The sequence below is a fragment of the Bos mutus genome, chromosome 13 (genome assembly GCF_027580195.1).
Source record: "Bos mutus isolate GX-2022 chromosome 13, NWIPB_WYAK_1.1, whole genome shotgun sequence".
Lineage (NCBI taxonomy): Eukaryota > Metazoa > Chordata > Mammalia > Artiodactyla > Bovidae > Bos > Bos mutus.
The window spans coordinates 12,097,481-12,385,838 of NC_091629.1; the positions used below are offsets into that span (position 1 = coordinate 12,097,481).

General features: G+C 42.3%; 1 protein-coding gene and 1 pseudogene across 1 annotated transcript; one reads left to right on the forward strand and one right to left on the reverse strand.

Moving 5' to 3' along the window:
• Positions 1 to 35,188: 35,188 nt before the first annotated feature.
• PIP4K2A (phosphatidylinositol-5-phosphate 4-kinase type 2 alpha) lies at positions 35,189 to 221,449 on the reverse strand. The gene is made up of 10 exons (XM_005901642.3): positions 221,035 to 221,449; positions 110,515 to 110,612; positions 108,721 to 108,817; positions 92,993 to 93,145; positions 73,946 to 74,092; positions 69,268 to 69,306; positions 49,080 to 49,193; positions 41,369 to 41,609; positions 39,845 to 39,948; positions 35,189 to 37,419 (listed from the first exon to the last, which is right to left on the reverse strand). Exons 1-10 carry the CDS (start codon positions 221,176 to 221,178, stop codon positions 37,339 to 37,341), a joined length of 1,218 nt encoding a protein of 405 aa, XP_005901704.2. The 5' UTR covers positions 221,179 to 221,449; the 3' UTR covers positions 35,189 to 37,338.
• Positions 208,924 to 209,029, forward strand: LOC138990582 (U5 spliceosomal RNA; annotated as a pseudogene).
• Positions 221,450 to 288,358: the final 66,909 nt, after the last annotated feature.

Below are 288,358 nucleotides of genomic sequence, written 5' to 3' on the forward strand. Positions count from 1 at the left end.
TCTAAGTATAAAAAGAAGTCAGGAAATAAAACGTTTCTAGAGCAGTGCCTGCACTTGGTGGGCCGTCTGGCAGTTCTGGCCATTGACTTCATTGCCACCATTAACATTTGCCCAGCCACTCTTCCTTTCCAGAAAAGTGGCCAGAAGCAGGGGCCTCTCATTTCTCTTGGAGACCATCAGCTTTCATCAAAGCTCTGCCCCCAACAATGGGTTACATACTCTTAGAACATCTGAAGGGCTTTGCTGAGGCAAAGTTAAAAAAAAATTTCAAATGAGTTGGTACAGGTTATATTTTATTTCCAACAGATGCTACAAAATTGTTCAAAGCACAGTAGCTTCAGAAAACAGGATATCCTTGAACCATGAAGTTAATTTGACCCAGGTGGTGTCCAAAATACCAAGGAATCATACTGAGACGGGTTCACTGTCAGTGTTCCTTGATCCCACCCCCTCTCATTCTGATACGCTGCACTCTACCATCTATTTATCCTTTGGCTTTCCTTTTTCAACTTTGACATCACTACAGGTACTTTTCTTTTTGAAATGTGTCAATGAGCCGACTGTATACCTAAGGCTTGAAATGTCTCCTTAAAAATCTCAACATGCACCTATCAAAGCAGCTTACAAAGCCCTTTTTTGAGAAATAGGAGTTGGAAACTGTGTCCTCTGGTGGATGGTACATCTTCCTTTTAAAGACAGCCAATTTACTTTCAACCAATGGATTGTTTATATTTTAAAAAAAAAAACTCACCTAATCTTCTTCCTATGTGAAGAGAGAGGTAGCCATTTATTGTAAAGACCCAGAAAAACCCAATGAGAGGGTCTTCCTTGGCGAAAGACCATTTTCCAATGCAGGGGCTGTGGATTTGATCCCTGGTCAGGGACCTAAGATCCACATGCCTCTCGACCAAAAAACCAAGACAGAAAACAGAAACAACATTGTAATAAATTTAATACATTAAAAAAAAAAAAACCAATGAGAGGATAAAGGGAGTAACTCATAATTCTTCAGGTTTGAATTTGGCAGCCAAATACTTATTTCAATATAGTTGTTGCATTCTAGATTCTTATGCTCATCAGCAGTGCTTGGCAATTTGGGTAGAAGACCAGAACTATTTACTTCTCTGAGGTCAAGTATTAGATAAGAGCATTTTCTGTCACAGGTGCTCTTCAAAACAAGCTCAGGTGTCACTGGGATATGAAAGTGAGTGGCACGTTGATCTAATTGTTAGTAGCTTTTAATGGAATGCAAGGACCTTGGTTTCATGAGTTCAGTCACTCATTCAGTAAACATTTAGTACATGCCTGTTGCACACCCTCACTGAAAGAAACACCTGACATAGATACTAGAGGAATCAAACCATGCCATTGTGGCTGCAATTTCGTTATTAAGTAAAATGCAATTTTATTAAGTATTCTGAACACTCTGTCCAGCTAAGTGTTATGACCCTGATTTTAAACACCAGAGAGCTGGCTCAGAGAGCTGAGCCTTGCATGGCTTATCTGTCTCAAGCTGGTAGCAGTGGAGCCAGGGTTGGTCCCACTTGGCCTAAATCCAGGTTTGAACCTGAAATCCCTTTAGGTCTCTGACAAGTTCTCGTTCAAAAGAATACTGAGAATGAAATAAAGGTAAGACGGTTGAAATTGGGGAAGTCAAGGCAAGTGTCAACTAAAGTCACTTGATGGCCTTTCCTGTCTCTGACTGAGGCTGTGGATCTATTTTTAGATCATATTATTCCATACTGTTGTTGCCTGTTTCCTTACTAAGCCATCACTCTTTAATTTAAAATTGTAGTAAGTGTATTTTTCTAGGCCTCTGGTCATCAGTCCCCACTGGTCTCTAAAACCTTGCAGCTTCCCAGGGCTCAAAGAAACCTGACCCACCTCCTCTAGGGAGCCCTCCTGGATCACCCAGGCTTTCTCCACATGCTCCTCCTGAACTATTTTCCCCTTCATGACCAGGGCAGGCCCTCTCTCCTCCACTGCTTTTGTATTCTTTCTGGTTCCTAATAAATATTTGCTGAATGTAGGAACACCACTTACTGTTTTTGAGCAACCACAAAGGTGAAAAGGGCTGAATGTGTGTCAAGTTCCCTGAAAAAAGCAAGACCTTGGCAGGTGGGAAGGATCTACCAAAAATCACTGTTAGTTTGTTAATCCCCCAAAGGGGCTGGTCCGATAGAAGCAAAGTCCATGGTTCATAAAGACTGGATAAATGTTTTATATGGAAAATAAATTAGCAAATTCACTGTCAAATTCCAAATAGCCAGCAAGCATGGAAAGTCAAAGTTTAACTTCCTTAAAAAAAAACCTGTCACCAGTAGCCAGATGACAGAGCCTGTCAGAAAAACCATGTGTCACTTTGGAAACAGATTGCTAACTGACACACGGCATTCTTTCCCGGGCCCATCCCTGCAGACTGGAAGAAGAGTGAAATCTTGCAACACCATTTGTCATTTGACTGTACAAAAGTTTCCCTTTAATTTTGAGGGTATTTTGAAGTTACATAGATTTCCACCTGTGAGAAGGAGTGTCTGTCATGAGAGTCTTTTATGGGAAGTAAAATATATTTGAGAATTAACTCCGATTACATCATTTCATGTAATTTGGGGTTTGGCTCATGGCAGACATGTTATGAGTCAGCTAAGGCAGATGCGGCTCATTTCTTTGTCATACAGACTTCCCAAATCTGGCCCTAAGTGCTAAGCATATCATCATTTAATCAACCTAATGGGGAAGTAAGAATTGCCAGGCTAAAAATATGTCAAAATATTCCAAGAGACTGATAGAACAGTGATGAGAGAAAGAAAAGAGTATGCTGGTGGAATAAATGAACCTTGCTCACAACCCATCTGTTTAAGAACAGGAGTTTATTTGTTCGTTTGCCAGGTGCGGTGGTAGGTGTGGAAGAAACAACATGAAGTTGACAGAACTGCCATTCCCAAGAAAGTGGTGGTGAGCAGAGCGTGCCCTGCATTGTTAGAAGCACTGTGATGAATGTAAGTGCCCCACGGCCCTCGAAGGATTCCCCGAATTCACTTCTGGAAAGTCAAACTTCCTCAGGTCCCCCATTCATGACATCTTACACTTAAAAATCACACACAAATAGAATACTGATCCTCTTAATGCCGAAGAGATGGGACCTGGTGTCTCAGGGCAGGCCTATTTACTAAGCACAGCCCTACATTTTTTTTTTTTTTTTTTTGCTCAAAAGAAACATCAGCTTACTATGGCTCATGGGTGAAATTCAAGCATGACAAATGTCCAATTTAAAAATAAAGCCTTAATAATACAAAAGGCGTGACAGAAAGAATACAGGCATTAGAGGCTGACAGATCCAGGCTCCAATCCTTCTTCAGTTGCATGGTAGAGGGTGGGTTTCTCAGCCGGGCACACAGTAATTGGTAGCTAATGCTATGGATGATTATAAATATCAGTCATGAAAGCACTTAATTTGTAGGAACAACTGCCCCCAAAAGGAAAAGGCTCAAACTGCTCTGACGGTGTGACTGGGGCTCTTGGGGAAGCAATCAGCACTAAGAGTGACTTGGAAGAAAGGATTTATGATGGGAATTAGCTGATTGCTGTCCATGAGATGGGCAGGGATGGCAATAGGGAAGATGATCTGGAGGCAAATGGAGGAGAGTGGGGACTGACTGGAATCCACAGGGTTCTGGAATCTGCATTTTCTCTCACTGAATGAAACCTTGAGTCCCAGGAGGCCTGCAGAGGAGCTGGTACCGAGGACCCAGGTCTCAGGAATGAGGCAGGAGTGGCTGGAGCTCAGTGGGAGCTGCAGAGGCCGCAGGCCAGGGGCTGCTCCACCCCGACAGGTGAGCCAGCAGGTCATGGGCAGGCGTTGCAGCACCCCTGCTGTCCTGTCCTGACCTTCAGCATGTCCTGCCACCTCCCTTCTGCTTCCAAATCCAGTGCAAATTTCTCCTGGCTGAATCTCCCTGGGAACCTTTCTGGACAGAGCGCTTAGAGGAACAGTTTCAGCTTAATTCAGTGACGCAAAACAAACCTCTCCAGCTGGGAAATGTGCACTGCCCTGCAGCTTCAGAACAGGCTTCTCTGCCTCTCTCCGGTTTCCTGTCCCTCCTCACTCTGCCCCTACCCCACCCAACCCTTCACACTTTCACAGATCTCTGTGGAGGACTCACATTGTTCCAGGCACTACATTAGATTCAGAGGATAAGATCGTGAGAGAAAACAGCCGTGATATCTACCCTCGTGACTCGTACATCGACAGAGTGAGAGACATTAATTAAATAACCACACACATAAGTGTAAATTTTCAACATGGTAGCGCCAAGGAAGCCAGGTGGCTCAGTGGTAAAGAATCCGCCTGCTAATGCAGGAGATATAAGAGATAAGGGTTCGATCCCTGGGTCCAGAAGATCCCTTGGAGGAGGAAATGGCAATCCACTCCAGTATTCTTGCCTGGGAAATCCCATGGACAGAGGGGCTTGGAGGGCTCCAGCCCTTGGGGTCACCAAGAGTTGTACACAACTGAGCACGCATGAGGCAAATGCCATGGAAGAAAGGGTATCTGGTCTCTTGAAAAAGCACAAAGGGAGGATTTCACCTAACCTTGAAAACCTGGTGATTAGAGTATCACTTCTCTAAAATCTCCAGATGTATCTAGAAGCATTGGTAATGCTATTGGTTTTCATTGACTCCTAAGGTGAGTCTCAGACCATCACCATCACTGATACACAACTGTCACAGTGGACCAGAATGAGGGAGGCCAAATTATATTAAAATCTGGAGAGATTTCTCCAAGCTGTGTTATTTGACAAGCTAATTTTTTAGGAAATTCCAGTTCATGTACTGACAGAACACTGAGTCACAGATAAGGGGACTGGAATGAAAATTTCATGTGGTGCTCCCCCTCCTCCCAGGTTGCTTACCCAGAATGCCAGTAGAACATCCCATTGACTGAGTCCTTTTCCAACAGTAAGACCTGGTACCACTTAGATTTTCTATAAATGCAGCTTCTCCTTTGGTAAATGCAAAATTTAAATATGCTCCAACTGTTTGAAAATGGTGACTTACTTTTTCCAAGGTAGCATCCAAGTACTGACATAATATGTCAGCAGCTTCTTTTTCTTGTTCTCTATCTGCAGCACCAGCCAGGGTCCTTGCCACATGATAGGTGCTCAGTAAGCATCCTGATATTGTCAGGCTGCTATAACAAATACCATATTCCTGGTGACTTATAAACAACAGGAGTTTATTTCTTACACTTTTGGAGGCTGGCAAGTCCAAGATCAAGGTGTTGGCAGATTTGGTGTCTGCTGAGAGCCCACTTCCAGGTTCTTACTGTAACCTAATTAGGAGGAAGGGGTGAGGAAGCTTTCTGGGGTCTCTAAGGGCACTAAACCCATCCATGAGGGCTCCACCCTCATGACCTAATCATTCCTAAAGACCTCACCTTCAAATACCATCACAGTGGGGATTAGGTTTCAATATATGAATTTTAGCTGAGATACAAGCATTCAGTCCATAGCAGTAAGTATTAGTTGAATGAATGACTCCATCAAAATGATTGGTTAGATGTCAAGATCTGCTTGGCAACTTAGATTGCTAAACTGTAGCAAGTATTTCACCTTCTCCCAACAGTAGAAGATTATAAAAGGTTTTATGGGACTTCCCTGGTAGTCCAGTCATTAAGACTCTGAGCTCCCAATGCAGGGGTCATGGGTTCTATTCCTGACTGGGGAACTAAGATCCCACATGCCTCGAGGTGTAGCCGATAAAAAGAGTATAAAAGGTTTCATATTTGAGTCAGTGTAGTGTTAGTCTCTCAGTTGTGTCCAACTCTTTGGGACTCTGTGGACTATAGCCCATAGACTCCTCTGTCCATGGAATTTTCCAGGCAAGAATACTGGAGTGGGTTGCCATTCCCTTCTCCAGGGGAATCAAATCCAGGTCTCCTGCATTGCAGGCAGATTCTTTACAGTCTGAGCCACCAGGGAAGCCCATATTTGAATCAGGATTTGCCCAGATTAAGGTGTTTCTGTGCCCCTGATTACTAATTTGTCTTTGACCTGCAGCTCTGTAATGACCTTTGGGTTCTCCAGACCTGGGTGGGAAGAGTTGTCTGGTGTTGACTCACTCCTTAGTCACCATCTCTGACTCTTGTAAGCCCCCCAACCCACCTTGTCCCTGTGGTTTGCTCTGCACTCAGTTTGCACAGATTCAGCTTTCTGTTTCTTGATTTTTGTTTTATGTCTGATTTTACTGCCACTGCCCATTGCCCACTTGACCACAGTTGCCAAACCTCCAGCATATGAGGACCAGTGTGCCAGCTGAGGGCCAGCAGGCTGAAACGCCACATGAGTAGGTTGCCCGATGTCCACAAGGCAGCTGCCAGCATGCTGGGTGCTGCCAAATGGTGCTATCACAGACATCCCAGGAGTGATTTTCCAGAGCTCCACTGTCTAGGTGTAGAGTGAGTGATGGGGCTAGTCCTAGTCCTTAACATTCCTTTGAAATTTGATGCTGCCAAGTCACTTCAGTTGTGTCCAACTCTGTGCGACCCCATAGACGGCAGCCCACCAGGCTCCCCGTCCCTGGGATTCTCCAGGCAAGAACACTGGAGTGGGTTGCCATTTCCTTCTCCGATGCATCAAAGTGAAAAGTGAAAGTGAAGTCATTCAGTCGTGTCCAACTCCTAGCGACCCCATGGATTGCAGCCTACCAGGCTCCTCCATCCATGGGATTTTCCAGGCAAGAGTACTGGAGTGGGGTGCCATCGCCTTCTCCAGAAATTTGATGCTAGTCTCATCTTTTTGGTAATATTTTTGCTTTAAAAAGAGAACTTTTCTGAGTATAAAAGGAAAACATGCTCATTATAGATAATTCTGCCACAAGGTAGGAGCCTTGCCTTTTGGTGTATGTGTTGCCGAAGCCACAGGGACCACTTCCTTCCTAGTGGAGGGCACTGCACACAGCCCCAGCACTAGACATTACAGTCCCCGATGCTGCCAGAGCATTTTCCTGGAGCACAAATCTCATCTTGTTACTCAGGGCTTAGGTCAGCTGGTTCTTGAAAGGAGGGCTTGGGCAAAGTTCTGCTCAGTAGCTCACAGATACCTCAGTAGAAGTAGGGTGAAGGCCCAGGGGCTGGAGCAGGAGTCAATCCCCATGAGAAAACAAATGGTAACCTCTGCATCATTGGATTTAAACAAATAATTATTTATTTATTATTTTTGGCTACGCTAGGTCTTCATTGCTGCTCAGGCTTTTTCTCTAGTTGTGGCAAGTGAGGGCTGCTCTCCAACTGTGGTACATGGGCTTTTCATTGTGGTGGCTTCTCTTGTTGCAGAGCACAGGCTCTCGGGTGCATAGGCTTCAGTAGCTGCGGCACATGGGCTCAGCAGTTGCGGCTCCCAGGCTCTACGACACCAGCCGAAAAATTGTGTCACATGGACTTAGTTGCTCTGAGGCATGTGGGATCCTCCCGGACCAGAGATCAAACCCGCAGATCTCCCTGCATCAGCAGGCAGATTCCTTACCACTGGACCACCAGAGAAGCCCCGTCATTGCATTTTTGATCTGTCCTCACAGGACACAGGCTTCCTCTCCCAACTTGCATATTCTCAGGGAACAACCACCTTCACATCTCACACTAAGAAATCCCCACCTGAAAGTCCCATATGTGGAAGGTTCTATGATGACTCCTCCCACCTTGTAAAGCAGTGTGGGCTTTATTGCTTGTTCAGACATCTGGAAACAGTGCCTGGCTGGTGTGACTGAGGGACCAGAGCTGCCAGCCAGAGCAGCATATTCTCTCATTCTGATGGCTGTCACCATTGCCTTTTGTTTATAAACTGTTAGAGCAATTAGAAAACGCTGTAAATTCAAATCAACTGGAGAGGAGTCCTAGTCTGGGCAGGGGTTCAGAGTCCTTGCATGGAACCCTTCGTCCAGAGGGGCCTCATCTGGTCCTTGTAGTTTCCAAGCCAGGCAGTCCAGCCTCAAGCCTGGACCTGGGTTTCCTGGCAAGTCTGTCCTTTTCTCAACGTCACTAGCTCAGCTTCTCTCTCTCTCCCCGCTCTGGCCTCACTCAATGGAAAACAGCTGGCCAATCTCCTTCTCTGCCTTGAAGGTGGTTATTGAAGTGCTTTCGCATTTTCCCTCTGCAGCCTGTAGCACTTCGTCACTTACTGGGCATCTGAGGTTCCGTGTCAGCATGAAAACTCATTACCTGCCTGCCTGGTTCTGCTGGCTCAGCTCCTTCTTGGAAGCAGGTGGCATTTCCATAATGAATATATTAAAAAGAAAGAAAGAAAACATTCCTGGTTTGTTGTTAGACTGGTTTCTTATTAGACACCCAGTCCTCATTCGAGGTAAGTATATTCTTAAACCATATGAAGGAATTTCCTAGGTAGAAAACAGTTTTCCTTGTAAGACTGTCACAGACAGAGATTGAAAAGATGTCCGCTGCAGGATTAATTAGGCAACTAAGGGATATGTAAACGTTGCTTAGTTATGCAGAGGCAGAGGCATTTCTTTTTCCTGGATGTAAAGAGCTGCATTGCGGAGACCTGTACCTTTCTTCCCACCCCCAGCCGTTGGCAGTGCTGGGGAAGGGTGTGCGTGAATAGTGATGGCCAGTAACTCAGGAAAACACCACCAGCAATTAGTGGTATAGGAGTGATCATGGCAACACAAGGGCCTGGCAGAGATGTCTGAGGGGTTTAGGGTGAAGAAAGAGCATTTCCAAATGTGGTCTCCAAATTAAAATATTGATTTCAATGCCTTTCAATTAATCGCTATTACTTCCCTTGGGTCAGAAAGAGGATAGATTAAGAGCGAAAGGAGTACAGAGGACGGAGGAGAAGTGAGGAGAGAGAGAAAGGATAAAAGGACTCAGACATTTACAAAGTAAATGAAAAATTGCCTGGTGAAGTTAGACCAGGCCTGCAAGGTCTCTGACTGCTGGGAAACTCCAGTTCGTACCAGGTCATTTAGGTTGTTAAACCAACTGTCATTGGATAGGAAAGAAAGAGCTGTTTAAATTTTGGCAGCTTGATAGACTTTTAAAAAACCTCTTTGGCAAGGTTGATTTTAACATAAATCTTGAGCAGACAGAACATGTAAAACACCACTCAGGCCATTACAGTTATGTTAAAGTTTTATTTTCTCCTGCCAGTGGGATCTCTCTCTCTGCTGATATTATACGTGTCTGCCAAAACCATATAAAAGTCATTCATGGAGAAAAGTTTCCAGTGCCAGCAGCCAATCCAGTCCTTTCCTGAATCTGAAGACTGGCCTGGGGACTGGGAGGAAATAGATGTTAGGAAAGATGCTGAGTGAGGAAACCTTGAAGGGAAGATGAATACATGCAGTGTCTGGTGGTCCCAGCCTCGGGGAAGGATGGCTCTTCAGTGCATCACAGCTAAAGCTGAAAAGAGACAGAGTTGTTTGTGGTGTTTCTCAGTGATGTTTATCTCCTCTGTCAGGCGTTGCTTTCTGCCAACTAGAAAAAGTTGCTTAAAAAACCCAACCCAGGTCAACCCTGCAGTTTGCAATAATCAATACATACATTTGCACTTTCCCCACTTTTCTGCCTACACCAGTCTTTCTGTTTCTCCTCCTTTTAAAATCAGGAATTATAGAGAGGGTCATAAGGAAAAAAGGTTGGTCTATGGATGGAGAAGCCTGGTAGGCTGCAGTCCTGGGTCGCACAGTCGGACACGACTGAAGCGACTTAGCAGCGGCAGCAGCAGCATAGTAAGTAATGGCTTTGATGAGACACATACACACAGATGCTTCCTGTGGCATTTAGAGTAACACAAACTTGCCTTGAGCTGACAGTTGTATTTTTATACTGTGACGTGGGCCATATATTCAGGACCGTGGAGACAGATAAGAATTCTGAAGTTCCCTCGTGATTACCCTTCGAAAGGAAGCCTTTGTTTAGCTCGTGGCAGTATTCACAGGACAATGGACTGCCAGTGATATATGCAAATGTGTCCTTTTCCCATTACTGAAAATGACCTTTATGATTAGATTGGAATAGCAACATCAATTCCTGGGTTACTATGACTTATTGGCTTAAAGAGAGGGAGAAAGTTCACCTACAAGATGTAAAAACTCAGAATCAGAGCCATCAAATTCTAAATTCTAACCTTCTATTGTAGCCCCAGGATTCTTGAGTGGCTGGAGACTATTCACGCATACCCTTCCCCAGCACTGCCAGTGGGTGGAGGTGGGAAGAAAGGTACAGGTCTTCTGTGTCTTGTTTGTTCTTTGCAAATCAGGGGGAACCACCTTTCCAGGGGGTGTTAGGAGCCTTTATTAAGAGTTTCAAGTAAAAGTCAGAAGAGCTGGCTTAAGTACTATCATGACATATCAGATCCCCCTACATATCAGGACCCTTTTCAGATTATTTCTGAAATCAGTCCCAGTGCCACAGGCTGATTCAGGCCAGATGTAGAAACATGCATGTCAATAGTTGGCAGTCCCATTGCAGTTAAATGCAAAAAATGCTAGAATGTGGGACTTCTGTCGTGGTTCAGTGGTTAAGACTCATCTACTGCAAGAGATATGTGTTCTATCCCTGATTGGAGAACTAAGATCACACATGCCATGTGGTGTGGCCAAAAAAACAAAATCGAGAAGGTGATTTTCCTGAAGGAGTTGTATGGCCTCACCAAGCACCTTGCCCCTCACCTCCAGTCACCCCCAACCCGTCTTTCCTCTCACATCAGGGCAATGGACTCAGAGGTAAACATCACCACTCTTTCCATACTCATCATGCTTTATTTGCCCTATGATGGCATGTTACATTTTTGAAATGCCTTAAAATGACTTGACCAGTTTCTCCAACTAACTTAAAGATACAAAGTAGAGCCAGTGTGTGTTGACAAGCACCTGCAGTCCTGGCAAAGCAAGGGGAGATGAATGTGGATGCATTTTTTCTGATTAAAAAAAATTTAAAAATAGTGTTATCATTTAGAGAAGGAAGCATCAGCTGCTGTTAGAAAGAGGAGATTCCTGACAAAGTTTAAAAAAAAATAAGTAAAGACAAGGTTTGTAACTGTGTGAACATATATACAGGTTACACTTACTATTTGCAAATAAAGAGCTATGTTAAAGCTCTACTAAAGCGTACTCATCAAAAGAAGTTGCCCTCACCTTGTTAAAACATTGTTCTGTGTGAAAGAGACATCTGGCTGGGTTTCACATCCACAGGGTGAAAACATGGTTAAGTATTTAATTGCTTAGAAGGTAATCCTATTATTTCAGATTTTCTCCATAATGAATTCTTTTTTTCCCCTAATTTGAGGATTTATGAAGGGAAAGTGAAATTCTCTGGTAAATTTATTTTTGAAAAGGTACTTGAAAGAGTTGTAATATCTAAGCAGCCTCTGTCTCAGGAACAGGCTCTGAGCAGCAGGGTGATGATTGGGTACCAGAGGGTGAATGTATGAGACCCACGTGACAGTCAAATGAGGTGATGTCTGCCTTTGGTTCTGAGCATGAAATCACCATAAAAACAAGACTTTTGAGAAGCGGGGCATAAATGAACACTTTGTTTCATTAAAGCCTCGATATGTCTCGAAGAAAGTCATGCGTTTGAGGACAGGTCTCAGTCCTGAGTGTTTAACAGTCAATTTGTGCACCTATGAGAAGTTTGGGGAAAACAAATTGTAAAATTGGCTTTATTTTACAATTTCTGGCACAAATGACTGGACCAGCAGGTGAATGGAAACAGAGGAGAAGGAGAAAAGGACAAATGGGTCAGTGGAGGTGTTGGGTGGATCAAGGAATTATCGGCACCCCAGAGCTCCTGGGGCGTGATGCAGGTATCAGTAGGGATTTGTTTTCCTGGATGGGATGGATGGAGTGAAAGGTTTTGTGATCACAAAGAAGGTCAATCAGTGCTTATCCTTGTAGATCTCCCCTCCCCGCCACACCACCTTGGATCATTGGGAAATGGGGACTTCTGATTAAGTTGATTAATATGTCCTAAATGAACCACTTAATTTCAAAAAAGTGTTCAGAGGCCCTGATAATACTCACACCACACAAACCAGTCCAGCCGTGATTGATGCGACTCTCCATAAAGCTCTTTAGGACAGAGTGGTCTCCAGTCATCATTTATCATCTCACAGTCCAGCAAAGGCATCCTGCCAACCCTTGTTTTCAGATAACTTTGATTCTTGATAAATAGGAATTAATTTTACTTACATTTTTATTCTTGCTTTTAGATTATGAAACATGCTATTATCCAAGTTTTGACAGAATTTTGCTAGAGGGGCCACCACAGTGTTGACCTTGGTTGATGGGTTTGACCTTTGCTAAGTGGGATTCCTCAGTGGCTGCTGGAAGCTCTGAGAATGGGACCATCTGGAAATGAGAAGAATCGTCTGATTTAAGCCACAGACAACAACTTAGATTTGGGGATTTATGTCATTTTCTCTTTGTGACTTTGCCTGTATTCACAATTTAATGAGCTGGACATCTTTTTTTTTTTTATACTTTTAAAACATTTTCATTGCTCTTCAAAAACATTTTGGAAAGTTTTCATTATTTAGCCTTTAAATTTAGTAAAGCATCTAAGGTTAACTTAGTTACAACAACCAAGAAGCGAAGAATTATTCTCACTTACCAACACCATCCTTCTGACTTCTCAAGATGAAAACATCCCCATCAACATGCTTTATCCAAATTTCTACTCCAATAAAGCTTTTTTTTTCTTTCTGAGTTGCATCATAGATCCTCTAAAGAACCCCCTGACAGAGGGTCTGTGTACATTTTACCTGTAGAGAAAAATCAGACTGGAAATCAGACTGGAAGCCATTAGACAAAAAGGAAGTTTTCAGGAGGACTTGAGCAAGGAGCTAGGTGATGATGAGGCAAAGTGAAGGTGAAGAAAAACACGTCTAACATGTTATCACGATGCCTTCAGATAAAATTCTCATCCCAGCAGAAAACCCATCAGAGCCGTGTGGACACCAGGTCTTGCAAAAGGTGTTTTTCTGTTGTTGCAGGTGAGAGTCTGTCATGCCATCTTGGGAGGAAATTCTCATAGATTGGGGTGAAGAGTCAGTCTCCTTCCTCACCTTTGTTTCCCCTTCCTTCCCCCCAGAGCCTGGGCTCTGAGGCAGGTACCCAGCTCCATACACTTATAACCCTCTCATCACTGCATTGCCTTTTAAAAATATATATGTATTTATTTATTTACTTGGCTGTATTGGGTCTTAGTGGTGGTACTGGGCCTCTCTAGTTGTGGCACATGGGCTCTGGAGTATGTGGGCTCAGTAGTGTAGTGTGCAGGCTAAGTTGCTCAGTGGCATGTGGGATCTTAGTTCCCCAACCAGGGATCAAACCCACAGCCCGTGCATTGCAAGGCAGATTCTTAGCCACTGGATCACCAGGGAAGTCCCTCACTGTGTTGCTTTCTATAGCTGCCTGAAAAGATATCACTTCATTTAGGGCAAAATCTGATCCTGTTTGGTGACCAATTTGTTCCTACTACCTTGAAACCTACTTTACCGTACCTACACATCAAATCATAACTCTCAAACATTATCCTTGCTCTGACATGTTAGACATGGGTGACCTCGCTCTGAGACAGCATAAAAATACCTAAGGAATAAAGTTTGAAAGGAAGGAAAAATAGAGGGAAGAGCCATTTTCTGATAACTTGATTCAGAAATAAAAAGGAATGAAAACCATGGATGAGGACAGGATGCAGACAGATCTCTTCCAACCATCCACCCATATGGTACTCATTTTGTGGTGTTAGATGACTATATGGAAGTGGATTCCATTAATTCCTTCTAATTAATAAACTAGGAATATCTGATGAATACCCAGAGTCCTGAGTGATGTGGGGAACACATACATCTACTATGTGCTAGGTCCTAAAACTAGTGCATAATGTAGGTTATCTCCCTTAATCACAGAGCAGCCTTGTGAGCTGCAGATCATCCACTTTCTATAAATGTGGCAATGGAAGCTCAGAAGCCTGCCTGGGGTCATGCTGTAGAGCTGAGATTTCATCTCGAATCTGAGTGATTTTAAAGTCTGTGCTCTTCTCATGATGGGATACGAAAGAACATTGAGCTGTCCACTCACAGAGTGCTCAAGGGAGACACACTTGCAGAGTGTGCAAGGGAGATACAGATCTACCCACAGGCAGAGAGCAAAGAACAGGGGCCCAGACCCTTAGCACAATGGCACCCAGCACACAGTCCGATCTCCTGGGGAGCCCTAGCCCTCCAGTGCTGGCAGAACATTGAAGTTATCGTTTATGCTAGCCTGAAAGCCTTTTGATTTAGTTCACTTACTTTTACATCATCAGTGGCTCACATGAAGCTTAGCACATAGCAGGAGCTCCATACAATTTGTTAGATGAGAGTTTATGATGCCAATTCTGTATCATCAAATCCTGGAGGCCTTTTCCATTCATCCAGAGATCTTGTTTCTTGGCAGCACTTTCTAAGTCTCAGGCCTGATTTTATAAGCGTTTGGGAACTTGTCTGCCCACACAGACCTCTCCCTTCCTTTGCTGACTGTTAAGGCTGGTCCCTGCACAAACTCAGGGCTTATTGTTGACATCTGATTCACATGTCTCAATTGTTTTTGCCTCTGTGAGAATTCTGACTGGGGAATGACAAATACATGAAAATAAGTGAGGAAATAAAAAAGGAGAAAGGAGCGGGATGGGGATTCACATCCTATTTTTCACAAGAAAAGTTATAAATGCTGAACTGACATTCATTCAAAGAATAATGAGGAGGTGAATCTACATCTGGTACCATCCCTGACATGTGTGATTTAATTCAGCCCCAATAAGGCCCAGCTAATCAGCACCTAGGTATTACCAGACTTATAAAATCTACTTGAGAGTGTGGAGAATGTGGATGTGAGAACTTAGCTCAAGGTAAATCCACAACTTTCTCTGTAAACAAAAGTGCTTTAAAAGCTGCCATGCATCACCCTATTTGCTTAGAGCACAAGCAGATATATCTAGGCTTACAGCCACCAGGAGAAAGGAGAATTAACCGTGTGCTTGGACTGCTGTGTGGACAGCTCTGGTCCCACCGTCTTCTCTGAGAGCCCTTTGAAGCACAGACACCTGACCACAGCCTCACTCCAGAGGAGGCTCAGAGAAATCAAACCTTAAATCAGTCTGAGAACAAATTGCTGGTGACTAAAGTTAATCATAGGCTTCCCTGGAGGCTCAGTGGTAAAGAATGTGCCTGCCAAGCAGGAGACAGGGGTTTGAATCCTGGTTCAGAAAGATCCCCAGGAGAAGGAAATGGCAACCCACTCCAGTATTCTTGCTTGGGAAATCCCATGGACAAAGGAGCCTCGAGGGCTACAGACAATGGGATTGCAAAGAGTCGGACATGACTTAGTGACTAAACAACAACGAAGTTATTCATACTTTACTGTATATTTGAAAACTGGGAAGAGAGTAGATCTTAAAAGTTCTCACCACAAGAAAAAAAGAATTTGTAACTATGTAAGGAGATGGATTGGAGAAGGCAATGGCACCCCACTCCAGTACTCTTGCCTGGAAAATCCCATGGATGGAGGAGCCTGGTAGGCTGCTGTCCTTGGGGTCGCGAAGAGTCGGACACGACTGAGCGACTTCACTTTCACTTTTCACTTTGATGCATTGGAGAAGGAAATGGCAACCCACTCCAGTGTTCTTGCCTGGAGTATCCCAGGGACGGGGAGCCTGGTGGGCTGCCGTCTATGGGGTTGCACAGAGTTGGACACGACTGAAGCGACTTAGCAGCAGCAGCAGCAGCAAGGAGATGGATGGTAGCTAGATTTACTGTGGTGATCATTTCAGGGTGTATACATGTATTGAATATAGTGTATAGAATATTGATACAGTGTATACAAGTATCAAAACATTTTGTACACCTGAAATCAAATTAATGTTATATGTCAATTATACTTTAATAATAAATCATTCTTTTGAAGAAATAAGACAATAATAAGTTTTAAGGAAAAATAGCAAAAAACCCAGGCAGGGGGAATATGATCTAAGGCATGGCAGGCCATGTCAGGAAGGCATATTATTCTAAGTACAATAAGAGCCACTGAAAGTTTTTATATATGTGAATGACATGCTTCAATTTACCATTTAGGAAGAAGAGAATATAACTTAGCAAAAGGATGTTCAGGGAGGGATGATGGGTAACAGTGGAAACAGAAAAGTTGATGGAATGAGAGATTGTGAAGGAAAAGCCAGCAGGATCTGCTAATTAGTGGAATATGGTAGTAAGGGAAAGAAATAACAGAGGTTACCAGATTTGTGGATTGAACAACTGGATGAAGCCTGGAACTTAAACAGGGTGGATGGATTTGGAGGAAGTAGGTGAATTTGAGGGACATTAAGGAGGGAGAATGAGGAGGATGTGGTATTCCTGGATGTGGTAGGGATGATGGAACTGGGGTTGGGAAGGAATGACTCCTAAGACATTGGCTTATATGCCAAAACGGAGGGAGTAAGATAGGAAACACCAAAAGAAGCCTGGGTTTGGGGAAGATAATAGCATGACTTTAGTTTGGTACTTTCAAAATCTGTAAATTAAGGGCTTTTGAAAAGTTCAGATGTAGAGGATGATTAGGCAATTGGCTAAAGTTTTGGGTAGGAGATTGTATGTGGGAGTTAATGATGTACAATTGATAAACTTGTACTGGAGTCATGAAAGTAGCCGAGGTTGACTAGAAGTGGTTTTACACAGTGAGCAGAGGACTCAGGCCCAGCCTCCAAAGGAAACCATTTAAAGCTCAGTTAGAACTTCCAGGTTTGGAGGACAATGGTGGCTGCTTAATTCTGAATCTTCCCACTTCCCCTCCCCAAATATCTATAAATCCAATAAGGAGAGCAGATAAAACCACACATGACCCACCTCTTCAGCAGTATGAAGAGACAGAGACTATCATCATGCTCAAATGACCTATAGAAAATTCCAAATTCCAGTAGCTCCCATCATCACCTCATCCACTCACTACTGCAAACCTTTGGGTGTGGACAGTGGAGGAAAGGAAGCTTAAGAGACTCAATTAAAAAAGGAGAGAGGGCAGAGGGGTACATCAGACAGAAAAGTTACCTCTATAAAAAAAAGTCCAATGCAAAATACTGAATGCAAGTTGGGACTCGGAAATTCATAGCACTGGCTACAGGAAAGCAGCTTGAAAGTGTGTAGGAAAGGAAGTCACCTCTTGGAGAAGCACTGCTTCTGGGGGAGACTTAACTACATAGGGAAGGAAGGTACTTATTGGAGATGTGGTAGTGAGGAAAAGAAAGAAACAAGAGGAGAAAATTAAGGATCCTGCAGAAACAAAAGGCATGCCAATGCCTCCTCCCACCCTGTTAAAGAAATGCAAGAAAATAAACAAGGCCAGACCACATCCATACAAAACTATTGTAAAATTACAAAACATACAGTAGTCTGACAGTGAAAATTCTCTCCAGAACAACGACTGTGAAGCTGAAGAAAACTATAATGTAATACTTCAAAATATGTTCAAATAGCATTTGGGGATTTGATGAAACATCTTGAACCAGAAATATAAAAATGAAGAGCAAAAATGAAAAGAACAAAGGTAAGAAATAAGACAAGGGAATATAGAACTCAGAAAAGCAATAGGAAAAGAAAAAATCTACTCAGAAATGAAGGTTCAATTACAAAATACCCAAGGAAGAATAGCTTCTAGTGAAATTTTAATAAAGGATATTGAAGAAAAACATGGAGAAAAAAAATCAAGAGATAGAAAACTAGGTAAATATAGATGTGAAATGGATTACAGAAAAAGTGGTTGAAATGGAGGGCTAAGGTGGTCCAGTATTTTTATACTTGGAGACCCTGCATAAGATCAAAGCAGTGGAACTAAACTGATATTTAAAATTAAAATGGATGAAAACTTCCTGGGAAAAACCAACAAACCCCAAATCTATTAAAAGGAGCTACTGCCACCCACGTTCATAGCATTATTTACAGTAGCCAGAGATGGAAGTCTGTCAATGAATGAATGAATAGATAAAATATGGTATATACATACAGTGGAATACTCTATTTAAAAGGGAAGAAAATTCTGACATATGCTAAAACATGGGTGAACGTGAGGACATTATGTTAAGTGAGATAGGCCAGTCAACAGAAAAAGAAATACTTTATGATCCCACTAATATGAAGAATCCAGAGTAGTCAAATTCCTAGAAACTGAAAGGGTAGTTGCCAGGGAGGGGAGGGATATGCCAGCTGCTGCTTCATAGGTAGAGAGTTTCAGTTTTGTGAGATGAAAAGAGTCTGGAGGGTATACACAGTGTGAATGTGAATTTACTTAACACTACTGAACTCTACACTTAAAAATGATTAAGATAGAAAATTTTATGTTATGTATATTTTACCACATTTTAAAAAAAGGGAACAGGGCACACTCAAAATGAACCTGGTATGATCAATTTTGAGATATCCTGGGGTATTTGGTATCTATTGTTGTAGAACAAATTACTCCCAAATTTAGCAGCTTAAAATAGCAATTCTGTGGGACCTCACAGATTCTGTGGGTCGGGAATCCAGCAGCAGTTTATCTGGGTACTTCTGCCTAAAGGTCTCTCATGAAGCTGCAATTAAGTTGTCAGCCCTGGGTCTCACCTGAGGCTCAATGCGATGAGATTCACCTAATTAGAGATGATTGAGAAAACGTGTGTAAAAGGACTGACGGTGAGCAACTATATTTAGTTGCAAATCCATGGGTAAAAGTTATGGGTAGAAGAATAATATAGAAACATATGTATGGTCTGAGAAAGTAGAGTGCAACTCAAAATGAGAAGAGAAGACAGGAAAGCAGAGAAAGCTTGTATGTTGCTGTGTAAGTAACAGGAGTCAAAAGATGCCTATTAAATGATAGAGTGAGCATGCGTGGGCACTGATGCAATGGCACGCCAGGTCAAAGGTCAGTCCAGGGAGATGGCGGCCTGGCGGGGAACTGCCGGCCGCCGGGCTGGAAGCTCCGTGCTGCCCTGAGCCTCCTCCAGAGCACAAACTGTTTAGGAGTCATGCACACTCGCCAGGATTGTGGCCTTAAAGACTACAGGAAATTCGAATTGTAAGTCATCAGAAAGAGGTGAGTGAAAACTTTGCCACTGATTTAATAGCAGAGCCAATCTGACTGAAGCTAAGGGTGATCGTGTGGGATGGCGGTGGGGGCTACTGGTCATCTGAAAGTGTTTGTAAACTTGAGCAAAGTAACAAAAACTGGGACCTGCAGTTATTGTGGACTACAATTCGGACAGTACCCCCGAAAGAATGGATTGTGCATGCCGAGTCTTAGCATCCTTTAGATGTATATCAGACACTTTATTGTTGTTTAGTCGCCAAGCCCTATTCGACTCATTCGTGATTGCATGGACTGTAGTCTGCCAGTCTTCTCTGTCCATAGGATTTCCCAGGCAAGAATACTGGAGCGGGTTGCCATTTGCTATTACAGGGGATCTTTGGGACCTAGGGATAGAACCCACATCTCTTGCATTGGCAGGTGGATTCTTTACCACTGAGCCACCAGGCAAGCCCATATCAAACACTACTCCTTGTTAATGTAGAATATCAGTTCAGTCGCTCAGTCTGTCCGACTCTTTGTGACCCCATGGACTGCAGCACGCCAGGGTTCCCTGTCCCATCACCATCTCCTGGAGCTTACTCAAACTCCTGTGCATCCAGTCAGTGATGCCATCCAACTGTCTCATTCTCTGTCCTCCCCTTCTCCTCCCGCCTTCAATCTTTCCCAGCATCAGGGTCTTTTCAAAAGAGTCAGCTCTTCGCATCAGGTGGCCAAAGTTGGAGTTTCAGCTTTAGCATCATTCCTTCCAAAGTAATCCCAGGGCTGATCTCCTTCAGAATGGACCGCTTGGATCTCCTTGCAGTCCAAGGGACTCTCAAGAGTCTTCTCCAGTACCACAGTTCAAAAGCATCAATTCTTCTGTGCTCCGCTTTCTTTATAGTCCAACTCTCACATCCATACATGACTACTGGAAAAACCATAGTTTTGACTAGATGGACCACCTGCTTTTAAAGTACTTATTAACATTCCTGAAAAAATATCATATATTAGGGCATAAAGAAATCATAGATAGGCTTCATCAAACTTAAATATTAGTAACAGTTTCTGAACCCAGCACAAGAAAGCTAGAAATTAAAAATGAAACTAAAAACAACAGCAAAAACTTTTCCACCTGAAAATTAAAAAAAAATTCTATTAGACAACTTTTGGGTTAATGAGGAAATAGGAAAAACACTACAGAAGTTCTGAAAAATTATGATAATGAAAAGGCTATAAATCAAGAGCATATATTTCTATTTTAAGAAGCAAGCAGTGATCAGAAAAAAATTCATAGCCCTAAACACCTATATCAAGTAAACATTTTGAATGAAAATAAATGAATTAGATCCCAATTCAGAAATCTAGGGAAAAAGTAACAATAAAATAAGCTAAGTGAAAGCACAAAAGATAAATGCAGAGATTATGTTGAGAGTGAAAACAAAAATAGTAGATCAAATCTGTTAATCAAAATTCTGGTCCTTTGGGAAAAAAGTACAGAAGGGATCACTAATAAAGGAGATTTGATGACAGAATCAGAGTCAGAGAGAGAGAGAGGGAAGGAGGGGAAGAGAAGGAGAGAGGAAGGAGAGTGAGAGATTAATTTGAAGATGCTACCCTGCTGGCTTTGAAGATGAAGAGGCCATAAGCCCACTATGCAGGCAGCCTCTAGACACTGGAAAAGCAGGAAATGGATTCTTCCCTGGGGCTTCCAGAAGAAATGCAGCCCTTCTCCTGGGTCAGTCAGTCAGTCAGTTCAGTTGCTCAGTTGTGTCCGACTCTTTGCAACTCCATGAATCGCAGCACGCCAGGCCTCCTTGTCCATTACCAACTGCCAGAGTTCACTCAAACTCACATCCATCGAGTCAGTGATGCCATCCAGCCATCTCATCCTCTGTCGTCCCCTTCTCCTCCTGCCCCCAATCCCTCCCAGCATCAGAGTCTTTTCCAATGAGTCAACTCTCACATGAGGTGGCCAGAGTTTCAGCTTTAGCATCATTCCTTCCAAAGAATACCCAGGACTGATCTCCTTTAGAATGAAGTGAAGTGAAGTGAAGTCGCTCAGTCATGCCCGACTCTTTGCGACCCCATGGACTGTAGCTTACAAGGCTCCTCTGTCCATGGAATTTTCCAGGCAAGAGTACTGGAGTGGGTTGCCGTTTCTTTCTCCAGGACTGGTACAATTACTGAGTCACATGGTAACCTATGCTTAACCATTTGAGGAACCGTGCCTAAGACTGTTTTCCAAGGTGGCTGCACCATTTTACATCTCCACCAGCAGTGTTTTGAGTGTTCCAGTTCCTCCACATCTTCACCAATGCTTGCTGTTGTCTGTCTTGTTTTATTATATCCATCCTAGTCAGGGGTGAAGTGATAACTAATGATATTGAGCATCTTTTAAAGTGCTTGTTGACCATTTGTGTATCTTCTCTGAAGAAATGCCTGTTCTAATTCTTTCCTCATTTAAAAATTTGTCTCTTTTATTAATAAGTTGAGTTGTAAGAGTTCTTGATGAATTCTTGATACAAGTCTTGTTCCTTTGTTTTGAACGTTTTTGCCTGATTGTTCATTTTTATTGACTTTTTGTGTTTGTATCTGTACATTGGACAAAACAGGCGCCTCTTCCAGTCTTCATGGGCTAGTCTTGGAAAGGAGAAAACTCCCATCAGTCAGCCCAGTTAGAGATTCTGGAGGGTTTCTACCAACTCTTTCCCTCCTCAGGGGGAAGCAGCTTGCTGCTGTTTTTGCCAGCTGAGTGGGAGGTGGTGGTGTGCTACGGCATCTGTCAGTCCAAACCATTGAATCTGTTCTCTGCCAGGCAGCTAGACTGTGTGCACCTGTCAGAGATCAAGACTGATGCTAATGCTTTGGGCAGTCCTGGAGAAGTTGGGTCTGTGGACACACAGATCAACTCTTTCCCTCCCTAGAGGGTGCTGACCTCTGGGGTTTCTCATCTACTCATTCTCTGCTAGGCAGAGGGCAGGTCTGTGGCATCTGCCAGCCCAAGCCCCCATGTCTGTTTTTCCCCAGGCAGCTAAACTGTTCCAGATGTGTCAGAGCTCCAGGACTGGCAAACAGAGCTAGTCAGGAGTTTGCTGTTGGTCCAGTGGTTAGGACTGGAGGCTTTCACTGCTGTGGGCCTGATTCAGCCTCTGATGGGGGAACTAAGATCCTGCAAGCCTCATGGCCAAAAAAAAAAAAAAGCAGCAGCTAGTCCTCTGAGGAGGTCGCTTGTAAGAGCTGAGGTGTTGAATGTGTAAGCCAAGCCCTTCCTTCCCTGCAGTAAGCAGGGGGTGAGGGGGTCTCTTCCTGATCTCTCAGTGCTGTGCCGGATGCAGGGACTTCAGCGAGAGGGAGCCCTGAATTTCCCTGCTGCCTTCTGTTGCATCTAGTTTTGGGTTCTCCCAGATGTGGGAGCTTTTCGGTTAGTTTCTGAATTATACATAAAGCAACTTTGTCTGTGAACTGCTGATGAATTGGTGTGTTTGTTGGGGAGGAAGTTCTAGGGCTTCCTCTGCCACCATTTTGCTGACTTCACTCTCAATTCAGCTCAAAGAACCTCGTTTAATGTTTATATAAACCAAGATGAAACTCAAAAAGTTCACTGTTCTTTCCAAAATTCAATTATTTTCTTGAATAAAGACTCTTCAGATTGCTGCATGCTTTTTGGCTAATGTCCAGAAAAAGAGTATGGCTGTTTCTGCTAGTCCTGATGCTTTCCTGGAGGAGTAGATTTTCAGAGGTTTTCATCCCACCATTCCAGAAGTGCTTCTTCCCTTTGTTATTGAAAAAGCTCCGGAAGATCTGTATCAGATCTGATCTTCCATTAGAAAAAATATATAGTAGGAGCTATATATTAAATTTATTGCAAGCATTGGTTATTGCGATTGTGGAAACTGTTTAGCTAAGTCCACAACTCACAGGGCAGAGTCTCAGGCAGGATGGGCTAGAGTTCTTCGGCATGAGCAGAAGCTGCTGTCCACAGATACAATTTCTTCTTCTGGGAAACTTAAGTTCTGCCCTTAAGGCCTTTCAGCTTAATTGAATCAGGCCCACCCAGGTTGTCTATGATAATCTTTCTTGAAGTAAATTGATTATAGACTTAAATCCCATCTACAAATTACCTTCACAGCAACACCTGGATTAGTGTTTGATTGTTTTTATCTGATCTCTGGGGAAGCCATGGGAGTGAGTCTCAGAAGGCCACAGGTTTCAAGAGCTATTAATACAAACAAGGCAAGCCGACCATGACTGCCCGAATCAGATGAAGTATAAAGGTATAGGAAGCAGTGAATCCACATGCACTGAATGGAAGGAAATTGAACAGGACTTCTAAAAGTCTGGGAAACTTGAAAGTAGCAGTGATGGGATGCAGTGCAGAGAACTCAAAGACCACCTGGCTCTGTGACTCAGTACCTCAGAGCTTCCCAACCTGAGCTTCAGTGTTCTCAGCTGTGAAAGGAGAATAGTAATAATAGCAAAACCCTGGGTATGAGCTTTAAATGAGAGAAAGTGAAGGAAAATGCTTTATGAACTGTAAAGCATAATGTAAACACCTGATTCATAATGTAAACACCAAATTCATCAGAATTACTAAGTTTCAGCACACTGATGATGTAAACACCATTTTACATAACATTATTTAGAATAGTCAAGAAGACTGGACAAAACTGATAGCATCTACACAGTGATGGCATAGATATCCTCCACCCACATGGAAACAGTGGATGTGAGGCCCATCAGTGAATCCCAGATGCCCCTGAGGTTGGTCTCTAGAGCTGTGATCAGTTTTGACAATTCACTTGTGTATTTTTAGCATTGTTTGCTGCTTCTTGTTTTTGGTCGAAAGAGGCAGTGCTTAGTTTATGGCATTTTGTTTAGTTAAAAACTAAGTAAAGTTCATGTAGGAAAATATTAAAGAAAAAAATTATTTCAGTGTTAAACACTCAGTGTTTGATTTGGAGGACTTTGTGTTTGACAGTGTGAGGATATTTTGGTTTCCGTGCCCAGCGCTGCATCTGCATTCACTGCAGAAACATGTTCTATTCACTCTGATTATTCATTTATTTCAGAGACTTAGAAAGACGTGCTCATTTTCAGGAAATCAACTCCACAGTCAAGGGTGGGGAGAGGAGGGTTTGGTGGGAGAAGAATGAGTTGTTGTTCAGTCACTAAATCATGTCTGACTCTGCGACCTTGTAGACTGCAGCACGCCAGGTACCTCTGTTCTCTACTATCTCCCAGAGTTTGCTCAAATTCCTGTCCATTGGGTTGGTCATGCTATCTAACCATCTGATCCTCTGCTGTCCACTTCTCCTTTTGCCTTCAATCTTTCCCAGCATCAGGGTCTTTTCCAATGAGTCAGCTCGTCACATCAGGTGGCCATAGTATTGGAGCTTCAGCAACAGTCCTGCCAATGAATATTCAGGGTTGATTTCCTTAGGATTGACTGATTTTATCTCCTTGCGGACCAAGGAACTCTCAAGAGTCTTCTACAGCACCAAATTTTGAAGGCATCAATTCTTCAGCATTCAGCCTTCTTTATAGTCCATCTCTCACATCTGTATATGACCACTGGAAAAACCATAGCTTTGACGAGGCAGATCTTTGTCAGCAAAGTAATGTCTCTGCTTTTTAAAATGTTGTCTAGGTTTGTGATAGCTTTTCTTCCAAGAAGAAAGTGTCTTTTAATTTCATGGCTGTAGTCACCATCTGCAGTGATTTTGGAGCCCAAGGAAATAAAGTCTCTCACTTTTGCATTGTTTCTGCATCTATTTGCCATGAAGTGGTGGAACCGGATGCCATGATCTTAGTTTTTTGAATGTTGAGTTTCAAGCCAGCTCTTTCACTCTCCTCTTTCACCCTCATCAAGAAGCTCTTTAGTTCCTCTTCTTTTTCTGCCATCAGAGTGATATCATCTGCATATCTAGAGGTTGTTGATATTTCTCTCAGCACTCTTGAATCCAGCTTGTGATTTATCCTGTCCGGCATTTCACAAGGTGTTTTCTGTGTATAAGTTAAATATGTTGTGTCTGATTCTTTGCGACTCCATGGAATGGAGCCTGCCAGGACCCTCTGTCTGTGGGATTTCCCAGGCAAGAATGCTGGAGTGGGTTTTCATTTCCTTCTCCAGGGAATCTTCCCAGCCCAGTTATTGAATCTGCATATCCTGCATTGGCAGGTGGGTTCTTTACCGTTGAGCTACCAGGGAAGCCCATGGGTTCATTTATTAGAATTGAAACGGAAAACTCCCTTATTTTGTCTGGTCAAATCCTGTATAAGTACAACCAAAGCAAGAAGAAGATCCTTTCTGGAATTTTGGGGGAAACTATCTGAGGTCATTTAAGGAACTTACCCCAAGCCACCAAGAAGCTTAAGGGGAAAAAACAATTAGGTAAACAGAGTCCAACCAAATTCTTATAATTGAGTACTATCAGGTTTAGTAAAATTAAGTAAAAATAGCACATATTTGTTGCCACAGAACCTTTATCTAATACTGTATGAGACCAAAAAACACTTTTAAGTATATATACAGATATTAAAGTTGTTTTTTATGAAAATATCACGTATGTTGAAGAACTTAGGCCTCTTTTTTCACAAGACTTTAACAAACTGATTGAATGACTTAAAGTTATAACCCTTTTATAAATGGGTTTCTCAGCTCCACCGGTAACTGTGATGTTAGTTTAAATAACCACAGCAATTTACTAAAAAACAAAGTCAGAATGCAGTATCAGTCAGTCAGTTCAGTCACTGAGTCATGTCCATTCTTTGCGACCCCATGTACTGCAGCATGCCAGGCCTCCCTGTCCATCACCAACTCCTGGAGTTTACCCAGACTTATGTCCATTGATTTGGTGATGCCATCTAACCATCTCATCCTCTGTCATCCCCTTCTCCTCCCTTCAGTCTTTCCCAGAATCAGGGTCTTTTCAAATGAATCAGCTCTTCACATCAGGTGGCCAAAGTATTGGAGTTTCAGCTTGAACATCAGTCCTTCCAATGAACATTCAGGACTGATCTCCTTTAGGATGGATTGGTTGGATCTCCTTGCAGTCCAAGGGACTCTAAGAGTCTTCTCCAACAGCACAGTTCAAAAGCATCAATTCTTCGGTGCTAAGCTTTCTTTATAGTCCACTCCCATATCCATAAATGACTACTGGAAAAACCATAGCCTTGACTAGACAGACCTTTGTTGGCAAAGTAATGTCTCTGCTTTTTAATATGCTGTCTAGGTTGGTCATAACTTTCCTTCCAAGGAGCAAGCGTCTTTTAATTTCATGGCTGCAGTCACCATCTGCAGTGATTTTGGAGCCCCCCAAAATAAAGTCTGACACTGTTTCCCCATCTATTTCCCATGAAGTGATGGGACCAGATGCCATGATCTTCGTTTTCTGAATGTTGAGCGTTAAGCCAACTTTTTCACTCTTCCCTTTCACTTTTATCAAGAGGCTCTTTAGTTCTTCTTCACTTTCTGCCATAAGGGTGGTGTCATCTGCATATCTGAGGTTATTGATATTCTCCTGGCAATCTTGATTCCAGCTTGTGCTTCATCCAGCCCAGTGTTTCTCATGATGTACTTTGCATTTAAATTAAATAAGCAGGGTGACAATATACAGCCTTGACGTACTCCTTTTCCTTTTTGGAACCAGTCTGTTGTTCCATGTCCTGTTCTAACTGTTGCTTTCTGAGCTGCGTACAGGTTTCTCAAGAGGCAGGTCAGGTGGTCTGGTATTCCCATCTCCTTCAGAATTTTCCACAGTTTCTTGTGATCCACACAGTCAAAGGCTTTGGCATAGTCAAGAAAGCAGAAATAGATGTTTTTCTGGAACTCTCTTGCTTTTTCGATGATCCAGTTGATGTTGGCCATTTGATCTCTGGTTCCTCTGCCTTTTCTAAAACCAGCTCAAACATCTGGAAATTCACAGTTCACGTATTGCTGAAGCATGGCTTGGAGAATTTTGAGCATTACTTTACTAGTGTGTGAAATGAGTGCAATTGTGTGTTACTTTGAGCGTTCTTTGGCATTGCCTTTCTTTGGGATTGGAATGAAAACTGACCTTTTCCAGTCCTGTGGCCACTGCTGAGTTTTCCAAATTTGCTGGCATATTGAGTGCAGCACTTTCACAGCATCATCTTTCAGGATTTGAAATAGCTCAACTGGAATTCCATCACCTCCACTAGTTTTGCTCATAGTGATGCTTCCTAAGGCCCACTTGACTTCACATTCCAGGATGTCTGGCTCTAGGTGAGTGATCACACCATCGTGATTATCTGGGTCATGACGATCTTTTTTGTATGGTTCTTCTGTGTATTCTTGCCACCTCTTCTTAATATTTTCTGCTTCTGTTAGGTCCATACCATTTCTGTCCTTTATCGAGCCCATCTTTGCATGAAATATTCCCTTGGTATCTCTAATTTTCTTGAAGAGATCTCTAGTCTTTCCCATTCTATTGTTTTCCTCTATTTCTTTGCAATGATGACTGAGGCTGCTGCTGCTGCTGCTACTAAGTCACTTCAGTTCATTTCAGTTCAGTCACCCAGTTGTGTCCGACTCTTTGCAACCCCCGTAAATTGCAGCACGCCAGGCCTCCCTGACAATCACCAACTCCCGGAGTTCACTCAGACTCACATCCATCGAGTCAGTGATGCCGTCCAGCCATCTCATCCTCTGTTGTCCCCTTCTCCTCCTGCCCCCAATCCCTCCCAGCATCAGAGTCTTTTCCAATGAGTCAACTCTTTGCATGAGGTGGCCAAAGTACTGGAGTTTCCACTTTAGCATCATTCCTTCCAAAGAAATCCCAGGGCTGATCTCCTTCAGAATAGACTGGTTGGATCTCCTTGCAGTCCAAGGGACTCTCAAGAGTCTTCTCCAACACCACAGTTCAAAAGCATCAATTCTTCAGCATTCAGCCTTCTTCACAGTCCAACTCTCACATCCATACATGACCACAGGAAAAACCATAGCCTTGACTAGACGGACCTATGTTGGCAAAGTAATGTCTGCTTTTGAATATGCTATCTAGGTTGGTCATAACTTTCCTTCCAAGGAGTAAGGGACTTTTAATTTCATGGCTGCAGTCACCATCTGCAGTGATTTTGGAGCCCCCCAAAATAAAGTCTGACACTGTTTCCACTGTTTCCCCATCTATTTCCCATGAAGTGATGGGACCAGATGCCATGATCTTCGTTTTCTGAATGTTGAATTTTAAGTCAACTTTTTCATTCTCCTCTTTCACCTTCATCAAGAGGCTTTTTAGTTCCTCTTCACTTTCTGCCATAAGGGTGGTGTCATCTGCATATCTGAGGTTATTGATATTCTCCCGGCAGTCTTGATTCCAGCTTGTGCTTCTTCCAGCCCAGCATTTCTCATGATGTACTCTGCATATAAGTTAAATAAACAGGGTGACTTCAGTCATGTCCAACTCTGTGGGACCCCATAGACAGCGGCCCACCAGGCTTCCCCGTCCCTGGGATTCTCCAAGCAAGGATACTGGAGTGGGTTGCCATTTCCTTCTCCAGTGGGTAAAAGTGAAAAGTGAAAGTGAAGTTGTGTCTGACTCATAGCGACCCCATGGACTGTAGCCTACCCTACTCTTCTGTCCATGGGATTTTTCAGGCAGGAGTACTGGAGTGGCTTGCCATTGCCTTCTCCAGATTACTGAGGAAGGTATTCTTATCTCTCCTTGCTATTCTCTGCATTCAAATGAGTATATCTTTCCTTTTATCCTTTGCTTTTCACTTCTCTTCCTTTCACAGCTATTTGTAAGGCCTTCTTAGACAGCCGTATTACCTTTTTTGCATTTCTTTTTCTTGGGGATGGTCTTGATCCCTGTCTCCTGTACAATGTCACGAACCTCTGTCCATAGTTCATCAGGCACTCTATCAGATCTAGTCCCTTAAATCTATTTCTCACTTCCACTGTATAATCGTAAGGGATTTGATTTAAGTCATACCTGAATGGTCTGCATTTCAGACTCTCTTGTTGACCATGATGGCTACTCCATTTCTTCTAAGGGATTCCTGCCCACAGTAGTAGATATAATGGTCATCTGAGTTAAATTCACCCATTCCAGTCCATTTTAGTTCCTTGATTCCTAGAATGTTGGCGTGCACTCTTGCCATCTCCTGTTTGACCACTTCCAATTTGCCTTGATTCATGGACCTAACATTCCAGGTTCCTATACAATATTGCTCTTTACAGCATCGGACCTTCTATCACCAGTCACATCTACAACTGGGTATTGTTTTTGCTTTGGCTCCATCCCTTCATTCTTTTTGGAGTTATTTCTCCACTGATCTCCAGTAGCATATTGGGTGCTTACCAACCTGGGGAGTTCCTCTTTCAGTATCCTATCATTTTGCCTTTTCATACTGTTCATGGGGTTCTCAAGGCAAGAATACTGAAGTGGTTTGCCATTCCCTTCTCCAGCGGACCACATTTTGTCAGACTTCTCCACCATGTCCCATCCGTCTTGGGTAGCCCCACACGGCATGGCTTAGTTTCATTGAGTTACTGTGGGCAGAACTCCCTTAGAAGAAATGGAGTAGCCATCATGGTCAACAAAAGAGTTTGAAATGCAGTACTTGGATGCAATCTCAAAAATAACAGAATGATCTCCATTCGTTTCCAAGGCAAACCATTTAATATCACGGTATCCAAGCCTATGACCCAACCAGTAATGCTGAAGAAGCTGAAGTTGAATGGTTCTATGAAGACTTACAAGACCTTTTAGAACTAACACCCCAAAAAGATGTCCTTTTCATTATAGGGGGCTGGAATGCAAAAGTAGGAAGTCAAGAAACACCTGGAGTAACAGGCAAATTTGGCCTTGGAGTACGGAATGAAGCAGGGCAAATGCTAATAGAGTTTTGCCAAGAGAATGCACTGATCATAGCAAACACCCTCTTCCAACAACATAAGACTCTATACATGGACATCACCAGATGGTCAAGACCGATTTCAGATTGATTATGTTCTTTCCAACCAAAGATGGAGAAGCTCTATACAGTCAGCGAAAACAAGACCGGGATCTGACTATGGTTCAGATCATGAACTCCTTATTGCCAAATTCAGACTTAATGTGAAGAAAGTAGGGAAAACCAGTAGACCATTCAGGTATGACCTAAATCAAATCCCTTATGATTATACAGTGGAAGTGAGAAATTAAGGGAATAGATTGAATAGATAGAGTTCCTGATGAACTGTGGATGGAGGTTTGTGACATTGTATAGGAGACAGGGATCAAAACCATCCCCATGGAAAAGAAATGCAAAAAAACAAAATGGCTGTCTGAGGAGACCTTATAAATAGCTGTGAAAAGAAGGGAAGTGAAAAGCATAGGAAAAAAGGAAAGATATAAGCATCTGAATGCAGAGTTCCAAAGAATAGCAAGAAGAGATAAGAAAGCCTTCCTCAGCGATGAATGCAAAGAAATAGAGGAAAACAACAGAATGGGAAAGACTAGAGATCTCTTCAAGAAAATTAGAGATACCAAGGGAACATTTCATGCAAAGATGGGCTCGATAAAGGACAGAAATGGTATGGACCTAACAGAAGCAGAAGCAAGAACACACAGAAAAACTGTACAAAAAAGATCTTCATGACCCAGATAATCACAATGGTGTGATCACTCACCTAGAGCCAGACATTCTGGGATGTGAAGTCAAGTGGGCCTTAGAAAGCATCACTACGAACAAAGCTAGTGGAGGTAATGGAATAGCAGTTGAGCTATTTCAGTCCTGAAAGATGATGCTGTGAAAGTGCTACACTCACTATGCCAGCAAATTTGGAAAACTCAGCAGTGGCCACAGGACTGGAAAAGGTCAGTTTTCATTCCAATCCCAAAGAAAGGCAATGCCAAAGAATGCTCAAAGTAACGCACAATTGCACTCATCTCACACGCTAGTAAAGTAATGCTCAAAATTCTCCAAGCCAGGCTTCAGCAGTTCATGAACCGTGAACTTCCTGACATTCAAGCTGGTTTTAGAAAAGGCAGAGGAACCGAAGATCAAATGGCCAACATCCACTGGATCATCAAAAAAGCAAGAGAGTTCCAGAAAAGCATCTATTTCTGCTTTCTTGACTATGCCAAAGCCTTTGACTGGATCACAATAAACTGGAAAATTCTGAAAGAATGGTTTCTCTGCCTCTTGAGAAACCTGTACGCAGGTCAGGCAGCAATAGTTAGAACTGGACATGGAACAACAGACTGGTTCCAAATAGGAAAAGGAGTACATCAAGGCTGTATATTGTCACCCTGCTTATTTAACTTAAATGTAGAATACATGATGAGAAATGCTGGGCTGGATGAAGCACAAGCTGGAATCAAGATTGCCAGGAGAAATATCAATAACCTCAGATATGCAGATGACACCACCCTTATGGCAGAAAGTGAAGAACTAAAGAGCCTCTTGATGAAGGTGAAAGAGGAGAGTGAAAAAGTTGGCTTAAAACTCAACATTCAGAAAACGAAGATCATGGCATCTGGTCCCATCACTTCATGGGAAATAGATGGGGAAACAGTTTCAGACTTTATTTTTTGGGGCTCCAAAATCACTGCAGATGGTGACTGCAGCCATGAAGTTAAAAGACGCTTGCTCCTTGGAAGGAAAGTTATGACCAACCTAGACAGCATATTAAAAAGCAGAGACATTACTTTGCCAACAAAGGTCCGTCTAGTCAAGGCTATGGTTTTTCCAGTGGTCATGTATGGATGTGAGAGTTGGACTGTGAAGAAAGCTTAGCACCGAAGAATTGATGCTTTTGGACTGTGGTGTTGGAGAAAACTCCTAAGAGTCCCTTGGACTACAAGGAGATCAAACCTGTCCATTCTAAAGGAGATCAGTCCTGGGTGTTCATTGGAAGGACTGATGTTGAAGCTGAAACTCCAGTACTTTGGCCACCTCATGAGAAGAGTTGACTCATTGGAAAAGACCCTGATGCTGGAGGGACTGGGGGCAGGAGGAGAAAGGGATGACAGAGGATGGGATGGCTGGATGGCATCACTGACTTGATGGACATGAGTTTGGGTGAACTCCGGGAGTTGGTGATGGACAGGGAGGCCTGGAGTGCTGCGTTTCATGGGGTCGTAGAGTTGGACCCGACTGAGCAATTGAACTGAACTGAATGGTCTAGTGGTTTTCCCTACTTTCTTCAATTTGTGTGCCTTCAGTAAAAACCAAGGGCAGTGATCACAGCTTTTAGTAAAAGAATGAAAGAAATCTCATTGTCTCCAGATGGGAGGTGAAAGCTTTCTGTAGATAAAACAGCAATCCTGAAGTCCATTGCAGAAACTACTTTGTGATACTGAAATGAGGCTCTCTTTCAGGGGTCAGTGAACTTTCTTAAAAAGGGCTACATAGTAACATTTTAGGCCTAGTAGGTCATCAGTCTTAATCACAACTCTACAAACTGCCACCATGATTTGTGAATGGAAATATGGCAAATATGTGAATGAATGGGCGTGGCTGTGTTTCAATAAAATTTTATTTATAAAAGTCATGTGGTGGCCTGGATTTGACCCTTAGGCTGTGGTTGGTGGACTGCTGCTCTGATCAGTAAGAAGCTGCCTTGTTCATATATTACAGGAACGGAAAAAGGGGGAAGAGGAGAGGTAGGAAGGAGGCGGGAGGGAAGCATGTTATGAAAAATATTTAAAATTCATGCTCAGTTTAGTGGGAGGGGTTGATCGCTTAAGACAGTGTTTTCCAAATGGGGACCATTCATCAGAAGCACCTGGGAAGCATTTAAGTTATAGATGCAGAGACTGCCATTCAGTAGCCTAGGGATATTTTTATATTTTCTAGTGAGATCCTTTGATTTAAAAAGTCTATTGACAATATAAAATGCTGTAGAACTAGGAGGAAATGATAGGAAAATGGAATAATATAGGTTGACTCTCATAAAATGAAATATGTGGATCATTTGCTCTAAAATTCTGGAGGGTGCATACCCAGCAGGCCTTTCCAGAAGCAGCAGAACAGATGGGTCAAGAAGTTTGACGGAGGAGTGGCTGTGAGGTTGAGCCCCAGGGGTACCAGGTCCCTCACTCATGCTTTCAGCTTTCAGCCGAGTTGCCAGAGCCAGGCCCCAGCCCTGGCTTTGCCATGAACTGTCACATGACCTTGGACAAGCCCCTTTGTTTCTCCGGGCCAAGGTTTGCTCTTCTGGGACCCCTCCCCCAGCAGCACGGGTAGGATTCTATAAAACACAGACATCTCACAGTGGCTTTGGAGAAATTCTAACCTTTGCCCCTCTCTTATGAAATTGAACTAAATACAAGTGTTTAAGAGTGGGAAAATCACTGACTATGGCATGTTAACAGCCCTTTGGCAGGATTTTTCATAGAATCACAAAAACAGGACTGAACTCCTGAAGGACATTTGGTTTAGATGATGGGGTTTCCGTTTATGAAGGAACTTTGAATAATCACTCAGGAGAACCTGTCAACTCGATTTTTCCAGACACTCCGCCGGTCTTCTGGGTCACTTCACTGTGCCAGGCTGGTTACAGGGCCATGCCAGTTGTGTGTGAGGAGGGGAGTTGGGTAACGCTTGTGTATGGGACTCCAAAAGGAGCAGCAGGTTTCTGCCCTTCAGAGGGTAACTTTTCTGTTTTTAACATAGCAGTCACATGACTGGAGCTGAATAAAGTGCTGTTTGAAATAGGGAGAGAGGAAGAGACAGGGCGTGATTTTGAGAGCTGGAAGGCTGTACACACGCACAACACGCACTGTAACCATTGTTTTTGCGCTGATTACAGAACTTCTGGAGAGGCCGTGTGCAGTGGTCCTGGGGCCTCAAGTCCACAGATGCTAAGAACTCTGGACTTGAACCTCTCAGCCTTGCCTTCTTCCCACTCCCCTACTTCGTTGTATACACTTATATATTATATGCATTACCACTTCATTATTATTACATACAGTTGCTAATCTCCTGCATTTAACCTTACCCACTATTTCCAAAAGTGCTGCACGAAGGATTCATGCTTCAGACCAACTCTGGTCTTTCTGTGAATTAGCAATAACCAATTTTCTGGGACTAATGTGCATTCTGCCCATGAAATTAAATAACCAAAATGAAAATGAATGTCTCTGTTCCACAAAGAAAATGGAATTTAAGCTCCCTGCTGACCACAGTCAGCTCTGCTGTAATGTAGCATATACGTTCCTAAAAATCCCTGCTCTGTGCAAAATCACACAGTAAAAACCACAGAGCTCATGGGAATAATGAGATTGGGGGCACAACACCCAAAAGTGTCATTACTGATACACTGGTGAAAAAGGAGCCTATCAATACAAACAGTAGCACAGTTTTACATACTAAATGGTCAGGAAATACATAAATACTACAATAAATGCGGCACATTATCTTGAAAAATACATGGAGGATGCCTGTGGTCATGGGTAGTGGGCATCAGAAGGGCTGCAGCTGCTGGGTTGTTGAAAGTAAGGGAAGGAGAGTGAGGTGAGGTCAGCAGGCCCTGGCCCGTGTGCCCCCAGCATGTTGAGCTCACCCTCATCATGTGAGGGTATGCCTGGCATGTTCCTACCGGTGCAGTTAATTGGGGTGCAGTCTTCTGTTTTCAGCTGATGTTCCATGAGAAGCAGCGTGCACACAGCAGATGTGAAAAGTGCGTGATGCTCAAATGATCCCCTGACATCTCTCCCATTAGAACCATCACACATTTTCAAAACAAGTGCTACTCTAGCTTAACTGTGTTTGCTCACCTGGCACAATGACAAGGGAATGCTTTAAAAAGCCTTCTAGCTTTCTAGAAGCCACCAATGGCATTCCAGTAAAGTCTCAAAAAATGCTGAGTGAGCCACAGAACTATGGTTGGTAGATATAAAGAATAAAAGTGTGTAACTTTAAAGGGTATTCACTGAAGAGGTTCCTTTCTCTGCCCATCTTTCAACAAGCCAATTTTGCCATGTGTGTCATGGCGCGTTTCTGTTATTTACTAGTGAAATAGTTCACAGGTTGAAGGCAAAGCTTCTGTTTGTGAAAAGATTCAATTTTAGTCTTCTTCAGGATCAGCTAAAGACACTCTTAGTACTGAGTATTTAAATTTTGTTTGCAATAAAGAGACACACAATTGAGAGAGAAGCACGAAGACTGCACCTTGTGAGTCATCAAAGTGCTTTATTTTGTAAAGCCCGGCTCGTAACTGGAGTGTACTGTTAGCACTAGAAGATACAAGGCAAACTTCCTCACTCTGTCCGAAGATTTGATAACAGGATGGATGACACAGACTGTTACAGACAAAAATAAAGCATTTTGTAAACTTCTAAAAGCATACACAGATGGGCCACAAAGGAACAGTTACTCAAATAATGTGTGGGTACCTTCTCTTTACTTCAGGGTCTCACATTTGTAATCCTGGATTAAAGAAACTGCAGCCTAACTTCAGAGCACTGAAAGGGACTCAATGCCAGAATGAATGGCGGGGTGGGGGTGGGGGCATATTAAATCACCATTTCAATTAGACACAAGAAATATAGATTTGGACAGTCAGATCACAGTGCTGTCAACGTCGTCTGCTGAGGATAACAATTCTGAGTGAAGTCAGTAGATGGGGTAGAATGGCCTTGCCCCCCAGATTCCAGCTGCCGTCACCTCGTATTTTCTGAAGTAAACCTATATACTTTGGGCACAGTTGCAGACTTGATAAGCCCTGAAGTAAAGTTACTGGAAGAGGCAGTGTGGCGGGACTGTGTGTTGAGTTGCAAGTGATTATTAAAGGGTGGATTTTTTTCTTCTTTCCTGAACCTGCCTACAAAAATCATCTCACATTTTAAACAAAGAATTTCAAAGGCACAGCTTTAGCACAGTGTATAAGTTGATAACGTATTCCTAAGCAAGTCTAATATTTTAGCTTGACACCTTTCAGAAAATGCCAGGAAGTTGGTAAATACATGATCGATGTTGGAAATTTATAACTTGATTAGACACAGTCAGCACAGTTTAGGGCAATGAACTTACATAACCAGATCTGGGTTAAACATTTTCTTTAAAAATAAAAAAATCATTAGACTGATAATGTACATCTGGAGGAAAACAACCCTTTTCCTTTAACTGTAAAAGACTGTCTACCTGGTACTTTGAATAAAACATTCACTCCAAAACGTGACTGCAGGATACATTTCAAAATATGACAAACATTATTTCACCTACACTGTAAAATGACTTTACATGTAAACTTCAAAAATCACGTGCTGTACATTAAATTTTTAGATTCAAAAATATCCCTGTTTTCCTAATAATGTAAACAGTAATATTGAGGATTTCAGTTAAAGGGCAAATTTATAACAAAATACCACTGTTGAGCAGGAGAATTGAGAGTTCTAAATGCTTTGCTCACCTTCCCACCATGGGAGATGGAGATACCATTGCCCAAAACTATGCACTTTGCAGATAAGCTTTTATTTTTATTTTGTAGCATTAATTGCTGTATTGCAACGAAAGAGTGTTATCAGTGAAGAAGCTCCAGGCAAGAAAAGAGAAGTAAGCAGTTTTCCTGGACATATTTACTGAGGTGAAAATGTACAGAGAGAGTCACTAGGGGCATCAGCTTCTTGCTGGAGGAGGGGCGCCTGTCGGGACACGGGGAGTCCCGACACCCAAACCAGGAGGCGCGGGAGACGCCAGCCTCCTTCGTCCAGCGCCCAGGTACAACTATTAAGGAGTGTCAGCGTGCGTGGTAGAAGTGTAACATCTGCAGTAAGTTTTTTTTTCCTCTTAATCACCATCATTATTATTATCATCATTATTATTATCTTCATTATTATTACGAATACTGTCTCACATCTTTCAACTCCAGAAAATAAACTGATCCACAGTTTATCGTGTGGTGCCAACCTGGTTGGTCTGACATGCATTGCCTTCTCCCCCTCCCCCCTCTTGGGTTTGTTCACTCACTCACTCACTCACTCATTCATTCATTTGTCCACAGCTGGAATCAGAGGTTTGTTACCCCAAACACACACTAACCAAAGCTGGTCAGTGTCCATTAATCAATCAATTTTTAAGATGCACACACGCACAGACACACACACGTCAGAAATAGCTAGAATGATGCTGGGAAATATCAGGTAGCCATTAAAGCGAGTAGCCCCCAAGTCAGTCATCTTGGCCTGAAGATGTAAACGAGGAGGTGTGCTTCACGGAGTTTGGTGTTCGTTTTTCCTGCGCTGAAGCCACCTCTATCCTTCCCGTGCTCACGTCCATCCACAGTTGTGCAGGACGTTACGTCAAGATGTGGCCAATAAAGTCCAAAAAGCGCTTGGAATACTGTTCTGGGTTCACGGTGGAGATCTCCGCGCCAGCCTGGGCAGTGTGGGAGAAGAGGAACAGCGATACTGTTAGAACTACTTGATCAGCACCGACAGCAGCTTCCACTGCAGCTGAATATGAAGCCAGTCACTTTCAAACCTGTGCAGCCTCTACTCGTAACTCAGAATATCTTGGATATGGGTCTGAATAACCAAGACTTAAGAATCTGGGTGTGAAAATGAGGCAGTCTCAGGAAAAACAGAGGCTGGTGTCATATACATTGTGACTGCTGCCACCAAAAAAAAATCAACCACGTTTGAGATGTTCCTGTCAAATGTGGCGTCTGTGTGGCCTCCATTCAGAAGCCACGGGGACAACACTTCTGTTTCTCAGGAGAGCAGATGGGAGACACCTTGAGAATGACACAAACAGCAACGTCTGGCCAAAGGGAAACTCCGATGACAAGGACACAAGGGCCGTGTTCATTTTTTAGGACCAAAAAAGCGGCTGGGTGCTCAGCAGTAAGGAGCCGCAGTGGCAGGGGTGGCATCAGCTGTGATGCACTTGCCCTGAGGGGCCAGGGCTGGTCCTCGCAGCGCAGGCACAGGGGTGCCACTGTCCCCGTTCAGAGGCCTGCCTGGTGCTGGGAAGCCACCCCTTGAAGAGGCTCAGCGGGGTTTCCTGTGACGAGCACAGTGCAGACCAGAAGACCCTCGGTAGTTACTGGCCAGCTTTCAGAGCTGCAAAGGGCAGGACCAGCGTTTTTACCAAGTCACCAGGTGCTATTTTGATACCAGCAGCTCACAGAGGAAGCTGTAATTTCCATGCCTGGCCTGGGCCGCTGGGATCTCCACGGAGGAGCCCGGGTTTTGAAGGCAGAGAATGGTTCCCAGCAGCAGGTTGACACAACGTTCCTTTGCAGAGAGTAATGTCTTGCTCTTGCAAACTGCACCCGATTTTAGGCTGGGTGCCATACCATGGAGCTGAGCTGGTGACGTGCAGGGGAGGCACATGTGGAGCCGTGTTTGCCCTGGCACATTTCCAGTTTCACCTGGTCTAGAATATCATACAGGTTTAAGGAAGGCTGGGAACAAACAGAGCCTCTCTCCACTCACCACAAAGCCTCATCAGCAAGGCGTTAGGGCCCTGTCAGCAGCTGGGGGAACTGGGGCACCAGGGCGTTTCCTCCAGGTCACACAACTGGAGAGGTGAGGTAGGGACTCGGGCCCAGTTCCGTCCCTGCAATACAGCCAGGCTTTTCAACCAGAGATGAGCATCGGAGTTACCAGAGCCTTTCAGAGTCAACCTCCCCCACTAGCCTCCTGAACTGGACTCAGAATCTGGGGAAGGGCTGGTGCATCTGGCTGGCACAGACTTTAAAATGGTTCTCAGAAGGCTGCAGTGCCCACCCTTGTGTGAGAACTGCTGTGTACCCTCCTCTCTGACAGAGGATTTCCCGTGTGTTCAAGGGTAGGGCGAGGTCCTGGTTTGGGCACTGCACAAAGCTGGAACACCGTAACTAGTTGGCAATGTGACGGAAACATTTCTGTGGCAAATGGGATATGGTGTTGGGCTGGTTCCATCGCTGGAATGACAGCCTGTTTGATTTTAAAATAAAGAAAAAGATGTTGATGTTCTGGTGGATCTTGGTTGACTCCACACTGGGGCAGTGTGAACGAGTTAGAGCACAAGTCCATCTGCGTGTGGTGGGCTCTGCGGCCTTCTCAGCACACCTGGAAAGCCAAATGGAGTCCTACAACGCAGGCCCAGTGGGGATTCACAACTGGTGAAGTACAACCGGCAAATGGGCCTCACTGGTTTATTGGGGGCTGGGGCTGGGTCCTGGGGAGCACTCCTCTCTACCCTGCCTAGTGACCTGATCCTGGCAAGTTACTCCGTAAATGCTCATCCTCAGCTCCTTCACCTGATAAGGAGCACACTAGTTATCCTTATCAAGGCTTGTCATGGGATTCCACAAGTTAACGTATGCCGGGAACAGTGAGAATTCTGGGTAAGGACAATAAAAGCGAGGGACTCGTATCACTAAACTTTGATCTTGCACCCAAAAATCTTCTGTAATAGAAAAAAATACAGTCCACTGTGTGGAAAGAGATACTGTGTATCTTAGAAGCATCTTAAGCAGAGACTAAGTGCTTCAGTTCTAAGCACTTCATATTAAAACAGCTGTCGTCATTCAGCGCTTTAGTCTTTGAAGCATTTTTCAAACAAATAATTTGTGTAATATTCTCATGATGCGTGTGTCTGTTAATAACCCCAGTGGGTAACAGAAGAGCCATGCAGGGTCTAAGTGACTTGCCAGAGGCCTTGGGAGCTCTGACTCTGCGTTGGAGTGCAGCCCTTGCAGAGACCTCGAGCCATGGAAGGGACTGGGCAGCTCCCAGGAAAGGAGTGGACCTGTGCTGGCCCCTGCACGACAGGAAGCAGGGAGCAGAGAGGGAAACCAAACGGAGATACTTACGCCATGTTTAACAGTTTTTGCAGCGTGGGCAGCTTTCTTTTTCGCATCATAATGAGTCAGAATGTCAATAATTGCCATAAAGTACACCTCCTTCCGAGGCGAATCTGCAAAGGGATGGGAGACAGGATTGTGGGACAGATGGTGACAACGCCTGGGACAGTTTGCGCTGCTGTGGGGGAGGGGTGAGGGGTTCAAGGTCTGAAAACAAAGGCAGCAGGGGCTGTGAGAAAGTCTTGTGCATCCCCAAGAAACAGCTTAACTTTCTGTTCCCAATTCTCTCTCAATTTAAAAAGTAAAAAAGAATGTAACCTCAGGATATTACCAGCAGAGGTCCAAGGGTGAGACTGTATGTTTTTTATTAATCTGCACTTTCTTTAGTGATTGTATATTACTTTGGTATAAAGAAAAGTGCTTTTTAAAGAAATACTGTTTAAAACAAGAATTGGGTTGGCCAAAAAGTTCATTCCGGTTTTTCCATGAGATGCTATGGAAAAATCTGAACTAACTTTTTGGCTAACCCAATTGAAGTAAATATGCTTACACTTTCTACTGTTACCTGTAACTGTTCCTAATGCTCATTGGCTCTAGTATGAGAACTGGATAAAGGCATACGTCATCTACAATACCCGTCTTCTACATATTTCCACAAATAAGCTGCTGTTTCAATTATGAACTGTTGTTCAGGTATACTTGACTCTAATTTTCTGTGTTGAAGAAACCATTTTGGTGAGCAAAATAAAAAGCAGAACTCAAACTCAACCTGGCTGTTTTGCCATGACATGTTTTTTTTGTTTTTTTTTTAACAATGCTGAACCACTAATTTTTATTACTAAAAAAAACCCCAGAGGCCTGCGTTTATCTCAAATTTTTTCATGTATAAGTAGCTACCATAGCATGTAATATTCCTATAAATATCCAATCACCCGGCTATTGAGGATTAAAATCAATCTCACTTTCGTGAAGAGCGAGCCACAGACCCCTTAATGGGGGAAGAGCAGAGGACAGATACGCAGCAGCAAATTGGAGATGTTCTTCCCACACCTGGGCTAGCTTCAGCTTCCTTTCTTGAGAAGGAAGGATACCTGCCCTACACAGTGTCCATAGGAGGTCTGGCGTGGACCTTGTATGTGGCTAGCTCAGGACAGACTTGTGATTTGCGATCCACATAAAAGAGAGTTGGCTAAGAAAAAAAGTGTTTAAAAATATTTCTTATATGTGGTACGGACATTTACACAAGCAGATGCATATGGGTGTTATATACACAGAACACACTGCTGTGTGGTTTCACCTGTTCCCTCAACATCCCACAATTCAAGGATTTCATCACATTGCATTTCAAAACCAGAGATTACAATTACCTTTAATATACTCTGTCCCGGAATCAATTGATTAGGACTCTTGAGAAGGAGTCTTACAGGACAGCATGCTTTTAACTGGGTTCATGTTTACCAGTAGACTAACAGTGCAAAAAAAAAAAAATCAAACCAATGGTAAAAAAAAAAAGTGGATGGTATCGCCACTTACTTTCATGGCATTTAATCCCGTAGACATCAATGTTTGGATCAAACTCGCCCGGAGCCAAGGGTGGCGAGCTGTTGAGCGTGTTCCCAGGGCTGTCGGGAGGGGTCCCCACAGGGTGGGCGCCATCGCTCTCTCCCTCCTCCTCTCCGTCCTCCTCACACTCCACCTCCTCCTGCTCGGCTCTCTCCACGTCGTGGATTCCCACCAACAGGCTGTAGTCCATGAGCTTCAGCTGGGCAAGAAACTGGAGGGGCGGAAATGACACGATCGTTTATGCCTTAAATACAGCCCCAGATTTAAAGACGGCAAGCTCACAGAAGCACACATAGAAGGCTGTGAGCCCTGGGGTGGCAGAGGCGAGAAGAGGACCTCCTGTAGAGCGGCCAGGAGCCTCTCGAATGGGGCAGTCTCCTCCCAGGCAGCTTCTCGGGCAGAGCTGCAGCCTCCCACTCGGGGCTGGCTCAGAGCCAGGACCGCTTCCCTGAACTGCAGGGCTGGAAGCTGAGAAGGATGTGTGCATCACATCAATGACTGCACCAAAGTGCAGAGAGCACGACTGGCAAGGAGGACACAGGGAAGAAAAGATTTCTCCCAACGATGAAGACTGGCTTAATGGGGAACCCAGGGACCTCCCACGTCGCTGCCAGGGGAGCCTCTCAGATCTGGCTTGTGAAAGCACTTGGAAACAGCACTCAGTGAAGCTGAGTATTATGCTGTCCATCACAAATAAGTAAAAGCACCAATGTCCCAATCAACCAGCAAATGCCTCTGTCACTGCTCTTGTGAACAACACCCTCCTTCATTCCTGCTTGGGGGTGTCCTGATGGAAGCGGGAGCTGGGGAGGCTCCTCCGTCGCCCCCTCCCATGCCCTTTTATCCAGGAGCTCTCTCTGGCCTGTTCCCCTTGCCCCCAGTGCCCACCCTGGATGCCCTCCAGAGGTGTGGGCACAGCTGGAGATGTGGGTTGCCCGGTGGCAACATCTCCTACCCAAAAGTGTGTAGTGGGTGCAGGGTGAGTGGGGCTTGGCCGGGCCTGGTCCTGCTCAGCTTGTAGGGTGACAAGGCACAAGCCCCCTTCTCCCTCTCCCTGCTTCCTCTGGCCCTTGGAAGGTCCCTGAGAAGTGGCAAGGACTGCATGTTGTCGGAACTTCCCCTTCTGGTCCTCTGGCGGGGGAAGCATTTCATCTTGTCACGCCTTTCGATGGGGTCTCATTTCTCAAAGGGTAGAAACAACATCTCACGTGGTCCATGGGACCTAGATTGGTCTCATCACCCCTCAGGCCGTCTTGCATCCTGTTCTGGCCTCTGGTCCTTTACCTCCCACAGAACCGTGAAGTCACGGCTGCAGGGCCCTTGCTCTCCGAAGCCTGTCACAACTCCTGCCTGGGCACGTGTGCCCTGCACATATGTGTGCCCTAAGGACCCCTGGCTTAGCTGCACACGTGAACTCCATGAACAGAGGAGTCTGGAGGGCTACAGTCCATGGAATCCAGAATCGGACAACACTGAGTGACTAACACTTTCACTTTTTTTTTTTTTCATTTTATTAAATTATTTGAGAAACTTCTCTATCTTCCCCAAACACTGCAGGCCCCCAGGGGCAGGGGCTCTGGCAGGTTTTGCCCTTGAAACTGCATTATGATTAGCCAGATCATCTCACCTGCTTTCACTAATCAAGGTCGTTTAAGACTCACAGGTCCCCCAAGGGGCATGTAGCCCGAACAATGTTGTCTGCCTGTTCTTTTCTAGGAACTCGGAATCAGCTCTGTCGAGTTTCAGCTGGATAGACCCGCGGACCCTCCAACTGGGCATGCGTGAGGGTCTTTCACACGTGCGAGGATGGCCAGCCCCACCCTTGGATCGTGCAGAGGTCAGTAGCCTAGTTTACGCCTGTGCCGAACGAGGATTCGCGCACCTTTTCCCAATCTTTTTTCCCTACGCTCCATGCCTCAGACCGCCCTGCCGCTCGAGCGAGCCCCTAGCTTGGGGAGGCGGACTGGAGATTTGCTCTTCCTGCTTGGCTGCCCCGCGAATAAACCTTCTGCTGCTAGACCTCGGCGTCTGGCTGGCTCCAGGTTGGGCACAAACGAACCTGGTTCGGTGACGCCATCACTGCCCTCCTGACTCCCAGGTAAGTGATGTAGCTACTCGATATTTACTGAACAAGTGAATGGACTGCCTGCTGCTACTTCCCCTGTACCCCTTTCCTCTAACTTCCCCTGACCCCTTCCTCTAAGAAAAAGAACCCCCTAAACCAAATAAAAAGAATAAAGCAACAACAAAAAACCTTTCTATGAGCCTGCAAGAGGCAGCACCCATTGGAAGAAAATGAGGTCATTTACAACATATCTTTGCTCTGCAGAGCAGAGTCTCTCTGTACATATAGGTCCCTTTGACTTTCAGATGGATGAGGTACAAATCCACTTTCAAGTGTTTTGGAGAGTACAAAAGGGGCTGCCTGTAATTAACGTGCCAAAGGTCAGGCAGGGAAAGGGTAACAGCCGGGGCTTTACTGCCGTTCGAAGTAGAGTGAGTCTGCAGGCCCATATCTTCCCCTGGCACCTGTGCTACTCACAATGTCAGCCCGGCCCAGAGCTCCTTTCCTGGGTCTCTGATCTGTGGTCTGACCACTGCTTGGACTCCTTACCCAGAAAGGAAACATTTGTATTCAATAATAAAAGCGAAGTTAGCTCCCGGCATCACCCACTAAAGTATCAGTGAGATGAAAAATGCATCTCCTGGTAAGAAGTTGTTCTGACATGCCCAAGACTAAGGAGGTGAGTTGCAGCCCCAAGTGGGGATTATATAAGAAAGGGGGATTATGTAAGTCTTCAAATCCGTGTGACTGAGACCAATGAAGAAGACCAAGGACAGCACAGGGGTTAAACGTATAGCTTTAGCTGATAACGGTGACCCACTGAAGTATCAGATTATCTTAAATAGAACTTAAGTTTTGGAGTCAGATGGGCAATTAAATCTTAGGTTACTTGCTCCATCTTTTATGGAATTTTTTTTTATGGCGTATCATTGCTTTACAATGTTGTGTTAGTTTCTGCTGTACAGCATCATGAATCAGCCACATGCATACATGTATCTCCTCCCTCGTGAGCCTCGCTCCCTCTCACGCCCCATCCCACCAACCTGAGCGCCCTGTGCTCTACAGCTGCTTCCCACTAGCTGTCTGTTTTACACATGGCAGTGTATATATGTCAGTGCGGCGCTCTCAGTTCCTCCCACCCTGTCTGTTCCCATCTGTGTCCACAAGTCTGATTTCCACATCCTCGCCTCTCTTCCATGAAAGATGGTGTTGATGAACCTATTCGCTCTGTGTCTTGATGATGAATTCACTACTCTGAACCTCAGTTATTCTAATTATAAAATGGGACCGCACCAGTAAACTCACAGTGGTGGAGAAAGGATTAGAGAGAACGTAGTGGGGGCAATGAGAAGTGCCTGGCATGTAGCAGTGGAAGTGGTTTTTACAACTGTCCCTGTTGTTGCTGTGGTAAAAGCCTTTTTTCCATCAAGTATGTAACTTAAACAGACATGCGCCAAGAGGGGAGATGTGTTGAACAGCCTGTACTGATGCCCCAGCTCTTATCACAAAACGTCGTTTAAAATCTCTTCTAAAGTAGAGGGAAACACAGTAGGCAGTAGACCTGAGATTCCTGCTGGAGAAAGTCGCTGTAGGGCATCTCGAAACTACTGTGGGCTGAAGATGACAGGCCCAAGAAGAAGAGGGATTCAGGGCTGCCCGGAGGGTCTGTCTCCAGCTAATATTTGGAACTTAAACACATTTACTGTTTTCTGCTCATTCCTTTAAACTTCTAACTCAAATTAGTGTTTTTAAATATATAAAATTTCAAACCATGAAGATTTAAAAATCTTTAGGTTCCCCTGCTTTCCAACTTCTTAATAACTGTCCGCCGGAACTTGATCAGCTTCTTTGTCCCTCAGAATATCCCACCTAACCTGCTTCCCTCATAATTCATTCTTCATTATGCCAAATCTGAGCTAGTATTCCCTTTACGAGCCCTGTTACAAACACTTACTGAAAACTGTATGGCCAAAGAGCTGTTAATAAACTCTGTATGTTTTCTTTGGAGAAGTGTCTATTTAGATCTTCTGCCCATTTTTCGATTGGGTTGTTTGTGTTTTTGTTGTTGTATGAACTGATTATGTATTTTGGAAATACATAATCCCTTGTTTTGGAAATACATAAGCCCTTGTTCGCATCATTTGCAAATATTGTCTTTCATTCTGTAGGCTGTCTTTTCATTTTGTTTATGGTTTCCTTGGTTGTGCAAAAGCTTGTAAGTTTGATTAGGTCTCATTTGTTTTTTTATTTCTATTGCCTTGGGAGGCTGACTAAGAGAACATTGGTACTATTTATGTCAGAGAATGTTTTGCCTATGATCTCTTCTAGGAGTTTTATGGTCATATCTTTAAGTTGTTAAGCCATTTTGAGTTTATTTTTAGGCATGGCTTGATGGTGTGTTCTAACTTCAGTGATTTATATGCGGCTGTCCAACTTTCCCAGCACCGCTTGCTGAACAGATGATCTTTTTCGCATTTTGTATTCTTGTCTCCTTTGACCGTAGGTGTGCTGGTTTTTCCCCTGGGCTCTCTGTTCTATTCCATTGATTTGTATGTCTGTTTTTGTGCCAGCCCCACACTGTTTGGATTACTGTAGCTTTGGATTCAATGGACATGAACTTGGGCAAACTCCGGGAGATGATGAGGGACAGGGAAGTCTGACGTTCTGCTGTCCATGGGGTCGTGAAGAGTCGAACACGACTTGGTGACTGAACAACAAGCTTTGTAGTATTGTGCTTTTTCCTCAGGATTACTTTGGCAATTCTGAGTCTTTAAAGGTTCTATATAGATTTTAGAGGGTTATTTGGTCTAGTTCTGTGGAAAATGTCATGGGTGGTTTGATAGCTGCTCCCTCCCCTCCACGCCACCCCCCAAAAAAAATGTGAGGCATGAGATGGCCTGTGATGGGGTGGATGCCATGGGACACAAGGCATAGTCTCGTGTGTGAAACTTGGATCCCAGTGTGAGGCCATGAGAGACGAGGACCAGCCCTCCATGGCCACGGTCAAAGCTGACAGGAAGAGAGTCAGAGGGCAAAAGTGACCTTCCATTCTCCATCAAGTGCTTTCTTTGGGGAAAAGGGCTCACATATGCTCACGTGTGAAGCTATCAGGACTAACGTACTTTGCTACTTTGCCCAGCATATAAATAGAACAGAATTTCAAATGCAGAGAAAAGCTGGCTAGGTTCTTATTTTCCTACAGAAATATTTGAGCTGTAATGAATTCATTTTTTACTTAAAACATTAAGTCACCACCCCCATTCCCCACCCCATCCTGTACTTAAACAGGCCAGCCAGCTAAATTAGCAAGCATGGAACTGATGGAAAATGAAACTAGATTACATTCTATCAGATGTCAAGCTACTTTACCATAATTACCTGCTTAAAAATTAATAATGCTTCTGCATGATTTTCAAAACTAGACACTTACCAACCATTGAGAATTTTATTAAAATGAAAGACTGCTTTATGGCCTGCCTCCATTTAAACAAAACAGCTAAGTGGGAGAGCCATGGATGGGATTAAAATTAACCAAATCTTCTCGTCAACAACACTATTAGAGACAATGAAAAGGCAAAGAGAATCCTTGTGTAATTCAACTGTAAATTTGAATGGCTTCAGTTACATAATTTCTGGAGTCTAAAAATCAGAGTGATATACAGCTGAGAGGAAAAAAAGATAAACATTTTTGCAAGCAGATGAGATATCCCTAAGGGCTATTTACTATAACTGCTAAAGCAGTATTACTTCTCAGGATCAAAGCCTTTCAGGATAATGAATAAAACTCCCAAATAGTATGTCTACCTATGGCACTTAGTTATCAGATCAAGTTGCTGCTGCGTCGCTTCAGTCGTGTCTGACTCTGTGTGACCCCGTAGACGGCAGCCCACCAGGGTCCACCATCCATGGGATTCTCCAGGCAAGAACACTGGAGCGGGTTGCCATTTCCTCCTCCAATGCATGAAAGTGAAAAGTGAAAGTGAAGTCGCTCAGTTATGTCCAACCCCCAGCGACCCCATGGACTGCAGCCCACCAGGTCCCCCCGTCCATGGGATTTTCCAGGCAAGAGCACTGGAGTGGGGTGCCACCGCCCTCTTAGTTATCAGATCAAGTTGATCCCAAAATAAAAGGGAAATACTTAACTAATATGCATTTTAATAAAAACTGCTGACAACTGAGGAAAAATAAATGCTGAACAATGAGAAACTGTAGAAAAACTACTTTTTAACAAGACACTTGGTGGTCTTCTTTACAGATAACCAATATCTAGGTTCTAATCAAAGCATATATATGATATAGGTTAAAATGCAAAAAAAATTCCTTAAAGTAACTTGTAAACTAAAAATAATCATGAACTAATTCGGTCAGTCTATGTGTCTTTAAATGAAAGATGTTAGGAGATTAGAAAGAAAATTATAATACTGCTTCTGCCCTCATGGGGGATATAATCTAATCCATGACATTTGTTTGTTCTTGGCTTAAGTCATTTTTTGTTTCATTTCAGTTTTTTTGGCCATGCTGCCCTGCTTGCCAGGTCTTAGTTCCCTGACCAGTGATCGAACCTGGGCCCTGGTGGTGAAGGCGCTGAGGCCTAACCACTGGACGGCCAGGGAATTCCCAAGTCATTTTGTCTTTAATGACACAAGAAAGAATCTTTTCACAAAGCCTTTCTAAGTAGCAGATCTGCACTGGTATGTGGGGAACTGTATTTCCAAGTTAACAAAAACAAAAAATGCACACATGAACAAAAGTCACAGCTAAGAATACTGTAGCTTAGTTACTGTCTAAATTAGAGCTCTCTTTGCACTGTTTTGTAACCTAACAAACTTCAAAAAAAGAACTTTTTTCCTGAATTTATTTCTAGTAGATTTATATAAAGAAGTTCATTGGGAGAACTGCACTGCCTTTACAATAAATAAAAGATAGGGAAAGGTGTATTTTTAATACTTAAAACAATATTTACAAAGAAAACTCCTTTATAGACTAAAAGGCCATTCCCACATCTCTTTCTCACAGCATCCCCCTTGACCCTGGTGTCCTACACTGCCTCTGCGCTGTTCCCATGCTGTGCAAGGCTGACTTGATGGGCCCAACGATGCTGACTTCATAGAGGCTGGTGGCAGTATTATTGAGGCTGGTGTTTCCTAACACCCAGATGTGCTTCAGATGGAGAAAACCCCAAATTCAACAGTCACCATACACTTGTCAACATGCTCTGGTCTTTGACAGAATGCAGTCAGTCCCCTCCACCCCGGCCCTGGTTGCCGGTGGGCGGGGAAAGGCGGTGGGTCTGAAGGGGCTGTAACCTCGCACAGGCTATCCCCACAACCAAGAAGGTGGGACCCTGGGGGAGGGGACACCAGCAGAAGACACCATGTGCCTGCTTTCGTTTGTCCTCTGAAGGAGGGAGCTGCTGAATCAGCACACTTCTCTTTTAAATCAGATCACACATGAGCTACACCTGTTTATAGCTGCTTTGTCTAATGTACAACACATATTTTTGCCTTGGTTTCAGATACAAATAGATGGTTTTAAAAGCTTCTAAAAACCCAGTAGTGTTGACATTCATATAAGGGGCCATCCCTTATATTGATTTTTCTTTTTTTTCTTCCTTACCTCTACATCCTTCTTCAGCTTTTCCAGGAATACCTTTTTGTTGTTGTCATCAATATAAATCTTTTGACCCTCATTAATGAAATCATTATCCTTTAGAGTTGGCAGTTCTTTGGCCTAAAAAAAAAAAAGAATTGAGAAATTGAGAAAAAGAATAAGGAAGGAGCTTGACAAAAATCTGAAGGACTCCTACGCTCTCCAATCCTGGAGGTTAAGTTTCCACCCCGGAGGCTGAGTTGCCTTGCTCCCTGAGGGGTCTTACCCAAGGCAACAACATGTGAGGTGGCTTGCGTGCCGCAAGGGGGCGCCAGTGAGCTATGACCACTGGAAGCATTCCCACTAGGAATGGAGTCAGGCATACTCCATATTATGAGGCTTTTGTAACAGATTTCATGGTTTCCTAAGAAGGAACCTGACGGCTTTCTTGGATTCACAAGAAGTCTTCTAAGTACAGAATTAGTATTCTTGAAATTCTTTGTCAGGAACCCTCAATTTTCTTACTGGTTCAACCCAACTCCTCCCCCACCCCCTCCCCCAACACACTCTTTTGGGGTAGCCTTTGCTGGGTTCATGTTCATCTGGGTTCAAGATAAAATGTTATCTTGCTCGGAAAAGCGCCACCCATAATCATGTACAAATCTAAGTTGGGGAGAATATGCAGCCAGAGGTTGGCCATCTGCCCTTCTAAACCTTCCGGCACACCACTCCAAGAAGGAAGTCCTCTTTTCATTTGGATAATATTGAAGAAAAATGTCTTCTGGCATAAAGCATATTAAGGTGAGACGTCTACCCTTTAAAAATAAACAGGATGGTAGTGAGCTGGCAACTAAACTATACTTATGCTGACCAACACAAAGTAATGCATGATTATCAAAATATGGTTTGCAAGCAAAAAAACAAAAACAGCCTAGCTTTAAAGTAGTGTGTACCATTCACCTCTGTGCAACCTGCATTCTGGGAGAGTTCAAAACCCCTCCTCCCTCCTTTTGACTGACCTTGTGAAAAACAACCATTCCTCTTCTTCCAGTTGAAAGGAATTCAGCATAATACCTTGCCTTTCTTAGTATACTAATGAATGCCTCCTTTCCCTAAGTGTGAACCAAATGGGGGAAAAAACCCCAAGGAAAGAAAATATTCTCCATCCTGGTCCCCACACTGCCTCCCCGCATTCAGAGGTACAAAACACTCACTGGGTACATATGTTTACTGGAAAAAAAAAAAAAAAAGGTGTTAGTTGCTCAGTCGCGCCTGCCAGGCTTCTCTGTCCATGGAATAATTCTCCAGGCAAGAATACTGGAGTGGGTTGCCTTTCCCTTCTCCAGGGGATCTTCCCAACTCAGGGATCAAACCAGGGTCTCCTGCATTGCAGGCAGATTCCTCACCATCTGAGCCACCAGGGAAGCTGAACCACCTTCCAAATCTCTGAACTGCTCAACTTTTTCTTCCTGTTTTGTAAGGTATACACATGTGTGTAAACTACTCATGTCTATCGGTAGACACACATGCGTGTGTATTATGCAGTTCTAAGTCAGTAGCTTTGCTACTCATTTTAACTTTGAGAAAATCTGCAGTTTTGTGAGTTCTGATTTTGATATAACTACTGCTAAATAGATTATCTTTGCAAAGCTCAGAAACCCAAAGATTCCATTCAATAAGTGGTTGCTGAATGACTGTCACATACAGGAGTGTAAAAATGAATAGGTGAACATTTCTATCCTTAAAGGAGTTTGTAATTTTGTATGAGTGACACTGAAAGCAAGAAAACAAGGCAGTGCATAAGGCATACAGATAAATAATACGGTTCTTGAGGACTGATCTACTTTCAAATACTTTTATGCTCAGTCAGTCTAAAGAAATGAAATATCCTTCATCATAAAAACTTACCAGGGTCCAGATAGATTAACTGCCTAAGTTGGTCATTTATCATTTAAACATGTAAAATGTGAAAGAAAACTCTCAATGTGAAGATTATTAAATGTTTGAGTCAATTACATGGACCCTAAGTTATTTTCTTGGAACTGAAACAATGAAATTTCACAGTGAATGAAATGTGAAGATCTGAAGTTTTAACGAACTCAGAGGCCTGTCAGAAGCTAAGCATCAGGAAAGGTGAAAAACTGGAGTGCTTCAGAAAGCGCTGAAGCCAGACCTATGTACAAACATAGGAGACGCAGAAGGATCAGGATTCCTTAAGTAGACATCATGGGCATTTGTCTACATTTAGGGGATGGCTGTGTGTGTGTGTGTTGGGGGGGCATTAAGGATTCAGATCTGCCTAAACTCCACAACTCATTTTATGAGTGTAAGCAAAGAACAGGAGAGGGATTCTTGTTTGTGAGCGAGAAACCTGAAGGCAGGGCTGACAGGCTACGGACAAGGCAGTGAATGACACACAATCTGTGTTGGGGGTACTGGTCACATTCATGGAGATGAATGAGTGCCGCTTTAGGGTCACCCCAGCAGAACTACCTCCTGTGACAGGGAGAATATAATCCTACCTCATAAAACTCTGGACACGCTGTACTATATTACGAGGCTTACTTGTGAAATTTCCAGGCACTACGGATGTATTTAGATTGGATGAAGTTCAAAAGAGGGCAACCAGATTGGTTAAGAGACTTAAGGGCTTACTGAAAGGCTCAAGAGGTGTAGGTAGATCCTTAGAGCAGTGGTTAGAGGAACCCAATGCTGATCCACAGATGCCCACCCCCCGGTGTAAGCAGGATGGCAGACTGCTTAGGAGCACCAGGGTTTAGAAACATGAATTCTGAGGTTCCTAGCCTTAATCCTTCCCTTACTAGCCAGGGGCCAGTTTCTGGACCTCTGCAGGACCTCTACATGCAGAAGGGGAGACCCTGCTAAGCCCTTGACGTGCATCCATTTATTAAAGTGCATCATCTCATTTACTCTTCAAAACCACCCTAATTTTCACCGTCCTTTTTACAGACAGAGCAACCGGGTTAAGTGAGATAACACAGCTAAGGTCTCCCAGCTTGGTAAGTGGAGCTGGTAAGCTAGTTTCCGAGCTAAGGTGGGAACCTGGGCTGCCTGACTCTTAGCGCAATTCTGAGTGTGCATGCTGAGTCATTTCAGTCGTGTCCAACTCCGTGTGACCCCATGGACTGTACCCTAGCAGGCTCTGCCCATGGGATTCTCCAGGCAAGAATACCAGAGTGGGCTGCCATGCCCTCCTCAGCACCACTCTACCTGTAGCAGAATGACTGAGATTTTGGCCAAAACCTGTGTGATGTTTAGATAGTGAGGCGAGTGGCACTTACTGTCGTTGTCATTGCTGGGAGCATTCAGTAACTGGTGTGGGTTTAAAACTGTATTATAGGTTGAGAGAAAATATTTTCCTTAAAAATAGAGCTTCACTGTTTTCTACTAAGCACTGAAGGACAAAACTGAAGTCACCTGACAACAAGACACCCTCAAGAAAACCCTGGTGCTTGACTTCTTATAAATTTCAATATATCCTTCTAACAATGAGCAGCATCTATAGTAAAGATGCACCTTTTTTTTTAATGTGAGGGAAACTATTTTGCTGTGAATTAATGAATATCATAAACTCTTGGTGTTAACAGTGTCCACAAAGATGATGTCTACAGAGCAGCACAGAAATGACTGTGGGCAGCAACCAATCCCACCCCTTGCTTTGCAGCACCAGATTATTTGCACTTAGGGGAGCTTTGAAAGCGCTGAAGTCTCTGGGTCTGGTTCTTTAACAGGCATCTTTCATAGCCTTTCTAACTCAATGCAGAACTAGCTAGAGGGCGGAGGAAACCACTAGGGCTAAAGACATCAGCTCAGAAACACTTGTGAACTGTGGACTCGGAGGCTGGCTCCCAGCTAGTGGTCAGTCACCTTTTTTGAAGTGGTTGTAGGTTAGGTCTTCATTTATTAACTCTGCGTTAACGTTCTCCCAGCTGGTGTTGTGTAGACTGGGAGCCTCCAGTACCTCACATGGTGCTTAGAAGCGGCAATGCCAAGGAGGACGAGGTGCCCTGCCCTTCCTACGCTGCCCTCCTTGGTCTGCCCGGCCTGGCCAGGGAGTGAGGTGTGTAAAACCCAGGCCAGCACAGCTCACATCTACATCCCTTTTGCAGGAAGTGACTGTACTGGGGTGGGCTGGACTCAAAATGGCATTCATCTCTACTGATGTGATGTGTGAATGTACAAACACAGCTAATGGCATAAGCAGAGCGACACTGGTCTCCCAGCAAGCAAGCTATCCTGTGTTCGCTGGGTGGATGCAATTGGCACGGTGACTATTCCTGGTACTTTCCTGCCAGGTGATCCCCCGCAGCTAGAGTCAGTATGGCCCAGGTTTCTACTTGGGACACAGACTGAAGCATGCGCTTTTGAGCATAGGCTGGAACTGCGCCACCTGGGTTGCATCTCAGCTCCTCCAGTTAGCTGTGTGACTTGAGCGAGTTACTTGACCTTCTCTGTGGCTTGGCTTCCTCATCTTTAAATGGGGATTAGCAGACAACACTGTTGTGAGTATTACACTCATTTGTACAGTTAAAAAGCTTAGGGCTCTCCTTGCCACGTGGAGTTACATATACATATTCTTGTTATTTGCTGGTCATATTCTCAAGTATGGTGTGTGAATCTAGAGAAAAGTTCATCAGCGATAAATCCAGAGCAAGATTTAAAATACAAAGTTGGCATATTTAACACTTTTATAACAGCTGGGGTGTTTAGACCCAGCTGCTCAATCCGTTCAAGCTTCAGTTTCCTCGTCTATATAATGGGATATTAACAACACTTATCCAGTAGGGTTAGTGACTGAATGAAAAGCCAGGAAACACAGTGCTTGGCAGTGAGAACTCACTGGGTATTAGTTTGCACCTTAGTTTCCCATCAGTTTTGACCATGACCAATGGTGTTACTAAGTGTTTCCTACTAATGAATATAGGCGTCTATCCTTCCTGATTTTCTAGAAGAAATAGGCTCTTTAAATTTGGGATATCAGTAAGCCATGTTTATAACTGCCTGCGTTTTCAGGTTTCCTCATTAGGCACGAACACCTCCCGTGACTGTCTCGAGGCTGTTTCACTTCACTGAGTCACACAAGGTGCAGTAGAGGCTGTGCACGCCCCTGCCTTGGCTGCTCTCCAAACCGGGACTGAATCCTCCTGGCCAGAAAGACCTCTGGTCACTGCAAAAGCTCTCCCTAGCCAGAAAGCTTCACTGAAATCCAAGTGAGAATAAAATGTTGCTTTACAGTAACTGGGTAAGTTAAAATTTTAGACTGATAAAGTATATTTTATGGCATTTATTAATGTGGAATAAAATAGTTATATATATGGCTAAAGACAGAAGTTTGTCTTAATTTTTCATGGGTTTCATTTTTCTCAGAGAGTAAATGATAATATTGGGTAACTTAGTGAATGCGATTTTGCTGACTTAAAGCAAAGATTCACTAATTGAAATCTCAGTAACCAGAAAACACCCCCCAAAAACTAGAGAGTAGCAAGCTCCTTGGGAACACTTTCTAAAGTGGGTTTTTTTTGCTGTGGGCTGTAGAAAGAAAACTGTTTCCTGATAAACATTCCCTCCTTTGCTTTTTGTGACTACACTATTGGGCGAAAAGTCTCTTATTTATTTTTGGCCATGCTAGACGGCTTGTGGGATTGTAGTTCTCTGACCAGGGATCAAATGCAGACCCTTGGCAGTGAAAGCCCTGAGTCTTAACCACTGGGCCACAAGGAGAGTGCCAGTTCTTGGTTTCTTTCAAACTACAGTATTATAGGTTGTCACTCAGCAAGTCCATACTCTTAAATAGTAAGAAACACACTGTTAACAATATTGGTCATTGTCAAAGATGCTTTATGTGCATCAGGGCTTAAAGAGAATTGATGTGTGGACAGTATTCTAAATGTATAAACACTTCTGAATATGTAAGTATTCCCTAGGATCCAATAAAAGATGTAAATGATCTCTTAGGACACATTTGGCCAGCAGTTTGAGGTGAAAAAGGGAAAAGTATTCATAACTAAGAGCTACAAAGTCCAGAGCATTGTTTTTAGAACTGTGCCTCTGTAGCCAGCTTAGCAGAAGGCGGTGGCCAGAGAGAAATCATGGATCCTGGGAGCAGAGGGCTCTGCTTCCTTCCATTAGGATGGTAGAAAGAGTTTTAGAAAATGCAAGGCATTTGCACTTTGCATTTGCTTCTAATATAAAAATATTTAGCACTTTTAATAAACTTTAAAATTTTAAATTACTGAATTTTGTACATTCTCCAAAAACAAAAATATGCTTACTAAAAGGATTTAAATTTTATATTTGAGAGTTAACCTGTTAGTAATAAGTTATATTTCATTGGATTCTGTAACTTGGTGCATGATTGCTGTCATTCGTGTGGAGTTTAATAATATTGGATATGTTAAGAGTTATTAGTAAAGCCAGAAATTACATGGAAATTTTCATTAGCTTTTTAATGTCACTAAAATGTCTTTTGGATGACTCAAACATTTTTAAAATCAAATATTTAAAATCTGTATTTACAGACAAAAACTTCAAATACAGAATTCAAATGAAAATATACTGGCTTTTAACATCATTCTACAATTAAGTTTTACAAAGAGTCTATTAAATTGCTACTAACAGAAAAATTTAAAAATACATGTACTTAAAATGTTCAGAGCCAAAAGTATATATACAGTCACATTTGAGGATGGAAACCTTAACAGGAAGATGGAATGTACTTCTATCACACTCGAGTGTTTACTGCAAACAGGATTCTGGCACCAGAAGGTTTCAATGAAAAGAATGATGCATAGCATGGCACTCTCTGATTAAAGGACTTGTATTTCAGAAAGAAATGAATTTTTGTTCAACGTGCTCATTTGGCAACCTGTTTTTAAAAAGTCTAATTGTAAGCCTTGGTGTCTAAAATTGCTGTCCGGTGTCCCTTTGATGAGCCATATTACACTTGGAACTGAATGCACAACATAAAAAATATGTACTAGTTACTGTCTCAAGTTAGGGACTGCTGATGCTTCTGATTTACTTGTTAGTCCAAGCTCATCTAAATGAAAATAAACTTGCAAAGAAAGAATAAACCCCCTTTCATCAGGCTTGCCAAAGTAACGGCATAAGAATCAGAGTCTGTAGGGCTGAAGATATACTCCAGAAATATTTCTGTAAGGGAGAGACTTTTTAGATAATCCTTATATTGGAGCTGGGATAAAGATAATTTGCCTGAATAACATCACATATGTGGTATCAATTTGGGGGTAGTAAGAGAGATTAAAGATTTTATAATAAAATCAGTTCTGCTTCTCAAAACATCCAAGTCACAAATTTGATACATGAAAAAGCAAATTAGTGAATATGCGTAAAGTTCAAACAGAAGTAGTAAAGATAACAGGTGTTTTCTCACAAGAAAGTACATATAACCTTTAAAAACATAAGCGGAACGTCTACACGAGTTCATAGCTTGGGAAATGATCCAACGTGTCAATGACTAGCTGTTTCCACGTTGAGAATGTATATATTTGTGACCAGAATCTGGATATGAAAGTCTCACATAATTTTTGTGTTGGACCTCTTTGTGTAAATGTAGAAAGAATATACCTCAACATACTTGGAGAAATAGCACTGCAACTAGGAAGCACAAAACCAGATAAGCCCTGTCGTAATTCTACAATTTAGAACTGTTAAGACTGGCAGGACCCAGCTGTTGGTTATTTATTTTCCCTAAAAGCTGATATTAAGAAAGTGAAACTTACTCCTTTCCTAATACTGTCAGACTTCTCAGAAGGGCCATTTAAGTGGCATGGTGATGGTTTGGCTTTCCTCTGTGAGCTGTGATGTGACAGATGAAGCACGTGCAAGCCTTACAGAACTGATGTGTTTCCATCTGATTGGGAGATTCTGTGGCCTGGATGTTGATAGTCTGCCGCTGCTGCTAAGTTGCTTCAGTCGTGTCCGACTCTTAGCGACCCCATGGACTGCAGCCTACCAGGCTCCCCTGTCCATGGGATCTTCCAGGCAAGAGTACTGGAGTGGGGTGCCATTGCCTTCTCTGGTGACAGTCTAAAAAATGTCAAAGTCTGAAAATGCACGAAGTTTGCTAAATTGTATAGTTTTTGGTTTAATACCAGTCTAGTGAACATTAGAAGTTCATTGTTTTATTATACATCTGCAGCAGGTTGGCTTAAATTCAAGCCATATTACATTTTGGAAGTTGTATCTCCGCTCCAACTCTTTCTAGAATCAACTGCATAAGTTGTCAGAAATTTCCACATCTAACAGCACTGCTTCTGTGTGCTTGGGATAATCTGAGTTGAGTGCATTCAGTGAAGCTGTGTTTATACACTGCCATAAGCCCAGACTGGCCTTAGCACTCTCATGCTGTCATCTGGGAGAAGCTCCCAGGAATTATACTGCATGTTATCTTTCCTCTTCACATGCCACTCTTACCAAATTCCAAAGGAATCAAACTTTAAAACTCCACTTCCCAGAATAACCCCCATGGTTTACATTATAGGGTTCTTAAGCCTTTGCTCAGACATCTGCAGACTTATGTAACAGTTTAGAACATTTTTTCCATTAGTAATAGCAATCACCATAACCCATGGCCAGAGCAGACAGGACTTTGGTGATTGTCAAGTCGGCTGCGGTGCACCTTTGCAGGAGGGAAAGAGTCACCTGAAACAAGAGATTCTCGCAAACGATAAAGCATGAGGACCAATGAGATCCTTTAATTTTACGAATGAAGACAAAGTCAAATGATTTATCCCCAAACTTCCATTAACGCCAGAGCAGGCGTTGGGACTCAGATTGGCTAAGGCTCTGGTTTGGTGCCTTTCCCTTCCAAGTCCCCTTTTACATTAATACAGCATTTCAGGGCCAGGAGACAGGCAGATGGCCCTGCTTCTGCCCGATGGGAAAATTTCCCCTGCACTTTGGGTGCTGGGATAGACGTATCTAGCCCTGGCAAAGGAAATAATTCACTTCCATCTGGAGAGAGAAGAAATTTTACAGAAGGTTAAAGCATTAGCTGAATTGAGGACCTGAAAACCTTGACAACCTCCCTTTAACTGGTCATTCACTGACACGGAAAAGGAAGCGCTTTTTCACTGATAGCAAAGGAAGATTCCCAGAAGAACGCACTGCTGCTCCTGTTCTGCTCTGAGCTCACTGTCTTTGTTACCTTGCCTTTCACTCATCCCAAAGAACCAGCTGGAGGTGGTAATTAATTATAATTTGTTACAAGTTAAAGATCACAAAAGAAATGCTGAAAACTGGTTTAGGAAAGCTTTTGTGTGTGTGTGTGTGAGGGTATTAATGATGAATTTTCCTGAACCTTCAGTCAATAATAGGTACAATGTCAGAGATGGTGACAGTCACTTAATTGCTAGCACAATTCACAATTCCTAAGAATCGACCAGGCGGCTTTTTGTAGCCCATTATCAAGGTGTCAACAGTGATTATTGCCAATATAGTTATACAAATGCCAATTGCAGGGCAGCTGTTTTCTTTCAAATAGGTTCCAGGGAGAAGGTTAGATGTTAAAAGGAATCTTCTTACTGTGACCCAATGACTCCATTACACAGGCTTGGCTTTACTTAATAAAACCAGACATGAGTTTTGAGAAGAACTGTGCAGAACGATGAACAAAATGCACATTTGTGTAAATCCCCAGGCCTCATTCACTCTCTCAAGAACATGGGCGTTTTAAAGAGGCAGGTCAAATCCCCCAGAAATCAAGTGAGTCCAGTTATGTTTTCTTTTACTTGTCCGGGTTCCCTGCTGGGTAGCTTGCTTGCTGGCAGCATGCTAAGACTGTCATTTGTAAAAAGCAGTCTGCTCAGCTATAATTACTAATTTGATGTCACACTGGAATTGCAGCGCAGCTGTGAAAAGATGGACCACCAGGGAGATTCGCGTTTCTGTCTCATTTAGAGGGGGCAAAACTGCTGGAGCCATGAATGGAAGATGCCCTTCCATTAATAAAGGAAAGAATTAAAGAATAAAACAAGTCATAGCAGCTGTCAGAATCTGACACCGGTTTTTTTTTTTTTTTAAAGCACCATTCTGCTTTAAAAAAAAAAATTCAAGACATCTGTACGTGCATGTTCTGATACTTGTTGCCATGAAACTGATTCCATTATTGTTGGAAAATAGCTTCTTTATTTCCTTCAGTTCCATATTCATTATTATGCTAATGCAGATCACACTAATTACATGTCAGGTTCAAATCGTAGGGATGAGACTTGTCTGCACCTATATCATGAAATATTTGAAATGACAGTTTGAAAACTTGTCATCAACAAGTGAAAAGTATGGGAAATTAAAACAACTACAATGATGCAAATGAACGAAAAATTAGGAATCCAGATGACTAAGCCACATCAGTGGAGATTCTCCATGAAAATTGTTCTTTGCAATTTTTCAGAAAATGATTATATGACTGCAATGAAAATATTCTTGCAAACCATTTGATTTCGTTTATAAAGGCTAGACTGTAGAAAATATTTTCAGCCTTTTCCAATTATTTCTAACCAGAGATAAGTGATTATTTTGATAATTTATAAAGGCAAGAGCATGCTGTTCAGAAGAGTCAAAAATATTTACTGATCATGGAAAGAAAACCTGAAAATTGACAGAAAAAAGAAAGCAAATAAAAATTTTTTTGAGTTTAAAAATCCAAAGTTTTTAAGACTTCAGCTCCATTGATTCATTTCATTTATCTTTATGTATTACAGTTTAGTAAATATTACTTTGGTTGTTGCTAGCTTTTATAAACAAACTGCCTTATCAGAGAGGCATGATGTTCTCTTGTCAAAGCACGCACAGTCTCCATCAATTACCAATTTTAATTACTTTCACATCCCGTGTCTTTAAGCCTTTCCCAGTGAGCGCCTATAAGCTAGAAGCGGGGCTGGATGGCATTTTGGAGCTGCTGCTCCTGGAGGAAGAGCTATCAGGAACCCCAAGCCCAGAAAGGAGCAGAAAGCATTGACGTCTTCCTTGGGGCTGTTGTATAAACAGTCTTAATGTTTATATAGTGTAAGATACAGTAAGACAGACTATATGTACAGAAGTAACTATACGTCTCAAATGGAGGAAATATGAATTGGTTGTTTTTGCCAACATGGTTTCAAGTCATTTCATTACTTTTCTAACTTTTAAATCAAGACTCAATGAATTGTCTTAGCACCACGTGGTTTTGCGTTATGTGCTTTTGTCAGTGAAATGTGGTGGAATGTCTCCTTGTTCATCTTCATGGGATTAATATGAATTTTTGATAATAAATCCCTTTTTCTTTTTCTTTTTCTTTTTTTTTTAAGGAAGCCCTAAACATTTAGAAGGTTAGGAATGTGCACTGTAGACTGGAAACCTGGCTTTGTCATGTCAGAACTGTGGGACAGGTTAGAGCTTGTCTGTCAAGTAACTTCATTTACACAAAGGAAGTAGCAATAGCCCCCATCTCAAAGGTAGTGATCAGGATGACATGACCAAATTTGTGTAAAATTGAAAACAGGTCTGGCATATAGTATATGCTCAACAAACATTGGTTACTATTAAGTACCTTTCTAAATCCCAGTATATTGAGATTAATAGAAAAAAATACACCCCTCACCACCCCCTGCCCAGGTAAGGTTTTGCCTCTGCCACCAGCTGTGTGATGCAGTGTGAGAAGAGAGGCTCCCGGGTCTTGGATCTGTCACACGTGAGGTGGGGGAACCGGACTCTGACGGTCAAGGTCCCTCTTGTCTCTGATGTCCACCTCTGGGGAGATGTTTTGAGGAATAGTTTGCATACATTCAGTGTATGATAAGAAGCATCCTCAGAAAACTGGGTTTCTGTTAAACACATTCTGTGATTTCCTGCCTTGTCACAGGAACCTACACCAATAAAAGGCTGCTGAGGGAGGGAGTGGGGCTGTGGTGGGTGCCAGGGGTGCCTGGGAAGCGTGTGGTCCTAGAGGCAGAGATGGGGAGGGACAGACAGACGATGAACCGTCACGGCCATGTCAAATACCGTGGCTTTCCTTCACATGCATTCTTGTTTTAGGATTTGGGATTCTGAGGCAATCACCCCGTTGGCCGTAACTGTCTTTCTTGGCACTGGTTATTGTCAGAGTAGACCAAGCAAGCCCTTGGAGCTAGAACCTGAAGAGATCAAAATTGGGGTGGTGGTGCGGAGACCGCTGGCTGTGGTCACAGGAGACTAGGGAACAAAGCAGAGCAGTCCCTGCGGTGTAGCGCATGGCATCGCATCCATAGCTTACTTGGGGGCCGGCTTCTTTTGATGATGCTGAGAAAGCCTTCTTTCAATGCTAGTGTGTGGTCCTTTAAACAGCCCAGATTATTTTCTCCTAGCAGAAGATCCCAATAATAGTGAGTCTCCGAGTTTCTCATGGACTAAAACTTAAACACCCACTTGAGTCTTCAGCACCTGGAAGAAACGTTTACATAGCAACACGGAGGCCAACAGTCCGTCATTTCTGCTGCTTTGGGTCAAAGCTGGTGCCTTCAGGGTGATTTACACAGAGGCTGGAAGTGTGGAAATAGAGTCACAGGTGCACAGTAACAATGTAAACTCTCAAAGGAGCCAGCGTTTCCTTTCTCTGCCTCACTTCATTTTTATTTACTAACAAAAACTTCAGTGGAGTACAGTTGGTTTACAATGTTGTGTTGGTTTCAGGACTATGGCACAGTAATTCAGTTATAAATATATTCATGCTTTTTCAGATTCTTTCCCCACATAGAATATTGAGTAGTTCTCTGTGCTATATTGTAGGTCCTTGTTATTAACAGTTATCTATTTTATATACAGTACTGTGTGTATGTTAATTCCAAACTTTTTAATAAGTCCCTCCCCACATTTCCCCTTTGGTAACTGTCAAGTTTACTTCTGAAATCTGTAAGTCTGTTTCTGTTTTGTAAATAAGTTCATTTATATCACTTAAAAAACTAGATTCCACAGGAGTGATAACATATGGTATTTGTCTCTTTCTTTCTGACTGACTTCACTTACCATAATCTCTAGGTCCATCCACATGGCTGTAAATGGCATTATTTTGGTCTTTTTTATGGCTGAATAACATACCACTGTATATATGTACCACATCTGCCTTATCTTCATCTGTGGATGGACATTTAGGTTGATTCCATCTTCGTTATTGTAACTAGCACCACAGTGAACACTGGGGTGCATGAATTTTTTCGAATTACAGTTTTCTCTGAATATATGCCCAGGAATGGGATTGCAGGATCATATGGTAGTTCTATTTTTAGTTTTTTAAGGAACCTGCATAAAGTTCCTTGTTCATAGTGGTTAAACCAATTTACATTCACAGCAACAGTACAGGAGGATTCCCTCCTCTATACACCCTCTCCAGCATTTACTGTTTATAGACTTTTTGATGATGGCCATTCTGACTGGTGTGAGGTGATGTTTCATTGTAGTTTTGATTTGCATTTCTCTGCTACTTAGTGATGTTGAGCATCTCATCATGTTCTTTTTGGTCATCTCTGTATATCTTCTTTGGAGAAACCATTTTTTGATTTTTTTTTCTTTTTAATAGAGCTGCCTGAGCTGTTTGTATACATTGGCGATTAATCCTTGTCAGTTGCTTTGTTTGCAAGTATTTCCTCCCATTCTGAGGGTTGTCTTTTTGTTTTGTTTATGGTTTCCTTTACTGTGCAAAAGCTTTTAAGTTTAATTAGGTCCCATTTTCATTTTTGTTATTATCATTACTCTAGGAAGTGGATCAAAAAAGATATTGCTACAATTTATGTCAGAGTGTTCTACCTATGTTTTCCTGTAAGAGTTCTAATCCAAGAATATGGTATACCTGTTTGTATCATCTTAGGTTTCTTTCATCAGTCTTATAGTTTTCAAATTACAGGTCTTTTGCCTCCTTAGGTAGGCTTATTCCTGGGTATTTTATTCTCTTTGATGTTATGGTAAATGAGATTGTTTCCTTAAACTCTGTTCTTTTGTTGACAGTATATAGGATTGCAAGAGATTTCTGTTATTACTTTTGTATCCTGCAACTTGACTGAATTCGTTGATGAGCTCTAGTAGTTTTCTGGCAGCATCTTTAGGATTTCCTGTAATATGTCATCTGCAAACAGTGACAGTTTTACTTTTTTTCCAATTTGGATTACTTGTATTATTTTTTCTTCTGATTGCTATGGCTAGGACTTCCAAACTGTGTTGAATAAAAGTGGCAACAGTGGATACCCTTGTCTTGCTCTTGATCTTAGAGGGAATGCTTTCAGCTTTCACTGCTGAGAATGGTATTGGCTGTGAGTTTGTCATCAGTTCAGTTGCTCGGTCATGTCTGACTCTTTGCGACACCATGGACTGCAGCATGCTGGGCTGTCCATCACCAACTCCCAGAGCTTGCTCAAACTCATGTCCATCAAGTTGGTGATACCATCCAACCATCTCATCCTCATCCCCTTCTCCTCCTGCCTTCATTCTTTCCCAGCATCAGGGTCTTTTCCAATGAGTCAGTTCTTCACATCTGGTGACCAAAGTATTGGAGTTTCAGCTTCAGCATCAGTCCTTCCAAAGAATATTCAGGACGGATTTCCTTCAGGATGGACTGGTTGGATCTCTGCTGTCCAAGGGACTCTCAAGAGTCTTCTCCAACACCACAGTTCAAAAGCATCAATTCTTTGGTGCTTAGCTTTCTTTATGGTCCAACTTTCACATCCATACATGACTACTGGAAAAATCATAGCTTTGATTCTACAGATATCTGTCAGTAAAGTAATGTCTCTGCCTTTTAATATGCTGTCTAGGTTGGCCATAGCTTTCCTTTCAAGGAGCAAGCACCTTTTAATTTCATGACTGCAGTCACCATCTGCAGTGATTCTGGAGCTCAAGAAAATAAAGTCTGTCAATGTTTCCATTATTTATCCATCTATTTGCCATGAAGTGATAGGACCAGATGCCATGATCTCAGTTTTTTGAATGTTGAGTTTTAAGCCAGCTTTTCACTCTCCTCTTTCACTTTCATCAAGAGGCTCTTTAGTTCTTCTTCACTTTCTGCCATAAGGATGGTATCATCTGAATATCTGAGATTATTGGTATTTCTTCCTATAGTCCTGATTGCAGCTTTTGCATCATCTAGTCTGGCATTTTACATGATACACTCTGCATATAAGTTAAATAAGCAGGCGGACAATATACAGCCTTGACGTACTCCTTTCCCAATTTGGAACCAGTCCGTTGTTCCATGTCCGGTTCTAATGGTTGCTTCTTGATGTGCATACAGATTTCTCAGGAGGCAGGTAAGGTGGTCTGGTATTCCCATCTCTTTAATAATTTTCCACCGTTTGTTGTGATCCACACAGTCAAAGGCTTTGGCATAGTCAATAAAGCAGAGATAGATGTTTTTCTGGAACTCTCTTGCTTTTTCTATGATCCAACAGATGTCGGCAATTTGATCTCTGGTTCCTCTGCCTTTTCTAAAACCAGCTTGAACATCAGGAAGTTCACGGTTCACGTACTGCTGAAGGCTGGCTTGGAGAATTTTGAGCACTACTTTACTAGCGTGTGAGATGAGTGCAATTGTGTGGTAGTTTGAGCATTCTTTGGCATTGCCTTTCTTTGGGATTGGAATGAAAACTGACCTTTTCCAGTCCTGTGGCCGCTGCTGAGTTTTCCAAATTTGCTGGCATAGTGAGTGCAGCACTTTCACAGCATCATCTTTCAGGATTTGAAAAAGCTCAGCTGGAATTCCATCACCTCTACTAGCTTGTTTGTAGTGATGCTTCCTAAGGCCCTCTTGATTTCACAATTCAGGATATCTGGCTCTAAGTGAGTGATCACATCATCATGGTTATCTGGGTCATTAAGATCTTCTTTGTACAGTTCTTCTATGTATTCTTGCCACCTCGTCTTAATATCTTCTGCTTCTGTTAGGTCCCTACAGTGCCTGTCCTTTATTGTGTCCATCTTTGCATGAAATGTTCCCTTCTTGGTGTATCTAATTTTCTTGAAGAAATTAGAATTTGTCGTATATGGCCTTTATTATGTTAATTTCCCTCAATGCCCATTTTAAAATCATAAATGGCTGCTGAATTTTGTCAACAGCTTTTTCTACATCTATTGAGGTGATCATATGGTTTTCTCCTTCAGTCTCTTAATGTGGTGTATCACACCGATTGATTTGCAGATATTGAAGAATCCTTGTATCCTTGGGATAAATCACACTTGATCATGGTGTCTGATCCTTTTAATGTATGGTTGGATTTGGTTTGCTTAGTATTCTGTTGAGTATTTTTGCATCTATGTTCATCAGTGATACTGGCCTGTAATTTTCTTTTTTTGTGGCATATTTGGTTTTGGTATCAGAGTGATGGCCTCAGAGAATGGACTTGGAGTGTTCCTTATGCAATTTTCTGGAAGAGTTTTAGAAAGATAAGTGTTAACTCTTCTCTAAATGTATGTGAAGCTATTTGGCTCTGGATTTTAGTTTGTTGGAAGTTTTAAAATTTGTTTCAATTTTTGTACTTGTGACTGGTCTGCTCATATTTTCTATTTCTTCCTGGTTCAGTCTTGAAAGTTGTACCTTTCTAAGAATTTGTCCATTTCCTTTAGGCTGTCCATTTTATTGGCATATAAGTTGTCTATGATTCTTTTCATTTCTTATGATTCTTTGTATTTCTGTGGTATCAGTTATAACTTCTCCTTTTTCAGTTTTAGTTTTATTGATTTGAGCCCTTTCCCTTTCTCTTCTTAAAGTTTATCAATTTTGTTTATCTTTTCAAAGAACCAGCTTTTAGTTTCACTGATCTTTTCTATTGTTTTTATTTCTGCTCTGATCTTTATGATTTCTTTCCTTCTACTAACTTTGGGTTTTATTTGTTCCTCTTTCTCTCATTGTTTTAGGTAAGAGGTTAAGTTGTTTGAGATTTCTCTTGTTTCCTGAGGCAAGACTGAATTACTATAAACTTCCCTGTTAGAACTGCTTTCACTGCATCCTGTAGGTTTTAGATTGTGGCGTTTTTGTTTTCATTTATCTAGAGGTATTTTTTTATTTCCTCTTTGATTTCTTCAGTGATCATTGGTTGTTTAGTAATATATTGTTTAGCTTCCATGTGTTCATATGTTTTGTTTTTTTTAACAGTTATTTGCCTGTGTTTGATTTCTAATCTCATAACATTGTGATCGGAGAAGATACCTGATTTCAATTTTTTTAGCTTTACCAAGGCTTGACTTGTGGCCCAAGATGTGATCTATCCTGGAGAATATTCCATGTGTACTTGAAAAGAAAGTGTATTCTGCTGCTTTCAGATGGCATGTCCTATAAATATCAATTAAGTCTAATGTGTTATTTAAGGCCTGTGTTTCCTTACTGATATTCTGTCTGGATGATCTGTCTGTCCATTGATGAGAATAGGGTGTTAAAGTCCTCTAATATTACTGTGTTATTGTCAGTTTCCTCTTATATGGCTATTACGTATATTGAGGTGCTCTTATGTTGGGTATACATGTATTTAAAATTATTATATCTTCTTCTTGGATTGATCCCTTGATCATTATGTAGCATCTTTCCTTGTCTCTTGTGATGATAGTCTTTAAAGTCTATTTTATGTGATATGAGTATTACTATTTTACCTTTCTTTTTGATTTCCATTTGCATGAAATACCTTTGTCCATTCTTACTTCCAGTCTCTGTGTGTTCCTAGATCTGAAGTGCATCTCTTATAGACAGCATATATATGGATATTGTTTTTGTATCCATTCAGCCAGTCTATGTCTTTTGGTGGAAGCATTTAATCCATTTACATTTGGTAATTATTACTATTTTTAATTTTTGGCTGCACCCTGAAGCATGTGGGCCTTAGTTCCCCAACTAGGGATCAAACCCATGTTCCCTGCATTGGAAGGTGGAGTCTTAACCTCTGGACTGCTGGGGAAGTCCCTAAGGTAATATGTATGTTCTTATTTTCAATTTGTTAATAGTTTTGGATTTGTGTTTGTTCTTCCCTTCCCCATTTGTTCACTTCTCTTATGATTTGATGACTATCTTTAATGTTGTGTTTGGATTGCTTTTTCTTTTTTTGTGTATCTAGTGTAGAGTTTTGGTTTGCAGTCTCCAGAAGTTTTGATATAGCAGTCTATATATAAATACAAGATTGTTTTAACTTGCCTGTCCCTTAATTTCTAGTGTGTGTCCAATATCCTGCATTGTACTCCTCTCTGCTATAGTTGCTGATTTTGACGTCATATTTGTGTGTGGGTGATTTCCTACCTTTACCCTATGTTTGCCTTTCCTAGTGAGGTTTCCCATTCATAATTTTCTTTTCTAGTTGCCTTTTCTTTTCTGCCTAGAGATTCCTTTAAGATTTGCTGTAAAGCCCATTTGGTGGTGCCAATTTCTCTTAGTTTTTGCTTGTCTGTGAAGTTTTTGATTTCTCTATCAAATCTGAATGAGAACATTGCTGGATCCCTTCTGGTCTGCAGTTTCTCCTGAAAAATCAGCTGATAACATTATGGGGGTTCCCTTAGGTGTTAATTGTTGCTTTTCCCTTGATGCTTTTAATATTTTCTCTTTGTTGGTTTGGTTACCATGTGTCTCGGCATGTTCCTCCTTGGGTTTATCTTGTACAGGACTCCCTGTACTTCCTGGGCTTGAGTGAGTGTCTCCTTTCTTATGTTAGGCTAGTCCTGCATGACCTCATCAACGCTGCCCTGTCTCTGATCATCATTCCCAGGAGGTTCCCAAGCCCCCTTTCCCAGCTGAAGCCCTCTTTCCCAGCTGAAGCCCTCTCTACAGCCTCTTATGCCGACTGGACGTCTGTTCTGATGCTGAGATGACAATTCCAACTACTCCATCTGCTCCCTTTTCCCACCCACCCCACTGTCCAAACCAGAAACCTGGGAGTCGCCTTAACCCCGCCCCTCCCTCCACATACACTCTCTGGCACCATTCACCTCCCTCGTTCACTCTCTGAGGTCTGTGGATTCTTCTTCCTAAATCTCTCTCTATCTTCTCCCACCCCAGGTCAGGCCACCATCTATTCTGGGTTATTTTAGCAGCCTCTCCAGATGGTCCTGCAAGGTGGCCTCACCTCATCCTCCAGCAGGAGCACCAAGTGCTGCCCATCTGTGTGCCCTTGCTCACACTGCTCTTTCTTCCTCTTCCTCTAGCTAACTCCTACCCGTTCTTCAGGTTTCCAATCAGCTCTTCCCAGAAGACCACCAAGCCAGATTTAGGTCCCTTGCTACATGTTTCCTGTCAAAGCACTTAGCACTTGCTACGGTCAGTTCCTATTTAACGTGTGTGTCGCTTTGTTGGACATGTCTGTGTGGTTCATTATTTTAGCCCCTTAAGCTAGGACAGTAACTGTAGATGTTCACAAACTTCTAGATGAATAAGCAAAAGATTTTTAAATCTGTAAAATTCAGACCTAAACTGAATGATACCAGCCTGAAAGAATTTAGAAACAAAAACCTTGAGCCCAGCTTCCAAAAGGTTTGGTCAAGAAAAGGCGCCTCAGCATGATGAGGAATAGCTGAGAACAGAGGCACCGTCCATGTAAACACGCCCCCGATTTCAGGCCGCTTAGGTTCATGCACAGAAAGCCGCTTTCCAAATTCTTAAGCTGATTCCCGTTGAATCTGTCTAGAGTCCTGCATAATCGACAAAATGTGGTTCAAGTATTACCTAAAGTCCAGTGTCTCAGAGAAAGGTAAGGAGTCTCCTTGTCTGTCCCTAAGTCCTTATACACAAAAAATATTCTAATGGGTCTTAACATTTTATAGTTGGAAAGGAGTTTGAAGCTCATTAAGCCAACATTTTACAGGTGACTATGAAGCTCAACACCGTCATTTTACAGGTGAGAAAACGGGCTCAGGGAGGCAAGGAAACGGACTCAGGGTCACACCTGGCCTGTCAGTCATAAAGTGGGGCTAGGACCCAGGTGCTGAGCTGTACCCGTTAGTTTGGATCATGATGATGGCTGTGTTTTCAAGATCAGCTGTGGGAAATGTTTCACCCACACTTCAAACTAATAAATACTTCATGGTTCAACAGGGCAGCTAACCTGAGGGAGAGAACTGGAGGAGAGTGTTCCTCAGATCGACGAAGAGCTTCCCACCATAGCTGAGGGGAAACAAGAAGCTCAGGGGAGGAGGAGAAGACAGAACTAAGAGGTGCTGGGCCCCACGCCGAGGACCAAGGTGAGAGACGCCAGGCACTTACCTTTTCTTTGTCACTTGCTTCCCTGGCCACTGTAGAGCCCTGAAACAGAGATGATGAAAATAAGCACACGTGAGGCACTGGCTTCACGTGAAACCTGCAAACACCCCAGGGCAGAGCGCCAAGCGCTGACCGTGCTCTGTCCCCTCCCTGAGTGAGTGTGCACTGCACCCTCTGTAGGGGTTTCTGGCTCCAACCCTTTCCTTCTTGGTATCACCTGTGCTGTCTTTCCCCTGGTTCCTGTCCTCCTGGTGGAAATAAAAAAACCCAACAGTCATGTGAACGATGCCTTTCTAAACTCAGGGTCAGACCACACTTTCCTCCTTACGTCACCAGAAATGGTTGGTTTGAGGGTCTTCAAAGTACAGTAGGCCATCGCTTGGCTGCAGTGACCACTGGGCACCAGGGCCTGTCTCCCATACTGCGTCCTGTAGGTGGGGCATCCTGGCCCCTGACAGCCCATCTCTCTGGCTCAGGGTTCCTGATGACCTTACTTCCTCACTCACCCTAAGACCCAGTGGGCCTTTCTGGCCCCTTTCATGTTGGAGGTTCCTTCAAACACATTTTTACTCACACCCTTTTGTGCCTCTAGGGTGAGCACAAAAGGTATAAGTAGAAGAAAACACAGCTTTCGTTGCAGTAGTTCTACTCTACTGCACTGGTTTTCAAATAATGCCCTTGGTTCTGTGTTGTCCAACATGACCAAGTCTGTCTTAGATGCTGATGGAGTGGTAGGGCTTTAGGGTAGAGTTTAAGAACAGAGACTGTCCTCTGTTTGTGAAAGATCTTAATGCAAAAGAAACATTAGGAAATGAATGGCCAGTAAGTCCCTAACTTTGGTAATATTAAACAACAATGAGCATTCCTCCTCTGTGTTCCTTGGTGGCCGTCACAGTGTCTCATGCAGCAGCACCCACGTTTGCCAGGTAAATGGCTGGGGAAGGATCACAGCCCAGCACCAGACACCCAAACTATGACCAGAGGTCAGTGGCACAAGCTGCTTGTCTGTTTATTAAATACACATTTATTGGCCTGGAATACTTGCATTAGCCAGTCATTAAGAGAATGTGTATGTGACTTGGGAAATGTTCAAGTAGCTTCTAGATTGGCCACTCTTAACATTTTTACTCTGTGACCATCTTGCCTTCAAGCAGCTCAGGCATTAGTTAGGGTGTGTGTCACCTGTCGTTCACAGATGGAGACACTCCTCCTACAGGGGAAAGGGGCCAGGCCTGAGCCAGGGGCTCCCCCGTGCCAGTTCATCATCATCCCCACACTCAGTGTTCCCAGGTCTGGTGGATCTAAAAGACCCTGCTGGGCCAGCCCAGGATGCTGCTCGAAGCTTCTTAAGGACACGTTGGAGAAGCACAAAGCTGCCCCAGCAAGTGAAGATGAACCCTGTGAGTTGTCCGTGAAGGAGAGCCCTGTGGCCAGCCAAGCCCAGCAGCTGTCACTTGCAATGGTTTGTTTTCCTTCCTTTATAGGGTCTTGATTTCAGGCCACAATATCTTCCTTTACACAATGACTGTTAATAAAGAATGTTCCTTTATTTTAAAAGAAGGAAGGGGTGAATACTCGAGTATTAAATACTTATAATACCTGGGTACTGCATTGTAATACTTGAGCAGTTCCTATGCTATGGGCAAAGGGAGGAAATTATTTTTGTATCTTTAACCAAGTTTTTAGTCTTTGTGTTTTTTTCCCCCTCCTTACAATATAATTTACTCTGCTTCTGATTCTCAGTGATGCTTCATCTCTATGTAAATGCAGATCATTAGCCTGGAAAACTCATCCAGATTTAAATTCATTCAGAATTAAAAAAACAAAATTAGAGAAGTCAGTCAAAGCCACGAGTTTGAGCCATGAAATGATGCCAGGCGCCCAGGTTCCCTCACCACTCACGATGGCAAGTACTGGTGAGAACAGAGTTTATTCTATAAGCTAAAAAGGGAGATGAAACCAGGACATCCAAGGTTAAATTAAAACCATAATAGCCAGTCTGTAACTTACATCAAGATACGCTGACTAGATGTCTGCTTGAATGAGGCACTCTTTGAAGCACTTCAGGGGGATAAAGTGGGACCCAAAACAGTTGTCTTTAAGAAACGTACTAGTAGAACGGAAGAGAGCGAAAATTCATCTACCTCTTCTTGTATGCATTATGCTGGACGTGACACAAACATATTACACTAATCCTCTCAACCCAGCAAGGGAGGTAAACCCATCTCTGTTCTACAGATGAAGGAACTGTGGCTCCTACAGGTTCAGCATCTCGCACCCAGCTAACGCGTAGTAAGACTGGGACATGAGGCTCCTGACGTGGGAGTCAGACCAACAGACAGACCTAGTACTCAACGGGACGAGCTAGTGACACTTCAGAGGGCCTTGTGAGAGAGAGGGTTCCAAAGAGCCCTGAGGGTTGCTGGGATTTCCAGGGAACAAAACAGCTGCGACTTGGAGGTAAGAGCAGACTCCAGAGGTAAGAGATAAGCCCGGAACATCTCCCCTCCCTTAGACCAACATTTCGGAAAGCATAGTTGAGCACCCAGGGGTGCTGCAAAGTCAAAAGTGTCTTTATAATAATGTGGAGACAGTCTCTGCCTTGACATTTACATGGATACTGCAAAAACAATGGTTGGCAGGTTAGCACAGATCCAGCAGTGGCACCGAATGGTATTAGTACTGAGTTTGTCATACGACACATGAGTATCCTTGAGGAAGCAATGGCATCTGTTTTGTTAAATCTTGACGCTGGATGACGTACCTTCTCAATATTCTGCATAGGGAGTATGCCCAAAGCTCTTTTGTTTATAAAGCAGGTAAGTTTAAGGACAGTCATCTTGGTGATGGTTTTGAGTTATGAGCTGAACTAGTTACTTTTTTCCAGAAATCATTTCTACATGAAAGGACAACTGGAACCTGTTTATTCCATTCTGGGCATCTGACAGGCACTTGCTCAAAGAGGAACGAAGCTGCTGGCTCAGCTTTGTGCTGTCATTTCACAGGAAACCCACTGGTAAAATTTAAGCTTTCAAGTGAAAATGAAAACTTTTAAAAACTTGTATCCACCACTCTGTGCTTGACAGCTTCTCAATATATAAAGGCGTTTCTAATGAGGCAGGTGGTGATATTAATGTGGCTTCTTGATACTGTTTAATGAAACGTGTGAGTATTTGGAAGAGCTCATAACTCGGTAAACCCATTGTTCAAAATGACGAAAGCATGATGCCCTCAGATCAATGCGTGCAAACAGACTGATGGGTTTTAAAAAGTTCACTGATGTGATTTCAGATTCCACACTGTAACTCAGCTTTGAGAAATTACCACTTGTCAGGTCTAGGTGTGCCATCCAAGAAAAACACCCACAAATTTCTGAAAAAGTTAAAAACCCCTCCCTTTTTCCAACTACATATTTGTGTAAGGTCTGATTTTTTTCATACACTTCAAGTAACATGATAGCAGAAGCAGACAGGACATTTCAGCTCTCTCACCAAGGCAGACATCACAGAGATTTGCAAAGATGTAAAACAATGCCACCTGTCCCACTAAACGTTTCGGTTTGAAAGATACTTTTCATAAAGATATGCTAACATTAATAGTTTTACTATTTTAAAAAACTAAGTTAAAAAATGTTTCTCATTTCTAACATTGTAAGTATTAGTATTAACCTACATATGCAGCTTTTGGGGGTCCTCTTTTAAGAGTGTGAAGGAGTCTGAGATCAAAAAATTTGAGACTGACTGATGAAGACCAGAGGTTGGCAGATGTTTTCTGGAAAGGGTCAGAGGGTAAGTGTTTTGCGCTTTGCGGTCCAAAATGGTCTCTATGGTAACTACTCAACCCTGCTATTATAGTGCAACCACACATGATAGAGAAACCACAGGCATAGTGGGACTCCAATAAAGCTATTTACAAAAACGGCCAAGTTGAACTTGCCATGCAGGCAGGTCGTAGTACGCCAGCCTCTGACCCGGATGTTGTCTACATCAGTGACCTCAGAAGTCAGCGCCCCTCACTCCACAGTCAGAATTTCCAGTGGTCTACCTCCCACTCCAAATCTTTGAAACAGCCTGTCCCTCACCTCCTGATTCCAAACTGCATCCTTTCCCCATCCTTCCTGACTTTTCTTCTCTTCATGGCATTCATCAGTTCCTAGCACACCATGTGACTTACTTATCTGTCTTTGCCCACCAGAATGTCAGCTCGTTGAGGGCAGATTTGGTCTGTTTTGTTCATCATACTGTTCCCAGCACTTAAAAGCAGGGCCTGGCACATAGCTGGTGTTCCATACATACTAGCTCAATAAATTAGATGTGGTATCTCTCATAGGTACAATAAGAAAGTAAGAAAATGAAGTTGCTCAATTGTGTCCAATTCTTTGCAATCCCATCGACTATAGCCTACCAGGTTCCTCCAGCCAGGGGATTTTTCCAGGCCAGAGTACTGGAGTGGATTGCCATTTCCTTCTCCAGGGGATCTTCCCGACCCAGGGATCAAACCCAGGTCTCCTGCATCACAGGTAGATGCTTTACCGTCTGAGCCACCAGATCCTCACTTAACACGAAGTGCACTGCTGGCTGCCCAGTGCTTTGAGCTCTGGGTGCCTCTTAAGTGCACAGCCTGCTCAGTTACACACAACATGGATGAACAAGCTTAATGAACAAAAAAGTAAAAATCTTACCTTTAAGTCGTATTTCCTATATACAGATAAACGGTGGCTGAACACATTTCTTGTAACAATCACATATATTTCAACTCCATCCACATTAAGCCGGTACATGCCCAGGAACTGGGGAAGAAGGGTGATCCCATGACATTCCACTATATACTGCATAGGAAAGAAAGAAAGAGAGGGGGAGGAAATGATCCAGTCAAAAGCTGTTTGTTCAGATAAAAAATAACTCCTCTGCCTATGGTGTTTTACAAAGTGATAATGGCTTATACAACCATTAACGTCTTCTTTACAGAAAATGACCATGTTTATACACCTGAAGACCAGGTCTGAGTGCACCATGCAGACAGATAAGAAAATCTATCTCCAGAGATACGTTTTTCTTAACATTCCCAACTAATTTGTATATAATGGCACGAGGCGAGAGGACAAGTGACTAGTCCTTTCTATAACTCCTTTAAAGTGAAATCATGACCTGGGGTCTCCATCTTCCTTCCTAGAAGCCTTGATGATGACTTTACGAGGTTCAGGCAGCATCACCTGGCCACTATGATCAATGCCTTTGATAGTGTTAAAGTTGAGATTACAGAGGAAATTGTGGAGAGAGCTCAGTGTTAGAAGCTGGGAGAGTCAGGCTCTGTTTTCTGTTTCTTATTGGGACTCTAATGTTTAAATTGCCACCAGACAGTCTCCCAGAGCAATAGAAATAAAAACAAATGGGAGCTAATTCAACTTACACGCTTTTTGCACAGCCAAGGAAACCATAAACAAAATGAAAACACAACCTATGGAATGGGAGAAAATATTTGCAAACGATGCGATCGACAAGGGCTTAATTTCTAAAATATACAAATAGCACATACAACTCAACAAAATAAACTCAATCGAAAAAAACAGAACACATAAGTAGACATTTCTCCAAAGAAAACACAGATGGCCACCAGGTACATGAAAAGATGCTTAAATCACAAATTATTGTATGTATGTGTGTGCCCAGTCATTTCTGACTCTGCAACCCCATGGACTGTAGCCCACCAGGCTCCTCTGTCCATGAAATTTCATCCAGGCAAGAATACTGGAGTAGATTGCCATTTCCTCCTCCAGGGGATCTTCCCGACCCAGGAACTGATCCCATGTATTCTTAAGAATCCCACTGATTCTTTACCACTGACTCCCCCCCAGAGGCCCTTCATCCTAAAGTATAAAGAGCATTAAAAAACAACCCATAACATCCAATCTAGGTGTGTTTAAATATAAATCGTAACTGCCATAAGGGTGTTTCCTTAAAAAATGAAAAACAGTAAAGAGCACAAACTTTTGCAATTTTTACTCACAACGCTGCATAATAAATGTGATGTAAACTTTTGAACATTTCTTCTTTCCTTTCTTAGACATGTTATTTCAACCTCTCAAGGCCTTATCATGAAAATCCTTGATCTCACTTTATTGTTAACATAACTGCACTTATTTTGGGAAAACATTTTAATGTAAGACTCTGATGCTGGGAAAGACTGAAGGCAGAGTAGACGGGGATAACAGAGGATGAGTTAGTTGGATGGCATCACCGACTCCATGGACGTGAGGTTTGAGCAAGCTTCAGGAGATGGTGAAGGACAGGGAAGCCTGGTGCGTTGCAGTCCATGGGGTCTCAATGCATCGGACATGACTGAGCGACTGAACAACAAATCATTTCCACTACTTAAATGATTAAGTACTACTTAATCTACTTAAAACTTCTCTTGAAGTAGAGAGAGTTTTCTACTTAGATTTCTAACTTTTATGTAGTATCAACACTGGTTTCTCTGTGTAACTTACAACATTTTACCTGTAGCCATTCTTATTAAAGATGCAATATTATTTTTAAGACACACTACTAAGTACTTTAAATAATATGGAAAAATAGAAGGACAAATTTAGAACTCTGACCTGGGAAATAATACATCCAGGTTCAGCTCTGCAAACGGGTCTTTGATAAGTGAAGATCAACTGGAATATAACTGACTTTCACAGTTTTTTTTAAATTGTTTTTCAGTACAGTACTAATCTGACATCAGCCTAGTTAGATTCACTGCCATTTTTGCTACTAAACAATTATTAGAGAAATGCAAATCAAAAAACTACACTGAGGTGCCACCTCATGTTGGTCAGAGTGGCCATCACATTAAAAAATCTACAAATAACAAATGGTAGAGAGGCTGTGGGAAGCCGCCTGCACTGTTGGTGGGAATGTAAGTTGGTGAAGTTACTGTGGGAAACAGTGTGGAAGTTCCTCAGGAAACTAAAACTAGAATCAGCACGTGACCCAGCAGTCCCACTACATATTGTGTGTATATCCAGACAAAGACAAAACTATATAATTCATCAAGGTACACGCACCCCTGTGCTCACAGCAGCCAAGGCATGGACGCCACCCACATGTGTCTCAAACGGACGAAGATGATGTGGCACGAAGATGGCAATGGAATATTTACTCAGTCATGAAAAAGAATGAAATAATGCCACTCGCAGCAAATAGATGGACCTCGAGATTATCAGACTAAGTAAGCAAAGTAAGTCAGAAGGAGAAAGACAAATTCCATATGATACTGCTTCTATGTGGATGTGAAATATAATACACGTCATCTACAAAACAGCAGACCTGAGGCTGCTGAGCGGGGGACGGATGGAGGAAGCAAAGAACGGTGGTTTGGGATTACTAAATGCAAACTATTACACAGAAGATGGATAAACCACAAGGTCCTGCTGTATAGCACAGGGAACTATATTTGATATTCTGTGACAAACTATAATGGAAAAGAATGTGAAAAAATACATATATATGGGCTTTCCTGGTGGCCCAGTGGGAAAGAATCCACCTGCCAATCAGGAGACACAGGAGGCTTGGTTTCAAGATTTTACATATATATACACACACACACACACACACACACATAATATATATATATGTATCAGTGAATCACTTTGCTATACATAAAAAGTTAATGCATTGTAAATCAACTTTACTTCAATAAAATTTAAAAAATATGAAAAAATTAATACTTTTTTGGATATGTTAAAATGCTTACTTTGTAGATTTACAAGTGACATTAAATAAAAAATTCATGTCAGTGAAAGAAATAAAAAATTGCCCACCAGAGCAGTGGTGTGAAGCTCTGCAGACAGATGGACACTCTCTGGCCCCACACTGGATTCATCACTGGACAAGTCAATCCCAGCACTGACACCATTTCCAAGAGAGTTGCAAAAACACAACGTATGTCCATCACTCTTCAATGACCATACCCTAAACGGCCACCAGATGGAGACACTTTTCAAAAGACCATCCTTACAAACTGGGTCCCACTGTACTTTCCAAAGTTAGGTTTTCCTTTCTTTAAAACGAGGGGGAAAGAAAATTCTAAAAAGGTTCTTTTATGCCTTTGATGTATGTGATATCGCTAGGATAACTTAGCATGAATTGTACCTACTGTTGTAAAAATTGTACTTACTGTACCTGTTTACCACAGATGGCTGGAAGAATAGTCATCATGGTAATGGTGACATTTAAGGTAACTCCTTCATTTAAAAAAAAAAAACAATCCTCAAAATTTTCAGTTGTACAATGCACTTTTATAAAAGAAAGTAATCAGGATGCCCTGTCACACACTTTAGAGGTAGACACTGCAATAATCAACTCTGATAATAATAAGCCATCGTAAGACTTTTTTTTTTAAAGCCTTTAATTTTCATCATTAAAGAAAAGAAGTACAGCATCAGTGTAGGAGTTTGATTTTTGCCACCCAAAGTTTGGAAGATTTTAAAGATGCTTCTGCCCTTAAAAAAAAAAAAATCTTACATAACTGAGCTACATATTTCAATACGATGGCTTTTTCTGAGTAGAGTTTCACCCCCAACTTGTTCTTAATCTGAAGTCAGATCAGAGGAAACTTTTCTATTTCTCGCCTTTCAAAAAACAATAAACTTGAGTTTTGCTAATACAAAACAGGTGGTAAAGAGCTCTTGGCTGAAAAGAAGATTTCTCACATCTGATGTAAAGAAACAAAAGGATTGGTTGGTGCCTCTGAAGAGGGCCGGCTGGCTGGGCCTTGGCCGCATGGAGGCTGGGGGAGTCTAGCTGCTTAAGTTCGGCAGGAAGGATGTAGGTTCTGGAGCCAGAGAGATGATATGCAGGGGCGTCCCGTTGCCTCCATTTACCAGCTGTGAGGCCTTGGGCAGCTTACTAAACCATCCTGTGTTTCAATGTCATTTTCTAGAAAACAAGCACCGTAACTCCTACCAAGAAGGTTAGGGTGAGGGTTACAGGTGGCAGGGTGTCAGCACACCCCAACAAGGCCGGTGTTCTGTGCTGCTCTCTCTCCTGCCGAAGAGGACAGTGATCACGGTTACTCCTGACATTCAGAACTCCGGTAAGGAATCTCAGTGTCAGCCCATATGCTCTGTGCTCCAAACTGACTCACAGATGTGCTCTGAAGTCTGCCCAGAGGGAGCCTCTGCAGAGGTGATCTGAGGGCCCACGCGACATGCCCCCTGCCCTGGGGGGCACACAGGTTTCAGTTTGGCCATTCAGCTCCCTCCCCCTGGACCCCACCCCTTGTGCTATTTTGTTCAGTTTAGTCTCATCACGGCCTATCTTTTAAAAGTCCCGCTGGCAGAACACGTCCCTTTGATCCAAATCTCTGTACAGAGCCATGGAATGCCCGGATCAGTGTGGATACCACTATCCATACTGACGAATATGTGAAAGACACCTGACTACTACACAGGAAATCACTGATGCGCTTCCCCCCTACCCCCACCCCAGGGAGAAACACATGTACATATTATATTCTGCAAGTCCTCTATCTTTAAGATTAAATAAAATAATACATATTTATATGCAGAGTACATCATGAGAAATGCTGGACTGGAAGAAACACAAGCTGGAATCAAGATTGCCGGGAGAAATATCAATCACCTCAGATATGCAGATGACACCACCCTTATGGCAGAAAGTGAAGAGGAACTCAAAAGACTCTTGATGAAAGTGCAAGTGGAAAGTGAAAAAGTTGGCTTAAAGCTCAACATTCAGAAAACGAAGATCATGGCATCCAGTCCCATCACTTTATGGGAAATAGATGGGGAAACAGTGGAAACAGTGTCAGACTTTATTTTTTGGGGCTCCAAAATCACTGCAGATGGTGACTGCAGCCATGAAATTAAAAGACGCTTACTCCTTGGAAGGAAAGTTATGACCAACCTAGATAGCATATTCAAAAGCAGAGACATTACTTTGCCAACAAAGGTTCATCTAGTCAAGGCTATGGTTTTTCCTGTGGTCATGTATGGATGTGAGAGTTGGACTGTGAAGAAGGCTGAGCACTGAAGAATTGATGCTTTTGAACTGTGGTGTTGGAGAAGACTCTTGAGAGTCCCTTGGACTGCAAGGAGATCCAACCAGTCCATTCTGAAGATCAGCCCTGGGATTTCTTTGGAAGGAATGATGCTAAAGCTGAAACTCCAGTACTTTGGCCACCTCATGCGAAGAGTTGACTCATTGGAAAAGACTCTGATGCTGAGAGGGATTGGGGGCAAGAGGAGAAGGGGACGACAGAGGATGAGATGGCTGGATGGCATCACTGACTCGATGGACATGAGTCTGAGTGAACTGCGGGAGTTTGTGATGGACAGGCAGGCCTGGCGTGCTGCGATTCATGGGGTCGCAAAGAGTCGGACACGACTGAGTGACTGAACTGAAAACACAGATCAAATATGATTCACCTTATCAGAAAGTTTCTACATGTTCTTAATACTCAAAAGCAAGGCTCACCTATGAGGCTTTGTTGAACACATTGCAACACAGAGATTTAAAAAACTTAAAACTCCTGAGTTTGTAATCATGTACAAAATCACAACCCCCAAAAGCCTATCATGTTAGATTCCAGTATTGACAAGCAGCAGTTGGTCCCAAAGGTTTAGAAAGCACTCCCGCATCAAACTGCAGGAGCGAAAACCTCCCCCATGAATTGAGTTTCTGGGTGGGAGCACTGGGAAAAGAAGACCCTGTTTCATTTCAGAGGAGGAACGTCCCACTGGGTCTGTGAGCACCTGGGCCGGCAGACCACCAAACTGGAGCATAAGGGTCACTGCATGTGGGAGTTGACACAGAGAGGCCCAGATAGTAATCCCCTCGGGTTCTTCACCTGCTGACCCACTAAATGCTGTGCACACACCCTAACACCAGTGGGCATGTCTCAGACGGCTCCCCCACCCCACAAATTCCTGGAGGTTATCCCACATCTAGGGATGCTGTAAACACAGGGCCACAATCCCACTGCTTGAGCCTTCCTGGGCCAGCACCATGAGCACTAGCTGTGTGACCTTTGGGAATTATTCAACCTCTCTGTGTCTCTGCATTTGGAGAAGAGGTGCAATAACAGTACTTAGAGCACAGGGGCTTTGTGAAGGGTAGGAAGATCAGGGAAACGGCGCTGGGGGGACTGCGATGACTCAAGCAGGAGCCAGGTGAAATCCAGACCCTGGGGCGAGGGGTGGGGGAGGCAGGCAGGAAGGAAAGGGTGAGGGAGGCAGGCTTCACCTGACGTGCTCCTCAGGTGCTCCCTGAGAAGTGGGTTCTATTTAAATGCGGGCTAGGGACTCCCAATTTAACGCATATCTCCACAGAACAGACTTTCCAAAAATGAATAATGTTTATGTGTGTGCATTTTTTAATATAAAGTATGATAATACTTTTGTAAATACAGAAGACACTAAAAATCATAATTCTCACTTATGTTGCTATTAGGATCAGAACTCTGAGCACTTCCCCTTCAAAAGCTTAATCACTCACAAATTAACAAAAGAACCTGTAAATAAATGCTTCAAAAATTATTTTAAAAATGTGTACTGGGGCACTACAGTCTCATGATTGGTTTTTTTGTGGGGGGCATGAGCACCCCTTATTTTAATAGTTAAAAACAGCCTCAGCATCTATTAATTTTTTAACATTGTTGATTCGATCACAAGACAATCTAACAATGAATCTTTGCTTCCTCCCTTTTACACACTTAGTTTCCAATTCCTGTTGGAAGAATGGAGAAATAGGGACTACAAGCATGGAGAAATAGTGACTTAATCCTGAGGGTCACTCTTTAAAAAGGTGCAGAGGAATTCTCTGCTGGTTCAGTGGTTAGGACTTGGTGCTCCCACTGCCGGGGCCCGGTTTGGATCCTTGGTCGGGGAACTAAGATCCCACAAGCCTCACAGCACAGCCAAAACCAAAAAATAATAGAAAGGGGAGGATATTTCTTTCACTTTCCATCAGCGTCCTGATGTGGCTACAAGGCAGCCCTCCTCACTGGCAGGGGACAGTGTTCCCTATCTGCCGCTTTAATATCTCAACCACTTCTGACCGGTGCCGTGCCCTACTGCTGCCCGGGAGACTCTTCTCCAGAGGCCAGGTGAGTGCGGACGTCTGTCCTCTGCCACTCTGAGGTCCCAAGGGAGGAAACGGACACAGATGGGCCACACACAGCAGCACTGGTCATCCAGCGTGGACCAGAATCGAGGGCACACACAGAGGGTGACGCCTGTTAGGGGAGTACCAGCCGTGTACACACAAGCCTGCAGAGCCTTCCTTTCCGTGGCTCCTCAGATCCCACCCTTTCCCAGAGGCCTTCCTATCTGTGGCCCAAAGCTGGCCAGTTATTTCCACCACTCGGTCCCTGGGGCACATTCTCTCCTATCAAACAGGGAAGGTCTTGTCTGGCACCTGAACTGATAGATGTTTGCAGTTCAGCCAGGACACTGACCTTCTATCTAAATAAGGTACGGAACAGTCCCAAATTTTTAAAAACTGACCCTGATCATCATTAATTCTTCGTATGCTTACTGTACAGAACTAAAACCATCACCAAGTATTCTTGGAGTCAGTGTCCATATTCTCAGTGTTAAACTTGCTGCATTACCTACGTTTGCATTTTAAAAATACTGTTTTTATTAAGTCTTTTCCACGTTAGCATTTTCATAGCTGGATGCCTCATGTCACCTCGGGCTGTAATTTTTCATGCTGCGACTTTGGTTTTTTTTCTAGAGTGCTTCTCAGACACTTGTATTTGCTGGCAATGTTCATCTGTAACCCATACAGTTTTTACTGTTTTCTGTCTTCTCTTAAAACAGTCTTCTTTAATATGACTCCTTGTTGTCATCAATAGAGGCAAATTTTACCTCTTCATTAGTCTCCCCTAGAACTTTTTTCCTGTACAGCAGCTTGTCAGAACTATAATGCTAAACTGACATGGTGAAATTGGAATTTTAAAAACATACAAAACGCAACAGCCACAGGGTCTCAGTTTCCTTTGCTCTTGGGTAGTCAACAAGAATACAAGTCTTATGAATCCCCCGGTCTGTTGCTTTTTCGTATGCAAAATGAAATGCCATTAAAAGATTCACAGCTGACTGAAGGTTTCAGCAGAGAGGATTCTAAGTGATGTACTGGAATGGATAAATATTTATATCTCTGCATGAGAGTGTGAACCTGGGCTCCAGCTCTTGAAAATTGCTGTTATTATCATGTTTCACTCTTTTTTTTTTTTAAGGGGCTTGAAGTGACAATTTAATATAGCATCAAATTAATACTTCAATGTAAAGTCTTGCTTCAGTTAATGTTTTTGAAAGGTTAAATTATCTGTAATTCTTATTGTGCTTCTGCCTGTGTTTATAGATCACTTCAACAATGTTCTTTACATGAGGCCGGGGCAGGGGAGGGGGGAGGCAAGGAGGGAGGGAAGGAGAGAGACAGAAAGAAAGAAAGGGAGGGAGGGAAGAAAGAAAAAACCAGCCTGAAACTAAGGATTGGTTTGTTTCAGAAGAACCAGACAAATAAATAATCCAAACATTTCTTGAGTTGATATTTTGGGAGAATGGTCTGTGTTAGTTACTATATTTTGGTTTCAAGAGTCATAAAAGAATGTAAGGATGACTCCATTTAATCTAATGTAAGTACAAAATTTTACTGTTTTTAAACTTAATAAAAATCAGGCTTAAAAGGAATAAACATTTCTCTGCAGTATTTACAAACATTCTTAGTACTGATATACTGCAGAATATATCTACATGCCGACACTGGTGCTCCGAGCTCAGTTTATTATACGACCGTAAAGACCCATACACAGCATCATCATGAGAGACGAGGTGACCTTGTGAAAAACAAACAAGCAAACACCTTATCAGGGAATTCCCTGGTGGGCCAACAGTTAGAACTCTGAGCTTTCACTGCTGAGGGCTCAGGTTGCGGAGCTAAGATACAAGCTGGTCGGTGTGTCCAAAAAACCAAAACAACTAAAAACAAACACCTTACCGTAAGAGAAGTTGGTGTTTACTCAGTGACTACAACTGAAATGGAGAAGGGCTGTCCCAAGCGTCATGGTGTGATGCACTCTGGGAAGCCGTGCTGTCCGGCTGTGGAGTGTGGTCAGCGGGCTTCAGTTGGCAGCTCCTCCTGGGTCCGCCTTCCTGTTCCTTGGGCCCAGCACGGCAGTGCTACACGGGGGACCCTGAAGGGCCCCACCGGCTGGCTGTGGCCTGTAGGGCCTGCCTGGCAGCCTGCCCTCCTCCTCCGCCCAATCCTCCTCCCTTCCTCTCCCTGGACCGGAGTCCCTCTCTCATCAGTATCCTGACCTCACACTCTGCAGGGCCTTCTACTCCAGTCAGTCACTCCTGAGAGTCAGCAGACACAAGAGACAGCAAACTCAGGACCCCAGGAATGGCAGAGGTTAGGACTACCGGAAATAGAACTGGAAGAGTTATGTATAAAAGCATTTGAAGAAATAAAAGGATACAATTTCAGTAATGAGTATATAATGAAAAATGATCAAGAGTGCATAGGTGGATTTTTTAATATGGAACTTCTACAAGAAAAAATACAATCTTTGAAACAAAAAAATCACTGGATAGGGGAGACCACGGATTAAAACAGCTGATGAGAGAATGAGGAGTGGGAGACACAGCTGAGGAATTAACCCCAAATTGAGCAGAGATGCTTGGAGACAGAAAAGGGGAAAGGAAAAGTGAGAGCCGTGGAGGCCAGAATGAGAATGTCCAGTCCACAGATGTTGGGGAGAGGTGGGGAGACAGACCGTATCCAAACACAAAAGAGCAACGGGATTTCCAGAAACTGGAGATCACCTGCTGCAGGAAACGCGTGCCAGCAAGTGGGCCGTGCGGCTGCCGGAACCTGGGGGCAGACAGCGATGCCCCGTCTGCAGAGCGGAGCTGGAGCGGTGCTCCCTGAGCCACAGGAGCCCCTCCTGGTGTTCCTGAGAGTGTGTGCAGCTCCTGAAGACACAGGCCCTGCTGCTACTTGCTGTGAATCTCACAGTTCCAGCTGTTTACACGTAAAACTTGACTGTGCTTTTCACATTTCCATCGGCTTCTCCTCCACAGAGAACAAAAAGAACCAGCAAGCAGACTCGAAATGTTTCTCCTGCTCCAGGGGGTGGGGCCCGCACTGCCATTTACATGGGCTCCATCAGCACTGCCCGTGACACGCGGCGTCTCAGGTCCACCCCGACCTACCGAGTCAGAATGTCAATTCTTACAAGCGGTGCGGGGGTTGTGTCTCCAGTCAGTAATTTGGGAAATGCTGATGGAGTGTCTAACTTCTCTTTGGGCATCAAACCCTTAATTTTTTTACTTTTAACTTTTGGCTTTCATGGGGCCTGTTTTCTCAGTTTCTCTCTGTTTGTGGCCAACACCACTGTCCTTCGTGGGAGGATAGAAAGATGTATTCCAACGAAGATCCAAAAAAGTCAAGCAGTCACCCCCTCATCCTACACTGAAACTTGACATACTAGGTAGCTTTTTCAACAATGATTCGAGTTTTAAGGCATAACTTCTAGATTCAGCTCAAGTTACTAACAGTCTCCCGGATAACAAAAGTTAAGAAAGGATTTTTGGGTTACTTGGTCAATTTGTCAGTTCAGTCACTTTGAAATAAAAAACAAATTTAAACCCTACATTTCAAAAACATAAAAGATATTCTTAATGCTATTTTCATAGGCATTTCTTGATTATCTACATTGGAACTTGTTCCCTCCCCTAAAATTTTTAAAATTTTACTGACACTGACTCCATTTTAATTAAAGCTGAAGAAGCTACATGATTCCAAAACTTCCAATGAATTTAGGTCAGTTAAAAAAAAAAATCAGTCAACGCAGGAGAAATAAGGTATTCAAGAAGGTTCTTGACCATTTTTTTCCTTTTTGAATGCTCCAGCATTGCTTAGCTAATCAGTCAATGATCATCATTTATAAGACCCGAGTTTGTCCTGACCTGACAGAAATCTAAAGAAGAAAAGGGTATTTACACCAAAACACTTAAGTTATTTTCCTAACTATAAAAAAGAGAAAAACAAAAGGAACATAAAGGTTTGCTCTGCTTAATATAAATTTCCACTGGTCTGAAAGACGCTGCTGTGCTTTCTTAGCTCACAGTGAAAATCAGGGTGGGGTCTGGGCAGCAGATAAAAACTACGGCAGCGTGCTGGAGCCTGGAAGAAAGCTAACTTCTTACAGTTTGAATCTTCAAATTTTTCTGCATCTGTGCCCCACTCTGCCAGAAACCAGGCCCCCTAGTGGATTGAAAAAGCTAATGATTTCAACACTGGGACATGCAACTGAGTATGTGAAGAGAAGTACTGAAAGACCTTATTCAGTCATTTACATAGTGCTTGTTATTCACCAGACACTGTCCTGAGCAGGTTATAAATAGCAGTTCCACTAATTAGCACACCACCAGATGAAGGAGGGTGGTGCTGCTGCTAGCTCGTTTAAGTCGCATCCAACTCTTTGTGACCCTATGGAGACTGTTGCCTGCCAGGCTCCTCTGTCCACAGAATTCTCCAAGCAAGAATACTGGAGTGGGTGGCCATGCCCTTCTCCAGGGATCTTCCTGACCCAGGAGTCTCTTTAAGTCTTCCTGCATGGCAGGCAGATTCTCTACCACTAGCGCCACCTGGGAAGCCCATACAACACGGGATGGAGGAGACACTACCATCAAATTGTATGGACAGAGAAGCAGGTACAGAGAGGTTAGGTAACTTGCCTAAGGTCATAAAGCAGGCTGGGGGCAAAGTAGTCAGCTCCGGAGTTCATGTTCTGAACCACCTGCCACACGGGCACTGCTGGTGAGGCTGCCTCATCAGGAAATCAGGAGGAATTTCTTTCAACATCTAGCACTGTGCTGCTCCTTCAGAGGTTGGCCTTGCTGCTGCTCAGTCGCTGCAGTCGTGTCCGACTCTGTGCAACCCCATAGACGGCAGCCCACTAGGCTGCCCCCGTCCCTGGGATTCTCCAGGCAAGAACACTGGAGTGGGTTGCCATTTCCTTCTCGAGTGCATGAAAGTGAAAAGTGAAAGTGAAGTCGTTCAGTCATGTCTGACTCTTAGCGACCCCATGGACTGCAGCCTACCAGGCTCCTTTGTCCTTGGGATTTTCCAGGCAAGAGTACTGGAGTGGGGTGCCATTGCCTTCTCTGTAATTTTAACCTTCCAGAATACAGCTGCACCTCCGGATATATTTTACTTAAACACAAAAAAGGACAATGAAAGAAAAGAGAAGAAGAAGAGCCACAGAGTAACCAACGCTGTCAGAAAGCCCATCCAGTGTACTCCGTAGGAGCTGCCCTCCCTGAAAGCCTGTCCTGTCTATTGATAGCAGGATTTGAACAAGCCTAAGGACTTGTCCAGACCAGACTGCTGGTTCAGAAGCACATTAGAAGGTAAAAGCAATAAAAAGCAAGAAAAGAAGAAATGACAGTCTCCACCAAAGTAAGAAAAAAATTCTGACTAGTGGTAAATCCTAAAAGTAGTCTAGGCCAGCTTACCTCCTGTATGGAAGTACATCGAGTAAATACACAGCACGGGGAGTATAGTCAATAATATTGTAAACCTTGTGTGGCACCTAACTCATAAAAATATCACAGCACTGTGCCACACACCTGAAACTAATCCAATATTGTACGTCAACCATACTTCAATAGAAACAGAGTGAATGCATGCACAAGGAATGAATGAATGAAATGCAGATGGAGAAACTGAGGTTCAGAGATCCCTGAATTAGCCCGTTTGTGACCAGCTATGACCTAGGTCTCCTGACCTTCCACCAAGCAAACTGTATCAGCAATGGTGATTCTCAGTCACGAAGACCCTTCACCTCTATTTATTTAAAGATTGTTTTCTTCCAGTTTTACTGAGATGTAATTGACATACGGCACTGTACAAGTTCAAGGTGTACAGCATAATGATTTGACTCACATACATCAAGAAATGATTATCACAGTTTAGTGAACATCCATCATTCATACAGTTACAAAAGAAAAAATTTTTCCTTGTGATGAGAACTCTTAGGATTTACTCCCTAACAAGTTTCATAAATATAACATACAGTAGTGGTAATTATATTAATCATATTATACATTACAGACCTAGTATTTATCTTGTAACTGGAAGTCTGTACTTTTTTGACTGCCTTCATCCAGTTCCCCCACCTCTGGTAGCCTCATATCTGATCCCTTTTTCTATAAGTGTCTTTGTTTTTGAAGAATAATTGACTCACAACACTCTGTTTTAAGGTTAGTACTAAGACCCTTTCATTATATTTGAAATACTTTTTGCGCTTTCCTGGTGGGCCACTGGTTAAGAATCCACCTGTGACAAGAGTTCAGTGCCTGGTCTGGGAAGATACCATGGGGCAAATAAGCCTGTGCACCACAACTGCTGAAGCCTGCATGCCTAGAGCTCCGCAACGAGAGAAGCCACAACAGTTAGAAGCTGGTGCACCGCAACTAGAGAAAGCCCGTGTGCAGCAATGAAGACCCAGCGCAGCCAAAAGTAAAAGTAAAAGGACTTTTTACAAGAGGAAAAACATAGATGGTGAAGAAGTGAGAAATGAGCTTTTTCTGGATAGAGAACATACTACAAAAATAGCCATTTTGTAGCAGTGAAGTGAAAGGAAATATTTAGTGCTGTGACAGCCCCTGGAGCATGTTAATAGACGTATATTTTGGTCCCCAATGCATTTTATGTAATACTGCTGATATGTCAAATCTTGCACGTTCGTTACAGTAACCACCCCAGAGGAAACCTTTCAAACTGTGTCTTCTGTAAAAGTAAAAAAATCTGAACTCAGAGATGTCATCGAGAAGTTCGTATCTGAATTGTATCTCACACTGCATTTGAACAGTCTCACTTATCGGAATAATATGTTTTCATTGGTCACTGAGGTACCACACTGCTTTGAAAGTTCTAAGACAATTTAAAGAAAGTAGAAAAAGATGCACCAGCATGACAGTAAGTTCCAGCGGGAGTGACTGGTTAAGAGCTGCATCCTAGAATTCCATCCATTCAGAAGCCAATGCCTGAGTGTCTACCCTTATAGGTACTAACCTAGCACTTTAAAATTTCCTTCATAATTGGCAATGGCGCAAGCATTGTAGAATGGATTTCAAAAGGAATCAGTGTTATAAAGATTGAATAGATGTTAAATGAATTTAGAGGCTGACTAATGTTTTTAAAAATACAAATCACGGGAGCTCCAAGTTTCCAGAAACAGGAGGTAGGGAGCTTCAGGAGTTTCACTGACCTCACTCGGAGCAAAATGCAGTCGATCACATTTGAGAAGAGTAAGCAACTGGCAAGAAACACTTTCTGATGTTAGAGCAGAAAGCGGGACCATAGAGGAAGGAAGCTGACTTTCACAGACACTCAGCGCCCACAGATCCAACCAAACAGTGCCTTTGAAGAAGTCACTTTGTGAGGCTGGTGCTTGATGTGATGATATAAACACTTCTGAGGAGCCTTTGGTTAACAGCAACAGTATGTGTGTGTGCCTGTGTGGGTATGTGCTGCAGTGTGTGGTTTAAACACCAGTTCTCAAGGTGACTGCTTTGAAAATGCCATCAACAGTGCCATATTCACACCCTAAGACTACACTTCCTCAAGATGACATAGTTGTTACTGGTCATGGCTGCAGAACTTGATGATGCTATGACCACTGCCACTTATGGAGGGCTTAGAGTACAGCAGCAAGCATGCTCTGCAGGCACTTGTGCTGGAATTTATCAAGAAAGAGAGCAGTGGGGGGCACACGATAGAAAGAGATGGACGTTTCCCCGGGTAGTTTCATTCTACTCCCAGGAGATTATGAAGGGACAATGATGAGGGCTCTGAAAAGCAGGTAGTGAGTAGACAGACACCCATGTCCTAAAATCAGAGCCTCTTCTCAAAAGGCGTAATTGGTTAAATACTCAGGGGTCAACATCTCACTGCCAAGAGGCATGTGCGAAATAACTTCCAAAATGTTGCCAACCCTTAAACTAAACCATGCCCATGGGGCAACCCAAGATGTGCGGGTCATGGTGGAGAGATCTGACAGAATGTGGTCCACTGGAGAAGGGAATGGCAAACCACTTCAGTATTCTTGCCTTGAGAACCCCATGAACAGTATGAAAAGGCAAATTGATAGGATACTGAAAGAGGAACTCCCCAGATCAGTAGGTGCCCAATATGCTACTGGACATCAGTGGAGAAGTAACTCCAGAAAGAATGAAGGGATGAAGCCAAAGCAAAAAGAATACCCAGCTGTGGATGTGACTGGTGATAGAAGCAAGGTCTGATGCTGTAAAGAGCAATATTGCATAGGAACCTGGAATGTCAGGTCCATGAATCAAGGCAAATTGGAAGTGGTCAAACAAGAGATGGCAAGAGTGAATGTCAACGTTCTAGGAATCAGTGAACTAAAATGGACTGGAATGGGTGAATTTAACTCAGATGACCATTATATCTACTACTGTGGGCAGGAATCCCTCAGAAGAAATGGAGTAGCCATAATGGTCAACAAAAGAGTCCGAAATGCAGTACTTGGATGCAATCTCAAGAACGACAGAATGATCTCTGTTCGTTTCCAAGGCAAACCATTCAATGTCACAGTAATCCAAGTCTATGCCCCAACCAGTAACGCTGAAGAAGCTGAAATTGAACGGTTCTTTGAAGACCTACAAGACCTTTTAGAGCTAACACCCAAAAAAGATGTCCTTTTCATTATAGGGGACTGGAATGCAAAAGTAGGAAGTCAAGAAACACCTGGAGTGACAGGCAAATTTGGCCTTGGTATACGGAATGAAGCAGGGCAAAGACTAATAGAGTTTTGCCAAGAAAATGCACTGGTCATAACAAACACCCTCTTCCAACAACACAAGAGAAGACTCTATACATGAACATCACCAGATGGTCAAGACCGATTTCAGAATGATTATATTCTTTGCAGCCAAAGATGGAGAAACTGTATACAGTCAGCAAAAACAAGACCAGGAGCTGACTGTGGCTCAGCCCATGAACTCCTTATTGCCAAATTCAGACCTAATGTGAAGAAAGTAGGGAAAACCACTAGACCATTCAGGTATGACCTAAATCAAATCTCTTATGATTATACCAGAGAAGGCAATGGCACCCCACTCCAGTACTCTTGCCTGGAAAATCCCATGGACGCAGGAGCCTGGTAGGCTGCAGTCCATGGGGTCGCTAAGAGTCAGACATGACTGAACGACTTCACTTTCACTTTTCACTTTCATGCATTGGAGAAGGAAATGGCAACCCACTCCAGTGTTCTTGCCTGGAGAATCCCAGGGACAGGGGAGCCTGGTGGGCTGCCATCTCTGGGGTCGCACAGAGTCGGACACGACTGAAGCAACTTTAGTAGTAGTAGCAGCAGCAGCAGCATCATGATTATACAGTGGAAGTGAGAAATAGATTTAAGGGCCTAGATCTGATAGACAGAGTACCTGATGAACTATGGAATGAGGTTCGTGACATTGTACAGGAGACAGGGATCAAGACCATCTCCATGGAAAAGAAATGCAAAAAAGCAAAATGGCTGTCTGGGGAGGCCTTACAAATAGCTGTGAAAAGAAGAGAAGCGAAAAGCAAAGGAGAAAAGGAAAGATATAAACATCTGAATGCAGATAAGAAAGCCTTCTTCAGCAATCAATGCAAAGAAATAGAGGAAAACAACAGAATGGGAAAGACTAGAGATCTCTTCAAGAAAATCAGAGATACCAAGGGAACATTTCATGCAAAGATGGGCTCGATAAAGGACAGAAATGGTATGGACCTAACAGAAGCAGAAGATATTAAGAAGAGATGGCAAGAATACACAGAAGAACTGTACAAAAAAGATCTTCATGACCCAGATAATCACGATGGTGTGATCACTCACCTAGAGCCAGACATCCTGGAATGTGAAGTCAAGTGGGCCTTAGAAAACATCACTACGAACAAAGCTAGTGGAGGTGATGGAATTCTAGTTCAGCTATTCCAAATCCTGAAAGATGATGCTGTGAAAGTGCTGCACTCAATATGCCAGCAAATTTGGAAAACTCAGCAGTGGACACAGGACTGGAAAAGGTCAGTTTTCATTCCAATCCCAAAGAAAGGCAATGCCAAAGAATGCTCAAACTGCCGCACAATTGCACTCATCTCACATGCTAGTAAAGTAATGCTCAAAATTCTCCAAGCCAGGCTTCAGCAATATGTGAACCGTAAACTTCCTGATGTTCAAGCTGGTTTTAGAAAAGGCAGAGGAACCAGAGATCAAATTGCCAACATCCGCTGGATCATGGAAAAAGCAAGAGAGTTCCAGAAAAACATCTATTTCTGCTTTATTGACTATGCCAAAGCCTTTGACTGTGTGGATCACAATAAACTGTGGAAAATTCTTCAAGAGATGGGAATACCAGAACACCTGATCTGCCTCTTGAGAAATCTGTATGAAGGTCAGGAAGCAACAGTTAGAACTGGACATGGAACAACAGACTGGTTCCAAATAAGGAAAGGAGTACGTCAAGACTGTATATTGTCAGCCTGTTTATTTAACTTATATGCAGAGTACATCATGAGAAACGCTGGACTGGAAGAAACACAAGCTGGCATCAAGATTGCTGGGAGAAATATCAATAACCTCAGATATGCAGATGACACCACCCTTATGGCAGAAAGTGAAGAGGAACTAAAAAGCCTCTTGATGAAAGTGAAAGTGGAGAGTGAAAAAGTTGGCTTAAAGCTCAACATTCAGAAAACGAAGATCATGGCATCTGGTCCCATCACTTCATGGGAAATAGATGGGGAAACAGTGGAAACAGTGTCAGACTTTATTTTTTTGGGCTCCAAAATCACTGCAGATGGTGACTGCAGCCATGAAATTAAAAGACGTTTACTCCTTGGAAGGAAAGTTATGACCAACCTAGATAGCATATTCAAAAGCAGAGACATTACTTTGCCAACAAAGGTCCGTCTAGTCAAGGCTATGGTTTTTCCTGTGGTCATGTATGGATGTGAGAGTTGGACTGTGAAGAAGGCTGAGTGCTGAAGAATTGATGCTTTTGAACTGTGGTGTTGGAGAAGACTCTTGAGAGTCCCTTGGACTGCAAGGAGATCCAACCAGTCCATTCTGAAGGAGATCAGCCCTGGGATTTCTTTGGAAGGACTGATGCTAAAGATGAAACTCCAGTACTTTGGCCACCTCATGTGAAGAGTTGACTCATTGGAAAAGACTCTGATGCTGGGAGGGAATGGGGGCAAGAGGAGAAGGGGACGACAGAGGATGAGATGGCTTAATGGTATCACTGACTCAATGGACGTGAGTCTTAGTGAACTGCGGGAGTTTGTGATGGACAGGGAGGCCTGTTGTGTTGTAATTCATGGGGTTGCAAAAAGTTGGACACAACTGAGTGACTGACCTGATCTGAAGCTCAGTGATTTTAAAATCAGAATGGTAATCATTGAAACTACTGAACAGAAGGGTGTTTAGATTAGAAGAGTTACATATATAACTAACAATCTACCATTCCTAAATGTTAACTGTCTGTAATCTGGATATAATAATTTTTACAAACACGGCTAGAGGGAATTTTTGTGTCAAATGTGTTCTCATCATGACCTACCTATATCTTTAAATCTTGGGCCTTTATGATAATTCATTATGAATATTGATCACCTCAGAGTTTCAAGTAAAAATAAAGAAACATTACCTGGTGGTATTTCTTCAGGATGTTGTGCATTTCGGCCACATCTTCACTTGTGATGGTCTTGATGATATACCTCTTGTCATAGGACGTGTGGAATCTCGCTCCACTGCGGGCCTGGGAGTCGTTGGGAAGAGGTGCACTGCGGGTCAGGGAATTCTTCCCGTGGGCGATGGGGGAGGAAGGAAGAGAAACAGTTAAAGACCAGTTTCCAGGTCATTTGTTGTCGTTACAAGTTTTCAAAAACATATGTGTTTGCACTGCTATATTGAAAATCGGTAACTAACAAGGCCCGACTTGTATCACACAGGGAACTCTGCTCAGGATTATCTGACAGCCTCGATGGAGGGGAACTTGGGGACATGTATATGTATGGCTGAGCGCCTTCCCTGTTCACCCAGAACTGTCATAACATTGTTAATCGGCTATACCCCACTAAAAAATAAAAAGTTTAAAAAAAAAAACACAAAATCTGTGTTTGGAAGAAGTTGATAAGGAGGAGGACATTTTCTATTCATTGTAACTCAAATGGCAAGTCCTTCAAATGAAATTAAAATAGTGACTCTAACATCTAGAATTATAATCAAAGTTGCTCTGTTTACCTTGTTCTTTTGAGTTGAACAAGAGCTCAGGTTTCCTTCTGAATAAAGTTAGGTTCCAGCCATGGAAGGACATTTTACATTCACTGTGAGTTTCCTTATACAAACAGGTATTCTGCCAAGAGTTAGGCACAGAGCACTTCTCCCAATTCTGATAACATTCCTATGGAACAATTACTATTTATATCACTGTTGTTTTACAGATGAGGAGATAGGGATCAGAGATGTAAAATAACTGAGCCAAGGTCACACAGCTTTAGCAAGCGGAAAATTGGGAATTCCATCTGCAGTGTGGCTGGCGCCAAACCCAAGTTCTCAACTAGTCAACTACTCAAGTAGGAAATGACTCAATTAGTGAACCCTGGGGTCTGTGGCTGCCCTGGGCTGGCCTGGGCAGGTATGCTATAACACAGCTCTAGAAGATTCTGACCTGGTCCATCCCCCAACCCCACTTCAGTCATTGTTGAGGACAGTTCATCTCTGGAGGGGATGAGGTGGGGCTGTGAGTGGGGGCTCTCCTGGCTTCATCTCACTCCAGTGTCTAGAATTTCATTCCAGATTCAGGCTCTCCACCCTCCCACTAGCTAAGTCCCTGCTGCTCTCTCAGGTGACTCCCATTTGAATCTCTTTTCTCAGAGCCTCGGGGAACTCTCCTCCTTTTCCCCAAGCATATTACACTGCTTACTGGGATCAGCAAACCCCCAGCATCTGAGGAAGTCTGGTGTTCACCTCTGCTCACTGTGCCCTTGAGAACTGACTTCCACTCCCTGCCCAGCTCCACTGGATGGATTGTGAGGGACTCACAGGGAAAGACAGTCACTCCGCCTTCCTCTTCCCAAGTGGGCATTCCAAAGCCCCAGTGATCCAAAGTCTGTCTGGTTAGGGGGACGCAGATGTCTTCAGAGAGGCAAGTGGGATCACTGCATCATGACTTCTCCATCTTTCTAGAATATAAGCTTCCTTAACCTTTCCTTTTCTAGATGAAATCCAGGACTGAGTCTTCAGAGGTCTAACGACATTGCGGAGCTGCAGCAGCTCGTGGAGGGGCTGCCCGGTCTTGGGCTGACGGAGGTGAGTGCGTTCTCACTCCCAGCATCTGCCCTGGCCCCAAGGTCTCTGTTTTTACATCCCGAGACCACACAGCCTGATCTGAATGCCACCAGGCACACCTGGCAAGGGCAGAGCCTCCCTGGCCAATTAATCAAAATTGCTTTCCTTAGCATATTAGAAAACTTGTGAAAAGTAACTCCCAATGCCTTTAAATAGAAGGATCTGGCTATATTAAACGATGAAGACAGCTGAAATTCATCAGATGGACTGAGAAGTAGGAAAAGGATTTGGGGGACGAAAACGGTTATATTAACAAGTTTGATTCTTATATTTTCTTTTTTTTTTCCCCTGGAAAATAAAAACCCCCCTTTTTATCACTTCCTACTAAGAATTAAAAGGGAAGGAAATCAAGGTGAATGTCCTATTTGGAGGTTTTAAACATTGGCCAAAAAAAGCAATCACTGCTCTTGGCTAGTGGTCTTTTTCTTCCTGAACATTCATTTGTAAAAGGTTATTCCAAATAAAACAAGAACACTAGGAATTGTAAGATTACAAATTACTTTCAGGCATAAAAATCAAAGCACGAATAATGAACTTAATGAAAGACAGGCAGACCAGATTATAAACTATAAAACTGACAATACATGTAGAATAACTTTTGAGGGAGAAGAGAGGCTAGCAAAGGATACTCATATTCAGCAAAAGACAGAATTAACAGCAGCATCAGTTTCACGGACTGTTTTCTTAGGTGTATGGAATATGAAAGTGTTAACGTTCTATCACTGACTAGTGGGAGAGAACAGGATTGAAAGCTGCCGAGTCAGTGCTTCTTAAACTTTAATGGGCAATGGAGTCACCTGGGCATCTCGTGACAGTGCAGATTCTGACCCAGCAGGTGTGGGGTGCAGCGTCTGAAGCACAGATGATGCTGATACAGCGGGTCTGCAGACCACACGTGAGAACCAAGAGTCTCCTGAACCACGGCTCGATGGGATTTGTCTGGAGCAGAGCATGGTGGGTCTAGTGTAGTAAGTGTGTTACAAACATGCCTGCCTGAATGCCCGTCCCACTATAGTCCATCCAACTCTGGTTTGGTTAAAATGCAAAACGTTACAGTGAATAATGATTCATTGCATTCAGTGTATTAATTCACTAATGAAATGTCTAATAATACAATGTTCAGTGTATGGATTTACAAAGTAAAGGGCTAGAAAAGGCAGAATCAAAAATGTACTAACTCCTCATATATGCGTTACTGATATTTGTTTTTCTCTTTCTGATTTATGCATATATGTAGAATCTAGAAAAATGGTACAGATCAATCTATTTCCAAGGCTGGAATAGAGACACAGACATGTGGACACAGTGGGGGAAGGGTAGGGTGGGATGAATTGGGAGAGTACCACTGACATATATATGCTGCAGAGTGTAAAACAGACAGCTAGTGAGAGCCTGCAACCACAGGAACTCAGCCTGGTGTTCCGTGATGACCTAGAGGGGTGAGATGGGTGGGTAGAGTTGGAGGGAGGTCCAAGAAGAAAGGGATACATGTACACATATAGCTGATTGATTCTCTTCCTTGCACAGCAGAAACTAACACAACACTATAAAGCAACTATATTCCAATACAAAGAAAAAATATTTTTAAAAAATGTATTAACTCCTTAGCACAGATGCTACCTCCTTCCAAATTCTTTGCCTTTCCTTTCAGTCTCAAAGACACTGATGATTATTTATTATAGACTTTGTATAAGGATATTGATCCTCTCATAATGGCCTGGGATATAAAACTTCACAAATTCTAATCTTGATTGTCTTAATATTTTAATAATCACATAAGTAGTCCCAACCCACAATATCTGCTTCCAATGTCTGGAAGATTTTTTTAAGGCTCTTAGTTTTCTAACAGTGAAATGAGGGACAAGCACACTTTATCAACAATTGGGATGTACTTTTTATAATCGCTATGAATATAAAAATGTGTAAGTCGGATTTATTGAAAGCTTTAGACAAGCAATCAGAAGAGTAAATGCAATTTTACACAAAATGTGTGGCCCTTAGAATGACTCTTAAGGCTTGGAAAAATCCATATTCATATTTATTTCCACAGCATTACTATGGGATAGAAAGAGCCAGGTGCCTTTTCCCACATGAACATAATGAAATTGGGATACAATGGAGCCAAGTGTCACACCCAAGGCTCCTGCCTAAAACCTCTGAGGCAACCTTTTGGGGCAATTTACAAAAACAAGGCTAAATTTTGCCATTAATTAATACCATGATCGTTGACTTTCTGTAAGCTCTAACATAAGGGAGAAATATGTCTGTTGGGGAGGGCAGTACTAAGGCAGGTGCTGGTCTGGGCCCTAGAACATTCTCTCCATCATCAACCCTCGATACCCAAAGGCAGTAAGCCTCTTTGAGCATCGGTTCCCGGGCCTGTAAAGTGATGGAGGGTAAGCCGGGGTGGTGGTCTCTCCTTGGACCTCCAACAACTCTAAAATGTACTTCCAGGAAGACAGGGCACACGGCTCTAGGCCGTGCAGGGGAGCACAGGCCTCAAGGTGACTTGATGTCTCCCAACAAAAGTCCAGTGAGAGGAGAGTCCAACTGCCCTCTCAGCAGGGGCATGATAATGGCTCAGGACACCCGGGCCAGGACTGAAGGGAGACGATAACAGTTCTCAGAGCAGCACGGAAATAAGGCGTCAGAGGCGGCGGCTGTTCTCGGGACTTCTCACAAGAACGAGAGGACAGGCATGGTACACAGACCAAACAGCCTGCTATCTAGAAACTGAAATTCCTCAGTGTCCTCTATTTTGTCACAAAGGAAGAGCGAACCACAGCATCATACTTGTCCATACACTTGGACAAGTCTGGGAAGCCAAGAGGAGAAAGACCTGAGAGAAACAGCCAGGGAGTAACCTCCAGACCCAAAGGGTCTCCTTATGCTTAAATAAACCTCATAGTTGCAGAGCATGACAGCTGGGGGCAACCTTGGAGACTGTTCCAAACCACCCAGTTTACAGAGCAGAAAACAGAGGCCCAGAGAGCAGAAACCACTTGCTTGAGACCTGAGTGGGTCAGTGTCCGTGGAGGCCTTGCAGAGGCCTCTGCCTCCTGTTTGAACATGCGTCTGGAGGGTGTTAGGATGGACTGTTACCATAGATTTCTCTGCGGTGACAAACACCTTCTCACTATAATATAACGCCTGAGCCAGCTGGCACAAGGCCAAACCTGTCTTTGTTCTTCAAATTTGCCAAGTAAAATGTGTAAAAATACCATCAGTAACAGCCTCAATGCTAATGCAGCCCAGAATCCTCAATTTATGCTTTTATTAACATGCGTACAAACCTCTCCTGACTTCTAGGACAATCATTACTTGGCTTTATCCGAGACAGATAGGAAAGGGGGCTGTCTTCTCTCTCAGCAAGGGCTGAGACAGATGTGTTTGGAAGCAAGGCTTAAGGCCAGGAGAAGTATGTGCGCTGAGCCCCGGGCTGAGAGTCAATCTGTGCAGCAGAGAGACAGGGCTGGCGCTCAGTAATGTGTCCTACGGTCCTGTAGACGGTGGTGACAACGTCAGTCCTATGAACTCTTCACATTTCCAACCATGTGGCACAGTTCATCATGTCTGTTTTAATTAATTCACATGTTCTGAGAATTGCTGGAGGTCTGCTTTCTCTCTTGATCAGTGGCTTAATCTTTAGAAAACTGTCCCATTCTCCTCCTTTCCCTGCTTACAACCACAATGCCAAGAATGCCAAGGCTGAATGGAATAGGAATAGTCTTTCACGCTGGGGATGCTCTGGGTCACTCTCTACAATACTAAAACAAGCAAATAGGAAAAAAATAAAAGGAAAAAATTTGCAAGTCAGGACAAGATTTATGTGGGAGAGTGAAGTTCTAGCTGAAAGCACCATTTAACCCCCTTGCATCAATTTCCATTGTAGAAAGGTAATAATGACAGAATCATCACCATTAAGTTTTCCTGGGGGTTAAATGAGGTAAGACAAAAATTTTGATAACAGTGCCTGGAAGAGTAGTACTCCTTAATGGTAGCTATTATTATAAACAGCAAATTTCAACCTGGAAGACATTTAGAGATACAGCTCAATAACAACAAATTATTCTGTAATTTGGTAAGTCAAAAATGAAAGACTGATAGAATGGGCTCTTCCAGTTGGCTTTTCCTTTTTCTTTTGGCTGCAGTTTATGGGATCTTAGTTCCCCACCCAGGGATTGAACCCATGCCCCCAGCAATGGAGCCTTAACCACTGGCCTGCCGGGAAAGTCCCTCCAGTTAACTCTTGATTCCACCCTGGCCAAGCCTTTGGTTGTATACCCAGTGACAATCAAGAACCACATTCTTGCCACTCTCATACTGTCCATTTCATGGCTTACTTTCTACAGCCCTCTGTTAGAACCAGTTGCAATTTGAAAAAGAGAATTTAAAACATTTTACACAAAGAAGTTTCAAGTTGAAAATTCCTACCCTGAAAGGTTATACATGGCTCCTGCTCTGCTTCTTGCATCCTCTCCAACCAAAGGACAGGAAGGACAGTGGAGGAGTGGGCTGATCCTCTACAGGATGGAGCAAGCATGGGAGCTGGGGAGACCCCTGCCTGAGGAGGAGGGGGGCAAAGCAGGCTGGCTGAAGACGCCAACCAAGTGGAAGGTACAGGACAGGGAATGTCAGGGAGCCAGACAGACTGTCCTTGGGTGATCTTGAGGTGGTGGCCAGGGCAAGAAGGGTGACAAGGAGCAGGCTGGATGAGAGCTTAAGGGGAGAGGAGGAGGTCTAGAAGAGCAATCTTGGGGTGTTGATCTGGGAAGTCATTTACGGAACATGCTGGGCCACCACAAAATCCAGTTCAAGGCAGAGCCTTAAAAGGCTTAATTCAATGTTGAAAATACATATGTAATAGAAATCTGCAAAGGTCTGCACAAGTAGTGGCTCCCAGCCTTTCTTGATTACCTTTCTTTCCTCTTCAGGTTTTCAGGTCTCAGCATGTGTGGCAGAAAGAGAAGCAGTGAGAAGTTAAGGGCCATTAGGCCCCCCTCCGATCAATGCCCCTCCTGCTCCTTACTCTGTTATTCGATTATCTGCTAAGACAGACAGTCAGACTTGAGTGTCTCTAGGTTTCCTTCTTGCTCTACTACGAGGATTCATTAATGTGCTTCTGCTTTCAGTCTGCAGAAACCAGGAAATGGACAATGATTTGCTTTCAGTTTGGGGGGAATCAAATGATAAGATTTCCCTGGTAGCTCAGATGGTAAAGAATCCACCTGCAATGCAGGAGACCTGGGTTTGATCCCTGGGTACAGAAGATCCCCTGGAGAAGGGAATCGCTACCCACTCCAGTATTCTTGCCTGAGAATTCCATGGACAGACCATGAGGTCGCAGAGAGCTGGATATGACTGAGCAACTAAGACTTTCACTTTCAATGATAAATGCACACAAACTGCTTTTATTCACTGGCTACCCTTTTCTTCTATACATTTGACAGCTGTATATTATAAACTATGTAATGCCTTAAATTCACTTGTTCTAAACGAAAATACTTTAACACAAGCCCCATATGTCAAGAAAAAGGCAACCAAAATCAATGGTGGAGGAGAAAAAGGTCTCATACCAAATATAAACTAATCTTAAACTCCAAACATCCTTAATGGCTTTACTGAGATATAATTCATGTACCAGAAAATTCACCTACTTAAAGCCTACAAATCAATGGTTTTTAGTACAATTATACAGTTAAACCATGACCACAATGAATTTTAGGGCATTTTCATCAACCTCAAAAAGAAACCCTGTAGCCATTAGCAGTCAGTCCCATTCCTGCCCTCTGCCCTGCCAACTCTGCCCCCTGCCCAGCCAACTAGTAAACCACTCATTTACTTTCTTAGAGACCTGCCTGTTCTGGACATTTCATATAACACAATCATCCAGGGTGCAAGCATTTGTGACTGGTCCAAACATTCTCCCTGCAAGTCCCCTGAGCACACCTATCACCCTGAGGGCCTGGTGGTAGACCCAGGGCTGTGTTTGGGTGAGCAAGGCGGCATCACCGGTGTTCTCTATTCAGTCCAGTGCAGTGAACATGTGACAGCAAGTCCATGCTGTTTCTTAGGATGCTGCCAGGCTTGCTGGGGAGCTAGGGATAAAATCAACTGACAAAAATTAAAGTTCCAGAGTAAAGCTATTACATGCAGGGCATGTAAGAACAGGATAACTTAGTCTGTGTTTCAGGATGATCCTGCCACTAGATAAGTAAACTCACTTTCCACCACTCCCGTTTTCCATAGCCAAATACATCACATATCTTAAGGAGATGGGCTGGGATCTGGGACCCTTTGCTGCAGTGCCTGCATCTGAACAAACATCTCCTCCAGCAACAGATACAAAGAAACTATAAGGGACTAAAAAATAACTGTGAGGAGTTCTGACAATTTACGAACAAGATACAAAAGGGCCAAAAACCCAACTGCCACTTCTGAGGTGTCTGGAGCAAAACCAGAGTACTACCCATGTGCCCTGCACAAAGCACCACCAAGGTGTGGGCAAACCACCAGTCAACCCTCCAGCCCGAACCCTGGACCTGGTCCTGCCTGTGCCCTCCCCCCATTTCAAGGCCCAGCTCACTGTGCTCTCAGGGAGCAAGCAAAGGCACCTGTTGCTTGTTTCACTTTCTCATGCGGCAACAGGAGTCCCAATAACATCTTGCCTGCATTTGGCCTCCAATTTCCATAGATTAAGGAGTCCGAGAACCCTGGCTGGTAGCACTGCAAAACTCCATCTCAAACCTCAAGAGCTGCATTTGAAGCTCTAGTGCCATGGTAGACTCATCAGGAAATGAAGATGAGAGATGAAAACTCACTCTTGAACGGACTGCTTACATTTATAATTGGAAATTCATTCTCCTTTCCCTAAAGAAAGGGATTAATGGTGCTTGCCTTCCTCCCCAAGCCTCTAAAAGTCTGCATTGAAGATGTTTATTTCCACAGTAGGAGGCCCAGGATCGCTGGGGCCCCCAGGGGGGATGGAGGAAATGTCAATTTAATTAGCTCATCTTTACCACCAATCTTTCTAGACATCTCATAAAAATGTCGTGATTTACCAACCATTATGGTCCCCTATCCAATTTTTAAATACCCAAGCATTTTGAACATTTAATTCTCTTGAACAGTCTTATAGACATTTGGTTTTTTTTTTTCTTCCCCATTTTGACATGAGCTTGTAATTTCTGCTAAAAAGCATGTGTAAAAGTTTTTCTGTTTAGTCAATGGGAAAGCCACTTACAAAATCAATTTTGCCACGCTCAAACGTGTAAAGGCAGCACCTTACAGAGGGGACACGGCAATACCGTGCACGAGAACCCGAGTGACAGTCACCTACTGGCCTCAGAGAGCATGGCGTTCTTCCCCCTCATTTCACAGATGAGAAAATTGAGAGCTCCAGGGCCGAGTGGATGGATTAAGTCACAGCAAGACTTAATCCATCTGAAGAGCCAAGATGCAAACCAGCTTCCCAGCTCCCAGGAAAACGTTCTTTCTCCCGAGCCGGGCTACCTGTTTCATGGACCTGCCACCTGGAAGGCGGTCGCTGCCTCATTGACAACTCAGAATTATAATTACATGCCTCAAATCACACGGGCCAGGGGCCAGGAGCCAGAGCCCAGATCGGACTGCCTTCTGGCTTTGCATTTGATGGTCTGAGTGAGCAGATGGTCCTCTGACCCCATCAGGGAGGGCAAGGCCAACACTCAAACAAGAACATCATCATCAAGGATTAAAAGCCCACTGGGTTTAAATCCTTGGGTTACCCTCCTGGGGAATTTCAAAGAAAGTCTGAGCAGTGATCCCAGGCGTGGAATGGCTTTCATTGCAGAGGCGGGTGAAACGCAGTGCAATTGAACACTTATTAATAATGAAACAACTAAGCAGAAAAGAAGGACACAGAAACGAATGGTAATGACCGGCAGAGAAAGACAAAGAGTTACAGGAACGTCTGCATGCCGTAAGGTTGCCTTTAAAAAGCTCGGGTTGGTACTTGCCTGAGACTGAAATACAAGAGGCCTGTGTCCGAGGCAGTGTCCGACCTGGACAGGAGCTCCCTGGGCTGAAGTGACTGTCAGCGCCCAGCTGAAAATCGAAAGACTTCACCCAACATGAATTCAGGAACGGAAAACGAGGGCTCACAGCCAGCCTGAGTTGCCAGGTAGGGCAATTTGCGATGGGGCAGGAATTGGTTCAACACTTAAGAAGCAACAGAAAAATCACATGAAAAACACCTGAGAATGCTGGCGGGCTGGGAGGGAGTTTTCCCAAAAGTCTATTCAGAGACCTGTCTAAACTGAGGGCTGATGGGCGCCCTTTGATTTTCAGCCCAGGCAGAATTTCTGTCCGATGTTCGTTGTGAAGTTCATGGTAACTAAGCTGAGAGGCCAATGCATGCGAGGAGAAACTGTGAAAGAGCGGGCAGGGCAAACCCAAGAGATGACAGACAGTTACACAGGAATCAAAGAGCTTACCTGACTCGAGTCAGCAAACTTGGAGCGGAGACAGTACGAGAACCACTGTGTCTATCAGCCCCGGATCTGGGCCTCTGCACTTGACCCCAATCCCGGGGCGCCCAACTACATGCTGACTAGCCTCACCCAGGCACCTCCAGGTCACCTCCACATTCACAGGCAAAAAACTCAACTTCCTCTCTCCCCTCCCCCATGCCCACACTTCCCTCCCCTGGTGAGTGGCACCCCCACGCTCCTGCTTTCTCAGGGTCCGACACGTCGGCTCCTGTCCTTTGATCCTGGGCTTTCCCTTCTCCCCATCCTGGGAAGCTGCTCTCAGCTCAACCCTGTCTGTGCCAAGTGCCCTGGTTCAGGCCTCTTCACTCGTTGGGGTATTTCGTAGCTTCCTAATTTCTCTACCTCCCTTTGATGCATTCTACACATAACCGCCTCGATTTGCTTTTAGAAAATCAAGATGTCATCACATTACTCCCCTGTGCAAAATCCACAGGGCTGGGGCTTCCCTGGTGGTCCAGTGGTTAAGAATCTGCCTGGCAATGAAAGGGACATGGGTTTGGTGCCTGACTGGGGAACTAAGATCCCTCATGCCACAGAGCAACTAAGCTCTCATGCACTGCAACTACCAAGCCCCAGCTCCGAAACAAGAGAAGCCACCACAATGAGGAGCCCTCGCACCGCAACTAGAGAGCAGCCCCCACTCACCGCAACTGGAGAAACGCCTGGGTGCAGCGACGAAGACCCACCACGGACCAAACAAAATAAGTCAATCTTAAAAAAGAAAAACCCTCAGGGCTGCTCTTGGGCTGGAGAATCCAGTGGAGGTCTTTTCCCCAGTTCCCACTTTGAGTTCCCTCCTTTCTCTCCGCTAGCCCACCACCATCTGGCTCTGGCCTCCGCAGTCTGGTTCAGAGGCTCATTTCTCCCAGCAATGTCCCCTCAGCCCTTCCTCCCTTTCTTCCTCAAATGTTTCTTAACTGTCCAGAGCCAGGCTGGTGCTCACCCCTGTACCTGCAACCCTGGTAAACAAGCTACACTCAGCTTCCGCCTTCAGACAGTTTCAGTTATATTTGGGAAAACTACAAACACCATGATAGACTTTAGAGATAATGGTAGAATTTTTTCCCCAAGTTTAGTACATACTAAAGGTCTCTGATACTTGAGAATTTTTGAACTGGAAACAAGAACATCAAAAGTTTAATAAAACGTTAGCTTTTAAAATTATTTTAAAATTAGAATCCTCTGCTACCAATACAAAGAGGAAAATGCATCAAATGCGAATAAAAAGAGATTCTAATTCAGGAGACTCAGCAGGGGAAAAGCAAGCCTGGTATTATCCTTCACAAAGAGCCAGAGGGCTGGTTTCTATTATGTGGTGTATTTAACATTAATTGCACCATTGCTCGGAGAAGGCAATGGCACCCAGTACTCTTGCCTGGGAAATCCCATGGATGGAGGAGCCTGGCAGGCTGCAGTCCATGGGGTCGCGAAGAGTCGGACACAACTGAATGACTTCACTTTCACTTTTCACTATCATGCATTGGAGAAGGAAATGGCAACCCACTCCAGTGTTGTTGCCTGGAGAATCCCAGGGACGGGGGAGCCTGGTGGGCTGCCGTCTATGGGGTCGCACAGAGTTGGACACGACTGAAGCGACTTAGCAGCAGCAGCACCATTGCAACCCTGCCTAATTTTTTGATTTCCACTGGGCAATCCTCTTCTGCAGCTCAGAAATTTTAACTGAAGTCTCCAGCTGACTTGCCGGGCCTGTCATTAACACGCTCCGGTACTCAGAGACTGCAAAGAGGGATGCTGTTCTTCTTTCTTGAAGAACATTAACAATCAAGACATCTGGGTTTCTGTAAATCTCATCAGCATCCATTATAGAATCTGTCATGTAATGTTTTTTTCAAAAGGAATTTGTTCATCCTTTCTCTTCCTCTGCATTCCCTATGTCTATCACAGAGCCCGACACACAGTAGGTGCAAATAAACACACTGAGTTGATAATTGTGCATGAAAACACCCACCTATGGGGACTAGAGTGGCAGAGATCAAAGAGACAAAAACTATAGCAACAGTAACGGTGGAGGCTTCCAGGGGAGCATTCATCTTGAAAGACAACTTAAAAGAATGATCATGGAAAGACATTGTCCCAACAATGATCGGAAGAATACATGTCAACTCTGAGCATATCACAAACCAAAGTAATTTTAACAAGCACTGACAAGTTGGAGAAAGTTCTGAATCTGGAAGCACTGGGCATACATACATGCACACACACACACAGGTTTACATATGTATGTTAAGTGATACGCTTGTTAATAATAAGTTAATAACAACTGAAACAGTTGCTTGACTTTAACAGCAGGAAGGAGTTCTATTTTTTAAAAGACATTCAAGGAATCAAAACCAAAGGAAAGACGACAAATGTTTATGGAGACAGCAGGGAAGCGTCTCAGTTTTAGAAGCTGGCTGAGGAGGTCAGTTGTTTAATCACTATGTTCTACTTTGATCAGATGGATGGACACTGACCTGTTTTCAGGTGCAGCAAAACGGCATTTACAAACGCAAAGCAGGTGGTGAACATTTACGCCTTTGATTTAATATGAAGCTTTGAATGTGAACTGGATGGTGGGCTCCCTTACTACACATAGATTTAAAAGTCCTTTGTCCAGAAAGTAAGCACTTCAGGAAAATAAACACAGCAAGGCAACGGGAACATGGAGGGGCCTGGGCCTCTCGAGCAATCCAGAGTCTCCAAAAGACGACGAGACTTCGGATCATTGATCCCACTTTCCAAATCAGATTGGGAAAAGAGGGTTCAACTTGATACTAGGTGACAATTGATAACTGTTACCCGTTCTGGCCACAACGAATGAAGTGTCCCGGGAGAAGTGACTCCACAACAGAGGAGCTGACACGACCTCCCCTCCGGTCTGGGCCCCACTCGGTGCCGCCGCTCCCACCCCCACCCCCACCCGCGTGCACGCGGTGCCACCACCCCGCCCCCACACACACGTGCACGCAGCACCTCTGCGTGCCCGGCTAGGTGTATGCAGGCGCCCGGAGGCACCAACCCAGAGCCAGAGTTGGCACAAGTTCCTCCCTTTTTCCAAACCGAGTAGGCAATAAAGTGGGTTGAGCCTCACATATAAGATCTTGTCTTCAGATAGGGGCCCTGCCCCGGCTGAATGTATTTTAAGAGGTATAGACATTGAGAAAGGAACACAGAAACGGGGAGGGAGGCCTGAACTCTCCGCCCTCCTTACCTGCTGATTCCGTAACCGCAGATTCCACCAACCGCAATTCAACCCGCAGTAGGTGGAATCCGTGGGTGCGGAGGAACTGCATATGTCTGGTTTACGGAAATTACTTTAAACACCCACTTAAAAAAAAAAAATACAGTTGCCAAAGAGAAAGCAGCAATCTAAATGCCAAAAGCACCAAACATGGCTGAAGGAAGGAGTGGTGTTCAAATGATTAATTACACTCACACTGGTTTTCCCTTATACTGATCTCTCAGGCTAAGAGCTTAACAGACTTGCCAATTAGTTACATGTGAATCACCCTCCAGTTGCCTAATTTGCCTTCAAAGTTTGTACTCAGCTATTTGCCCTTACTTAAATGTCAACTTACATGGTTTTGTTTTTAGGGAGAAGAGAGAGGGAAACCAGTCTGGTGTCCTAATATTTCAGCAACTAAGGATCTAATGGGTCCCTTTTAGATCTCATTTAACAGGGCTGGTTCTCAGAAGAAATATGACTTCATTGTGGTAATAAGTTGAGGAATCTAACAAGATCCTGTTGCGTTGGCCCTGAAAGTCAGTTTCCGTGAAACGCCAGTGTAGCTATTTTATTTGAAAAAAAAAATTTTTTTAAAGAGGGGAAGGTGAACAAAGGAAGAAACACACTTGAATGCAGTGTCAGAGAGAGTAGATTTTCTTAGGAAGTCAGTTATCAGTTGTTATTCTTTTTAAGGTACATAGTTTATTTTCACATGGCCTCTTGAAATGTAGTTAACAGTTCTTACATAATAGAGAATTATTCCTTTTTATTTTATATGAAATATATTCTCTCTATATATATCTTCTAATATATTACTATTCCAAAATTTATCCTTTAAAGGTGACTTGCTTTTGCAGCAGTAAACGTCAAGTCCAAGTGTGACTGACGTTCTTTCTCTCTTACACATGAAGCCCACACATGAATGCTGGCTCCACCTCAGTTTTTAAAAGCAAATCTCGTGACCACATCCTCCCTGCAGGCTTCCCTTCCACCCTCTCTGGGGCACACTGGAGTCTCTGCTCAGAACCTGGGCCTGGTCCACAGAGGAGGGAATGTCACCCGCAGCCTGGCCAGCATCATGTGTGTGTGTGTGTGTGTGTGCTAAGTTGCTTCAGTTGTGTCCAAATCCGTGCAACTCTATGGATTCTAGCCCGCCAGGCTCCTCTGTCCATGGGATTTTCCAGGCAAGAATACTGGAGTAGGTTGTCCAGGGGACTTTCCCAGCCTAGGGATCCTTTTTCAAAACATGGTGGTTTGAAGGCTTCTCAGGCGTGAATGAGCCTATGAGAAATTCTTGAAAACTTTCAACAGTGGGACAGGACGGGGAGGCCACAGATGTATAGCAAAGTCTATTAACTAAGCTTGATTTGCCTTGAGGACTTACTCTTTAAGAGAAAGTACGGGATAAGCTGTTGCAATATTCACCTTGCAAGGTCACCCAGGGAATATGAAACGTGATGGAGGATAAGTTAGAATTTCTGGTTTGGGACAAATGAGAGAAAGTGTTTACTAGATTTAAAATAAATCGGTACAGGAATTCTCAGCAGTCCAGTCCTTAGGACTGCACACTTTGCCTGCCAAGGGTGGGGTTCCATCCCTGGTCAAGGAACTAGGATCCCACAAGCCACCTGTTGTGGCCAAAAAGTAGAAATTAATTAATTAATTAAACAAGTCAGTATTCACACAATAAAATGACTAGACTGTCACAAAAGACCAGGAAGCAGCCCTGGTATCTCCTTAGACTTCTGCTCTTAAAAAAAATCCTTGGCCTTCACGAATCTGGCCGGCTCTCTGAAAATCAGGTAACTGACGCCAGGTGCATTTCAGGAGAAATGGCCATGCATCAGCAGGTCCAACAGCCCATGACTCGATTTTAGAAGTCAAAATTGACTCCCGGGCAAACGTGGGGAGGAAGGCAGCAGGGCACATCTTCACGTGGTGGGGCGCAAGAGCAGGAGGGCGCAAACACAGAAGTGTCCCGCAGGCCGGTGGGCTCTGGCTGGCGACAGCGGTGCGGCTGTCACTAAGCCATTCTGCACCGCAGGGCCCTACGGGGGCCTCGGGAAAAAATGCAATGAAATTACAATGAGATCATACTGATAACGGGCCCTAACTGAAAGAACCTTTTATTTCAGAAAGCACACTTAAAAATTCTTCTAGAAAATGAAAGTTACTATTACTTGACATGAAAAAAACATGAATTCTATTTTACGGAGCAAAAGGCATGAGTGAAACCCATTTGAGATAAATGTTATGAAAGCAACTCACCTGGAAATCCTGATCATCGATTCCAAACCTCTCCCGCAGGTTACGGAAAACCATGGGGCAGTATTCCTTAAACTTGAAGTGGCTCGGCATGTTTTCTCTGAAACAATCAGATCGTGGAATAAAGTTCAGATGTACAAACAGTGAATCTGCCACCATCCTGCTCACCTGCAGCCAACGATGTGCTTGGAGCGCCCCACCCACAGCAGGCACAGATGGGCTTCGAGCGAGAAGAGAACTTGCTTGAACGCGATTGTGTTAGAGAACTGAGGTCTATAGCTGCTGCAACCCACAGTAAGATCTGGGGGCAGAAGGGACAGACATTCAGGGGGGGACAATAAAAGAGAAGCAAAAGGCTTGCAGAGGGAGGGAAGGGCAGCAGACAGAGTACAAACCACGCTCCCCACTCCTAACAGGTTGAAGTGAAGTGAAAGTCCCTCAGTCTCATCTGGCTCTTTGTGACCCCATGCACTATACAGTCCATGGAATTCTCCAGGCCAGAATACTGAAGTGGGTGGCCTTTCCCTTCGCCAGGGGATCTTCCCAACCCAGGGATCGAACCCACGTCTCCCGCGTTGCAAGCAGATTCTTTATCAGCTGAGCCACAAGGGAAGCCCTCTAATAGGTTACCTTCTGACTAAAGCTTACAAAAGAAGACCTTCTCTCACTCCTGGCTCGACCTGTTTTATCTTTTATGTAAATACCGAATTCTAAATTCACATGGAAAGATCCCCCTCAAAAGGTCAACCTTTAAAGAGTATTATGAGAATAATTAACACAGCAGCTTCACGTTAGAACAATGGCCCTATTAAGAAATTTCACAGTTGATCCTCACGTGAGAGAGATTTCTCTGGGGTTCATCCCACTTATTCAGAATTGCTTCCTCCTTTTTGTTCACACATGCACACATACACACACCCCTTTATCGTGGTACTCTGTACATACGATAGGAGATGATGGTAATTTGTACATGTGTCCATTTTTAATCACTTGCCTGACTGAACACCCTGAGGGCAGAGTATTCTTTTAAAAAAAATAATTTTTTTTTTAAGATTTTTTTTTTTTGATGTGGACCATTTTTAAAGTCTTTTAAAAAAAATTACCAAATTTTGTTACAATATTGCTTCTTTTTTTAGGTTTTGATTTTTTGGCCTTGAGGCATGTAGGACTGTCAGCTCCCTGACCAGGGATTAAACCTGTGTCCCTTGCATTGGAAGGCAAAGTCCCATCCATGGGCCACCAGGGAAGTCTCAGGGCAGGATATTTCTTATCCATCCCTGTATGTCCAGCTCACAGTGTAGTGCCACAGAAGGTGCTCCCTAATGATGTCTAAAACGACATTCAAAAGAGGGAGAAATAGTCTCAATGCCCAACATGGCTTCCAATTACATTTTATAAAAATGCAACTTAATTCCTTATTGTTCTAGGAAGCAGTCATTTCTGTTCATGAAGGAATCATCAGCAGACTTTTGTGTAAGGTCTATAGCTGAGGTCTATAGCTGCTAAAAAAAAAATTCCAAGCAATTTACAGCTTCAAACATTTAAATTGTAATGAGAATATCACTTTTAACATATAAGATATTCATAGAGAACAATATGCCATATGGCAAAAAGATATTACCCAAGAGGGCCTGCTGTTGCTTCTCTGAAAATGACAGATGGCTATGTTTATCACAGGATTAACTTCATCAGCAAAACTTTACTCCCACCCATTGAAAAATAATGTGATTATAGAAATTCACAAAAACCATACTTGGCAGCCACGTTAGTTCTACAAAAGGTCGTGCTTGTACTTACTTGTTAAAAAGGTGATTGTCCACCTTTATCTTTGAATAGGCTTTGAAGTCATCTGGCATCAACATAACAGGGATTTGAACATGGCTCAGTTCATTGATCTAGGAAAACAGAATAAATGGCACAGGTTGTTAGCATCTAGGTGGGAAGCACTTATCTTGAACACTTCATTTTCCAAGGAAACCTGGTGGATGCTCGCACTTCCCAGACCACTTTCCTCCCTGTTCCCATCATGCAGCTGCTTCCCTCACCCTCTCCTCGGCCACCACCACCACCACCACGGTCTCCCACCTCACACCCAGCTCCGACTTCCCCTGCTCATCCCTGCCTGGCACCGGCCTCCAGGATGGCAGGGGCAAGAGAGGGGTTCTGGAGGGTGAACCCTCACAGCCAGCTATCCCAGCTCCTCTCTATCCATCTTCCCACGTCCTCTCCAGAGCCTCAACCCACAGCTCCTTTGATCACATGTCCAGGGCAACGTCCCTCTGTAAATACTATCTGAGAAAGACAGCCTTTTAATTTCTGATATAAATATTTGTTGGGGGACTTCCTTTGTTGGTTGTCCAGTGGCTAAGACTTCCTGTTCCCAATGCAGGGGACCTGGGTTGACCCCTGGTCAGGGAACTAGAACCCACCTGCTGCAATGAACATCGAAGACCCTGTTGCAACTAAGACCCGGCACAGCCCCATAAAGAAAGAATTTGTTGAATTAGTGGATATGACTATTTCTTTATACTTCAGAGGTACTCAAAAGGCACACTGTTATCTATACGGTCTTTACCTTTCTTATGGGACCTAATTTTAAAATAAATATTAGGGTGGGACATGAATTTACCAGAAGAGGAACCTTCAGGAAGAAAAGAAAAGAAACGCATGGCCATGGGGTTAGATGACAGGGAAGTGGGTTGGACAGGGGTTAAGACAAAGGCACATCTTTATGTGATTACAGAGAACAAGAGGTTAATCCATCTCGGTTTACATTCCCATGAATGGCTGGGACAGCTTTTGACACTTTTTGATTGAAAAAGCTGAACCTTCTCTTGGTTAATTATTTCTGTATTTAGCTCCCAAGTGATAATTCCCTGGTTACTAGTAATAAAAATCATCTTAAAGGTTTATGTTCAGTCGTTAAGTTTGCAACCCCATGGACTGCAGGCTTCCTTGTCCTTCACTATCTCTTGGAGTTTGCTCAGATTCATGTCCATTGAGTCGGTGATGCTATCTAACTATCTCATTCTCTGCCACCCTCTTCTCATTGCCTTCGATCTTTCCCAGCATCAAGTTCTTTTCCAATGAGTCAACTCTTCGCATCAGGTGGCCAAAGTATTGGAGCTTCAGCATCAGTCCTTCCAATGAATATTCAGAGTTGATGTTCTTTAGGATTGACTGGTTTGATCTCCTTGCAGTCCAAGGGACTCTTAAGAGTCTTCTCCAGCACCACAGTTCAAAAGTATCAATTCTTCGTTGCTTGGTCTTCTTTATGGTCCAACTCTCACATCTGTACATGTCTACTGGAAAAACCATAGCTTTGACTCTATGGATCTTTGTCAGCAAAGTAATATCTTTGCAAAGTAAATGGAAGATGCATGGCAGGGGTTCTTAGTTACAAAAACAAAAAGCAAAATGAGTTTCTCGATACATCACAGTTGTTAACCCATTGCTGGGTTCATAGAAAGTACAGGAAATCGTTAAGGCCCGCTCCTTCCCCTAAAGTGAGTTTAATCCATAGGGCATGTGGAGACCATTAAGTAAGCCTGAAAGGAGGGGCTTCTGTGAAGATAAATGCCAATTTCACAGTTTGGGTCAAAGGATAGCTGGGGAGCTCAACCCAAGACTGCAGCACTAAACTAGAACTCTTGAAGGAAGCAAAAGTGGTCCCGACGCCCAGAGGAAATAAATGCAAATGGTGCCTGGAAGAAAGCACTCCTAACACAGTCCTTCAGGATTCCCACAGATGAAGTTCAATCAAATTTGGGGGCACAAAGAAATGAGAGTTAACAGAAAACTTGATATTATGTTCAAGACTTCAGCTAGTAGAACAATCAATACAGAATAGAAAATTAAGACTATGTATAAAGTGTGTGAAGAAGGGACTTCCCTGGTGGTCCAGTGGTTAAGACTCCGAGCTTCCAATTCTGGGAGCATGGGTTCGATCCCTGGACAGGGAACTAAGATCCCACATGCTGTGTGGCACAGTCAAAAATTTAAAAATAAATAAAGAATAGTGGTTATAGTGCTCATGTTTTATTCAGGAGGAGAAGTAAGATATTAACTGTAGACGTTAAGTATTATGCAATAAGTTTAAGCTCAAACATTAAAAGAATAGGAAACACAGTATATAACTTCCAAACAGAAAAATAGAGTAAGAAAAAACTCAATTAAAAAAAAAGAAACACAAACAGGAAGAAAAAAAATTTTTGCACAGCAAAAGTGGGACAAATAGAAAGTTACTGATAGAAATAAATCTGGATATATACATAATCACAACAGGCATAAATAAACTAGCAGTTAAAACTAAAGGTTGTCAAAATGAATTAAAAACTATAAGTGATGTGCATGAGACAAAACATAAGTTGTCAAATACATCAAAATTTAAGGAATAGAAAAAATATATTACATAGTACTAAAAATTGCTTGAAAGCTAGCCTAGTTTTATTAATATCAAATAAATGAATAACTCTAAGACAAAACCATTACTGAGGACAAAGAAGGTCTGGACACAGTGATAAAAGGTTCAATTAGCCAGGAAGACAAGATTCCTATGGTATAAGGACCTAATTAATATGAGAGTATAGAGCAAAAATTGTTAGAACCTCATGGAAAATGGGCAATCCGTTATTAAAGAGGCACATTTACATACGCTTTTATTGATATAGTTCAGACAGACACAAATGAAGAAAGTTAGAGGTTTACACAACGTACTGAATATCATTCACTTGGTACTTGTTGCACACCTATTATTGCCAAGTATTATTCTTCCAGATGCTTGGGTTACATGGTGGAACAAAACAGATTAAGATGCCTGCCGTCTGTAGCTTCTGTTTTAGTGGGAAGAGTCAGAAGATAAAACAATAAACTTGGTAAACTACCATGTTAGAAACGAGTGATCTACTAGGTTAAAAGGCTATAGAAAAAGGAGAAAGACAGGACAGAAAAACTAGGGAATGCTCATCAGTACACAGGGAGGGTCACTGCACTATTTAAAACAGCGTGGATTCCAGTAGGCCAAGGTTTGGAGAAGATGAGATTTGACATGGCAGTGCAAAGGCCCTGGGGTGGGGACATGCCTCGAATGCTTGGGACAAGGAGGCCAGTGTGGCTGAAGCAGATTAATGAGGGGAGAGACAGTAAGAGCTGAGGTTACAGGTAAGGGGAAGTGGTTTCTGTGGGGCCTTGCATGTCACTAGAAAGACTCTGGCTTTTACTCTAAGAGATATGGGAACCATTGCAGCTTCTGGGTGATAAAGCAATGAAATCAGTTAACTCAGGGTTTAAAAAGATCATGGTGGTGGGGCAGGGGCACAAGCATGGAAATAGGGAGACCAGTTACAAGGAAGTGTAGTAACAGCCTGGTTTTTGTTGTTACCATTTTTGTTGTTTTGGCATGGCATGCAGGATCTTAGTTCTCTGACCAGGAGTGGAACCCAGGCCCCTACCAGTGGAAGCCCAGAGTCTTAACCACTGCACCACCAGAGAATTCCTGTAATAGGCTGTTTTGACCATGATGACAGCAGTGTAGTTAGAGATGGGGAATCAGATTGTGGGTATTTACTGAAAGTAGAGACAACGTGATTTCCTGTAGTTCTGGATGGGGGAGTGTCAGAAAGACACTTTGGTCTAAAAGGCTCTAAACAGTCAGAAGATGGAGCTGCCATCAACCAAGATGGGGAGACTTCTCACTGTGTTCCTTTTTGTGCCTTTTTAAAAAAAATTCATTTTATTTATTTTTGGTTGAATTGGGTCTTCGTTGCTGCACTTGGGCTTTCTCTAGTTTTGGCAAGTGGGGGGCTACTCTTCAATGTGGGGTTCCGGTTTCTCACTGCAGTGGCCTCTTGTTGCGGGGCTTGGGCTGTGGGTGCATAGGTTTCAGCAGTTACAGCACGTAGGCTCAGTAGTTATAGCTCGAGGGCTCTAGAGTGCAAAGGCTCAGAAGTTGTGGCTCACGGGTTTCATTGCTCCTCAGCACGTGGAATCTTCCTGGACCAGGGATCAAACCCATGTCCCCTGCCTTGGCAGGCAGATTCTTATCCACTGTACCGCCAGGGATGTCCTCTTTTATGTTTTTGATTTTTGAATCATGTTGAAAAATTGCTTGTTCTAAAAATTAAGTACTTTAATACTTAAAAAAAAAAACCCTATGACAAAACGTGCATGCAAGCTATCAGCAATAGTTATAAAATATATATTATATTCACATAATACTTAATGTGTCTTCCCTGGTGGCTCAGTGGTAAAGAACTGGCCTGCCAATGCAAGGGACATCGATTTGATCCCTGAGTCAGGAAGATTCCCTGCAGAAGGAAAAGACAACCCACTCCAGTATTTTTGCCTGGGAAATCTCATGGATAGAATTATATTATGTTGAGCCCTGCATGAATTTTTGGATTGGATACCACCACCCTCATTTCTGGATCCATGCTGACTTTCAAGTGGTACTTGTTTTTTTTTTTTTTTTTTTAACATAACCATTGAGATTCCAGTTTCCCAAAGATTATCATTGTACTACAAGAAGTAGTATGAAGTTGAAATTGTGAACTCTCTCAAATTAGTAGTTTGCATGGTGTCTTGCAGATGCTGAGATCATTCAAGGGAATTCATAAAATTCCCTTGAAATTTTAAAATATCCCAGGGCACTCCTGGGGAATTTGCTGCAGTGCCCTGGGCACCTTGGTGTGTTTTGGGGACCACAGGTATAAACAGCAGCAGATGCTTAAAACAGCAAATGATAAAATATACTTAGAGAATATTTATGTTCTAAGATAATCAAAATAATCCCCTAAATGCATTGTAACTGGATTACAACCTATAACTCCTTTATATTCACCCCAAACAACCTTAACCATTAGCCCGTATAAACTGATGATCTCTATAACCTTTTCAAGTAAATCGTTTTCTTGGGATAACGCTGTGTCAACTGTATTTGTGCAAAGCCAAATTATAATTCTGTTGCTATGAAATTATGGCAATAACTTTATCAGGTATCAGTTTAGCCCATTCCAGACTATACTATTAAAATCTCCTTTGTGTTATGGCCTATAAAAACTTATGAAACTTCCACTTAATCAAGACACTAGACTAACTTAAAATCATATAATCTCTCCCATTCAGTTTACTCAAGTATCTTATAATATTAAATAATATTAAATATTTAATATTTAATAATATTAAATATATTAAATAATATTTCACAGAGTATATTTGTGAAAAATTAATATCTATACATCTTGATGCTAGCACTGGACTGTCAAAGTTCAGAGAGAAAAAAAAGAATCAGAACTGAAAACCAAGTCTTGTGACAAGCACAGTTAGAACAAAGCTGGATAGCAATTAAATCCATTTCTCAATATAGAAGAGAAATAGAAGAGAATAAATAAAAGCAAAGGAAATTTATAGGGTTACAAGGAAAAGTGAAGGAGCAACCAACTTCATATTGCTTTCACCAGATTAAATAGAAGTTGGAGAGAACATAATGATTCCTATCACATCTCTGCTTCTAACAATTTCTGAGAAAGCAAAATCCAGTCTGGAAGTGGGAACATAGAAATCCATTCCTCCCTCCGTCGTGCTGCTGACATCTGTGTTGGTAACAGTATCTCTTTGGAAAGGCAGCAGGAAGAGAGACTTTGGGGATCCTTTTTGCTCTATCTGGTTCCTGCTCAGAAAAATGTTTTGTGGTAAAAGCATGACAACCTTCCAGCCCCAAAGGAATGTGTGATCTGTGAATTTCCCTCACTGATATGTATTCCACATCCATCCTTTTTATGTGAGCATCCACTCTGCTGGCTGCTATGCAGAGACCCTTGTTCATTCTCACACTGTGTCCAGAGAGGCCCACATATCGATGGAAGAAGTGCCCACTGTCAAGTTCCAACAGCGATAGGTGTTGGGAGGAAGGAGGTCATCAGACCATGAGCAAGCAGGACAGAGGCAGGACCAGGGCGGGGCTGGAGGTGAAGGAGGCGCCAGCCGGGAGCAGGAGGGGGCAGGCGGAGGGGGTTTCCAGGAAGTAGAGTCGAGGGTGCAAGGCCCTGAGGATGAAGGGATGAAGTGGAGTAGGACGAGGATTGGAGTATGGCAGCTGGAGGTGTCGGGGGCGCCTTGGGCGGGGGGATTGGTGGAGGACAGCAACGGAAACCAGGCCCGGGACACTGAGGAGCGGAGGTGGGAGAAGGCCGCCCTGGACAGGGCTAGTTTCTCAGAAGCCTGGAAGGAGAGAGATGGTGAGGATGGAGATAGCGGCTGAGTCAAAAGAAGGCATGTTCCTTCCTGGGGAGGCTGGGGGCACTGGGCTCCGAGCCTGCCTGAAGGAAATGGGCTTTGGGGAGGCAGCCCCTCCAAACAGCCAACAGGTACATGCCAAGTGTATCTAAGCAACAATGTCAAAACAGTAACTAACTAATTCTGCTATTGGAATCACAGATTTTTGATAGCACTTCCACATTCATTTTACTTTTCCCCCACCACCACAAAAAAAATTAAATGTTGCCCACCCCTTTTATAAAACAAACCAGTGACTCTCAATTCCTTTCCTCAATCCCTCTCCCGCTTTTCCTACATTCACTAACTTTGTACTAATCTGTGGCCAACAGTGTTTTACAATAAAGAAGGCCATCCCATTGTTTTGCTAAAAAAAGGAGAAGAGGGAAAGGGGGCCATGAAGAAGTGGCAGAAGCTGACCAGAGCGGAGAGGGGTTCCTTTTTTCTCCGAGGAGGAGCCCTGAGGCTCTGCTGAGGGTGGAGGCATGTGGCGGCTTAGAGGAAACACAGAGAACTGGAAAAAGTGATTGCAGAATGTGGGAGAACAAGTCTGAAGGGAGAAACGCGGCTGGGCTTTGGGGCACAGTGATAGTCAATGCACAGGGCGCCAGGGGAACCCGAGGAGTGACATTCCCCAGAGCTGGGCTGCAGGGAGCTGGTGCTGATTAGGGAGGACTGGGCTTCTTCGGGTTTGAGGTTTTTGCTAGCTGGAATGAGCAGTGGAGTTAATTCTAGGATAATCACTTGGAAATGGAAAGTCAGTACAAAACCCTCCTCCCTGACCACAGAGAGCCTCCTGCTGCAGCTGATGGAGCCACGAGCACACAGAGTGAAGGACGAAGCAGCAGAGAGGGGAAAGCTGGAGTCCAGACACTAATTGTCCCGGGAACTCAGGGCAGCGGGCTGGGGCAGGTGTGCTCAAGGGCTTCTGGGAGGCCGTGAAGCCAGCATGGCTCTTGAAGGATGGAGAGGCATTACTAGTGTTTCATTTCAATACACTTCGACAAATTCCATCTTCACAAACCAGGAGTTCCCCCCACGAAGGAGGGAACGCTTGGCCCTCATTATTAGAGGAAAAAAGAGACGAGAAATCAAAGCCGACTGTGCTTATAGCTTGGTTTATGGAGAATCATAAGATGATGAAATTTGGGACTTCCTGGTGGTCAATTCTGAAAGAGATGGGAATACCAGACCACCTGACCTGCCTCTTGAGAAACCTATACGCAGGTCAGGAAGCAACAGTTAGAACTGGACACAGAACAACAGACTGGTTCCAGATAGGAAAAGGAGTACATCAAGGCTGAATATTGTCACCCTGCTTATTTAACTTATATGCAGAGTAGTACATCATGAGAAATGCTGGGCTGGAAGAAGCACAAGCTGGAATCAAGATTGCTGGGAGAAATATTAATAACCTCAGATATGTAGATGACACCACCCTTTTGGCAGAAAGTGAAGAAGAACTAAAGAGCCTCTTGATGAAAGTGAAAGAGGAGAGTGAAAAAGTTGGCTTAAAGCTCAACATTCAGAAAACTAAGATCACGGCATCTGGTCCCATCACTTTATGGGAAATAGATGGGGAAACAGTGGAAACAGTGTCAGACTTTATTTTTGGGGGCTCCAAAATCACTGCAGATGGTGATTGCAGCCATGAAATTAAAAGACGCTTACTCCTTGGAAGAAAAGTTACGACCAATCTAGATAGCATATTGAAAAGCAGAGACATTACTTTGCCAACAAAGGTCCGTCTAGTCAAGGCTATGGTTTTTCCAGTAGTCATGTATGGATGTGAGAGTTGGACTGTGAAAAAAGCTGAGCGCTGAAGAATTGATGCTTTTGAACTGTGGTGTTGGAGAAGACTCTTGAGAGTCCCTTGGACTGCAAGGAGATCCAACCAGTCCATCCTAAAGGAGATCAGTCCTGGGTATTCTTTGGAAGGAATGATGCTAAAGCTGAAACTCCAGTACTTTGGCCACCTCATGCGAAGAGTTGACTCATTGGAAAAGACTCTGATGCTGGGAGGGATTGGAGGCAGGAGGAGAAGGGGACGACAGAGGATGAGATGGCTGGATGGCATCACTGACTCGATGGACGTGAGTCTGAGTGAACTTCAGGAATTGGTGATGGACAGGGAGGCCTGGCGTGCTGCAATTCACGGGGTCGCAAAGAGTCGGACAGGACTGAGTGACTGAACTGAACTGAACTGATGGTCTAGTGGCTAAGACTCTGAGTTCCCAATGCAGGGGGCCCAGGTTCCCTCCCTGGTCAGGGAATTAGATCCCATGTGCTCCAACTAAGACTTGGTGCAGCCAAATCAATAAATATGAAAAAAATAATGAGATGATGAAATTAAGAGAGACCCTTAGTCCTCCAGTCTAAGCCTCACTGTGCAAATGACAGCATATCCTGGTACAGCCTGGCCTTCATCATCAAGGAGGATTTGACACTGACTTGTATAATATTAGACAGTTACCAGCTACTCCACGGGCATCTTGTCCAGACTGCCTTTCCTTCACGATGCCTTCACATTTCTTTCAAGTTTCTCCTTCCCCATAAATCCTCTCCCCTCACCCCTCGGTCAGGTGAGTAGCTAGATTTAATGACGTGTAAACAAACACTTCACAAACCACAGGACCAACTGCTTAAAGGAAGCTCTTAATTAGTAAATGATACTTTTCGATAGTGTATCCTTGAGCCCCCTCTTTTTTCTACAAGCACACTTTATTTTTTTATGTACAGGACTCACCAGTCATTCATCAGTTTTACCAGACATATTCATGACAGCACTGCCTGATCATTGAAAGGCCTGGATAATTCTCTCCTGTAACCTGTTGCTGTGACATCACACAAACTAAAATATATTCTTGTCTCTGATTCACATGAATGAGCTGATGCAGGTTGACAATGAGCTGTATCAACTTGAATAAGGTTGGGTTGATTCTATTTCTTCTGTATTCCACGTAGAGTGAGGGACTGTGATCTTGACTTTAGAACAATATTCTTGGGTTTCAGAATCTTCAGTTTGGCATTCTACCTGGTCTAACCATTCTATATAGCCTATCTGGAAACTGGCAGATAATGGTTTATCATCATTAGGTTGCATCAGTATTTTAACAAAGCAGTTATACTTTTCTTTCTGCTTTATAGCTATTCCATAGATACTGGAAACACAAACACATAGTTTCATTTATATATGCTATATAATATTTATAAAAGAAATAAAAAATATTTGGTTTAACCATTACTACTTTGGAGGAAAAAATAACACACCCCCATAGGAAGAGGCACACATCATGAAATCTAAATGGTTTTTAATTTATGGAGATAAAAGTACTTTTGGAGTTTACTTATTTAACTTTTATTAGGTTACTTAAATAATAAACTGAAGTTCTATTATTAAGGCCACATTTACGGTTCCTTTGGGTAACAAATATTGAACAAACTCTCACAACAAAGGTGTAATATCACTTTATTCTTGTGAAGTACTTAATAGTTGTCAAACTACTTAGGAAAATAGTTTTCATTTTCTGTTTGTAATGACAGTCACGTCCATGGTCCTACAAAGCTTATGATCATAAAAGTTTATTGCAGATACCCTCACAGAGGAGCAGTAGGCTGGGTCTCTGGGTGCCCTGGGAAGGGCCTCTTGTTCATGTTTACACTGTGCCAGGCACAGTGTAGTAAACAGGCTGGTGTGGACCTGCCCAGACTTTCTGCTTAGCCATCGGGCATCAGCGTGGACAGTGCCGGGGCCCAGCATCAGACATTAAATAAAGCGGCTTTGTTGTGAACCTCAATAGACACAAGGGCAAAGCGGGGATGGGAGGGTGAGTGAAAGGATCAGTTCAAAGTGTCCAAATGTTCTTGATTGTGTTATAGCTCTGCAGGGGGTGAAGTGGGGACGATGGGGAGGGGGTGGTGTCGGGAGGAGTGTGTAGAGGGGAAAGATACCTTTGACATGGAGGGGTGGAGAGAGGATGGGAGGAGCTGGTGAGGTCTAGGCTCCCCTTGACCTTGACTCCTGTTAATATTTGGCATTAACCTTGCTGCTCACACTTCGTGGACATCTGACAAGCATCACATTCAGCACTCTAGACACAGTCACTCCAGTACTCTTGCCTGGAGAATCCATGGACAGAGGAGCCTGGTAGGCTGCAGTCCATGGGGTCGCAAAGAGTCGGACACGACTGAGCGACTTCACTTTCACTTTCTCTTTTATGCATTGGAGAAGTAAATGGCAACCCACTCCAGTGTTCTTGCCTGGAGAATCCCAGGGACAGTGGAGCCTGGTGGGCTGCCGTCTATGGGGTCGCATACAGTCGGACACGACTGAAGCGACTTAGCAGAAGTAGCAGCAGCAGCAGCAGCAGACACAGTAGCTCACCCAGTCTTCAACCAAATGGAGTAGGTGCTGTTAGTATTGTCTCCATTTTCCAGATAAGAAAATTGAGGCTTAGTGAGATTAGGTAAACTAGTCCTGTCTAAAACCTCTTCAGTCAGACAACTCAGATGAGCTACCTCAAATATGCAAATCAGAGAGCAAGGCTGGCGGGCCCTAAGATCCTTTGGAGATTCTGATGGCCTCTGAGCAAGTGACAAAGCTGTCCACCCACAATTCAAGTCTTCACTGTGTTAAAAGCTTCTAAAGGAGTCTTGTCCTGTTTTTCCTCTAAGGAGTAATTACATAGATGTTTAGAATAAATGATTAAATGCATGTTTAATTGAATATGCACCACAACCTACAATTAACCTCAGCTGTAATTTTAATAAGTGCAATCTAAATTTGGAAAGACCTGTATTTCTGAGAAGTTCACTTCTCTGACATTCCTTATCATTTCAAAAAAAAAAAAAAGGGAAATATTGTAAATCAACTATACTTCAATTTAAAAAAAAAAGGAAAATAAATATTCCTCAACGTTCCATTAAACCTTAATGAATCCTAAAGAGTATCCTTAAAGGATACAAAATCAATTTCTCAAGCAATTATGTATTAAAGCAAATGGCTGAGTTTTCCCTTATGAAAAAATATGATTAACACATGGTACAGTAAAAGTCATGTGACTTTTCCTTTTGTAACAAACCATATGACCCCACTCAGAAAAGGTATCTTGATCACTGTCTTCAGCAAAACATTCAAATTTCTATCCCAGTCAAGTTACCTTGGACACTGTGAAGTATGTTTTCTTATTTGTTTTGTGGATTAAATCTGCTGATTGCAATGGGTGTCATTCCTGCAGATATAACACTGAATTCATACTGGCAAGAAAACCAAGTTGCAGGTAAGCTGCAAAAAGGAGAATAATAAACAACTACTGGACAAGAAATAAATAAGTGAGACCCAGCTGGTAATGGTTCTAAAGTAAAGGCATACAGACATGTCCCCACACAGCGTTTCCACACTGAGACATTTAAAGCATCAACTTCACAAATTCATAAGGCTTTTTTTTGAGTCAAGAATATGTTTACAAATTGTGAGGCATTATTAATGGCACTTCATTAATTTAGATGTATTTCACTCTAAATACTGTCTGTGTCCCCAGATGAATACAGAATTCTATTGGTTTTCATTCAGGCAAGCTTAAACAAAAAGGACTGAAAAAACACAGATGAGGAAATCTCACACATGTAGTACAGACACTGAAATATTTAATCTGATTATAATAGAGACAACTTAACACAAATTATGCCATATTCAGATGAAAAAAGAGGCACCCAGAACCTGAAGCCACAGGGCATGGTGCTGGGTATGGAGGTATGACATCCCAGACTGGAGCAAGTTGGATATGACAGGAGTGGGAATTATCTTAAAAGACCTATTTATTCCTCCTCAAAATCTCAAGACACAGATTGAAGAGGACTTAGTTTATCTCCCGAACATTTCCTACCACTTAAATATGAGTGCATATTTTAAAACACAATTCAACTATAATAACAATGAAGTGGATAGGCTGAACAATGAGAACAGGCCAGATAAGCGCACAGAATTCAAGATCAGTAAAGACCCAAGGGGTAAAAGAACTGCAGTGCGTGACTCGACACGAATGTAATTCTGGATACTATTTTAACTTTAATTAATTTCTTAGGGAAACCAAACAATAATTATGTCATACCAGATCCCCTAGACTTAACAAGTTTTGCAATTGCTTCAGCTTCTACAAAAGGATCCTGACTTTACAACTTAAAAAAAAGGGATACAAATTCACCATTAATGATAAAAAACCAAAACAGCCTCTTTTCCCCCCTCCTCTCCTATCAGTGTCTGAAAATAGATTCTTTCCACTTACTGGACTCATCCTTTAAAAAAAATTCCTTTGTGACTCTCTGGTTGATAAGCATAGGATTCCTCCCACCCAATAATTTACTCTGCACATTTCTGCCCTAGAGTTCATTGGCTTTAGAAAGTGAATGAGTCAAAAACTAAAATTACTACCACCATGAGATAAGAGTTAAGGGTGTTCCAGGATCGACTGGGACAAATCACAGCTGGACAGTCTAGTGCAGGGGCCGTTTAAATGCGAATTGGAACTTTCCCTGGTTCTCCCCCAGAGGTGTACAAAATGGCCTCAGGCACACTTCTAAGAAAATATTTTCCATAATGTGACCCAGAATAGGTCACGAAGATTGTACAAGTCTCTTCATGCTCTTGTCCAGATCTTGCTATTTCTGGAAAGGGTGGGGAGTGAGAGCTTGCGGGGAGCCAGGAAGCAAAGAGATATAATAACATTGAAGGTTAAAATAATAAACTTTAAGAAATTAGGTAGGGACTTCTCTGGAAGTCCAGTAGTTAGGACTCCACACTCACTGTGGTGGGGGGGACAAGGGGGTAGGGGTGGCATGGATTTGATCCCTGGTTGGGGAACTAAGATCCTGCATGCCTCTTGGTATGGTCAAAATAAATAAATAAAAAATAAATAAAAATTAAAAACACCCAGTTAAAAAATAAAGATTTTTTTTTTTTAAAGAAAGAAATTAGGTAGACTGCCTGTAGTATACAGATTTGTCCAAATTAGGTGCAATACCTATAACCACCCCGTTCAAGTACCTTCTAAACAAGCTTTCTAAGAACTGTTTGTATTACATCAATTTATTTATAAAATGGGGATACTGCTCCAATTTATATACTTAAGTTCATATTTTATGATGGTGGTAGCAACCTAACGTTCTAATAATAAAGAATATGATAGAGGCAGTATACCTTTTTTCTTACTGTCTTCTACTAATTTTCTTAGCAAGTTTGTGGTGGTGGGGGAAGATCACCTAAAACTTGTATCTGATTTTTACTATCTGATATCTATTTTCTTATTCCATATATTAATATATATATATATATATTAACGAATATTGGCTCTTATTTGGAAACAATTTTGTAATCTTGTAACATATATAGGCTGAAATAATAAAAATTTTCAAAGCTGATGTCTCGATGATTCTAGCACAAAGCCTGCTCTTGGAATGGTGTGGCCCTCACTACAACTTAGATTGTAAATTGAAGAGCAATTTGAAAGTTCTGAGGTTTCAGAGGGGCAGGCATGGCAAATTAGAACCAATTACAGAGACAGGAAAAAACAGACAGTTGAAATGTTTGTGAATTGTATTTTTATCTGTCTTGAGGCAAGGGGTCAACTTTCAACACCTGCTCCATCACACTCATTTTCTAAGACCGTATTTTAAAAGTCAGTATCTTTCTGTGTGCAGATAAGACAAAACAAGTATATTTTAATTAAACCCGTCTTTAGAAATGTGAGCTACCTTGAGATGTCTAGAAAATGAATGTTTTATTTTGATGAGCCAAATAAAAGTGTTCTGATAGCAAAACTGGATGGAGATGAGAATCTGAACACAAAGATCTGCGGTTCCAGCAATGATACACTCAAAAGCCCAAGTTAATGTCCTTAAGGGGACTTTTCTGTTGAACAAGGATCATTAAATCAATCTTTTGATTAATGGCTACTTGACTAAAATTAAAACATCATCAGGAGTACTTAAACTCTTGCTTAGAATCTTTAATTTGTAACACAGACATATACTCTACCGGAGACCATCTGTCAACCTGGTATCTTCAAGCTCAATCAGACACTTCTGATGGGTGTTTCTCACTGGCTGGCCTCTGGCCAACTTCAACCAAAAGAATGAAGTCGCATTAAAATTTTACCTCCCAAAGAATCTGACAAGAAATGGTTGAAATAAACCAAAGATTTATGGGCTGCTACAGAGGTAATACAGGCTTTAAAGAAAATTCAAGAAAAATTTGGTGATGAAAACAACGTGAAAGCGGTCCATTCAGAAGGATACTGTTTGAAGTCAGGAGACAGACAGCCCTAGGGCTTGTGCTGCTTCATCATAGCCTACCCTTGAGTGAGTTGCTCCAGCTCTCTTGATTTCGCTTTATACTATAAAAAAAAGGAATTGGAGAAGATAAAGAGATTGCAAACGATGTATTATTTAGCCTAGACTGTGATTTAGAAAATGCCTGAATTAATTACCAATTTTTTTTCAGACTGGAGAAAATTTACATACAGATTTAGATTTCTGGCTCCTCTGAAAAATGGAAAGACCTGGCATTCTGCCTGGCCCCACTCACCGGTGCTGAGTAGCGGTGGGGATGTACCCTCTAGTTGGGAACAGGCCCCACCGTTCCCTACAGTCTTGGGTCTGATGTCTTTGCTCATTTCCGTGTTTCAGACACCCCTGAGCTCCAGTGCCTGGCATACAGAAGACAGTTTCCCAAATAGAAGTGAATCATGAAACAACTGTCGGAAGAGATTCTCTTAATTCCTGTAAGAAACAGGTGACCTTGTGAAGTGTGGTGTAAATATAGCTGTAGGAGGGCGGAGACAACACAGAAAGCGAAGCCACAGCTCCAATGTTATAATTAAGGGCCTGGCAGGATCTTGGGCCCTCCCTGAAATCAACATAAAGACGTGGAAGGGATGCTAAACAGATATACGCCTGCAACTGCCAGTGATTATATCTCCAGAGGGACGTCAAGGTGGACATACAGGAAGGCTGGAATAAGAGAGACAAAAGCCACGTGGAGATGACCCAGTGGATCTTAAGGCCAGTCTAGCCCTGCATCCTTCTCAGATACACACATCAGTCCACCCTCTAAGCCAAGGGTTAGGTTTCTGACACTTACCACTGAAGACATCCAACTATAACACCCCAACACTTAGTGGAGAATGAATACAAACCTCCTTCCTCTGAGGGGCATGAATGCTAGCAGCAAGGACACAACACTGACCTTCCAAGTTACAAACGAACAGACTTGACTTTTCACAGTCAGAGATGTAACATGCCACGAAAACTGAATGCTTCCTGATGGCTTTCTGTATATTCATCCTACAATGAGGTCACCATAAACAGAGAGTCCCCAAGTGGATTGTGAAAGAGAGGCTTCCACAGGGCACTGGAGGACTCAATGCTGGCAGCAATTCTGGCAGGAGGCCCTAAATCCCACAGCCTTCCAGGAGCGGGGCCTGGCTGGCTACGGAGAAGACAGGGAGGAGTCCAGTATGGAAGACAGCTATCTCCCCAGCACACCCAGGGGACCACATCTGCTGAAAAATCGACAAGAGATCGCCATGCCTACCAGATGGCAGAGAAGGGGATGAACACGTATAGTTCAGTATTTTAATTTTCTTAAAGAGGATTTTTTTTTTTTTTAGCAGTTGAGACTTATATTAATATTCTAGAAGGGAAGCACTGAATTCCTGATTCAGGTAGAGTTGAACCTGTGTTTTCCTTTCCATCGACAGAACAGAGGGGCAGCTAGTTTTAGAGCACAAAGAAGAACAATGTGAGGAAGGTTACCCTTATGCAGTTTATATAACTTTCCCAGATTCCTGTGTCAAATGATGAATTGACCATGCATTTTATCTCCTTCCCTTCCAGTAACTCTGCTAAAATGACAATCAAGGAAGCTTGAGATGAAAGGGAAAAAAAGGCAAGACAATGAAAATTGTAGCCCATGATAATAGAAGAGGAGAAATTTCAATGAATCTTTAAGAGACAAAAAAAAAAATGATTATTAACTAATAAAAGAGGAGAGAAAGGTGCTACTCAGCACTGTGGCCACTTCGCCCTCAGCATTGCAGAGGCCTGGTATCTGGGGTTCAGGTAATAGAAAGCACATTGCTTATTGCCAACCACTCCTCTCCCCACTGACCCCGCACACAGGATGGATTCTTTAGAGAACCAAAGCCATGGGGCTTCAGAGCTGGGAACAGCAGGCCCAGAGCACGGCCGCGCTGGGGCACTGGAGGAGTGGAGATCTCCACTCTCACCCCTGGGACTGCAGCCCTTACCCTCCTCTCTGCCCCAGGAACACTGGCAGCTGTGGCCACGCCCTGTGGGGACAACTGGAGCACACCTTTCAGGAGGAAAGGCCCCAGAGACAGGCTAGCCCTCCCCACCCGCCTTCAGGTAGAAGCCCAGCAGGTCGAGCACTCCATGTGCCCAGAGCTCAGGATCTGTTTTCCCACGTCTCATTCTGAAATCTGAATGGATGACAATGAACCAGCAGAAGCGCGAGGAAAGTTTCTAATATGGAAGAAAAGGATTGAATGAAATCTATAATTTTTAGTGATAGTCAAAATCACCAAATTCAGTACTTCACGAAGTAGTCGAAGTAACTGAGGCAGAGATTTCCCTGGCAGTCCAGGGGTTAGGACTCCGTGCTTCCATTGCAGGGGGGCAAAGGTTCGATCCCTGGTCGGAGAACTAGGATCCCACAAGCCTCAAAGTGTGGCCAAAAAACAAACCAAAAAACCCTGCAGCATAGTAAGGTGAACATTTATTACTTTAACCAAAAGCTGTTTATTATTTTAGCCAAAAGGAGGGATGAAAGGAGAAATGGAAAGGTGTAGTAAAGCTATATAGCATCATAGATCAGGGCAGAAACTCAACAGGTGATATCTATAATTAACAAATTCATAAACAACAGCATAAGCCTATTACCTAGAAATACAGGGTTAAACACCGGGGAAATTACTATTATGTATATCTGTGTTTGCTACTATGAAAAATTCTTTAAGAAACAGTATGAAGTGAAAAGAGCAAGATCTTTAATACATTCCCACTTCATTTCTTTTTTAATGTTATGTATACATACATTTCGAGAAGGCAATGGCACCCCACTCCAGTACTCTTGCCTGGAAAATCCCATGGACGGAGGAGCCTGGTAGGCTGCAGTCCATGGGGAGGGTGAGGGTCGGATACGACTGAGTGACTTCACTTTCACTTTTCCCTTTCATGCATTGGAGAAGGAAATGGCAACCCACTCCAGTGTTCTTGCCTGGAGAATCCCAGGGATGGGGGAGCCTGGCGGGCTGCCGTCTATGGGGTCACACAGAGTCGGACACGACTGAAGTGACTCAGCAGTAGCAGTATACATATATTTGTATATGGAAACTTGCAGGAAGTACCTAAAAGCTGGAGGAGCAGGTTTGGGGGCCTGGGGTGGAGGTAAAGTTCTTCATACATTTATTGTCATAATAATGATGGAGGTGAAAACCAAAGCACTCAAGAAGTATCTACCTCAGAGGCATACCATATAACTTCAAGTGAATGGTTCCCAGTAAGGAGTACATGTTCCTCTGCAAGGAGATAGGAGCATTTCTATTTTTATCTATCATATATCTAAGAAAATTAAACTTTGCAAAACTTATTATACAATTTGACATACGGCCTCAGCAGTTCATATGTCAAACAGTCCTGAGCTCCATACTGTAGGGGAGATAACCTGAAGAAATAGTAGGAACCCGCGTCTCAGAGGGGCTGGCAGTGGAAAACAGCCCCAGCTCTGTCTATGCCTGGTGTGTACAATGGCTTGCATTTTACATGTCCCCACCTGGGAAGATTTACAGAAGCTGCCATCTGGACTTGACTAAGCTATTAATAAATCAACCCTCGAAAAATGGACCCGTGCTTAACAGGATATCTGAAAAGAAATCACCAAGTGAAGCTAATATTAAAAACATAAGCACCAGTTAACAAGAATACAGCAGTACTAACAGCTGCGTTTCTAGTATTAATACATTCTCTCAAAGAACTGATGATTTAGTCAGATAGGACAAGAATAGTTCAAGAACAACTGAAATTACTGAGAAGACTTTAAAATATGGACTCCCATCCATTTTGATTAACTGAAATGAGTACACTTCCCTGAGTCTTAGGACATTGTACCCTCAGACATTAGCTGCTGACGCGTGGAGGACAGCTATCAAAATGGGCACGTCCTTTAAAAACTAAGCACTCAACCAAAATCAAACCGCTATAGTTTTTTCAGTGATGTTCAGCATCATGTAATACTAAATTACCTGTTTAGTACTCCACACAATGTTACTAATTTAATGATTAACATACAGACACTTCTTTCTAGGCTCCTTCAACAGCCAAGGACTAAAAACCACACGAACGAATGAATCAAAGTCGCTCAGTCGTGTCTGACTCTTTGCGACCCCATGGACTACAGAGTCCATGGAATTCTCCAGGCCAGAATACCAGAGTGGGTAGCCCTTCCTTTCTCCAGGGGATCTTCCCAACCCAGGGATCGAACCCAGGTCTCCCGCATTGCAGGTTGGATTCTTTACCAGCTGAGCCACAAGGGAGCCCAAGAATACTGGAGTGGGTAGACTATCCCTTCCCTAGAGGATCTTCCTGACCCAGGAATCAAACCCAGGTCTCCTGCATTGCAGGTGCATTCTTTACCAACTGAGCTATCAAAAACCACTCATTATTCCCACTTAAAGTAAAAATAGCCAAAAGTACATGAAAAACCAATATGGCACCAAATTCAAATGAGTTTCTTTGTCAGTGAACACTACTGGCAGATACATAGAAAACATGGGTCAACATTTGAAGACTTGAGGTTGAGAAGAAATTATGTAGCCTAGGTGACTGGCTTTATAGTTGCATCAAAGTGAAGAGGATTCTATCATGTTTCTAGAATTATGTATTTGCTAAATTATCCCACATATTCAAAGAACTACTGTGTATGGCTGAGATGGAAGAAGAGCCCAAGTACTTCAAAAGTTGTGGAATTTAAAACATGAGGCATGTAATTTTCTTTCTCAAAAAACACAAGTGTTCCAAATTCTTGGACCTTTGCGGGGTCGGAGGTGATTGTCAATAGCATGCTACTGAGCAGCAAAACAAACACACACACACGTTAAGCTTCCTTTCAAAGTAAAGGTGAGACTCAACATTATGTAAGAAAATCACTACTTTTTAAGAGAAACCAAAGCCTTGAAAAGAGAGGATTCTAAGAAAACATGTCAGGGAATGTATCCACTGTTTTGTGATCTTTAGCCAAAAACAGTGTAACTGTGTCATCTGAAAACTCCTATATCAGCACACTCAAACACTCAGAAATAGAATATTCTCATCTATTAGAAATCTCATGAAAGAGTTTCAAAGCTCATTTGTTACTGGGTTTTGAATCCAGTCATGGAAACTTTAAAAACAACAATAACTTCCAGTAAATGTAGACGTTTTCAGGAAAACTAAAATTTATGAGGGCTTCCCTCATAGCTCAGTCGGTAAAGAATCTGCCTGCAATGCAGGAGATGTGGGTTCGATTCCTGGGTCGGGAAGATCCTCTGGAGAAGGAAATGGCTACCCACTCCAGTATTCTTGCCTGGAGAATCCCATGGACAGAGGAGCCTGGCAGGCTACAGTCCATGGGATTGCAAGAATTGGACACAACTTAGCGACTAAACCACCACCAAAATTTACCATCTGAAAGCGAACTAAAAGTTTTGTTAAGTCAGCTGAAACTGGCAGGATGGGCTGAGAAGAGGCGTATGAGGATTTAGTAAAAGTGGCCACTGATACACTTTTTCTACTTATATTTATAAATCTTTGCGAGTATAGTTTTCAGCCAGTAAACAAAAGCCATTAAAACCAAGAATCAGTGGCGGGGGACAGATTGGGAGTTTGGGATTGACACGTACGCATTGCTATGTTTAAAACAGATAACTAACAAGGACCTACTGTATACAGCACAGGGAATTCTGCTCAATATTCTGTAATAATTTAAGTGGGAAAAGAATTTGCAAAAGAATAGATACACCTACATGTATAACTGAATCACTACTTCACTTGCTGTACACTTGGAACTAACATAACATTGTTAATCAACCATATGTTGTCACTGTTTAGTTTCTTGGTGGTTGGTGTCTGACTCTTCTGCGACCCCATGGACTCTAGCCTGCCAGGCTCCTCTTGCCATGCGATTTCCCAGACAAGAATATTGGAGTGGGTTGCCATTTTCTTCTCCAGGGGATCTTTCAGACCCAGGCATCAAACTATTGTCTCCTGCATTGGCAGGTGGATTCTTTACCATGGAGCCACCAGGGAAGCTCTAATCAACTATATACTCCAATGCAAAATAAATTTTTTTAAAAACCCAAGAATCAAAATATATAGAATCTTACAAGTAGCTTAAAAAAAATCAATATTAAAACAAAATTTTCTTCAAATACACAAAGCATACTGCTCTCACTAAAAAATTTATCATTTGTTCAGTTCAGTCGCTCGGTCATGTTGAACTCTTTGCGACCCCATAGACTGCAGCATGCCAGGCTTCTCTGTCCATCACCAACTCTGTCGTCCCCTTCTCCTCCTGCCTTCAATCTTTCCCAGCATCAGGGTCTTTTCCAATGAGTCAATTCTTTGCATCAGGTAGCCAAAGTATTGGAGCTTCACCTTCAGCATCAGTCCTTCCAATGAAAATTCAGGACTGATTTCCTTTAGAATGGACTGGTTGGATCTCCTTGCTGTCCAAGGGACTCTCAAGAGTCTTCTCCAACACCACAGTTCAAAAGCATCAATTCTTCCGTGCAAAGCCTTCTTGATGGTCCAGCTCTCACATCCATACATGACTATTGGAAAGCTATGTCCACAGCTTTGACTAGATGGATCTTTGTTGGCAAAGTAATGTCTGTGCTTTTTAATATGCTGTCTAGGTTGGTCATAGTTTTTCTTCCAAGGAGCAAGCATTTTTTAATTTCATGGCTGCAGTCACCATTTGCAGTGATTTTGGAACCCAAGAAAATACTTGTAATCATCATTTTAATGAGGGCAAAAGACTTTTATAGTTATTAAAATTATTTTAAAATACTTACTCTTACCATTTTTCATACATGTTAGCATGCTTAAATTTCACCCACATGATGTGTGATCAAAAATAATTGGAGTCCATCATTCTATGGGAAACTTTTCAAAATGCATGCATTATACCCTATCTATTAGCCCTGTGGTGGCAAACAGGAATTTGGCTGTGTGTTTTATTTTGGAGAATTAAAAAGTCCCCAGGTATCTTTTAAAATTTTATTTATTTTTTAATTGAAGGATAATTGCTTTACAGAATTTTGTTGTTTCCTGTCAAACCTCAATATGAATCCTCTCTCCATCTGCTCCCCCAACCTTGCCCCAGGGAGCCAGTGTGCCCTCTGCTGCTCAGAGCATTTAGTGGTGTGTGTGTGTGTGGGAGCCAGTGTGCCCTCTGCTGCTCAGAACATTTAGTGATGTGTGTGTGTGTGTGTGTGTGTGTGTGTGTCGGAGACAGCAATGGCACCCCACTCCAGTACTCTTGCCTGGAAAATCCCATGGATGGAGGAGCCTGGTGGGTTGCAGTCCATGGGGTCTCGAAGAGTCAGACATGACTGAGCGACTTCACTTTCACTTTTCACTTTCATGCACTGGAGAAGGAAATGGCAAACCAGTCCAATGTTCTTGCATGGAGAATCCCAGGGATGGGGGAGCCTGGTGGGCTGCCGTCTATGGGGTCACACAGAGTCGGACACGACTGAAGTGACTTAGCAGCAGCAGGCGTGTGTGTGTGTGTGTGTGTGTGTGTGCGCGCGCGCGCGTGCGCGCACTAAGTCACTTCAGTTGTATCCAACTCTTTGAGACCCCATGGACTGTAGCCTGCCAGGCTCCTCTGCCCATGGGAATTCTCCAGGCAGGAATACTGGAGTGGGTTACCATGCCCTCCTCCAGGGAATCTTCCTGACCCCAGGATCAGACCCGTATCTTTTGACTCTTGCAGTGGCAGGTGGGTTCTTTACCATTAGTGCCACCTGGGAAGCCCTTAGTGGCCACTGCTGAGGAAGAAACTTCATCCTCATGTATTCATGCTACCAGAGGTGGTCATACCATACAGTGTTCATTTAGCCAGGGCAATAGCCGATTTTAAAAACTGTCCCTACCCCCAGTACTTTCTTAGATACCTGCTATTTCCCTCATAACAATGATGTAGAATTATTCTCACTGGGCAGATGAGAAATAAAGTTAAATAACTCAGCAGAGACATTAAGCAGCCTCCCTTAGATCATGAGAAAAGGCAGTTACCGACTCCTCTGTGCTATTAAGCCCTATGTTTGCATCCACATCACACACAGTTCTGACACTGGGCACTGCAGTCCTGAAGGGGGCGTCCTATGGAAAGTGACGACACTTCAGTCCCCTGTGGCCCATAGTTTACAAGGAAGCAGGGGTCTGGCTGAGCTCCATGCTGCGGGTCTACAGGAGGACGCACCACGTTAATACAGGTGGGAGGGGGCATGCCAGGAATCAACTTTTGAAAGTTGTTGGTGATTGTTTAGTCGCTAAATTGTGCCCGACTCTTGTGACCCCATGGACTGTAGCTTGCCAGGCTCCTCTGTCCACGGGATTCTCCAGGCAAGAATACTGGAGTGGGTTGCCATTTCCTTCTCCAGGGGATCTTCCCAACCTAGGGATCAAACCCAGGTCTCCTGCATTGCAGGCAGACTCTTTACCGACTGAGCTACAAGGGAAACCCATTGAAAGTTGGGAATATAAATTTATATCAAATGATTGCAAGGGATTAACTACACTTTAAGTATCTAATCTTCTATCATAATCTAGGTTAATTTCTCCTTCCCTCCCCTACTTCTAAAACACATTTTGTTCCAAAACTTGTTTCTGAGCCTTTTTATCTGATATGCTGAATTAGTCATGTTTTCCTGGTGAATTACATTCTTTAGCCTAAAAGATTATTTCAAGCATGTATGAATGCACTTTCTAAAAAATGAAAGCCAACAGGCAACTCAAGTTTTGTCCAAAAGAGAAATAATTGTTTAGCAAACAATAGTCCAAAGCTATTTTATTCAGAACAAGAGGAGATTGTTTCTGAGACATACCAAGCTACATTTCTTACATAAATTTCTTTTGTCACTGAAAATGTTTCTGAAATTTGAGGATAAGCTCAACTTAGATTTCAGTTAAAATTCCTACACTTCCATCACACTGAAATGCAGAAAATCACTTTTTTGTACACATATGAATTTATTTTCTATTTTGCTATAAGGCACAGGGGTGTGGTTTAAAAAATAGTCTTTAGCTAGGCTAATTTCTTTGTCATGGCTGAGAGGATCTTTTAAATCCTTGACTTAGATGCATATATACTCACAAGTAAACGTCCTGAAGTATTTTACAAACAATGCAAATAACAAGCACTTTTAAAAACCTGGTTTTAAAAAAGAACTGTCACCATTTCATCATTCATTAATTTTGAAAAAGATGTCACACCAATGAGTATAGCTCTCCTATCCAGAAATACTCCTAATTCACAAGTGATCAAAAGAACAAAAAAATGCTGTTTGTTTTCATTATTTTAGGAGAAAGAGCACTCACCATCACATAAGTTTTGCATAAATGAATCTCTCCTTTCCCCACCTCGTCCCACGACAGACCATGTATTCTACCAGGTATAAAAACAGATACGTAAAAACCTCCAGAGAATTAGATGACAGAGAATCTTAATTCCTAATTGGATCAAATAATGTTAATATGCTATAAACATGAATTAAGGTTGCAACACACCAGATTTAATCTAGGCACTTCTCACTGGGTTTTAAACCTGGAAACTTCTAAAAGGCTGCACAAGAAATGGTACTCTTAGCTGTTAAAAAAATCCAAATGTTTCTTTCCTCATTATATTTCTTTTTCGATTTTCTAAATTTGGCCAGGAGGTGAGCTTGTGGGATCTTAGTTCCATGACCAGGGATTGAACTCGGGCCCACAGCAGGGAGATGAAAGCATGGAGTCCTAACCACTGGAATGTGGGGGAATTCTCCATCATTATATTTCAATCATCTTTTTTTTCCTCAATTGTTTGAAGCTACTAGTATTCAGTCTGATAAGGAATAGACTGTGGATGAGCATTTAACCCTCTCCTTGGGCCAGCATTACAAGTACATTCTCAGGGACAATACAGGACACAGGGCTCCCCTAAAGGTAAGGTGTGCAGTAAGGCGAGTCTTAAATAGTGTGTTAATATCTTAATATTTTCCCAGGAATGTCTTTTTTACCTTAACTTCAGGAGTCCACTGTTGCATTCAGATATATCTTCCTCTTTGATCGTGAAGTCTAAAGGTTCAGTGTCTGAAGCACGCTTGCCTTTGAAAACATGATTTAAAGACCTGACCAAAGTTTATCAGTCGCCTCTCAGCAGTCACCTCTCAGGTAGAAGGTACACTTAGGAGAGAGAAATGTGACTTACAGATAACTCCAAATGGATGTGTTGTCAGCTCTGAGTAAGTTCATTCCTGATGACTTGTGTTTTTCTACCTCTGAACCCGTTTAAGGTAAAACCAGGGAGATTTTGTGTGAAACTCGATGAGAATCATGAATATTTTTTATTTCTAGTAGAGGAAGACCAAAATTTTATTGTTTTGCTGTTAATTATTACTTTTTCTCATGCTCTCTTTTTTTTCTTCTTTTGTCACATGTCATCTCTGTATCTTGGGAGAGACCAAAGGACCTGAATTTGCCTATGTTTCTCAGTAGCAGTTTTCATTACAATCCCAAAGAAGGGCAGTGCCAAAGAATGTTCAAACTACCATACAATTGTGCTCATTTCACATGCAAGTAAGGTTATGCTTAAATTGTTCCAGCTAGGCTTCAGCAGTATATGAACCGAGAACTTTCAGATGCACAAGCTGGATTTAGAAAAAGCAGAGGAACCAGAGATCCAATTGCCAACATTCATTGAATCATAGAGAAAGCAAGAGAACTCCAGAAAAGCATCTACTTCTGCTTCATTGATTATGCTAAAGCCTATGACTGTGTGGACCACAACAAACTGTGGAAAATTCTTAAAGAGACTGGAATACCAGACCACCTTACCTGTCCCCTGAGAAAACTGCATGTGGGTCAAGAAGCAACAATTAGATCCAGACATGCAGCAGTGGATTGGTTCAAAACTGAGAAAGGAGTACAACAAAGCTGTCTTGTCACTCTGCTTATTTAAGTTCTATGCAGAGTATATCATGCAAAATGCCAGGCTAGATGAAGCACAAGCTGGAATCAAGGTTGTGGGGAGAAATATCAACAACCTCAGATATGTAGATGACAACACTCCAATGGCAAAAAGTGAAGAGAACCAAAGAGCCTCTTGATGAGAGTGAAAGGAGAGTGAAAAACTGGCTTAAAACTCAACATTCAAAAAATTAAGATTATGGCATCTGGTCCCATCCCTTCATGGAAAATAGAAGGGAAAAAAGTGGAAGCAGTACAGATTTTACTTTCTTGGGCTCCAAAATAACTGCAGATAGTGACTACTGACATGAAATTAAGAGACAGTAGCTCCTTGGAAGGAAAGCATTGATAAACCTAGACAGCTTGTTAAAAAGCAGAGACATCAAACTTTGCCAACCACAGTCCATATAGTCAAAGTTACGGTTTTTCCTAGCATGTATGGATGTGAAAATTGGACTATAAAGAAGGCTGAGAATTGAAGAATTGATTCTTTTGAACTGTGGTGCTACAGAAGACTCTTGAGTCCCTTGGACAGCATGGAGATCAAACCAGTCAATCTAAAGGAAATCAACCCTGAATATTCATTGGAAGAGCTGGTGCTGAAGCTGAAGAGCCAATACTTTGGGCTCCTGACGTGAAGAACTGACTCAATGGAAAAGACCCTGATGTTGGGGAAGATTGAGGGCAAAAGAAGAAGGGAGTGACAGAGGATGAGAGGGTTAGATAGCATCACCGATTCAGTGGACATGAATCTAGCCAACTGTGGGAAATACTGAAGGACAGAGAAGACTGGTGTGCTGCAGTCCATGGGGTTGCAAAGAGTTGGACAAAACAACAACTCAGTAGCAGGAAAGGACACTTTTGGTCACGAATAAGTCATTTTGACCTGATGGAAATGTTCAGTGGTGACACACAGGAACCAGTTATACCTTTGAAAAGTGAAGAATGAGAGCTTTTACTGATGCTCACTGCTACCAATTCAAGATAAAAATGAAAACAAAAGTCAGATTCTCTGTGGTAGACCATGAACAGGAAGGCAGTCTAAAGCTACCACACTGCCTTTTTCTGCCCATCAAGGGTGTGAGAACTGAAAAATATTCTAAATAAACCTGCATTTTTTAAACTAAAGTCAAATATGTGGACAAAAAGAAGGAAAGCCATGTAAAGCCCTACTATGATACCTGACAAATTGTGCTTCCACAGCTGCCCTTTCACTACAAACAAGGCCTTTTATTGTTGAATTTAAGAATCCCTGTGAGGGACTTCCCTGGTGGTCCAGTGGCTAAGATTCTGCACTCCCAGTGCAGGGGGCCTGGGCTCAATCCCTGGTCAGGGAACTGGATCCCGTGTGCTGGAACTAAAGATTCCATATTCTGCAACAAAGACAGAAAGATCTTGCATGCTGAAACTAAGACCCAGTGCAGCCAAATAAATAAAATACAGTAAAGTAAATACATATTTTTTCAAAAAGAATCCCCATGATATTCATTGATAGCAATTATTCCAGAGCACTAATGACCCTTCATCTAAAGACAAACCAAGGAGACTAGGAGACTCTAGGCATTTGCTGTAACAAAAGAATAAAACAAAATTTCTCATAAGAAAAACTGGCCTATAGTTATCTTTTTTTCCCCTAATAGATTATAAGCATGTTAAGAGTAGGAACTAGATTTTATTCATCTTTGTTTATTCCTGCCCACAAAGGGACCAATAACAAGAAACAATTGTGAAACAAATTGTAAGCTAAATCCTTTGCTTATAAACTTAAAAGGGACTTGACTATTTTATCCAGCAAAGATAAATCCTGATATTTGTATCAATCATTCAAAACACCAAAAGCTACAAAGCCAATTACTAAATTCCTATTTACCAAGTTACCAAAGTTTGGGCTGATAGCATGCAAGATGACTTATGGGAAGATTAACTGACTGGTATTAAATAAAGTAAGTTAAATATTCTCTAACACTATATTTACCTTTGAGCCACCAGGGAAGCCTAAAACATCTAGGGAGTGGCCCTTAATTCTACCAGCTGAGCTATTCTTTTCTTTTTTTTTTTTTTTTAATTTTACTGTGCTTTGCTTTAGTGAACTTTATAGATACATGTTTTTTGTTTTTTTTTTTCCTTGTTAATTTTCTGTTTAGTTGATTAGCTGAGCTATTCTTGAGAAGATGATGTTTGTTTTTGTACATCTGCATAGCATTTCAAGTTTACAAAGAATGTCCATATTCCTTACTGAAATCATCAAAACTCTGACACCATCCAAAGGCCCAGAAACCACAAAAACAATGATATCCTGAGTGTTTTAAAGCGCTGCTCTACACTAAGGAAACAATAACTCCTCATACTGACAAAACAAAGCCTTTCTTCCACTCCCATATAATTTGATCACAGCCGATGAAACAGAACAGAACGGTAATCAGACTTAGCTCAATAAAGCTTAAGAACGTATTGTTTCAATACACAAGCACCTTTAATCTCACCATCTCTAAACAAACACTATGGACCTTACTTACTTACACGGGGTTAAATGTTACCTAGTGTTCATTAAAAATGTGAATTCATAAAGAGCTACCGAGACCCAGAATGACTCAAAGACAAGGACAGTGATATTCCAAATGACGCAGTAAGCTAGAAGCAGATGACTTTTTATTTCAAGGAAAGCAAAATATCAACCAAATTAACTATAAAATAGGCTGCCAGTTTAAAAGAAAAACAGGGACCTCCCCTGGCGGCCCAGTGGCTAGGACTCTGCACTCCCAATACAAGTGGGCCTGGGTTTGATTCCCGGTCAGGGGATCCACACACCACAGCTGAAACCAAAATAGCTAAATAAATAAATAAACATTTAAAAAAATAAAAGAAAAACATTCTATGATTTATTTCCAAAAGCAAGGGTGACTTTTAGATAATATGTAAACAGTGCTGAAGATAAATACAAATAATAAAATAGCCAAATATGATATTTGAGGTGATTTACAATTTTCACTGAGAAGATAGGCCTCCCCTCACCAAAGCTTTAGAAAATGACATTTTCCAAATTGTTGATTTGTTAATCCAGTCTTACTATTTGCACTCATCTTTTTTTAAAATACTCTGCTGCTGCTGCTGCTAAGTCGCTTTAGTCGTGTCCGACTCTGTGCAACCCCATAGACGGCAGCCCACCAGGGTTCCCCGTCCCTGGGATTCTCCAGGCAAGAACACTGGATGGGTTGCCATTTCCTTCTCCAATGCAGGAAAGTGAAAAGTGAAAGTGAAGTCGCTCAGTCGTGTCCGACTCTAGCGACCCCATGGACTGCAGCCTACCAGGCTCCTCCGTCCATGGGATTTTCCAGGCAAGAGCACTGGAGTGGGGTGCCATTGCCTTCTCCGCTAAAATACTCTAGAAGGATATATACTTCCTGTGTAAAGTATTACTTCACAACAAAGATGACAGAGCCTGTAGTTACCGATAGCAATGTGTGTGTGTGTGTGTGTGTGTGTGTGCGCGCGCGCGCCACTGAGTCGTGTCTGACTCTTTGTGACCCCCTGAATTGCAGCCCGCCATGCTCCTCTGTCCATGGGATGCTCTAGGCAAGAATACTGGAATGGATTGCCATTTCCTCCTCCAGGGGATCTTTCTGACCTAGGGATTGAACCTGCATCTCCTGAGTCTCCTACATTGGCAGGCAGATTCTTTACCACTGAGCCACCTGGGAAACCCACTGATAAGCGATAAATATGCTCAGTTCTAGAGAGTAGGGGGAAAACCTTCCTTTCTGAAAGATTTGTTTCAAAGTGGGATTTTAAAAAGATATTTTACTTTCACTAAATGATGGAAAACAGAGGTGTTAGGTATTACTATAGTCTGAATGTTTGTGTCCCCTCAAAATTCATATGTTGACATCTTACTTCCTAAATATGATGGTAGTAGAGGTGAACCTTTGGGAGGCGCACAGTTGTCATGGATGAGACTGCTGCCCTTATGAGAGACCCACAGAGTTGGCCACATCCTTCTGCCAACTGAGAACACAGAGAAAAGGAGCCAGCTATGAACCAGAAAGAGTGCCCTCACCCAAATGTGACCATGCTTGTGCCTTGATCTTGGACTTCAGCCTCCAGAACACGAGAAATAAATGTTTGCTGTTTAAAAGCCATGCAGTCTACGGTGTTATGATCTAGAAGCCCAGATGGACTGAGACAGATGTTCTCCCCAAAAGTCTGACCTTTCAGTTGATTGGACCATGTACATGATGCTCTGTACTTGATAAGCAGGTTCTTCCTGACTAATTGCTTGCCCACTAGGGTAGGTTTCCAACCAGAGGCCACAGCATGAATCGGATCTAGAGGACAGACCACCTTCTTGTTTGATAGGAAGCTGTTAATGATACCATACCGCTTCCTCCACCAACTGCCAATTTTAACAATGACTTACAGTACGCTGATGATTGCAATAATGGTTTAATTATGCAGCTTATATTCTTTCCTCCAATCCTGACAAAGAACACTAAAACTGAGAGTCCTGACAGACCGTATTATACACTGTGATGCTACAAAGATTGTTTCAAATGCTCTATCTTGTAGCCATTTTGGAATATGTTACACACTGATATTAGATATTAAAATACAGAGTTACTAAATGACTGTTAAAAGTCTAACAGGATAGAGTTGATCTTGATAACATGGAATAGGGCTCTGAGAGCAAAACTGCTTTACCTTGTAAATGTGAGACCACTGAGTCAGCAGCTTCTAGAATTGCTGTATTTGTTCACTTTACACCAATGACTGGGGTGTTCTTTTTTAAAACACTGGCAAGTGTGTGATTATCAGCAATTTTAGAATGAGCCAGAGAGGAGAGTAAAAAACTCAAAATGACTAACAGAAAACTCATGTTCTACAAGTCTTAGTTTCAGAAACCACAACAGCCACCAAAACTCAAACGGGATGTGCAAATTTGAGGTCTGACTCATCACCTGCCAGTTACTGTGCCGTACCTGAGTTCTGAGTCCTCTCACCTTCCTCTGCCCTCCATCCCAGTTAAGCCAGAAGACTTGGGCCAAGTTTAACACATCAACCCTCTCACTCTTTTTACAAGAGTAAATACCAGTGAATGGTAGGAACGTTGGCAGGAACTAAGATGCCAGCTTCTCACAGGTCAGGAGCCAAGTCGTGTATGCTGTCCAGAAAGCAGCACAGTAAGACCATGGTGTGGTCCTACAGACATGCACTTGCGTGTGGTATTGATAATCCCTCTCCCAAATAGCAGAGAAGGCAATGGCGCCCCACTCCAGTACTCTTGCCTGGAAAACCCCATGGACGGAGGAGCCTGGTAGGCTGCAGTCCATGGGGTCGCTAGAGTCGGACACGACTGAGCAACTTCACTTTCACTTTTCACTTTCATGCACTGGAGGAGGAAATGGCAACCCACTCCAGTGTTCCTGCCTGGAGAATCCCAGGGACAGGGGAGACTGGTGGGCTGCCATCTCTGGGGTCGCACAGAGTCGGACACGACTGAGGCAACTTAGCAGCAGCAGCAGCAGCTCCCAAATAGATTTTACTAACCTTTTTATAAATAATGGTAATAATAGATTGTAATCCATAGAATAAGAACCTATGAGTTCATGCTAAGACAGGCAGAAGAGGAGAGGAAGTGATTCCTTGCAATAGAATTCCAACTAATAAATGTAGAAGAAATGATGGCAATATTTAAAATCACCAACTGGAAAATATTTACAGTAATAACTATTTCAGGCAAGAATCATCAATGGATGCTAAAATTAATCAGCAAAAATATGGTAAGAAAAAGGATATTTACATAGTCTCCAAGTATATCCCCACAAAATACTTATTAAGAACAGAGGGAAAAATAACCATAGGGTGGAGGAAGCTGATACCACTATAATCAAGAGATAAAGTCAACATCATCACTAATGAGATAAATCAACATCATGAGTCCTCTGATATGATGCACTGAGATGGAAACCACTCTGATAATCTGGCACTCTGATGAAAAACACACAATCTGAACCCAATCATTAGGACACAAACCCTAACTGAAGCCGTTCCATAAAACAATCAGTTGGTATTCTTCATCAAAAGTGCAAAGATCCAGAGAGATATATAAAGACAGAGAAACTGGTCCAGATGAAGGGAGGCTAAGGAGACAAGATAACCAAATGCAACATGTGATCCTGGAACCAGAAAGGAAACCAAAATAAATGGGACAACTGGGGGAATGTGAATGAGATCTATCAGTTCATAATAATATTGTATCAGTGTTAATGTTCTGATTTTATTAATGTATTCTTGGCTATGTATGATGGTAACATCTAGATGAAAGGTATATGTGAATTCATTATATTATTTTTTGCAACATTTTTATATGTTTAAAATTATTTCAAAATAAAAATTTAAAACAAAATTAAAATTGTGTTTTTAGTAGAGAGCATCCATCATTGTTCCTCTCTGTACTCTGTTCACTGAAATTAACTTGGTCTTACATGTCAATTTGCAGCCTTTATGCCACAAAGCCAGGATATATCCAAGATGGCAGAGTAGAAGGTTCTGTGCTCATCTTCTCCTGTGAGAATTCCAAAATTACAACTTGCTGCTGAACAACTGTCAACAGGAGAACATTGCATCCCACCAAAAAAAGATAACCATGTCCACGGGCAAAGGAGAAGCCCCAGCAAGACCATAGGAGGGTCAAAATTGTGTTTAGAATCAAACCCCAAATCGGCCAGAGATGCTAGGAGGGCTCAAACAAACCTTGTGCACACCAGGACCAGAGACCCCATGGAGACTGAGCCAGAACTGTGTCTGAGTGTCTCCTGCGGTGGTATGGGTCAGCAGTGGACTGCACCCAGGGCAGGGGCTCTGGGTGCAGTAGACCTGGGTATGGCAAAAGCTCCCTTGGAGGAGGTCGCCATTAACCCCACCACGGAGCCGCCAGAACTTACACAGGACTGACTGGGGAAACAGACTCTTGGAGGGCACAAGTAAAACCTTGTGCGCACCAGGACCTAGGAGAAAGGAGAAGTGACCCATCAAGAGACTGACCCAGACATGTCCATGAGTGTCCAGAAGTCTCTGGTGGAGGTGTGGGCCTGCTGCTGCAGGGTTGGGGCAGTGTGTCCATGGGACCTTTAGAAGGAGGTCACAATTATCTTCATTACCTACACCATAGTTTAGACTCAGGTCAAACAACAGGGAGGGAACATAGCCCCGCCCATCAACAGAAAACTGGATTAAAGATTTACGTGGCCCCGCCCATCAGAATAAGACCCAGTTTCCCCCTCAGGCAGTCTCTCCCATCAGGAAGCTTCCAGAAGCCTCTTATCATTCTCCATCAGAGGGCAGAGAGAATGAAAACCACAATCACAGAAAACTAACCAATTTGATCCCATGGACCACAGCCTTGTCTAACTCAATGAAACTATGACCCATGCTGTGTAGGGCCACCCAAGATGGATGGATCAGGGTGGAGAGTTCTGACAAAACGTGGTCCACTAGAGAAGGGAATTGCAAATCACTTCAGCATTCTTGCCTTGAGAACCCCATGAAGAGTATGAAAAGGCAAAAAGATAGGACATTGAAAGATGAACTCTGCAGGTTGCTACATGTCCAACATGCTACTGGAGATCAGTGGAGAAATAACTCAGAAAGAATGAAGAGATGGAGCAAAGCAAAAACAACACCCAGTTGTGGATGTGACTGATAATGGAAGTAAAGATGGATGCTTATTGCAAAGTAACCTGGAATGTTAGGTGCATGAATCAAGGAAATTGGAGGTGGTCAAACAAGAGATGGCAAGAGTGAACATCGACATTTTAGGAATCAGTGAACTAAAATGGACTGGAATGGGTGAAGTTAACTCAGATGACCATTATATCTACTACTGTGGGCAAGAATCTCTTAGAAGAAATGGAATAGCCATCACAGTCAACAGAAGAGTCTGAAATGCAGTACTTGGATGCAATCTCAAAAAGGACAGAATGATCTCTGTTCGTTTCCAAGGCAAACCATTCAATATCACAGTAATCCAAGTCTATGCCCCAACCACAAATGTTGAAGAAGCTGAAGTTCAATGGTTCTATGAAGGCCTACAAGACCTTCTAGAGCTAACACCCCAAAAAGATGTCTTCTTCATTACAGGGGATTGGAATGCAAAAGTAGGAAGTCAAGAGATACGTGGAGTAACAGGCAAATTTGGCCTTGGAGTACAAAATGAAGCAGGGCAAAGGCTAGTAGAGTTTTGCCAAGGGAATGCACTAGTCATAGCAAACACGCTCTCCAACAACACAAGAGAAGCCTCTACACATGGACGTCACCAGATGGTCAACACTGAAATCAGATTGATTATATTCTCTGCAGCCAAAGATGGAGAAGTTCTATACAGTCAGCAAAAACAAGACCCGGAGCTGACTGTGGCTGATCTTGAACTCCTTATTGTCAAATTCAGACTTAAACTGAAGAAAGGAGGGGAAACCACTAGACCATTCAGGTATGACCTAAATCAAGTCCCTTATGATTATACAGTGGAAGTGAGAAATAGATTCAAGGGATTAGATCTGATAGACAGAGTGCCTGAAGAACTACGGATGGAGGTTCATGACATTGTATAGGAGGCAGTGATCAAGACCATCTTCAAGAAAAATAAATGTAAAAAGGCAAAATAGTTGTCTGAGGAGGCCTTACAAATAGCTGAGAAAAGAAGAGAAGCTAAAGGCAAAGGAGAAAAGGAAAGATATACCCATTTGAGTACAGAGTTCCAAAGAATAGCAAGGAGAGATAAGAAAGGCTTCCTCAGTGATCAGTGCAAAGAAACAGAAGAAAACAATAGAATGGGAAAGACTAGAGATCTCTTCAAGAAAATTGGAGATACCAAGTGATATTTCATACAAAGATGGGCACAATAAAGGACAGAAATGATATGGACCTAACAGAAGCAGAAGAGATTAAGAAGAGGTGGCAAGAATACACAGAAGAACTATACAAACAAAGACCTTCATGACCCAGATAACCACGATGGTGTGATCACTCACCTAGAGCCAGATATCCTGGAATGCGAAGTCAAGTGGGCCTTAGGAAGCATCACTACGAACAAAGCTAGTGGAGATGATGGAATTCCAGTTGAGCTATTTCAAATCCTGAAAGATGATGCTGTGAAAGTGCTGCACTCAATATGCCAGCAAATTTGGAAAACTCAGCAGTGGCCACAGGACTGGAAAAGGTCAGTTTTCACTAAAGTTCCAAAGAAGGGCAAGGCCAAAGAATGTTCCAACTACCACACAATTGTACTCATCTCACATGCTAGCAAAGTAATGCTCAAAATTTTCCAAGCCAGGCTTCAACAGTACATGAACCATGAAATTTGATGTTCAAGCTGGGTTTAGAAAAGGCAGAGGAATCACTGATCAAATTGCCGACATCTGTTGGATCATCGAAAAAGCAAGAGAGTTCCAGAAAAACATCTATTTCTGCTTTATTTACTACACCAAAGCCTTTGACTGTGTGGATCACAACAAACTGTGGAAAATTCTTTAAGAGCTAAGAATACCAGACTGCCTGATCTGCCTCCTGAGAAATCTGTATGCAGGTCAAGAAGCAACAGTTAGAACTGGACATGGAACAACAGACTGGCTCCAAATAGGAAAAGGAGTACGTCTGTAAGGCTGTATATTGTCACCCTGCTTATTTAACTTATATGCAGAGTACATCATGTGAAATGCTGGGCTGGATGAAGCACAAGCTGGAATCAAGATTGCCCGGAGAAATATCAATAACCACAGATATGCAGATGACACCACTGTTATGGCAGAAAGTGAAGAGGAACTAAAAAGCCTCTTGATGAAAATGAAAGAGGAAAGTCAAAAAGTTGGCTTAAAACTCAACATTCAGAAAACTAAGATCATGGCATCTGGTTCCATCACTTCATGGCAAATAGATGGGGAAACAATGGAAACAGTGACAGACTTTATTTTGGGGGGCTCCAAAATCACTGCAGACGGTGACTGCAGCCATGAAATTAAAAGATGCTTGCTCCTTGGAAGAAAAGCTATGACCAACCTAGATAGCATATTAAAAAGCAGAGACATTACTTTATCAACAAAGGTCCATCTAGTCATAGCCATGGTTTTTCCAGTAGTCATGTATGGATGTGAGAGTTGGGCTATAAAGAAAGCTGAGCGCTGAAGAGTTGATGCTTTTGAACTGTGGTGTTAGAGAAGACTCTTGAGAGTCCCTTGGACAGCAAGGAGATCCAACCAGTCCATCCTAAAGGAAATCAGTCCTGAATATTCATTGCAAGGACTGATGCTGAAGCTGAAGCTCCAATACTTAGGCCATCTGATGTGAAGAACTGACTCATTGGAAAAGACCTTGATGCTGGGAAAGACTGAAGTTGAGAGGAGAAGGGGACAACAGAGGATGATATGGTTGGATGGCATTGCTGACTTGATGGACATGAGTTTGAGTAAGCTTCGGGACTTGGTGATGGACAGGGAAGCCTGGCGTGCCTGCAGTCCATGGGGTCACAGAGAGTTGGACATGACTGAGTGACTGAAGTGAACTGATGCCACATATGCATCTTATATAGTATTAACTGGAATATTTTTCTCATGCCCCATAGGGATAAGAGTACCATCTGTTCTACTCTATGAGCAAGAAGCATATCCCTCAGGGGTAGGATATATACCTACAGCCTAGGTACCAGGCTCAGTGCTGAATGAATGAATGAATCCTTAAGGCTTATTTTTTAAAAATTAAAATTACGGGGAAAAAGATAAGGGGAATAGGACATGAAATATTCTAGACTCTGTTACATTATCAAGTTTTATGAATAATTCCCAGTCAAAGAGTGGGGGTGGGGGGGAGGATGCCTTACTTTTGGAAATTAGTTGGGTTTTATTTTCTAATTTTCTTTATTTATTTGGTTTTCTATCTACGCAGCATGTTATTGTCTTTGGCATTCATCATTTCTAAAAATTAACAATAACAACACATCCTCAAGGCTTTCCTGCTGGTTCAGTGGTAAAGAATCCACCTGCCAATGCCGGAGATATGGGTTCGATCCCTGGTCTGGGAAGATTCCCTGGAGAAGGAAATGGCAACCCACCCCAGTGTTCTTGCCTGGGAAGAATCCCATGGACAGGGGAGCCTGGTGGGCTATAGCGCATGGGGTAGTAAAAGAGTTGGACACAACTTAGGGACTAAACAATAACAGACAAACGAGTCTGGTGTCTGCAAACTGTTTTACACTCTTTCTTAGGCAACTGTTTTAACAACCCTGTGAAATGAACAGGACTGTTTCACTCCCCAGCCCTAAACAAATAAGAAAACCGAGGCTGCAAGCAGGTCAGTGACTGGCTCAAGGTCATAGTGACCTCTACACAGCGTGGCCTCATTCTGTTCACCTGGTCAGAGCAACTCCAGAACCTGGGCACTCAGCCACGGCAGTCAACTGCTGCTTGTCTTATATTCATAAATAAATAAAAAGGACATAGATTTTAAAAAGAAAAAAATAAACAAAACCTGTCCAGTTACTTAAAGAAACCAGAGGAAAACTGCTTAAGGGGCAGATGACTACTACATAAAGCAAACCAAACACTCACGTGAAGTACAACTGTCCACTTTAAGTTTATACAGCTCTTTTTGGTTTACCTAGTCACCCACGGTAAAAATTCTTCATGGAAGAAACCTCAGCTTTGCCTGCTCTGAGAGGGAAAATACAATGTCACCTTCATCATTCAGCATAGGCTGTGGTTTCTGGGTGCTGCTCCGAGCCTGCAGGAAAGGATATTGGGAGAAGAGGGGAGCTGGGGTGCAGAGGGACATAGGGGCAAGAAGCCCAAGGGGAAAGGGGTGCTGTTGGGTAGCCCATCCCAAAATGTGCCTCTGAGGCATAGTAATTATTTTGAACTAAAGTTAATTAAGAAATAGCCAGCCCAAGGGGGATATTCCAGGCTTCCCTGGTGGCTCAGTGGTAAAGAATCCACCTGTCAATGCAGGAGTCACGGGTTCAATCCCTGATCTGGGAAACCCCACATGCTACAGAGCAACTCAGCCCATGTGCCACACCTACTGAGCCTGTGCTCTAGAGCCCGGGAGCTGCAGCTACTGAGCTCACATGCCACAACACTGAAGTCCACCGGTCTGAGAGCCCGTGCTCCGCAATAAGAGAAGCCACCGCAACGAGAAGCCCGCGCACCGCAACTAGATGGTAGCCCCACTCCTCGCAACTAGGGAAGAGCCCACGCAGCAATGAAGACCCAGCACAGCCATAAATAAGTAAATAAAATTATATACATATGTACATAAAAGGAGGAGGGACACTCTGACTGTCCTGTCTCCCTGAAAGCAAGAAATCAATTCCATGTGAAAGGTGCCTTCTCTGCATTTAGATAGATAGTCACCCTTATCATCAAAGACAGGGGATTCACACCAGAAGCCTACATAAACAAGCCTGGTTATTTCTTTAATTGACAAGCCCAAACTCTGTCTAAATTGTTCACTAATTGGGTTCTCCAAACCTAAGTCTCTTTGTCCCATCAATTCCTCAAAAATCTATTTGTCTACAACATGTAAAAACTGCCTGCTTTGGTCCCACTTCTAAGGTCCCATTTCCATGAGATCTCTGTGCCCTTGAATTAAAATGTGTTTCTGTTTCTCTGGTCAATCTGTCTTCTGTCATTTTTATTCTGAGCGCAGCCACAAGAGCTCAGCAGAGGAGGGGGGCTATTTCCCACTCCCAGATGGTGCTGAATCCTTCTCAACTGGGCTGTCATTCCATGACGCCACACCCAGAAGTTCATAATTTGACATTCCAGCAACACTTCATACGAGTGACAACTGAAGAAGCAAGACAACAAACGTGGATCCTAAGCACTTGAGGGTCGCTTGGTTTTCTCAAACCCTTACCCCAGCCTGGAGGCGACTGGCCATAGGAAGCGCAAGTTCCACACCTACACAAAGGCAGTGTATCTTTCAAGGCATCTCGGATGCAGTGTTTAGAGTAGACCCTATGTGCTTGGGGTTGCTGGGAGCACGCACTGAGTCCACAACACTGCCTGGCACTGGGTCAGTACGCCTGGCTGTCACTGTCCTCAATATCCCTAGGGTGCTGTCCCAGAGAAAACCCTTAGTAAATCTTTGCTGACTTTCATTTAAAACAATGTGGTTACATCAAAATGTGATTATTCATATAAATACATACTAGGGATGTAATGTACAACATGATACATATAATTAACACTGCTGTATGCTATATATGAAAGTTGTCAAGAGAGTAAATCTGAAGAGTTCTCATCACAAGAAAAAACTTTTCTCTATTTCTTTAATTTTGTATCTATGTGAGATGATGAATGTCACAAAACTTGTGATATTCACTTCATGATGTAAGTTAAGTCATCTGAAACTTCTACAGTGCTGTATGTCAATTAGATCTCAATAAAACTGGGGGAAAAAAGAAATGCTTATTTGGCTCAGAGACTTGATAAGCCTGCAACTGATGTGAGAAACTACAGCTAACGTTCCACAGAGCAGATGCACCGCAGCAGAGAGTCCGAGGCAACCCTGAGTGCCTGGAAGACATCTGGCCACAAATTACAGCCTGGACCAAAGAAGCCAGCCCCAGAGGATGGGGGTTGGGGAGAGGAGGCGTGATCAGAACAGGACTATATTCCAGAAGCAGCGCTGCCCGTTTCCTTCAAGACCGTTAGGAAACCTAAGACAACAGTTCGTCACACCTTTTGTTCTGAGAAACCATGATGATGTCTTTCTCTGGTGTCTCCCCTTCCTCTCCTACAGCACCTCCTGTTTACTCTGCACCTTCATTTCCTTAGTGGTTGCAGATGTGCAGAACATACAGACACTTGCTGACAGAGCTGTTCATACAACTTTACACTGTGTACGATTTTGTTGAGCTCTTTGCAACAGTATCATGCTCTGTGGTCCCTTACTGCTAACCTGTTTGGCATGTACTTGCTTTTTAATTAAAATGAAAGAGCACCCTTAAAAAGTCCGAATTTAGAAAACTAATCAAGAGGTAGTTAGTTATTCTACATCAGAAAAGGAGATGGCTCTAAAGAAGGATTCACTGAAGTGTTCCTTCCTACCGCCCAACTCGCTGCCTCTCCATTCAGCAGAGTACAAAGTTTTTTAGAAAGTACAGATTTTTTTCGGTCTATGGAGGAACCATTTAGGAAGGAGCACAGACAACTGCTACATGAAGCCAAAGTCATCTTTGATTTCACCAAATACTTGTTGACCTGAACAAAGCTGAAGAATGTTTCCCTAACTATTAAGGTTCATTGTACTCTTCCAAAAGCAACCTCTTAAAATCGGTGCTATATCCCCTCTGCCCTAGCCCCATCAAAAAATTCTAACTTGAGTAAAACCCCAGACCTTCCATAGGAGATATTTACTGAGATTCTATTCTTTAAGTGAGATTTTATTTTTTAAAAGTATTGAATTTGTTACAAATTTTTTTCTGTTTTGGGTTTTTTATTGGGCTGTGAGGCATGTGGGATCCTAGCTCCCTGACCAGGGATCAAACCCACACCCCCTGCATTGGAAGTCAAAGTCTTAACCACTGGACTGCCAGGGAAGTTCCTAAGTGAGATTTTAAATATGTAATCTATGTATCCATATTTTTTAGAGACCTATGTAATGAAGACCTAACATGTGTGTGTATGCATGTGTGTGTGTGTGTGTGTGTGTGTGTGTGTGTGTTTAAGTCGCTTCAGTCGTGTCTGACTCTTTGCAACCCTATAGACCATAGCCCACGAGGCTCCTCTGTCCCCAGGATTCTCCAGGCACAAATACTGGAGTGCATCGCCATGCCCTCTTTCAGGGGATATTCCCTATCTGGGGATTAAACTTGTGTCCCTTATGATTCCTGCCTTGGCAGGTGGGTTCTTTACCACTAGTGCCATCTGAGAAGCCCAAGACTAAGATGAGGGGGGTTCAAAAACCAAGTGATGAAAACAGACATTATGAAAGATGAGTGAAAATTGCCAGCAGCTTTCAGGGGAGAGAGGGAGGAATAAGTAGAGCACAGGAGGTTCGGGGGGCAGGAAAAATACTCTAGATGATAATTAATGGTGGATAAGTGTCATCGTACATTTGTCAAAGCCCATAAAATGTACAATGCAGAGTGAACCCTAATGTAAACGATGGACTCTGCCTGGTAATGAGGTGTCAATGTTGGTTCATCACTGGGACAGACGTGTGCCTGGTGCCGGATGTTGATGGTGGTCGGGGGTGGGCTGAGAACTCTCTGTACCTTTCCTTCAATTTTGATCTGAATCTAAAACATCTCTAAAATATATAGTCTATGACTTTTTTAAAGTGCTATCCGCATCTAGCAGGAAGAGACTGTTATCCACGGAGTTTAAGGAGATGTTGGAGACAGACCTTGGAGGAGGGAAAGGACTTGAGTCTGGATAAGAGAACGGGTTACTAACCTGGGAAATGATGTGGATCTTTGTTGGAGTTAGGCGGCATGCGGGATGTTGGTTCCCTGACCAGGGATAGAACCCCCGCCCCTTGCAGTGGAAGCATGGAATCTTAACCACTGGACTACCAGGGACATGGAGGACTTCAAGGGACCAACTGACAAGACTCTGAGTGCCAGGTGGACAGGGCTGGTATCTGTTCTGAGTGCAGTGAGGTGTTATAGAAGGTCTTGAGTCGGGGCTTGTTAGACGAGGGTCATCTAGGGATTTAGCTCCTTGCTGCGTGGACTGGAATTTGGAGGGATGATGAAGCCTGGAGGCCACAGCGTGGGCCTGAGACAACGAGCTGGGGCACAGGATGTGGTGGGGGGGACCCAGAAGAGAAGGGGGAAGGCAGAGAGCTCAGAATGCCTAAGAGGTTTTGAGCCTTTGAGACTAGAACAGTGAAGTTGCTACCGAAAATAGGAAATACAGAAAGAGAAGTAGATTTGGGGTACATAGAAGATGTCTTATTTTGGGTGTGTGCAGATTATTCATGTGGAGAAGTCTAGCACGCAGCTACAAATGCAGTTCTGAGGCTAAAAATATTTCGAAGTAAACCTGCAGAGAGAGAGAGAGTCATTAAAGCCTTAGGAAGAGCTGCCATTGTAGAAATTGATAATGTTGCAAAGGGACTCAATGCAAGGGGAAAAAGAACATGGTCAAAGAATCTTCAGGAAGAGGACTTAGGAAAGGAGTCTGAAAAGGAGTATTTAGAGACAGAGGATCCAGAAGGAGCAGCCCACACTCCCTCCCAGCCCCACTCAGAGGTTTAGACATCCACCCCTACCATCACAAATCATTCATTATGCCCCTCCCCATGTCACTGGAGAGCATATATATTGTTAATATTGACTGGGAGACTTCAGCAGAAACTAATGCCCATGGTCAGCAATTTTTATTTTGGCTGGCCAGAAATAAATTCTGTTACTAAACTAACAGTTTGCTGGTTATTATATTCAATAGTTGCACTGGACACACCTGTAACGTCTTCAAATTTTCGTGAAATGTTGTCTTCCATCCACTTGTCTGTAGAAGCGAAGGAGCATCTTCTAGCACCGTGAGTTTCACTTTCACTTTCCGTATCAGAATCAATCACTAAGGTTTTTGTCTTTTGGTTGGTTTTATCTTCACACTGTCTGAATCAGAACTGTCTGAATTCTGAAGAACTATCACCCTCTGAGACACTAGTATATACATTGCTCAGACAATGACAGAAAGTATCTGCATAAAATTCACTGATAAATTCTTCCCTCAAATTTTGCAGTGAATCGTTTTTGAAAATTTTACGTTTATAATATACACAAGGTTGGAACCAAAACCTAATGGAGCAAAATGTGGATGATAATGACAATCATTGTTGTATAATGGACCCTAGATCAATTTTAAGCTCTAACAACTTTGCACAGTGGTGTTAATTGTATCACTCACTCTATTGCTACGTCTCTGGTCAATAATCTGTTAAGCAGAAACTACACTGTTATTTTGTGAAAGCTTACTAATATCTAGAACAAGGAATAAAGATATGTACTTCAAATCTGAAGTACAGACTTCCAAAATACAAGGGGATAAATGTGTGGGAGACTGCATACTGGTATCCCCAGTGAATCCCATCTCCTGCATCCACACCCTTACGTAGACTCTGGTCTTGGCCATGCACCAGCCTTGTGTCAGCTAGTGGGACCTCAGCAGAGGAGACATGAGACCATAGGTACAAGCCCGCAAGACAAGTTTCTGGGTCCTGGGCTTCTCCTTCTGGGCTGCTGGCACTGTAACAGCCTTAGCTGACTGCCAGACCCCTGAGATGAGCCATCAGGGATCAGCCAGCCCTGGTGGGTCCTCAGGGCCAGCCAGGTGAGACCAGAAGCATTGGCCAGCAGAGGTTGGCCCTAACTGCAGAATCATGACCAGATAAAGAGTTGTTGTTTTTAAGCCATTAAGTTATGGGGTGATTTACTGCACAGCAATAACTAAGTGCTGCAGAACATTTTAAACATGGGGCAAAGCATGTACATGTGGGCAAACAAGAAAGCAAAGGTGGAAGGGGTCTGAGGTTCAGAGTGAAAAGTTGACTCTCTACCCACAGAAAATTGAAAATGGCCCCAAGATTTGAGATAGGGGTTCATCCCTCTGAGCACCTTTTCCTGATGGCGCTTTTTACTTTTCATTATTTTTATTTTTTGGCTGTGCCACAGGGCTTGCAGGACCTTCATTCCCTGCCCAGGGATGGAACCCATGCCCTGGACAGTAAAAACGCCAAGTCCTAACCAAGGAACCGCCAGGGAATTCCCAGATGGCTCTTTTTAAACTGTTACATTCTTACCTGTTGTTTCCACCCCTAATAATCTACAAATACAGATTTCAGAATTTAAGAGCAGAAAGGCCCTAGAAATGACAAAAAGACAAGGAAATTAAAACCAAAGAAGTCATTCATTTCTAAAGAACCACAAACTAATTACTCCTCACGTTAAAACCAGAATGCAGAACTGCCACCCTTCAGCCTGATGTGCTCTGGGCTGTACAAACCAGCCTGCTCACAGCCACACTCTTGGCACAGGCCACCCTGTAAGGACTCTATTCATAGACTCACTGTCCTCGAGAAAGTCAGCCTTTCTCATGCCCCAGTGCACATGGGGTGCGTGGTCTTTTCCTCTCTGTCAAGTCAGGGGCAGTGATTGGATGGAATCATCCAGGTAAGGAGCATGAACTCCAGGCAAGAGGGTGGCAGTAACCATGGGGCTGAGACAAGCCCAGGACTCCGGCCGCCACCAGCACCAGAGCGATCGCAAACACGCTGCTGCAACAGTCAGCCTTGATGCCCACCGAGTCCCAGGATGTGCGGTGCTTGTTTCCTGAGAGGGCTTTGCAGAACACTCTGAAACAGGCATTCCTCATTCACAGGATGACCTGAATGGATAATCTGAAAATAAGCGAGAAGGCAGTTTGGTGATGGATCTACAAACATCACCTCCAGAAAACCTGCCCTTTGGAGACCCAGTGCTCTGCAACTTGGCTGCCTTATTCTCTCCTCACCACTCTCCTGCATGGTCCCTGGGGACCAAAACCTACAGTAGAATTTGCACTAATGATCCCCAATGGGGCTTCAGGAGGGTTGCATTTTGAGCAATAACTTGCGTTTTGAATCAGGTTTCATCTTCCTGGTTGACTGCACTTGTTAAGAATAAGTTAAAATAAAAAGCATTAGGTCTTGATTTTAAAAACACTATATAATAAAAAATTTGGTGTGCTGTGCTTAGTTGCTCAGTCATGTTCGACTCTTTGCAATCCCATGGACTATAGTCTGCCAGGCTCCTCTGTCTATGGGGATTCTCCAGGCAAGAATACTGGAGGATCTTCTCAACCCAAGGACTGAACCCAGGTCTTCCACATTGCAGGCAGATTCTTTACCCTCTGAGCCACCAGGAGAGCCCAATACTGGAGTGAGTATCCCTTCTCCAGGGGATCTTTCCGACCCAGGAAATGAACCGGGGTCTCCTGCATTGCAGGTGGGTTCTGTACCAGCTGAACTACAGAGGAGGAATATTAAAAGCACATCATATTAAATGAACTCCATTGTCTCTTTCCTTTGAATAATTTCTTTATAGGTATATATAGCTTTATATACAGTTTCTATATATGTGTTTATTTTCTTGGGCTCTAAAATCACTGCGGATGGTTACTGCAGCCATGAAATTAAAAGGCGCTTGCTCCTTGGAAGAAAAGCTATGGCAAACCTAAACAGCGTATTAAAAATCAGAGACATTACTTTGCTGACAAAGGTCCCTATAGTCAAAGCTACGGTTTTCCCAATAGTCATGTACGGCTGTGAGAGCTGAACCATAAAGGCTGAGCACCGAAGAATTGATGCTTTTGAACTGCGGTGTTGGAGAAGACTCTTGAGAGTCCCTTGGACTGCAAGGAGATCCAACCAGTCCATCCTAAAGGAAATCAGTCCTGAATATTCATTGGAAGGACTGATGCTGAAGCTGAAGCTCCAATACTTTGGCCACCTGATGCCAAGAGCTGACTCATTAGGAAAGGCCCTGATGCTGGGAAAGATTGAGGGCAGGAGGAGAAAGGGGACGACAGAGGATGAGATGGTTGGATGGCATCACTGACTCAATGGACACGAATTTGAGTCAACTCTGGGAGGCAGTGAAGGACAGGGAAGCCTGGGGTCACAAAAAGTCAGACACGACTGAGAGACTGAGCAGCACCAACAACAATATATGGGTGGCCATGGTCTTTGGTTAATTTGACTTAAACTTACAACCTCTCTCAGTAACGTCTCTCTTCCCTTCTCCAAGAATCATTTTTCCTGACCTCCTGCTTTCAATTATCCTTGAAGAATGTCTTGAAAGTATCCCATATTTCAGTGTGAAATCAAAAGGAAGGGCAGGAAGAGTCCACCACACCCTCTGTCTCTCCTTCCCTTTTCTTTTTTCCCCTCCTTTCTCTTGATCCATCTAAATATTTTTCAAAATAAACATTTAAGGACTTCCCTGTGGTCCAGAGGTTAAGAATGGGTCTTCTATTTCAGGGGACTCAGTCAGGGAACTAAGATCCCACATGCCTTGGGGCAACAAAACCCACCATGCAACTACCCATCGCACAAGCTCTAGAGCCCAAGTTCCGCAGCAAGATTCCGCATGCTGCAACTAAGACCCAACACAGCCAACTAAGTATATAAGTATTAAAAAGTAAACATTTAAAATAGAAATTTTCTTCTACCATTTCCCTAAGTGAACAGGATTTTTTTTAAGGGAAGGAAAGACACTTTTCTATTATGTTCTATTAATAGAAAATATACTTTTCTATTATGTAATTCTATATTCAATCACAAGAAATTCTCTGACACACTTTTTTGGTTTTTGTTTTACAGGAACTTGGGGGACCTTGACGTTCAAAGGAGATGGTCTACAAATCACTGTGTCTTGGAATATTTATTACAGTTTTTCTCTAAAAGATTAGCAGTAGTATACCCAAGTGAGAATCTTTCTTGTCACTATGCACATTTTTAAATCTTGACTGCTCTCTGGCACCCGGTTAAAATAAAGTATTTTTGTTAACAGCACTCTGAGGGTGTGCTGTGACTAATGGGATGGTTAAGCTGGAAGGCATTAATATATTCTTGATGCAAGAGCCAGAGGTACTAGCCCATACCTTCAATCAGAGGGAGCAAAATCAAATTAGTTTGATTAATATACAGAAAAAAAATAAACTTACACTTACCAAAGGAGAAAGGTGTGAGTGTGTGTTGGGAGGGATAAACTGGAAGCATGGGATTAAGAGATAAATACTATTATACATAAAACAGACAAATAACAGTGATGACTAGATAGCACAGGGAACTATATTCAATATCTTGCAATAATATACATATCTGAATCACTTTGCTGTACACCAGAAACTAATACTACACTGTACATCAACTATTCTTCAAAAACAAATAAATAGTCTGATTATACTGATAAGGAAAACAATTTACTCAAACATGTGATCAGGAAGGAAGGGGAGCCTCAGTAAAAGGACACCCTCCAAATCAAAGATTTCAGAGGAAAAAAAAAAAAGTAAACTAAAAGGCAAATACAGATAATCCATTGAGACCAGGAAATAACACCTGAAGCACATTTAGATCATTGTCGGCTTTTACCATGAAAGTAAGCAAACCAAAAAGTGTTCGGAGAAATCACAGATGAGCTTGCCAAAGACACCCGCCCTGGGCTCCCCTGTTGATATTTAAGAGAAATCAACAGAGGTTTTTAAAAGAATCAAGACTTTAATTAATTGAGAGGCACGAAATAAATGCATTTCTCTTACTTGTACCATTCAAGAGTCATGACGAAGAACTTTTTTTTTTAAAGAAGTATGTATATCCTCAACTTTTATCAGGTCCAAACAGACTGGGAAATGAACAGCGGGGGAAGCAGATAATACACTCAAGAGTGCAAATTATTAAAAACAAAGTGTGCACCATCACAGACGAATACCCTGTCTAAAATGTCTTTAAAATTAGGACACCATTTTTCAGAACCCCAAACTGCTTTAATTTTCCCAGTCAAAACCCTTATTTGCTATAGCCACAAAAAGTAGTAACTATAGCCTAAAACTGAACATCTTTTTAAGTGTGTTACTTCAATACACACAAAAGAACTTTTATGACTATCAACAAAACTAAAAAGTTGGGACTTCCCTGGTGGTCCAGTGGTTAAGAATCCACCTGCCAATGCAGGGGACACAGGTTCAATCCCTGGTCTGAGAAGATTCCACATGCCAAGGAGCAACTGAGCCCGTGCACCACAATACTGAGCCCACGCCCTAGAGCCCACGCTCCACAGCAGGAGAAGCCATCGCAGGGAGAATCCTGTGTCCCACAACCAGAGAAAGCCTGCATGCAGCAGTGAAGACACATACGGCCAAAAATAAATAAATAACATTTTAAAAGAAATAAAAAGTTGTATTTAATTCACAGAAGAGGAAACAATTAGACATTAATGTCTTCATCTGTACAAATCCATAGTCTCTCCAAGCAGAACACGAGAAGGAAATTATTATGCTGAATTTCATCCAACTCACAGTCGTATTCCAATTTTCTAACCTAATTAAAACTGGCAGTTTTACTGAGAGGAATCAAATTTCAATCAAATGGGTATGTCATCTTTTTTTTTTTTTTAAAGAAAAAGCAAAAGAAAAATCAAGATCTCCCATGCAAAGGATTAACAGAGCTTTGATTAGAATTGAGAGCCACGAGTTAAACAGGTGTTTTGAATTACCACTTTTATTAAAACACAATCCTTTACATGAAGCTCACTGGATTTTTTTTTATTAGTTCTAGAATACTGAAAGAAAATGTTTGTTTGGCTTAACACAATGGGGACTCATAAATCATGGAAGAATGACGACGGTGCTACCTCTGGGAAATTCACGACATCGGTCTCTCCCCGGGTAGCAGCACTAGGTATTTTAGGACCAAAAGAAGCCTTGGCAACAATCAAGAGCTCTTTCTACAGACACAAGAGCATCCTGGTCTGGGGGTGGGGCAAAATGAGATTCAAGCCGTAGATCTGTCAGCTTGTTGGCCAATACGTCTTTTTCTTGGGAATAAAAATTACACTGAAAGGGTTTAAGGGGCAGCAGAATTGGCTGGCAGGACGGCAGCTGTGGCGGGCAGATAGGGACCCCCTACCCCGCAAAGGGCCCCGGGAGTGGATTACGCTGATGCTGTGTAATAAGGCAGCGCTCCCAGTGACCTGGGCGCCCCCTTGGGGACTTGCCAGCCCTGTTCATGGAGTTCTGCTGAAAAAGACAATTATGGGCACATCCTAATATTCAGGCTTCTTGCTAGATCCAATTTATTTACCTTCTATTCAGCCTGTGGGAAAAAGGAATCTAGACTCCAGTGATTGAAACTAAGTTGCTTAAACACCGCTTGGTTTCCTATTCCCTAATGCAAAGTGGAAACAAAGTGTAGCTGAGATAGAGGACAAGCCGTTGTAGCTAGATGAAAGAGAATGATATTCAATACTTGATATAAACATGTACCAAAGATGTGGAGCCCGACGCGATCTAGGGAAAAATGATCAAGCAAAACAGCAATACACAGTTCCAAGAAGCAAGAGAAAGATTTGGGGAAAAAAATACATAACATGTTTCACATTCCATTTTGAAAAAAATATTTTAATGCCTCTGTCTTAGATGATCAAACCTCATCAATAAACAAGTGGAACATATGCTTGTAGGACAGCAATGCTTTTAAAATTTATCGTCAAATCTTATGGTAAAATTAATTATATTCTATGGCAAATGATGCTACAGGCAGAAAAGCAGTTTTAGACTCAGAGGGTACCTAGTACCCTGCAAGACCCCCTTATCCACCCCTCCACCTCATTTTATAAATGAAACAACAGGCTCAGGGCATCTGTGGGAAAGCTAGGAGAAAGAGGCTTTCTCCCAAAGGCTCCTGCTGCCCAGAGGCCTCTGCTTTTGCCTACAGCCCTTTTGAAGTGGTCCTGAGATTACCAAGGCCATTCTATCACGACAAACACAGTCTGTCTCAGAAATGGATCCTCAGAGATCACATTAAGGTCGTGACACTGGCATTAAAAGTGAGGATGTTCTCTTCCAGAAACCTCATATTTACTCATTTAACGCACACTCAGCCCTCTCTTTTGAATGCCCTGCTCCCCACCTACATCCCTCCCCACACCCACCTGGGTTATCACAGGAGTAAGGATTCTACATCTGTCTGTGCTCAGTCACTCAGTTGTGTCCGACTCTTTGAGACCCCCACGGACTGTAGCCCACCAGGCTCCTCTGTCCATGGGATTCTCCAGGCCAGAATACTGGAGTGGGTTGCCATTTCCTACCCCTGGGGATCTTCCTGACCCAGGGATCGAACCCACATCTCCTGTGTCCCCTGCATTGACAGGCAGGTTCTTTACCATTGGGTCACCTGGGAAGCCCAGGAGTCTGTACACTGGGACCCTACTCCCTGGTCATCAGAGTTCTCTACTCCTTCCAAAGCTGCCCGTCCAGGGCTGGCCCCAGCCCCAGGCAGGTGCAATGAATCTTCTTTCCTGAGTTGGACTGGGGACCTTCACCCTGGCCTCTCCCCACAGCTGACTGATAGGATATAAAGGATGGAGGCCATCATCGTCTTCCATAATCCGGCCTAGAGGAGGCTGAAGCTAAAGCTGAAACAGGTCCTCACAGCGAGGGCAGCGCTGGTCCCCACCATGCTGCAGGCTCTGGCCTCCAGAAAGCACCCTAGTATCCTGGTGACGGAGCCCTCTTTCTGCTCAGCTAGAACGGGGTAAGCTGGGTATAATATTTAGGGAAATCATTAACCCAGGTAAAATGCTTTTAATTTCATGATCAACTCCCCTCAGAAATCGGTAGCGCTGGCAGAGCACAGCAGATCAACAAACAGGACGCGTCTGAAAGCCAGCTGTCCATAGGCACTATGAAGAAACTACTTCCCTGTTTTCTGCAGGCTGGCTCCTTGGTCACGAGGGCCCCCCCTCTGGGGTCATGACATTTCTCTCAGTGAAGACAGGGCCTGTCCCCAAATGTAGCTGGAGAAAGAGCCAAGAGCAGGGAGGGTTTAAGATTTTCTTGGAGTTCTAATTCTATTCTTATTTTTAAAATAATTCGACAAACAACAAGGTCCCACTGTAGAGCACAGGGAACTATATTCAATATCCTATGATAAACCATGATGGAAAAGGATAAGATAAAGAATATATATACGTGTGTGTGTGTGTGCATGTGTGTGTAACTGAGTCACTTTGCTGTACAGAGGAAATCAACACAACTTTGTAAATCTACTTCAATACAATTTTTTTTAATTAAAAAAAATAATTCAGAGGTCTGACACTGTGTTTTTTATTCTTCCACCTCACACAAAAGAACTTAACTAAGAACTGTATTTTGCTTGCATTTTGCTCCTAGGTATCTTTCATTCATTTAATAGGTGGTGGGTTAAGTACACACATTTTTCTTACAATCAGCCTCGGGCTCTGAGAAACAGGAAGCAGAGGAGTTTGGATGGCAGGAAATCAAGACCACCCTAACTTCTGCTGAGAATAATTGTTGGGAATGCCATCTGTTTATCGGAGTAAAAGCTACCCTCTCTACATTGAGTTTCTAATTAATGAGGGACAGGTTTTCCTCCCCTTTTGAACCCGGGGAGGGGTGGGAACCAACGCAGTCCCCCTAGAAGAATCGCCAGGAAGCTACTCTTTAAAACCCACCCTGCAGAGTGAGGACCAATCCCAGGGTTAGATGCACACATCAAAGAAAGATGAGGATTATCTAGCAAGATCATTCTCAAGATATATTGGCTGATATATTCTTTAACTATTAACTTCAATGTATATAGACTGAGTCTCCTTACAGAAAAGAATCAGCAGGAAAAAAAAAGGGGGGGGAGGTGAAAGTTGACCAGGTTGTCAACTCGGCTGATCCTCATAGATGTTTTCTCTCCTTAAAATAAATAAGCAATATTGTAATATTGTTAACTTACACTACAATGTTTTTTCAAACCAGGATCGAAACCCACTTTGTAAAAGAGGCTCTATGGCTCTCTGGCAAAAGCAGAATTACAAAAAAAAAAAAAAAAAAAATACAAGATTTGGGGAATTCCCTGATGGTCCAGTGGTTAGGACTCTAAGGTTTCACTGCTGAGGGCTCTGGTTCAATCCTTGGTCAGGAACTAATACTCCACAAACCTCCAGGCATGGCCAAAATAAATACATAAATAAATGAACATACACAAAACACAAGGTTTCATAACTCTCACCATCATTGTTCTTCTCATTGTTTCCCAAACTCTCCACTCAGCAGCACCCACAAGGAGGGAGAGTCACATTCTAAATAATTATCTAGATGATTATTCTATTCCAGATAATTCAGTGTCTAAACACTGCATGTATTTTCCTGTTTGATCATAAAGTAGAGGCGCCATTATACTGTACAAGGGTTTGGGATGGAGACAGAGGCAGGGACACAGACAAGAAAATGAAAGGAACATCAGGAGGTTTTCATTAGAGATAAACACGCACTCCTGAGAGTTCATGTTTGAGACATCCCCTCTAAAACCTCATCTGAGACCCACCTGATCTAGACAATGTGAAGGAAATAACAGAAACAAAAAAATGGCAAGTATTCAGTGTCTTCAACTATAGGGGGAAAAAAAAATGAAGTGACTGGTGTGAGAATGGTTCTTCCCACAATCAGCCACTGCATCTGCGTTCCAAGTAACCAGGGAACTGCCCTGAAAGGTCACGGAGGACGGGATTGTGAAGACTTTCTGTGCATTGGGTCCCTGGAGGCAGGTGGCAAATTAAGCCCCAGTGAGTAAGCGTATGAAAATATGCCACTGACAACAAGTATATGTGGAGTGACCCTCTGGGATTTTGTGCAATAAATCCTCCACTGAGTAGTACGGCAAAGTCAGCCCTGGAAACGGAGGGCTGAGAACAACAAAACAAAAACAACGTGAGAAAAATAATTAAGAATTATTTATGCTCCAAGAAAAACATTTAGAAGGTAAAAATAAAATATCAAGGAGAACATTTCAACCATATCTTTTATTCATGGTGAATCATTTTTATCTAAAAACCCTCCCGAATCCCTTCCTACATTTACCCATCTTCCAAGGGTAGTCAAATTTGATCTCTTCCACCTCAGTGCCATCCTGGGATGTCCCAGTCTGACATCTACTGAGCCTCTGCAGGATATTAACAGACCCTTCTGTGTGTTTATAATACAGTTTTCTTTCTCTCTCTCTGCAAAGGCTGTATCTTAAAATAGACTGAGTAAAGAGAAAAAAAAATTAGGCAAAAAATAATGAGTGATAAATTTTCTATGTATAGAAAACACTCAGACAACACAACAACTAACACTCATTTAAATTAAGGGGTAATTCAACATAACGCAGTCATCCTGTCTGTATGCTGTTAGCCAACGTTAAACGCCCCTTAGGTTATTTCTGGGCTTCCCAGGTGGCACTAGTGGTAAAGAACCCGCCTGCCAATGCAGGAGACATAAGAGACATGGGTTCGATCCCTGGGTCAGGAAGATCCCCTGGAGAAGGGCACGGCAACCCACTCCAGTATTCTTGCCTGGAGAATCCCATGGACAGAGGAGTGTGGTGGGCTACAGTCCCCAGGCTACGTGTCACAGGGTCGGACACGACTCAAGCAACCCGGCATGCATGCAAGCAGGCAGGTTATTACTGTATCAAAGAAGAGGAAGAGAAATACCACAGAAATTTCTTCCATGGAACAGCTTCTTTTCATTATTCCTCTCATTCAGATTTTTATGAATATCTTTGAAAATCTTTAACCACTTGTTCCAGACAATGAACTCTCTGCCTTTTCTAAGTATTTTCCCCGCATATTGAAAAACACTCATTAATTTGGGTTGATTCTTTGCTTTCATACATCTCTCAGAGTTTATGGGAGGGGACCCTGAAACGCTTATCTGTTTGTTTTTTGTTTGTTTGTTTTGTTTCCAGTACAGTTTATCTCCAGGAAGAACAGAAAACTGATTAACCACAATCAAACATTACAAAAATCTCTTGCTCTTTGTGGTCTGAAACAGGCGTGTTTTCTCCCCATGCTTCAAGGCAACAAATATAATTGAATGTAATGATTTAAACCTATTCCAAGACTAACTAGCAAGAAGTGCTTCTGCCAGACCACAATGTCTATGAGAGATGAATGTGGCCAATAAAAGCTGGAGATACGCATTCCTGAAATCAGAAAGCAGAGAGATGTTTCTGATCATGAGAATGTAGCCCAGAGATATTTGCTTGGGGGCAGCAAGCACATTTTTTATATTAATACCTTACCATCAAGAAGTACTCGATCTGACTTCCCTCAGAAATCTCATTTTCACAAGTCAGAAAGCCCCGAATTTAAAAAGAAAAAACACTAACATAGGCACTGGAATATTTTCATTCATAGCACTAATTGGAGTTTAGCTTATATGTCATTCATTTTTTTTTCAGAAAATTTCTCCAGAAATTCTTGCAAATGCGAGATTGAGCACGCATGCATTTGTTTAATGGATTCTCTAGAAGGCTTTGCCAAATTCTAAATGTTCCGTCATGCATTTATTCACCAGTTATCAAGCAACTTATGAATAATTTAACATTTTCCCGTATTCTACTATCAGATGAATCTAAGATGTCTCTAAAGTTTCTTTCTCCTTTGACTATAATTTTTAGATTCAAGAAAAGTTTCTTTGTTAGGTCCACATTTTGAAAATATTAACTTGGCTCTCAAATGATTCATGCTCCACATAAAGAGGAAGTCACTGCTGAATTCGAGAAAATATTCTGAGCCAAAATACGAGCCAAATTGTCATTTCTTTTCTATGCAAGTGCCATGTTGCGTCTGGTACCCTGTCTGGCCCGGGACCCCATGGCTATACAACGGAACACAGGATTAACTTGATCAGAGGAACAAAACATGACCGCTTGTGCAGTGTAGGAGGGAGGGCTGGCCCAGAACAAAATGCTTAAGTAGATCTCTTCTTCAGCAAAGGACCACCAGTCTCTTCTTTTCTGTTTCCCTTAAGGTCATTTACACCACCCTCTGCTCCCACCTGGTCACAAAAGGTCCCCAGTATTGGCTTCAGGAAGTTGAAAAGAGCAGCCCTGGTCTCACTTTAAGTTATCTGTACTTTAAGTTATCACTTGGGGCCTTCTCAGGTGACAGACACCTGACCTGACGATCCAACAAAGGAATTTATTAGTGGGTGTCAGTGTTTGGCTGTCAGGTCACTCTTTTTTTTTCCAGCCTTAGTTTTCTTAACTATAAAATGGAAATAGGCACCGTGATATATCATGACACACTCCAACAGTGATCTATCAGTGTGAGGCCATATTTTGTTGGATTTTGTTAATAATCTGGATTTCTGGCCTCAAAAGTATAGTCTCTCATTTAGGTATATGACTCATGGTATGCCATGAAAAAGAGAAAGATAAATACCATATGATATCACTTACATGTGGAATCTAAATATGGGATGAACAAACTTATCTGTGAAACAGAAAGAGACTCACAGACAGAGAGAACAGATTTGTGGTTGCCAAGGGGAAGGCAGGGTTAGGGAGGGATGGACTGGGAGTCTGGGGTTAGCAGATGCAAACTATTACACACAGAATGGATAAAGAACAAGGTCCTGCTGCAGAGCACAGGGCACTGTATTCAATATCCTTGATAAACCATAAAGGACAAGAATATGAAAAAGAATGTGCATATGTATGTATACACACACACACATATATAACTGAATCACTTTGCTGTACAGCAGAAATTAACACAACACTGTAAATCAACTATGCTTCAATAAAAATTCTGTTTCAGAAAAGAGAAAGTCAATTACTGTGTCTAAGTTCAGTCTGAACTCAGGTTATATGTATTATGTGCAGCACAGGGAAATGGAAAATGATATTTGGTTCAATGAACAATGAACAAATAATTCTCAGTGGAAAATGCTGCTCTGCGCCTTACTTCAATGCTGCTTTAAAATGTTGATGAGAAAGGCCATGCCTTGGAGTATGAATCTTACCGGATGTGAATGAAACTCAGGATGCCTCCAAGGATAAATTTGAGGAGGAAACTCAGATAAGAAGGTATGGAAAGGGAGGGGCATCCTCCCTCTAGCCTCAGACATGGGGGGAGAGGGAGGGGTAGGCGGGCAGATGATGTTCTGCAAAGCCAAGCCACTTCCTCTTTGTTCTCCCCACCCAGTCACAGTGAGGGGGTCCCCTGAGACCCTGAGCCAGGCTGATGGAGAAAACTGACTCTCAGACTTCTAACTCCTGTCTTCTCTGCACTGGCCAGGGTCACTGGGGAGGTGAGCTGTTAGCACCAACACACTCCAGGTTCCATCCACTGATCTTCACCTTTTCTCAGTGGCTCAGTTCAGCAGATAAACTGCACGCTGCCCTGAGACAGAGAGAAGAGGGGAAGATACTGCGTGCCCATCAGCAGCTCCTAAAATCCAGTGGTCAGAGATGGGCCGAGGATAAACCTGCACGGACACCTCCATGGTCAGCTGAGAGTCCTGTTAGGAGGCAGTTCTCTGAGACTCCCACAATCGCTCCAACAGATATCAGTGTGACACTCCCAAAGTTAGTGGAGACTTTGGTGAAAGTCTGCAATCCAAATAACTGGAGGTGAGAATGATATGTAGGTCAGTATTAATGCCAAGACCAATCAGCTGTAGCCTCTGAAGTGACTGCACATTCTGTAAAGGGAGGGTTTTTGGCAAGCGCATCAGTGTCCCTTCTTGCCAAGGGCCATAGATTTTAATAACGGGGAAGAAAGGAAATCCCCCAGCTAGGGGGTTCTGGAATGGTAAATGACTTTCTGCTGGGCAAAGATGCCCAAGGCCATCCCATTTCCAATTTAATTTTGGAAAACAGATGTTTCAGTAAATTTTTCAGGAAAATTTAATCTCATAATTATTTCCAGAAACGCCATGAAAACGTTTCTGAAGGATGAAAATGATTTTATTTCCTCAAGGTCAGCCGGTCAGTCACTCAGCACTTCTTGAACTTCCCCTAGGAGAAACATCAACCATTAAGGAAATGGAAAACACAGCCCTCCCTTTCCAAGAATTTACAGTGTGAAGGTAAGGGAAAAAATGGAGAAATGCAGAGCCTTAGAGTGGCCAAATGATTCCAATCACAAAGTATAAAAACTTACAAATTAGAGAATTCTATTAACAGCTACATAGGGCTTCTCTGATGGCTAAGTGGTAAAGAATCCACTGGCCAATGCAGGAGACTTGGGTTCAATTCCTGGGTGGAGAAGGAAATGGCAACCCACTCCAGTATTCTTGCCTGGGAAATCCCATGGATAGAAGAGTCTGGTGGGCAGGTCATCAAACAGTCAGATGTGACTTAACGACTAAACAAGTAACAACTACACCTGTGAAAGGCATTCTCGACATGGACTAAGATTTCAGAATTTAAAAGGTGGTGGTCACTTTGCTGTACAATAGAAACAACAGTGTAAAGCAACTGTACTCCAGTAAAATTTTTTTAAAAAAAATTAAACAGATTATATGAAAAAATGAAAAAAATTGGTACAACCTCTATGGAGGCAGTTGAGCAACATTTATGAAATTTATAAAAATTATATGTGTACCAAGAGATCACATATGATTTTATTTACATGAAATGTCCAGAATGTCAAATCCATAGAGACAGAAAACAGAGTGGTTAGTTGTCAAGGGCTGAGGGAAATGATGGCTTACTGGATATAGTCTTATTTGGGGGTGACGAAAAAATTTTAGAACTAAATAGAGGTGCTGTTTGTATGACATTGTGAATACACTAAATGCCACTGAATTGTATACTTTGAAATGACTAATTTTATGTTTTGTGAATTTCATCTTAATAAAAAAATTTGATTTAACAAAAACAACAAGAACAAAACAATGGTGGGAGGGAAGATGGTTTAGCTAGACTGAACAGAGCTAGTTCAGCTGTCTCTGAGAAGCAAAGCCTTCAAAGAAAGTAAGTTATAAAGAGATGCAAGGGTGGGCATCATGTAATTTCCAGCAAAGAATCCAGTCCTGCTATTGGTGAGATGAAGGCATTCCCCAAAGTCTGAATCAGCCCAGTGTCACAGAAAGTAAAGTGATCTGGAGCCACATGACCTGCTTAGGTAATTCCAGGAGGGTGCAAACCCCTTGACCTTCTCCTCACACTTTGAAATAGGGGTTAGAACTCCATCCAGCTATTTCACAAAGTGTCTGACATGCTGTGTGAGAAAACTAGGAAAGGTTAAGCCTGTGACACTTCAAATTAAAGCCAAAGAGGAAGGATCTGGCAGGAGTAGGTCTGGAGCTTCACTGAGGAAAAGGCAGGGGGAAAAAAATGAGTGGATGAAAGAAAAAGTACCTCCTGAGAAGGAGGAGATGAGGCACATGCAAGGTAAGTGATGGAGGTCTTGGGGAACTACCAGGTGGAAAAATAATCAGACCCAACACTGAGGAAAAGACCTGATGCTGGGAAAGACTGAGGGCAGCGGAAGGGGACAACAGAGGATGAAATGGTTGGTTGGCATCACTGAGTCAATGGACATGAGTGAGCAAATTCCAGGAGATCGTGAAGGACAGGGAAGCCTGGCATGCTGCAGTCCATGGGGTCGCAAAGAGTCGGACATGACTTGGTAACTGAACAACAACACAGAGGAAGCAGAGCTCCCTAAGTTTCTCGGGGAAGAGGAGTTCTTAAGCCAACGGGTCGGGCACTGTCCGCTAACACTGCACCTGTGTCTGCACACCTGGACGACATCCTCCAGGCTGGAGCCCCTCACAGGGTGGAGGGTCTGCCTGTGACCGCTGCCCTGAATTTCACAACCACGGTGGTTCCTGCTCTATCTCTGCAGAAGCCTGATGCTCCATGTTTTCAGATGCCACCACCGTCTCTTGCCTTAGCCTGTCAGTTCACAGCTGTGCAGTCTGTTTTATTTGTTTTGACGATACAGGGGGCTCTCAAGAACAGAGGCAACCACATACCTCTGTGATGGGTTTCTTCTAGGTTTTTTGGTTTCAGTCATTTGCAGATGGCTAAGCCCCTACAGTAAACCATTCTGCAGCCTACTTTTTCTCCTTTAAAAATTCTTTAAAATAGGGGACTTCCTTGGTGGTCCAGTGGTTAAGAATCCACCTTGCAATGCAGGGGATACGGGTCCAGGGAACCAAGATCCCACACGCCTTGGAGCAACTAAGCCTGTGTGCAGCAACTACTGGGCCCTTGAGACATAATTAGAGAGTCTGTGCACCACAAGGAAAAGATCCCCCATGCCACAACTAAGACCCAAGGTAGCCAAATTAAAAAAAGAAAAAAAATTCTTCAAAATATTTTGGGTGCATAGGTACTCAGCAACTATTTGCAGGTAAAGGTGTCTAGATGGCTAGAAAATATTCTAACATGCATCTGAACCATAACCCATTATTTTTTCCTTTCTCAAGAAAATACTGTTGATCCCTGTGTTTTGTCACACCCGTGCTTTGCTTAGCTGGAGGGTCTGGTTTCTCAGTCCGTTTATCAGGCTAAGGGCTGGGTTTGTTATGGAGTGTTGCCTGGTTCCACTGGAGACTCGCAAAGGACTGGCAGGGACACCATTAGTTCTGACAACATGAACATCCCTGCCATCGGCCTCATCAGAGTCTTGGGAGAGTCACACCGAGAATCCTGCCCGTCCTAAGGACCAAGTTCATGTGCATCTGCTCTAAGAAGCTCTCATGCACTCATCACGCTAGCCTCACTTTGTGCTGCTCTCAACTTCTATAGCACATTTAATGAAATAATGACAGGACCACCCCTAACTGTTCAATGTCATGTTATTTTTCTTTTCCTCTTGGATTAGTCCTGTCACACTTGCGGTTCTCGCCACTCAGCACCTATTCAGCTCCTGGTGACGACGTCTGGTGTCCTTACCTGGGGAAACCAGCACCTCTCTGATTCCCAGCCCAGCCTGGGAAGTGGAACATGTGAACTCCATCAGGGTCAGAAATGGGACTCAGTCTGAACCAGTGACAGTCAGGCCCAAGACTTTTATTCAAACTTGTATTAAGGTAAGAGACACTTTCCTGCTGGATTCAATGATGAACAATGTAGAGCTGGAGTAATTCAAGCTATCTTGCCACCACGAGGGTGAAGATAAAGCAAACACCAAGCGAGTGACATTGAGACAAAAAGGAAATGGCAGGGAATGGTAAACCCTGGGAGCCTTGAGGCTGAATGACACCTGGATTTTGTACATGTAGGTCAGTAAGTTCCCTTCTTGATCAAGCCAACTTGAGCTATTAAAACCAATCTTGAGTCCTAAATGATTTACCAATTGGATTTTAAACTCCCTGAGCCCAAATAAGTGCCCTTTGGTTACCAACAACATCGAGAATGGTGTTCGATGCTTAATGTACACATTAGGATCATGTTTTATTCTGCTTTGTTTCTGTCCCAGCACATAATACTGCGATGGGCACATCAAATATCTGTTTGTCACTTTTCAGAACGCAGGCTTCCGAATGGAATGAGACACTCTCCTAAGCATCATTCCCATTGCAGTGTGCTGGTGGAGACAATGCTGACGGTAATGCTGGGCTTCCTGTCCTCTGCCCACCCCTCTGGACATCCAGGAAGAACAGGTTAGAATAACCCCAAATCACTTAGGGCGATGAGTGATTTTTTAGGAACAAAGCAGCAGTCTTCCACCTACACCTCCAAATTTCAATGGACTATTTGCCTTTTCAAGGAATGTTTTTAATTTTCTTTTTTATTTTTGTGTGGCTATAACAAGTCCTCCAAGAGCAATTTCAGATTTCTCTCTTCACCTGAAGGATCCCAAAAGGATGTCTTTATTATTATTATTATTATTATTGGCCACTCCACTTTCAGGATCTTAGTTCCCTGAGCAAGGATTGAACCCACATCCTCGGCAGTGAGAGCATGGACTCCTAACCACTGGACCACCAAGACACTCCCCCAAAAGATTGACTTTGATCTCCACACTCCAAAGCAAAGAAAAAGGCCCATCACATCACTGAAAAGACTATTTTTACAGAAACAAAACCAAAAAAGGCTGAAAACTAAAACTAATTTAGAGTCCACAGTGCTAAACATTGTGTCCTTCTTCCTTTCTTTTTTTGTTGTGGAAGCAACACCTAACATGCGATCTACCCACTTTTTAAGTGTACAATACAGTATCATTAATTTACAGGCACAGTGGTGTAAAACAGATCTCTAGAACTAAATCATCCTGTTCTTTGTTCTTTACGTAAATGTGTTCTAACAGAATATACCCACCAAGGAAAAGAAGACTTGAATTTTGGAAATCTGTTCTTTACCACATTATGACTCTTTGAAAGGTATATAGCGTAGCTGGCCTGTCAACCTGCAGAGCTAAAAGCCTAGGCAAGAGACAGGAGACAGTAGATGGAAATATTACTATGTCTTTATTTTTCTTTTTTGGCCTGTGTCCAGTCTTAGTTGCAGCATGCAGGATCTTCAGACTCTCTAGTGATGGCTCTTAGGCCCAGCAATTTTGGCCTAAGTGTGAGCTTAGTTGTTCCAGAGCATGTAGAGTCTTAGTTCCCTGACCAGGGATCAAACCTGCATCCTCTGCATGGCAAGGAGGACTCTTAACCCCTGGACCACCAGGGAAGGCCCACTATGACTTTTTAAATGGCTGCAATCATGCTAACTTTCAGAACCAGTATTTTTTCTTTTCTTTGATGGATATAAGCTGATGTGCATGCTAAGTCGCTTCAGTCGTGTCTGAATCTTTGCAACCCTATGGACCATAGCCCGCCAGGCTCCTCTGTCCATGGGATTCTCCAGGCAAGAATCCTGGAGTGAGTTGCCATGCCCTCCTCCAGGGAATCTTCCCGACCCGGGATTGGAACTCATATCTCTTTGTCTCCTCCATTGGCGGGCGGGGTTCTTTACCACTAGTGCCACCTGGGAAGTCCCATAAACTGGTACTACTGGGAAATCATTTTCAAATGGACTTACAAAAGGGATCAACCTATTTTGGGGGTTACAAACCATGCTGAGGTCAGTACTACAGAAATATGTGGCACCAAAAGTACAAACAGAAAAAGAAACATGTAATTGTTTTCTAAGCAACCATCTATGAGTGAAATGCAAAAATATCGATACTTGACTCACCCTAGAGGGAAACTGTTTTCTGTCAACCTTTGTTGATCTTTTCAGAATTAGACTTTCAAAGGTTTGCTCTAAGTTGAACACATGGCAACAAAATCTCATGCCACAATAGAAATCATTTTTAGAAAAATAGTGCCAATTAGAAAATGCAACAAGTTCTGAAAAACGACTCCAATTGTTGAATGTGACATTAAGTGCAAGGAAAGATTTTCTTTTTTCCCCAGAAGGAATTGCAACAAAATACCATCATTAACACTTGAAGTCCATACTCTGGTGGAGAAATCAGCCATGATACATTCACATTTTGCATACAAATAGAAATCTGAGAACTTCATAAAATTTATGTTGAATGGAAGAAAAACAAGGATAGTTGGTTCAAACCACAGAAAGGTCAAAATACAGTGAGACAGATAAAATAACTCAAATTCAAGAGCCACAATTAGAAGAAATTCCATACTTATCTGTTTAAAAAAAAATAAAATGAGAAGCTTCGTTCAGTAGATTTGTACCAACTCTCCTCTATCTCATCAACCCACAGGGGTTATAGAGTTGCTATGTAGCCAAAGATCTCAAAGGAATGCAAATGAGAATGTCTTCCTTTTTAATTAACTTTAAGCCGCTATCCTAAACCCAGTAATATCTTAGGCATTTTACATACATTATCTCATAATGTCTGCGGAACAATTCCATTAGATATGAATTTTTATCTCCATTTGAAAGAAGAGGAAATCCAGTTCAGAAAAGATAAATAACTCGCCCAAGATCACAAGGTCGTATTTAATCCTGCAACAAAACCCATAGCTCTTTGGGTCCCTTTGATAAGGGCTCCAGAAGGCCCCGGAGCAGCTCCCCAGGCTCCCGGAGGCTGCCTGGGGCAGCTCAGCACTGTGGAATGTGCACCAACCAGAATCTCAGAGATCTGGAGAGGGCCAGATCACCAGCCCTCAGGCCTCTGCTCCCAAGAAGGCTGGGCTGGGTGAGTTCTGGCTCCTTCTCATGCTAATAGTTGAATTCAGTTTGAGAGCTCTAGCTTCAACCAGGTGTCCATGATTTCTTTTTCTTTTCTTAAGCATATGTCACCCAATATTGCATGCGTGCTAAGTCGCTTCAGTCATGTCCTACTCTTTGCGACCCCATGGACTGTAGCTGGCTAGGCTCCTTTGTCCATGGGATTCTCCAAGCAAGAATACTGGAGTGGGTTGCCATGCCCTTCTCCAGGGGATCTTCCTGACCCTGGGATCGAACCCATGTCTCCTGTGGCTTCTGCATTGCAATCGGATTCTTTACTGCTGAGCCACTGGGGAAGCCCATTATTACCCAATATACTCACATATAATACATGTCACTCTACACTTTTTAGCCACAAAATGATTCAATTATGGACAGAACTGGACAGAAAACCATAACAGACAGATCTATTGGGGATCCTTCTAGAAGCTGCTTTGTGATAGGCTGTGGTAGAGCTGGTGATCTCTTGCAGCTGAATCGTCCCATGTCTTCTGAAGCTCACCCTTCCAGCCCACACACTTCCCACCCACAGCAGAACTCAGCTCCTCCCAGCTGCAAAGTGCACATGCTGCGTCCTTATCACACCTCACAAGCTTTGCTGTTTCCATGATTGTCTGCCCTGCAAGATGTGAGCTCCTTGATGGCATGAACACGGTCTCACTTATCCCTACATCCTCAGCATCCAATCCTTGCTACAATGCTGGGCACATAATCAGTGGTCAATAAATGTTCACCTGAATATTCAATTTTCTTTTTTAAGGCAGACTGGAAGGCAGATGAGAGAAAAGAATCTAGGTGATCTATATGCTTTATGACTCACAGGATCCCATTCAACCCACACCAAATACAGGCCTGCCTCATTTTGTACAAAAGACCTATTCCTGAAAGTAAGGAGATTCAAACCTGGAACTCATCTTGCTAATGATTTCCAAGAATTTTAATCTTAATTTCAGACAGCATTTCCTTAACATTTTTCTTTAATAATCTGGACATCCTCCAATCTCCTGACAACAATAAATAATTAAATATACTTGACAACCTCTCTATAATTCAAGAAAATTTGCAGGATTTTTTTAAAGCAAAAAACATGCCATGGAATCTGGACACCAACGTCAGTTAATCTACACTGTTAATGACTTGAGTGTTTTATACAACTTAGACCCTTTGTTAAAAAAAAAAAAAAAGTTTCCCTGGTGGCTCAGAGGGTAAAGCATCTGCCTGCAATGCAGGAGACCTGGGTTTGATCCTTGGGTTGGGAAGATCCCATGGAGAAGGAAATGGCAACCCACCCCAGTATTCTTGCCTGGAGAATTTCATGTATGGAGCAGTCTGGTAGGCTACAGTCCACAGAATTGCAAATAGTCGGACACGACTGGGCAACTTCACAGACCCTTTATGTCTCCAGTTACAAACCACAACATGACAAAATCATTTGGTATGTGCTGCTGCTGCTGCTAAGTCGCTTCAGTCGTGTCCGACTCTGTGCGACCCCATAGATGGCAGCCCATCAGGCTCTGTCATCCCTGGGATTCTCCAGGCAAGAACACTGGAGTGGGTTGCCATTGCCTTCTCCATTGTGTGAAAGTGAAAAGTGAAAGTGAAGTCGCTCAGTCGCTACTGACTCTGAGCAACCCCATGGACTGCAGCCTACCAGGCTCCTCCATCCATGGGATTTTCTAGGCAAGAGTTCTGGAGTGGCTTGCCATTGCCTTCTCCGTTGGTATGTGCAAGCACTTAAAATGAATCAGATGGAGTTTTCCCATGGAAGATACCTAGTTTTTCTCCAAACTCATCTTGTTTTTAATTTCAATTTGTGTATATTAGGCTATACCTATCTGTATGGATGCTCTTAATACACGAGAACAAAGACAAGCAATGTCACCTGTTCTGAAGTGGGCTATGGAAGCCCATTATCAAGGTTGCCCTCCCCTCTCCAGACACGCCCCATCCCAGAGGCAGAACCAATCAAGACGCCTTTGGAAGAGGCCATTTTAATCCAAGTTTCAATCGGAAGGAAAGAGGGAGCAGACAGTGATGTGCCCTAACACTGGAAGAGCAGGGCTGATGAAAAAAGGAGGAAACAGAGAAGCAGTGTGCCTGGACAGGAAAGGGATTCCTTTGCAGAAAGGGACAAACCCCACCAACAGGGTGAGGAGATCACAGCTGGACACGAGCTCAAGGCTCACAGAATGCCGTCAGACACTCAGCCCTCTCTCTCTCCCCGGCTGCCCCCTTGCTGGTTTGCAAGCAGCCAGCCCGCTGCCCTTCGTATTCTAGAACACTTTTCTTTGCACCTCATTATAATCATCCACATCAGAGGCCTAAATTGATGTGTGTTTTTTTTTAATTAAAAAAAAAGTTTAATTCTTTTACCTTTTTACTTCATATTGGAGTACAGTTGATGAACACTGTTGTGACAGTTTCAGGTGTGCAGCAAAGTGATTCAGATATACATACATATGTATCTATTCTTTTTCAAATTCCGTCCCATTTCAGTTCAGTTGCTCAGTCGTGTCCAACTCTTTGAGGCCCCATGGACTGCAGCACGCCAGGCTTCCCTGTCCATCACCAACTCCCAGAGCTTACTCAAACTCATGTCCATCAAGTAGGTGATGCCATCCAACCATCTCATCCTCTGTCATCCCCTTCTCCTCCTGCCTTCAATCTTCCCCAGCATCAGGATCTTTTCAAATGAGTCAGTTCTTCACATCGGGTGGCCAAAGTATTGGAGTTTCAGCTTCCCATTTAGGTTGCTATATAACATTGAGCAGAGTTGCCTGTGCTACACAGTAGGTCCTTGCTAGTTATCCATGTTAAATACAGCAGTGTGTATATGTCCATCCCAGACTCAATAACTATCCCTCCCTTCACCCTCCTTTAACTTAAACCTTTAAGTTAAATTAAACCATAAGCTTTTAAATTAAACCATAAGCTCCTTGAGGGCAAAGAACTTGCTTTTTAGTGCTATTTTCCCCTTCCTCAATATCTGGTAATAGGCAGTATGTACACAACAAGTGCTGTCTGAACGAATCAGTCAATAAACAAGTGTGTGTGTGTGTGTGTGTGTGTGTGTGTGTGTGTATATATATTGGTATTTCTGAGCAGATACTTGAAGCAGAATCTAGAGCGAGGACCAGAAAGAAGAGGCTGAAATGACAGAACTAGTCAAAAGAGGAAAAGCACAGATGAACATTGGGGAAGATGAGGAAAGGGGATGGGATGTGGAAACACTCCTATGCGATTCAGTCAGAGGCCAGAATGGAGCTCATGGTGTATGAGAATAAAATTCCTAATAACTGGGCTCCCCTGGGGGCTCAGAGGTGAAGAGTCCACCTGCCAGTGCGTAGACACAGGTTCGACCCCTGGTCCAGGAGGACTGCACGTGCCGCTGAGCCCCTAAGCCTGTGCACCACAACTACTGAGCCCTGTGCTCTAGAACCTGGGAGCAGCAACTACTGAGCCCACGCGCCCCAACGACTGAAGCCCATGTGCCCTGGAGCCCGTGCTCTGCTACTAGAGAAGCCACAGCAATGAGAAGCCCGAGTACCGCAACTAGAGAGGAGCCTCTACTTGCCGCAAGTAGAGGAAAGGTCTCACATCAAAGAAGACCAGCAGTGCCAAAAAATACATAAATAAAATTATTTTTTTAAAAATTCTTTCATAGAAACGACAGCATCTGACTCTGAAAAGTTGGGCACGAAGCATGACAACAAGAAAACCCCAGTAAGTAACCATATATTATACTGGAGGTAGCAGAAATGAAAATCTATCTAGTCTAGGCACCAGATCAACACTGGGTCAATATCAGGTCGGCACTACTTCTTATCTCCTCTTTCACACTTTCATTTTTATACACAGATGAAATTGTTTGATCTGGTTTTTCTATTAGACTGCACTGTCCCATCAGTTCTATCTCCTCTCTTCCCACACTTCAAACCCTTCCTTTTTCCACTTCTCTAAATGTAACCCAGAGAACCAGGAGCCTTTGTAAGATCAGAAGGGTTCTCTCTGATTTGGGTTCAACATCTCAGTGAGATTCTGCCCAAGGCTGAAGAAGATTTCTGAAATGTTATGCCGCATGGTTTCCAAAAGGCAACCTCAACTTGTGAGAGTGCCAGGAGATGCAGTTGAAAACATTTTGCATGTAATTAAGGATTCTGGCCTCCAGTGTTCAGCTTTGCCCTTTAATATGCAAGGCACATCATTGTTTATCCAGGGGAAAAATAAACTCCTGAGCTAGATTAAAAGCTTATTTGACAAGATGTGAAGTCAAGTGATGTATAAGGAATCTTTGGTTGATCTGATGATCACTTGAAAGGCTTAGAAACGCACAGCGCCCCCACAAGAAATGGAGACATAATAGTAAGAGAGTAGGGGCTTCCCTGGTGGCTCAGACTGTAAAGAATTTGCCTGCACTGTGGGAGACCCAAGTCTGATTTCTGGATTGGGAAGATCTCCTAGAGAAGGGAATGGCAACCCACTTCAGTATTCTTGCCTGGAGAATTCCATGGACAGAGGAGCCTGGCAGGATGCAGTCCATGAGGCTGCAAAGAGTATGGACACAACTGAGTGACTAACACAACACATATCTGCACTCGGGCCGGGAGGTGGGGGAGGTTTAATGGCTAAAAGTCAGTGGCAGGGACGTCTAATGACAGTGATTCAAATCTGACCATCTGAAGATGCTAGGAATCTGCACACTTGGACATGGGTGGGATGCACATATGGAGGAAGGTCCAGCATGAGTAGTCAGCCCACATGCGGTTCTCCAACATCCAGAATATGTTGTTCAGGATAAGGAGAGGATGGGGGGAGCTGGTAAACTCCAATATTCTGGGATCAGCCTATAATTAGGATGCATATTCTGTTAGTCCTACCAAAAGTCCAGGATCACTGGTAGATTAACCATTCTAGATTTGGGTCAGCAGTAAATTGAGAGGATCCTGGCACTTCTAGTTGGATGTAAGTCCTTGGCTTTCCAGTTAACGAGCTGTGTGATCTCCAAGGATAAATTTTGGAGCCAGTTTCTGCAAAGAGGTCTGTTTGTTGTGACTGTAACACAATAGTAGGTGTTTAATATATATTTGCTAAGTTAGTAAATAAAAGAATACTTAACTGAAATAATGTATACAAAAAACTAGCACACATTTGGTGCTTAATAAATGTTTATTACTTTGACCTGCCTCTTCTCCTCTAACTTTGAACTCTGTTTATTTTCCCTGGGGGTGGATTTCCGTTTGGTGTTTTCTTAATCTATCAAATGAACAAAGTCATTTTATTTTAATTATAAAAGTAATACATGTTCATTGTAGAAAGTGAACATATTATTTCATCAAAAGTTAGAGGTCATCTCAGAATGCTAAAAAAAAATACAGAGAAGAAGATAAAAAATTCCATCATTCCAGGAATGTCATTATGTTTTGACATATATTCCTCCAGACTTTTTTCCAGGCAATGCTCTCTCTATATATATATTATAAAAATGGAAATAGTACTATATATTATTTTGCAATATTTTTTTACTAATTTTCCATATAAATAGTTACATCATTAGTATTAATAAGACTTGATTGTATAGTCATATCATAATTTAACCATTCTTATTGTGCATTTATAATCTGCATAGTTGGCCATTATAAACAAAGCTGCCTAATAAATATCACTGGACACGATGTTTTTTGAAAGAAGTTTCTAATTAGCTACATAATGATGAATTCCTAGGAGTGGAATTACGGGGTCAGAGATATGCAGATTTGTGTGCATGTATACATTATATAAGTCTTTCACCTTCTGTTTTTGGTTTGGTGTCTATGTGTTTTTAAATAAAAATTCTACAATTTAAAATTTTTTCCTTTTTAGTTTTTAGTACTAATAATGTCACAGATTTAAAACAAGAGGAAATAGCTTTACGATACACACAAATTACTATCCCAGGGCCACACATTATTTTCATTTGTAAAGAAATGTATTTCTGCATTTCTTTGAAAGGTAGCACATTTCATTAAAGGTTTGGGGTTTATATTGGTTCAGCGATATAAAGAATCTGCCTGTCAACGTAGGAGATGAGGGTTTGATCCCTGGGTCAGGAAGATCCCCTGGAGAAGGAAATGGCAACCCACTCCAGTATTCTTGCCTGGGAAATCCCATCAGCGGAGACTGGCAGGCTACAGTCACAGGGTCATAAAGAGTCGGACGCAACTTAGCAAATAAGCAACAACATACATGTCTACTTTTACTTAAACAATTGACTGTGTATCTGTCTTATCAGAAAAGAAAAGAAAAGAAAAACTTCACTTTTTCCCCTTAACCTTCTGGCCCCTCCCAAACCTCACAGCCAATGCTGACAGCTTGGTTGGAAGATATGACAAAGCAAAGCAAAGCAGAGAAGAAAAAAAAAAAGAACTTTTTTTTTAAAGCAATGCAGAGAAATACTTTGTGTTTTTAAAATGCGGACTCTTATTATATACACTTTGCTGACACTTCCGTTCCCTAAAATAAATCACAGAGTTCACCCTACTGGGCTAACTCACTTTTAATAGCTGCCTAATATCCCAGAGTATGAATGTACTACAATTTATTTGGCCATTCCACGATTGAAGGTTATTCACTTTTTGTTTCCAATATTTTGACACAATATACAGTGATGCCAAAATGTATTTTATTTATAAAACCTTCCTATCCAGTGCTTTTATTTCTAGGGAAGGGATGATCGGGTCTAGGAGCGTGCCTTTGATCAATATACACTTTTAATGTTGATAGATATCTCTAGATCATTTTCCAGAAAGACTATAAACATGTAACGTTCTTTTATAATGTTTGAGACAGGTTTCTAATAAACCTGACCATGTGAAGACTGACATCATTTATATCCTGAGGAAGAAAACTAAATTCCCACTGACCGCATTTTAATCATTTTCCCCAAATCCTAATGATATTGTTTGTGCTATTTTTAATACTTTGCTTCCCGTTAATACTTATATCTAATTATTCATACTACTTAAGGAACACAGAAAATAATAAAACTTTCTACCATTGATTTAAAAATGAACATCTGAAAAATGTGGAGTACTAGAAAGACTTTAAAATACACTGAATAACTTACTGATTATCAACCAGTTTTTTATGCTGGCCATCTAAACTACAGGCAGGGAAAAAACTACATATATACCGAAGTCATAAAGGAAGCCAGGATCTTTCAAAGCCTCTTTCCCCAGTTCACCTAAGGGTAGCTTTTTTATGCAGCAGGGAAGCACTCATTGAGTAAATCTGTTTTGAAATTCTATCAGTCCAAAAAGATATCATCAAATACTGAGAGAGAGACAAGGAGCAGCTCTAAAATCCTACTTAGAAGGCAACTCCAAACCCAAAGGCCAACACAGCCTTCTGCCAACATCTTGCAGCTGGTTTATCATCAAACGCTTGCTTCAGCCACCACAGAACCCCAGCTGTGGTTCTTCTTAAGGACCTAAGGGCTTACTGCACTGTTTCCGAGCACTTACTTTTCTACAGGCCCTGACATGGAGTTTAAGCCCCAGCTGAAACAGAACTTCTCAAGTGGTCGCTTGCACTCCTTTGCTCCCCAGATACACGTTTTCCCATTAACTTTCAAAAAGGTTTTAAAAGTTCTATATTGATGGGTGGGTGATATGCCAGTACAGCATCAGAATAACCAGCGTTCACCTCTCTACAAGAAAGTTCATCGTTGGCTGATGCCATTCTATGGGCCGTATGTAAAAAGGGCTGGAGTGGATTGCCATTCCCTTCTCCAGGGGATCTTTCCAGACCCAGGAATCAAACCTGGGTCTCCCACATTGCAGATGGACTCTTCACTGCCTGAGCCACCAAGGAAGCTTTTGTAAAAAGGGCAGGTGGATACAATTCACTACTTGTTTTAGGAAAACTTATTTTTTTAAAAAAAGTATAAGACTTTGACTCAGAGAAGGAATTTATGGTTGTGGGGAAGGGGTAGGATGGGGGGAAGGGATAGTTACGGAGTTCAGGATGGACATGTACACACTGCTGTATTTAAAATGGATAACCAACCAGGATTTACTGAATAGCACAGGGAACCCTGCTCAATGTTAAGTGGCAGCCTGGATGGGAGGGGAGTTTGGGGGAGAACGGATACATGTATACGTATGGCTGAGTCCTTTTGCTGTTCACCTGAAACTATCACCACGTCATTAATTGGCAGAAAGTGAAGAGGAGCTCAAAAGCCTCTTGATGAAAGTGAAAGTGGAGAGTGAAAAAGTTGGCTTAAAGCTCAACATTCAGAAAACTGAGATCATGGCATCCGGTCCCATCACTTCATGGGAAATAGATGGGGAAACAGTGGAAACAGTGTCAGACTTTATTTTTCTGGGCTTCAAAATCACTGCAGATGGTGACTGCAGCCATGAAATTAAAAGACGCTTACTCCTTGAAAGGAAAGTTATGACCAACCTAGATAGCATATTCAAAAGCAGAGACATTACTTTGCCAACAAAGGTTCGTCTAGTCAAGGCTATGGTTTTTCCTGTGGTCATGTATGGATGTGAGAGTTGGACTGTGAAGAAGGCTGAGCACCAAAGAATTGATGCTTTTGAACTGTGGTGTTGGAGAAGACTCTTGAGAGTCCCTTGGACTGCAAGGAGATCCAACCAGTCCATTCTGAAGGAGATCAGCCCTGGCATTTCTTTGGAAGGCATGATGCTAAAGCTGAAACTCCAGTACTTTGGTCACCTCATGTGAAGAGTTGACTCATTGGAAAAGAGTCTGATGCTGGGAGGGATTGGGGGCAGGAGGAGAAGGGGACGACAGAGGATGAGATGGCTGGATGGCATCACCGACTCGATGGACGTGAGTTTGAGTGAATCCGGGAGTTGGCGATGGACAGGAAGGCCTGGCGTGCTGCAATTCACGGGGTCGCAAAGAGTCGGACATGACTGAGCGACTGAACTGAACTGACAATTAAAAACAAAGACTTTGACAATATTAATAATTATACTGAATAAAACGAGAAGAAAAAATTCTAATTATTTCTAACCCTCAGACTGTAACTTTGTATTAATAAAAAAAAAATTAATACTGTGTGATTGGTACAGAAATGCTTCATCAGATTCAGAATAATATTTTCCACATCATGTAAAACACCTTATTTTACCAAGTAAGAATGTGGGTACTAATGGTTTCAAACAATGCTTGAAAGAGCAAGATCTCCATCAAGTAGAAAGGAAAATAAAATAACTACAGAGTTCAATATCATTCCATTAAATGGCCTTAAATTAAATTTCCCATACAGGAAAAAGGTAATTTTGATGTGTGTATTCAAATACAGCATACTACTCTTGAAATACTGTGTGATTATTTCACAGAAAATGAAATTACAATTATGGTAGCAAATACCTTAAGATCTCAATATAAGCTCTTTGGCTTTGAATGTGCTGGCTTTCATCCAAAAGTTTTAAGTGAGAAAGTCACATCGATGTGATTTTAATCATTCTTCAACAAACAAAGGATCATTTATAAAAGTAATGGTCATAAAAACAATTAACACCTAACAAAGGAATGAATTCTCATGTTACATGTGTTTCCCTGAACACACATTTTCACACCAAAACATTAATATGAGTGGGTTATATGATTAAAACTCTCTTCTAAAAGCGAATCTTTTACTTGTATTTCTTAATTAGAAAATACATGTGTCTTTCAGACACTTCTCCTCACCTGTACAAAGAACACTGGGAAGAAAACTTTGAACACCAGTTTTAAAACCCCTCTGAAATATTTTAAAAGTAGGTCATGCTTTCATGATTGATATGACTCTTAGCCATGGAAAGTCCTCAAGTTGTCAGTGGACTTACATTAGTAATATTTTTAAATTGTTATTTTAAAATCTCTGCATTAAAATTTTTCAAAATTCCCTAAAAGTTTCTCGGTAGGTGTTTTTCATTAGCAAGTATCACTAATTAAAAGACAATCGGTTGATTTCAATGAAAATTAGTCTCTCCTGGCTAATTAGCAAAAAAAAAGCTTTCCTTCTGCTAGAGGAACTAGATGTTTCTGGATTGCATTCATTATGGTAGAAAGTGAAAGCCTTTTGTTGGTGTACAAGTTAGGTAGCTCCCAATTCAAAATACATTTTCTTTAAAATTTAATGTCACAAACAGAAGTTGGTTTTCTAAACTAGTCCACAAAATTCTATGCAAATGAAATTCATCTTTAAATGAAATAATGTTATGTCAGTCTCAGGGCAGAAAAATATCAGAAAATAATTTCCTTTGCAATACCCATTCTATCATCAACACTCAACATTAAACAAAAACAAAACACTAATGGAAATTATGTAAGAAATTTTTACTCCTCTTGGTGTTTGAAGCAAAAACATAGTTTGGGCTGTTTTTATAAAACAAACGAATGAGATAATTTAATAGCAAAAATTTAATAGCATACTTTGGGGATGTATCTTCAAGTCTGCTGCTAAGCTGCTAAGTTGCTTCAGTCGTGTCCGACTCTGTGCAACCCCACAGACGGCGGCCCACCAGGCTCCCCCGTCCCTGGGATTCTCCAGGAAAGAACACTGGAGTGGGTTGCCATTTCCTTTTCCAAGTCTAGCTTCTGTTAACTCTATTATCTGTTCTATATATTTAATTTTTTAGTGAAGCATTCCTGGTTTCAATACCCACTCTTTTCTTGCTAGTTGATAATACACTAGTATTATATAGAAAATTATCAGTTTACATTTATTTAGGAAAAACATGTTTAACTGGAGAGAAAGATGATTTAAACATTTCTAGGGAGCGTTCAGGGCTTCCCATGTGGCTCAGTGGTAAGAACCTGCCTGCCAATGCAGGAGATGTAAGAGACAAGGGTTCCATCCTAGGGTCAGGAAGATATCCTGGAGGAGGGCATGGCAACTTACTCCAGTATTCTTGCCTGGAGAATCCCATGGACAGAGGCGCCTGGCAGGCTACAGTCCATGGGGTCACGAAGAGTTGGACACGAGTGAGGCAACTTAGCATGCACGCATGCACTCAAGCAGCTTTCAAGAGCTCTGAAGATAGAGGACTCTGCTTAAAACTCACTTTAGTTCAAAATGTATAGTTCTGAAATTCTCTGATGGGTATCAAAAGTGTTAACAAATGTTTTTCAGCTATAATTAAGGGAGATCTTTTTGGTACACAGAGAGAAAGAATAAAAAGGAAAAGAGGAGAGGTTGAAGATCAAAAAAAAGAGGGAAGGGAAGGTATATTTGCATAAATGATTATGGATGGTTTTCAACTTGAGAAGTTCTAGGCGTAGCTACCAGGGCAGAGCAAGACTGGAAGATCCTAGCCCAAACGCCCTACAGATCACTTGATCCCCCAGGGTGGAAACTTCAAACGAACTTAGACGTCACCTCCTTCAGGAAGTTTTCCTCACTGCTCCCCGTCAAGGATGGTTTGGGTTCCTTCCCTATGTCACAAAATAATAGTTCATACACATCATCACCATATTTATGTGGATGATCCTTCCACTAAACAGAGGTTTTAAGGGCAGGAACTGGGTTCCATTCCTTTGTTTTACAGAAAGTAATGCTGGAAAATGCAATCAGTGTTCATGAATTAACTAAAATGACCCACAAAAGTCAAAAGCAGACCTGGAACTAGAACCAAGTGTCCCAGTTCTGGTCTGGGGGTCTCGTTTCAAGTCGAGGGCATACTAAACAAAAAAGTAGCATGTAATACCCACAAAGAAATTTTAAAAGGTATACAAATCATTCTAACAGCACAGAAACATACCAAAGACAATCCCAAAACAACCACAACTGCCTTTTCTGTTCCTGTAGCATCTCACACCAGACCCTTAAGAAAAGGGGGCTGGGGGGTGGGGAATCCCACTATTCACCTAATTGTGGACTATCATGTAATAGGGAGACAGAAGGCACTGTTCCCAAGCCAGCCAATAATAAACTAGACCCTTACGCAGGATGATTGACAGCCTTTGTAATTTTATCCCAAGGAGAACAATAATAGACACTATTTTTATTCATACCAGTATTTAATCCTTTTTCCTCAGTAATATACTGGATGGCACTAATTTCTATGGGTTAATTATATATTCCCTCAAACAGAATAGGTTTTTCTTCAGCTTTGTTTTATTGAATTCACAGAGCCATCCCAGAGGAATAGTACAGCCAAATGAAAAGTCATCTTACCAACCAAAAAACCAGCTTATTTTCTGCAGAAATGTGCTGTGCCAGCAAGCCTTCTCTACTCCACCCTCTTGGTTCAACACAGAATCTTTACTTCTGATTCTTCCTGTGTCTAACGTTGTGTCGCGTCTCTTTCGTGCATGCTGACAGCCAAACATGTAACCACAGGGACGTGGACTTTCACTTTCCCTAACATCTTCGAGCAACTCAGATACTGTCTTGCTCATGGTGGGTATTTACAAAGTGTGAACTAGCCCTGACATCCGTATCAACACTAGTCTCCCTAGTAATCCCTTTCAACTCATACTGCTTTCTTTTGGTGAACTGTCCCTTTAAAAGTAGCTTCTGGGACTTCCCGGGCGGTCCTCTGCTTTCACAGACTCTGTGCTTTCACTGCAAGGGGTGCAGGCTCTATCCCTGGCTGGGGAACTGAGATCCAGGATGCCACATCCAGGTGCAGCCAAAAAAGTTAGTTAATTAATTAAAGCAGTTTCCATGTTTCTCACACACCTCTACTCCTAAGAATCATGCTACAGCAAAGACAGACAGACAGGTAGACAGACCTGGAAGCAAAAGAAGGGGAAGTTAGTTGCTTCTGCTACTCAAATTCTGTTCCTCCAACATTCAGTTATGCATTCAATGAACACTTACTGAGCATCTGCTTTGTGCCAGTCACTAAGCTGGGTGCAGTTCTTACTCTAAGCCTCGGCTGACAATGGACGGATGTGAATATTTTCTGAAAATGTAATTTTGTAATTACAGATTCCTTGTAGCAGGACAAAATTTTATTGGGACAACCAACCAGCTTTATTTTATTAAGACGTTTTGTTTTATGCTTTACTTGGGCTGTTCAAAGACAGCCAAGGTTGTAACCATTAATCAAAGAGAACTTACTTCATTGCCTCAAGAGAACACAGCTCAGGATGGTCATCACTGGTATGAGATGTCTCTCTGGTCCTTCATTCTTACAATTTACACTGTTTATTATTCATACAATGTTGATTAATACACTGGTTATTGGGAACATTAGTTCTAATACAAGAGTGGAGAAAATAACAGGCAAATGGGCTTCTTATATAAGAGCCACAATGACGAGGAAGTATTTACCCGACACCTTTGCTTTAACTCTTAGAAGAAAAACAGTAAAGAAGGCAGGCCAATAAACAAGCCATCATAAGTAACAAGCAGGAGGGTTCCCTTAAAAGCTCACGGTAATACATTTCTTATGACACGAGAACTATAATTTCATAGATGGGCTGTCATGTCTATCCTACATGCTATCCAGAGAAGAGAGAGGCCAGCAATGTTAAAGTCTTGGTCATCATCCTTGAATGCTCTTTATTTCAAGACTTGGAAGAAGGAAACTGATTTCCATTTTGGTAAAATAACACAATTTATTTTACATGATCTTTTACTTAAATACTCTGAGAACGCTGGTCAGTATTCCCAACTACCACTCACAAGCAGATGGGCAGACTGTGGCACCTCACGCCACCACTCCACCCCCACGCTCTGTGACACGCTCGTGTGCAGCTGGGCCCCTTCTCTTCTTCACGCCTTTCCTTTTTCCTCCTGAGGTTCAGTGTACAGCACGTTCCCAATGTCTTGTTTCACTGACAGTATCGGCTCAAAGACTATGGTCCAGACAAAATGTGCTTTCATTTCACCAAAGTTTCTTCCACTTGATAAAATTCTTCACTAAGTGGCATTCAATAGCAAATAAAGGGACTTCCCTGGTGGTCCAGCGGTTAAAAATCCACCTGCCAATGCAGGGGACATGGGTTCGGTCCCTGGTCTGGGAAGACTCCACAAGCCACAGGGCATCTGAGCCCATGAACCACAATTACTGAAGCCTGTGTGCCCCAGAGCCCATGCTCTGTAACAAGAGAAACCACCGCACCGAGAAGCCTACACCACCACAACTGGAGAGTAGCCCACACTCCGCGCAACTAGAGAAATAAAGACACAGTACAGACAAAAAAAAAGGCAAATAAAGGTTAAGTTCGCATCTACATTAATCAAAACATATCCCCCTCTTTCAGAAACTAGCACCAACAGAGCTTTCCACTAACAAGGCATTGTTCCCAACAGGTGATGTGATGGCTCCTAGATGTCAAGGACCAGTCAGTCTGAATCAGAATCTACAGGTCAACCATCAAATTGATCACCTCTCAGCCATCTGGTTCACTTCCTCAATCAAAGGCACTGAATGCACACACTGCCACATCAAGAGAGGTATTCTATAAACATCTGAATGTGGCAGGAAAAATAGTGAGTGAGTCTCCATCTGATACATCATTTCACTTTGAAAGAGACTTCCCAGTGTCCAGGACAAAGAGGAGACGTTAGCCAGAGGGCTCAAAAATGGGCTGATAAGGGGCACATTGTTTCTCGACAGTTGCCCACAGTCCAGCTATTCACAGTCCCTTCTTGCTGAAAAATCACAGAGCAAGAAGGAAAGGACTCATCTGTTCAATGAAAATGGCCTGAGCACCTACTATATTGCAGGGCACTGTCTTACTTGCTGGGGGTATACGGTGAACAAGAGAGAAAAACCTCTTGCCTTCATGGAGCTTCTCAGTTGAGGAGACAGACAATAAAATTTAAAAATTTAAAAAGAGAATGTCAGATGGTACTAAGTGACAGGGAAAAAGCTGAGGTAAGAGGGTAGGGCAGATGAGGGTTATGCTTTTGTATAAGGAACTCAGACATGACGGGACTCTGGTAACTCTTTCAGGGAGACCGCAAGTAACTGAGGAATCAAGCAGTTCAGGAACTGTCATTACTGTATGTATGCGTGCATATGTATAGTATAAGGACATTAACCAGAGTTCAGAACTATATCTGGCAGAGGGTTAGTCTGATACAAGTCACACTGCCAATATCAAAAACAGAAAAAGAAAAGTACCTTATTTTATTACAAATCACTCACATTTCTCTTTGACATTCTAGTTAGGGTATTCTGTTCATTGTTAAAAATAATTGTGTGTGTTGACAGTTTCTATAATCTGTGAATTTTACACCAAGATAGTAAAGGAGATGACGATTATGTTTTGCAAAATAGGAGGTGTGGGAGCCACCTGGGTTGCACATTCCTGCCGTGGTGGGTGTGCTCACTCACCAGGTAGTCACTGGCGAGTCACCAGCGAGTCCATGCCAGGCCCGCCTCTCCTGGGACTTACATTGTCGTGGAAAATCAGACTGAAACTTAACCAGGCAAGCAAATAATTAACTAACGACCAGTTGTAAAGTTTTGGTTATAAAGGAAACAAACAAGGGGTTTACAGGGAACAGGGTTGGGGGGATGTTTATTCAGATATGGGGGTGGGGAAGGATTCCCTGAGGAGCCCCAAGAAGGGAGGGCAGAATGTCCAAAGGGGCTGTAAGTGGTGTTTTGCACACCAGTGCTTCTCACCTTGGACTTGCCATGGTTCACGCGTTCAGTCCTCAGGGCTGCCACGTGAGATGAACTGCACAGAACAGTAAGACAGAACTGGGTCTGAGATGCTAAATGCTAAAGATGAGGAACAGATTCATGGGGTTTCAGTACACTGTCTCTTTACTTTGGAAAAGTCTTAAAGTTTCCTTTAATAGAAAGTTTTTTAAAAAATACCTTCAAAATCACCTCTACTTGCCAGTTGACTACAAAGTACTTACTTAAACTCATATGTAACAGGGAATAACAGATCCTAAAACCATCAGAAAAAACTTTTAATGAAGCGAGAATATAACTTTCAATCAGTCACTAAGGTGTCAAAGTGGCCCTCTCATGGGAGTCTAAACAAGAGCAATGATATGAAGATTAGTAAAAGGAGGCCGAGTGTGTTCCATCATACAATCAAATATGATGGACCACTAAGGACTGTTGAAAGAATCTAAAAACACTAAAACATGCCCTGCCACTCTAGTTCTTTAAAATGAAAAGCTGACCAGTAATTATGTTAAAATAGATTTTACAGGGCTAGAACGTCAGTTCAGACTCCTCCAGGTTTTTCATTCCTTTTAAACTGGTAGGAATAAACGATGCCAAAAACTTATAATTGACTTTAAATGCTTGACTTTCATTTTTAAAATATCTTCATTTTGTCACAAGTGCCTGAAAAACATCAGGTACATCCTTCTTAGCTCTGCCAACCCCCTTTTCAACAATACAGAAGAACTTAAATACCAGTTATGGAACCTCAGCAAAGAAGCTGTGTGGGCTCCACTTTCCCAGGGCACTCCCATCAGTTTATTCATGGACATACTCTGGTGTGCATGTATCTTTATGTGATCTCCCCAAATAAATCCAAATGGAAGATGGGGCACACAGTGGCTATTTCCAAACCTTTTTGCATTAATTTCATTCTCTTGCTTTATGGAAAATAGTCTATTCATCCTCCATAGAATATTATGCAGCAATTAAAAAGAATGTGCTTCACATGTATTGCTCTGAAAGGGGTAAGCATTAAAAACAAAAGTCTTGGCAGTACTAGCTGTAAGTTGAAAATAAATGGATAAAATTCTCTGAAATCTGTGTAACTTTGGTTTAGGCAATCATTTCTTAGAAGGCAATCATTTCTTAGATATGACACCAAAGACAGAAGCAACAACAAAAAACAGGTAAGTCAGACTAACATCAAAATTGAAAACATTAATGTTGCAAACAATGCTATCAAGAAAAGGAAAGAAAACCCATAAAATTCGAGATAAGATTGCAAAGTACATCTCTGATAAGGGACTTATTCAGAAGAATTGTTACAACTTAGTAATAAAAAGACAACCTAATTGAAAGATGGGCAAAATGTCTGAATAGAGATTTCTTAAAAAAAAAGATATAAAAATGGCCAACAACCTTATCAAAAGATGCTCAACATCATTAGCCATTAGGAAAGTATGAATCAAAATCCCAATGATACCACTGCACACCCATTAGGATGGCTGTAATCAAAGATATGGTATTAAGTGTTGGGAAAGGGGTAGTGAAATCAGAAACCTCATACGTTGGCGGCGAGAACGCAAAATGATACAACTGCCTTGGAAAACAGTTTGGCAATTCCTCAGAAAGTTAGACAGTTACAATCATGACCCAAAAATTCCACTCCTGGATTAATACCTGAAAACAGAAACATATGTTCACACATCAATTTGTATATGAATGTTCATAGCAGTGTTACTCATAATAGCCCCAAAGTGGAAACAATCCAAATACCATCAATTGATGAATGGATAAATAAAATGTGATGTATCTACACAAAGTTATATTATTTGACCAGAAGAAGGAACAGGCTACAACAAAGATGAAGCTTGAAAACATTATGCTAAATGAAAGAAGCCAGTCACAAAAGGCTATATAAATGTATAGACAGGAAAGAGATTCCTGGTTGCCTAGGGCTGGGGAAGAAGACTGAGCACCGAAGAATGGGTGTTTCTGAATTGTAGTGCTAGAGAAGACTCTTGAGAGTCCCTTGGACTGCAAAGTCATCAAAGCAGTCAATCCTAAAGGAAATCCACCCTGTATATTCATTGGAAGGACTGTTGCTGAAGCTGAAGCTCCAATACTTTGGACACCAGATGTGAAGAGCCAACTCACTGGAAAAGACCCTGATGCTGGGAAAGACTGAGGACAGGAGGAGACGGGGATGACAGAGGATGAAATGCTTAGATAGCATCACTGACTCAGTGGACATGAATCTGAGCAAACTCTGGGAGATAGTGTTGGGCAGCAGAACCTGGTGCACTACATGCCATGGGGTTGCAAAGAGTTAGACATGACTTAGCAACTGAACAACAAGGGCTGGGGATGGGGGTGGAGAAGGTGAGGAGGTTGTGTTTCTTTCAGGGGAGATAAAAAGTTCTAAATTTAGATGGTGATAATGATTACAGAATCCTGTGAATATCCTAAAGACACTGAACTGTACACTTTAAATGGTATTTAGGTTGTACATTTGTATGGTATGGGAATTATAGCTCAGTAAAGCTGAAACTCCAGTACTTTGGCCACCTCATGTGAAGAGTTGACTCACTGGAAAAGACTCTGATGCTGGGAGGGATTGGGGGCAGGAGGACAAGGGGACAACAGAGGATGAGATGGCTGGATGGCATCACCGACTCGATGGACGTGAGTCTGAGTGAACTCCAGGAGCTGGTGATGGACAGGGAGGCCTGGCGTGCTGCAATTCATGGGGTCGTAAAGAGTCGGACATGACTGAGTGACTGAACTGAATGAACTGAACTGATAGCTGTTTAAGAAAAAAATTCTCTAGCAAATCTAGAAAAGAAAATGAAGATATTATAGTAAATACCTTTGAATTATGTGAATTTTTCATAATCTATTTAAACAGGCCGCTGTGGTCATTAAAAGTCATGTTTTTGAAGTACTTTAATGGTAGTATAATATTACAGAAATAGAGCAGAGTACAAAACAACATGTAATTTCATAAAATAAGAATATATTGTAAAAAAAAAAAAAAAAAAGCTGGAATAGGGATTTTCTCTCTAGATGGCAGAATGGTGAGTAATTTAATTATCATGCTTTAGGATTTTCTATCCTTTTTCTAAATTTTCTCCAACAAGTATACATTATTTTTACAGCCATAAAACAGTTACTTTTTCAGACGAACCCACATGTACCAGGAACTCAAGCATGCAATTGTAGTTAACTGCAGAGCCTTTATTAGCATCTTATATTAGAGAATATTTTTTTCCTTGCATCTTTCATAGTAAAAAGCCTACATATATGCCCCGACTTTTTCCATGGGCTAATACTGCATAACAAAGCACTCCAGAGCACAGTGGCCTAAAAGCACCAGTTTCGTCAGCTCACAATTCAAGGAGGGCTCTTCTCAGTACCCTAAGGTGACCCCACTCTGACTTCCGGGTCTTGGTGGCGGCTGTCAGCTAGAGGGCCTTCCTTCACCATGTCCCTCTTCATCATGGGAGAAGTCCAGCCAAGACCTCTTTTCCTGGCAGCTGATAGTCAAGAGGGCGAAACTGGGCTGCAGGTGCCCGGCATCACAAACCCCATATTCCACTGGTCACAGCAAGTCAGAAGGGCCAGATTCAGAGGGAAGAGCAGCAGACCCTGGATTGCAAGGACAGCAGCAGCGACGCAAGAAGGGGAGAGACCTGGGGGACCCGCCTTATAGGCAGCCTGGACACACGCCCAGAAGAAACCCATTTCTAAAAGAGTCAGCCCTCGACTGCTGAGCAAGAAACACGACAGGCAAACTTTGTGTTTGGTGAAAGGCTGCTGTTCGGTTCCTGTTTTCTGCTGTTCTTATAAGAGATGCACTCTATTGAAAACATGTTGGCCCCTTCATCTGATAAAAATCACATTGCTTGCTGAAACTTAACTATTCCAAAAAAAATCACAGGAAAAAAAAAAAAAAGGAAAAAAAACTCTACTTTCTGACCTTACTAATATTTGGCTAGAATGGGGACATATAGTATTCTAGGCTGGTTAGGTCATACAGTCTCTGTTTTCACTAACTTGGCCTAATCCTAACACAACAGCAGTTACAGGGAGCACACAAACAAAACGAGTGTACCTGTGTTCCAGTAGAACTTCTACGGACAACTGGAATTTGAATGTCATACCATTTTCACCTATCATGAAATATTCTTTTATTTTTTTTTAAACCATTCTTAGGTTTTATGTAGAAACCATGCTTGGCTCAAGGGCCATACAAAACAGGAATGGGGCCAGATTTGGCCCACAGGCTGTACTTTGCCAATCCCTGGGCTAGAGTTAATTCAAAAGATGTAATAAAAATGCCCAGAGAGGAAATGTTCTGCTGAGTACCTCACACACACAGCCACATGCGTTTCCTGTGTAGAACATTCAACCTGCAGCTACCAAATTTCTCTCTGCCCTCAAACTGCTCTACGGAAGCACCACTTTACCTTCTGTTTGACTTTTCGGATTACTTCAATTTTGTTTTGTTACCGACAACAGAAAGTGCTATTTGTTTCCTTTGCCAGCCTTCCAGCCTCAAGTAAGCCCACATACTAGAAAATGCCAGCTACCTAAGAATTAGAAAACTACATATTCTGGTCGTTTTATTCCCAGTGTAGTGTTTTATTCAATTGGAAAAAAATGTTGATGATCACATTAACAGTATCCAGGAACCTTAAAAAAAGTGCAGGCAACAAGACACTTCTCAGTTTAGCTAAAAACATACAAAAGGAACAGAAAACGCTACTGGTGGTGGTGGTGGTGGTGGTGGTGGTGGCTGCACCAAGCTGATAAGGACAGAGAGAAAGACAGCCTCTACGAAACGAAGGGTATCTGCTCTCATGTTAAGCCTAATTTGCAAACTCCTCATATTTGAATTTGGCTCTTAGTCTTTATTCAGTGATGACTCTAACGTGATGTTCGCTGGGGTCAACGGACCACATTAACCCTTGTTCGGAACACTTGGTCCTCTCCCCAGGCATCTGAAGAGGCACAGATGGTCTGATAATCTTTAAATATGCATGATCTGCCTCTGAAAACACTGGCATCACCCCCGCCCCAGGAAACACGCAGCATCTCATCATCTCCCCGTTACCTGTGGTCCTTTTTTCACACAAGACTGATCTTTTGGATCCTTCAGCTTTTTTGGGGGGGCCTAGCAAAGGCCATCTGTGATATCAAGGTGGGCGGGGGGGTTGGAGGGGAAGCTTATTTTACATGATAGTACAGTACAAATAAAAATGAGGAGACTTTATATTGGAACAAGTCAGTAACCTTATTCTATTCAGTCCCCAGCCTCTCACCAGGGGAGCTAAGAGATGACAGGTTACTGTCTACGCCCTGGACTTTCCAAAGTGATGCTAATACCAGCACAGTCAAGGCTCTCCTTTAGGATCTTAATACAAGTCATGTTTTACACGTATACTTCATTACCTAGAGTTTGCTGTCCCATTTTAAGTCGCTGAAGAGACAGACTTCACACAGGGGGCATATTGACAGAGTTTTTCAAACACAGAGGCGGGACCAGTGCCTGGGGCCTGAGTCAGAGCCGGGTTTGCTCCTGACTCACCCCAACAGGGTCACTCAGCCAATTGGCTCTCTGGGCTGTTTTCTCAACCATCAAACATGAATGATGACCCATGCCCTGACCTCTCAGGGCTGTGTAAAGGTCAAAGCAGTGACAAAGGTACAGCTGCTTTGTAAATGTTAAAACAGAAGTTATTATCTTTTATCATAAACCTTCTTCCTCAAGTATCAACAAGTGAAGTTTTGTTCATTTCTGCAGGGGCTGGGAAAGAAGTCAGTTGAGCCTAGGTTTTTGTTTTGGTTTGCAAACACAGCTTTGTCTTTCCAGACTGAAGAGTACTTTTTGATTTTACTTTCTTCTCCTGTCTTTGAGTTGTTCCTCTTAACCCCTTCCAGTTCTCTGTAGCTCTCTACCAAACGGTGCACACGCACACACATGTAAGTGTGCTTATGGTTCAAAGCATAAGATCTTCAAGTATTTACAACTGTCCTAGAATCACCCCATATTTCCTGTAGCTGTCATCAGCTACAACAGGCAGCACATCACCCAAACACCCGCTAGAAACAGTATGAATAATCCTGAACTATAAGTGTGGAGCCCGGTAACTTGCTTTTATAATGTAGACTCTTTCTTTGTGCTGGTTCTAAATGCACTACTTCACAATTTTCTGTACACGCATGCGGTAGCAGACTGGCTTGCTCACTCCTTCAGTTTCAGATCTGGGGCAGATCATCTTTTGCTTCATCTTGCCCATTAATCTGCTGTTTCCCTATCTGTAAATGCTTAATCTCAAAATGTACATTCAGGCAATCTCTAAGAGAGCACAGACCGGGTCTTCTTTTGGTAAAAACCAGCATCAACATATGTGGTCTTAACAGTCGACACTGAGTATCCTTTGTCCCGCCCCTTGTTCCATCTCTCACAGCCAGACCCTTCACATCTTTTGCCAGAGAAAGTTGTTGAATTTTTTTTTCCTTTTAAATTAAACACTATGTCCCCATTTTCCCTCCCCCCACACCCCCACCCCTGACTCCTGGTATCTACTGATGTACTTTCTGACTATGAATTTGACTACTCTGGGTACCTCGTATAAATGGAATCAAAGACTATTTTCAAAACTTTTAAAGTCTCTCTCTCTGGCCTACCCCCCTGCGCCAGCTTACATCCAGTGTGTTTACGATTATTCTTTGAACGATACTTGCTTGGGTCATTAAACTCTTCTGTGTGCATACGCTTACAATAATATATATTATAATCATATATATATATGTTTATATATATATATCTACTAGCTCTCCTTATCCCTTTAAAGGTATTTCCTACCTCAAAAGGAAACCATATTAGTGAAACACCATTTATAGCTATCAGAAAACCAGAAGCTCCCTCCTAGTATATACTACCAGCTCAAGCTCCCTGGTCCACAGACACCACAGTCCCCTGGGGCATCGTCCTGGGAAGCAGAGACACCTGCTGAAAACTGCTATGATGTCTCAGGCGGACGGCCAAGGGACCACTTGTAAAGTCCCCTCAACTTCTTGGAAAAAGTCTGGGGAAAAGCCCAGTCTATTACTGCTGTTTCCTAGCATTTCACCGCCCGGCCAAATCATTTCAAGTTGTACTCTGGTGGGTCCTTCGAGCATTTCTTACACCCGTCTTGCTTGCAGCTGTTTCTTTTTAGCCCAGCACGTACAGCTGCTTGACTGCTTGTATTGTCGGCTGTTTCGGCAAGTGTCCAGCCTAGTAAAACACTGGGTTAGGATGGATTACTTTCATGCTTGTGTGACAGATGCCAAGAAAAAAGCCCTCATTACTGGTGACATTCTTGTCATATCATGTCAACTATGGCAGATCAGCCATGGGTATGTTTTTTTCTGGAATACTAAGGTTTACATTTTCCATAGGATTTTGATTCTTAAGGTTCTGCTTTCATTTGAAAGTGTTAAAAGATGTAGAATGAAAATGAAAAAGTATAATTACACAGCATAAGAGATTTTATGCCTGTAATTTTTAAGAGGGCTTTAACAGAGAATCTGTGCATATCCTTCAATTGACTTTATTTACCCAGTGATTTTATACTTAATATTGGGTCAAGTATTTACTGCTTTACAGGTAAACAGGCGGAATGGGTGAGGACATCAGTCTACCTCTCTGAATCATAATGTCAACTGTAATAAATTTCAGAAGACAAGTGAGTCATTAAAATAAAATTTTCCTTGTGAATTTTTGGTCATGAAACAGAATCGAAGCCTCAGGGTCAAGAAAGCTAAAAGTTGTACAAATAACGATATATAAAATTAGACACAAGGACAGATTGTTAGAGAACAGGGAATAGAGCCAATATTTTATATTAACTTGAAATGGAGTATAATCTTGAAAAATATTGAGTCACTATGTTGTACACCTGAAACTAATGTAATAATGTAAATCAACAATACATTAATGAAAAAGGAAAAAAAGAAAGAAAGTTAAAAGCTACCTAATCCTATCCCCCACCTGGTGCTGGCATTCCTGGATAAAGACAGACCTTGGGGGTAGCCATTGTCAGCTCCAACGCTGGTAACTGGACAGTATTCAGTCAGCAACTGTGTTCTTGGTCATCTGACACCAACAATAATTTTGTAACATGGTTTTGTAATAAATTAATTTTTATATATGAACGTAAGTAGGCTCAAGACCACTGTATCTCTCTGCCTCATTCTTGACCGAGGGGTGAGGGGTAGGCTTAAAGCTAGGGAATCAGGAAGGCTGCCCAAGCCCAGTCTGCCCGTGGGAGTTGCTCTGGGTGTGAATGTTTACACATCTTGTCTACCACCATGGGTAAAACTTTGAAATGTGCTGATCCAGCAGAGAGTCAGAGAATTTCAGGAATAAGAAACTCATTATTTCCCAGACAGCTGACTGCATCATCCTTGGACAATTTGAACTCCTAGACAGTTGTTCTTATCTACTGCAGGAAATCTAATCAGCTCCAAGTATTACATCTTTTTTTGAAAATTAATTTTTATTGGAGTATAGTTACCTTACAATATTTTGTTATTTTCTACTGTACAACAAAATGAATCAGCCATACCTATACATACACATATACATGGGCTTCCCTGGTGGCTCAAATGGTAAAGAATCTGCCTGCAATGTGGGAGATGTGGGTTCGATCCCTGAGTCAGAAAGATCCCCTGGAAAAGGGAATGGCTACCCACTCCAGTATTCTTGCCTGGAGAATTCCAAGGACAGAGGAGCCTGGTGGGCTACAGTCCATGGGGTTGCAGAGAGTCAAATAAGACTAAGCGACTTTCACTTTCATATATATACATACACATATGCAAACACACATGCATGTAACTCCCTTTTGGACTTCCTTCCCATTCACGTCACCACAGAGCATTAAGTAAAGTTCCCAGTATGTTCTTATTAGTTACCTATTTTATACATAGTTTTATATCTTAATCAAACCCCACAAAGGAATGGAGGGAGAGGACACTGAACTCCTGGGTTCCTTTCAGAGACTTGAAAAGTGATATTAACAGGTGTAAAAAAGGACTATTTTCTTCCTGGCAGTTATCCCAGAGTAAAGAGCCAATCAATAATTGAAGCCAGCAGCTCTTCTTTCTGTTGTAATCCATGAATAAAGGTCAGTGTGGTAATGAGTAGGTTTATACCATTTTAATATTTTAAATCTGAAAATGAATACAGTTCACATCTTATTAGAGATGAGTAAATGGGCCCACCAAAATTAAAATAATATGAAATATTCTTAAAGAAGAAAATTTTCTGACTACATTAAGGAAGCAATTTGAATAGAAAAATTTGAAATTGATCACATAACACAAAAGAGTTAAAATGTGCCATCAATAGGGAATAGGATTCTGTACATACTTAAGATGAAGGACTGCACCAAATCAACCTATACACAGTCTCAAATATCATGCACAAAGTTAAAAACCACCTTACAGCATTTATATATATATGTTTTCTGTTGTAGGGCTGGCATATGATGGGAAAACTGCACAGTCACAAAAAGCAGAAAGTGTTTTACTCACAAAAGCTATTTCCTATTTCCATTCAGTTCCTTACATATGTGCATGCCCAGAATCCAGAGCAAAAGATCTGGGCTTGTTATAATTTATCATACATCTCCAAATAATTAATTACAATCAAGACTTAGAGTCAATAAAGGAATCACTTGAGGATTCATGTATTTATCTGTCTATATCTGTCTACAGCCTCTTCTCCTTTCTGGGCAAGGTTTTCCTTCTAGGAGAGTTCACAAAGCTGGGCTTGCAGGAACCTTTCAGGGGACTGCTGGGATGGGGATCCCCTGAGCTCCGGGTCCTTCCTTCCCCCTCCCTTCCCCCACTTGCTTCAGGCCTCTCCACCTAGAAATGTCAACAAGCCAATTGGTCTGCAATGTCACTGATCCCTCAGATGAAACACACACAGGCATTCCTCTGTGAATACCATGAAAAGTGCTTTGTGTCTGTGCCCAGGTGACTGCAGCTGTCCACACTGCCCACAACACTGTTCACTGGCAGCATTCAGGATGGTGGCTATGATTCAGCTTAGCCCACCATCCTGGCCAACCTGCCCTCAGCCCGGTGACATGAAGCTTGTGCCCTCCTGCGTCCTTGTCATCTTCCCTCCTGCACTGTCTCCCAGGAGCTTAGAGGTCAAGAACTGGGAGTGCTTTTCTAGACCTGTTACCTTTTTCGTCACATCTATATGTGATGGAACCCCAGGTTTCTTTTTCTTCTTTTCTAATAGGATTTTGAAAAATATTTTTATTTATTTATTTTTGGCTATGCTAGGTCTTTGTTGCTCCACGTGGGCTTTCTCTGGTTGTGGTGAGCTGGGGTGGGGGACTACTACCCGAGCTCAGGGGTCCCCACCCTAGCAGTCCCCGGAAGGGTTCCAGCAAGCCCAGCCTTGTGAACTCTCCTAGAAGGAAAACCTTGCCCAGAAAGCAGAAGAGGGGGAGGCGGTTGTAGACAGACAAATGGATAAACCCTTAAGTGATTCTTTCACTGAATCTCTAAGTTTAGGTTTTAGGCACGTGGGCTCAGTAGTTGGGGTGCACAGGCTTAGCTGCCTCGTGGCATGAGGGATCTTCCTAGACCAGGGATCGAACCCATTCCCCTGTGTTGGCAGGCAGATTCTTAACCACTGCACCAGCAGGAAAGTCCTGTCCTCCCTGCCCCAAGTTTCTCCTTATTTTCTCACACATTCTCCTCCTTCTCAGGATGACTGATTTCTGTCTCAGTGTATTTCTGTGTAGATGCACCATCACAAGAGAAAGATGGTGCTGGGCTTCTATTTCCTCCAGAAGGACTTACAGAAATTTTTGGATACTGAGTTTTTAAAATTGTTTTACTCCTTACTTTTCACCATCAAATATGTCCCTACACCATCATTTGTGCAAAATACAAGTAGTCTAATACAGTATAGTGTGTGCTAAACTGCTTCAGTCATGTCCGACTCTTTGCAGCCCTATGGATGGTAGCACCAGGCCCCTCTGTCCATGGAATTCTCCAGGCAAGAATATTGGAGTGGGTTGCCATTCCTTCTCCAGGGGATCTTCCCGACCCAGGGATTGAACACACACCTCTTATGGCTTCTGCTTGGCAGGCAGGTTCTTTACCACTGGTGCCACCTGGGACTTAGAACTGTTCCTTACTGATGTGTACCCCACTCAGTGCTACAAAGGGTGAGGGGGCTTGTCCATGACTTGACTGTTGGATGTTATTTCCTGTGTTTTCAGCTGTGCGCTCCTGACAGAAGGGAAACCCAGTTCTCAGCAAATACTGGACCCACAGGGCTTTCGTAAGTGACTTGAGAACACACTTCAAAGCAGCACATCTCTAATGTCTCAGAAATGAGTGAGCTTTCTTTGTCACATTTCTAATAATTACTGGAAAGGAAGAGCTGCTGAAAGCATTTCAGAACTGGAGTCAAGACTAAATTCCTTGTAACTAGGGGGAAAAAAGTCATAAGTTCTATCTGGTTCTAACATTTTATGATTTTTGAGATGGAACCTAAGAAATGAAAAGAAGCTAATGAAAGAGGAGTATATCTGGAGTACCCCTCCATTCTTTCATTCACATAAGGGACTCTAAGACTCTCCTAAGACATGTGTATGGAGAAGGAGTGAGCAGACAATCTATTGGTGCAAGGGAAAAAAAAAGACCAGAGCATCAGTTTATGGTTCTTTTTACCTTAAAAGGAAAGAAATGCATCTTATATCAACATCAGCACCCTCATTTGGGTTTGCATGTTAGAGGGCCCTATGTTAGGCGTTTGGTTTATTTACAGTAGGATGTCATCTTTGTGGTTTTATTTTAAAAAAAAAAGCAAAAACCTTTAAGCAATGAGGTGAAGAGTGACCACAAAAATATTTTGTACAAAATAGAGGTGTTATAGTTACTTTGTGGCAAAATACATAGAAGAATTTGTTCTAAATTTATTGACCTATTCTATGATCACAAGTGGGCTGGCAGATTTTTCTTTATTAGTGAGGTTACTAAATCAATCCCTTCAAGATAAAGATGAGGCTTTTAACCAGTGCAAGAAAACAGCTGCCTTTTGGAAAGAAACAACCATGCTATAGAGAAAACATTTTGAAAAGAGATGTGCTTCTGTATCTACAGAAAACTTAGAAATACTTTCTAATCTCTTTTAACGTTTTCAATAAATATAAAAAGGTTTTTTATTTTGAACCCATCTTTATTAATATAAACTCTAATACCTATGACCATAGAAATTTATCAGATAGGTTTTAACCAAAACTCTTGTATAGCTGGTAGATGGTTTGAAAATGAGAATCACTAGATAATAAAATTTTTCAATAATGTTTTTCATCCATTTGGATCAATAAACCTTTGTAAACTAACCTTTTTTTTTTTCAGCTATTCTAAGTTTTAAAAACAAACAGCAAAATAAGTTGAATGTAGGAAAAGACTTTCAAATTGCTTTACTGCAAAGTATTCACCACGATTTTTAAAAACAATAATATAAATTCATCCATAGTACCTTCATTAAAAAAAACAAACAAATACAACATGTTAATTTTATTTTTAACTGGAGCAAGTTCTTATCTGTTAAAATTTATTTTATCTTTAGTGCAGCCTTTTAAAACATTTGCATACTATAAAACATAAAATAATATAGTAGTACACATATGAAATGTGTAAATAAAAATTCAAATATGAAGGGCATATGCTCAGATTTTTTTCACTGATGTGGTCCAGAATAAAAACTTGGACACCTATTAAGTATGTGGTAACCATGCCAGATTATCTTTGTTTATTCTAAGCTCACAAAAAGTAACAACTTTTAGAATCATTATTTATTTAATCATTTCTTCAATATAGTCACTAAGACCTTTAATCAAAGGGTTTCCTGAGATAGCTATCCAAAGAAAATAATCTCTTGTATCAAGGAAGTATATCTATTTCATAAACAAAAATTTACAAGTTATTTCTGCCTTACCAAATTCAAGATGTAAAATTTTTTTTCCACCCATCACATCTTAGTACATGTCTGGTTTTCCTAACCATGAAAGTACTGCAATGCATGGTGGGGGTGGGGAAATCAAGCTATAAAAAGATATAAGTAATCACAGACACAAAAAGATTAAGTTCAAACTAAGATCAAACATGCTGGACAGTGCGGCTAAAAAAGTTAAAAAAAAAGAAAAGGACAGAAATGGTATGGACCTAACAGAAGCAGAAGAGATTAAGAAGAGGTGGCAAGAATACACAGAAGAACTGTACAAAAAAGAGCTTCATGACCCAGATAATCACGATGGTGTAATCACTAACCTAGAGCCAGACATCCTGGAATGCCAAGTCAAGTGGGCCTTAGGAAGCATCACTACAAACAAAACTAGTGGAGGTGATGGGATTCCAGTTGAGCTATTTCAAATCCTAAAAGATGATGCTGTGAAAGTGCTGCACTCAATTTGTCAGCAAATTTGGAAAACTCAGCAGTGGCTGGAAAACTCACAGGACTGGAAAAGGTCAGTTTTCATTCCAATCCCAAAGAAAGGCAATGCCAAAGAATGCTCAAACTACCGCACAACTGCACTCATCTCACACGCTAGTAAAGTAATGCTCAAAATTCTCCAAGCCAGGCTTCAGCAATACATGAACCGTGAACTTCCAGATATTCAAGCTGGTTTTAGAAAAGGCAGAGGAACCAGAGATCAAATTGCCAACATCTGCTGGATCATTGAAAAAGCAAGAGAGTTCCAGAAAAACATCTATTTCTGCTTTATTGACTATGCCTGTGTCGATCACAATAAACTGGAAAATTATCAAAGAGATGAGAATACCAGACCACCTGACCTGCCTCTTGAGAAACCTATATGCAGGTCAGGAAGCAACAGTTAGAACTGGACATGGACAACAGACTGGTTCCAAACAGGAAAAGGAGTACATCAAGGCTGTATATTGTCACCCTGCTTATTTAACTTATATGCAGAGTACATCATGAGAAACTCTGGGCTGGATGAAGCACAAGCTGGAATCAAGATTGCCAGGAGAAATATCAATAACCTCAGATATGCAGATGATACCACCCTTATGGCAGAAAGTGAAGAACTAAAGAGCCTCTTGATGAAAGTGAAAGAGGAGAGTGAAAAAGTTGGCTTAAAACTCAACATTCAGAAAACTAAGATCATAGCATCTGGTCCCATCACTTCATGGGAAATAGATGGGGAAACAGTGGAAAGAGTGTCAGACTTTATTTTTGGGGGCTCCAAAATCACTGCAGATGGTGATTGCAGCCATGAAATTAAAAGATGCTTACTCCTTGGAAGGAAAGTTATAACCAACCTAGATATCATATTAAAAAGCAGAGATATTACTTTGCCAAACAAGGTCCATCTAGTCAAGGCTATGGTTTTTCCAGTAGTCATGTATGGATGTGAGAGTTGGACTATAAAGAAAACTGAGTGCCCAATTGATGCTTTTGAACTGTGATGTTAGAGAAGACTCTTGAGAGTCCCTTGGACTGCAAGGAGATCCAACCAGTCCATCCTAAAGGAGATCAGTCCTGGGTGTTCATTGGAAGGACTGTTGTTGAAGCTGAAGCTCCAATATTTTGGACACCTGATGCGAAGAGATGACTCTTTTGAAAAGACCCTGATGCTGGGAAAGATAGAGGGCAGGAGGAGAAGGGGACAACAGAGAATGAGATGGTTGGATGGCATCACCAACTCAATGGACATGAGTTTGGGTAAACTCCAGGAGTTGGTGATAGACAGGGAGGCCTGGTGTGCTGCGGTTCATGGGGTTGCAAAGAGTCGGACACAACTGAGCAACTGAACTGACCTGAACTGAATATTTTTAAAACTCACTGGCTACTTTCTTACTCAATATGCACTTCTCCATAGCACTTCATTCATCTCCATAAACATATTTAAGAATTACAACATATTTCAACATGCATATACATCTTACTTCATTTAACCCAAGTTTCACACTAATGAATAGTCATATTATTTCCAATTTGTGTCTTACTATGAAAGATCTTTGTCTTGTTTTTTTTTTTAAAGGAAACACAGGCTAGATCTCTTCTCAGTATATCCAATAGTTTTAAGTAAATATTTCTAGCTTGTAACTTGTTATTTAGGACTATTCTACATACCATAAGAAAAGTTTTTTCTTCTTATAAATAACCAAGTTGAAATGAATTCTTAAATGTTCTTTTGCTTTGGAGATTCAGAAATGGGAATGAATTTGTTCTACAATAGTATTTTTGGCCACTCTGGCTAAGTGGAAGATAACAATTCCATTCAAAATATTACTGTGCACTAAAACTTTTTCGAACTCTTACAGAAAATTTTCACATGAGGAAACAATGTATTTTCTTTAGAACAGAAGGGGTATAAAAGATTTATATTCATAATTCTAAAAGTTCCCATTTTGAATTAATGAAAAATTGATATTGTTTATTTAACTGAAGTCACAGTGACTAGGTTCTCATTCAACACACGTCCCGAAGCCTATTCAGAAGAGTCTGTGACCCCTAACACATGAATTAAAGAGATTTCTTTAGTAAGATAGAATATCTTATGCTTTTTGTGTCAAGCATTTAATATTTTAAAATAGTAATAGGACAGAAATATTTCTCTTAGGTAATTGATCACTCAAGTTAAATATATATTACCATCTCTTATAAAAAGCCCTTAATTTTCTACTTAATTCAAGCTTTTAAAAAAATTCAATTAAGGTTCAATTTTTAAACAAATGTATTCTCCAGGGGCTAATTTTAAAGCCTGCATCCATCTGAAATAGTAATTTAGGCAGCCTGAAAATTGGCAACTGTAGCTGCTACTGTCACCATAAAACACATCCACAGGAAGTGGAAATCATGGTGATCTGGGTGGCTCTGGCTTCGAAGCTTCTCTTTCTTTCTATGAGTTCTGCCTTTGTTTCTTCAGTTTTCTTCAAAGTTCTCAGGAATTCTCCTTCAGTAAAAGGGAAGTGTTAGTTTTTCTATTGTGTAAAAGAGTTAGTTAAAACAGGAAATTTTATTATGTTATGAAAATACACAGTATACTCACTTACTTCTGCTGAAAGGAAAAACTACCTTGCTTTCTCCTTTCTAAATCCCAGTTATCTAAACAGAAGGGAGCTGGATGCTCACAGTTTAAACCGAGTGAAGCTTCAACCTCCCCTCCCCGGCCTAGCCAGGCGGCAGGTTGGCTGGAAGGTCAGCACAGGTGACTGATGTGTTTACATCAGATAAGGTGGGTCAGAGCTGAGCGGTGCACACAGACCCAAGCTGCGAGCCAATGACAGGACTACAGATGGGTGATACACACACACACACACTGATTGTGGACTCTGGTGGACATCCATGATATCTTCTGGACAGATGCATCTGAATCAGCCATAGGTCAAGTCTGACATGAAGCAACAAGTTTAAACAACAACAAATTCCTGACTAGGATACTTGGAGGCAAAGCGTTTTGTATGCCAATAAATGCCATTGGACTGGGCATGGCGTGCTGCAGTCCATAGGGTCACAAAGAGTTGGACACAACTGAGCAACTGAACTGAACTGAACTGAAGTGTGGTGCTGGAGAAGACTCTTGAAAGTCCCTTGGGCTGCAAGGAGATCCAACTAGTAAATACTAAAGGAAATCAACCCTGAATATCCATTGAAAGGACTGATTGTGAAGCTGAAGCTCCAATACTTTGGCCACCTGATGCGAAGAGCTGACTCTTTTGAAAAGACCCTGATGCTGGGAAAGGGCAGGAGGAGAAGGGGAAGACAGAGGATGAGGTGGTTGGATGGCATCACCGACTCAATGGACATGAGTTTGAGCAAGCTCCGGGGGATAGTGAAGGACAGGGAAACCTGGTGTGCTGCAGTCCATGGGTTGCAAAGAGTCAGACATGACTAAGCAGCTGAACAACAACAACACTCCTCTAAGCAGAGCTTGAAATGAATTTAAAGCATGCTCTTAAAATGACACATGTAAGGAAAATGGTATCATTTTACTCCAGTCTTTTTCTGCTCAACTTAGAAATACTCAGAGCAGGAGATGTGGGAAAGGGCTCTCACCCACACTGCTGGGACTATAAACTGGGTCAGGCTTCACAGGACGCACCCTGGCAAAATGGACCAAGAGCTTTAATGTATTCGTACCCTTTCATCAACTCCCTCAAAGGGGAATCTAAGGAGATCATCCAATATAAGGAGTTTTATATAAAGAAATGTTGATTGCAGCATTATTTATGGTAAAGAACTGGAACCAATATATAGACTATTAAAATTTCATTAGGCAATAATTAAAAATTGTCACCGTGAAGAACACAGTGATATGAGGAAATATATAGACAGTATAATCTCAGAGATTTTTCAAAAAGATATACAATGATTGCTTTTGGATAAAATGATCATGTTAATTCTTCACTATATTTGTCAGTATTTTTCAAACAGAAGATATAACATACATACACAAACATACATACATACACACATCTCTCCTCTTATTAGAATTTAAGTTTCACTGAAACCGTGAGCGCATTTAGTGTGGGCGGCTGCGACCGGCGCACTTAGCACAGCCGAGAGGAGCTACCCCACGTCTGAGGTCAAGGGCAGAAGCCAGGAGGACCCCATGCCCGAGGGTCTGTACAAAAAAGAACTTCACGACCTAGATAATCACGATGGTGTGATCACTGACCTAGAGCCAGACATCCTGGAATGTGAAGTCAAGTGGGCCCTAGAAAGCATCACTACAAACAAAGCTAGTGGAGGTGATGGAATTCCAGTTGAGCTATTTCAAATCCTGAAAGATGATGCTGTGAAAGTGCTGCACTCAATATGCCAGCAAATTTGGAAAACTCAGCAGTGGCTGGAAAACTCACAGGACTGGAAAAGGTCAGTTTTCATTCCAATCCCAAAGAAAGGCAATGCCAAAGAATGCTCAAACTACCACACAATTGCACTTATCTCACACACTAGTAAAGTAATGCTCAAAATTCTCCAAGCCAGGCTCCAGCAATACATGAACCGTGAACTTCCTGATATTCAGGCTGGTTTTAGATAAGGCAGAGGAACCAGAGACCAAATTGCCAACATCTGCTGGATCATGGAAAAAGCAAGAGAGTTCCAGAAAAACATCTATTTCTGCTTTATTGACTATGCCAAAGCCTTTGACTGTGTGGATCACAGCAAATGGTGGAAAACTCTGAAAGAGATGGGAATACCAGACCACCTGATCTGCCTCTTGAGAAATTTGTATGCAGGTCAGGAAGCAATAGTTAGAACTGGACATGGAACAACAGACTGGTTCCAAATAGGAAAAGGAGTACATCAAGGCTGTATATTGTCACCCTGTTTATTTAATTATATGCAGAGTACATCATGAGAAACACTGGGCTGGAAGAAGCACAAGCTGGAATCAAGATTGCCAGGAGAAATATCAATAACCTCAGATATGCAGATGACACCACCCTTATGGCAGAAAGTGAAGAGGAACTAAAAAGCCTCTTGATGAAAGTGAAAGAGGAGAGTGAAAAAGTTGGCTTAAAACTCAACATTCAGAAAACGAAGATCATGGCATCTGGTCCCATCACTTCATGGGAAATAGATGGGGAAACAGTGGAAACAGTGTCAGACTTTATTTTTTGGGGCTCCAAAATCACTGCAGATGGTGACTGCAGCCATGAAATTAAAAGACGCTTACTCCTTGGAAGAAAAGTTATGACCAACCTAGATAGCATATTCAAAAGCAGAGACATTACTTTGCGAACAAAAGTCCGTCTAGTCAAGGCTATGGTTTTTCCTGTGGTCATGTATGCATGTGAGAGATGGACTGTGAAGAAAGCTGAGCGCTGAAGAATTGATGCTTTTGAACTGTGGTGTTGGAGAAGACTCTTGAGAGTCCCTTGGACTGCAAGGATATCCAACCAGTCCATTCTGAAGGAGATCAGCCCTGGGATTTCTTTGGAAGGACTGATGCTAAAGCTGAAACTCCAGTACTTTGGCCACCTCATGCGAAGAGCTGACTCATTGGAAAAGACTGATGCTGGGAGGGATTGGGGGCAGGAGGAGAAGGGGACGACAGAGGATGAGATGGCTGGATGGCATCACTGACTCGATGGACGTGAGTCTGAGTGAATCCAGGAGTTGGTGATGGACAGGGAGGCCTGGCGTGCTGCGATTCATGGGGTCGCAAAGAGTCAGAAAGAAATGAGCGAATGAACTGAACTGAACTGAAACCATGAACAACTCTAGTTCACCTAAACAGACATAGGAAAAAAAAAGTTCCATATAACACAAAACAAAAATATTCACCATGGCCTATTTACTGGATCAAATCTTTACTGACATGTTTTAAATTTGTGAATATCTGATGCCAAAATTACAAAAGAAAAGTGAATAAGTCAAAGGGATATACTAGCTTATCCTAACCTATATTCTTCATTTAAAATGTCCCTTAAATTTTCTCCTATCCTCCTAATTTGGCTCAAGGTGCTCAAGAAAAAAAAAGTGCCTTCTGGATTTATCATAATTGTTCTGAACAGTTCTTTCTATGCCAGAGCATTTGAGCTTTTCATCTGTGTGCAAGCAGAATACTTTACGAATGGGTTGAGTTTCAATGTTCCAAGCATTCATTTGGAAGGTGGCTGGCTGGCTGTTTTGATGTGGAAATATATTTCAATTCCTAATGGAGTAAAAGCCTGGGGTCTTGGTTCTATGAGGGAGGGGGTCAGTTGGAAAGAAAGTTTCTTCTCAGGCTCCGGGGCACAGAAAAAAGGTAGAGCGTATTTTCTAAAAGGTAAAGCTGATTAGCAGCACAGTGGAACCAGTCCTTTGGGAGCATGGAAACATCAGGAGTCAGGGCAGATTTGTGAAAGATGCATGAACACCCCAGACATCTGGGGCCATGACAGACGGAGGGGGCAACGTGGTGGGGCTGGAGGAGAATTACTCAGGGAAATTCAAGAGTAAAGACATTGAGTTTCCGCTTATTTGGATTGGTGTCTTGAAGTTTTTTAAGACTAGGAATAACTTGGTCTGCAAGGCTTCTGATACCATCCACACCTGGTTATCCCCGGAAATGAAACAATGACAGTGATGGTGTTTGTGTTTGGGAGTCGGGGGATTCCAATCTGGGCATGCAGGTGTGCAAGATAAACTGTAAGGACAAATCTTTCTATTTATACTGTGATAGATGTGTTCCTGAAAAACTTTATATTCTATTTACACACTTAATATAGATTTTAGGAAGGCCACTCAAAACCTGCAGAACGTGTCAAAAAATAAACTGCTAAAAGCCTTTCATACCCACCTTCAGAAGTGCTTAATTTCTAAGAAATACAGAAAGGACTTTATCTTTAAAAATCTTTCGCCTTTTACTACAGATTTCCGTGGAGAGAAACAATTTTGAGTCTTAAACCAATTTTTTGTAAGCCTTGCTTAATGCGAGGCTGAAAAAAAAAAAAATTCAACTGTAAACATCACGTGATGGAAAGAATGTAAGGAACCACTGAGTCTATACAGACTAGAACCAAATGCACAAAAACTGGACAGAACCATGAAATTCATTCTTCCAACACTGAGGATCTAGCCACCTGAGTCAAGCAAAGAGCAAGGACCAGGCGACAGAGTGTCTCTGGCCCGCTGCCTTTGGTCATGTCAGGTAATTTTGCATCCTATTACCTGGAGGCATTAAACAGTAATGTGCCCAAAGAACAACTGGGTATGGACCAATTTCTGCCTCAAAGGCCATCACTCACCATCGTCCAAACTTGTGCAAACTACTTTGCACAATGCAAGCTTGCACATAGCAGAAAATCCTGCGTAATTATGCGTTTTCTGGAGTAGATTTAAATCTGTAAAGGAAACCCTGCTTTCTTTTCTTCTGTCCAGCCTAATCTCCACCTGAAGGCTTCCTCCAGGAATTCCTTAGGAATTCGACATGAAATTTGGGATGCCTGACCTGAGAAAAGCAGGAAGGCTGATGGCACACAGGCCACCTCTGTGTACATCAGAAGATGAGCTTTTTCTGTGAAGGCAAATTACAAAAAGTGAGCCTGGCTCTGACTGCTGCAGCCCTTGGCTGGGGGGGCATGTGGGCAGCTGTACTGCCCCTCCCATGTGGGCATCTCTGTGCGGGTTATGTGATGAGTGCCATCCAGGCTTCTCATCCTTGGGTCCATTAGTACAATACATACTGCTTTTCTCAATGTGCAGGTGGAAACAAAAACAAAGTATGTTTTTACAATTACTAACAGCACTAAGCTCTGATTGTTAGGGTGTCCAGCAACTTGCAGGCAGGATCTGAATATAACCAAGCTCAAAAGAGTCAATGCAAACAGTAAGGAATTTAAACAGGAACACATGCGAGAGAATGGAAACCAAACTGTAAAACTAGAAGATGGGAAGCATAACAGCTCCTGAAGAAAGGTTCAGCAGGTCCCTAAAACGACACAGATGCTTTATGCTCTTGTACACGCTTCTCAGACAGTAAAGAATCTGCCTGCAATATAGGAAACCCCATTCGATCCCTGGGTCAGGAAGATCCCCTGGAGAGGGGAATGGCAACTCACTTCAGTATTCTTGCCTGGAGAATCCCATGAACAGAGGAGCCTCATCCATGGGGTCGCAAACAGTCAAATACGACTTAAAGATTAAACAACAACAGCAACAACACACTTCTTACTCTGCCTATAACCGTCCCCTCCAGCCTCTCTACCAGGTGAACTCCAATACATTTTTCAAAATCCAACTCACGTAGCACTAACTCTCCAGGGGCAGTTTATGAAGCCTTTGTCATCTGTAGATCTGTGCACACAGCCAGGGGAGAGGGGTCCCTCGCCCAGAAAGACTCCAAGGTTTGAGAATTGTCACTGTCCCTCCACCTAGGCACCAAACCTGCACTGTGGGAGACCCCATGGCCCCAGCTGGCTGCTCTGATGGCCACTGACTCTCTTCTTTGTCACTCCCCCTTTTTTTCACTGTTAAGAAATCTGAAATTAGGTGCAGGGAGACTAAAAGCCATCTGAATGGACTTGCACCTAGGGGCAAATAAGCATAGCTGCAAATAAGCATAGCAAATAAGCAAAGCAGCTGAGAAAAGACAATGTTGTTGGAGAAAAGATTCAGGAAAAGTCTTGCAAAGATTCAAGAGAAAGTGAGGAAGCAGACACTTTGGATCCTTGTCTACATGTGGCTCTCAGGGCCCTATGGTTCCAGGAGCTACCCCATCACCCCTCCCTGTTTTTTCCTCTAGCTAAGCTGATTTTCATGACTGTCATTTACAACCAAATAAACCTTGAAGGCAGTTTCATTAATTCACCAACTTAGCACCTTGTTTACATAATTACATGCCTATCTTCCCAGTAGGTCTATGAACTCCTTACAAGCAAAAAACCTGTCTTTTTCATACTTCTTCCTCTAAGGCCTTAAAGAAAACACCTCCCCCCCCCCCCAAAAAAAAAGTACCCTGGACTAATTACAGGTTATTAACAGAAGAACTTTAGATATGAAAATGACACTTTTTACAAAATAAAGTATATATTAGTTAAAACTAGACCATGAAACCACATCTCCTAGTTGTGGAGGTGGAATTTATTAAGATTGAAGATGTCAAATGCTGAATTATCTGTCAAATGCTGGATTTACCTATAAACTGTAAAGGTTTATGTAAACATCAAAATTGCAAATATAATCATTTCTACAAAAGAGCAATTTAAGTGCAGATAATATGGCTTCTTTTTGGCTAATAGCCCAGAAGGTAACCATTAATGTAATGGAGCATGAATGAAAGAGAATGATTTAGGTGCCCAAACTAGAAAACCCAGGGTCACCCTCAAAGCCTTCCTATCCATTCCCTCATGCAGTTACCAAATCCAGCCAAGTCAACCTCCCAAACATCTCTGGAGACACCCTCTCTCGGCCACCAGGGAACTGCCCTGGTTCAGACTCTGGTTGCCTCTTACCTGGAGGACAACAATGACTTTCTCAGGGTCTCCTCTGGTGGCACTGAGTTACTGACCGATCCCTGGGGTGGACAGAGAAGCACCCAAGCACCCTGGGGTCTCTGACTTGACCCTCGCTTGTACCCTGGCCTTCCCTCTCTTTAGAAACTTTGATGCTGATTTCCATATCTGCTGATAAGGTGGAACTATCTGCCACTGAAAACAACTAAATATCCTGAATAAAATATACATTTTTAAAACATCTTCTTAAAGGCATCAAAGCACTGAGGAGGCAGGAGTTACCTTGCCAAAATCTGAGCGAATGAACATGGGATGCGAGAGCTGTCAGCTCCATGGGAGCCACTGCACTCTGAAGGCTTTGAGGGTCCCGTGGGTGAAGAGGAACAGAGGTCGGCGCCTAGAGCCCACCCAACGTGGGGATCTTACAGGAAACTCTCTCTCCATAAGGCCAGGATCCAAAAGGGTTACAGCCTCAGGGGAAAGGTGATCCCCAAATAAACCCATTCTACCCCCATGGGACTACAGCCCAAACATATATCACTGCTGCTGCTGCTGCTAAGTCGCTTCAGTCGTGTCTGACTCTGTGCAACCCCATAGACGGCAGCCCACCAGGCTCCCCCATCCCTGGGATTCTCCAGGCAAGAACACTGGCGTGGGTTGCCATTTCCTTCTCCAGTGCATGAAAGTGAAAAGTGAAAGTGAAGTCGCTCAGTCGTGTCTGACTCTTAGCGACTCCATGGACTGCAGCCCACCAGGCTCCTCGGTCCATGGGATTTTCCAGGCAAGAATACTGGAGTGGGGTGCCATTGCCTTCTCCGTATATCACTAGCAAGTCCAAAGAATCCCAAGCTCTGAGTTTAAAATGGACTTGGTCCAGAGTGCTCCTAGCCACCTGACAACAAGAACAATCCTCATTAGAGGGACACCCTTTCACCCTAAGACTCAAAAATCCTCCCCAAATATTGTCCAAATGAGCAGCTCATGGCGAAAATTACCAAGCGAACATGGGAAGGAGGCACCGTGACTAAGAACCAGCAGAAACGTAATACTGTAGAAAGATACCCAGGAAGATCCGAGACACTGGGATCATCACTGATTTCACAACGTTTGTAGAATCTTCAGTTTCACTTATGGATGGCATGCTTCTGAATGCTAGACCTTTTAGAGGCATATCGGAAGACATTAACAGAGTAGCCCCCAAGCTTTTTGGGACCAAGGATAGGTTTCGTCAAAGACAATTTTTTCCATGAGGTGGGCAGGATGGGGTGGCGAGGGGGTGGTTTCAGGATGATTCAAGCATATTACATTTATTGTGCACTTTATTTCTATTATTATATTAGCTCCACCTCAGATCATCAGGCACTATTAACGATCCTGGAGGCTGGGGACTCCTGCATTAACAGACTCCCACCACATGGGCTAGACCAGACATGACCTTGAAGTGTACTCTTCTACACATCGGGGTCTCAGACTGTTCAGCAGTGCTTTCGCGGTCTTCAGCACAGTTGAGTTGGTGATGTTCTGGGAGAGGCTGTTGACTCAGAACATTCTCCGGCATGTTCACAAGGCAAAGTTCTCCCCAGCAGCTGCGGACACAGGCTCCTTGATTTGTCATCAGCTTGTGGTTACCCCACATCTCTTATCAGCAGCTTGCAGGCAGGCCTCCCCCATGCCCCCGGGCATTGCTTAACACACTCAGCAAACTGCTCTAAACACTCTGCTCAGTCCTAGCAAAAATGGAGCTTGTGTGCTGATGAAAATCTATCGCGGAAGGGCTCCTGATACCCCTGTGGAGCACTCAGTGGCTCCACTCTTCATTCCACAGTACTTATTGGGCGCCTACTGCATACGAGCACCGTTCTGGATGTGGAAAGCAGCAGTGACAAGATCAAGTCTCAGATGCTGGAGAACTGAAGTTAACAGCTTCACAGTCCAGTCGGGGGAGAGAAATAATCAACATGTAAACAACTCCACTTCCCACAGTGTCAAGTGTCACGGAGAGACTAAGAGCCGTGTGAGAGCGGAGAGACTTCTCTTGATAAGGTCACAGACGCTCTAGGAGAGGGCAAGCCTTTAGCTGAGAAAGTAAAATGAGGAGCAGAGGCCCGCCATTCAGAGACTCAGGGAAGAACATTCCAGATGAAGAAGAAACACAGTGTGGAAGCTGAGGGGTGGGCTGCTCTGGGCTTGGTTTATTTAAGGAACAGAAAAAGACCAGTGTGGCTAGAAGGGAGAAGGCATAGGGGAAAGTTGGGACAAGGCGGGTAAGATCTCCAAGCCACTTGAAAAGTGTTCAGTTTTCTTTTCCTCTTCAAGTTTGTTTTTATTTTTTATTGAAGTATAACTGCTTTATAATGTTTTGTAAGTTTCAGGTGTGCAGCAAAGTGATCCAGTTAAATGTGCATAGGGCGGCCTCTGGAAGGTTTTCAGTGAAGAAGCGACAGGACACTGTTGACGTCTCAGAAAGATGAGCGACCTGCCATTGCTGTTGAGAACCTGATGCAGACAGGGCAGGGTGGCCAGAGGCAGACCTAAAGCCTCCCATGTGTTCTAGAGGAAGAGAATTCAACTGGGGAGAGACAAATATGCAGAGTCAGGACTTGGAGCTGGGAGTTGCGAAGGCGGGGGTGAGGCAGAGAGAAGGATGGAGGTTGGTTCCTGGGTTTGGGGCTTGAGCACCTGGGTAGATGGTGTCTGTTGACTGAGATGAGGAAGAAACTGGATCAGGGCAGGTAGGACAGGGCAGGGGGAGGAAACGAAGAGTCCTAGTGGGGACGCATCTGAAGTGCCCATTGGGCATTCGAGTGAAGATATCGAATAAGACACTGAAGATGGAGCTGGCAGGGAGGTCAGAAGGGAAGATACACATTCCTCAGTTATCAGCATGGGAAGTCACAGGGCCAAATAAGGTCACACAGATGAAACACATTCTGAAGTTCTAGAAGCAGACACTGAGATCCTAGGGCATCTCAACATGGAGAGACTGCACGGGGAGAGGAGGAGCTCCATGAGGCACCTAGGGAGTGAAGGAAAACAATAAAAAAAAACAAAAGAAGATGGCCCCAAGAAGGAGCACCCCAGAGTAGGGAGCATTGTCCAATACAAAGTGAGACAACGATGGCAAAACAAGTCTTTCTCCAACTCAGTGGCCACCATCCATAGGTGGCTCTGGAGCACTTGATAGGCAAACCTGTTTTAAAACTTCCTATAAGATTTTTCATGAATAAATTTTACATATGCTATCTTCTTAGATGCTTTGAATAAAAGTAATGACTTTCTTTCTATTAAAGAAAAATTGTTTTCCTCCTTATGACTAGCCAATACCTAGTCAAAGCCTTTCGGAGAAGGCAATGGCACCCCACTCCAGTACTCTTGCCTGGAAAATCCCACGGACAGAGGAGCCTGGTGGGCTGCCGTTTATGGGGTTGCACAGAGTCGGACACGACTGAAGCGACTTAGCAGCAGCAGTAGCAGTCAAAGCCTTTAAGGCTAAAGAAGGAAAGAAAAGATCACTAAAGAGGGCAAGAAATTATTAGTTCTGGCCCCGGCCCAGCAGCACAGCTCCATGGTTAAGTGTACAGGGCTGAATCCCACCACCTCCTAGCACTATGATCTCAGCAGGGAATCATTCATACATGCCTGTTCCTACCATGTATGATTCTTCCCGCCTGCTCCATGCTCTCCTGGCTTTCCACCCCACACCACCTTCAACTTACTCTTGGAATGGTTCTTAACTGGGTTCTCCAAACCCCTGAAGTTGTCCATGGATAGAATTCAGCAGATCTGTGAAGGGTAGGATGTACCCTATCCATTTTCATTCATTTGTTCAAAAACATTAATCTGAGAAGGGATCCATAGCCTTCATTGGACTGCCATGGTGGGGGGGTGGGGGCGGTCCATGGCACACGTGCGCACACACACACACACACACACACACACAAGGAAACGTGAATAAAAGTATATACGGGGAAATAAGCTAGGAGGTAGTTTTTAAATGTCCTCAGATGATTCAAACACACAACAAATTTTTGAGAAGCACTTGTCTAATGCTGATTAATATGCTACCAGCCTAATGGCATCTGAATTTGTTCATTTTTAAGGTACAATTACTGCCAATTATAGTGCTCGTCTTTAAATACATTATCTTACTTGACCCCAAATAATCCTGTGAGATAGCCATCATCATCTCCATTGTAAGAATGAGTAAACTGAGGCGCAAGTGGAGAAACATTGATGGAGGCAGGACTTGAACCTAATCTGTCTGAGCACAAGACATTTGGCCAAATTGTCCCAATTCTCTTAAATTCCAAAATTTGTATTTCCAAAGGTATGTTGGCAGAATTAACTACTCTGGTTGACCACATTTTCTAATCAACATAAGGCAGGTTTTGTTTGTTTATTACAATTCTTGCTGTAGCAAAAATGTAGCAGACAATCCTGTCATAGAAAGAGAAATCCCTGTCTTGCCAAGGGCATCATTCTGAATATTCAAGTTCACTCTGAGGTAGTCAATGAACAGAGAAGAAAATGTATTCTGTCCTCAGGATATAATCCCAAGTTTTAGAGGGTATAAAAATATTTCCCTAATAATACATTTTGCATGTGTGTGCCTGGCATTATTCTTTTCTCTATAAAGTAAAGAGAAGAAAAAAAATTGTCTGAGACTAGTTCTTCAATGAATGGTTAGTTGGGTTCCATTCACGTTTGATCTATTGTCTAGCTCATTATGGTTTTCATTTAATTGCCTCATTCCATTCCATTTAGTCAACATTTCACAGTTACTCGTTTCACTTTTAAACCCGTTTCCTTCTTTTATCTTTTTCAGTGCCCAAATAGAAACCCGTGAACCTAAAAGGCATCACTATTTCGCAATACCATTGCAAGTCTAGGATCTTGATGAGAACATAACAAAGGCTACAGCGCTCAGCTCAGATAACGGCGTATTTGCCAAAACACACAAACATGGGGCCTGGGCACCAACTCACTCAGCTCCAGTACCAGGGTGCACGCCTGCCTGATGCTGCCTGCCCGTTCTGTGGGGAACTGTTCTTCCTCAACTCCAATGAGCAAGAGCCGTCACCTTTTCACAACGGCTCGATCCAAGAAATGCCTCCACTGATGGAAGCTGGACCAGTCAGAATCCTTCCATGGGATGTTTATGAACAGAATCAGAGGCAGAAAACCCCTTTGTGGGGAGTGGAGGATTACAAACAGTGAAATTCAAGAAGCATTAGTTCTCTGCTCATGGAGGAAACCTGACAGCTATGAGTAAGAACAAAACCAAAACAGACAGAAAAGTCCCAAGAGCACCCAAGCACTGGCTCCAGTTATTCATGATGCCCAGCCTAGCCCTGCTCTCCTGGTTTGCTTACCAATTCATCCTTCCACTGTGACTTCCAAAACCCCCCTAATATTTCAGAATTTGGCCTGTTGTTCATCCACATTTCCATGGCTCGCAACCAAAAAAAAGAAAAAAAAAAATCTAAACATTAACATTAATGTTGATTACTTCTAAACACTACATTTGTTTTAAGCAAGTTTTACATCCTTTAAACTTTTTCTGTCCAAAAGGTCTTCCTATAGATATTTAAACAGGCTTTTAAATACTCATTTCTAAAAAGCTATTTCACTCCCATAAAAATCTTTCAGAATATCTATTTAAAACAAGCCCTGGCTCCTATCATTCTATATGTTCCACACACTATTAAAAATACTGTAAGAAGCTAACTGCCTGATCATTTTTAGTTTAATTCCCAATGTAACAAGACAAAATTGCCTTCTTAAGTCATCTTTTCCTTTTATGTATTCAATTATATTCTCCACTTAAAATACTTAAAATAAAAATTGGCAGTGGTCCATTCACTGATGGGTATTCTAAGTCAGAAAGCAGTAACATATCAAATTAACCACATAAAGTCAAGCTTTTTCTTGTCACTGAGAATTATCACCACAATGGACGACTTGAAATTTTCCACCTTAATTACAAGTTTCTACATTTCGAGCAAATAGACTTGGACATAACAGACTGCAGTGCAGTCCAACTACATACAATCAATCCCACAAACTCTTAGTTCACACATCTCTTGCCATCACCACAGATTTCCTAGCCTCTAGCCATGGCCTTGAAAATTCCCTGAGAGTGGCTGCATTTGCAAGGTTATAATAGTCATGTAACTGTTGTTACGTACTATTACTTTGCTATAATAGTCCAACTCTATCATTATTCTTTCTTTTGTCATGCATTATTACTCTTTCTAGTCTGGGGACCCTAAGTCAATGCTAGGAACCTAATTGACTGTAAAAGTAGTTGAATCCTAAAGTTAGGGGAAAAAGTTGGAAATCATCCAGTCCAATAACCTTACTTCACAGAACAAATATCGATGCAAAAATAGTTAATAGGCCCAAGGTCAACAGAGTTAGAAAAAGAATGGGAACACAGATCCAATGAGCATTTTACTGTGGTGTATAGATATTCCCAACATTATAAGATGCCTACATGATCCTCAGTGTAGCAAATGACTACAGAGTAGTAGTTTCCCCTTTAGTGGTCCAAATACAAATTGTAAAAGCAAGAAATTGCAATCTTCATGACATCTTTTCCCATTAATTTTGATTACATTATAAATGTACAGAAGGGGACTTCCCTGGTGCAGCGGATAAGATACCACCTGCCAATGCAGGGGACAGGGGTTTGACCACTAGTCTGGGAAGATTCCAGATGCCAGGAGCAACTAAACCCATGTGCCACAACTACTGAGCCAGTGCTCTAGGGTGTACAAGCTGGAACTACTGAGCCCAAATGCCTAGAGCCTGCGCTTTGTGAGAAGAGAAGCCACTACAATGAGAAGCGCACTCACCCCAGTGAAGAGTAACTCTCACTCAACGCAACCAGAGAAAGCCCGCACAAAGCAATGAAGACTCAGCACAGCCAAAAATAAAATTAAATAAATGAATAAAATTATATAAAAAGAAGAAGAAGAAGAAATATAGAGAAGGACTGATTTGAATGATCTCTTCCTGCTCCACCAGGCTTTCCCAAAAGTCTCAATTCATACACAACACAACTGACAAATTCATTCTTATACTATACTGTAGACTTTGGTGCACACAAGGTCATATGAAAACATTTATCTAAGACTTTGTTACCTAAAATGAAATCAACCAGAAACACATGGCATCTGAGCGCTTAGATTTCATCTTTATATATACGTCCTTTCTTAAAAAAAAAAAAAAAAGAAAGAAAATAAACATTTTTAAAAAGAAGGCTGTGAAATAGACCTTTCTTATGTCAACTCAGAACCCTCAAAAAAAAAGATACCTGGACAAAAACATGAGGAGCATTTTTAGCAGTCCTTTGTACAGAAGCTACCATAATATGTCTGATGATATATATTTGTTGAATGAATAACATGGTTATATTTCATACTATGGAAACTTGACTTCTCTGGATGACTACACTTAGACTTGCAAACTTTTTTTGAAAGCAAAAGAAAATGCACTATCTACAAATCACACATTATTTTTACAAACTTTACATAGTTTCAAAATATTTCCAATTAGCAAGAAATTCTAAAACAGATGTAGCAATTAAAAAATACAAAGTACCAACAGAAGTGGTTACAGTAACACACACAGGATTACAAGGTTTCTAAAGTAAACTGGCGTTGGGACTAAATTCCCAGAGAGCAGGCTCTTCCAGTGGCATGTTATGGCTACTAGTTTAGTAAGTTAAACTCTCAGACACAAACACTCTCCTGACCAAAACACCAGCACTTCAAAGGAGATAAAAGCATCCATACATACAGAACTAACATTAATTTTTTTTAAAAAGCAACTAACAACAACATAATTTTAAGAAGCTTAACAAATTTAAAACATAACTCTGAACTGTGCATGTATTACATAAGAAAAAATAGCATTTTATTTACTGTAATAAAATGGGGGGGAGGTGGAGGATGATGTAGTAGTGTCTGCTGTTGCAAAAGCCTGCTAAACAAGTTGTGAGGAAGTTAAACTTCAGTGGATCAGGCATTAGGCTTGATAGAAATAATCATGTTTCAACCTTCTTAAAAACAGTCACACCACGCAAACACAATCAATTCTAACAGTTTCACCTTTCCCCCAGCTCAGCTAGGGAAAGAAAAATACAAATACGATGGTTTTGAACCATTTCAACTAAGTTCATTACATTGAGAATGTTCTTTTAAAAGACCAGCATGGTTTTCCGTCATTTCTATTATGCTGTAAAGGGCCCATAGACATCCATCGAAATCAAAAGTACGGAAGACAAGCCTACATACACTTATCCCCAGACGCCGACTGACTGCAGTGGGTAGGTCATGGTCAAAATTCACAGGCTCATTTAAACTTTCACGGCTCAGCCAACAGCTCCTATCGGGTTTCCTGATCCTAAGGTGATTAAAACTGCAAGAGTTTCTCGCTGTTAAGATCAGCAGGAGGCTATTTCGGACCCCTAGACCGCAGTCCGCATAGCCCGCAGCCGCGCATCTTCAGCACCTTGGCTTGTGTGTTAGGCTAGCCTTTCCAAGCCAACCTTCCCAGGCCGTCTCCTCCAGCTTTTGAAATAAACCCCCCAAACGGGTGCAGTCAACTCAAGATCGCCTTCCACCGCGCCCGCCGAGACCCCCCCTTCTGCGGTCATCCCCAGGCCGCCCTTCCGCAGGCGGCGACTTCGGCCTGGCTCCCCAAAGTGGGGGAGGAGATGTGCGGAGCAAGACGCCCCGCCAAGCAGCTCTTCAGCAGGCACAGCGGCAGGGCGAGACGGGAGGAGAGTAGGGAAAGATGCTAAACGCCAGTGCCATATATACATTGCCTTTTTCTTCGCCAGAAAGATTCCTTGTGTCCAAGAATAACGCCTTTAAAGGGGAGGGGGGTGGGGGGCGGGGAAGGACCTAAGAACTAAGCCGCTGCCCAAAGCTCCGCGATCTCCAGTATTCTCGTCCCTGTTCCTCGTGCGGAAAGGCTCCAGACACTCCCAACCTCGGACAGGTACACCTGCCGGACGGAGGAGGACCGGGCCGCCCCGCAGAGGAAGGGATCGCCGGGACTCTGGCCCCAACAGCCCCCGCCACCAGGGGTGACAGCCCCGGCGGAGTCGTGCCCCGCACAAACTTCCCAGTTCCCGGACTGCGGGGACAGATCGGCCAGAGAGCGGACGGACGGACTGAGGAGCGATACCGGTACTCGCCGCAGGGTTCAAATGCAAATTGGACCCTCCCGTCCCGCATCCGGCCCTAGGGTCCCAAGGGGATCCCGGAGGCGCGCCCGGGTGGCCCCGAGGGGCGGGAGCGAAGCGCGCGGGTCTGGGGGCACCCAAGCGCCGCGGCGAACGAGCAGCCCCGGAGGGCTAGCAGCCGGAGGGCCGGGGCCCGGCTCGGGCTCCCCGCCCCGCAGCAGCTGCAGCGAGAGGAGGAGGGGAGCGAGGAGGAAGAGGAGGAGGAAAGGGACTGCGCGCCGCAGCCCGAGTCCTTACCGAGTGGTTTACCCCCCACATCAGGACGCTGAGCAGCGGATCGCTGGCCCGAAAGAGCTTCACTTTCTGCGCGACGAAATGCTTCTTCTTGGTCTTGGTCTTGCTCGCCAGGACGGAGGACCCCAGGTTGCTGGGGGTCGCCATGGCCGCCGCCTCTGTCCCCTCCACCGCCGCGCTCCCGAGGCCGGGGACCCGCCCTCTCTACACGCCGGCCCGGGGAGGCAGCTGCATCCCCCTCGGCGGCGGCCCCAGCGCGCCGTGTCCCCGCTCCGCCCGCTGGTGCGCTCGTCCCGCTCAGCCCGCGGTGCCCGCTTGGCCCGGCTAGCGAAGAAGGCTGCGCTCGGCTCGCGCCCCGGCTCGGCTCCCGCGCCCGCCCGCCCGCGACTCCGCGCTCAGCCCGCGGCTGGACCAGGCGCGCCGCGAGCGGCTTCCGCGTTGGGCGCCAGCGTCATGACGCACGGGGTGGGAGGGAGGGCGAACAGCAGTTGCGGCGCCGCCAGGCGGGGCGCGGCCGCGGGACCGTTAAGCTGCGCCCTTGCGCTCCGGCTCGCCAGCAGCGGCCCGGCAGCCCCGGGGGCGCAGGCGAGCTCGGGGCGGTAGTTCCCCGCGGGCCGAGGAGGCAGCGGGGTGGGCGTGCGACGCGGGGAGGGTGAGGACCCCCGCGCGGCGTCCTGGAGAAAAGAGGGAAGGGTGGGGAGAGTGGGGAGGTCAGAGGACAGGAGCCCCCAAGAGGCGGTGGTCAGGCGAAGAAAGGAGGCTCCGTGCAGCGCCGCTTACCCGTGCCAGGAATGGGGAGAGCTAGTGAGACCTGGAACGCTGTGGAGACCAGGGCTTCCCTAGCACCGAGGGAAAGAGCACAGCGTTGGCCGCCTCCCAAAGTGGCCCCGCAGTGACCTTATTGATCCTTCTGTGCCTTTACCCATCGGGCCTTTTGGACCCCGAACTTGGGCCTTCCCACGAGGCTGCAGAAGTGAGACTCCCGTCTAAGCTGCTGCGCTGTCATTGCCACCACCACTAACACCCTCCCTTAGACAGGACCCAGCATTCCTCATCCAGAGCCCTGGGTTTGACCAGGAGAATCACACCCTGAATATCACCTTCTACCTCAAATCCTCTGCAGTGTTTCCTATACCCCTTCCTTTTATCCATTCCACTCATTCAAAAAACTAAGATCATGGCATCCGGCCCCATCACTTCATGGCAAATCGGTGGGGAAACAATGGAAACAGTGACGGACTTGACTTTCTTGGGCTCCAAAATCACTGCAAAATGGTGACTGCAGCCATGAAATTAAAAGACACCTGCTACTTGGAAGAAAGGCTAGGACCAACCTAGACAGCATATTAAAAAGCAGAGACATTATTTTTCCGAAAAAGGTCTGTCTAGTCAAAGCTATGTTTTTTCCAGTAGTCATGTATGGATGTGAGAGTTGGACCATAAAGAAGGCTTTGTGTGGAAGAATTGATGCTTTTGAACTGTGGTATTGGAGAAGACCCTTGAGAGTCCCTTGGACTGTAAGGAGATCAAACCAGTCAATCCTAAAGGAAATCAATCCTGAATATTCATTAGAAGGACTGATGCTGAAGCTCCAACACTTTGGCCACCTGATGCGAAGAGCCAACCCATTAGGAAATACCCTGATGCCATGGAGGAGGAGGAGAAGGGGGCAACAGAGGATGAGATGGCATCACTGACTCAATGGACATGAGTTTGAGCAAGCTCGGGGAGATGGTGAAGGACAGGGAAGACTGGCTTGCTGTAGTCCGTGGGGTCACAAAGAGTTGGACACAACTGAGGGATTGAACACCACCACCTTCCAAGAAATCTTTTCATTGTCTTCACCCACGTATACCTAAATTTAACCCTTCTTAATGACCCACCCTCAGGAAGCTGCCATTCCAAGCATGTCTAAAAACCTGCTGTCCCTACATCTTCCCCAATTATCATACTGTTCTAGGCACTTACCCTACTCGGCCCACTTGGAGAGTCATTATATGTCTACTGTCATTATTACTCCTCTCGAGTATAGTGGTTTCCACTATGCACTCTCGTAACCTGCTTTCAGGGAAAGAAAGGATGACAGACCGCATCCCTTAAGGAGCTTGTTGAGCCTCGTGGGGTAGGAAGTGACAGGTCACGTGGTCGCCTTCATCTGCTCCTTTTTTCTTTGACTGTTCCTTCAACATAAGGGCTGCCCTAAAGTCCTTTTATTCTTTCTCTCTTGTTTCATGCTACTGTCCAAAATGTAATCTGCTTCCTCAGCCTCAACCCTCATCTCTCTTAGTGGTTAAACAAACAAACAAATCCTAAATTTGCAGTGAGAAGAGGTAGTGTTGCTCATTCTCCCACCAGTTGAGCAAAACAGTTATCGTCTCTGAGCCGCTAAGACAGTGGAAAGCACTCTTTGTTAATACAGCACTGTATACAACCAAGAGGGAACAGAGAGTTCCTGTGAATAACCCATAAACTCTCCCCTGGCCTCAGAGAAGTACTTGGTTGAATATCTACGTCGATTGCCCACAGACACCTAAAAAATTGTCTCAAACCAAGTCAAACATTGTCCTCCATCTCATATATTGGTTCATTTTTCTATTGTATTGAAAATGGCATTCATGTCACTGAGTTACTCCAGCTAGAAGTTCATTTGTTTAACAAATTATCATCGACCCAGTCATGAAAGCTTAGAATCATCATTGATTATTACCTCTCATCACCACTCCACATTAACCCCTTTACCAAATCCTATTCATGAAACAACTGCGCTCTAATATTATCTCTTCCCTGGTGCCTCACAGTCGTCCCAGTTGAAATTAATCCATTCGACCTCAGTGCTTCCACAGCACTTTGTTCTATGATGGGTCTATTGGATTTAACTGTATATTAATAATGCAAGATGATAGGCTCACTGTGAAGGCTTAAAAGCTGAATTTAGTGATGACAAAGTGTTGAATGAACCTACAAAAAGGAAAGATGGATACTTGTGACCACTGTCAGCTGAGGTCTCACTCAAGAGGGCAGCAAGGTCTGGATGGGTGCACAGGGGTCATCCCTGTTGGGGGCACACAGTGGCATAGTATGGAGACGTACGTCCACGTGATATTTTCAGGTAGCATAATGAGGAAAGTGTTAGTCGCTTAGGTGAGTCCGACTCTTTGCGACCCCATGGACTATAGCCCACCAGGCTCCTCTGTCCACAAAATTCTCCAAGCAAGAATACTGGAGTGGGTAGCCATTCCCTTCTCCAAAGGACCTTCCAGATCCAGGGATTGAATCATGGTCTCCTGCTTTGCAGGCAGATTCTTTACCTCCCGAGCCACTCCGTATAGCACAATGAGGAGGCTTGTAGCTTTTAAAGGACAGAATTTCCCCCCTAACTTTATTAAGATATAATTGACATATAACATGGCATAAGTTTAAGGTGAACAACTCAATGATTTGATACCCATCTATACTGTGAAATGACTACCATCATATATTTAGTTAACACATACATCACACATAATTACCACTTGTGTATGGGGGTGTGTAAGTGTGTTATGAGAACCTTTAAGATTTACTGTCTTAGAAACTTTTAAGTTTTAATATAGTATCATTAAGGAACAGAGTTTTTGGTAACTTAACTCACCTTGAATGGCATTTAAGGTAATGCCATTTGTAAATAGGTCATGAGATGACTTTTGCCAATGACCTTTCACACGACCTTTTTACTCCACGGAGGATGTGTGTGGTGTCAGAGTTCTCAAGTCACGGAAATGACCTCAGAAAGTACCTACCCCAGTTCTCAAATTATCTACATTAGACAATGGAGATCTAGACAGGTTTAAGTGATTTCCTGACTTGTGGGGGAGACAACAGACTCTTTGAAGGCAGGATCCATGTTATACTCACCCTGGAATCTTCCCAATGAACCTAACATACTTGCTTTTTCATGGCACCTATGGCTAAGTTTTGGTGAATCAATGAAAAAGAAATTTTCATCTCTCACATCAAAGTTACAAGAGTCTATACCCACAAAGGGTGTATGGAGTGTTGCACTTAGAAATACTTCATTGGGGACTTCCCTGGTAATCCTGTGGTTGAGACTCTGCTCCCAGTGTGGGGGGCACAGGTTCCATCCCTGTGGATGGAATTAGGGTCCTGCAGGCCGCAGGGTGCAACCAAAACAAAAACGAAACAAAACTCATCTAAACTAAATACAGTTTATTACAGGAAGAAAGAAAGAAAGAACCTATTAGGAAATTAGGTTAGACATAGTATTTAAACTTGAGGGTTAAATACTACTGTACGTGAACTTAGTTGCTGTTCAGTCACCCAGTTGTGTCCAACTCTTTGTGACCCTATGGACTGCAGCACACCAGACCTCTCTGTCCCTTACCATCTCCCAAAGTTCACCCAAGTTCATGTCCATGGCATTGGTGATGCCATCCAACCATCTCACCTTCTGATGCCCTCTTCTCCTTCTGCCCTCAGTCTTTCCAGAATCAGGGACTTTTCCAATGAGTCAGCTGTTTGCATCAGGTGACCAAAATACTGGAGGGAAAGGTACACCCAACTAAATGCAGAGGTCCAAAGATTAGCAAGGAGAGACAAGAAGGACTTCTTCAATAAGCAATGCATAAAAATAGAGGAAAGCAACAGAAGGGGAAAGACTAGAGATCTCTTCAGGACAACTGAAAATATCAAGGGACCATTTTGTCCAAAGGATGGGCACTATAAACGACAGAAACATAGAGACCTAGTAGAAGTAGAAGAGATCAAGAAGAGATGGAAAAAAATACACAGAAAAACTGTACAAAAAAAAAAGATCTTAATGAAACGGATAACCACGATGGTGTGGTCAGTCACCCAGAGCCAGACATTGTGGAGTGTGAAGTCAAGTAGGCCTTAGGAAGCATTGCGGTCAATAAAGCTAGTGGATGTGATGGAATTCCAGTAGAGCTATTCAAAGCCCTAAAAGATGATGCTATCAAAATCTGGAAAAACCCATAAGTGGCCACAGGACTGGAAAAGGTCAGTCCTCATCCCAATTCACAGGAAGGGCAGGACTAAAGAATGTTCTAACCATTGGACAATTGCACTCATCTCCGATAATAGTAAAGTCACGTGAACTTAACAACCTAGCAGTTTGATCACTGTTTTCCTTTGGAGTTTGGGTGATAATGAGACAATAATATGTCTTTGGTTCAGCACCTAATTCAGTCTGCTTTTATAGTCAAGGAGGGAAGCACCTAACCATCAGCATTCCACAATGGTCTTAATGAGGGGCGGGGCTAGAGAAAGAAGAGGAAGGAAGTTCTATTTTGGATGGGCATGTGGTCATGTCAGTCAAGGGGGAGGCTGTTTCCATCTCCTTGCATTTGGCCTGTTGGGCTGTTGGTGCCAGAAACGCTCCAGCAGCCAAGTTCATGGAGAAGAAGGAAGGAAATGTTGGGAAGATGGAAAGTTTCTCAATACTGACTTGCTTCTGATTGCTGTTCTTTAAAAAAAAACAAAAACTTTCTTTTACTGTAACCAAGTTTATTTACTATCCTAGAAGAGTATAGTGAAAATGTTAGGTTGACTAAAGTATGCAATAGAAACAGTGACAGACTTTATTTTCTTGGGCTCCAAAATCACTGCAGATGGTGCCTGCAGTCATGAAATTAAAAGATGCTTGCTTCTTGGAAGAAAAGCTATGACAAACCTAGACAGCATATTAAAAAGCAGAGACATTACTCTGCCAACAAAGGTCTGTCTAGTCAAAGCTATGGTTTTTCCAATAGTCATGTATGGATGTGAGAGCTGGACCATAAAGAAGGCTTTGTGTGGAAGAATTGATGGTTTTGAACTGTGCTATTGGAGAAGACCCTTGAGAGTCCCCTGGACTGCCAGGAGATCCAACCAGTCAATCCTAAAGGAAATCAGTCCTAAATATTCATTGGAAGGACTGATGCTGAAGCTGAAGCTCCAATACTTTGGCCACCTTATGCAAAGAACTGACCCATTGGAAAAGACCCTGATGCTGGGAAAGAATGAAGGCAGGAGGAGAAGGGGATGACAGAAGATGAGATGGTCGGATGGCATCACCAACTTGATGGACATGAGTTTGAGCAAGCTGTGGGAGTTGGTGATGGACAGGGAAGCCTGGCGTGCTGCAGTCCTTGGGGTCACAAAGAGTCCAACACAACTGAGTGAACTGACTGAAAGTATGCAATACCAGAAATGGAAGCTGAAATAGTGTAGGTGCTCTGATTTTTTTTATTACCTTTTTCATCAAAATATACTTCCTCAGTTGAATAATTCCAATTAGAATTATTCCTTGAGAAAAGGAATTCATTACCTTCTTTAGTGCTATTTGGAAGCTATTATGCATTCCACTGCTCTATGAAGAGATCAGAGCAGAATGTGGGACAATGCCCTTTGATCTTCTGTAGTGATATCCAGAGTCTTGCCATTCAAAATGGTGTTATTTTGGAAGACTATTATTAAAGTGCATATACAGTCAAACCCAGCCAAAATGCCAGCTGGCCAAATGAGATCCAAGAATTCAACTGCAACATATGAATTACTTTTCGGGGGGAGGGTGTTGACATGATGTGGCACAGCTTGCCATCTGGGAGTTCTAGGGGTCTGGCTGTGGCATCCAAACCCCTCTTTGGCTGCCTGTCGTTTGGCACCAGCTGGCAGGGGTTGTCCACCCATTTAAAATATTAATGGTGATTCTTCTGGCTTCTGCAGCTGGCTGGAACTTCCAGGACAGGGGCAGCAATTCCAGGAATCTTCCTCTTGGTTGGCAGCTCTTCTGTTGGCCTGACTTGGGCAGACTGAACTGGGAGAAGACAGGATATAAAGAAGCCAACACTAAGGTGACCACTTCTCAGCCTGGCTCACCTTCCCCTCCACTCCCCAAGCAGAAGATGAGGACAGTAGTCAGGAACAGGAAGCGGAGTAGAGGAGAGTAATCAACCTCTGATAGCATCATATCTTTACTGTGTACACATTTATAACAGAAATAGTAATTTCCAACGTTGACAGAGCAATGAAATGAATTAGAGCAGATCCATATGGCAGACTACGGTGCAACCAATAAAAATGATAATTTCACAGAAAATGTAATGATATAAAATAATTATATTCAAATAAGTGAAAAGTGGAGTGGAAATTGTTTATAGATATGGTTTTAATATTATAAAATGAGTTTGTATATTTATACATGTAAAATACTAGAAGCAACTAAGAGTTTGCATGCCACAAATAAGACCCAGCACAACCAAATACATAAATATTTTTTTTAAATAATAGAAGAAAATACATCATACTGTGTGTGTGTGTGTGTGTGGTTCAGTTTGGATGATTTTTAAAATATGTCTGCATTCTCTAAAATTTGCATGTCTTTATAATAATTTTAAAAGATGCAACCATCTTCCCTCATTAAATAAATAACACAGTAAAGGCATTTAACATAGTAGCCTAAATTCTGTAAGAGAACAGCTTTGTAAGTTACTCCTTGTTATTTATTACAGTTTTTGTTAAAATAAGTCTTAGTGGAACAGGCCATCTTTCTACATGTAGGGGGAAGGGAAGCTCCTCTCTGAGTTCATGAAGACTCCTTAAGAGAAAAGAAGGCTACAAATATGAGGAAAATAGTATAGTGTTGTTTCTATGTATTAGACATCCAATTCCCAATGTGGAAAAAGCAATGGCACCCCACTCCAGTATTCTTGCCTGGAAAATCTCATGGGCAGAGGAGCCTGGTAGGCTGCAATCCATGGGGTCGCGAAGAGTCGGAGTCGACTGAGCGACTTCACTTTCACTTTTCACTTTCATGCATTGGAGAAGGAAATGGCAACCCACTCCAGTGTTCTTGCCTGGAGAATCCCAGGGATGGGGGAGCCTGGTGGGCTGCCATCTATGGGGTCGCACAGAGTCGGATACGACTGAAGCGACTTAGCAGCAGCAGCAGGGTCAATGAATTTTTATCCTTTTTAAGAAGCTGGACTTCCCTAGTAGTCCAGTGGTTAAGAATCCTCCTGCCAATGCAGAGGACACAAGTTTGGTCCCTGGCCTAGAAAGATCCCACAAGCCATGGGTCAACTAAGCCAGTGTGCCTCAAGTACTGAGCCTGTGCACCCTAGAACCCATGCTCTGCAACAAGAGAAACCACTGCAATGAGAAACCTGCTCACTGCAACGAAGAGTAGCCCATGACACTGCAGCCAGAGAAAGCCTGCACACAGTAGTGAAGTCCCAGCACAGCCTGAAATAAAATAAATTTTAAAATTAATTAAAAAGGAAGTTTGAAACCAGGAAAAAATATGGACTCCGAAAGGAAACTGCAAAATTAATATTCTAATAAGGATTTTATTAACTGTGTACCATGCATAACATAATACTATCAAGTTTATTAGATTTTATATAAAAATGACATGACAGAAGCTATTTGTCAGTTTGGTTTCATGTTACAAGTATACATACGGTTGATTCAAAAGATACTAAATAGCCAGTCAAATATGTCAGTCATAGCCCAAAATTCTAAGAGCAAAATTATAAATATTTTTCCAACGTATTTTACAGCAAGAGTATCATATTAGTATTGTATTAAATGTAAGATATGAGTTCATTTTAGTATGCTGGATACAGTGAGCAGGTAGAGCCTCCAAAAATAAGAATGCCTGACACTTAATGTTTGGGATAGCAGGGAGGTTCCATTCTTTGTTGATTAACTCTGGGCCACACAATCAGTGTGACCTTCAGGAGTCAAGGCTGAATGAAAAGACCAGAAGAATCAGATTTTAGCCTGAGTTTTCGGTCCTGGCTAAGGGAAAAGTCCACGGTGTCCAGAGGCAGAAAGCAAGGAGACCCCATTGTGGGGGGGCCGGCAAGGACCCTACTATGAAGCAAACCCTGGAGGCCTGTCCCAGTCCCTTATGGCTGGGCACCAGATAAGTCTGACCATTGTTAAAGACGGTTGGTATTCTCATTTACTTTTTCACTGACATTTCAGAAAAAATGCATTCATGAAACTACTATCTATTGATTGTACTACTAAATGCCGGGTACCATTGTAGGGACTACATATGACTTCTTCCCTCATAGAGTTTACAGTCCAAGGGGATAGAGTAGACACAAGTAAACAGAAAACCTGACAATTACAGATTGTGGTGAGGGGTCTGAAGGTAATAAATCCAGCACCTTTATGGAACATAGGCAGAGTGTCAGGGGATCCTCTCCAAGGAAAAGATACTTAAACCTGAAAGATGAGGAAACAGTGGGGTGAAAAGCAACCTGGACAGAGGGGCCATCAGCCTGAGAACCCCTGTTCTAGGATGAAAAGCAGGCCTGGCAAGGCTGGCAGGGCTCCCCAACACTGAGATCCTGGCAATGATTTGAATTCTATTCTCAGAGTAACGGGAGCCCTTGGGAAGCTGAGGATTTGTTTATAAAAAAGATTTCCGTGGCTCCAACAGATTGAAGGATCATAAATGTCAAAGTAGGGAGACAAGTGAGATAATTATTATAGGAAAACCCAGGGAACAGTTGACAGGGGCTTGGACTAACATCTTTAAAAAAAGAAAAAAAAGAAAACAAAACACTTTATTGAGGTATGATTGCTTGTTGTACACTTTAATGTATCTGACTTGATGAGTTTCACGATATCTTTTTAATGTTGGCAGCATCTTTAGGCTTGTTCCATTTTCCAGCCCTGATGTTTCTACTTTCATTAGGATTTGGATTTAGTTAACTAACTTTTGACTTGTTGATCCTCTCTATTGAATGTTTATTTTATACTTCAATCTACTCATGTATATAAGTATGCTGCTGCTAAGTCGCTTTAGTCGTGTCCAACTCTGTGCGACCCCATAGACGGCAGCCCACCAGCCTCCCCTGTCCCTGGGATTCTCCAGGCAAGAACACTGGGGTGGGTTGCCATTTCCTCCTCCAATGCATGAAAGTGAAAAGTCAAAGTGAAGTCGCTCAGTCGTGTCTGACTCTTTGCGACCCCATGGACTGCAGCCCACCAGGCCCCTCCGCCCATGGGATTTTCCAGGCAAGAGTACTGGAGTGGGGTGCCATCACCTTCTCCAATGTATATAAGTATATGTATATGTGTATTTTTGGCCGTACATGTGGCCTGTGGGATCTCAGTTCCCCAACCAGGGATGGAACCCGTGCCCCTGCAGTGGAAGTGTGGAGTCTTCCACTGGACCACCAGGGAAGTCCCTGGACTAATGTCTTGACAATAAAGATAAGGGAAAACTGGGCAAATCATCAAAGAGGGGCAGTTGTGCTTTAGCGTCGGTGAGTATGCAGAAAGTGCTGACTTGGCCTCGCTGCTTAAAGGGGATCTCAGTCACTGCCTCATTTTTTTTTTTAACATTCCTACAACCATAGGGCACCCTGGCTTGAGTGATTGCTGCTCTTCATGAAAAGGCACCTAAAGAGAAATCTCCCCTAAAGTCTGCTTTAATGAACGTATTTTTAATTCTCACATCTAATATCTACTGTATTGATGCTACACTAAAGAAAATCTAGAGAAAGAGTTGATGTGTATGTCTGAAACTCAGCCAAAGAAATGCAATCCGAAATCAGCATAAGGGAAATGATCACAGCTGCCTTCGTGCCGCTGTATCCAAGAGTCGGAGATAGGATGCTTCCCATGGTCTTTGCTGCTCTTGAGGACCGAACAGAAGATAGAAAACAGTAGCCTTGAGAGTCAACAAAGGACAAAAGCCTTCCTACCCTGGGTCTGAGCTGGTTAACCCCAGGCAGGTCTAGTCCTCCAGCCCCCGTGGGGAAGAACTGAAGTGGGGAAGAGGAACAAGGGGCTCCTAAGAGATTCCCAAGTCCTGCCCAGGCTGTTTCCACTTCCTCCTCGCCACTCTCAGTTCCTGAACTTAGCTGTTCCCGCTTCCTGCATAAGCAGAAGCAGGCCAAGAGCACTGAGTTGGGAGGTGCACTGTATGGGCATTCCTTAGACACATCTACGTTCTCACATCCCTTCTCCCAAACCCAGGAGCCTCCATTTCCACACCCGATTGTGCCCCTGAGAGTTATAGAGAAGTCTGCAAATCTGTTGAAACTTCTCTGTCACCTGTATAAAGATTCAGAATTCTATGCCTGAGTTTTCTCACTGTTTCGGTTTTAGGTGCCTATACAGTGCTGGTTAATTTCTGTCATCAAAATCTAGTGTCCATTCTGTCACCACCAGCGGGCCTTAGTCATGTCTCCTAAATTTGAGAGAGATGGGGTTGGACTTCCTGGGTTGCTTAGACGCAGAAGAGTAGTACCTTTTAATTCCCCTAAATATTTTTGTGCCAGCTAACATTTAAACATTGTACTAAAATAAGGCTATAGATGAAATCATTATTATAAAATTCTAGGCTTGAATTTTAAAGATAGGAGAGTGATGATCAATCATAATATCTATGCCCTTTATTCATGCTTTTATCTTAAATATGACATGGCTTGTACTTAGAGAGTTGGCAGAGAACTAACTTTCAATAAAGATTCCTGCTTTTCCAGTCTTCATTTAGGTTTTTTCTGCTTTGACTTTCACATTCAGATTTTAAGATCATAATAGTAGTATTTTAAAACTTGATGAAATAAAACTCAAGGACATAATCTGAAGTCAGAAATAGGTCTGTGATCATTTTTTTCCTCATTCATACATCACATATGTGTTGAGGTCCTAGAAAATTCTGGGAACAAACGGATCTAAGATGCATCCTTGTCTTGAGGAGCTCAGAGCTTAGTAGAGAAGACAATTCCATGAACCAATCATTTCCAACACCATACATGCACTATAGCAAGACTATAGAGGTACAAAGAGGAAGACCATTGGATCAGACTGTGCAGGTAGAGGAAGGAGAGGAAATTGGGTGGTCAGAGTCAGAAAGGGTGGTCCTGAAATTATGGTACTTGAGTAAAACAGAAAAAAAAAAAAAAGCAACATAATCACTGCATCTTTTCATTTCATTGTTGTAGTTAAACAAAAAGTAGTTAAGTTCAGTCCTGTAAAAAGTTTAAGATATACAGAAAGTCATGAACTAAAAGGAGAAAGTCCCTCTCCCACCCCTCTACCCCATCTCCCCTTCTCTCTCCTCCTCCATCCTTCCCTCATGCCCTTCCCCCTCCCACTTCCTTCTGCTCTCATCTGTTTACAGTGATGTGTTCTCATGCTGGGGGGTGTGTTCCAGAACCCCCAGAGGATGCTCAAATTCTCGTGACTACTGAACCCTGTATATGCTATGCTTTTTCCTACACATACATCCCAATGATGAAGTTTGATTTATAAATCAACCACAGTAAGGGATTAGGAACAATAACTAATAGTACAATAGAAATTTTAGTTGCAAAATAAATATGTCACAGATTTGAAATGTACAGTGTAGGGAATATGGTAACTGTAATTTCTTTGTACAGTGACAGATTGAATCTAGACTTATTATGGTGATCAATTTGGAATGTATAGAATTATCAAATCAAATAGATAATTATCAAGTTATCAAATCACTGGAACACAATTATGAAATTGTGTACCAGGAACTAACATAATTTCGTAAGCCAACTATACTTCAACAAACAAATAAACTCATAGAAAAAGGAGATGAGATTTGTGGTTACCAGAGGTGGGGGGTGGTGGGAGAAGGGAGAATTGGATGAAAGTGGCTAAAAGGTACAAATTTCCAGTTATAAGTACTGGAGATGTAAGGTACAACAAGATAAATATAATTGATGCTGCTGTATGAACTTGGGCAAACTCTAGGAGATAGAAAGGAACAAGGAAGCCTGGCGTGCTGCAGTCCATGGGATTGCAAAGAGTCACACATGACTTAGCAACTAAACAACAGTGTTTTATAGGACCATTAAGAGTAAATCCTAAGAGTTCTCATCACAAAGAAAAAAACTTTTTCTATTTCTTTAATTTTGTGTCTATATGAGATGATAGATGTTCACTAAACTTACTGTGGTCATCAGTTCATGATATATATAAGCCAAATCGTAATCCTGTACATCTTAAACTTTTACAATGCTGTATGTCGCTATATCTCAACAAACCTGGAGAGAAAATATTTGCAAATGGCACATTTGATAAAAGACTGTTACCCAATTACATAAAGAAGTCTTAAAACTCAACAATATGAAAATAGACACCCAAGTTGAAAATGGGCCAAAGGCCTTAACAGACACCTTACCAAAGAAGATATACAGATGGCAATTAAGCATATAAAAAGATGCCTCCTAGCAAATCTCATCAGGGAAATGCACATTAAAACAATAATAAGATACCACTGCACACCTGTTAGAATGGCCAAAATTTGGGACCACTGACAGACAATGCTGGTGAGGATGTGGAGCAATAGGAACTTGAAATAAATCAATAGGTAAATAAATACATAAGAATGAAATAGAACAATTATAACCATATACTGTAATAAAAGTTATGTGGCGGTGCTTTCTCTCAAAAAATATTATTGTACAAATATAATGCCTTTCCCACCTTAACTAAGCACTTACCACCCACTGAGTCCTTACTTAAAGTCTGATGTGCAACAGCAAAGCTAGCATGAATTTCTTTTTTCTTCTTCACAATTTCATGGGTAGATTTGTTCTTACTGTAGGTTGTAGCAACCTGGTCATATGACATTTTTTCTTTTCTTATTAAGTTGAGAACGATCACCTTCTCACTTACAGGAGACTACTTAGCAGCTTCTCCTTGGCATAATCCGAATCCTGCTCTTTGGGCCACGATCAAGTGAAATATGGGTCCTTGAACAGAAGCACTGCTATGTGCAACAGTCCATCTGATAATCGGGATGGCTAGATATGCTGGACAAAGGGATAATTCATGTCCTGGGCTGGACAGAGTGGGATGGCGCAAGATTTCATCATGATACTCAGAACAGCGCATGATTTCAAACATATGAATTGTTTATTTCTGGAATTTTCCATTTAACATTTTTGGACCCAGGTTGACCATAAGCAACTGAAACAGCAAGAAACAAAACTGAGGATAAGGGTGGGGGAGACTAAGTAAAGGAGACTATTCCTTACATATTGTTTTATGACTTGCTTCCTTTCTACTTGACACAATGCCTTGGAGATCTTTCCTTATGTTAGTAACAGGCTCATCTCATTATCACAAATCTCATGGATACAAAACTGCCTTTTTTTTTTAGTCCATTGTGTACTTCATTAAGCTTTTAGCTCAGTTCTTAGCTGAACAGCAGAGAATTTGGTCAAATCCCTTCTAGATAAACTTGGTCAACTCTGAGTTATTCTCAGTCTCTGTTAGGTAAATCCTCAGTGAAAGTTGATGGCCCTCTGCCTAGGAGTGACCTGGGATGGGGACAGGGTCTTATGTGTTGTGGCCTGGCGATAGAGACCACTGATGGATTGTGGGCGGCCCCTTCTAGTATCCACCAGGATGATCTCTACAAGACCACAGTTCTACTCAGGCCTTTGGGTTCAGGAAACTTCCCAGCTTGACTCCAGTTCCCTTCACTTCTGCCCTTCTCCCCTTAGCCACCCAGCCTCCCCAAGAGAATCTCTGGGGCTTTGGGCTTCCTGGTCCTTCCCCCTGGAGCCTCAATCGGTCAGCACTGCTCCATGCCTAGGGCCCTTTATGGTTGCTCTCTGTGAGGCTCTCAGCCTCCCAGGACACACCCAGTCGTTAAAGCCTAGATCTTCTCTGATATGGGACTTCTGGCCCATAGCAGGACTGATTCTGCTGCTCTCCTACTCTAAGAAAATCTCCCAGCTGCACCAAAAGGGTTTTTTTCCCGTCTCTTTCTAAAAGGCATGTGTTCATCCCAAGCTATCAATGTTTCAAAGAAACATTTACATATATATCTTTTTATATGAATGTACTAGAATTTCTCTAAGATAGGTACCTACAAGGTAGAATTAACAGGTTATAGCAAATTGCTTTACAAAGATAATTTACTTTCTGATAGTGTATGAAATGCCTTTTCTCCCATACCCTCATTGACCCTGGATACTGTGTTTTTAAAAATGTTACTAATCTAATGAGCAAAATAGGATTTTTTATTTAATTTTTTTTCATGTCTTGAATGAATTAGAACTGGAGCAAGACATCTTTCCATGTACATTGACTGATGCAGGTCGAGTCCTAGGAAGCTAATGCTGAGATGGAGATCCGGGAGCAGGAAGTGCTCTTTTGATCACCCTCCATGGGGGAATATCCACTCCAGTATTCTTGCCTGGAGAATTCTATGGACAGAGGAGCCTGGTGGGCTACAGTCCATGGGGTCACAAAGAGTCGGACACGACTGAGTGATGTGGCACTGGTGCATGGGGGAAGGGAGGAAGGCGGTATGAGGCAGAGGGACAAGTTGGGCTGTACAACCTCAGCTGACCTCTTGGTGATCTCTGACGCCGGGATGGCCCTTTGAAATTGTCCTGAGTTAGCGCACAGTGGCCAGCCCTGTGCCCCCAGTCCTTGAACAGAGGCTGCCCTGGGAAGGCACATGCCCTTCCATGAGACCACTCTTTTTCACTGAGGCTCATTCCCAGAGAGACTGACAGCTGAGGGCAGTCAGCCAGCAGCCCTCTCAGCAGCTGGGGAAATAAATCCTTCAGGACTAGAACATAGCACTGCACACATTACACTGACTATACTTATTAATTTTTGAATTGCCTGTTCATAGTCTTTCTGTTTTTTTTTTTTTTTATTGATTTGTAGTGGTACTTTATTCTGGACGTTAATCCTTTGAATAGTACATGTGTTGTAAATATTTTATTTCAGTCCCCTGCTGGTTTTCAACATTAAGGGGTCATTTATTTTGAAGACCTATTACACTTTTAGATAATCAAATTTGTCCATTTCTCTTCTCCAAGATTATAGAAATATTTACATTTTCTTTGAATTGTTCAGTCAATAAGTCGTGTCTGACTCCTGTGACCCCATGGACTGCAGCATTCCAGGCTTCTCTGTCCTTCACTATCTCCCTGAACTTGCTCAAATTCATGTCCATTGAGTCAGTGAAGCCATCCAACCGTCTTATCCTCAGTTGCCTTCTTCTCCACTTGCCCTCAATCTTTCCCAGTATCAGAGTCTTTTCCAGTGAGTCAGTTTTCCTATCAGGTGACCACATTATTGGAGCTTCAGCTTCAGCATCAGTCCTTCCAATGAATATTCAGAATTTATTTTCTTTAGGATTGACTGGTTTGATCTTCTTGTTGTCCAAGGGACTCTCAAGTCTTCTCCAGCACCACAGTTCAAAAGCATCAATTCTTTGACACTCAGCCTCCTTTATGGTCCAACTTTCACATCCATACATGTCTATAGAAATATTTATATTTTCTTTGAATAGTTCTATGTTTTTTAAAGAAATGTCTACAGCTCTTTAATTCCTCTGGATTTATGTTCATGGTAAGAGGTGATGTCCAACATCATGTGTAATATTTAGTAGACTCTTCTTTATAGACTGATGTAAATGGACATACATCCTAGGATTAAAATTTTCACTTAAATGGGAACATTTTTTGATTCTGCAATTCCAGTAATCTGTTATCTGTACTTAAGCATTTTCTCTTTCTCATGAACTTGAGAATAAACTTGTCTTATTGATTACATTAAATGTATAGACTAAACTGAAATATTACAACTTTAAAACACTGAGACTTCACACTGAAGAACACCTCTCTCTCTCTTTCTTTTTAAGATTTAAAAACAATTACATTTAGGAACTTCCCTGGTCATCCAGTGACTAAGACTTCATGCTCCCAAGACAGGGGGCCTGAGTTTAATCCCTGATCAGGGAACTAGATACCACATTCTATAACTAAGATCTGGCACAACCAAATAAACATAGGACTTATACATTTCTTGTTAGGTTTACTTCTAAGTATTTTGCTTATTTCCCTCCCTTTTGTCAATGCAATCCATTTTTTTTTCTTTCAGTGATATATTATACTATGCATGTAACAATCTGCTTGTTTAGTTACTAGCAATTTATTATACCTATGTTCATAAGTGAAATTGCTTATGATAATATTCTAACAATAAATCTTACATAGTTTTGGTAATAGACACATTTGAAACTTTACTTGTTTTTCCTATAATATTTATATAAATAAAAATAAAATATAAGCCATCTGTTCATTTATGGTATAGCAGAAGCCACTCAAAACCCTTTTGTCCTAAGTGTCTATTTCAGGGTTTTGGGGTAGTTATTTATTTTCCTGTTCAGGTTTCTATCTTTTGGGCTCAATTTTGATAATATACATGTTTCTAGAAAATTAACCACTTAGTTTCTATATTTTATTGCTATAAATTTCTACATAGTAATCTGTTATGACAATTTCAAGCTATATTTTTGCTTTCTTTTTTTTTTTTTTTTTTCCTTATTTGACAAAATTCCAGGTGCTTTTATTCTTCCTTTCAAAAAAAAGTTTTATTGGTTTTATTGATTAAGCTAATCTTATAGTTTTAGTTTTTAAATTTCTTACTTTCTGTGGATTATTTTATTCTTTTTTCTAGATCTTAAATTGAATGATTGATATGTCTTATTGATTTCTAATCTTTCTTCCTTTCTAAAATATACCTTTATGTCCATAAATTTTTTTCAGAAGTTCCCTGGTGGGTCAGTGGTTGGGACTCCACGCGCTCACTGCCAAGGGTCTAGGTTCAATCCCTGGTTGGGGAACTAAAATCCCACAAGCTGAGTGGTGCGGCCAAAAAAAAATTGTACATAACATTTTTTCTAATCACCACTCGCCTACATCTCACAGGTTTACGTTTCCTTATTTTTGCTCTTTTCTAAAAAGTTGGTAATTTTATTTTGCATGTCCTTTTGATTTAATATTATTTGGAAATGTAATAACAAAAATATTTTTAGTAAATAACTCAGCAGAAATAAAAAAGAGATCTGAAGATGCAAGAAATAAAGAATGAAGTGCTATAAGTCGATGGGAATGATGACCCATTGGCCCTGTTTCCTAAGGCTGATGGTCTCTTTTCCCCATCAGGTCTGCTAAGGCAGCGGTTCCCAACCTTTTTGGCTCCAAGGACTGGCATGACAGTTTTAGTGGATGACAGTTTTCCCACAGGTTGGGGGTGGGGGAAGAATGGTTCATAGTGATGCAGCAGATGAAGCTCTGTTCACCCAGCCCACCACTCACCTCCTGCTGTGCAGCCAGTTTCCTAATAGGCAGCAGACAGGTACCGTTCCGTGGGTTGGTGACCCCTGTGCTAAGGTTTGCAAATCTGAGGGCTCATGATCTGGGTACTGCACAGGTTTGAAAACTAAAACTGAGTTGTGTGCATAAACCTGAGCTCAAACATCAGCCCCACTTGTGGAAAGGACATTAGAAAGAACTGGGCCCCTCTGCCTGGTTAAGGAAGGGGCAAAGAAGTTTGCCATGCATCTCAGTAAGTACTGGGCAGGCTATTTTCTGCACACCTACAGTACTGTGTCCATGGGAAAACTTAAGGCTTTTTGCCAGGCTTTTAGTTTCCTGTTGATGCTGTGCAAATTACAGTAAATCGGACAGAACACTGTGACATGTCAGGGGGCTAATCATGCCACCCCCAAACCCGGGAACCCTCCAAGAGAGCTTGGGTTAGGCATGTAAGGTGCATAACAAATGTGGCTTAAAATAACAAAATTTATTATCTTATGATTATGGTGGTCAGAAGACTGAAATGGATTTCACTGGGCTAAACTCAAGGTGTTAGCAGAACTGTGTGTTTGAAACCTAGTATTAATATTTTGGCATTCCTTGGGACCTACATTTAAAGTATGTTTCTCTAGAAAGGATGCAACTTGGACCTTTCTTGCCTTACAAATAATGGGACTCTGGCTCCCCAAGCTGGGTGAGTACACAGTGTGGATAAAATGCTACAGACTTGTCAGTCCTCTCTTAATACCTCACCTAGAGTCAAGACCAACACAGACAAATACTCTTTTTTTTCCAAGGTATATCTTTTCTAGTTCATCCACTTACAAAATCCTTTTTTGGTGAAGGTTCTGACTTTTATGGGCATCTTCGACTCCACCTGCTTGGCCTTTGCTCTGCTTGGCCTTCAGATTCTGGGCCATCACGGATCTGCAGATGCCCTCAGGTTAAATGCTGGTTTGAGTGATTTGAAATAGTGCTTTCAAGTGCTTTACAGGCTGATTGTTTTCCCTTACTTTCTCCACAGCAGAGATACATCTTTTTGAAATATATTTTTTCCTATATTTTGTCCAACACTTTTAAAAAGGATTCTGGCACTTCCATGGCGGTCCAGGGGCTAAGACTCTATGCTCCCAACACAGGGGGCCCAGGTTCGATTCCTAGTCAGGGAACTAGATCCCACCTGCTTAACAAAGATCCTGAGTGCTGCAACTAAGACCCAAAGCAATCAAATAAATAAAGAAATTAATTATTTTTTAAAAAAGGGTTCGGTACCTGGATGATTCCACCAAATTTTACCGAATTTCTGGAAACAGAAACCAGAAGACAATCTTTTAAAAGATAATGATTGAGTATTTTCAATCATAAGTTATAAAGGCTCTAATGTAAGAAGGACACCTAGTCTAGACTAGAATGAATTAAAACATCAGCACCTAAGCATGTTATAGTGAACTGCCTAATATCAAAGACAAAGACAAAGATTAAAGGTAGAGAAATGTCACCTAAAAAAGGATGACAGTTAAGCTGATATCTGTCTCTCAGTTGCAACATCAGCTGCCATATGACAACAGGTTACTGAGTAAAAGTTAACTATCAACCTAGAAATCTGTTCTGAACTTCAGTGTTCTATATTTCATCCATCAGATTGGCACTGATTTTTAAAAATCTAATTATGCAAAGAATTAGTCACGATGTAAGGAAATCGGAAATCTTATACACTGCATTCCTGTCAATGTAAATTGGTGGAATGTAAATTAGGGTAACTTCTTAGCACAATTTGACAATACCTAGGGAAGCTGATGACCTAAATTTCCTGTGCCTCAGCATTTGAACTTCTCTGGTAAATGCTATTACGTATTCCTTCCCTGGTTACTCAGCTGGTAAAGAATCCACCTGCAATGCAGGAAACCTGGGTTCGATCCCTGGGTAGGAAAGATCCCCCGGAGAAGGGAAAAGCTACCCACTCCAGTATTCTGGCCTGGAGAAATCCATGGACTGTATAGTCTATGGGGTCGAAAACAGCTGGACACTTCTGAGTGACTTTCACTTTCATAGAAGTGCACACAACGGTGTACACTGAAGAATTACTGTAATGGCAAGAAGCTAGAAGCAATGTAAATTTTATCAGTAAGAGAATGGATCACTGAACTGAAGACTTCACAGTAGCTAAACTTAATGAGCTTGTCTTATGTATTTAGATGGATATATCCCTTGTAAAATATAGCTCAGTAAAGCTGGAAAAAAATAAAGGGATATAGCTTCACTGCATTTTGAATTTAGAAAATATCACAGAAAGATACACATTTAAATAAATTAAGAAACAGTTGGGCTTTCCTGGTGGTCCAGTGGTTTAGAATCAGCCTGTCAGTGCAGGTGACATGGGTTCAAATCCTGGTCGGAGAAGATCCCACATGCCTTGGAGCAAGCAAACCCGGGCACCGCAACTAGGGAGCCTGAACTCTAGAGCCCCTTAAACCACAGCTACTGAAGCCCACGTGCCTAGAGCCAGTGCTCTGTAACAAGAGAAGCCACTGCAACAAAAAACCCGTACATCGCAATCAAGAGTAGCCACCATTCACCACAACTATAGAAAGCCTTCGCAGCAATGAAGACTCAGCACAGCCAAAAAATAAAATAAATATATAAATCTTTAAAAAAAAAAAGAAGAAAGAAATGGCAAACATAGACGGGGGAAAAAAGGCTATCTGCCCTCCCCGTGTCTGCTAAAAGCAGGGCATATGCTTCTGTTTGTAGAGGAGTCTCTCTCTCTTTCCAGTACCAGGAAGAGGAAAACTCTTTGGTTGCTAGTTTATTATTCTGAGCAACTTCTTATTTCATTGAGATACAATTGACATATAACATTCTATTAGTTTAAGGAGTGTATGGAACAACAAAGGTTTCTAACGTTGAGCTAATCGGACCCACAACTGTTCAGCAACTTGTTTTTAAAAAAGGCTTTTTAGAAGTTTTATCAAAAGGTTTTCAGATGGGACTTCCCTGGTGATCCAGTGGCTAAGACTCCGTACTCCCATTGCAGGGGGCCCGGGTTTGATCCCTGGTCAGGGAACTAGACCCCACATGCCACAACTAAGACCCGGTGCAGCCAAATAAACAAATAAATAAAAAGGTTTTCAGATCTATTATTTCATTTTATTATATTTTTAAGTAGTATTGAGCTGTAACAAAATGAGACATGTAGTGAAAGGGAAATAGCCGGACTTCCATCTGCGATCGGGTAGCTACACAAAAATTTTTCCAGTCGTTGAGCCTCTAACCAAAGACTTTGCTATTTCTACTCTTAGAGAGACCTGGGTTTTGGTTTTGGCATAAATTTATTCCTGAAAAAAAATTTTAATTTCACTGTTGAAATAAAACAGTGATTTTGTTCCCCAGAACATCTATTCTATAAAGAAACTGAGCCTTCACAGGATTAAGTGATTTGTCTAAAATTGCAAAGAGTACAGACAAAACTAAGATTAGCCCCAAGTCTTCTACCTCCTGGTTTCCGCACTCACCATATAAGGATTTATGCATGCATGCATGCTCAGGCATGTCTGACTCTTTGCAACCCCATGGACTGTAACCTGCCAGGCTCCTCTGTCCATGGGATTTTCCAGGCAAGAAACTGGAGTGGGTTGCCATTTCTTCTTCCAGGGGATCTTCCCGACCCAGGGATCCAGTTCAGGCCTTCTGTGTCTCCTGCATAGCAGACAGATTCTTTACTGCTGAGCCGCTGGGGGAGCCCCATAAGTATTTATAGTAATATGTAAATAAATTTAATAAATCAAATGTTATTTTAATCTAATAGGATAACATTATTTAAGAAGAATAACTTTTTAAACAAAGAAGACTTTTACAATGTTGCTATCTTGTTCTTGAGGTTGTTATTTGTTTTTAACAATGTATATCGGTAAGAGATTACACAGTTTTTGCATTTCAAATAATTCATTAGAAAACATTTCAACATTTACACTCAACCAGAGACTCTGATAATATTATCTCACAATGAAAATGTTAATGAGAACTTGGTGCTACACTATGGTAAATAATACTTCCTAAATTCAGACTTAAATTGAAGAAAGTAGGGAAAACCACTAGACCATTCACGTATGACCTAAATCAAATCCCTTATGAGTATACAGTGGAAGTGAGAAATAGATTTAAGGGCCTAGATCTGATAGATAGAGTGCCTGATGAACTATGGAGTGAGGTTCGTGACATTGTACAGGAGACAGGGATCAAGACCATCCCCATGGAAAAGAAAAGTAAAAAAGCAAAATGGCTGTCTGGGGAGGCCTTACAAATAGCTGTGAAAAGAAGAGAAGCGAAAAGCAAAGGAGGAAAGGAAAGATATAAGCATCTGAATGCAGAGTTCCAAAGAATAGCAAGAAGAGATAAGAGAGCCTTCTTCAGCGATCAATGCAAAGAAATAGAGGAAAACAACAGAATGGGAAAGACTAGAGACCTCTTCAAGAAAATCAGAGATACCAAGGGAACATTTCATGCAAAGATGGGCTCGATAAAGGGCAGAAATGGTATGGACCTAACAGAAGCAGAAGATATTAAGAAGAGATGTCAAGAATACACAGAAAAACTGTACAAAAAAGATCTTCACGACCCAGATAATCACGGTGGTGTGATCACTCACCTAGAGCCAGACATTCTGGAACGTGAAGTCAAGTGGGCCTTAGAAAGCATCACTACGAACAAAGCTAGTGGAGGTGATAGAATTCCAGTTGAGCTATTCCAAATCCTGAAAGATGATGCTGTGAAAGTGCTGCACTCAATATGCCAGCAAATTTGGAAAACTCAGCAGTGGACACAGGACTGGAAAAGGTCAGTTTTCATTCCAATCTCAAAGAAAGGCAATGCCAAAGAATGCTCAAACTACCGCACGATTGCACTCATCTCACACGCTAGTAAAGTCATGCTCAAAATTCTCCAAGCCAGGCTTCAGCAATATGTGAACCGTGAACTTCCTGATGTTCAAGCTGGTTTTAGAAAAGGCAGAGGAACCAGAGATCAAATGTCAACATCCACTGGATCATGGAAAAAGCAAGAGAGTTCCAGAAAAACATCTATTTCTGCTTTATTGACTATGCCAAAGCCTTTGACTGTGTGGATCACAGCAAATGGTGGAAAATTCTGAAAGAGATGGGAATACCAGACCACCTGATCTGCCTCTTGAGAAATTTGTATGCAGGTCAGGAAGCAACAGTTAGAACTGGACATGGAACAACAGACTGGTTCCAAATAGGAAAAGGAGTACATCAAGGCTGTATATTGTCACCCTGTTTATTTAATTATATGCAGAGTACATCATGAGAAACGCTGGACTGGAAGAAACACAAGCTGGAATCAAGATTGCTGGGAGCAATATCAATAACCTCAGATATGCAGATGACACCACCCTTATGGCAGAAAATGAGGAGGAACTAAAGAGCCTCTTGATGAAAGTGACAGTGGAGAGTGAAAAAGTTGGCTTAAAGCTCAACATTCAGAAAACGAAGATCATGGCATCCGGTCCCATCACTTCATGGGAAATAGATGGGGAAACAGTGGAAACACTGTTTCTGACACTGGAAACAGTGTCAGACTTTATTTTTCTGGGTTCCAAAATCACTGCAGATGGTGACTGCAGCCATGAAATTAAAAGACGCTTACTCCTTGGAAGGAAAGTTATGACCAACCGAGATAGTATATTCAAAAGCAGAGACATTACTTTGCCAACAAATGTTCGTCTAGTCAAGGCTATGGTTTTTCCTGTGGTCATGTATGGATGTGAGAGTTGGACTGTGCAGAAGGCTGAGCGCCGAAGAATTGCTGCTTTTGAACTGTGGTGTTGGAGAAGACTCTTGAGAGTCCCTTGGACTGCAAGGAGATCCAACCAGTCCATTCTGAAGGAGATCAGCCCTGGCATTTCTTTGGAAGGCATGATGCTAAAGCTGAAACTCCAGTACTTTGGTCACCTCATGTGAAGAGTTGACTCATTGGAAAAGAGTCTGATGCTGGGAGGGATTGGGGGCAGGAGGAGAAGGGGACGACAGAGGATGAGATGGCTGGATGGCATCACCGACTCGATGGACATGAGTCTCAGTGAACTCCGGGAGTTGGTGATGGACAGGGAGGCCTGGCGTGCTGCGATTCATGGGGTCGCAAAGAGTTGGACACGAATGAGAGACTGATCTGTTCTGATCTGATCAATGTAATATGAATCTTTAGAGAACGAATAGATTGTGAAAATAGCCATGGATTCTTCCCTCCCTGCATGCATGCCCTTGTGAAGTGACTTTATAGATTCTCCAGCTGGGGCGATGAAGTCTGTTTCTCCACTCTTTGACTCTGGGCTTGGCCATGTGACTTGCTCTGGGCAATGTAGCATCAACTAACGTGATCCAAGTGGAGACTTGAAAAGCACTTGTACCTTAGATTCAGCTCTCTTTCAGTTCCTGGAGGCTCCACAACCATGTGGAAAAGCCTGGGATATTATCCTGGTGAATGAGATACTAGGTGGTGTGACTCCCAGCTAAGAGATGAGCCTCCAAGACTACCGAGCTCCCAGCATACGGGGATACTGACCACAGATCCATGGGTGAGTCCAGCCAAGACCAGTAGAACTGAGCTCAGTGCAAATTACTAATCAACAGACCTGTGAACTAATTGAAGCCACTAAGTTGTGGTGTGATTTGTTACCCAGCAAAACCTAACTCATACAGGGAAAGAGAACAGAAATCATCAGAGATAAATTAATGCTTGGTAAACAAAGCTAAATTGGAAAGAAAAGCATTTTCTACTTTTTATATGAAACAGGAAATTAAAGCACAATGAAGTCCTACAACTTTCTCAAAGGTTTTATTTATTTATTTATTTTCTCACCCTGTACAGCATGTGGAGTCTTAGTTCTCCAACCAGGGATCACACCTGTGACCCCTGCACTGGAAGCACAGAGTACTGACCAGTGGACCAGCAGAGAAGTCCCTGCATTTTTAATATAATAAAGATTCAGTTCAGTTCAGTCACTCAGTCCTTTCCGACTTTTTGCGGCCTCCATAGACTGCCACACGCCAGGCCTCCCTGTCCATTACCAACTCCCGGAACTTGCTCAAACTCGTCTCCATCCAGTTAGTGATACCATCCAAACATTTCATCCTCTGTCGTCCCCTTCTCCTCCTGCCTTCAATCTTTCCCAGCATCAGGGTCTTTTCAAACGAGTCAGTTCTTTGCATCAGGTGGTCAAAGTATTGGAGTTTCAGCTTCAGCCTTAGTACTTCCAGTGAATATTCAGGATTGATTTCCTTTAGGATGGACTGGTTGGATCTCCTTGCAGTCCAAGGGACTCTCAAGAGTCTTCTCCAACACCACAGTTCAAAAGCATCAATTCTTCAGTGCTCAACTTTCTTTATAGTCCAACTCTCACATTCATACATGATTACTGAAAAAACCATAGCTTTGACTAGATGGACTGTTGTTGGCAAAGTAATGTCTCTGCTTTTTAATATGTTATCTAGGTTGGTTGTAACTTTTCTTCCAAGGAGCAAGGGTCTTTTAATTCCATGGCTGCAGTCACCATCTGCAGTGATTTGGAGTCCCCCAAAATAAAGTCTCTCACTGTCTCCATTGTTTCCCCATCTTGCTATGAAGTGATGGAACCAGATGCCATTATCTTAGTTTTTTGAATACTGAGTTTTAAGCCAACTTTTTCATTCTCCTCTTTCACTTTCATCAAGAGGCTCTTTAGTTCTTCTTTGCTTTCTGTCATGAGAGTGGTGTCATCTGCATATCTGAGGTTATTGATATTTCTCCTGGCAATCTTGATTCCAGCTTGTGCTTCATCCAGCCTGGCATTTCTCATGATGTACTCTGCATATAAGTTAAATAAACAGGGTGACAATATACAGCCTTGATGTACTCCTTTCCCGATTTGGAACCAGTCTGTTGTACCATGTCTTGTTCTAACTGTTGCTTCTTGACCTGCATACAGATTTCTCAGGAGGCAGGTAAGGTGGTCTGGTATTCCCATCTTCTGCAGAATTTTCCACAGTTTGTTGTGATCCACACAGTCAAAGGCTTTGGCATAGTCAATAAAGCAGAAGTAGATGTTTTGCTGGAACTCTCTTGCTTTTTCAATGATCCAGCGGATGTTAGCAATTTGATCTCTGGTTCCTCTGCCTTTTCTAAATCCAGCTTGAACATCTGGAAGTTCACAGTTCACATACTGTTGAAGCCTGGCTTGATAAAGTTTATAATAAAGATTATGGAACAAAAAAATCAAAATAGCTTATATACCAGCTGTGTTCCCATTACTATTCTGTAATTGTTTCAGACCACCTCCAGTATTTCTTCTATTAAGTGTATTGATTATGTAAATTTAATTCCCTACATTTTAACTTATTTTCTAATCTATTTACTTCTAAAATGTTTTGTCAAGTTTCTTTTTATATTAAAGCAGTTCTTACTTATGTTTTTGAGAAATAAAATGCTACAAGTACAGCAACTTTTTCTTATCCTATTTATCTCTGTTCCTGTATGACTCAGAGAACCCAAACAGGGGCTTGGTAACAACCATTTATCTTAACAATCGTCCTTACTACAATAGTGAATATCCCTCTTTTTATATTTTTATTTACATATATATGTCTCCATAAATAATATATAGGATTATTTGATATGTATTTTTTAATATATACACTATAGGAGAGAGGAAAGAAAAAAGTTTCCTCTGTCTTCCTAGGTTTTGACTGGATCCTAGCAAATTAAACTGACAAAAATACATCAACAAGAGAAAAAACAATTAACTAACACTCATGGTAGAAATTTAGTGATGAGAAATTTGAAGTGCTATTAGAACATGGGGTTTATATAGCATCTTAACAAATAATAATACATTTGTGGAGAAAATTGAGAAGACAAAGGAAAAGAAGTTTAGGCTTTTAGGCCTGGAAAACTTTGGGAATGTAAATATATGGGGAAACTAACAGAAGACAGGGCTTCCCTGGTGGCTCAGTTGGTAAAGAATCTGCCTGAAATTCAGGAGACCCTGGTTCAATCCCTGGGTTGGAAAGATCCACTGGAGAAGGGATAGGCTTCCCACTCCAGTATTCCGGCCTGGAGAATCCCATGGACAGAGGAGCCTGGCCTGGTGGGCTACCGTCCACAGGGTCACAAAGAGTCTGACACGACTGAGGCAACTGAGGACAGCATAGCGCAGCATTTATTTGAAAGTTGCTAAGAATGTAAATCTTAAACATTCTTATACCAGAAAAAAAATTATATCTAGGTGGAATGAAAGATATTAATTAAACTTTAGTCATTTCACTATATATACATATATCAAATCATTATGTTCAGATCAGAACAGATCAGTCTCTCAGAAATGTCCGACTCTGCGACCCCATGAATTGCAGCATGCCAGGCCTCCCTGTCCATCACCAACTCCCGGAGTTCACTGAGACTCACGTCCATCGAGTCGGTGATGCCATCCAGCCATCTCATCCTCTGTCGTCCCCTTCTCCTCCTGCCCCCAATTCCTCCCAGCATCAGACTCTTTTCCAATGAGTCAACTCTTCACATGAGGTGGCCAAAGTACTGGAGTTTCAGCTTTAGCATCATTCCTTCCAAAGAAATCCCAGGGCTGATCTCCTTCAGAATGGACTGGTTGGATCTCCTTGCAGTCCAAGGGACTCTCAAGAGTCTTCTCCAACACCACAGTTCAAAAGCATCAATTCTTCAGTGCTCAGCCTTCTTCACAGTCCATCTCTCACATCCATACATGACCACAGGAAAAACCATAGCCTTGACTAGATGAACCTTTGTTGGCAAAGTAATGTCTCTGCTTTTGAATATGCTATCTAGGTTGGTCATAACTTTCCTTCCAAGGAGTAAGCATCTCTTAATTTCACGGCTGCAGTCACCATCTGAAGTGATTTTGGAGCCCAGAAAAATAAAGTCTGACACTGTTTCCACTGTTTCTCCATCTATTTCCCATGAAGTGATGGGACCAGATGCCATGATCTTTGTTTTCTGAATGTTGAGCTTTAAGCCAACTTTTTCACTCTCCACTTTCACTTTCATCAAGAGGCTCTTTAGTTCCTCTTCACTTTCTGCCATAAGGGTGGTGTCATCTGCATATCTGAGGTTATTGATATTTCTCCCAGCAATCTTGATTCCAGCTTGTGTTTCTTCCAGTCCAGCATTTCTCATGATGTACTCTACATATAAGTTAAATAAACAGGGTGACAATATACAGTCTTGACGTACTCCTTTTCCTATTTGGAACCAGTCTGTTGTTCCATGTCCAGTTCTAACTGTTGCTTCCTGACCTGCATACAAATTTCTCAAGAGGCAGATCAGGTGGTCTGGTATTCCCATCTCTTTCAGAATTTTCCACCATTTGTTGTGATCTACACAGTCAAAGGCTTTGGCATAGTCAATAAAGCAGAAATAGATGTTTTTCTGGAACTCTCTTGCTTTTTCCATGATCCAGTGGATGTTGACATTTGATCTCTGGTTCCTCTGCCTTTTCTAAAACCAGCTTGAACATCAGGAATTTCACGGTTCACATATTGCTGAAGCCTGGCTTGGAGAATTTTGAGCATTACTTTACTAGTGTGTGAGATGAGTGCAATCGTGCGGTAGTTTGAGCATTCTTTGGCATTGCCTTTCTTTGGGATTGGAATGAAAACTGACCTTTTCCAGTCCTGTGTCCACTGCTGAGTTTTTCAAATTTGCTGGCATATTGAGTGCAGCACTTTCACAGCATCATCTTTCAGGATTTGAAATAGCTCAACTGGAATTCTATCACCTCCACTAGCTTTGTTCGTAGTGATGCTTTCTAAGGCCCACTTGACTTCACATTCCAGGATGTCTGGCTCTAGGTCAGTGATCACACCATCGTGATTATCTGGGTCATGAAGATCTTTTTTGTACAGTTTTTCTGTGTATTCTTGACATCTCTTCTTAATATCTTCTGCTTCTGTTAGGTCCATACCATTTCTGCCCTTTATCGAGCCCATCTTTGCATGAAATGTTCCCTTGGTATCTCTGATTTTCTTGAAGAGGTCTCTAGTCTTTCCCATTCTGTTGTTTTCCTCTATTTCTTTGCATTGATCGCTGAAGAAGGCTCTCTTATCTCTTCTTGCTATTCTTTGGAACTCTGCATTCAGATGCTTATATCTTTCCTTTTCTCCTTTGCTTTTCACTTCTCTTCTTTTCACAGCTATTTGTAAGGCCTCCCCAGACAGCCATTTTGCTTTTTTACATTTCTTTTCCATGGGGATGGTCTTGATCCCTGTCTCCTGTACAATGTCACGAACCTCACTCCATAGTTCATCAGGCACTCTATCTATCAGATCTAGGCCCTTAAATCTATTTCTCACTTCCACTGTATACTCATAAGGGATTTGATTTAGGTCATACGTGAATGGTCTAGTGGTTTTCCCTACTTTCTTCAATTTAAGTCTGAATTTAGGAAGTATTATTTACCATAGTGTAGCACCAAGTTCTCATTAACATTTTCATTGTGAGATAATATTATCAGAGTCTCTGGTTGAGTGTAAATGTTGAAATGTTTTCTAATGAATTATTTGAAATGCAAAAACTGTGTAATCTCTTACCGATATACATTGTTAAAAACAAATAACAACAACCTCAAGAACAAGATAGCAACATTGTAAAAGTCTTCTTTGTTTAAAAAGTTATTCTTCTTAAATAATGTTATCCTATTAGATTAAAATAACGTTTGATTTATTAAATTTATTTACATATTACTATAAATACTTATGGGGCTCCCCCAGCAGCTCAGCAGTAAAGAATCTGTCTGCTATGCAGGAGACACAGAAGGCCTGAACTGGATCCCTGGGTCGGGAAGATCCCCTGGAAGAAGAAATGGCAACCCACTCCAGTTTCTTGCCTGGAAAATCCCATGGACAGAGGAGCCTGGCAGGTTACAGTCCATGGGGTTGCAAAGAGTCAGACATGCCTGAGCACGCATGCATGCATAAATCCTTATATGGTGAGTGTGGAAACCAGGAGGTAGAAGACGGGGCTAATCTTAGTTTTGTCTGTACTCTTTGCAATTTTAGACAAATCACTTAATCCTGTGAAGGCTCAGTTTCTGTATAGAATAGATGTTCTGGGGAACAAAGTCACTGGTTTTATTTCAACAGTGAAATTAAAATTTTTTTTTTCAGGAATAAATTTATGCCAAAACCGAAACCCAGGTCTCTCTAAGAGTAGAAATAGCAAAGTCTTTGGTTAGAGGCTCAACGACTGGAAAAATTTTTGTGTAGCTACCCGATCGCAGATGGAAGTCCGGCTATTTCCCTTTCACTACATGTCTCATTTTGTTACAGCTCAATACTACTTAAAAATATAATAAAATGAAATAATAGATCTGAAAACCTTTTATTTGTTTGTTTATTTGGCTGCACCGGGTCTTAGTTGTGGCATGTGGGGTCTAGTTCCCTGACCAGGGATCAAACCCGGGCCCCCTGCAATGGGAGTACAGAGTCTTAGCCACTGGATCACCAGGGAAGTCCCATCTGAAAACCTTTTGATAAAACTTCTAAAAAGCCTTTTTTAAAAACAAGTTTCTGAACAGTTGTGCTTCCGATTAGCTCAATGTTAGAAACCTTTCTACAAAGGAAGACATGGGTTTCCTTAATACTGGGAATGATCAGTATTTCTTACTATTTCCTCTCTTTTCATGGATTGTACTGCAATTCTGTAAAAAGACAGAACTTAGGGAAACATTCCATACATTTTTCAGTTGACAGGGCAACAGCCAACATTTATTAAACAAATGAATGAATTTGTATCAAGTTTGGCAGGAGACTTCTCACTTGGGGGTAGAAATGGGACATGTCCTATTTGCTTTATTAAACAGTCTTGCTTTTCTTAAAAAAAAAAAAAGAAAATGTGTTCTTAGAGATATTTTGCCACAGTGATATTTAACCGAAGTAGAATATGGGAATAAATTATCCTTAAGCTACACCAGTATTTTTTACTGCCACGGGGGCCGTGAACATTTCCAAAATAACTTATTTCACCCATGTATATCAATGAGAGGCCAAATAGCATGGGGGGAAGGGGAAAGGAGTTTGAACAGGGCTTATCTCATCATCGAAAGTAGAAATCTGTCCACAAAATGGCAGTATGTGAATTGCAGTGATTGTAAATTGTCTTCTTGCAACTTACACAACATTTAAGATTTTTAGAATATAAACGTCAATGGAAATAATCCTTTGAAGGAAGAGAATTCATAACCTTAAAGCAGTTGTCGTTTGGAAACCAGTCTTTCTTGCGTCTTATCTTCGTGACCTCTCAACTGCATTTGGAGCTAGAGGCCACTTCCTTCTTGAGGCTCTTTCCTCCTTTAACTTCTGAGACTGGTTGTTTCTTAGTTCTGCTTTCATTTCTCTGAGTGTCCCTCATGCTCCTTGCTTGTTCCTTTTGCCTCTTAAATATTATCATCCTTTGGGATCCATCCTTAGCCTTTTTCTCTTTCCCCGTCCAAATTCATCGACTTTGCCAGCTGCAATTACCACCAATGTCCACACTGTAAACCCACCAATCTCCTCCTTAATCTTGAGCTCTCTCCCGAGTGTTAAATTCCTGGATGTTCTCTGGGCATGTTAAACTCATTTTATTTTCTCAATAACCTGCTGCTTTTCCAGTGTGTGTGCACGCACACACGTGTCCATGCATGTGTGTTGCTTAAACGAGAAGACCTGAAAGTCTTAATAGACTAAGTTCTGAAACTACTTCATAGCCCCCAGCGGCTTCCCATGCAGTTCTTTCTTTCTGGACCACATGCCCCCCAAAGGTGATAATTCTCACATTATCACTTGGTGGGGAGTCTGCTGTGGACAGGACTCAATACCCTCTGGCTTTCTCTCCCAAATAAGCAAAAGGTCACATTTTTAAAACATTTTATTAGGAGACAGGGAATCTATTCTAAAAAGAGCACAATGAGAAATAAAATAATTCATTAATCAAATATTTATTGAGTACCTTCTGTGTGCTAGGTGCTGGGACACCTTGGGGAGCACAAATGGACATTTGTCTCTAAGTCTAGGCAGAAGCAGGGTAGAGACAGGGAGAAACAGATCTCAAGCAAAAAAAAAGAAAGAAAGAAATCACACAAATACATGTGAAATTCCAACTGTGCCAAGTGCAATGAGGCAGTGGTTCCTGGAGCGAGCTTGTAATGGTGTGATTTAATCTGGGCTTTCCCCCCAAGGAAGCTTATCCAGAGCCAATATCTAAAAGATAATGTGGGAGATGATTGCAAAATTGTCCCAATTATTTCTGTCCTTTTGCAAGGTGACTTGCAACTCCTGCCATCAGGAGAATTTTTTCCATAACTGTCTTTATCTGAGCTGACTCTGATGCTTCTTAGCTGATAGAAAGAGGAAGACATGACGGTGAGTCAGTTCTGAACTTAGGCCTTAAGGGGGTTCATGGTTCACCCTCTGAAAATTCTGACATCACTATATGAATAAGCTGAGCTAGGCTCCTGGATATTAAGAGACACCTGGCCCAGTCAACCCTGACCTTTTAACTACCAACCAGCTAACTGCCAGACATGTGGATGAGGCCACCCAAGACCAGCCAGGCCCCGGCTGACCTGTTAAGCAAGCACAGACACACAGATGTGAGCCAGCTGAGATCAGTCCAGCCTGGCCCAGAGCAGCTGAACCATCAGCTGACCCAACGATGTGAGCCACGATCAAGTATTTGTGGTTTTAAGAGACTGAGTTTTGAAGTATTTATCAGCCATAAGGGCTGGCTGATAACAGATGGATAGGAATTAACCAGCAAAGAGCTTTGTATTATAGACAGAGGACCACATGTGCAAATCCCAGGGAGCGGAGGGAGTGTTGCAGAGATGAACCAATTTTGACTCCATGTTGGAGCTGTATCTTTGACTTGCTTTTTGCTGCTGGTGTTATTATACATAATGGCTGCCTCAGAGGACCTTGCTCACCTGTGAAAAGAAGAGATGAACACATTTCTTCCAAAGGCTGGCTATTTCCGGAGATGTTTTGCAAAGTTCACTGCCTCTCCCTCTATTCTTTCTGCCTTTTGACATTAGTTCCTCATCCCCTCTCTCTCTCTGTTCTATAAAAGAACCTGGCATCCAGACTCCAACAAGATAGTTATTTTGGGAAGTTAGCCTGCCATCCTCTTGGTCAGTAGACTTTTGGAATAAAGCCATATCTCTTGCCTCAACTCCTCATCTCCAGGATTTATTGACCTGTCCTGAGATGAGCCGAGTGAGCAGGAGCACAGTGGATCTGGAGACTGAAAGAAGATGGTGGGAATGGATCAGAAACAGCTTGGGGCTGAGTAGGGAGGGGTGGGGCTGTGCACACCCTGCGAGACTGTGTTAAGGACTTGAGTCTTGATTCTACAAGCAATGGGAGGTTTTAAACAGGAAGGATACATAGCTAGATGTGGGTTTTGTAATTTGTCTAAAGCATGGAGAACAGATTCAAGGGGCCAGAATAGAACAGGGAAAGTGTTGCAGCAATCAGGCCAGAGATCATACCATTGCGTGCTAGGATGGTGGATGGTGACTGGACCTCAGTGTTGCCCCAGGTAGATTCTTAACCACTGGAGCACAAGGGAAGTCCCTGTTGCTAACTGATATGATATTCCAAATCGAAGGTTCCTAAGGGCTTATCAAAGGTGATGGCTAGGTTTTTTTTTTTTCAAATTATGTGTTTTCACACCTATACAGTCTAAAGAGCATCATGATTAATTTTTTAAAAAGTTTTAATTTGCTTTAGGATCTATTATTTATTTACTTATTTATTTTTGTTTTTTGACTGTGCCACATGGCATGTGGGATCCTAGTTCCCCGACCGGGGATCAAACTATGCCCCCCTGAGTTGGAAGCGTGGAGTCTTCACCACTGGACTGCCAGGCAAGTCCTTAGAATCTATGTTTTAAAAAGTCATTTTAGGCTTACAGCAAGATTCTTTATGCCCTCTACCCCCATACACGCGTAGCCTCCCCCATTATCAACACGCCCCTAACCAGTGTAGCATGGTTTCCACAATTGATAAGACTACACAGACACAACATAATCACCCGACGTCTATAATTTATGTTAGGGTTCATTCTTGGTGCTGTACATTCTGTGGGCTTGGACAAATATGTACTGACGTGTATCTATCGTTACAGTATCATCTGAAGCATTTTCACTGCCCTACAAACCCTCTGTTCTCGACCTCTTCATCCTCTCTCCCCTCCCAACCCCTTGCAACCAGTGATTTTGAAATCATTTGGGGGTACACGGAAACAATGGCTTTTGTACTCTTCCTTACAACGATGCACTTAAATACTCAGAAGTTATTTCCTCTTCAGCTTATGTCTCCAACTGTTAGGAGCTGCCTAACATTTGCACTTCTCTTGAATTCTTCCATTCCCTCATCATGCCTTTCTTGGTCTATTTCTGGTCTCCTCATTTACCTCTTTGCCTCTAGTTTTCTTTTCCCCCCAATACATTTTTTAGACAGCTGTCAGAGTGCTTTTGTTTAAATGCCTATCTGACAATATCACTATCCCAAAGTACTCTAAGGATAAAGCACCAGCTCCTAGTGACAACTTTCAAAAGCTTTCTGCCTGTAGCCATGGACTTTCCCAATCTTAAGTCTTGCCATTGACATCCCCACCCCCTGCCCTTATGGAAATACTTTTATTTCCTTGACTGTACTGTAAATCTTCAAAATAGGTCTTAAGGAAGAAAAGCTTTAAAAATGGGCTGCATCTGCTTTGGTGATTGGCCAAATCAAAGCAATAAATAATAACTCTGAGCAGGCACAAAAGCACTATAACAAAGATTAGGTTAAATAACCAGCCAGGGTCATTTAGGCCGATACTATGGCAGCAGAAATTGAGCTTTTGGTAGCTGCATTCAAGTTGAAGTTCTAGGATCATATTTGCCTCATGCTTGTAAAATAGTTATACATGTTTGTCATTGCTATATTTCATGGCTCACTCCATTTAAGTAGTGAAACCTCGGATTTATTTCATGTCACTATAATTACTTTCTAAAAATATTTAAATTCCATACTAGAGCACTCAGTTCTCAGTTATGACTAATAGTTTTTTCTGTTCTTCTTAGGAAGTATACAAATAGCCATTATCTATTTTTCTTAGAATTTGTCTTTTCCTTTGAAAGGGTTTATTTCACTTTGAAACTCTTTGAGGTTATTTTGGCATTATTCACCAATTCTCTTCTAAATGATTTTAAAAATATTCATCATTTCATTCAGGTGATAAACAACAAAATATTGCTTCGGGTTTAGAAGACAAAGAAAAATATCTTTGGTTTCATTTTGACGTTCTTCAGAAAGAATTTCTGTAATGTTAGCACATAATAAAAATTTGGAAACAAAGGATAAACCCAAATCTGAAAAGCAATTATCCGTCAACCACTGGATTCACTGTACTCCTGTGTGAAAGTCTTTGACACAATTCCCAGTGTTCTAATAATCTCCAGAAACTTCTCTGCCACAGCTAATAAAATATAGTATAAAGACCAATGTATTTTTTTTATAAAGTATACAACATTTTTATACCTATATTCCACATATAATTACTTAAAAAATTTGGTAATTTCTTTACAGATGGGCAAATTTTATTGTATATACAATTAGTAACATTGAAAGTATTTTTAAGTTTTAAAATAGTCTCACAAATCCTTGTGATCATTAGACCCATCGATTGACAATGTTCATTTAACATTCTTGGCTCTTCTTCACCACACTTAATTCTAAAATGTTCCCTCCTGTTGGCACTGCCTTCATTAGGCTGGCCATCTGTCGTAATTCACATCGAGTCTGCTTTGCTGTCGATGAGGTCAAGCCTTGTAGAGCAGTCACATCATGTTGCATTTAAAGTCTGAGCTTTATTGAATGTGGCCTGGGATATTTTCTGGGTGTGTGTTATACACATTGACAGCTGTTCTTGCATTCTGCCATCCATCTCTCATCACATTTCTTTGAATAAACTCAAGAACATTGAGTTCACTGACGATGCCCTGCGACATTTCTGTCTTTATTATTCCGAATATTTTACCTCAAAAATTCATACATTTCCATATGTATCAATTTTTACTTTCTCAATTATTTCCAATTTTCCAACCTATTACTTTTATTCTCAGTAAAACACTAGATTAAGAGAGAAAAAGTTTTAGCTCTGAGTTTCAGGTAATTTCCAAATTTATTGGTCATGTTTCATTATCACCTTCAGGCCAACAATGCAGGATTTTCACATAAAAGTCCCTGCTTTCATGGTCTCTGAGTGTTTCTGCATTTTAAACCCAGAACTGGTAAACAGTGTAATGGTTAAGCTCGACCTGGCTATCTCGATTTGGACCCCAGGCCTATTCTGACTAGCTGTGTGCCCTTGGGCAGGTTATTTAATCTCTCTGCACTTCAATTTTCTCATCTGTAAAACTGAGATAATGACAGTACAGACATCTTAGGATTCATTTTTAGCATTGGTCATTAGGATGGGAAAAGCACTTAGAACAATTTTTGGCACACGGTAAACACTACCTAAATGCTGGTTTTATGTATAATATTGTATTTCAAACAAAAAAATCTAAGTATCAAAGCTTTAAAAAGTTTCTGAGTTGCAAAAAACCTTTTTGTACTTGGTAGGTAAATTTTGTTTGATATTATCCATCATTTATTTTGGTGAGATTTCATACTATGGACAGGATCCTGGCTTTAAATTGCATAATTCTCTAATATGTATTAATCATAGATGTGTAATGATTAGTTATTGAAGAAAATGAAATACTAAATTATTCTATGCTTCTAATATTTGGAATTCCACTTGATGGACGGAGGGTGGGATTGAGAAGAAATGCTTAGAATTTTTTGGTGGAAAATGGGTAGAATCATTTCTTTAAAAATAATTTTCAAAAATTAGAGTTATTGATAAAGAAATCGTAAGAACCACTGAAGAAGAGTAAGGAAGCTATGAGCCAATTAGTGCCAACACTGCATGTAGCAACCTGAGTCAATAAGAGTCTTGGGATTGTCAGAACGGGGGCAGGACAGAGCTGATGCAACTGAAGCATCATCAACCATTGAGTTACAACAGATCAGATTTTCCTTGCTTTGTTTTCTATCTTCATGAAAATAAATGATGCAAATTATCAGGGAAAATATAAAAATGGCTATTTTCCACATGTAATTGGTTTCCCACATATTTTGGAAGTTTTGTTTCCCTCTGCCATTTTTTTTTTTTCATTTGGGAAATTGGAGTGACTCCTGAGGCCCTCAATTCTGTTTCTGTATAATCCTTCGAGTGTGTGTGTGTGTGTGTGTTTATATCTATTTTTTTAAAGGAAGGAAATAGAAGTGGAGTTTATGATACAAAGTTAGCTCTCTTAGAGAGTGATGAAATATTTTCAAGTGATGTATTCTACTTAGATATTTATTTATTCAGCAAGCTTAAAAATTTTTTGATTGCCTAAAATGTGAGAAGTGCCAGGTGGTGGGGAACTCATGACCAGAAACAAAGTAAAGTCTTTTTCCCACAAGAAGGTCATCCTGGAGGGGCGACAACGACATGAAGAAACTTTAAAACAAAAGACCAGGTGTCCCTCAGCATCATACACAGGACACAGTGGAGGACAGGGGACAGAGCATACTTGACACACTTATTTCTAGTTAGAAAAAAAGGTTTTTTCTATTAGCGTGACATCATAAGACTCTAAACATGCTGTCAAAATATTTTTTAAAGGCAATTATTATATTGGTAATACTAGCATTCTGGCAAAGCTAAGAAAAATTCCCAAGGAGAAATAACAAGGTAAAATTTGCTATGTTCCTGTAGACAATTTTATGATGAAGCTGAAATAATTGAACCAGTGGTACTGGCACAGTACTAGCCAGAAAGCTCAGTTAAACAGAGTAACACAGCATAAAAGTCCAAGGAAGATGAAGACCTTTCCACTGATCGCAAAAGGATGATTAAAATAAAAAAATCAATGCATTACAGCAATTGGCTAGCTAGTTAAGAAAAAAATTGATTTTCAGCCTCATGTGCTAAGTCATTTCCATTGTGTCGCTTCATGTGTGAGATCCCACGGACTGTAGCCCACCAGGATCCTCTGTCCTTGCGATTCTCCAGGCCAGAATACTGGAGTGGATTGCCAGTTAAAGTCTCTCAGCCTCACACTAGATGTCAAATTGATTACAGGTGGATTAAGAAGCTAACTTAAAAAAAAAAAAGAATTAGCAAAAAAGAAACTTTTATCAGATATAGAAGGCCTTTCTAGCATAACACAAAAGGTTAAAGGATAGACATGGATAATGAAAATAAAAACTCAATGTACATCAAGATATACCATGAACAAAATTTAGAGGATTAAAAAAACAGGAAAAAAATTGTAACTTGTATTTCATAAGAGGGCTTTTATGAATTCACAAGAAAAATAAATACACCAAAGAAGTAAAAAGTCACAATATACACATTGAAATATAAATGTAAATATAAATATTTATAAAGACTAAAAAGATGTATGGGAAAATGTTAACAGTGGTTAATCATGTACTTGAGATTATAAAAATTTTAATCTTTTCTGTTTACTTATGCTTAAGCTGACTCATTTGAAAAGACCCTGATGCTGGGAAAGATTGAAAACAGGAGAAGGGGACGACAGAGGATGAGATGGCTGGATGGCATCACCGACTCAATGGAGAAGAGTTTGAGTAGACTCCAGGAGTTGGTGATAGACAAGGAGGCCTGGTGTGCTGTGGTCCATGGGGTCGTGAAGAGTCAGACATGACTGAGCGACTGAACTGAACTGAAGCATTCTTCAATGAATATGTTATAAAAATATACAGTAATGGTAAAAAAAAGAGAGAGAGATAATAGGAAGAAATAGGCACTCTGCTGCTGCTGCTGTTGCTAAGTTGCTTCAGTTGTGGCCAACTCTGTGCGACCCCATAAACAGCAGCCCACCAGGCTCCCCTGTCCCTGGGATTCTCCAGGCAAGAACACTGGAGTGGGTTGCCATTTCCTTCTCCAATGTGTGAAAGTGAAAAGTGAAAGTGAAAAGTGAAAGTGAAGTCACTCAGTCGTGTCCGACTCTTAGCGACCCCATGGACTGGAGCCTACCAGGCTCCTTCGTCCATGGGATTTTCCAGGCAAGAGTACTGGAGTGGGGTGCCATTGCCTTCTCCAATAGGCACTCTAATAAAACACTAATGATGGCATCAGTTTGGCATATTACTTTAGAAGGGGAATTTAGCAATACTTGCCAGAAGCTGTAATATTTCACACACACTTTGAATCAGTAATTTCTTTTTTCGCAATTTCTTCTACAGAAATAACCAAGACTAGGTAGGAAAAATATAGCTGCAAGAATGTTTATGACATTGCTGTTCAAAACAGAAAGAAATGAAAATAAACAAAACATTTCACAGTGTAGTCTAAGCTGAATAATTGTGGGCTGTGCCCTCAATGAAATATTAGAAAGCTACTAAAATGGTAATGCAGTGGTATGGAAATATTCTTGAACAAAAAAGTCAGATTATGAGATAAAGTTCAGACAACATTTTAATTATCTCTATAGCTGAAATCTATATTTATCTCTCTAAATACATTTATATATATTAAAAGATATGAAATCTATAACTTAAAATATTAATAATGGTTACCCTCTGAGTAGTGAGATTCCAAATGATTAAAAATCTTTGCTTATTTGTAACTTCTAAAGTGTTTTTCCAAAATTGTGTGTATGTATATATATACATACATATGCTTTTTGAAATAAAGAAAAGAGCGTTTTTAAAAAGGCAATCATTTTAATTAACAGTCATATTCAATGAGTTCATTATTGGGCTTGTACTAATTACTTTTAAAATTCAAATATGAAAAAGACTTGTGTCACACAGTATGGTAAATAAGAAGAGCCTTCCCATACAATAATCCCAATCCATATTCCGTAGCCCCTTAAATGGGGTCAATGAGGTACTTCTTTACATCAATTATCTTTGATGAGCTTTGAGAAAGATCTGGCTTATATTAAATTCTGTGATTAGGGAGTAATTTTATAGCAAGGTTTGAATATCATTGTGGAAAGGCTAATTTTTGCTACAAAGGTAATCATATGTGTTTAGAACTCTATGCTTACACAGCTCTTGTATCTATACTATTTTATTTGAATGCTTATAGCAGGCTTTTTTTGCATATGAGAAAACTGAAGTTTTAAAATGTAAAGGAACTTGTTCCATGTTACTCTGCTAATAGTGGATGGAATTGGGTTTAAATCCAGAACTTCTAATGGGAGCCAATCAAGAGGGCACAGATTCCATACTCTTCGCTACACCATTTTGCTAGCACTTTAAAGTAACTTATTAGGTGACGGTTCAGACTTAATAGTACATAGCCCCGTTCCTATTCCTTGTGCTTCCTCTTTGAAGAGCCTATGCAGGGGACTTAGTTATTCTGTCATGACAGTTTTCCCAGAATGGCCCTATGCACAAAGGCCATGAAATCCTCACAGATTACAGAGAGTAGATTAGGGTAGACTAGAGCTCTTGTATCATTATATCATATCATGCCATTCTAAGAAGAACGACAGCCACCCTACTGCTATATGTTAGGTGCATCATGCATATTAATGAACATGCAACCCATGAGATAGGCTCTTATCCCCATTATACAGATGAGAAAACCGAGGTTCAGGAAGTGCATTTGGTCACATAGTTCATGAGTGGAGAAAGCAGGATCTGAATTCAGCCATCTCTGACTCCAGATGCTTACTCCTACCTGATGCTGCTACCCTTGATCCAACCTGCGTCTAGATTGTGCAGAGAAAACCTGTGTCTTCCTAGTGCTGACAGTGTGAACTTCAGAGCACATCAGATTGCTGTATAGGGGACTATATACTCATTAAATCAGGGGTCACCAACCTCTGGGATCTAATGCCTGATGACCTGAGACGGAGCTGAAATAGGACTTCTCTGGTGGCTCAGTGGATAAGAATCTGCCTGCCAATGCAAGGGGCATGGGTTCTATCCCTGGTCCAGGAAGATTCCACATGCCATGGGGCAACTAAGCCCATGCACCACAACTACTGAGCCTGTGTGCTGCAGGGAATGAAGCCCAAGTGCCTACAGCCTGTGCTCCGTAACAAGGCAAGCCACCGCAATGAGAAGCCCGAGGACCACAAGGAGGAGCAGCCCCTGAGCACTGCAATCAGAGAAAGCCCATGCAAAGCAACAAAGACCCAGTGCAGCCAAATATAAAAAATAATAAGTAAATAATAAAAAATCTAAAAGATTAAAAAATATTAATAGAAATAAAGTGCACCATAACCATCACCTTCCCCCCCCCCACCCCCACCCCCAGCCTGTGGAAAAATTGTCTTCCATGAAACTGATCCCTGGTGCCAAAAAGGTTGGGGGTGCTGTCACTGCACTAAATGGTGATCTAGCCCAATGTCAAGGGGAAGGTTATATAACTAGAAAAAAAAAGAAAAGCTTATCATAGACAAAGGGAAGCCTAGGGACTTTTTCTACTTTTCTTTGCCCTTTTGTAGGAAAAATGTTCTCTTACTAGTAACAATTTATACATCTATCATTGAGGATGAAATCTTACCAAAAAAATAAAGAAAAAACTATATTGCTTTCTCTTAAGTTTTTAATGAAGTTTCTACCACCTAAACAGTCTTCCTGTCTAGCAACTTGACTTTTTGCTGATCCAGTAGAGAAGGGCCCTTTAAAAGTTCAGATTAAGACAATTCCAAATATTTGGAAACACAGTTGTATGTGTTTGATATTCTGGTTATTGTGCCTATGGCCTATAATAGAAATAACCTTTGCTAGACCACAGATTGAATCAGATCTCAAAATAGGCCACGAGCAATAGCATTTGCATATTTTATTTCTGTTGACAGTTATTTACATAATAGTTTTAAGGTTTGGATGTTAATAGAACTGTGTGGTAAGGATGCAAGCTAGAATTTTCATTTCAGCCCAATGTTCAGCATATTTGCTGCTTTCATCTTCTGTGACCAATAGTTTTTAAATGTTTGTATTCTAATACAAAGAATTACAAAATTATGTTATCCATTAATATGAGTGGGATAATTTGGATGATAAAATATGTAGACTTAGATGTGTGTCTGGATATACACACAAACATATATATGTATACATGGGGCTTCCCTGGTGGCTCAGCAGTAAAGAATCTGCCTGCAATGCAGGAGACGCAGATCTAATTCCTGGGTTGGAAAGATCTCCTGGAGGAGGGCATGCCAACCCACTCCAATATTCTTGGCTGGAGAATCCCATGGACAGAGGAGCTAGGCGGGTTACAGTCCATAGGGTCTCAAAGAGTTGGAACATGACTAAAGTGACTGAGCACACACATGTGCTTCCAAATCACTTTTATAAATCTCAAGGGGACATAGAAACATTGCAATTTGGGTGATTTCCCAAATTGTGCACTTGTCAATTCTTAACTAATCAGACACCAAGAATCTCTTTTAATTTCTGTGTTTTTCCCTCTTCCACCTTTGACTATTTCAGAAGACCAGAAACAGTGTAAGAGCAAAATGACTCAAAGAGATATGCTTTTCCACTCCTTGAGTTGCTGGTTGAGTGTTAAGATGCTGTTTGAGAAAGGAATTATTAGTCACAATTTTGGAAGTGGAATTTTAGAACGCTTATAAATATAAACATTTCCTAACTTATAAATAACAGACAATTGCAAATGTTTATTCTTTATCTACCCGATGGAGCCTCAGCTGTCAAGCAGCGAGGTGTGGGCGTGCAGGGGTGGGGTCAGGAAGGAGCATTTAGTTTTTCCAGTTTCAGAAAAGGAGCCCTGTAAAGCAGGTATAGGAATCTAATACTTCAGCTCTGGTACATTCATGTGCTCAGATCTCTCTCAAACTAAAGACTTTTCTCTCTCTGCCTTACTCTTTTAAAATCTCATTTTACTTTCCCTGACATCCTACCTGTTGAAAAGCTGACTTGCTCTTCTCCCTCTCCATCTCTCTCTTTCTCTCTAGAATGCAAGTGAAAAGTGAAAGTGTTAATCGCTCAGTCATGTCCCACTCTTTGTGACACTATGAACGGTAGCCTGCCAGGTTTCTCAGGCAAGAATACTGGAGTGGGTTGCCGTTTCCTTCTCCCGGGGATCTTCCTGACCCAGGGATTGAACCAGGGTCTCCTGCATTGTGGACAGATTCTTTACTGTCTAAACCAGAGTGTTTAAAAATGCAAATACCTTTGAATGTTACAAGACGCTAAGTCATTCATATCTTGATGTAAATGGGCTCAAGAAGGTTGCTCATTTTAAAAGTATCTAAAAAATACAGGGTACCAAGTTTGCTGGGGTTCTGGAAGACTTCAGAGGGCTTGGGCTTGCTGAGTCTGCAAAGTGCTCCCATGCTTTTCATGGGGGAAGGGTGGGAAGAATTGGAGAAAAGATGCAGCCAGGGGCTCCAAAGTTGGGACAGAGAGGCAGAGAGTCGAGTGGTGCCGGGAATAAACTGCCTACTTTGAGAATTTGTCTCAAGACTTTAATTTTAGTTTAGATGGGAAAAAATGACCCATTCACACATCCATTTCCCGCCCTCGTGCCCCCACCCCGCTCCCACTGGCACCAACCAACTTCTGGTTGTCCCCTTCGTTCAGGCAGGGAGGGACAGAGAATAATCTTCATCTGAATTGGCCCAGCAGTTTCCTATTTCCTGTTTTTGTTGTACCACTGGAAAATTTTCCGTATGTATCTGCAGCAGACTACAGACTCTCAGAACAACTAGAGAAACTGAAGAGTCCTGTTAGTTCCCTTCACGTGTAAAAGAAGTTCTTGAGTTTTCAGAGCAAACTGGTGGCAGAGCCAAAGCTAGAAACCACCCTGCTGGTGGTACTATTAAATACTAGACGCTTTGTGTAAAAACATGGGAAGCTAAGTAATAACAGTGAATGAAGGTAAACTAATTTAACTTGCTGGTTTCATTTTCCTCAAGTGCTGTGTTTGTAAACCAGTTTTTGGAGTTTTTCTAACCTAAGAATGTGTATGATAACTGTAGAGCTGTTTGACAAGCCCCACCTTATTCACCACCATCCTTTTTTTTTTTTTTTTATGTGTTCTTAAAATTGGAGGATAATTGCTTTACAATGTTGTGTTAGTTTCTGCTGTTGGTTCAGTTCAGTCGCTCAGTCGTGTCCGACTCTGCGACCCCATGGACTGCAGCACACCAGGCCTCCCTGTCCATCACCAACTCCCGGAGTTCACTCAGACTCATGAATAACAACGTGAGTCAGCTATATGTATACATATATCCTCTCCCTCCTGAGCCTCCCTCCCACCCCTCCCATCCACCCCTCTAGGTCAAAACAGAGCACCAGGCTGAGCTCCCTGTGTTATGCAGCAACTTCCCATTAGTTGTCTACTTTACACATGGTAGTGTGTATATTTCTCTCATCCTCTCCTTCCCTGCTGTGTCCACAAGTCCTTTCTCTATGTCTGCATCTCCATTCCTGCCCTGCAGATAGGTTCATCAGTACCATTTTTCTAGATTCCATTTATATGCATTAATATGCAATATTTGTTTTTCTCTTTCCGACTTACTTTACTCTGTATAACAGGTTCTAGGTTTGTCCACCTCAGTTCGACTGACTCAAATTCGTTTCTTTTTATGGCCGACCAATATTTCATTGTATATATGTACCACAACTTCTGTATTTATTCATCTGTGGAAGGAAATCTAGGTTGATTCCATGTCCTGGCTATTGTAGATAGTATTGCAATGAACATCAGGGTACACGTGTCTCTTAGAATTATGGTTTTTCTCAGGGGATTGTTGGGTCACATGGTAGTTTTATTCCAATTTTTTTTAATGAATATCCATACTGTTCTTCATAGTCATTGTATTCCCACCAACAGTGCAAGAAGCTATTTTTAAAAATCAATTATTAAGCTGTTTATTTGGCTGCATCAGGTCATGGTTGTGCCCACAGGATCATGTGGGATCTTTTGTTTTGGAGCAGGGACTCTCTAATTGCAGAGTGCCAGCTTAGTTGCTTCAATGCATGTGGCACCTTAGTTCCCAATCAGGAATCAAACCTGCATCCTCCGCATTTCAAGGTGGATTCGTAATCCACTGGACCACCATGGGAGTTCCACCACCATCCTTTTTAAAAAAAATTGTGTGTGGAGACTGTCTTGTTGTCTCAATCTACTGCCTTACTTTTCTCCTGTGCTTTTTTAGCTGCTTCTCACTTTTTGGGGAAGAGAAGTGGTGGTGGGCGGTGAAGTTCCTATTCCTCTCACAACTCCCTTCTCCTTTGGGAGAAAGCCAACTAGTACATTCAATGCCTGGGGACTGTCACTACCAGGTTTTAGACTCTTGGGTCAGGCCTGCCCTGTCATGTACTAATTTACATGAAATAATTAGGATGTCACTTCATCTAACAGGTGAAAATGAAATTAACAACTGAGTTCCCATGCACTCTTGGGTATATTCCCCTAGAACTTTGAGGGGTGTGATACTGTTTTTATATACCAACAGCAGTCTTCTTAGATGGCCCCCTTCTAATGCAGTTTCCTTAAGATGGACCAATTTATGGTTCAAATCTCAAATAACACTTGACATTGATGGGTCCAAAATGAGGCCAGTCACCAATGGTCCATTCAGTTCAGTTCAGTTCAGTCGCTCAGTTGTGTCTGACTCTTTGCAACCCCATGAACTGAGGCCTCCAGCACTCCAGGCCTCCCTGTCCATCACCAACTCCCGGAGTCCACCCAAACCCATGTCCATTGAGTCAGTGATGCCATCCAACCATCTCATCCTCTGTCGTCCCCTTCTCCTCCTGCCTTCAATCTTTCCCAGCATCAGGGTCTTTTCCAATGAGTCAGCGCTTTGCATCCGGTGGCCAAAGTTTTGGAGTTTCAGCTTCAACATCAGTCCTACCAATGTACACCCAGGACTAATCTCCTTTAGGATGGACTGGTTGGATCTCCTTGCAGTCCAAGGGACTCTCAAGAGTCTTCTCCAACACCACAGTTCAAAAGCATCAATTCTTTGGCGCTCAGCTTTCTTCACAGTCCAACTCTCACATCCATACATGACTACTGGACAAACCATAGCCTTGACTAGACGGACCTTTGTTGGCAAAGTAATGTCTCTGCTTTTCAATATGCTATCTAGGTTGGTCATAACTTTCCTTCCAAGGAGTAAGTGTCTTTTAATTTCATGGCTGTAATTACCATCTGCAGTAGTTTTGGAGCCCCCAAAAATAATGTCTGACACTGTTTCCACTGTTTCCCCATCTATTTCCCATGAAGTGATGGGACCAGATGCTATGATCTTAGTTTTCTGAATGTTGAGCTTTAAGCCAACATTTTCACTCTCCTCTTTCACTCTCATCAAGAGGCTCTTTAGTTCTTCTGCACTTTCTGCCACAAGGGTGGTGTCATCTGCATATCTGAAGTTATTGATAGTTCTCCCAGCAATCTTGATTCCAGCTTGTGCTTTTTCCAGCCCAACGTTTCTCATGATGTACTCTGCATATAAGTTAAATAAGCAGGGTGACAATATACAGCCTTGATGTACTCCTTTTCCTATTTGGAACCAGTCTGTTGTTCCATGTCCAGTTCTAACTGTTGCTTCCTGACTTGCATACAGGTTTCTCAAGAGGCAGGTCAGGTGGTCTGGTATTCCCATCTCTTTCAGAATTTTCCACAGTTTATTGTGATCCATACAGTTAAAGGCTTTGATGTAGTCAATAAAGCAGAAATAGATGTTTTTCTGGAACTCTCTTGCTTTTTTGATGATCCAGCGGGTGTTGGCAATTTGATCTCTGGTTCCTCTGCCTTTTCTAAAACCAGCTTGAACATCTGGTCCATTCAAAAGCTATACAATTACCAATAATCAAGCTTCAGGCAATTTGTGTTGCAGAGCACATAAAAGTATCTGCAAAGTCCTTCATTTGTATGCATAAACATTATCATATTTAAATGCATTTTAAACTCTGAATAATATAAAATAGGGCTATTAACACAAATAAACTTAAGTGGTGGTCCTTAAGTCCTATGAAAGTTTGTAGGAACTTTCATAGCTGTCCTCAGAATCTCCAAGGGTCCTATGATCCAAGCAAAGGAAAAGAAACATAAATTTAGGTAATAAATGGGTCATTTAAAGCATCTCACTAAATTTACTGATTTTTGTTTCCACTCCATTTGGATGCATTTCCTCGTTGATTTTCTTTAACTTCTGGCTTAAAAGACTTCAGTTTTCAGGTTTTTATTACATCCATTCTTTCATACTCTGTTGATTGATTTGGGATCACAATTGAGTAAAATGACAAGTCATAGACAGAATAGGACTTTGATGTTGCAGCAAGGTGATTTCTGCTGGGAGAGAATCACACGCTTTAGAATGAGCAGATGGAGTTCTACTGTGGCACAAAGGTCACTTAAGAGCTTTGAGTCACAGTCTTTAATTTATGTATGGAGAAAGGGGCAGCTATTTCATGGGGTTGTCATGAAGATGTTTGTTATAAGACAAACATGGAAAGGACCTACTGCCCACAGTTCATGACACCCATTAAATAGGCCTTTTCCTCCTTTGACTGCTTTGAAACAGACTATTGGCTTGGTTTCTTGAAGATGCAAAGACCATACCCTTGTTGATATCTGTAATTGTATACTTCTGGGTTGACCTTCTATTTTTAGGCCCAGAAACTTTACTTTCCACTCTCCTCATGCTTGGTCCTCATGCTTGGTCTACCACCTCCTATTCCTGCCATCTTCTCACTTACTGCTAATCCTGTTCCCTTTCCTAATATCCACAGGAAGAGTCAATTCATTGTGATCTCAATGTTTCCAAGGACCTCAGAGAAAAAAGATATCAAAGGGAAGAATAAATATAATATGTTTAAAGCATGACAATAAATTACGCAGTTTCATCTCAAATTTTGCTCTGAGGAAAGGTTGACACGAAACGTTTGAAGAAACATGAAACAGATCCTAAAGACAGATGATTTTTCAGAGTGAAAGGCAATTTTTTTCCCCCAAGCTTCAAAGCAAGGGTTCCTTTTGTCATCTGCTTGATAGGTTATTTTTGACAGGATTTAACTTATGAAATTGTTCCAATGCCCTTTAAAAGGGTCTGGGCACATGAGTGTGCTAGTGAAGATAAATGTTAGGTCTTAATTGAAATTTTAAAAAAATGTCCATGTGGCAAAAGTATAGACAACATATTGGTTCTTCTGTGAATTTAAAAAAAAAAAGAGTACCTTTTATGACACTGTATTTACACTCAATAATCAATAGGATGATCTGAGAAATAAGCTAGGAAAAAAACATGCCTTCTGGATAAGTTTTCTCCTTAACATGTCTCTTTCAACTCTGATTCATCACATCCTTCAAAAATCTTTTCTCTAATTTAGACATTATTCTTTATTATTTCATTAAGAATCTTAACATAGTACACAAATAAAAGAGTGAATACACCTGTAAAAATTACTAAGAATTTATAGTAATAGAGAAACCTATCTTTTTTGCTACAGAAAAATTGCTATATTTTCAGTATCACAATTTCAGAGGAATTTCATAAAATTGTATTAAATTAAGAAGAAATTTAATCAATTTGATTGTGATACAGGTCAAAGGAATTTTCCAGTGCAACATAATGAGCTATACTTTAGTTGTATAAACATTAACTAATAAAATATACTTATGACAAAAATTTTAATAAAATAAAACTCTTAAAGGTTCAGAATTTCTTAAAAATTAATTTCTGAGCAACACTTTAATTTTTTTATTTTAAAATACTTTATTTATTTATTTATTGGCTGTGCTGGGTCTTAGCTGTGGCATGCAGGATCTAGTTCTCTGACTAGGGATGGAACCTGGATCCCCTGCATTGGGAGTTTGGAATCTTAGCCACTGGATCACCAGGAAAGTCCCTCACCTCGTTTTTAAAGAAGAGGAAATCATTCAAGTCCATAAAGCTAATAATAGAAAACAATTAGTGGCACCTGACAACAGGATTTGAATAATTACACGTGATTATATTCATCTTTGGGCTTCCCAAGTGGTGCTAGGGGTTGAGAACCTGCCTGCCATTGCAGGAGATGGCAAAGGCACAGGTTTGATCTCTGCTTGGGAAGATTCCCTGGAGGACTTAGCGCACACACACGGATATTCATCTTTATTATGAAAAAGTCCAAATAATCACAAATGTCTCTTTACAACCACATTAAATAATCATCAAGACCAACATGTTTGCGTCCTCTCTCCCTTTTTCCTTTTCCTTTTCCTTTTCCAGTTTGCTGAAATAGTTTGAAGGAACACCCAGATCTGTCATTTTACCCCTACATATATCAGTATCTGTCTCCGAAAACTATGGACTTAAAAAAAAAACAATGAAAAGCAATGCCATTCTCATACCTTATAAAGTAACAATAATTCTTTGGCATCATGTGAATCAGTCCATAATTAATTTCCCTAGTTGCTTAAAAAATATCTTTTTTTCATTTGGTTTGTTCAAATCAAATTATGAGCATACATGTTAATAAAATGTCTGAGCAAGTTCTTGTGATTTCAGAAAGCAAAGCAATGAAAAAGAGATGAGGTTTTCAATCTAAATACTAGTGAAGATTTTGCAAAGGATGTTCCAATGTTAATAGTTTTATAGCCTATCAATTAAAAGAAATAATTGGCAAGATCCATAAGAAGTTATTTTTGTTTTTTTCTTTTTAAAAAGAAGGATAATTTACTATCTACTAACGCCATGTTATGGGGCTTCACAGGTGGTACTAGTGGTAAAGAACCCGCCTGCCAATGCGAGACATAAGGGATGTAGGTTTGATCCCTAGGTCAGGAAGATCCCCTGAAGGTGAGCAAGGCAACCCACTCCACTATTCTTGCCCGGAGAATCCCATGGACAGAGGAGCCTGGTGGGCTATGGTCTAAAGGGTTGCAAAGAGTTGAACACAACTGAAGCAACTTAGCATGAAGCATGCAAAACACCGTGTTATGAGCTGAATGTTTCCTCTCAAAATTCCTGTTGAAACTTAACCCCCATTGTGATGGTATTAGGAGGTGGGTCCTCTTTTATAAGGGTATAAATCCCATTTGTGAGGGTTCCACTTTCTTGAGCTAACCACTTCTCAAAGGCCCCACCTCCTAGGAGCATTAAGTTAGGGGCTAGGATTTTAACGTATGAATTTTGAAGGGACAGAAACATTCATGACTATAGCACAGCCTGAGACCACTATTTCGTGTTTCAGAAGGGCACTTAGTCCACATGTGTACAAAAGATGTCATCTTAGAAGAACAGGCCTTCTTGGGAAAGCACATTTAGTAAATCTGTAAATGTTTCTCAGAATATGGATTTGGCAACAAAAAATACTTCAAAATTAGTAATATCAAATGTTGCACTTCTTGGAGCTCAGGGTGGGCTGCTCCAAAATATGCCACAATAGTATATTGATTATTTTGAATTGCTGCTGCTAAGTCGCTTCAGTCGTGTCCGACTCTGTGCGACCCCATAGACAGCAGCCCACCAGGCTCCCCCGTCCCTGGGATTCTCCAGCCAAGAACGCTGGAGTGGGTTGCCATTTCCTTCTCTAATGCATGAAAGTGAAAAGTGAAAGTGAAGTCGCTCAGTCATGTCCGATTCTTTGCGACCCCACGGACTGCAGCCTACCAGGCTCCTCCACCCATGGGATTTTCCAGGCAAGAGTACTGGAGTGGGGTGCCATTACATTCTCCTTATTTTGAATTAAATTACTTTAAAAATGACTAATGCAAGAGGGACACTTGACCCTCCTTTCTGTCTCCCTGAAAGCAGGAAATCGATCTCCCATAAGAAAGGTACTTTCCCAGCATCTTGTGGAGCAAGGGTACTCTTATCTCCAGAGAGAGGAATTCAGACCAAGAAGGCTGTATAAACAAATTAAATTACTTCTTTAATTTATGACCCCAAGCCCAAACTCTGTTTAAATTCTTCACTCCTTAGGCACGCAAAACCTAAGTTTCTTTGTTAATTTCTCACAAATTTATTGTTCCATTGTCTAAAAAGTATAAGAGCTGACTGCTTTGACCACTTTAATATATATTAATATATAATATATATAATAAGTATATACATTATATATACATACATTTACTTATTTGTTTTTGACTGTATGGGTCTTGGTTGCTGTGTACAGGCTTTTGCTAGCTGTGGTGAGCCGGGGCTACTCTCTAGATGTGGTGTGAGGGCTTCTCTTATTGTGGAGCACAGGCCTTAGAGCGTGTGGGCTTAGTTGCCCCAAGGCATGTGGAATCTTTCTGGACCAGGGATTGAACCCGTGTACCCTGCATTGCAGGCAGACTCGTAACCACTGGACCACCTGAGAAGTCTTATTGCCCTGAGACCTCTGTTTGCACAAATGAAACTTTGTTTTTTCCTCCTGTTAATCTGTCTTATATGAATTTTATTATTAGTCCAGCCACAAAAACTCAAGAAGGGTAGAGAAGGAAATTTCCCCCTCCCAACATACTTATATAGAGTGTGTATATATATATGTATATGTATGTATATATATATTTTGTATATATATAATTATCTAGATACTTAGGAGCAAAAGAGGCAGTATAATACAGTGGTTGAGCCAAAGGGTGTGGAGTCAGACAGACCTGCCCATTTATTAATTCTCAGCCTTTTGTCATCTTAGTGTTTCCTCTGTAAAATGGGAGACTATAGTTCTACTTATAAGGTTCCTCTCGGTAGGCATGTAATATAGCTAATGCATTATCTGGCATAAAATGTACATATCCTCTTCGACTAACAATGGAATCACGTCCCAGTAAACTGATCATGACCGAAAGTTGAAAATGCACTTACATCTACTCTCCGGGACACCAAGGCTTAACCCAGCTTACATTAGACATGCTCAGAGCACTTACAGTACTCAACAGTTGTGTAAAGTCATCTAACACAAAGTCTATTCCATGATAAGTTGTTGACTATCTCATGTGACTAATACTGTACCGAAATTGAAAAACAGAAAGAAACTAAAAAACATTTCTGTCTGGGTCTGGAATGGTTGTTAAGTGTATTGGTTGTCCATCCTCGTGACTGGTGACTGACTGGAAGCCCTGGCCATTGTCCAGCATCAAGACAGAGGATTGGACCTCATATCATTAGTCCAGGGAAAAAGTCATAATTCAAAATTTACAGCATGGTCTCTGCAGAACTTGGGTTGTTTTCACCCCATTGTAAAGTCAAAAATGTCTCAATGTCAAACCATCATCAAGTTGGGGACTGTCTGTACTTAAATTCTAGCTCATTGTTAACTTCTAAATTTCCAGACAGTTTGCTCAAAAGAACACAAACTCATCCTCTCATCTGGACTGGGATTTCATGGGAACTTGAGGGGTTGATGAAGAAACTCCATTTTCATCTCTTCAAAGCAGATGGCTGTCCTTTCTGATTGCTGATGTGTTGAGCAGCTAGAATGAATGCTATCTCTAGGGTGAAGTGTTTGAAAGAAGTAAGATTAAGTGTGAACAGGTGTTTTTTTGTTTGTTTTTTGTTTTTTAGCCTTGTTTGTTAAACACTTTGGTGACTAAGAGTCTTTCTCAGTACGTCTCCCAAGTTGACATACTAGTTTATATTTTTCCAGCTTTTACATAATACTCTAATTTTTTTAATGACCAGTCCGTAAAAACAAATTCAAGTTTACAGGTTGAAAAATCAAGGCCCAGGATAATTAACTAACTTGCTTAACATAGTAATAGCTAACTTTTCCTGGACCTCATCTTCTCAATGTGCACGTGTGCGTGCCCTCGGTCGTGTCTGACTCCTTGCAACTTCACGGACTGTAGCCCACCAGTCTCCTCTGTACATGGGATTTTCTAGGCAAGAATACAGGAGTGCCATTTCCTTCTCCAAGGGATCTCCCCGACCCAGGGATTGAATCTAAGTCTCTTGTGTCTCCTGTATTGGCAGGTAGATTCTTTATGAGTAGGGCCACCTGGGAAGCCAACATCGGAATGCTTTCTGTTTATCTTAACTCTGTTACTAGCTGAGCAACCCCAGGAGGTTGGTGTGATTTCATGTCCATGTTAGAGATGAGGAGACTAAGGCTCCAAAAAGTTAAAAAATTTGTCCTGGGTCATTTAACTGGTAGGTGGAGATTCGGAACCTGTCCTGGGTAGCCTAGCACCAGAATCACTCTGTAGTATCAGTCCAAGACTCTCTAAATTGGACACTCTTGGATTTAAAGAGCAGCCCATCACCAAAGGCTGAGGTTAGGGTCTGATGGGGGAGGTGGGCACTCCTCCTCTGACTCCTGGGAGCAGCTGCGTCTCTTCTCCTAGCCCCAAGCCAGGAAGGCAAGCAGACACAGTCTCCACCCTCTCCTCCCACGCCAAGATCCCACTGTTCCTCTTTGTTTCTTCTCTGTTGTTTCACAAAGATCTATTTGTTTAATCTTTCCATCTCTTCTTTGTTTCAGTCTAAATTGAGAGGCAGGGATGAGGGCAGAGGAGGAATTGAAACCAAACCCTTCCCAGGGTGAGAGATGAACATGCCAGGATATCTATCTGACTTGTCAACTAGATATTTCCTCAAAATGCCTCTTAATATCACACTTTTTTTTTTCTTCTTATGCCCTTTAAGCTCATTGATTGTATGAATATCAATTGCTTGTATATCTGGGGGAGAAAGTCTGTCCATTCTGAATTCATTTTTAAAATGAATATAAAGCTGTGACTGTGGCCTTGCTGTACCCACCAAACCCAGGTTGACTGAGGTGAAAAAAATTCTTACACATTGTTATCTTGTAGTCATTACGGGCTTAGAGAGGCCTTTCAGATGACAAAGAGCTGGGGAGATATTCCAGTAAGTTGTTCCTTTGAGCAGAAAAACCATTCTTAAGGCTAGAATTCAAATGTTCGAGTTCTTTGAAAACATTATTTTTATCCCTTTACTTGCTTTAAACAATAACAGCATTCACTTTGGATGAGATGTTTTTGATGGAGCCCTGAGTTTTCTTCCTGATTTCTAATAGGTATACTAGCTATGCGTCCCCCCGCCCCCAACCCGGTTTTACTGTGTCTCAATAACTCTACAGTATGATGCATGTTCTCATAGTTACAGGACGGCGAACAAGATCCCAAGGCCCAGGGAACGCCATGTACAAAAGAGCAAGTGCCCCAGGGAACTCTGCTCCACGTGATGCGGCAGCCTGGATGGGAGGGGAGTTTGGGGGAGAAAGGACATCTGTATGTACATGGCTGAGTCCTTTCGCCCTTCATCTGAAATTATCGCAACATTGTTAACTGGCTATACTCCAATTCAAAAAAAAAAAGGGCAAGTGCCTGGAGGAAAAGAATGAGTTCAGAGCCCGTGTGGGCGCGCAGGAGCCTAGGGTATAAGGTGCTTGGTGTGTGTGGTCTGGGGGTGTCAGAGGAAGGAGGGGCCAAGAGACTGGAAAGAGGCTGAAGGGCACAGCCGGCTGCATTAACACCTTCTCAGTGCCATGGGAGCGGAGGAAGGGCTCTGTATCCTATCCAAGGCGTAGTTAGAATCGCAGTTTTGCTTTGGAGCATCTCCCCACTTGGCGTTCCGGGGAGGAGGGGCTGGAGGTGGAGCATACAGAGATGGTCAGAGAGGACCCTGAGCAGTTATCCAGGTAAGGGGTGACTAGGCCCGAAGGTGAACTGATGGTGATCATGGAGCCTTGAGGGCAGATTTCACAAGGGCTTAGGAAGTACATTCAACAGGAGGAAGTGACAGGTGGGGAGAGAAAGAGGTCTAGGGTCATTTGTATGGTTTAGTTTTGGTACTTAGGATTCACTCTGTTATTGCCAGTTTTGACCTAATTAGCAAATCAAAATAATAGCGCAGACAAAAAAGCCTAAAATAAGAAGTCCAAGGCGATGGCTACAGGTAATGATCCACGACACAGAGGGGTTGGGTTCTGAGGATCAAGAATCAAGGAAAACAGGGACTTCCCTTGCGGCACAGTGGATAAGAATCTGCTTGCCAGCGCAGAGCATACAGGTTTGGTCCTTGGTCTAGGAAGATCCCGCAAGCCACAGAGCAACTAAGCCTGTGTGCCGCAACTCCTGAGCCTGTTCTCTAGAGCCTGGGAGCTGCAACTCCTGAGCCCATGTGCTCTAGAGCCTGGGAGGTGCAACAAGAGAAGCCACTGCAATGAGAAGCCCAGGCACAACAGCGAAGAGTAGCGCCCTCTCACAGCAACTAGAGAAAGTCCGTGCAAAAAAATAAAAAAGCAACAAAGACACAGCACAGCCAAAAATGTTTTTTAAAAAAGAAGAATCAAGGAGAATAACTAGGGCACCAGGAACAGGAGCTCCACCTTCTAAGACCAGGACTTCCAATTCTGCCGAACACTAACTCGCCCTGGACTGTTTTCAAGTGCTTGTACACTCATCACTATAACTTCTTCACATACTAAGGCTGCTGCCCAAACGTGCTCTCAGGCAAGAGCTTCTGAAAAATGAGACAGTAGACCCATGGAGAAGGAGGCTAGCGTCATTCAGGCTGGCATTATTTAACCTCTCTCTCTCTCTCTCTCTCTCTCTCACACACACACACACACACACGGGTGTGTCATTTGAAGTTAACTGGAAGAATACAACGTGTGTTTAACACTTTGGACCAGATGCTAATAGGCCTTTTGATGCCCCCAAATGTTTATTTTTCTCTCTATGACGTGTATATGTCAGTTCTAACATGTTCTCCATCTATTCCACACAGAATGGGAAGTTTGAGACTCTTTTTAAAGGGAAAGAACTCAGGATAATTTTTGTTCTGGGGTGAGTCCTATTTGCTTCCTGGTCCGGTTTAATGGTTGACAGTAAATGTCCAACTCAGATTTCTCCAGAGACTGCTCCATTCTTACTTCGAAGCATAAGACACTTGAATTACATCCATCAAATAAAGACATGATATATTCCCTCTATACAACCCTTTACAAGAACTAACTAGAATTGCTACCAACAGATTAAGAGTGTAAACATAATGTTAAATAAACTGATCCAGTTGCATGATGTATCTTAAAGGCAAATATCCTCCAGATCAAAATTACTAGTGCCTCTAGGGCCAAGATATAAATAACCTGTGCTTACTACTCAGCTTATGAAAGAGATGGCAAGAGTAATGGGTTTTAAATAGTTTCATAGGTAGTATGACTGAAAATAGTTCACGAATATTTGGGGCTTGTTCATGAAATGCTAACAGGTTATTTCAATAAAGGAGATGTTTCATCACAGTTTAGTGGCTGGCAGAGTCTGATCAATGGTGAGGTGAAGGAGAAGCATACGATTCGCATAGGCTTGAATTAGATGGGAGAAAAGTTTCCTCACTTGTAAATTGCCTGTAGTTGTGACATCTTACCGTATTTGCATGAAATGGGCCCCAAAAAGCAAAAAGTGATGTATTGTGTAAAATATGAGACTCCCTCAAATTCCCATTTGGTTACACCCTGGTTGTTGCTACATCTGAAGATGAAGCTGTCTTCATCACTTCCTTTTCTTTTATTCCAAATCTGTCCTCTGAAGACAAGCTGCCTGTGCACTCCCAGCAGTAATCCTTATTTGCAATTCAGGCTGCTGCAGTTGCTGTGTTAAATGGTCGACACTTAAAAAAAATCTAACTGTACTAGAGTTAAGTCCAATATTCTGTGTAGGACGGCAAGGAGGAAGTAAAAAATTTTAATGCTGCGAATTCTTTGAAGTCAGTATTTGTGTGGGGTAAGGTGGTTGGCAGTTATTAAAATAGTTCTATCACATAAGACATTTTAGCTCCCATAAAAATTCCTTTTTCCCCTTAGTTGATTACTGTTCTCCTTTCTGATTCTAGGTAGTTGCTGTATTTATTGAAATATGTAGAATCAATGTTTTGATGATTTTAGACTGTATTCATAATACAGTGGATATTTAAAAGTAGCCCAGAAAGTTACTGGAATCTCTGAATTTTTAGCCTAACTTAACATTTCCTGAAAGTTCTGCCAAAAATTGCAGAGAAGACATGACAATTTTAAATGAGAGAAGAAAAAAGACCCTTTCCTCTTTCTGTTCAAGATGAGGGCATATAATCAGTCACATTTTATTTTGAACTTTCCTTCACTAGAAACTGACAGCCCAGAAAACTCATGGCCACAGCGGAAGTGGCTTGAGGGCCAAGAACCTGCCTCTCCAGTGGGTGAGAAGGGGGAGAATTAAAGAGGTTTGCAATGGCAAACTGATGTTTTCTCTACACACATCTCTTGGGATTGAACCCCTGTTCATTGCACTGGTTTCACACATAGAGAACAATGTAAAGTGTCTGTAAAAAAATGACTCCCTAGCCTGCCAAAGAGGTTTTTATTACCACTCCTGGGTGGAGGACGGTGGTGGAAGCATCAGTACAGCCAGTCAGCCAGAAACCAGTCCTTCTAGTCTCCGGTCTTGGCTGCACTGAAAGCATCCTCTTTCTTTCTTTCTTTTTTTAACTTTAAAACTCATTTTGTATTGGGGTATAGCTGATTCTTGAGGGCAGAAGGAGAAGAGGGTGTCAGAGGATGAGATGGCTGGATGGAATCATTGAAGTGATGGACATGAACTTGGGCAAACTTCGGGAGATGGTGAGGGACAGGGAGGCCTGGTGTGCTGCAGTCCATGGGGGATCACAAATAGACACAGTTGGGTGACTGAACAATAACAGATAGCTGATTAACAATGTTGTGGTAGTTTCAGCTGAACAGCTTCAGGTGAACAGCAAAGGGACTCAGCCATATATATACAAGTATCCATTTTCCTCGCAACATCCTCTCCCACCCAGGCTGACTCATAACACTGAGCAGAGTTCCGTGTGGCTATACACTAGGTCTTTGTTAGTTATCCATTTTAAATATAGCAGTGTGTACATAATAATTCCAAAGTCTGTGGTACATATATACAATGGAATATTCAGTTCAGTTCAGTCGCTCAGTCTGACTCTTTGCAACCCCATGAACCTCAGCACGCCAGGCCTCCCTGTCAACCACCAACTCCCAGAGTCCACCCAAACCCATGTCCATTGTGTCAGTGATGCCATCCAACCATCTCATCCTCCGCCATCCCCTTCTCCTCTTCCCCTCAATCTTTCAAAGCATCAGGGTCTTTTCAAATGAGTCAGCTCTTCGCATCAGGTGGCCAAAGTACTGGAGTTTCAGCTTCAACATCAGTCCTACCAATCACCCAGGACTGATCTCTTTTAGGATGGACTGGTTGGATCTCCTTGCAATCCAAGGGACTCAAGAGTCTTCTCCAACACTCTCTGACATACATCACAGCAGGATCCTCTATGACCCACCTCCCAGAATATTGGAAATAAAAGCAAAAATAAACAGATGGGACCTAATTAACCTTAAAAGCTTCTGCACATCAAAGGAAACTATTAGCAAGGTGAAAAGACAGCCTTCAGAATGGGAGAAAATAATAGCAAATGAAGCAACTGACAAACAACTAATCTCAAAAATATACAAGCAACTCCTACAGCTCAACTCCAGAAAAATAAATGACCCAATCAAAAAATGGGCCAAAGAACTAAATAGACATTTCTCCAAAGAAGACATACAGATGGCTAACAAACACATGAAAAGATGCTCAACATCACTCATTATCAGAGAAATGCAAATCAAAACCACAATGAGGTACCATTTCATGCCAGTCAGAATGGCTGCGATCCAAAAGTCTACAAATAATGAATGCTGGAGAGGGTATGGAGAAAAGGGAACCCTCTTACACTGTTGGTGGGAATGCAAACTAGTACAGCCACTATGGAGAACAGTGTGGAGATTCCTGAAAAACTGGAAATAGAACTGCCTTATGATCCAGCAATCCCACTGCTGGGCATACACACTGAGGAAACCAGAAGGGAAAGAGACACGTGTACCCCAATGTTCATCGCAGCACTGTTTATAATAGCCAGGACATGGAAGCAACCTAGATGTCCATCAGCAGATGAATGGATAAGAAAGCTGTGGTACATATACACAATGGAGTATTACTCAGCCATTAAAAAGAATACATTTGAATCAGTTCTAATGAGGTGGATGAAATTGGAACCTATTATACAGAGTGAAGTAAGCCAGAAAGAAAAATACCAATACAGTATACTAACACATATATATGGAATTTAGAAAGATGGTAACAATAACCCTGTGTACGAGACAGCAAAAGAGACACTGATGTATAGATCAGTCTTATGGACTCTGTGGGAGAGGGAGAGGGTGGGGAGATTTGGGAAAATGGCATTGAAACATGTAAAATATCATGTATGAAACGAGTTGCCAGTCCAGGTTCGATGCATGATGCTGGATGCTTGGGGCTAGTGTGCTGGGACGACCCAGAGGGATGGTATGGGGAGGGAGGAGGGAGGAGGGTTCAGGATGGGGAACACATGTATATCTGTGGCGGATTCATTTTGATATTTGGCAAAACTAATACAATTATGTAAAGTTTAAAAATAAAATAAAAAAAAAAAAAAGAAAACAGAAAAAAAAAAAAGTCTTCTCCAACACCACAGTTCAAAAGCATCAATTCTTCTGCGCTCAGCTTTCTTTGTATTACTCAGCCATTAAAAAGAGTAAAATAATGCCATTTGCAGCAACATGGATGGATCTAGACAGCGTCATACTGAGTGAAGTAAGTCAGACAAAGAAGAAATATCATTTGACATTCCTTATATGTGAAATCTAAAAAGAAATGATACAAAAGAGCTTACTTATGAAACAGAAAGAGATTCACAGACTTACAAAACAAATTTACAGTTGCTGGAGTCGGGGGGGAGGGATACTTAGGGACTTTGGGAAAGCATCCTCTTTCTGGGCTCTGTATAGGTAGCTCTGTTCATCCCATTGATTTGGCATAAAGCATATGCCAAGTGGTGTTATGTCAGACAGAAAAAGACAAATACTATAAGATACCATTTGTAGGTGGAATCTAAGAAAAAACAACAAGCTGAAGTGAAGTGAGAGTCGCTCAGTCGTGTCCAGCTCTTTGCAACGCCATGGACTATACAGTGCGTGAAATTCTCGAGGCCAGAATACTGGAGTGCGTAGCCTTTACCTTCTCCAGGGGATCTTCCCAACCCAGGGATCAAAACCAGGTCTCCCACATTGCAGGCAGACTCTCTACCAGCTGAGCCACCAGGGAAGCCCACAAACTAGTGAATATAATAAAAAAAAGAAGCAGGCTCACAGATATAGAGAACAAACCAGTGGTTACCAGTGGTGTGGAGGGGCCGTATATGGGTAGGGGATTAAGAGGCACAAACTACTAGGTATAGAATAAGCTACAAGGATATATTGTACAACATGGGGTAAAAACCCAATATTGTATAATAATTGCAAATGAAGTATAACCTTTAAAAATTGCGAATCACTCTATTGTACACTTGTAACTTACATAATATTATTTATCAACTGTACTTCCATAAACATTTAAAAAAAATATTTGTAGGTTCTTTTTCTGGCTCCATAACATAAGTTTAGAGCCCAGTGCCCAAGAGTGATGGCTCTAGTCCCATTGCCGGTGTTTAAAACTGGCCTTTGCCACTAACTGTAACCACCTTATTCAACTTCTCTGAGCCTCAGTTTAGCCATCTGTAAAATGACACTTCCTTACAGGATTGTGAAAATTAAATGAAATAGCACATGCAGTGCTTAGGATAGTGGGGCCAGGAGCCTTAGAAGCCCACAGCAAAGACAAGCTATTTTTAGTAAATGTGCTTTTTTGATAAGCAACATGTTTTCATTCAATCAAGAGGCCATATATCTATACTATCAGACTTCACCAGATAGCTGACCATCTTCCCTTTGGTGACTCAAGTTGACAGCATTTAGGAGAAGATAGCAGTGTTGGTTTGAAGCTGTTTCCCCTCTCATCTTTAAAGGAAGCAGAGGAAAAGAAGTGTGGTCTGGTTCTGAAGAAAACCAGGTCAAGCTTTGTTTCCTGTTCAGACGGTCTGTGTATAAATGCATATCATGATTCCCAGAATTCCATTGTGACAGCTCCCTTAGTTAATGGGCAAGGAGGATTTTCTCAGGCTAGGTTTACACAGATCTGCCTCAGAAGAGAAAGCCAAATAATTCCTATTTTTGGCCTGGTGCTTAGAAAAGAAGGGACAAACTGCTTGTTTTTAAAAACTTTCTGGGACATTAAACAACAGGTTTCTTTTTCCTTTTTTTTTTTTTTTTTAAAGAAGGGGAGATCATATAAATAGGAAATGACTTAGTAGGCTCTCCAATTTCACTCTTTTAGGATAAAAAGAATCTTTTTTTATCTCGTGGGCTCATTTTTAGACATTACTCTTGCAATAAAAAACATCAAAATTGGGTAATTTGTAATGCTTTCATTCAAATCGGAGGCTAATTTCCTTAAGGAGGATTATAGCAACTTCAGAGGATTTTCTGTTCAGGCAAGATATGCTTCTGTCCATCCTGGAAAAGTGTCCACAAACATTAGCAGGTATCTGAGATTCCCTGCACCTCCAGGCACTTGAGTGAAGAGTGCCTGCCAGTCCTTGGTGGGGTGGGTTTCTCTGTGTTGTGTCCCATCTGGGAGGTTTGATAGCAGACTTTGGGTTATTTGTAGCACAAATCATGCACTTCTGAGTGCCTTGCTGGATAGTCTTCTATAGGTTAGACCCCATTATAGACTTTTGAATACACTGTAAGGTGGCACCTCTCCTGTAATGTGTTTTAGTATGAATGTGCTGTACCACACTGCCAAGAATGCTTCGAGAATCCAAACAATTCCCTGTGCCCTACATTTTCAGCCAGTCGAGGTGTGATCAAGAGTGAAACTCCACTCTTTGGGTCTCTCTTTGTTTTTTTCTACAAAGGAGATCTCAGCTCAAAAGTGGGATAGAACACTCAGCAAACACAAGAAACTATGCTTCAGGGTGAGGTCTCCTAGTTGCCTTTATGGAGTTTACTCTCCTTCTGGGGATCCAATGCCAGAAAAATGGTGCTCCATTTTGCATCTTCTTTCTTCTGTCCTTCCCTTTGGAACACTTTAAAAGCAACATCTCTGATTGAGAATCGTTCATTTTGAATGTGCCATCTAATCTTTGCGACTTTCTCCTGACATCTGAGCTGCTCTGAATTATCATTCCAGTATTTTCAGGGACCTTGGGATCTGCATCAGTGTAACATCTGTAGGCCTGATAAATCTTTTTCAAAAATTCAGAGGGGGTCTTCATTTGGTTTCTGTTCAATTTCTTGAATCTTGTTCAAACTCTTTCAAAGCCTGGTGAGATACACTTACAGTAGTGCTCTAATAAGGACTTCCCTCCCTCACAGGGGCCCCAGTTTGGTTGAGTAGTAGGTACTGTCAAGTGGGCTTCAGGTGCACCATTTGGGTGTGTTAGGTGGAGCTGGTATGCTGACTCCCTGGCCTTATCAATGACCATTCTCTTTTCATCTCCTGTAAGTATTACATTGAGAAGAATGTGTATGTCTGTCCGTGAAGGGTGGTGGGTAGCAAAAACAGAAATAAGCACAGACTTAGAGAACGAACTTATGATTGCCAGAGGGGAAAGATGGGGAGTTTGGGATTGATGTATATACACTGCTATATTTTAAAATGGATAACCAACAAGGACCTACTACATACCACAGGAAACTCTGCTCAATGCTATGTGACTGCTTGGATGGGAGGGGAGCTTGGGGGAGAATGGATACATGTATATGTATGACTGAGTCCCTTTGCTGTCCATCTGAAACTATCAAACATTGTTAATTGGTGATACCCCAATACAAAATATAAAGTTTTTAAAAAACAATTAAAAAAATAGAAGAGAGCAATTCTGTCATTTGGAGAGGCTCCTCCCCATAAGAAGGATTGTCCAATTAAACAATTGGTGGAGAAAAGACTCTGCATAGACACCCAGCCAGCTGGTTGTTTGTATTTAGGTCCCCTATGACAGGGCTCACCAACCTCTGGGATCTGATGCCTGATGATCTGGGGTAGGGATGATGTAATAGTAATAGAAATAAAGTGGACAATAAATGTAATGTGTTTGAATCATCCCCAAACCATTGCCCCCTTCCTGGCCCATGGAAAAACTGTCTTCCATGAAACTAGTCCCTGGTGCCAAAAAGACTGGGGACCGCTGCCTTCCGGGATACAACGTAAGGGAAAGTGCCTTGCCCTGGGAATGGCTCCTGGCCCAAACTGTGTGCCCTGTTGGGTCTTAGACGGGGATACCAGACCAGGGCCCTGTGCCCCAGGAGCTAAGAAAGGATTTTCCAGCTGATCCCGATAAGGAGAGAGAGCCAGTCCAAGCACTTCCCAAGCCCCAGTGTTGGGAACTGGGGCTGGATGGCATAACCCCTGGAGCAGCTGGGACGGCCAGCTCAGCAGGAGGTTGCAGCAATACAGCCTCACCCACCTTTTTTGGGCTTCCTTTTTGGGGCACTAGTGGTAAAGAATCCACCTGCCAATGCAGGAGACGTAAGAACTGCAGATTCAACCCTGGCTTGGGAAGAACCCTTGGAGGAGGGCATGGCAATCCATTCCAGTATTCTTGCCTGGAGAATCCCATAGACCAAAGAGCCTGGCGGGCTACAGTCCATGCGGTCACAAAGAGTGGGACACGACCGAAGCAGCTTAGCCCTCATGCACTCCTTTTACTTCCTTCCTGTGTGAAGATTTTCCCGTGGGTTCCTTTTACCACGAGGTGACGACTGTCTGACCTCCTCCTACACTAATGCAATAGCTCAAATGCTTGCCCATTAGAGGATTGATTTCATCATTCTTCACAGAATAGCTATAGAGCCATCCAAAGGCCACCATAAAGCCACAAAGAGCAATCAATCATCTCTAACCATTAAATGGAAGCCCTTTTGCTTTGGCATCAACCAACCAGGCTGAATTACTTGGATGGATCTTTTGGTGATTTAAGGAACCAGGTGGAACCTTTGTCTTCTCCCTGAAAATGTTCAGACAAGAACAGACAGGTTTTTTGGTTGCAGTTCCTTTCCTCCACTTGACATCAGTCTGTAAATGGAGAAATGGTACCAAAACAAAATTATAAAAAAAAAAAAACAAACCCAAAGAACAAAATAGAATATCCTGAATAAACTTTCAAGTTTGGTCTGAGGGCTTTATATATCGCAAGAACCATCAACTCAACCCCTCTTGCAACATGACTCTTTGGAGAGCTGTTGGAACTGGGCCAACAACACAGGAGCTCGCCAACGACATAATTAACGCAGCAAGGGTGATGCTACGCAGCACACAAGGTCTCAGATAACCCTGCCGAAACCTTCTTGCAGATCCTAACAGGTACCGAGGCCAAGCATTGCTAAATACAAGACAAACAAACGTTAGCATCCAAATAAACTAGTCCACAAACTGGGTAAAAGCCCAGCAATTATTTTCTCTCTCCAACAGGGTACCCCACTCTAAAATAAAACAAATCAGCTTATTCCGGAGGGGAAAAGACCCCAAAAGAAGCAAATTAAAGTTCTGTCTATACATACCAGAGCACTTACCCTACTGTATGGAGCCCCTCGGCTCCCAGATGTCAATTCCTTGCTCCAGTTGCCAAGCGCTGGGGCAGCCAGGGTTGCTTTGGGTAATTCTGAAGGGAAGATACTTACGACAAGTGGCGCCAGCAGCTGCTACGGCCTTACCTGAGAGTTCCTCATTGCCAGGCCAGCTGGTCACAAGCAGAAGGACTCCTGGCTGGCCTCACCAAAATGTGTTACTAAGTTCAAGCTCATCACACTCACCGCAGGACAGGTCAGTCAATCAGGATACGAGGAGTTGGGCAAGGAACAGCAATTTTGTTCTGCAAGTCAGAAGACAGAGAAGATGGCAAACTCATGTTCTAAAGGAGCATCTTGCCCAAGTTAGAATTCAGGCTTCTTTTACACTAAAAGAGGAGGGATGAAGTCCTGGTCCGGCCACACTCTGGAGGGGATCTGTTAGTTTCTTCCTCTGTGCAGTCGTTCACAGGTGGGCCTCTTCAGGATCTTCCTGTGAAGTAAACAGAGGTAATTTGGCTTAAAGATCATTACCTGGGAGGCAGGGTTCCCAGAGATGGGCTACTATGTACGATTTAAGCTTATAGGCAACATCCTTTTAGTAATTAACTTATAATAGTAGACAAAATTTCTTCCCTATTATATAAATTTATCTCTCTGGAAGAATCTGCCTGCAATGCAGGAGACCTGGGTTCGATCCATGGGTCAGGAAGATCCCCTGGAGAAGGGAATGGCAACCCACTCCAGTATTCTTGCCTGGAGAATTCCATGGACAGAGGAGTGTGGCGGGCTACAGTTCAGGGGGTCTCAAAGAGTTGGACATGACTGAGCGACTGACACACACACACACACACGAAGGATATATAGCATTCCACTAAAGGGCAGCCTTTGGAATCAGACCCATTTAGCTATTTTCCCCCCCCACTTAAACAATTTTTTAAAAATTGAGGTATAGTTGATTTAAAGGCCCATTTACGTTTAACTCCTGCCTTAGCTACTTTACTTGCAGTACAAACTTGAACAAGCCAACTAAACCTTCCAAACCATCTTCACTCCTGAAATGAGTCTTTTTCTTTTTTTTTTGATGAGTGTGATACTGTGATGCATAGTAAAAAATATACGTTTGGTTTTTGTACAGTTTCTGGCACAGAACTCCTAAAACACTCAGAATTTCCTGGGATGAGAGAACAAGCACAATGTTTTCTGTAACATGAATGAGGTGACTTTTGAATTGTACCTGAGGATGGGGGCTGGTTGCCAGGAGAAGCAACCACGTGACTGGAGAGTTGGAACTTTCAGTCCCAGTCCCTGACTTCTGGGGAGGGGCAGTGGGGCTGGAAGTCAAATCAGTTCCTAGTGGCCAATGATTTAATCAATCATGCTGAGTAATGAAGCCTCTTGTTGTTGTTTAGTTGCTAAGTCATGTCCAACTCTTTTGTGACCTCATGGACTGTAGCCCACCAGGCTCCTCTGTCCATGGGATTCTTCAGGCAAGAATGCTGGAGCAGGTTGCCATTTCTTACTCCAGGGGATCTTCCCAACACAGAGATGGAACCCGTGTCTGCTTGGCAGGTGGATTCTTTACCTCTGAGCCATCAGGAAAGCAGCTAATGAGTCTTCAATAAAAACCTCAAAGGATGGAGTTAAGAAAGCTTCCAGGTTGGTGGACACCCTGGGGATTCAGGAAGAGTAGTCTACCCAGAGGCCTTGGGAGCTCTGTGCCCTTAGCCTGTACCCTGCCCTAAACATCTGTACCACAGGGTTCTTCCTGAGTCACATCCTCTTATAACAAACTGAACTCAGAGTAAAATATTTCTCTAAGTTCTGTAAGCTGCTCTAGCAAATCAAGAGGACCAAAGAGCAGTTGTAGGACCTTGAATCTATAGCCCAAGTCTGAAGCATAGGTGATAACTTGGGCTTGACATGGGCGTTTTAGTGAGCGGCAGTCTTGTAAGACTGAGCCCTTAACCCATTGGGTCTGACACTATCTATCTTCAAGGAGATAGTGTCAGAACTGAGTTGAATTACAGGACATTCGGTTGGTGTTCAGGAATTGCTTGGTGTGGGATGAAAACCCCACACATCAGAATTTGGTGTCAGAATTGTAGAGAGTATTAAAGAAGAAAATAAAATATAAGGACTTCCCTGGTGGTCCAGTGGCTAAGACTCCCTAATCCCAATGCAGGGAACCTGGGTTCAATCCTGGTCGGGGAACAAGATCCCAAATGATGAAACTAAAGACCCCGCATGCCTCAGTGAAGATCAAAGATCCTGAGTGCCATAGCTAAGACCTGGCACAACCAAATAAATAGATAAATATTTTTTAAAAAGAAAATATACGTAAAGCATGTAGTGTAGTTCCTGGTACATAGAAGATACTCAGCAGAAGATGATACATATTTGTTGCATGCCTGGGATATCCTGGTCCCCGGACAAGACAGCCAGGATCTCTGTTCTCATGGAGCTTATAGGCTGGTGGAGCTGGTGCAGTTAACTAACGGCTTAGGGAGAAGATCTTCCTCCTTTTGCAACTCCATGGATTGTAGCCTGCCAGGCTCCCCTGTTCATAGAATTTTCCAGGCAAGGATACTGGAGTGGTTGCCATTTCCTTCTCCTGGGGATCTTTCCTATCCAGGGATTGAACCAGCATCTCTTGTGTTTCTTGCATTG

Coding starts and splice junctions, on each gene's coding strand:
- PIP4K2A (XM_005901642.3), bottom strand. CDS start 221,178: ATGGCGACCCCCAGCAACCTGGGGTCCTCCGTCCTGGCGAGCAAGACC. Junction 41,610..49,079: donor AGCTGAAGAAGGATGTAGAG/GTAAGGAAGAAA, acceptor CCGCCCCTCCAG/TTTCTTGCCCAGCTGAAGCT. Junction 37,420..39,844: donor CAAAAACTGTTAAACATGGC/GTAAGTATCTCC, acceptor CACACTGCCCAG/GCTGGCGCGGAGATCTCCAC.